At 40.4% G+C, this 220,418-nt stretch overlaps 4 protein-coding genes across 12 annotated transcripts; all 4 read left to right on the top strand.

Annotated features, from left to right (window-relative positions):
* Positions 1-1,893: 1,893 nt before the first annotated feature.
* oafa (OAF homolog a (Drosophila)) lies at positions 1,894-15,241 on the top strand. Its single transcript, XM_085915679.1, has 4 exons — positions 1,894-2,530; positions 12,459-12,593; positions 12,652-12,832; positions 13,590-15,241. Exons 1-4 carry the CDS (start codon positions 2,321-2,323, stop codon positions 13,862-13,864), a joined length of 801 nt encoding a protein of 266 aa, XP_085771805.1. The 5' UTR covers positions 1,894-2,320; the 3' UTR covers positions 13,865-15,241.
* Positions 15,242-15,396: 155 nt separating this feature from the next.
* tlcd5a (TLC domain containing 5a) lies at positions 15,397-18,469 on the top strand. Of its 4 annotated transcripts, none has more exons than XM_085915681.1 (3): positions 15,397-15,822; positions 16,690-16,887; positions 17,307-18,469. In XM_085915681.1, the coding sequence occupies exons 2-3, from the start codon at positions 16,698-16,700 to the stop codon at positions 17,822-17,824; spliced, it is 708 nt and encodes a 235-aa protein (XP_085771807.1). In that variant the 5' UTR covers positions 15,397-15,822; positions 16,690-16,697; the 3' UTR covers positions 17,825-18,469. The 4 variants fall into 4 exon arrangements, with proteins under 4 accessions (XP_085771807.1, XP_085771808.1, XP_085771809.1 ...); XM_085915682.1 differs by having other exon boundaries at positions 15,397-15,697; XM_085915683.1 differs by lacking the exon at positions 15,397-15,822 and adding an exon at positions 16,053-16,135.
* Positions 18,470-19,423: 954 nt separating this feature from the next.
* On the top strand, positions 19,424-42,221 carry arhgef12a (Rho guanine nucleotide exchange factor (GEF) 12a). Of its 2 annotated transcripts, XM_085915677.1 has the most exons (40): positions 19,424-20,668; positions 27,717-27,737; positions 28,700-28,791; positions 29,807-29,872; positions 31,331-31,429; positions 31,915-31,964; positions 32,160-32,217; positions 32,290-32,459; positions 32,546-32,665; positions 33,075-33,179; positions 33,308-33,421; positions 33,561-33,659; positions 33,949-34,059; positions 34,146-34,244; positions 34,345-34,387; positions 34,490-34,595; positions 34,697-34,834; positions 34,921-34,953; positions 35,248-35,362; positions 35,441-35,546; positions 35,621-35,824; positions 35,902-36,040; positions 36,245-36,277; positions 36,356-36,507; positions 36,696-36,842; positions 36,917-37,002; positions 37,372-37,497; positions 37,568-37,682; positions 38,051-38,151; positions 38,246-38,323; positions 38,730-38,805; positions 38,886-39,053; positions 39,139-39,226; positions 39,385-39,462; positions 39,544-39,635; positions 39,705-39,908; positions 40,024-40,254; positions 40,660-40,883; positions 40,952-41,024; positions 41,116-42,221. In XM_085915677.1, exons 1-40 carry the CDS (start codon positions 20,637-20,639, stop codon positions 41,124-41,126), a joined length of 4,203 nt encoding a protein of 1,400 aa, XP_085771803.1. In that variant the 5' UTR covers positions 19,424-20,636; the 3' UTR covers positions 41,127-42,221. The 2 variants fall into 2 exon arrangements, with proteins under 2 accessions (XP_085771803.1, XP_085771804.1); XM_085915678.1 differs by lacking the exon at positions 29,807-29,872 and having other exon boundaries at positions 19,425-20,668.
* Positions 42,222-47,925: 5,704 nt separating this feature from the next.
* grik4 (glutamate receptor, ionotropic, kainate 4) lies at positions 47,926-218,276 on the top strand. 5 transcript variants are annotated; one of them, XM_085916413.1, is made up of 24 exons: positions 47,926-48,063; positions 48,147-48,240; positions 50,420-50,511; positions 50,565-50,734; positions 85,119-85,270; positions 124,835-124,968; positions 143,534-143,698; positions 146,207-146,304; positions 160,342-160,507; positions 166,633-166,811; positions 170,775-170,828; positions 182,090-182,251; positions 184,310-184,462; positions 185,139-185,243; positions 197,204-197,311; positions 202,937-203,140; positions 205,030-205,143; positions 211,540-211,649; positions 213,141-213,314; positions 213,542-213,707; positions 214,760-214,985; positions 215,962-216,090; positions 216,168-216,286; positions 217,186-218,276. In XM_085916413.1, exons 6-24 carry the CDS (start codon positions 124,887-124,889, stop codon positions 217,567-217,569), a joined length of 2,898 nt encoding a protein of 965 aa, XP_085772539.1. In that variant the 5' UTR covers positions 47,926-48,063; positions 48,147-48,240; positions 50,420-50,511; positions 50,565-50,734; positions 85,119-85,270; positions 124,835-124,886; the 3' UTR covers positions 217,570-218,276. The 5 variants fall into 5 exon arrangements, with proteins under 5 accessions (XP_085772539.1, XP_085772540.1, XP_085772537.1 ...); XM_085916414.1 differs by lacking the exon at positions 50,420-50,511; XM_085916411.1 differs by lacking the exon at positions 48,147-48,240 and adding an exon at positions 106,304-106,414 and having other exon boundaries at positions 47,942-48,063; positions 50,420-50,734.
* The last annotated feature ends 2,142 nt before the right edge of the window (positions 218,277-220,418 follow it).

A 220,418-nucleotide genomic window follows, 5' to 3' on the forward strand; every position in this document is an offset into this window, starting at 1 on the left:
TTATGAAGGAAAATATTGCAGATGTATAGCTGGTATTAGACGGTGTTAGAGCATGGCGAGCACCTCTGTGAAAATATTGTCGTTCTCTGAAAGGAGCTTGGAAAGAAAGCAAAGTGTTCAAATAAGCATGTGTCTTTTTAGTCTTACAGTAGTTAAGTGATGAGCTGCAGCTCGTTGGCTAAAATGAAAAAAAAAGGGATGCAAATCCTCACCCTGTCAAAGGTAATGGTTTTTCATTTAGCCACGAGCATGTCAATGCACATAAAGATATACACGAGTGGAATTGGAATGTAGGACGAGCGGCGAAAAGCAAACAGCTCACGATTAAGCCTTCAAAAAGAGGAGAATGTGCTCCACATTTTTTTTAACAGTTAAAGGAAGTGCCTAGCTTAAAGCTGTCAATCACATTTCTTCACGGGACTTTTGCGATTCTATTGAAGTGGACAGGTATTGTGGAAAATCGTCTTTTCCAATTTTGTAAGCTTAAGGCACAATTGAGCCATACTCCGCATGCGCGCGTGTAAAATAGTAAACGATGAAGTAATTGCGAGTTAATAATGAACGTTATGTGCACATTGTGGCTTGCGTCTTTTCTTTGCTATGTGTCACTGCAGGATTCACTCACGCGGCTACAGTATTGCACTTTGGACCAATTTGTGGAGGAGATTTTGAAATGACGCACCCAGCAAACATTGCATGTTGACGATTAATCCAATGACGAACGCTGCGGCTTGACAACATCAATTTACAGAAGAACATCGGATGTTGCAAAAGGAGTGTAAGAACATTTGGAACCTTTCGAGTGAGATTCTTGCATCCATTTTGGAAAGCCATTTGGAGGCTTTGTGTGAACCACTCTTGATGACACTAAAGAGATTTTGTTTTCTCAAGACCATCGTCTCCAATCTGTTCAGCCTACAGTTTGGTTTTCCAGACCCTGACTAAAAAACTTTGTTTACTCTGCCTGATGGCCTCTCTTTGTTTGCGTTCTCCTTCATTGAAGCGACCATGCCTCGCAGTCAAGTGCTGGCACATTCGGGGGTCATCAGGCACCGGGGTCTCGGCCCACCCAGAATGCTGTGCGTGTGTTGAGGGAGATAAAGACCTCAGATGGTTCAATGCAAGGATGACATGCTGCTGTTTGTAATCGGGCATCAATGCAGTGTGGTTCTGAGATTTGCATTCTGATTACGTGTTTTTTCGCTTTGGTAGCTTCCATCTGATCTGAGGTTTGTAAAAAAAAAATACCAAATAGCTCTTCAGCACACCTTTAGCATAATAGCTGAGTTAGCTAACATGTACTCTTGAGCATAAACTCCAACAACGGCATCAATTTTCCAAATTTGCTGTAATTATTACTTTATCAAGTAACTTTAATGTTTCAGTATGACAGTTTTATATTTACTGCCCTGTGCAATCTGAAGTTTATACAGCCACATATGAAAGAGACACCCACTAAAAACTATTTAAAGCATATTGGTTGGGGCTGTATGACATTGAAGTACAAACACATGAACACTCAAAAGAAAACAAACGATATTTGAAAAAAAGAGCGTTGCTTGAAAACAACGCTAAAAACGTAAAATACACAGTCGTGCGATACCACTAGTGTCACGCGGGCTCCCTCTAGCGGTGTGCAAAGGAATGACTGAAATAAATGTTCAACTTGTGCTTAATGTTACTTAAAACATCTCGTATGGTATTTTAAGTACAATCCTTTTGCATTTAATCTTTTGTTTCTATGTTTGTCATCATGGTGGTACTTGGAGAGTATTGTATATTATTTTTTATGATTGTACTGTAAAGTTTGAGAGAAACACGTGTATACAGTATCAGAAAAAAAGAGTGTTCAGTCGAGGGGTATTATTAGTTGAGAGTGCAGAAAGGGAATCACATGAGAGGCCTCCTTCTTCTTTAGGGGGATGGGCAGAGAAGCTTGTGTGTGCGGCTTTAAGAGTTTACTACCAGCCACACACACACACACACGCGCTCACACACACTAAAAGTTTGCAGTGTGGCGCTCGGAAGTGACGAGGCTGCCTCGGATCCACGCGTGAAAAGTTGGTTTAGGTGAGCGCAGAATAACAACGTGCTATATTCGGACCGGTGAGATAATCTTATTGAACCGAAAACCTTTCAATGGAAAAGAAAAAAAAAAGAGGAGAAGTCGTCACAACAAGTGAAATGCAGTGATTGAGCGCTTTTTTCCCAAAAGCGGACCGCGTACGTGATGTGAGGAGAAGACTTTAGATATGAACGCACACATCGGGATTACGCCTCCGATCTTGCAATCTTTGGGTTGGCTTTTGCGTCTTCGGGGATGTGTGCGAGCGCGACTAAGGTTCTGCTGCTGTTGCTGCTGCTTGTCTGCACCCTGGGACTGGGCTCCGAGCTGAGGGTTCGGGTCCGACTCAACGACGGGCTGGTGACTGAGGAGATCCTGGAGGCGGACAGTGAGAAGGACACCATCTCGGTGGAATTCAAGCAAGGAGACGGTACGCTCGTCACCTTTATGGTTGACTTCAAACAGGTGAGATAAAATGATTTCGCATCGGACTGTAAAATCTGTTTTCAGTTTGTAAGAAGTTTTCTTTCACTGAGATGTTTTGAATCATCATATTGCTGTTAGTGTTGATTTGAAGAATCAAAGTGTTTTTTTTTTTATGAACATTTTCTTTGCTGTTGGTTGGAGAAGCTTGTTTAAAAACTTTTGATGCCATTTTGACCAAAAAATTAAAAAAAATACTCACACCAAACTATCGAATACACCTGTCACAGAACTCCAGGTAAGCAAACAGGTTATTTTTCAGTCTTGGTAACTTGTAACATAGTGGAAGCTGTCATGCTGTCTAAGTTTTTCAATAAAAATAACAATAACTTAGACTCAGCACACATTCCAAGTATTGCTTTCTATTTATCCTTAATGCAAAATCTTCTAATTTGTCTTTTTAGCACCCAGACTGTGCAGTTGATGCTCCTGATGCGGAGGCTAATGAACGTTATTAGTTGACCTCATGTGGAATTTCATTAACAAGAGCTTTCAAAAATACACCTACAGAGAGCAACTTCACGAGGAGCACATATTTCATGCATCAATGCCATTGATTGACAGGTCATGCAACCATTTCAATTTTAGAAACATTTTGGGCTGTGTTGCTACCACCATCAAACCTGGATCTCCAGACTGCCAGGCACTCGTGCTAAGTACTGTTTACACCGTTCTTGCTGTACCAAATTGAAATCCATTTGTTTCCCTTTGTAATCATTGGAGTAATGCAGCACTTTGTTTCCAGGGTTGTAAAAATGTCAAGGCAGGATAGCAACACAATGACAAGCTGTACAATATACACACATTCGCGTTCAGACTACTCATTAACTCCTGACTGCTTTGTTATTAAAGATCCCACAATGGCCTCAGATGTCCAGCTGACCACCAACACTATAACAAGTTATTGTCCATTCTTGTCCCCTGAGGTAGAAGCGGAGCTGTCAAAATGAATCGATTAATCGGCGATGGACCGATTATCGAATTAATCGACTACTATTTTAATACTTGAGTCGTCATTTAGATGTTTTTTACCTTAGACTTGTCTAAATTCTCTGTCAGCTTTTCAACAGTAATTATTTGTTATTTTTGTAGTCATTTATAAAAACAAACGAAATAATAACCACACCAGTAGCTGAATCGTGTTTTTTTTTAATCATTAAACAATACCAAATAAACATCAATAAATCGAGAGGAGGTGTAATACACTTTGATGCAAATTTTCTCTAATTGTTCGATTAATCGATTCAGAAAATACTCGATCGTGAGCTACACTATTGTACTCCATAGCACTAATTTCTGGACTCCAATGTATGTTCTATGTTCAATATGTTCCCAAACTGTAAAAGTCAGTGATACAAAGGCACGATCATTTTAAGGTAGCACCCTAAGGGTATAATAAATTCCCCCCCCCCCCCCCCCCCACCCCCTTTAGAGCAGCCACAGCCTGTGTCATTTACCTCGTGGTTAGACCACAATGGTCTCTTCTGAGAAATGGATTGCCTGTTCTTTAGGTTACAATGCGGCAAAAATTCCCCCCCCCCCCCCTCGCCCCATAAGTAAGCTTAATTCATCTTTTTCACAGAAAGAGGTCAAGCCAGCTGTTCTTACTTAAATGCGGGATGACACCTTCCTGCTTTCACCTCCTTCAGTATCCCTAAACCCGGCGCTACCGATCGGAGACCATATTTAGCATTTTTCTAAATGTAGCCAGGCAGATCCAGTGTCCCTTCCCTGACTGACAATCAAATTTGGAAAGAAGACGCAGGATGTGTTTGACTGTGGAAAAATGACGACTGGGAAGGACATTTTGATTGGGGGAAGAAGCTACAAGTCCAGAAATGCATGCAGGGAGTGTGTGGTCACGGGTGTGCAGTGGTGACGCAAAAGGATGATCGTGTACACGCGTGTGATCGCTCGCTGGCGGACCCAAGCTGACGGCCTGGTGAGATGTGAAGGGAGGGAGCTCGTACTAGGATTAAGTGGGGCACGTCTGACCTTTTTGATCCAACGCGTCTGCTTGGCTAACCAAAACGGCTAATTTGCAGTTTAGGGGAGAGTGAGAGAAGAGGCCATCGCTCCAGTCATCGGTGACCCCGCCCCCCTCTCACTGCGCTCCCCTATTCTGTTTGCCACAATAAAGGGACATACTCTGAAGTTTTGAGCGGAGAGGCATCGCCGGGGTGTGCAGGGGCCCCTTTTTGATGCACCCCCCCCCCCACTCACCCAGGCGCGCATATGGTTTTGTTTATTTGAAATAGAACCTCTTATGATTGTAGTCTTCTGCAGCTTTATCTGCTCCAGTCCAAGGTCGCCCCCCCCCCCCAGTTTTTTTTTCTTCTAACTTGCGTCTTCCTGTTCTCGTTCCCCTCCATATGTTTTTTATTCAGCGCCGCTTGCACTATCTCCAAGATTTATGGAAAGTTGGATGAGCTGTCACTTCCAGCTGCCATGAAAATTCGAAGGGTGTGGGAAGAAGAGCGTTTTAACAGCGATGTTAAACACTTGCAGCAGCTTGGCCATGATGTACAATTTGTATTCCAAGCAGGAGTTAAAAAAAAAAAAAAAGAAAAGAAAGACAGCTTTTTCACCTTATCAGGGTAAACTTTAATTGGATTGAATATTTGACCCCTGTGGTGATATTTCAGACAAATGATATGGGTGTTGCTTGGAAAAATGCTACGAAGCCACGATTCCACCGAGCGGCACTTGAGTTTTATTCAGCGTGATGCTATTTGGAACAATAAACGCTGATCTCACTTGCTAGCTGTGTAAGCTACGTAATGCCAGTCAACAGTTTCATTTGAACTGACCTTATTTGATTGTTGTTGTTTTCTTTTTAACCATATTTATTATATTTTATTTTTCTAGTGTTTGGCACCACAACAGAGACTGTATATGTTTTATCCGTGGCCAAGTTTCTCGGCCTTCCTACTCCCAGTCCAGGTTTTGGTGGCTTGACATGTGGAAACGGTGATGCGGTTGAGCTCACCGTATGAGCGTGTCATGTTGGGTAAACCTTTGGAAGGTTGCTGATAAAGTCTTTGGCTGCAGCACTTAATCACTCTCTGTTTACACTAAACTTGCTCATAACTTTATGCCAGATGTTTACAGTTCAGCAGAGGCTGATTGCATCAGTTTAACCCCGGGCATATTCGAGTATTTACAACGTGGGTTAAATAAACTTGAAACGGGGGACATGCTTTTGATTTTGGTTTTTTTCTTTCTTTCTTTTGTTCTCAATGGAAATGGCAGCCTATTGGAAAATGGCTTATGTCTTTTGTCGGTGAAGCGTAAAACACTTAAGCCAAGGTTTAGCAACTGATCACATAACATCACGTCAGTGATCATCACCGTTCTTCCAACAGCATTGATTTGCAAATAGCAAGTCGGCCTGGCTGCTAGTTAATTTTTTATACCTCTACATCGCAGTACAAAGTAAAAGTTACTTCCTGTTTGCAAATATAGCATTTTTATACACCGCTGCCAGTATTGTGCTCTTATTGTATTTCTCTTCTAGTATTTGCAAAAGAGCTTCCGATACTACAGCGCTGATACCAAATGTGTTGCAAGTAAAAAAAAACATGAGGTGAAAATGTAAAAGTGTTATATTTGAGATTAAATGTAGTCAGCCAAGGGAGCCTGTCTATAAATATCATGGTTAATGTTTGACAGTATGAATTCATATTTCATAAGAGCAACTGAACCAAATTGTTTCCCAAGTGTAGGTTACCTGTCTTTTCTATCCAGATTGTGTTTAAAGTGTTATGGTTACGCCCATCTTGCAGTAACAATGAATTGGGAATAAAGCACCCTAAAGTGCACAATGTGCACAGAGAAATGGAGAGCTACGGGGATTTGATTGGCTCTCTGGTTATCTTTGACACACTTTTGTGTCTTTGAGTTCTTCCCATCTTGTGACTCTGTTCTACTGTAACTTTCTGGCTGTCAATTTCCTTTTTTGTCTGTTGGTGAGAAATGCTGGTGCTCGCCAGTAATGTAGTAGCCTGAGCTTTTTCCCATGACTATCCCTTCATCACATTTTGGCACCATCTTTCTTTGTCACTTGCCCGATCTTGTAGACTTTTTTTTCAACAAGCAAGTGTCACCTGTTCCAGGAAATGTTAATTGCATCACTACCATGGTGTGAATTCACCCCTATGATGTTATTAAAGCTCAGAGGGACTCGTTATATTCTTGAATGTGTGAAGTCATTCATGTAATCAAATCCAAACGTGGTTCAAAAAGTCATCCTGGCCCTCAACCTAAGTAAATACAATGGCATTTCAAAATTCCATTAAGTCGGAAACTGAAAAAAAAACAGATCAAGTGCAGTCCCTGGAATTGACTGATAGTCCGCAAGCTAGCAAGCTAAGCTAGCTGTGATATGTCGGCACTTATCTGAGTTGTTTTGCATAATAATAGCAATTAACTTCTTTTTACACCTCGTTGCCACTTAATGGTGGGTAAAGAATGATCTTAGACCACCATATTACTCTAGGTTAGCTTCTTTTTACATGTAATGAAATATAGTTTGACAAGTTCTACTGAAGTCCGAACTGACCTTTAAAGTTCAACAGCTACTTTGTTCTAGCTCTTTCTATAGAACAGAACTTTGAACATTCATCTTTAAAGATCCATCTTAAAAGGAACTGAAATAAGTTGAGTCATTGTGCTTTGCTCAGTGACCTTGTTGGATTCCGAGGAGCCATATCTGGATTTCATATCTGAAAACAAAAGTTAGAGAGCTTTAACCAAGCCTTCCTGTTCCCCTTTCACTTAGCCGCTCTTTGTTGCCTGGTGGCTTAAAAAAAAAGGCCTCCTGTGTTCTTTTGGTGGCCCTTGGGGTAGCACAGGGGGCCCCCCTTTGGCCTCTCGTGGCCCCTCGTTCCTTAGTGATGTCTTTATCCTTCATCCTCCTCCCGCCGGCAGACCAGATGTTCCTCTGAAATGCTGTAGATGAAGGAAAAAAAAAAAAGCTTTAGAGAAAGACCAGTTTTCATGCACCTGTTTCAGCTCTCACTTCCCACCCTGTGACCACAGGAACTCAACGTGGCTCCCAACAAGCTTTTCGAATCAGTTAGCGACAACAAAAAAGCTAACAAAAGTCTTTTGAACTTTACCTGCTTGTTTGTGTGTAAAGTGCCTGAGCAACGTGGGAGAGAAAAAACATTGAAGAGAGATAAGCAATAAAAAGAAATGACATTTGGAATAAATTTCAGAAATGTATGGTAAACTAAAACAGGCTCTTATTGTTGTAAGGCTTATCTATTGGAGTGTGTTGCAACAGGATATGAAAGCAGTAGGACGCCAGTCAGAGGCTGAATGGGACGACAGCCCTCTCCGTTGTTTATTCCTTATCTATTGACTTCATTTCCTTTCCTGTGAGCTGTCTCATTTCCTGAATTCAAAATTTTCCCACACACCGATAATTGCGTTCTGTGTGGCAGTGATTTTTATTTTTTATTTTTTTAAAGGTTACTTTCCATCGTTGACAGAATAGAACAAGGGCCTCCTCTTGATCCGTATCGTTTTTAACGCCATTGACTTCCAACGGCTTTGCTCTTTGGACAGCCAGGTGTGACCAAGCCCAAATGTGACTTCACATTCCTGCCGTCAGAGTCTCTGTAATTAGCTTCAAGTCAGGCATTTCTTAGCACCGAGCTTTTTTTCTCCGGTTCCTTTTGTGTCCCACTCCCGCCCCCTTTGTTTTCCCGACATGATCTTTAATCCCTTGCCCTGCACCTGAGTTCTTGTTTGGGGGGGCAGGGGGTCTTCTGCCCACCAAGGCAAACATCCTCCCCCATCACTAAACATCTCAACACTGTGTGTTGTTTTAAAAGGGCAAACGGAGACTTTTAGGTGGGACACGGGGGTCGAGGATAAACATTGGATCGTGTAAAGTTTCTACAAACAGAAGCCAAAAGGGGCACCTTCTTACATTCCACTTGCTTACTTTGTAGCTTCCAATGAAAAATCACGATTAATGTAAGATTCAAGATTTTGGATCAACAAATCCAAAAGGTGGACTGGAACGGAAGACTTACAGCGAGACTGTCATGTTTAGATTTGGAGGTCTGTACTCCAACACAGTGCCAGATGTGGAGTATCAGATTTTTTTTTTTCTCATGTCCCCATGTGATTCAAACAAACATTCCATGCATGGTCAATTAGCCACAAAGCTGTGCCATTATCCAGATTGAGGGAATCGGGACTCCCTTGGGACATCCATCAACCTTATCTGGTTCTTAAGCGAGGATTGGAAACCGTGATTAGCGGATGTTTCGCTCACCTACTAACCCGCTGCTTTTATCGAATGCGTGCGTGTTCATGCATGTTTTGATTTTCAATGAGCATGCTTGCTAAAAGGGTGACCTATAGCATTGTTGGAGCGCTAAAACATTAATGTCACGTTGAATTATTCGTTCGGAGAGTCGGCCACGCCGGGTTACGACTACAGTGACTGAGGATATTCTCAGTAAAAGGCACCCTTTGAGACACTCAATAGGCTTTTTGTGCACCTCTTAAATAATCGGGCCCACCGAAGGTAACGCGGCAATGAAAGCGGCACCCGACTCCTGTTTTAAAGGTCCAAGTATGAACCACTAGAATGAATGCCCATTTGTGTTTGGCTAAGGGCCAGCGGTGGTTTTGCCCGCAAAGTCTTGGGTGTGAGGAAGCAACGCTGAGGAATCTGTAATTGTCTGGATTATTTACAGCCAAGCTGACATTTGTAGCTCTCTGGTGGGGAGAAGCCTAAAGCTAAACCATTCTTTTTTTTTTTTTTTTTTTTTTTAACGACTGAGACAGTTTAATCTGTAGCGTCCATACCTGAAGAAGCTCGATGTTGGTGGGCGAAAACATCAATTGTATATGTTAAAGGGTGTGTTTAACATACTTGCTGAATTATTTTGAGCCTGAGTCTTTGTGTTTAGATTTATGGAATCCTATAGAGGGGAGTCGTGGTACTCATAGTGAAACAGGTGCTTGGGAAGTTTGAAAGACATTTTGCTTTGATTTACTACCGGCAGTAGTTTTACTTGAAGATGAAGTTGAATTTGTAGTCATTTTCTTTGTAGTTGCAATGAATGCATTATTGTGTTCTCCATTCATGGTAGCACTGCATATTATATTCTCATTCTACGTCTTCCATGATTACGTCTGTGAATAATTTAGTGGCAATGCTGGTTTTGGCCGGCGTACGTCCGTCTCGTCCAAGCGAACAGCTGAAGTCGACCGCAAGTGTGCGGGTATTTGGGACAAGATGATGTCATTGGTAGAAGCAGGTTTGCTTGTGAAAGCTAAACTGATTATTATCTTAGCGTCTCCTAAAGCACTTAGATGGCAACGCATTATTATATATTTTTTTTTTTTTAAAACCCGAAACTTTCATCCCAATAATAGTTGACTTGAGATATTCATTAGGAAATTTGTTTAATGACTGCATCCCCTCAGGTAAAACTGAGTAATTGTCTAAAGTGCTATTAAGTGCTAAACAAATGTGCACAAACATCAACACACCATCCCAAAATAATGTTAAATTGATCATTGAATAAGCTGAAAAATTGATTACGCTGTCATTGATTAAAATATAGCTCGCAAATTCCCGACCAAATAAAAAGTATTGCAAGTAATGTTTCATTAAAGTAAATGACTATGTACAATGTATAATGAAAATAATAATATAATATAGCAAAAATGGATACTTTTAATTGACACAAAGGAAATGAAGTCAAACACCCATCAGAATTTGTTTAATTGCCTTAAGAGGGCACAACCACTCTAAAGCCATTATGTTTGTTTTGCTGTTTAATGTAGCATCTTCAATCCCAGTCGCAAAAGGTTAAACTGCTCTTTTTAAATGGCTCCATTGTGGTTGCCCTCTTTTTTTTTTTTTTTTTTTGCCTTTTGGCAAAAATCCAAATAGTGGCCCATGGAAGTAGACAATCATTCATGTGGACTCATCGTGACACGAGGGGATTGTGTGTAAGCTGTTGTCACTTCAGCAGTGTTCCGACGACACACAGTTGGTACAGCTACTCTTTTCCTCTGTAATTACCCAGAGAGCCTCGGGGCACATCCATGCGGCTGACATGAATGCCTCCCCCTTTTCTATTTCCTTTCTCGGCTTTGCACACAGTGTAGCAGCATGTGTGTACAATACGGGAGGTCCTGAAGTTGTGTGCCCCCCCCCCCTCCTGAATATGATGTTTAAATGTGTGTAGATCATAAATGTCAATGTATCTCGGGTGTGTCTTTTTTAGAGCCGGTCGTATATTTTCCAATTTTACATTCATACTCACACATAGGGACAACTCTATAAACTTAACTTGCATGTTTTGTGAAAACTCCGCACAAAAAAGCTGGAGTCCACATTGGTGCGAACATAACTTCTAGTACATTGTGTTTCCTCTTGCAGATATATAAAAAAAAAAAAAATTGGAGCACTGAATTTTTACTTTCATCTATGTCATAAAGTACCATTTGTCTTTTCCAATGGGGACTGCTCCATTGTGATTGTGTGGAGCGGAATGTTTTACTTTGTGGCTCAAACAGCTGAAGGGAAAAATAACTTTTCCTCCATATTTTTATTCATAGTTACATTTATATTGAATGATTTCTTCCTTGAAGCTTGGGATTTTTTTTTTTGCACAATCCTCACTAATTCACAAATGAACGGCAACAAAGCCAAATGATAAAAGAGCATTTTTAACTTCCTGCGTTTTCCTTGCCACGCATGAAGTTAATGTCACACAGTATTGCTAAATCAATATTTGCTCAGCAATTTACTTCTAAAAGGTCAAATAGTGTCACATGATGATGTTTGCCTTTATTGTGTACTTGTCGGACACTCTCCACCGAGAAAAGTCCTTTGCTGAATGAGGAACGTGCAAAGCGGAGTAGTAAAAAAATGCTTCTGGGGGGGCCTCGCATTCTTGTTTTGCACGCAGGAAGTGGGAGTGCGGCTCATTAGGGTTATCAGGGGCATGTTTATTTGTCCCTCCTGCTTTTTCAGACTAAAAGCTTCTCCTCTGCAGCCTGTTTGTTTCATATGAGAGTGTGAAAAGCGGAGGAGGGGTGTTTAGGGACAGTGTGTCTGTCTCGCTGGGAGAAGGGGAGGAGGAGGGGGTAATGTCAGATGAATGGGAGGACAGGTCTCCTGTGCTTGCTGGAGATTCCCATCATCCTTTGCATGTCCTCTCACAGAACTCTTTATGGCCTTGGCTCCTGATGCCAAATCTTGCGTGTACTTGCCAACGGCAACAAGGTCTTTTTTTTTTTTTTTTTTCCACGGATTTTCCACTATCACCATTTGCTACGTCTGCAAGGCCCCATAAAAGAGAAGGTTTGAATGTTTTTAGCATTTTACAGGAAGGGAAAGATTCAGTCAGAGGCTATTTGAACAATACAGTCACTGTCTGTTTTTTTTTTATCTATACATCTAATCCCAGGTTTACATTTCCAGTTTCAAATTTGACAATTTACGTCAATGTTGCGATGGTTACAGTTGTTTAATGAAACAATGGATAATTGAGCATAAAAGATGCAGCAACACATATTAACAGACTAAAATAGAAAAGGTCTCACATGCATATATTCTTTATCCTCTGTTAAAAACACACACACTAGGAGTAAAATAATAATAGGCATTGGCGCACAAAATCATGACAGTCACTAAAATTTATGTTAGTGTTGCAAGTGGAGCTGGAATGGATTGATGACATGTCCATTTATTTAAATGGGGAATGGTGTTTTGAGTTATGAACGTAGTCACGCCGTGGAATAAGGTCACAAATCAAGGCAGCACTTTATTTGAAATCATTCCTGGCTGCATCATTGTGCAAATGAATGGTTAAAGCGCACATTGCTCAATGGAAAGTCGTCATTGCTCATCTCTGGGTTCTCTTGGCAGGAAGTAAAGATATTCCGATCGCTAATCCTGGGCGAGCTGGAAAGAGGACAGAACCAGTACCAGGCCCTGTGCTTCATATCCCGCCTGGGCCGCAATGAGATCATCCCAAGCGAGTCCATGGCCCGCCTCAGACAGGTACCACGTGGTCGGCACCATTTCCATGTCAGATGCTTATTTATGTGATTTTTTTTAGAAAAACCCTCACGCCATTCGTTTGGCCGAGGAGCGTCGCGGCCTGGAGCAGCTGACTATGAGCGCCTCTGTCAACGTCAGTCGGGCCTGGCGGCTGAGCGACCACATCCACAACATGTGTGGCGAGGCCCACGAGGCCATCTACACCACAGAGCCTGACGTCAAGCACTGGCTGGACAAAGGTCAGGGCTTGCGTTTCTTTGTTTAGCTTTGCCACTTTGCTCTTATCGCAACTCTGATGATATGACTACTCCACTTATCTTGTTGATGGTACTTGTACTTACTTACTTTGATAAAGTTTTGTGTTTTATTTTTGTACGTTTACATTCCAAATAAGTATCTTTGTTTCTGATTACCGGTATTTCCTATTTGAATGGGACTGAATAATTCATCTAATATAAATTGACATTGCGGTGTAGCAGAATCTAATTTTCAAAATTGAAAATTATTACTTGAGATGTATTTTTGTTAGGAAATATGAAAAATAGAAGTGATAAAGCCACAGACCTTTAAAACTTAACGGCATATTAAATTGCGATATTTGGGGAAGATAAAAAAAAAAAAAAATCACAATTCGATTACTTTCCAAAATGTCTCAACAGGAATTTAGACATGTTTGAACAGCCGCCAATAGCAAAGGAGACCACACAAAAGCATTCGCTCGTGAATGCTTGTCCCCGCATCGACACAATGAAATCCAAACGGTATCGGGGTGAGGAGAATGTGCTTGAAAGCTGCACCGTTGTCTTCTTCTAGCAGCGTTACAGCAAGCAAACAATGTTAGATGGTCATGGTTCCTGCGTCATTATCTGTCACAGACGCATCTTCTTTGCATGATAAAGCTTCCTCATCTGCCCTCTTTGTTGTAGCTACTTTTAGGCCCGCCCCGATTTATTCTCCTCCAAAACATCGATCTAACTTGTAATTCATTATTTGCAGGCGTGGATGGCTCCATGTTTGAGGCGCTGCCCTACACGTCTGTGGCGCCTCAATTTCAGGCCTGTCACGCCACTAAGGACCTGTGGCAGCCATGTTTGTGCACATACGGCCTACGCCTGGAGTGGTACCCGTGCCTGCTCAAGTACTGCCGCAGTCGCGACACCACGGGCAAAGGCTCCACCTACAAGTGTGGCATCAAAAGCTGTAGCAAGGGCTACCACTTTACGTACTATGTTTCGCAAAAACAGCTCTGCCTCTGGGATGAGGAGACCTAGTTAGACAGCAATTTTATATGATGAGTGAAACTGGATCAGGTGGAGCTGCGGCGAGTTCCAGATGTTCACGCTTGGAAAGAAATCAAGGGAAAATAACAATTACTGTCAGCCATAAAGTGATTTTTTTGACTTCACTTTAGAGGGAAACTTGTCGCCAGGGATGAGAAAAAACCAGCCAAAAACGCTCATCAACGAAGGAAAACTCAGATGGGGATGTGCCTTCATCGGACTTAAGGAAAAACACTGTGACCAGCTTTTCAGCAGTCATGGTTTGTCAAACTGTGGGTGGAGGCTCAAAAATGGGCCCAGAGAGGATTTATTTGAGGGTTAATCAAACATACGACAAACAATTAAGGTTTGTTGTAATAAGTTAATCTCTTGTGTTAATTTATCTACAATACTTTTTTTGTGAGAAGTGGAGGAAAGCTTCCCAATGCTGGATTATTTATTTCGCTTGCATATGGATTTTACTGGACTGTCTTTTTCTTTAATATTTTTTTTATCGTAATCTTTTATTGTTTTTTTTTTTTTTTTAAAGTAAGCTCTGTCAACCACGGGTACTCAAACCACAAAAGTCTTCAAACTAATCCTGCAACACTGCCATTTGTGACTTTTGTGTTTTCAATCTTATAATAGGACACTCTTCGTTTGACTGCTTGAACCCATCATTTTCGGGCGTTGTTCTCGGCACTCACATTATTGTAAGTGTGTGTCGAAATAAGCCAAAGTCAAAGGAAAGGTTGTCCAAAAGAATGGTGTAATGTTTCTGTGGGTGAAAAGAGGCTCAATTTAGGAAGACCCACTGCTATGTTGGCGCTCACATTTTTACTAAACAGAAACCTTACAGTTGCCTATACTGCCACCATGCGGTCATTTTAACAGGCTCATGTTTACGTCCTCTTCCTGTCTCAAACAATGAAATGTTTTCCTTTATGCAGTTCAGCTCTGATCTGTGCACACTTATCATGTATTGTTCAAGGATAATTTTTTAAACTTGTGGGACCAAACAGAGCAATAATCAAACTTTGTTTCAGTCATATTGCGAAAGAGCCAAACTTTTAAATCTGTGGACTTTTCCAGAGAGCAAGTGCCTTAATATTTCTACCTTTGTTATGTGTGTGTGTGTAGGTTAGCATTTAATAAGACCCACCATGCAACGCTAAAATTAAATAAACCCAGGACAGTTTACTGTACGTTTGTATTCTAATTGTCATACATTTAATATGGTGACATTTTACCCAGCCTGGTCTAGCTCAAGTTGTATTTTTTTCTTTTCTTTTTTTGCGTGAAAGAGGTTTTAATATGACATGAATTTGTGATATAAGGAGGAAATGAAGCCGTTAGCTATTGTGCCATTAAAGAGTTTTGTTTTATAAGGATTGTCTTAAATTTTCTTTGCACTGTATTGTCTTGATTTCCCTTATTAAGTAATATGGACAAGAGCACCTCTCTACTGGAGTAAACCTTCATATTTTTAATAATAAAGGATATCTGTTTTTATTTTTTTTTTCATCTTTTTTTTTATTATCACCATTTCCCCCGATCAGATTAAGGAAATGTTTAGCACCCATCGTCTGAGTTTATTACGTAATCCACATGCACTGCTCTCGTCTAACCGCATGGTGTCATTGTCGTACCAGATAAAATGAAAAATAAAAACAAAGCATCCATCTATCGTAGCGTGAGGTCAAGAAAACCACGGTATTACATTACGAGAAGGAAAATCGAATAAGATCGCGAAATGGCGAGTTAAAATGTCATTAGAAATAAATCTGTCGAATCACTAAAGGAGTCGTCTGCTTGGTGGGCGTTTAACGTGAGTTTGCGAACGAGGTATGAAGATGGAGCCTTGGACCACAATTAGCAACAACTTCGAGCTACATTTTATTCGAACTGAAACATATTTTCATTGTTTATTAAATATCTGACGTGACGCCATCCATATGTGCGCCATCAAGGTAACATTTATTTTCAACCCCTTGTCAATGATTGTAAATGGGAGGGGCGGTTTATGAGCATGTTAGCTTGCTCTTGCTAACTAAGCAGCAATCCCATTGTGTTGCATTAATGTCCGAAGTCGAGAATTGTACTGCATGTCGTTTGTTCGCCTTCTGGGTCATGTCATATCTGCTTAAAAACATATTCACGTTGCTTAACGTCATTTAAAAACGCTTGGTCGACATCTGTAACAGCAATTTACACCAGTCACTTCACAAGTTGTTTTTCTTAATTTAAAGCTCTCAGGGAGGTTCAATCTAAGACAACTGCAAAGTTAGTAGTTATGTTTTAAATAGAAACACAAAGTCAAAAAATGTGGGCACAGTTTCTGCAGCACTACAATTTTATTTGCATGAGTCAAATTTGCACTTCAGTCACTACAGTCTGCAGAGCACAAAAAGTCCTCTAAACCGTCTTATGTTAAAGATGCATAAAAAGCACAAGTTCCCTGTTCAAAACCCTAAATTAATTTTGAAAATGTATTATCGATCTCCATTAACCTACTTTATCCCCACTGAAAGTTTCCAGCAGATATTTCCAAATTTGTTGACATGACTTGCTCAAGAAGCCAAAGTCTGAGGCCCAGTCATCCCTCATCTAGTTTTGCATTGTGCAAGGAGAGGCTCCGCCGCCCATGCATGCCCGTACAGCTGCATGGTACAAACGTCACAGCCAGCGAAGGAACGTCCCCCTCACCCCACCAAACCCTCAACGGGTCAACTGTAGTGCTATTCTTGCACAAGCAAAGGCTAATTGTTGTAGAAGGAATACCACAGTGCTTGTACTGTAAGCGATCTCATTCGGCGGGATGCTCTCGTTGTCTTCAGAGGGGAACATGGTTGTGCTCGGGGCGCTCCTGAGCATCACCGGCTGGGCGTCTCTCTACTTGGCATTGTGTCACGCCAACGGCCGCCGCAGCCCTGAGTGGAACTGTCGCCTTGTCACCCTGCTGCATGGCATCCTGGTCATTTGCATCACGGCTTACATCGGTTACGTGGATGGACCCTGGCCCTTCACCTATCCAGGTAGGTTGCTGGTCAGTGGTCCTCAAACTTTTCTCACCAAGAATCTAAAAAATACCTTGGTTGCTGCCACTATTGTGACCAGTATTAAAATACAGAAGTAGGTGTTTATATTCATGTTCCTCTGAATTTAATTAATTTTGATAATTTCCCATGTATTGACTCATTTTTATTTTATTTTAATTTGAATTGTTCATTTATTCTCAGTGTAGTAGTCACGATTGGCACACTGGCTCCCTCTAGTGGTCAATGAAAAAAAACACTGTCTTAATGTTAAAAAAAGTTTGTTTAAACATTTGTCAAAGTTCATTCTTTTATTAAACTTTTACGTGTATTTTAATGGAATCAGCTCTAGCTCACCTCAAGTGGTAAAAAAATTAATATGTCATTTACAAATATTGAAACTTTTGTTTGTGTGTAAGGTACAAAGAACACACCTTTGCAGATAAGTGCCTTGTTGCTGAGCCTGGGCTACTTTCTCTTTGACATGGCCTGGTGCGTCTACTTTGGCACCGAGGGAGCCGTCATGCTGGCCCACCACACCATGAGCATCCTTGGAATCCTGCTCACCCTCTGGCTGGGCGAGTCGGGCATCGAGGGCTGCGCCGTCCTCTTCGGCAGCGAGATCACCAACCCGCTTCTGCAGGCGCGTTGGTTCCTCAAGCAGACGGGACGCTACGGCACGCCCCTGGCGCACACTGTGGATGCGCTGTTCGTGATGCTCTTCGTGCTGATGCGGATCTTTGTGGGAGGCACAATGCTGTACTGTGAGCTGATCTCGCCGAGGCCCAGATTTTTCATCAAGTGCGGGGGCGTGGCCATGTACGCGCTCTCCTGGGTCTTCATGGTGGACATTGTTCGCTTCGCCAAACGCAAGATCAAGAGTTGGCACGAGCGGCAGAGGGAACGAGAAGAGGCCGCCAATAGAAAGAGCGACTAAATACTGACCCCAGAGACAACTTCAGTGTAATGAGATGAAAATGGGAGTAAAAAAATGCTTTAGGCAGTTATTCAGACTGAACCTTTTGTTTGGTTGTTGGGGGAAAAATAACGCAGAGGAGGTTTATGTGGCTGGAAAGCAAAGCACTAGCAGATGTTGCACTTGGTTACAAGTGTCTCTAATGGCGGCAACTGTTGGTGTGTACATCATGGAATGGCCGCAATTTTTGGATGAGTCATTGTTGCCCGGAATCCAATACTGTTCGGTGGAAGCTCCAAACTTTGGAGTTCATCCAAAGTCTCAACATAAACTTATAAATAAATTTAAAAAAATCAAACATTCTGGGAAATAACTAGTGAGAAGTTGAACAAGAGAAGTTTTTTTTATTTCCCCTGGAACCTTTGAATAGTGAGTAGTTTTAGTTTTGGTTTCATCATGGGGAATTTGGGATTGTGGAATGTTTCAATGTTGAACAGCTTGATTGTAATTCATGTGGCAAAATGTTTGCAGTCTCGAGGTTGGGGTTTAAATTAAGTAATTCAATAAATGGATTGATTTGACTTTGAAGCTTCCACTAAAGAAACAATGTTGCTCTTGGTTGCAATGTTGAATGAACAGAGTAAAAAAAGTAGACACTGTTTACAACTTGTGATCTTCTCAAACCATGTGAGTCATATCGAAAACTTGGCGTTTTGTTTTGTATATGACAAACTGTGAATAGATTTGGAAGCTTTACTCAGGGAGAAATATGAAACAACTTTAACTTCTTGTTTATTTTGTAATCGGTTGTATTTACTTTGATAATATTCGTGTACAATGTTATTTCATTGCTTTCAGCACAAGTCTGTTTTACCCAACTGCCACATTACCAGACGCCAGGTGAGGAACATCATTGTGTATATAAGGAGAAAGTAAAATGTCTAACTGTTTTGTGCCTTGCTATTCCCTGTATGAACATTGAAAACTAGTGGCTAAATGGGAATTTGTGTTTGGTAAAAAAATCTGCAATTGCTCAGTTGTACCTCGGTGGTAGAATTTCCATTGATGTCCACTAGATGGTGCTATTGTTTAGCAGTGATCTGACAAGTGACGTGGATCCACGTAGAAAATGACTAAAGATTTTCTTTGTGCAGAATAAAGTGCTTCAAAGACGCTTTTAACTACGTGAGGAAGCATCACTCGACATCATAGTGTTTATTCATCCATCCACATAATTTAATAAGAATATAATTGAGTATATAATCATTATTTAGTAAGGAGAGGTTAAATTACTTCATGGTGATACGTCAGATAACAATTGTATGATTTACTTTGTCTTCCAATCGTTAGAGATGGTTAGATACACCCATATAGTAATAAAACTAAAGTAAAATAAACGTGATAAAATTAAAAACACGTATCAAAAACAGCCCTTGCATTGGGTGTCACTGACCTGGTGTTAACTAGTGGTGAATGATGTTATATATTTTTTCATAAAGTAATAGCTGCATATGAATTGAGTTTAATATTTGAAATTCATAAAAAAATGTTTATATTACATTTTGATGGTTATTTTTAACGCACTTCGAAAGCCATGATGCTGTTGGAGTTTTCCCCATCACCCGGCGGAAGTGGTTGGTGGTGGAAGTTAGGAATTGCGGCGGCTAGCATGCTAGCAGGCTAGGGCGTTGCTAGCAGCACACTGGCATTTTTTTCCCCTGCGTTCCTTCAACTTTTTAGGATTGTACAAATGACGCCGAGCATTGTGAGAAAAGGTCGCGAACGTCCCTGAAAGTTTTAAGGCCTTTTCGGTTTGTTGGATTTTTTTTTTTTCTGACAAGTCACTGGCAGGAGACTGCTTGTTACTTTCTGTCCCGTTAGCTTGGCCAATTTAGCCTAGCCTGCTTTTCCATCCACGGGAATTGTGCTGAGAGACGACTGAGTGACTCCGTTCTGGAAACATGGAGTCAAGGAGCGTCGAGCGGTCCTAATACATACACAGACCACTCGGATTCTCTTATTGCCTCGCGGAGATACTTTTTCGAAAACCGGGGGACGCAAAAAAAAAGACTACTGGACACTCGTGCAATATTTTTCTCCACTCTTTGAGATTCGGACTTGGTTTATCTGCAGTGGAAACAAGAGCACACGACGCAAAGTTTTTTTTTTTTTCCATCCCAATAGAGCGCATCTGTTTTGTTAGCTGAGAGCTACCAAGACTAAACTCTGCTTTCCTTTGAGGATTTTCACACAACCTATCTTCAAGATCATTGACAAACATTTTTTTTTTTCGTTTTGCCCGTTTGATTTCAACATTACGGTATCGAACGACTCTTCTTGGTAACGACGAAATCGGGCAAGAGATAGCAAACCGCATAGTGCCGACTGGAGGAATCTGCCAAATCTCCCAGGGACATTCAGTCCCTTATTCAAGCCGAGCAGGGGAGGTGGCAGGCGGATTGCATCGCCACGGTGTCCGTAAGGTTGGATTACCCCCCAAAAAACTGGGATGTGAATGTTTTACCCGCATGCAATTTGGGCCAGTGGTGTTATTTATGACCCAGGAGAAGGATATAATCTCTTTACTGATTCATTTTTAGGGTCTGCACCATTTTAATCCGTCTTGCTTGGACTACCCCCATACATTGAGGATATTTGCCATCTGCATCTCTTGTTTGCATCTTTTTTTTTTTCTATATTTATATTTATTTTTGAAACACCAAGGCTGTCCTTTCACGAATGCCAGAGAAGGACGCTAAAGCAAGTCGCCACATCACACTCTGGAAAATGTTAATCGGATATAATTTGCTGCAAATCTAGAACCGGAAGCCCAATGAGTGACACACAGTCCAGCTTCACTGACAGGTACAGTATAACCATCATTTATGCTCTACATTCTGCTACAGCATGAAAAGCACAATCTCTTCATTGACACTAGCCAGGCTCCGATTTATTAGGATTTCATTGAGCTAACTCGTAGTTCCAGAGTCCTTTATTAAATCTTTATTACCTGTGCGGCACAGGTAATGTTACCTGGCAACACCCCAAAGTGCCACACAAGTTTAAAGAAAGCTTCACATCAATACTCAACAAAGCTAGCTTTAGGTTCTTATTTCATTGTTGTTTACTTAGCCATATTGCACGGACGAGTCAGGAGAGGTACACATACCACTTTTGGCACACTGCTGCTATATTGTAATAAATTCCTTTTCCGATTTTATGATTATCACACATTTCCTCTGCTGTCACTTCTACCCCTCAAAGTGTCATCGTCATGCCAAAGAAAAGGTGAAAGGTCGTCACGGTCTTTTATTTCTAAAATGAATTTGAATATTTATCAAGGCTGAAAGAGCAGAATCTCCACAATAATATGACGCTGGGTAAAATGGAGTTTAGTGAGGTGTGCTGACTCTTCTGAATCCGGTGTTATTCTCAAGCGTTTTGATCTTTCTTGGAAACGCTTTGATTTCGCCGACGTAGCTCACCGATAAGATGTACGTGCATTCCGAGTCGACCGCGCCGTTGTCGCAATACGCTGACTAATAACTGTGCCATGCAATCTAATTAACAAGGAGCTACATCCGATCTTGATGGAGACACTGCTGATGTTTGCTCGGTTAATGGAATTCTTTCCCAGCAAAGTGTTCTTAAGAGACTCTGCTTGGCTAGGTAACATCGCTAAGCCTTCAACGCTTACCTTCTCCTGCGCCCATTAAAACGATCTTTGGATTTAGACGCAACCTCCTAATCATCTTATTGGAGCGATCAGTCAAGAGAGCTCGGACACCAACAGCAAATAAATCGCACCACTTAAATGTTTTTTTTTTTCCTCTCTTTAATCCATGAGGATACTCTTGGATGCATTACATGAGGTTAATTCCTGCATGGTTTTCCTTCTCCAAAGATTTTTTTCCCCCCCTCTTTTGCGTTTTGACCTGCTCCCTACCTGAGTCCCACATACCTGTGAGGAACGCAAGCCAACTCCCTGGAATGTGCTTGCTTAGTTCAGGACGGAAGCAAGCTCCAGTTGTAAGCGTTAAGAATTTGAAGCTCCGTTATACTTGCTACCCACCCCCTCCCCCATTTGGAACGATGACAGCGATGGTTAGCACCCACTTTTCGCTGTTTTTTTTTCAAGTCGTGCTACCACAACACTACGTGGCCCTAATGAACCTACTGGAGCGCAGTTGCTACGATCGTTCCCGTGTGAAGATTGTGTTTTGGAGATGTCAACCGCTATTTTCCTACTTTTAGATAGAGAGCGCAAACGGCAGGCTTACAGTATTTATGTTGCATGAGTTAAAGGTAACCCGACATCAGTAATGGATGTTTAGTGTTTTCTCCTCTCTGTTTAGTTCAAATTGAATATTTAATCGTGTTTCAATTCAGGTCGATTGCGGCACCATGCGTGTGATGTGTTTTTTGCTGTGTCGGCCAGGAGTGTGAATGTAACATCTATCGAGGACTGTGGGTCAGTTTTGTGAGCTACTGGTTCTTTGTCACAAAGTTCTGCTGATCTCCACGCTTTTTCTCCTACCCCGCCCCACCGGCCTGCCCTGAGGCCCTCCCGGAAAGTGGTGCTGGTGACATCACTAAAAAATAAACAATAGCATTCAGTGGGAGCAGGCTAGCTTTAGTCTGTATACTCCTCATAGATTCATGGATCTAGGTCAGGTACATGTGAGGAATATCAGGGCAAGATTGTTTTGATGGATAAATGGTAGTATTGATGATTTGTGTGAGAAACCGAGCTGTTTATAGATATATTTTTTGTTATGACTACAGACCAAATACACTCATCCTACTTGTGACAATTTAAAAATGACCACCGAGCAAGTTCTCATTGGTCGGGAATGTCGTCAGCATTGCTGACTTGTGAATCATTTGTGTCTCCCGCCTTCCTAAATGTCGTCTATTTTCATTTTTTTTGTTTTTGTTTTTGTCGCATTTGTCAATGTTGCCGGGCAAACTATCTTTTGGATTATTTGGTAGAATGGCTCAGCAAACCATACATTGTGTTTTATGATTAGCAAAGTGAGCAATAATGAAAAGTAATCCTCCACTGTAGCCTCCATGTCCTTCTTTTATAGATTCTGCAAAATACCTGTCCAATTCACTGCATTGTCTCATAATTGCATTTTATGGTTGTCATAAACGCAAACTCAATTTAGGTCGCTATCATTCTGCCATGGTAGCATTTCATTCAAGGGCACTATTACATTGTGAAGCAACACCAAAGTGGAAGAATATTGAAAAGGAGACAGAAGAAGGGGGGAAAGAAACGACAACAATGCCCATGGATGCTAGACAGTGGGTGGAGTTAATGCTTTTTTAGCTAGCACTTTTATGTGCTATAGCATTATGATCCTGATGCTTGCGGACACTGTCTAAGGTCCTGCCCCCTTAAGCCAGGCAAAGGGAGCTCGAGGGCCACACATTACTCTCACTCCACTAAAGACACGATCCTTACAACTGAGGGAAAAAAAAGAGGACAAGGAAAGAAAATGTTTTGTAGCTGTGAATGAGGCCAGCAGCATTGGAAATTATTTGGGAATTCATCTGAAAAGGAAACTTTCCTGCTTTGTGATAAAAGTATAGAAGAGTCTTGATGACACAAAAATGTTTTTTTTTAATGGACAGTATTTTGTAAATATAGGTTATGATTCTCAGTAGACTCTAATCTTGTAGTTTCAGTGCTGTCCTACACTGGATGACTTTGATTTATGGTTGGCATGTTGGGACTCCTTTCCAGTCCATTTTTAGCTTCCACCACAGCATAAAAACTCTGATTCACTAATGTGTGCTTTGCTAAAATGCTAGGACTCGAAATGGAAGCGGGAAATCCTCCTACACAAATTTGAAAGTGATCTCAGTTGGTTCTGACCATATTTGATAGTCCATACCTGGATTTATATTTTAAGGGATCCAGCAAGGGTCTGTCATAGGTCCAGTGTTTTTTTTTGGTGCTTTACTACCATATGCCAATAATTTTAGCTCTGTTGCGTGGTTACTTTATTACTGCTATATCACTGCACAGATATTCGAAACTCGATTTTTCTTTTCAGCAGTTTCCGTAGTTTGAAGCACATCCTCACTTTTGTGGTTTGCGTGAACAAGATGGCCGGGAACAGAGAAGAGCGAGTATAGAAAAGTGCAGTCAGGGGGATTTTTTTATTTTTTTTTCCAAAGCTTGTTTAGTTTCTGGAGAAATCAAAAAGCAGAACTTGTTTAGAATACAGTCGAGATATTTTATATCAAGGCCAAATCATCCAGTTCTTGTATGACATCAATCATTTTGATCCTAGTGGCATAAAATGTGTTTGAGAGTCTCTGCGGTTGGCTTTCACTTTTCAAGAAGAGGCAGTTCAGTACTTGTGACCATTCTCTCCCTCTGGATGAGATACACCATGCCAAACGCCCTGCTTTTTGCCAGCAGAACTTAATGCGCAGAGGGAAACGGAGCAGCAAACCTCCCACTGCACTGCGATTAACCTTGCACTGCTGCTTTCTGCTGATTCAGGGCTAAGCAGCCACTTTAAAACGCTGCTGCACTTTGTCAAAGAGCATCAGGACTAGGACACAAGTTCTGCCACGGACTCGGATCCAGCCTGTATTGAGTTTTTCCTCAACCTCTAATTTTCCCATAGCCAATCCCCCGCAACTAGAAATACAAAGTCAAATCCTTGTAAAGTTGAGATTTTTAAAATTAGTATGAAATAATTTTAGTTGATGACAGTCTGGTTCGTTTGATCAATCTCTGCAACGATGAGACAAATAAATAAAACACGTTTCAGGCTAGACGAAAATGAATGCTCCTTAAGCTTTTGTTCACATGCCTCGTCATGCCAGGAACTTTTCCGACTGATCAGAGAAGTCCTCCGGTGTTCACGTTAAACAGCGTAACCCGTTGGACTACCTCCTTTCCCTTTCTCAGTCCCAGAGGACAGGAGACAGCATAGCGTGAAGAAATGTCTATCCCCCGGCCTTCATGTCAGGAATCCTGATGAGGTTTATTGGGGCAGAAAGGGCAGCGTTTTCCCCCTGGAGGCTTTAGCTTGAGCTCCAGAACTATTACTTCTGTTTCTTCCTACGCCAACAACAATTGCGTTCTCACACCACCACCACCCCCTCCCTCCCCCTTCGCCTCTCTGTCTGGTTCAAACGCTTTCTTTAAATCTGTGCCCCAGTTAACACATCGATACCTTGAGGGCGCTCCGCTAAGGTCACAGTATGTGATTGTCGCCAGTTTGTTTGAAATTTGACATGGCGACAATAGAGAAAGGAACGCAAGTTGCGTGGGTGTCGACGCCTCCTTTCTCCTTTGCAACGAAGGTGACCCGTTTTGTGTCGTGCGTGTGTTTGTGCACAATGACACTTTGTGACTCAGGTAGACAGATTCGATAACATCTGCGGCGCGCCGTCCGTCTCTTATTGACAAACTGCAGTCGAGATAAAATCGGTCCCGCTGGCTGCGTTCAAACATCTTTCCAATTTCCCAAGGTGCTCGATATGACTCAGCCGCCTTCACTCCCTCGGTTTTCTAGTGTAATTTGCTGCTACATGCGAGGTAATGTGGTCGTCTTTCTGGAATGGACCACTCCTCATTCTGATCTCCGCCGCCTCGAGGCAACTCTCGGGATCGTCCAATCCTTCGGGTTTCACACTACATGAGAATTGTTTTCATTCTTCGCAGGTAGGGTCCACATAACTAAAAGTTAGATATGAGCAGGTTTTTTGCACGTGGTCTTTGAAAACCTGAATATTGCCAATATAAACTTCTTGAAGTCCCGACATTGCGGAATTCTCCACACACCCATCGTCCCTGCGGCTGTGGCACTACCACCCAAAGTAGAAAATTGCTACGTCAACTTCGAGCACACCACCCCGCCCATCCTCCATATAGAACAGACACAAAAAAAAAAAAAAATCTGGAAAATAATGACTCTGCATTGGAGTGTAAAGAGGCCCAATGTTTCTCAACTTTATTTGTTAGTTGACTTAAATGTTCGGCTTTAATTGTGTGTGTGTGCGTGCGGGATCCTTCCTGCAGGACTTCCCCCTTGAATCCTCCCCCTGTTCATCTACTCTTTAATTATTCACCAATTTCCCTTCCTCTTCCTTTCGGGAGACTCTTTCACAAAAATAAGGCTGTTCGTCATCCCTCCCTCCCCTTTGCTGCTCACTCGATCTCTCTCTCTCTCTCTCTCTCCCCCTCTCGCTTGTAGTCACGGTCTCCCTTTGCTGCCACTCTTGCTGAAGTTGGCCCAGCTCTGGCGCAGTTTTCCATCAAAACAGCAAACCTCAATGGAGCATTCAAGCCCGGGCCCGCTGCAGTACATCAGCACCCTCACCTCTCCACTCCCACCCTGCTCTCCCGCCCCGCCCTTTTTTCTCCCACATAACGCTTCCTGCACATTTTAATGGTTCGCTCTTTGAAGCTTGAAGAACAATTATATGCCTATAGGAACTTTTTTTTTTTCTGAAAGAAAAAGTCTGGCTGATGAGTTCTATAAATATAGTTCAATAGGATTTGGGGGGGAAAAAAAATTCAAGATAAAAACAAATATGGTGGTAGGCTGATTTTAGTGCTTAAGAATGATTTTATTTTAACGTGAATATACATTGAATAATTTGAGATGTCAAGAGGTCAGTTCTCCCAGACTTATCAGATAACAGGCAACTGGATCTAAAATCCAATTGAATCAGATCTCGCCACTAAGTATGCGTCTTATCCTGTCCACGTTGTCATCCTGTTTCTTTCCCCTCGTGAGCTTCTCTGTTCTCATTACCGTGTCCATCGGAGTATTTAAGTCATTATGAGGAAATGTAACAATGGAGCACTGTTGTCTGCCAGACAGACAATTGACTGTTAATGCGGAAGCGGTACAATTCTCCGTTTAGGATATGGCGAATATGGAAATTTCGCCCACAAGCTTTGACCAGCTGGTTGGAAACCTCTTCGGTAAAGTTTCAGGCAGCTGTTTCCTAATCTCGCAATAAACTAATGCGCCAAAGGATTGCTGATGGATTTTGTATCAAATGAGAAGGACGGCTATTTGATCGTAATGGTTCATTGTTCCTAATCAATCAATAACTATAATAAATATTAATATTATTATTTTCCATTATTATTAATATTATTATTATTACTGTCTTTATACTGTACTTGACTGTCTTGTTTTCATTAGCGCCTGCATGAACCCAAGCTAGTCTGCTCAGTTTCGCCTTGTTCAGTCTCTGTGTTTATATGCCTGTTTTTTTTTCCGGGTTTCTCCAGTTTCGAGCTTTCATGGGAGTTGGTTACTTAAATCTTTGGGATTTTTTTTTTTTTTTTCCCTCGCTCTCTTGCTGAGTCCCTGGAACTTATTACAGACCGAGGCATTTTCATAAACGAGCCATTCAGATGCCCCGTCTGAATGGAACACACTGTCACCGGGAGAAAGAGAGTTAATAGTCGCTCGTTAGTCGCGAGGCCTCCCCCGTTATGACGACTGAAATGTAAACTTACTCGCCCCCCCTCTGTTTTGTCCCTTAATGGTGCGTTCTTTAGCAGTTTAACAATATAGGTAAAGGTAATCTAATAATCACAAGGAAACAAGGCTCATTCTAAAAACAAAAAATAAATCCGAGGTGTGGAAGTGAGTCGCTGCAGCATGCAGAGTTGTGATGTCACTCACACACACACGCGAGCAATGAGTGATCTGCGAGTCGGAGGACATTTGACCTGGAAAACGCTTTAATCTGCCGCACAAGAACTCGCATGTTTGATCTGGATTATCATGTTTACCACGAGATGGGTCTCATCGAAATGTATCTTGTTTTGCCCTCTCCCGTCTTTGCTTTAATCTCGGTGAGGTCATCATTCTGAGATATTAACATTGGCTCCTCTCTCTGTCTCTCTCCACTCCCGCAGGTTTCCCAAGAAAGCAAACAGGTAAGGAATCTTCTTTTTGCTGCAATACAGAAGTCTTCTGAGCTCAGACTAAACATGGCCTCCTCCACCCCCACCCTGCTGCTAACGCGCATGCACCACTCAGTGAGGGACAAAGGAGTCCCTCTTCTAAGTGCGGCCCATCACTGCCTTTCACTGCGAACAGAACAGTGGCCTTTCACATTTGGGGCCGGCATAGGCAGCGGCAACCATACATGGCCCGCCGAGGTCCGAGCCAGCGCGCGGCGGCCGTGGCCTTGCTTTTGGGGAAAAAGTCCTTTCTCCCGGCCTTGCTCAGCAGAGCGCCTCCACATCCTCTCTGGCTGTCACATTATACACCGTGACACATTGGCTGTGACTCACACACGTTATTGTCAGCGCCAAAGTGAATAATTGGCGCTTCTGTGTGGCAGATGAATTCTCAGTTCCTCTCTCAAAAGCCAGTCCAGCTTGCTGCGTATGCATTGCACGCAAGCTTTAATTAACTTTTCATCAGTTACAAATATATCCCGCCACTTACACAAAGCAACCTCTGATGTCCGATGTGACGGAATGCTAATTGTTTGAATTCCATAGTTGAATTGCAATAGAACTTTTTATTAAGTGTACTGGGAATTTGAAGTAACATACTGTGAAACAACCCCAAATGACTTCAATAATAGCAAGCACTTTAGGATAGGCTCTAAGCTCATTTGCGCCGCACCAGCTATGAGCTGACGCTAAAGCAGTCCTGCCATAGTGCGAAACTTTGTTAGAGATCTGGACAACTTTGTTTTTGTTGTTGTGAATTTTTTAATTAATCTTAGCTGAGTGGCTTTATATACGGTTTAAAAATACCTCCATTTTACTTTTTACATTTCAGTTTGTATCTTGATAGACAGTGGACAGTATTCACTCATCAACGTTGACCAATTCGCTTTTTCACAGAGTTTTGGGGGTGAATTTTTGTTTTGTTTTCATTTTAGAACCAGCAGCATTCTCAGCAAAGACCACCCGCCGGACAAGAGACCTAAAAGTGACAAAACCTCGCTTTCCTCCAATGAGTTTGACCCGACAGGTAATGTTTAACTCTCAGGCAACCAACCTGTTTTTGTTCTGTTTTTCCTTTCCTCCTTAAATGCACCCCCCCACATCTCATCGCTTCATCTAACTGCCTTGTTTGTAACGGCGCACCCCGCCTCTTCTGCTCTGTGTTGTTACACAAAACACAGTCTAAAAAAAAAAAAAAGTGTGTGCCGATGACAGTTTGTGCAAGGCAGCTGAGATGCTGAAAGGATGTGTGTCCCCCTAATGGTTTTGTTGTCTTTGAAAACTTTGACCAGTGTGGTCTGATCTTTATCCCGCTTCTGTTCTGAATGTGTTTTGAAAATAGTCTTGTCTCTTTCAAATCGATCAAATTTACCATAGTTTAGATGGTCACGTTTTAGTTTCTTTATCTACGCTTGTCAGCCGTTTTACTTGAGGGCGTGCAAATGTGGCGTCTTGTGTGTTTGGGTGGTCTTAATGCACATTTCAAAATGCGGACAAAGCCTTTCAACCGGCTACACACGTCGGACTGCTCTTTTAAGAAGAGTATAAGAAGGTTTAAAAAAAAAAACAGTTAGATACAGTACAACTCAAGCTTCTGTAGTCGAAGCGTCTAAAAAAAAAAAAATCCTCTGCGCCGCATGATGGATTATATTAATGATACAAAAGCACATGAACAAATTGTTTTCTCTGGGAAGTTGGTGGTTGTCTGCCTGTGGGAGGTGCCACACACACTTTAAGAGACACATTTTGGTCAGACAAATGGAAACACTGTTGCTACAATGAAGCAGAAATAGAAATGTTTGGATCTTGTAGTAGTGTGTCCACAGAGCACCGTGTAAAACCAAATCAGAAAGTTCAACGCCAGGAACTCAAATCGAGTGTTTTTATTATCGGTTTCTTTTTCCCATGATCACTTTCCTCCCTCATGATTTTCTATTTGGTGTCTTTCCTTCCTTTTGTGTTGTTGGTTCGTGTTCTGTGTGTGCGTGTGTGTGTGTGTGTGTGCGCGCCATACTGTCTGTGTGGTTTGGGGCTGTGAGCAGAAGCTCTGGTGGTGCAGAAGAGTGGCAGCAGCAGTGTGCTAGCAGAGGGGAAGCCTGAGTCCTGTGGTAAGGATACTCTTGCCGGGATGAGTGGTGTGACATCTGCACAACTTTTTCACATCTAAACATGCTGGTGTGAGAATACCTTTAGATGAAGATTATTTTGCACTTAGCGAGGAGAAAGTGCAAGCATAGACAAAGCTGCCGGTGCATTTTCAATCGCTTTGATGAACAGTAAAAAACAAAACAAAAACAAAAACATACATTTCCTGTCAAGTAGAAAAAAAGGGCAACAATTTGATCATGACATCGATTACTTCTATTCCTATTATTTTCTTTGCTAAGAAGAATTCCTTTTAAATCCAGACAAATATTTTTAAGATTCCACGGCTCCTCCTCCTTTTGTGGACTCTCAGTTTTAAATGTCAGTTTATCCTCTGGAGTCCTTTTTTTTTTTTTTTTTTTTAAGCATTTCAGCAAAAGGGGTGCCAATAACAAATCAGTTAGGGCCTCTGAATAATGCATTATTGTAAATGGATGGGCCTGCTCATTGACTATGTCAGCACTCCCCACTTGTCAAGGTTTTATAAAGCCTGACCTAATACACACAGTTAAGCGTGGAACTCAAGCGCAAGATCAACATCTCGAGGTAAATTCACACCAGCTCTTTAGCCCATATGGCTTAATCACTTTGACACCTCTGCTTTCACCTCGCTCCCTGCCCCCTCCTTTGCCTCCCTCTGTCTAGAGCTGTGTCACCCCCCCCCCCCCCCCCACCTCCCCAAGCCTGAAGCTTTTTGCTTCCCCAAACCTCTCCACATCTATTAGCTCCCATTCCTTCCACTCACCAACCCCCAACAAGCCATATTGATCCATTCACCTCTCCGGTCGGTACGTCAATGGTTAGAAAATCTCGGCCGCAACAAGAAACTAGTTCAAAGGTCATACACGCTGGGGTCAATTTTGAGTAATATACTTTCTAAGATAATGAGGTATTTACTCAAAAATATCGGTCCTTTCGGAATTCTTGACATTGTCCTGTCAGCCCAGTCATTATCACTCAGACGTTAGATAAACGCTAATCTCCTCTTGCCATGCTAATGAAACCACGCGTTAAGAACCTGAGAAGAATCGTTTTCCCCCTTTAGGCTTTGAGAAAACAAGCAGCAATGTCTGGATCGCGAGATCGCTTTCAGACATCCTTCAAAACAAATGCACGGCCAAAAGGCATTCGCGTCCGAATAATAGTAATGATCATAGGAAAATATTTTACCGGAGTTTGTTTTTGTGTAGGCGAGTTTAAACAATTTCCTGTGGTATCGCAAAGATATTATGCAGCTGTTCGTTGCTATACACAGAACAGTTGACCTCTATGATCCAAAACAGTTCTGGTTGATTTTCAACTTGTATACATTATAAGATAACAGAGAGAGAAAAAAATGTCCTTTAAACATGATGAATGTGTGACATTTGATTCAGCTCATTTTAAAAACATGTACCGTCCTTTCTGTGTCTCACTCGCAGGTCTGGTCCAGCGATGCGTCATCATCCAGAAAGACGAAAATGGCTTTGGGCTCACAGTCAGTGGTGACAATCCGGTGTTTGTGCAGCTCGTCAAAGAAGGTGACACAAGACTCGACGATTCTCATTATTTTGTTGCAATAACCGCCGCGGGGCAGTCGCCGCTGACGCACTTGAGGCATTATTGTGGCTGCGGATTGTCTATTTCCTGACTCGTTACTACATATGAGCGGCATTATCGGGTGTCGTCAATGCATGGGAGGATTTTGACGGGAAAATTACTTATGCTTATCAACGCAAACAAAATTCAAGTATCGGTCGTTCCGGGCGAAGCAAATAAGTCCCAAATGAGACTTTATTTGAGGCTTCATATGCTACTCATAAGAAGTCAGTCAAAGACTTTCAGCTTGACAGGAGTCACAAGTCTTAGCTTTTGTTTGGGGTGGAGCTATGAAACAGGTCCTTCATGAAACATAAGCACGGTGCTTTGAAATGTCAGGTAGTATTTTTCTTCAGAGTGTTCTGACGAAACCAATTTGTTTTCCTTTTCTAATTCTTTCATGCTCTGATCACTGTGTTTTTATCAGATGGTGCTGCAATGCGGGCAGGCGTTCAGACAGGAGACAGGATCATCAAGGTAAGTGTGTTTATCTGCAACTACCCCCCCCCCCACACACACACACACACACACACACCTCCTTCTCTGCATGAATCATATTGTTTTCTTGTCAAAGGTCTAAACAGGCTGTAGGCTGCCACCTTGTGGCCACTCTTTTTTTTTTTTCCTCAGCTGTGTGTTTGGTATGTCATGCTGACGGTCGGTGTGTTTCAGGTCAACGGAACCCTCGTAACACATTCAAACCACATTGAAGTGGTGAAGCTTATCAAATGTAAGTCCTTTTTCAACAAAAATCTTGCAGTCGTGCTGAAATAGTATTGCTAATCTCTCCGCCTTATTCTAGCGGGCTCCTATGTGGCCCTCACAGTACTGGGTCGCCCTCCGGGGCTCCCCCAGATCCCCCTGTCTGAAGCCGAGTCTGAAATGCTTGGCGTGACTATTTCCTCCCCAAACTCGCCTGCAACAGAACGCCCGTACAGTCCTCACGACCGGCTCTCCTCCACACCTCAATGGGTAATCATTTTATAAATGACTGAACGGGATTTCTAGATGTACATTTTTGGGGGGGATATTTGAACTATACGTCCCTTGCTGTCCAGGCGATGAAGGAAGAGTACGGCCGAAACCCCTCCCCCAAACTACTGAAAGACAACCAGGAAGCTAAGAAACACATTCCACAGCTGCAGGGTCAGCTCTTCAAGGCCACCGGCGCAACACAGGTAGTAGGCCTGATAATATCTGCCAACACACAGCCAGGTATCGAGGGACGGGATTTAATAGCAAAATCCCGAAAGATCCTAGTGCGAGTCAGTGAAGAGCGTTTAGACTCCAGACAAACATTAATCCTAATCTTATTTGAGGATTAGGCTTCAGAGGAAAGCCACTCTATTTTGCCCGTACCGTTTTATCTAGCATAGTTCCTCACGTAATCGCTAAGGGGTTGCCCTGAATGCAACTTTTATCGTAATTCCATGTTTAGATTAGTGATGGCGCATACATATTTGTAAATAAAACTTTGGAGTTGATTTCCCCTTCTAAGCATTTCCTTTCTGTTGGATTTTTTGGTGGTATGTATTCTGTTGTGATATATTTCATTTACCAGCAGCTAATATTTCTGCGGATTTTTAGGAGGCTGCTCCGGGTGGAGATGCAGATGATGGTAGCATGTTTGAGACTGAGCACACTCTTGCGGCGGGAGAGCATAGTGCTGACTTGTCCTGGAGCAGCACACCTGTACGTTGGTTTTGTTTTTTTAATGATGCAACATCTGCATTCCTCATCCTAATTTCAATACATCTTTATGTTTGAGTGATACGAAAATACGAGGTTGACTGTAAATTGTTGTGCCTCACCGCCTACAGATTTCTGGATTTGGACTCGTCTCTCCAGAGAGTTTTTGCCCGAGTCCAAAGAGCACACCCAGGAACAGCTTCAACTCCTGCCACTCCCCAGAAACAGAGGATGCCAATGATCTGGTAAAAATTCATCTCCACCCATTTCCCGCTTCGGTGTTATTGTCGGACACTTTGGAGTACAATATAATGTCCACCGCAGTCAAGACAACTTTTTAAAAGGAAGCATTCATTCTCTAATGTTCAAATGTGTTGGCCGCAGGACTCTCTGTCTTCCACCACTGTCAGCAGTCCCTCCTCTCGTATCGTCTCGCATATCATTGGAGCTGAGGACGATTATTTTGATTCTGACCAAGAGCAGGTGTATACCGCTATATTGCCATTCATCACATTTTAAAAAAAAAACTCTACAAAGAACATTTATTATTACCGTATTGGCCCGAATATAAGACGAGTTTTTTTCATTCAAATAAAACTGAAAAAGGAGGAGTTGTCTTACATTCGGGGTCTAGACAAAGTATTTTTTCATAATTGAGTCTTGAAAAAGAGGGGGTCGTCTTATAATCGGGGTCGTCTTATATTCAGGCCAATACGGTACATCTTTATATGTGTCTTGTTTTTACATCCTTGTCCGTGGTTTTCTTTTGCAGACAAACGGCCAGTGTAACCGCTTTACCAGCATTGAGCAGCTCAAGTCTCGGCCCGCCCACCTCGCAGCCTTCATGCATCACGTCATATCTCAATTCGATCCGGCCCCGGTGGTACGACCCTCAACGCCTTTTGTTTTGATTCCGTCGGAGCTCTTTGTTTGTGTTATTCATTCAATGTCTCGTGTCCGTCCCCTTAGCTGTGCTACCTCTATGCTGACTTGTACAAGCAGACCAACTCCAAAGAGACCAGACGGATGTTCATGGACCTCCATACATTCTTTATTGATCGGGGAGCAGTAAGCAATGACCTTCCTTTTCATCATAGTGAACACAGGCAGAAAAAGATGATGCAGTTTAATTATCGCAGGTATTGAACAGTTGGCCTTTTTCTTTCAGCATTTGAAAGTGGCAGTTCCAGAATCAATTTCTGCTGATCTTGGTCAGTTTTTCTGCCTTTGCTTTTTTTTTTTTTTTTTTTTTTTTTTAAACTCTCAAATATATAATTGTTCTTTAACGTTAAGTATTTGGGCTGGTTTTGCAGATCGACGGCGGACAGAGTTGATCCCAGAGGAAATAAACAGACAACATGTCCAAACACTACAAGATTCTTTGCTCCCTGACATTCAGAAGAACCTTGAGGATTTCAGGTAGACTTGATTGTCATATCGATGTATTTTCCAAAGATGTTTTTTTCTTTTTTTTTCCCCCTCAACCCCACCCGCATGACATTACATGTTTGTACATGTAGACAAAAGCGCAGCATGGGCCTAACCGTTGCCGAAGTAGAGCTGGGCAGGCTGGACCAAGAACGTGGACGAGATCGTGTCACCCTCGAGCGCGAACGCTCTTATGCTGAAAACATCATAACCAAGATTGAGGACATTCTGTAAGTGAAACAAATCAACACGTCAGATTTGGTAATTAACATTCGTGTAAAGTCAACGAGGCACTCAGAAATATTTGCCTTTGTAGGGTTACTGCTCAGACGACAGAAGAGGAGAAGTGGTAAGCTGATTTAAATATATTGTATGAATGTTGCATTGCAGCACTCATTTTGATGAGTTGTTTTTGTTTTTCGAAATAAGACCAGACAAGCTATAGATACAATATGCTTACGTTAAATAATTTAAAAAAAATGAAAGGATTGAAACGACCCATTGCGCACCACCATATGTTGGAAGCATTTCCCAGATGGCACGCTGTGACATATGGTGTAATATTGGCTCTTGATCTCATTGTTTTTTCAATGTCGCAAGTTCCAGGGTAGGCTCGGTTTATTTATTTTTTTCTTTCTTCCAGCACTACAATGCAGTATGTCATTTATACATACATGAAGCACCTTGGTGTGAGGGTCAAGGAACCTCGCAGTCTGGAGTCAAAACGGGTCCGGATCAATTTTCTTCCTAAAATTAAGGTATTGTCGCTAGCTAACAGTATCCCTTATCCTACTATCCTGATTTTTAATTTAATCTTTTGAATTCCTTATGAACAGAAAAGCATTAAGACAGAAAAGGATGGTGAAGAGAAGGTGAAGAAGCCGAGGTTTCCCAGTATCCTCGGACCTCAGCGTCGGCCCAGCCGCATTGAAGCAGCGTCGGGTGAGCGATTAAAAATCAGGAATTTGCTTCCGAGGCATTTGAAGGTTCTGAGCGCTCTTCTCTTTTCCACAAAGTGGGCAAAGCCCTTGACGGTCGACCTAAGCCTCAGAAGCAATTGTCTCAGCCTAGTCTTCAGCCCAGCGAGCAAACAGATGCGGGGCGTTTAAGGGGCAGCCAATCCAGCGAGGGCCCCGACCTCACACACCCCGCATCTGTCACCACCTCCTCTCCAAACAGCACCACCTTCAGCTCCGATGCGAGCCGAGACACAGACTCAGGTAAGCTAGCCAGCCAATGAATTTTGACTAGAAGAAGCTAGTGAGATTTTGTTCGTAATACAAGTCTTGACTTGCAGGTGGCACTCCAACTTCAGGCGGCAGCAGGCTGAGTGACGGTCTTCAGTCTGATCCCCTCGACGGGTTGCCATATCCTGCATCGCACTTTGACCTTTACAGCCTGGACCAACTCCAAGAGGAGGACAGAGAAACTGACAGGTGCCTGAACAGTCACACTCACATCAATTTGCTTTTTTACCACGAACACATATATTTGCAGTTGATCTAAGGCGGGAAGAATCACTTTATTGAATAAACAATTAAAAAAATAAATTGTAAAAGAAAAACATCAAATAATCATATTCATACACAAGCTGATAGGTCGCTGCTGCTTGATTACTCACCTCTGTGTTAATGTTGTAGAACCCACGAGGGAACACCAAAGGCCATCAGAAGGTGAGGTCATATTTCTTGGTGTCATTAACCCAAAATCAGAAGTGCAGCAGTGAACAATCCGATTTTTTTCCCCACAAGGCTCGAGGGACTGGGTGCTACCGATGTCCAGAGCGAGGACGACCAGGGAACAGACTCGGAACATGACCCACTTAACTGGCAGCAGCTTGTCGGACGCGAGGTTCTGGCGGGTCTCAGGCCTCTTGAAATCAAGAGACAGGAAGTTATCAACGGTGAGAGCGTAGTATCATAAATACTAAATCTCTTGATCAAACAAACTTCTACAACTTTGGAGGATTAACGTGAAAACAATTACATTTTTGTAATATCAGTTCTGTATCATTCTTGTTGATTTTTATCGACTGTCCAAAGAAGTGTCTTATTTATTTTCTTTAATTAACATTTACTTGGGGTTTTCCAGAGCTGTTTTACACGGAGCGGGCACACGTGCGGATGCTTAGAGTTTTGGATCACATCTTCTACCAGAAGCTTTCAAAAGATGCTATCCTACCTCCTGCCGACATCAAAAACATCTTCACCAACTTGGAGGAGATTCTACAACTGCATGGTGCGCTGATACACGCACACACACACTCGCATTTGCACACATTCTGACTAACTCGCTTCTGCTTTTCAATCCAGTTTCCATTTTGGAGCAGATGGCAGCAGTGCGGAAGCGCAACGAGTCATCGGTCATTGATCAGATAGGAGATGACTTGCTCTCCTGGGTGAGTAAAGTTCTCAAGCTGGAATTGCATTTGTTACAGAAGCACTGATAGGGTGAAATTGCTTGACTGCAAAAGAAAACACGTTTGGTTTTATTATTCACACGAGGTAATTCTGACTGATTTGTACATAACTATTACATTTCAAGCTTGTCTAAAAAATCTCAATGGGGCATAAGTAGGCTAAACGCTCCCTCCCCAGGGCCTAGTCTACATTTAAGCTGTCTCTGCCACAAGAACTTAAGCCTGGCCCCCCTTCTGAGAGTGTGGTGGTTCAACACGGTCACCATGGCAACTGCCCCTGACCCACATTAACCCAACCACTGTCTGTCTGTATTTGCCCCTTCGCGTCTTGGTGCGGGCGCCTAACAGTTCAGTGGTGGAGAGGAAGAGAAGATCAAACAGGCCGTGGGGACATTCTGCAGCAATCAGCCTTTTGCTCTGGAGATCATCAAGACCAAGCAGAAGAAAGACTCGCGCTTCATTTCGTTTATCCAGGTAATATGCGGACACGATTAGCCTTTTATTTGCATTCGGGGTGCTAAAATGGACCCGGTGTGCTACTCAGGAGGCGCAAAGTAACCGATTGTGCCGGCGACTGCAGCTGAAGGATATTATTCCTGTCGAGATGCTGAGGTTCACCAAGTACCCCTTGCTGCTGGACAATATCTCCAAGTACACTGGTAAATCCCATGTGGCTTTCTCACTGGCACAATGATGTCACTAAAGAGCACATTCTTCTACAAACCAATCACACTCTCGCCCATGTATGGCAACATGCCGACGATTCACAAATTAGGAAATTCTCATTGTAATGGTCCAGGAACCAGCGGTGCACAATTTAGCAAATGTCTCACTCATTATTTGATGCCATCACCTCCCCTCATCGCAGAGGAGGTCTCACACTGGGAAAGCACCAATGATAAAGTACAGCAACGTTTTATGCTGTTCTGTTGCCCAACTGTTTTATTTTACTGGCTCAATGAACGGAGGGCGTATAAGTTTAAAAGAGAGGGCCTTAATTCCTCGCTAATGTCATATTCTTTTTCAGACGATGCAGTAGAGAAGGACAAAGTGAAGCAGGCAGCCGACTGCTGTCGAAAGATCCTCAATCATGTCAACCAGGCTGTAAAGGAATCAGAAGACAAGCAGGTGTGGTTTTTTTCTGTCTGCTTATGGCTCTTGCTTTAAGAAGTAAAAAAAAAAAAAAAAAAAAAAAAACTTTGTGTCCCCCCCCCTACTACAGAGGCTAGAGGACTATCAGAGAAGACTGGACCTATCTTCCCTTAAGCAGACAGACAACCCAATGATCCTGGAGTTAAAGGTGACATGGCAGCATGAGTATTTTTACCTTTCATTAATTAGGTGCTGCTGTTTTGGTTTGCTATTTTTGGGTGAACAATAGCATGCAAATAAGTAACTTGTTTTCGCCAAAGAGAAAGATTGAGGCGTCTATATGGGGAGAGCCATTGATCTGATATGTTTTAAATGGATAACGGAACCAGCTGTTGATTGAAAGTGGCATCTATTAGAATAGATCCAATATTTGAAGAAATACTGTTCTAGCATAATGAATTGATATTCAAAAGCTTCTTATAATGGTAATGATTATTTTTCTGGTGTAAATATTTCTATTTGGTGCCCTATAAGGAATTGAGGCAAATAAATCACAGTTTTATAGATTCTATAAAATAATAATTACCCTGTGATGTGTCGTGTTCTTCTGTCAGAACCTCGATCTCACCAAGAAAACGATGGTGCACGAGGGGCCGCTGTCATGGAAAGTGAACAAGGACAAGACGATTGGTTTGACATCTAAAAATATAAAACCGGGACTGAAAACAGCTGTCGTCGCCCACTGATGTTATCTGTCCGTGTCTTCGCAGAGCTGTACACTCTCCTATTGGAGGACATCCTGGTCCTTCTCCAGAAACAAGACGAGCGTCTCATCCTCAAGTGTCACAGCAAGAACCTGGCGGGCACCGCCGACACTAAGCACATCTTTAGCCCCATCATTAAGCTCAGCACTGTGCTGGTGCGCTCCGTGGCTACAGGTCAGCTCGCAACCCGCCTCCTGTAATGTCATCAAATGCCTCAAGTAGGACCCTCAACGTCACTTTTCTTCTTCTCACCTGTCAGACAACAAGTCCTTCTTCGTGCTCTCCATGTCTGAGAATGGTGCACAGATCTATGAGCTGATGGCATCCACAGTTTCGGATCAGAGAACGTACGAAACATTTTGCCAACATTGTAACATGTTTTAGCTCCACCTACAGGACTGCAGTAGATTATTATTTATCAAATCTTGTTTGTTTTTTTTAAACAAATAAGTGATTGTTTTCTGTTTAAGGCTGATATGCTTTTTTTTTTCTTTCCATTCATCAGTTGGCAGAATTTGATCACGCAAAGAGCCGAAGCCATGAAGGTCAAACCCCACAGTGTCATACCTTTACCTCAGACAGAGTATGTCCATTCATCATCTTAATACAGTGACTTCAAGCCCTCCCAAACCTGTGATCTAAATGTCTCTTATTTGTTTGCCAGTGGAGAGCGAGATGGTGTAGAGATCACGGCTGGCGTCTCCAGACTGAGTAAAGACCCAGACCGCACATCCACTGGCAGCACTCAGTCCACAGGTGACCACCTTTCTTCCACAGTATCACAGTACTCCTTTGGCTAAAGCTAATCACGGACTATCTTCTCAGATAAAGAGAGTAGTCCGGCTGTGAGGCGTGTGACACCGAGCCCTCTCCCCGCAAACAATCCTTTTGAGGCGGGGAAGACGGAGGAAGAGGAGGATGAGGAGGAAGGTTTTGTGGACCCGGAGCTTCCGTACCGAGGGACTGAAGACGGCAGCGCAGACTCCTTTAATGTGTTTCCCTCGAGAGCAGATGAAGCACTTAAAACCTGTAAGTACATATCAAAACAAAAATCCTTTACCAATGTAATACTGTCATTTACACTTTTGATTTTACAATGTGCTTAATAATAATTCTAATCATAAAATGATTTTGTTCTTGGCAGTGTCAGCGCTGAAGCAGGTGTTGGTGACGCAGCTCATGTCGCAGGAAGCTGCAGAGCGAACCAAGCGCTCCACAGGAGCTCGTCTCCTCAGGACCACCTCGCTGAGGACGCCTGTAGAGAAACGCGTGATGGTCCACAATGGCTCGGAGAGGAACAACTCCCAGACCGAAGACCCCGCGCAAGACTTGGGCTCTGGTGACACGGGCTTCTTCGACTCACCCGAAGATTATGGTGAGCATCCTCGCTAAGCTAGTGAGCACTAGCTCTGGGGCAATCAGCAGCAGTTTGGCAGATCGTGAAATATTCTACAAAAAAAAAATGTTCTCGCAGTTTATTTCAACTTATAAAACGTTTCTGAATTATATTTGATCGAAAAATGAAGAAACATGCATCTAATATTTTGTATTGTCTGCTATGAAGCCTAATTGCAGTCTTCTGTTTCATCATCACATTTAAGTGTAGTGATATACTGCCACCTGGTGGCTGAAACATGCACATCAGACACAATGTCCATTTAATTAATGTATGAAATGATGACACAAACTTTAATTCATTACACTTTTTTTTTTGTATATCACAAGTGTGGTCACGAAACACAATATCTCAAGGGACCGCTGTATTCTGATTCTTTATCAGCAGGATTTTTAGTCCTGGAAGGATACGGCGGGCAAGGGGAGAGCAGCACCGACGACGACATGTCGCCCGCCGGGAAGCAGCTGAGCGCATCGCAAGGCTGCGCCGCCGACTCGGGCATCAATCTGAGGTTTTCCTCGGCGTCGCACGCCGGCAGCCTCTCATCTTTTAGCAGACAAGTCCTGTCTCACCTGCGCAACCTTCAGGCTAACCTCAACCATCTGAAGGTAAGCATTCATCACCCGGCTAATGTTAATCTCCCTGTGCCCATCTCACCATTTGTCTATCGTTCCAGGAGGTTGAAGCCAAGTACAATAATCTTCGTCAGAGGCAGGGGAAGTCGACCACACACTCGGATGGAAACAAAGGTATATTATTGACTGTCATACTGAGAACTTTGTGGACATTTTGGGAAAAAAAAAAAACGGCGGTCTCTTTGCTCATTGTGTCTTTCCCCAGATAAGAGATAGTTGGACATCTCAGCTGCATCTTCTGCCTCAAGGAGGGGGGGGGGGGGGGGGGGCAAAGAGTGCTACCACCTTTGTGTGTGCGTGTGTCCTGGACATGGTGGACCGTCTATAAGCTTGTCCTCTCACTGCTAAGCCCCCCTGTCCGTTTTGTTGCTCCACAAAGCAAGAGACTTAAAAGGGGCGGAGTCGCCTCCTCATCAGCACAAGGCAATCACCCATATTTCCATCTTACAACTCCCCCTCCCTGCAAGAAAGAGAACTTATACCAAAATGTACAAAGAAATGTGGGTTTATATACAGAATATATTTATATATATACATAAAGGTCTATGTATATATATATTTAGATACAGTATATGAAACACCAAGCAAGAAAAGGAAAAAATTTAAGATAATGTATTAAGATTTTTTTTTATCCCAAGATGTATTTATTTTCCTTTTGTTTGTTTCCCTTTTTTTTTTTTTTTTTTTTTTTTAAAGTGTTTACTGCATTGCGTGCATGCTGTTGCTACTGTTGGCTGCTTTCTTTCTTCTTTTCTTCTGTCACACAGGCTTGATGTGAGTGTTAGCAAGGCTCACCCCGCTTCCAGTGAAGTCCCACTGAGAGAGGCCCGTGTATAGAAAGAACTCCTTCCTTTCTGTGTTGTCTTTGAAACAGAGGACTTCACACCAACTAGAATGAAGAGTCGCCGGGGCTCTGATCTAGTCCTGTTGTCTTCTTCCTCCTCTTCCTCCCTTATGGATGTGCTCCTCTTCTCCCTTCCTTCCTTCCTTCCTTCCTTCCTTCCTTCCTTCCTTCCTTCCTTCCTTCCTTCCTTCCTTCCTTCCTTCCTTCCTTCCTTCCTTCCTTCCTTCCTTCCTTCCTTCCTTCCTTCCTTCCTTCCCTACCTTCCTTCTATGCGTTCTTCCCGGTCGTCCTGCCTGCAGGTTTCTTGTCTCTTCCTCGAGAAGGACCCCACCACTCTTCCTAACCTGCCTGCTATCTGTCTCCTCTAATCCTGTCATGAAGTTCAACATGTACTGTACCACGCTCATGTTGGAAGGTTATGCATAACTTTAATAAATAAATGGTGCCCTGACCCATTCGAAAGAAAACCACGTAGTGTTTACATTGTACATTTGGATCTCGTAGAACATCTCCGGGGACACAGTTCTGTTTTTATATACGAGTACATGCATTATTTTTATTATTATTATAATAATTATTATTATTATTTATTATCATTATTATTATTGAACCACAAATATGCCATTGTGAAATATTATATTATAAATTATATTATAAATAATAAGTACAATATATTCTATTTGAATGATCACTCCCCTGGACCCAAAGGATTATGCTAGAAAATGCATTGTCGGAGAACTCGCCAACAGGTGGCACACTTTCTCCATTCAAATAAGATAGCGCTCTAAAATCTGCACCATTTAAATTTTTAACTTTATCCTCTTGTAGATTTCTCCAGGTAAAGCGTATAAGATTGTATATCTACCCAGATTCTTATTTTTTTTAACAATCAGGTATTTTAAATGTATTAAATTAATGCACCCCTGACCTTACATTGTTCATAAATAAATGATTCAATAGTTTTGAAGCACACCTCAAGGACAAAAATCAACGTAACAATTTCAAAAATTCCCCAAAACATCCAAACCAGTACCGTTCCTAGCACACAGCGAACATTTGTTCAATCATTCCACCAGAACATTATTCCTGTAAAACGTCCCCTGATGGTAAAAAGGCTCCCCACCCCTGCCTTGGATGCTAATTGGATACATTTGCACAAATTGCCAGTGTTCACCTCATGCTGTAGTGGGATGTTGTTGCCATGGTGATTAATTCCAAGATAAGGATGCTTGACTAAATGACTTACCTGTGACAGTCAAGCAATCCTTTTCCGTCAGCCTCGTGACAATAATGATGACTGCGCATATGTGCATGAATAACACCGTACATGTTCCCATTAACACATGCTGGCGCCGTTGAATAGATTCTGACTTTCTCATCAATATGTTAATGCGTCCACAAGTGTCTTATTGCCATCCTCATATTTATTGACTTGCTTACCTTCATGCTGCATCCACATATATATATATATATATATAATAGAATCATACTGCTGCTCCATGCAATATTTTTGACATGAATCTGTTTATATTATGTGTACCTTCCTCTATTCTTAATATATTTTCCTCTATCGTTATTTTGCATCGTCTCGCCATTTACATTTGATAAGAAAAGAACTCGGCGGATTTGTTTTAACCCTGTCTAATTACTACACGGCACTTTGATGGAGGAGTTAGTTAAAAAGCTCGAGGCGCTCCAGCTGGCAGAGCGCTCTCGCCTTTCCTCGCCTATTAACTCTGTAGCCTCTGTGGAGATATGTGACCTGGGAGCAGACCTGGGATTAACGGAGCGCACCTCCTCAGCGGCAATCGATGTTCTTTCTGGCAGGACCACCGCTAACAGGGAATACACTTGTGTGGTTGTCCCGACTGGGTTGCTACAAGTTTGTAAACAAGATGTCAAAATGGAATCAAATCCATTAGGTAAACAAAACACAAGGGGGCAAAGCAGTAAAGTCCATTCAAAAAAATGGTAAAAAGGACTTTGGGATAAATACAAGCTAATGTGTCCCATTGGGTTATTAAAAAGGCACATTGAGTCCGTACATCATTTAATTTCAGTGTGCGGGATTGTTTTACGAAAGCACGTCCAGAGAATGAACAGCCTTGCGCGGTGCGCTTATTATCCCATCCATAATTCCAACACGCTGTCTTCTAATGAGTTGCTGATGCCCGACCGCTGCTTTGCTTTATGTTTAAAGCATGAGCATGAATTTTACATGAGCTTTGAAGCCGTACAGGTTTGTTTTATATTGACTCTATTTGTAAACAGTGAATTTAAAAAAAAAAAAAAAAAAAAAGGCCTCCCATCTTCAGAGGTATGAGCGTCAAAGTTGTTTGTGGTCATGGGTGAATCTCCTCAAGGAAACAGAATCTAATTTCCACTGACAAATTCATTTAGTGAGCAGATTCTTAAATAAATGTCAGGCCGGGCTGTAGAGCACACCACAATCTAATCACACCTTGTTTCATATCCGACCCGTTTTGTATTTCCATATACACACACACACACACACAAAAAAAAGACAAAACGCCATGTGAAGAAAAACACATTCCCTGAAAATATGATATTCCATATTGTGCAAAGGAGGCCTTCAGATAAGGCGGTAATGCATGCCTCCATGGAAGATGTTGCGCCTATCCACAGGGACCAAACCCGGGTCAGGTGATTTAATCTGTCTGACAAGCTTCTGCAGAGTGCTGATCAATAATGCTCCGATGTTAATGTCAGACCCAAAGCGCAAATAAAGATAAGAGTGAGAAAAGAACAACAACAAAGCCTGAGCGGAATGGTAAACGACTCTTTGTTAGTCGGGTGGACTCTCTGCTCTCTCTGCAGGACGGAGGCCCAAAGAGACTCTTGAGAAGAGGCTCCCCGCCGAACGCTTCCGTTCATCTGTCAGTGCCCTGCTGTCTTGGAAGAATGCAGCAGGTGCTGATTATTTGCAGGAAAGCGTGAAGGTGAGACATCTCAACTTACTGTCAAACAGTGGTAGAGTTAGAGGGGGGGGGGGGACTGCAGGGTCACTGCCTCCTCCCTGTGAAATGTGCTTGGACCTCCCCCAGGTGACCAGATAATTGACTTTGGGGTATTTTCCGGGATTTATTTTCCACATTTCCACCTGTACTGTATAGAAACATCTAATGAATCATTATCAGCATTTTTTTAAAAGAATTTATGGGGTTTTAATTTTTTTTTTTTTTGCAGAACCCCAATTATTTATCTAATTATTTATCCATTACTTTACTTTTGTTTTTTGTTTGTTGCCCATTTTAGTGACTTGTTTTCAAGCGCCATAAATGACATTTTCAATATAAATGGCATAACACTTTATTTGATCAAACAAACTAGCCTCTTTCCAACAGCATGTTTGCTTTAACAACTAACCGAAAGAGGCTTTCTTAATTCCCTCAGTGTCAATGAAGGTCACTCACTCAAAGTCACCAGTGGTGATAAAGACCAAGAGTACAGATTGTAGACTTGCCTAAAACGAGGGAGGCGTTCCTTGTAATCGGTGCCATTTAAGCCTCTAATCAAGTCCGGATTGGTGAGTGGCAGGCAGATCCCATTAGTGGTGGGGAATAAAAAAACAACACCACGTGTAAGTGATCATTAAAATATTCCCCTGCAGGTTTATGACTCCTTTTCAATAGTGAACAGAATTAAAGATGGTCTCAGGAGATCCAAGTACATCCCCTCAAGTAGAAGGTCAGGCAGCCATCTTCACCGGAGATTGTTGATTGATCTTGTGTGGACTCGAGCACTCCTGAGACGATTCTTGTGAGCATCGATTGGCGTTCTGCTCTCTCTCTCTCTCTCTCTCTCTCTCTCTCTCTCTCTCTCTCTCTCTCTCTCTCTCTCTCTCTCTCTCTCTCTCTCTCTCTCACATTAATGCTTGGATGCTCTCCGGTGCTTCATTTCAACAGCCAACTGAATTGAACCCCAAAAGAGTTTCATTTATCCCTTTAAAAAAAAAAAATCTTCTTTAACTTTAGATTTTTTTCTGTAATGAGTACACTATTAAAAAAAAAATCATTAGGGAAGCATGGTAACGAATGGATGGTGCAAAATTCTTCACCTGCTGCTTTGATTCAGCACTAATAAATATTTAGTAAGTTGAAGCGCTGTCTAAAAGTGACTGAAGATTCTGTCAAGATTTGTGACGCTTGTGTGTTATATCCATGGTGTGCGTGTGCGTGCGTGCATGTGTCTATACGATGCTACGGTATGATTTAGCAGCAATGATTGGTAAACAGTAGGACATCATCATTGGCCATCTGTGCTGCTTTGCTGTGCATTTGGATGCAAACCAAGACAATAATGTGATTAATACGCTGCGTCACATTCTGACCCGCTTCACTTTCAAGCAGCCGCTGCATTACATTGATCATTTTATGTATCGAGAAACTTTCCAAAAAGTTTTCTCAACTTATGCCCTCTCGTATCAGAGTTAATGTTCAAACTGTGCGTAATAAATACTGCAATCCTATTTGTACTCTTTTTTTTGGGGGGGGATAAATCTAGTGTGAAGCACTTTTTGTGAAAGGTTGTTTGAGGACATCATAGCCTGTCAATACATCACCGCTTATAATGCAAATGAGGAAAATTCCCGTTCTGATTTGTCAGTGTTGTTTATTCCCACTCGGCGCATATTGCCAGCGCCAGTCAATCAATATGGCAGCAAGGGACGGGCTTGACCATTCATGCCAATGTGTTCAGCATGATGAGATGCGTCCTTTTGTATTGACATTTAGGCATTGGCAGCTTGATTTGCAATTCCCCGGCGGCCGAATCACCTTTGTCGACGCACCGAGGTGCCGACACACTCGGTTCATTTTGTGACATCAGCTAAACCGGAAGTTCTTGAAAGTTTTTACGCAATCTACAACCTAAAAAAAATAATAAAAAAAGAATTTAAATAATGATTCAAATTTAAATGTATTTCTCACGGATGTTAAATCAAATTAATTTGTATTTAATTGATTAATTTGCCGACCACTTATACTTGTGCCATAGTTTGGGAGTCACTGAGCTTAAACCGTTTAAGTGCCGTAATGGACATTTAACGGAATCGGTCCGTCATCGGATAATAATGCCTTTGTCCCTAGACATGGTAAAGCGGCATGTAATGTACTGTCGCAAGTAACTAAACAATTATTTGTGATCCCAAAGTGCCTTATGTTTAGTGTTTAGTGTAGTGTGACAACAGCAACTGTTAGTAGTATCGGCCCATATTGCATTGATTCAATCTCTTCTATTTCTCACAAGGAAAACTAACTGTGTGTTTTCAAGATTTTATTCGACGCAAACAGAATATTTAACACCAATATTGGTGCTTTGAGATTTGTTTGAATTTTTTTGCAATATGTATGAGGCCCCGCCACTCTAAACACACTATTTTGATTAATATTGCATTTGTGGAATATAAATGAAGCATAAAAAATCCACACGTTGTTATCCATCTATGCCCACTATGAGCGAGGTTTTATCTCACAAGTAATTGGCTAGGAATCATCTTTTGAAAAAGGCGTAAATGCAACATTTATCGAGAACATTTGAACAATTTCTTTCCAGCTGCTGATTGCTTCTCATGGGAACGGCGTGTACCAGGCTTGACCGCTTCTTTGACCTTCTGCTACACTTCTGACTTTCTCCACGCTCCATTAACGTCACATACGCACAGATTTCGAGCACAACCTCAAAATGGAACATCAAATGTGAGGTGTTAAAATGCAATGCAACACGGTGCAAAGCATTACTCCCATACCCACTGTGGAAAAATGACCGTGACAATATGCTTTGACATTCCCTTGCATATTTTTCCCACTTGGGGGCAGTAGAGGCAACAGTGACATATGGCAATGGCAACTGGTTAGAAAACTGTTGCTTGGATGAACTCCATGTTATATAAATCTTCCGTTTCCCAATCGTGTCAGAAGTTGACTTGTAATTTATCATTTTTGTGCATGGGGATCCCAGCAGCCTGGAAACGAAGGGTTTCCAGCATGGTGCGCGCGGGAGCCCTTTTAAAAAGGTCGGCTTCTTGTTCTAAAAATAGCCCTCCACCCTGATGCATTTATACTCTAAAAGAATAAAAGCAATGCTTTTTTTTTGCTAAAACAAATTTTGGAATATAATTCTGCTTTTGAACTATTTTTTATGAGCAGTTGCGCCACCTACTGGTCAATGTGTGTTCAAGCCAGAAAACTTAATCATAACAGGTGCGCTCTTGAGGAGGAAACGTATGGTTGGCGTCTGCAAGCTACATAGTGTGTTTGATTTATGTCAATAGACGGAAATCATCTAAAAGTAAGTCAAACAAATCATGCATATTGTCCTTCATGCTGAATGTGGATCCTGTTGGCCTTAAGAGATACCAAATATGTTTGTAGGTGCAATGGCTGCAATGAATGAATGAATGCATGAATGAATACATTTCTCTGGGATATTTGAGGGCCCCAGACAATCGCCTGAGTTCTCCTAATGGTAAGTGTGCCACCCTTAATATAGTATTGAAAGGCAGCTTGGCAAACGACTACCTGCCAAAGCACTTAGTGTGCATCTGTGATGGATTTTCTCTCCGTGTGTTCTCTGTCCTGAGTATACTCATGTGATTATGCCACTTAAAAAACAAAGCCTATCTAGCGTGGCTCATTTGATCCCACGCGGGTGCTGATGCAAAATTATTAACTCTCAACCCACATTAGTAGGAGGGACACAAATATCCTATTACAATCCAATTTGAATTCCGGCCTCATATAATAGTGCATGATGGAGTCCCTCTTGAAACCCTTTTTCTGCACCATTAATAGTTTATAAATTACTTAACACAAGGTGCGCAAGATTGCATTTGCGATACGGCACAAATTGTCGTGTGCATTTGTGCTGATTGCATGATATTTTTTTTCATTCAGTGCCTGTAAATAGGGCCTTGGCTATTTCCCCACGGTGGATGAACTCTGTGGAAGAGTGTAGCTGTAATTCAGGAGCAGAGCAATGCAGAACAACAATAAAAAAAAGAAAAAGGTTCATCCATGATGTGCTTTGGAAGAAAACATCCCTCAACGGATTTTTCTTCCATCACGCCAACATGCGAGTGGGCTGCAGTGTGTTCCGCTCATGCTTGTTGTTCTGACAAAATATTTTTTTAAGCACCCAAAGTGGTGGGAGTACCCCCCCCCCCCCCATTACTCCCAGTTTGAGCAAAACCACTGTGTGTATCTCACCATCACCTCATGAACCACACAGGCAGCTGCAGTGGTGTGACCTTTGTGAACTTGCATTCCTTCCCACCCAAGTGTGCAAAGTGCAAAGTCGAGGTTGTGTATTAATTGAAGGTCAGTCGTACCTCGTCTCTGGAGGTTATGATGTAATTTTCACCTGTGTCACATGGAGAGGGTGAGCAGTGCCACTCTGCTGTTGTGTAAATGATACTCGTACATCTCCGAGACACGCTGGAGGGGAAAAAAATAGCAATGAATGTTTTTTTTTTCCTAGTGAGGCTGGCAAATGTTGTAGCTCAATAGAGGATATAGTAGTCAATGTATGGAGGTCTATAATGTCAAATGCACTGATTTCCAATACAATATGCAATGTGGATGATGTAATGCTCCCAAAGATCCAGCAGATGGTGCTGCTGTGAAAAGTGTTTGTGACTTTATATACAGTGAATCATTGCATATTAGGGGTCAGGAATTCATTCTGGCGGGGAGGGAGGAAGCTTGCTTAATTACTGGAAAAAAAAGATACAGTTTCGTTGTTTTTATGCTCAGTCCAAAGACTTTTCTCAAACTATTGTCACAGTGCCATCTGGTGGCATCTTGGTGCCAAGCAACTGTCTTGAACTATGCGGAGTAGCTTCAACAGTCGTCAGGCAATCGCTTTGCCCATTGATTCCGAAACAGAGTGCAACAGGAAACTATTCGGTATCGGCACCCTCCACGAATACCCAATACCTAAAAAATAAGACCGATATTGGTCTCATACCGATATCAGTAATCGCTCACTTCTACTTATTTTCACAATACCAGTTATTGTGCACGATAGTCTCAATTTTGTTCCTACCCTTAGTTCAGGTAAATGTTGCCCCACCCCCACGTGACCTACAGGTGATCTTATGTTCTCCTTCATTGTTATTTATTAGCTTGCAACTTTTTGGAAATGTTTTCATCAGTCCATAAAGTAAAACGTCAACTCTGAAGGTATTTAAAAAAAAAAAAAAAATGTTCGTCCATATGGACACTTAACACGCACCTTTTATGTTACTATATACTAATTCACACGTTTGAAGAAGAACAGATCAGTAGATTTATGTCGGATTATACTCGTTCATGAATCCTATAGCTTTTCACATCTGATCAGATGCGTTGAGAGAAAGACACCAGTAATCTGGTTTGTGCGTGCGTGCGTGCGTGCGTGCGCGCGCGCGTAAAGAGAATGAGAAGGCGCTCGCCTCCCGCGCTTCAGCTCAGTCTGCTCTGCGTCCTTTTAGCGGACTGCAGTGGATGCAGTCGAGCTGACGGGACTACACACATACAGGCACGCGCGCACATAACTACTTAACATGTAAAGGGAGCTTCGGAGCGTTTATCAGTTTGGAGTGTGAAGGAGAAAAAAAAAAAAAAGGCTAAATGTCTTTTGGAATGTCTCTTTTGTTTCTCCACAGCGGGATACGGGATACGCAGCATGACCGGTGCGCGTGTTCAAATGAGCCCAATTGATGATGTGCACCCCCGGCAATGTGATTTTACTGCGATGGTGAGCCATCATGCAACTCTTCCTCGGCTTTCTACCGACTGCTCCTCTTCTAGGATGATGATGAGCACGGACCTGTGTGCATATTTGGATCTTGACTTTTGAACGAGAATGAAGAACAAGTGCACGACACTCGGGCTTTGAGGTGCCCATCTATATCTCAAGGAGGAACAGTTGTCTTATTTTTGGAGGGTGGAGAGGAAAAAGCAAAGGAAAAGAGAAAAAGGTAAGATACTTTTGATTGTTTTTTTTTTTTTGCTGCTGCAGTATGTTGATCATTTAAATGCTCTTTTACTCCTTAAACTTGGTCATTCATCTTCGTCCTACTTGCTGCAGCCCAATTAGTAGAAGCTCATCTTGCTATCTCTCTATCTAATCGGCTCTCCCTTGTGGACCAATTTAGCTTACCGCCACCTTGAGGTGGTCAACGTAAGGTTTGGGGGCCCATATATGGATCGAAAGAGCATTTAATGTGGCCTATCATGTAATCAATTCTAGTTTACATTTTAGTAGGGTGCTCAAAAATAAGAATAATAATTTACCCCTCGTATGATAATGATTTTCCCACCAATAAAAATGACCAAACAGAGCTTTTACATATTAAATGTCTGTGATGTGAATCCTTTTTTTTGCACGAGGCATACAATGTTCATGATGCCCTCTCTCGGTATGTACTACGAGGTGCGTCTGTGCATAACGTATCTGTTTATGACTCCCGTGTCTACAAATAGCAAAACATGAATGCTGCCTAATTAGGACTCTAGGCAGTAGGATGTTGAAACAACAAGACCTTCATGGGAGGCATCATTTCACAGCCTTCTTTAATAAAAAAAAAAAAAGTCTGGAAAAGGCTTGCTCAAGTACTTGGTATGTCGATCCCGCAATGAATAAATGCCGTTAAGCAATCTGGCTGGGACTCCTCAGTCAGATAGTCGTTCAACAAAATCAATTTGCAGGGAAGAAGTTAATCTGCTGGCACTTTTAAGTTGAGGCAGTGTGACGCAGCCTTGGAGGATCACAAAGGCTTTGCTGCACATATGACAAAGTGCCCCTTCAATTGTATTTGGAAGCAAAATACTCTACCAGTGTGTTTCATTGACTAGATAATAAGCCAATTTTTGTATGGTAAGCTCAAATTGATCACCATGACAACCCTCCTCTGTCCATATCATTTTGTCACTCGCTTTTTCCAAGATTGGAATCACGCCTTGGTGTTCTAATTTTGTCCTCTGATGTATGAGCTCATCACTAGCGTAATAGCTTGGTTACTCAAGTCATGTTTCAGCGTTGACTGAAACAAGGGAAAACACAAATTTTAGCAAGTGCATTAGAATTTTTATATTCATTGGGTAGCAGTAAATTGAGAATGACTTGGGAATTATGCTATTAGGCTAATGGTATACAGTACGTGGAGGCACTTTTAATTGGTATTGAAATTAATGAAAGTGAAGTGGTTCAGCGGGCAGGGCAGCAAATCTGTTTTAAAATCTGCAATTATTCTTCAAGACTTTGCATGAACTCTTTTGGTTCATCATCATAAAGCCGTGATAGTGATTGATTGATTTCAATGGTGTGGCGAGCAAGAGGCGGTGATAGGATTTATTTATTTTTTTCTTGGGGTGGCCAAAGATATCCCAGGGGGTTTGCAAAAAACACAAACAAACAAACCAAAAATATTTTTTGAAAACACAGATAAACATCAAATAAATGTGCCTGACAGGGGACGGGGACAAATGTAGAGAAAGATTTTTGGAAAAATTTGAAAATACCCAAGTCAATTATCTGGACTGGTCCAGGCATATTTTGTCGCCTCACCCTCAGTCCCACCACAAGTGCAAATGCATTGCAATATATCATGGGAAGTGCCATGAGATTAAAGCAGGTGCACTCGTGTCAATTTTTAAAATGTTAATTTTTTTTCATTTAAGCGAAACATGACGAGAAACTGTTTTACACTTGTTACTATGTACTGTTGCTTTCATAATGTGTGGGACACCTGTTTTGTGTATTAATTACGTTATTAGTATATTCTTATTATTAGGCTGATTAGGTTTAAGAATTGGATGGCAAGAATCTTGGAATGCTGATACGGGCAGAAATGTTCCCCGAGACTTGCCTAAGACTTGAATATGTCACATTATGTTAATTTTTGTATTTGATGATGAGGGCAGTATGTTCTTGCATGATCATATTTTGCATGTACTTTACAAGGTCAGCAATTTGTTTGCAACGTTCTCAAGTGCTGGCCACACGCGTTGATCAATATTCATGGAACATCACAGCACCGACGTGCTCTTTTAAAGGACGTTTTGCTGATATTTCAATATGCTCTTTTCTAGTCTTCATTGCCGCTCAATACAGTTTATCATTGAGTGCTTCAAATTGTTTTCCCTTACTATATTTTTTTGGTTTGCTTTTAGTCACTAACTAATGGAGGAAAATTCACACAGAATTTAAATGTTTGTCACAATGACCAAAATTTAATGTTGAGCTTTTTTTTTTTTTTCTTTTCTAATTGAAGTATTAGCATCGGCAGCCTCTACGAGTATCGATACATCCAAATAAGGCCGGGATCGTCCCAGGACAGAAATTCGATATAGTTACCCGTCTTGGATGGACGCCAGCTCATCCACGACTTTAATCCAGAAATTAGATGGATGGAATATTATTTCCCGGCCAAGACCATGAGAAATTCTGCTTTGGGGGTAAGTGCAGAGCCCCACTAGCTCCAGCAAGTGGTGCTATTTTGCTCCTTCTCAAGTATGAAGAAAAGAGCAAAGTATGTTAGGATTGTATTTTGATTCAGAAAAAGCTTAATGGACGCCCTCAATCCCCTTTGCCCGACAAAACTATCATTTCTAACATTGAAGACACATTTCATATTAAAACACACTTTGTTGTTGTTGGTAGCGCACATGATTCAAAAGACTACACATTCTCAGGCGTCATATTGGACGACGCTTGTATGGATTTATGACATTTAGGGCACAACTGCTAGTACGTTATCCAATTTCACTCGCGGTAAATTCAATTTTTGGGTCCCCCCCCCCCCCGAGTGGAGTTTTATGGCGCCGCCCGTCCCCATGTGGCTGTTTATTTGTGTGCTTGCTTGTGGTATTTTGACAGAGAAACTGCAGGTGGCAGGGCTGCTACTATTGATATACCTTCACAATGTTCCAGAAAACATTTCCTCCATTGCAAGTGTCAGGATGAATATTTATCAGCATAGTAATCCCTACATATGTATTTTTTTTTTTTTTAAGGTTAATTGATTAGTAGCAAAGTGATTACTGGAGCAAGGAGGAAAATATCTCTCCCTTGTTATCCATTCAGATAAGCACGTCTGAGCCACATTTACCAGAATGACTGATGTTGGCTGACTGAAAGGTCAAAGTAATAAAGCACATATGATGGCTGATGAAAGATTTTTTCTCATAGAAGCGTAATTGGCTGTGTGTGCGTCCTTGCGTGCGTGATCGTATATGTGTGTTGTGGGTGGCCGAGTTGGACCGTGATCCGACAACTTCATCAAATTCATGTTTAGGGAGATGGTGGAACATCGTCAGCCTCAACAACGTATAGTTAGCTTATTTTCATTAGCATCACAGGTGACCTTGACTTGCATGAGAGATGGACATGTACATCAATCTGACTTTTAGCGAGGTGTTGTACGTGACATGTTGAAGTCGTGAATAGTTATGCATACATCATTAAGGCCCGTTTTTGAAGAACATCTATTCCTGAAAATAATGCAAAACTATTTCAGTTGCCATCCTGGAAACTCGCCCACGCTCGGCCTACATTATGCGGGATGAAATATGTTAGTTTGCCTCGATGTCGATACTCCTCAATTTGCATGCTAAAGATGTCAAACTAGGCAATGTAAAGTGGTACCTTGTATCCTCAAACTACTTTTCCTCGTTGAAATGAATTTAAATAATTGTAATAAATACATCAAGTTCAAAAAATACACCATCTCTTAGTGAAAAGATGTCAAACGCAAGGCTTGGGGGCCAAATCCGGTCCGCAGCATCATTTTATGTGGTCCGCAAAGGCAACTCGTGTGTCAATTCAATGTTTCTTGTTAAAGTACCAACATTGTAAATTGTCTACCCTTTTTATAACAGTGAGATATTACAACCTTTTTTAAAACCCCATTTTGAATAATAAATTTGAAAATTGTTAAACTTTTTTTATGCTGGATTCTGTTGTGTCTATGCAATAATATAAAATAGTCAGTAATGGCCCCACGAGGGACACCATAACTACGACGCGGCCGGCAACAAAAAAAAAACAACACCCCTGCCTTAGCGCATACAATAACAAAGATAAAATACAAATAAATCATTGCTCATACCATACATGCAGTAAATCATCAACATAACTCTGACTCACAAACGTGCTCGGTGGCCACAATAATCCCAAGGCAACATGATTATTACAAGCCGAGCCTCTCTGGGTTTGTGTGACATTTACTGTGTGAGGTCTTCACTGATCGCCTTCAGGTTAATTAGAATCACGCACTGCAACAAAGTTTGCGAAAGCGACAAACACACCTCTGCGGCGTCCGTATCTGTCTCGCTTTGTTCACTTTAATATCTGTTGCCACATATTCCATCGATTTTGTTGTCCAGCTTTTGTCTGTCCCTGACGCATGACACCTTTTGTGTATTGACAAAGAGGTCTTGATAGTTTTGCGTGCTTCTGCACACAATGAGAGGTGGAAGTAAGCAAAGCTGTATATTTCAACCTCCTCCAGAAATGAGATTTACCGTCAGTTTGCTCCAATAATTGTTCCACACTTAAGTGCTCAATATATTATCGGAGCTGCACTGAAGGAGGCTCTAAAGGTGAGCAATGAACCAGAGGCAGCCCGGTGTGGAATAACCTCGGCAAAATATATATATGAATATTATTTTTTTGAATCACCAGAAGCAGACGCCCAGAGAAAAGCAGTTAATACTTATCACGTTGAGTGTGCAAATGCAAGCGGAGTTATTCGGTCCAAGGTTACACCAACAATGAGACTGGCATGATAAAGCCGGCATCCTAATGATGCTCAGGAATGTCTCGCCACTTTCCGTTCATAGACGGCTTTATTGAAGAAGAAAAACCGTCAAGGAGGAACATTATTGCCTTTCTTTAAGGGCATCTAAAGATGCTAAGTTGAAAAAAAAAGTTCTTATGTCTAAAAAAAAAAAAAAAAAAGCCTTGAACCTTTGAGGAACGTTTCAGCGAATCAATGGCTTGGTTTCAGCAAATCAATGGCTTGGTTTCAGCAGCAACATACTATTAATTTTTTTTAATTTTGTGGAGCAGTTTTTGGCAGTTTTTTTTTTTTGTTCGTCTCTCAAGGGTTGAATCAACAGTTAAGTAGCATCCACTGACCGTGTAGTCACATTTGGCGATACATATAGCCGGCTCACTCCGAGTTCAAATGTGAGTGCCTACAGCATGTGTTCTACACAAGCCGCTTACACTCTTCATCCATCACTGAAGAGAGTAATGACAGGTAGCTGAAGAGCTGATTGCGGTCTAGTCTTTTTTTTTTTTTTTTTTGGTCTAATTTTTGCAGCTCTGTTGCACAATATCACTGGGATTAGGTTGCAGCCGTGTTGTTGAAAACCGAGTGAACCATTGTGCTTCCTTTAAGCCTTTTTTTTTTTTTTTTTTTTTTTTTTAGTCATGAAAGTGCATTTTGTACGTGTGCTCCCTCGGGAGGTTCTCATCTAGCTGTCTATAAGATGATCCATATCCACTGTGTTCCTTGTCAGCTGTTGAGACAGTGATGAACGACATAAAGAATTTTTTGCAAGGCAGGTTGCCATAGATAAAGCACCTGCGTGGTTGCTGACCTACCTGTGGCCGAGAATAAGAAGCTGGACGCTGTAAATATGCTGAACTGCGATATTCTGCTTCATGGCGATGATGACAATTGAATATTATTTGGGGTAGAAAATATCACAGATTACCAAACAAGGACTTTTTCATGATTTGTTTAATTACTATGTTCTGTTTAATGACTGCTATTTTGAAATGTTTTCTCGTTTACAGACTCAAATGCTTTGACCTAGTCACTGGGCTATTTCTGACTTCCCCATCACTTGTTGCATTCAAAGATGCACTGATGTCTCAAGTTGGCACACATTTCTCAACAGCAGCGTACTCCTAAAGATGGCATAGACGTGTAATTTCCCTTTGCTCGTTGTTGACACAGATAGTCTCCCTGCCGCAGCGTCGGACTCATTACGTTACAAGCGAGGTTAGCTTTGCACAACGGCAAATCAATAACACATTAACGTAATAAAGGATTTGCAAGAAGGCAGGACAGACCTCACTCACTTTTTCGGAGGGGGTGGTGGTGTGTGTGTGTGTGTGTGTGTGTGGGAGGGGGGCGGATAATCGGCTATGATTAACGTCTAATTTCACAGATGGCTTGGAATGCCACCAATTTGCTTTGACAATGTAACGCAACTTGCGTGACATTACGCCGCAGCTACGATTATTCTGTTGGAGATGAGCATAGGTCAGTGATCAGGGAATAACTTCCTATAGCCGGGTCCGATTGCTTGATACTTGTTGCCATGGCAGCCAGACTTTACCCTCTAGTTTGTCATTGTGCTGATGAGCCATTACATCTAATGTAAGAGTCAATCAATACTAGAAAATAGATTGCGTACTGACTGCCATGGTGCCTCACATATATAAGGGAGGACCGAAAGCAGCATATTTGGACACAGATGGTATTTTCAAGGCGTAAAGTAAATGACTTGCCTAGTTTGTAGCTAGCCTTTGACAGCAATTTCTCCAAATTCAGAACAGACTGTTAGAAGTTGTAGTTTTCTAATCTTTTTTTTAACCTTTGGTTACATGTTCTGTTCGATTTGTGTTCAAATTCTGTTTGCTTCAATTTATACGCGCTATAACGTTGCTATTTGTTAGGCCTCGATTGCGTTTTGTATTTTGTGTGAACAGACTTTTCTGTAATTTTTTGTGGTGGGATCACAAAAAAGATCACAAAGATGCTTACTAAGATGAGATTTGTTGATGAGCTGCAAATGTTCTAATTTTGCAACATCAGTTTAGCTGATAGTAAATAATGCCAACATTTCCGCCCTCATCATTCTGTGCATATTGTTCTCATTCTCAGTTTTGGATTACTGTATGATCTTTTGAAGCAGTATCACTATTCTAATAATCACCACATCTGTGTACGTGTCTCAGCCTGTTGATGGCAGATGATATTAAAAATTCAGCTCGCCTTCACTCGGCCATGAAAAGTAAATTTGTCCAGTAAAATGTTCCATTTCTACGAGTCGCAGACCTCAAGCGTAACCTTGACGTACAAGATCGGAACATTCTCACATTAGGAAACTGATCTCGCACGGAATTGAGTGGGTTGCACTTTGCTGTCAGACTGTTTTCTTTCAGCCCTCGCAGTACAAAAATACTTTATGAACTTGTCATGTGGGAAGTCAGTGTGACGCACCGTGGCACTAGTAAGACAGTTGTTCCGATGCTAACATACCGCAGATAAATTACATACGGCCACTTGAACTTTACAGAACGTCTTTATTGTATGCTATTCCAACATAAATATTTATTTAAATATGTATTACAAATTTTATTTGATAGTTTTCTATGGTCCTTGAGGGTGTCAGAATCGGCATGCACTCTAGTCAGGCCACCATCTGATCACGGGCCATAAAGTCCAAAAATATTTCACATTAACACCTATAGATAATTTCGAGTCTTAAAATGAACATCTTGACTTTTATCACAAGTCCTAGAATTCATTGCCTTAGCTAGGGCAATTGTCACACTCTTTAAAACCCTCAGAACATGCCAAATACCTAATTGGCATTCTGTACTCATGTTTCAGTATTGTGATTTATCACCAGGAGGTTCAGTTATGCAATATCATCATCAGTGTGGGTTTAATATACTCGAGGGGATATGTTGAGAAGGGAACATTATCATATTGCAATAACCATCACAGAGAGACATAATACGACACGGTGGGCAGTATTTCAAAAGTTAAAAGTCCCCCCAACTGTCTTTAAAATGATTGTAATGCTGACTTGGATATTTTTAGAGGGATGCTAATTGGACATGTTTATTGTCAAGTCTTATACAACTGCAACCACAATTACAATACTGTCAATAAAGTGCTCAAACAAATTCTTTATTTCCCCCCCCCCCCCGCAAAAAAACCCTCGAAGCATGCAGTGTAAATCATTTACCATTCCACATATGTTTCATGCTTCTCCAATTGGCCAGTAAGGTTCACGAGTCACCGCACACGTGGCCGCCTACGCCTTGATTGACATGCGGCGTTGCAGTAGGGGAACAGTCAAATGGAGACACACGATGCCCTGCCACTTTTTAATCATGTACTCCGGGCTGTGGCTGATAAGAGATGTAAGGGCGATTACGGTTCAAGGAGAACGTCCTTGCGTTTCGGGGCCTTGGGATTACGTCGCTTCAACCGTGTTCTGACCGGATCACATCAGTATTCCGATGACGGCCTCCTCCGAGGGGGTTACTGGAGAGATTGGGAACATAGCGCGGCCGACAGAACTTGAATGGAACGAACTAGGATTGTGTTTAATCTGAACTCCTTCCGTTATGATGAGTACAGCAGAGAACGGTATATGTGTTAATAGCTTTTTAGATATGATGAGATTGGCTGACCTCGTATCTGTTTGAGAATAGAATAGCCTCGACGTTCCTGTGCAGAAGGTACAGCGGGCTCTATCGACAAGTCACCGCGTGGCCTTTTCAGATAGCTCCGAGTCAAATCATCAAAAGATGGTAGTTAACATAGCGAGATCAGAAAGGGGCCAAAAATAGCAGAATCATGTCGAGCCGTGCAAAAACCAACTCGCTCTGGAAGAATAAGATGGTTAAATTAACTCCTTCCGTGCCTGAGGATACGGCAGCTGCAATTTTATCAGTGGCGGTGAATTTTTGCTTTGCTGGCGACCAGTTCAGGCTCCATCTTGCCTGTGCCTCTATGGCGTTATTAATTATTTAGGTTTTATTCTACCAAGACTCTGTAAAGTGAAGTCAGATATTTTTCAAAAGAGACTTTTGAATTTGTATGTTTATTTATCCTCAATTAACAAAAGGCATTTTTGACATCCTGGGAATTAACTTATGCTATTTTTCACAGTCTACAACCAATTTAAATTACAAAAAGAACGTTAGGGGTAAAAGATCGACCATCGTAAATGTGCTCTAGTAATGAGCCTTTCATTAAACAGGCAAAAGTGTGCTGAAAAAGAAAACTAAATTCATGTTCAAACCAAAACAAGTTTGTGCTTGTTGGTCTGATGTAAACTGCTTCATCATTAGTTTCCAAAAAGCGATCGCATAATAACTGAGAGATATCGGAGGGTGGAAGCTTTAGTTCACAAACAACCAATCGTACTGAACCGTTAAAAATTTTGGAGCCAATTGCATCATCAGTGTTTTGTCAAATAGAACCAAAAAATATATGTTGGACAAATTCAAAGCATTCAAAACTGTGCAAGTATTTGAGCTACAGGCTTTAATTTACCTTTGTTTGGTTTTTAATTGCAAAATTCCTCTAAGTTCACCCCCCCCCCTTTCCCCACCACCACACTAAGCCACAATGATAATTCATCAGAACCAAATGAGGTCGGCGATGTGCATCCAGACTTGCGTAAATCTCTTCTTTACCGTCGCCCATCCCGCCCTACCTGTCATGACTGGTGCTGCTTGAAATTTTGTTGGCGTCTTTAATGAGCTCAAATGTGAAGAGCGATGAAACAGTGCTGAACTGAACTGATTGCTCTAATGACCTGGATGCTCATGCTGATCACAGTATGTGACCTGCAAAGGGGGGGGGGAGAGTGCTCGGTGCTCCAAGAATATGCTATTTAGTCGACAAGCACACGTTCTCCGCACCCGCACACACCTCCTCGGAGACACTTTATCATTACAGAACCATCTTTCCTGACCTTTTCCAGCGAGACATTCGTAAATGCATGACTAATTTTTCTCAATAGCTTGCATTAAGGCATCAGTGTACTATTAAGGAATAGTGCTCCGAAATGAATTTGGCCGAGTATATTTGTCAGCTCGATCGCCCATCGGATTCTAATTACTTTCCTGAAAATCTTGTGTAGCTGTTTTGCAAGCCTAATGATGTGATGTCATCGATCCGACAGTTTTCTATCGCACTTATTATCCTCGTTAGGGTCACGGATGATTTGGAGCAGAATTTTTCGGCACTAGTTTTTTAATTAACACGAAAAAAAAACAACCTTAAACATTACAGAAAAGGAAATACAGACTCTGGACGACAGAAAATTGAGATTTGACGTCCATAGCCGTCAATGGTAGCGAATGAGTTTACCTCGAGACAAAACATTTGGTCACAATAGCTTTTAGCGGTGTCACAATAGCTGCGAGTTTCCGTACACGTTTTTACAGAACTCATCCTCCCGCGTATTATCATCCTAATTAACCCAATGAGTTGATTGGGTAGAAGAAGGTCTCTCAAATTGATGAGTTTATTGCAGGCAATTATTGTGCCGTCCTTCCTGTCCCGGCGTTATCGGCTCATGGCTAGAGATTTGGATCAGCGGATGTGAGGCCCAACTGTGTGTTCTGTGGAGTCGGCTATCGATTTGAGGAGCTGCGGAAGAAGTGGAGAGGAAGTCGCCCTAGGTGAAGATTACCGACCGGAGTAACGTAATGGCCTTCTCACAGAACCAAGACAAGTTGTGCTGTATCAGTTTTTGTTTTCCGTTGAACTTTTTGGGCACGTTTAAGAAAGGTGTCAGAAATATGTTCAAATGGAATCTGTTTCAAATGCAGATAAACATTGCAGTAAATTGGTGCAAATGGTTAGCCAGGATTCTTATTGTCTTTCCGAAGTTTTATTAGTGAGGTCAACCGGCCAAAACTGGAGGCACATTTAACAAAGGAAAATGCGTTATAGGTCAGGTGCAGCTGCTGCTTGCTCTCTGAAGACACACACACACACACACACACACACACACACACACACACACACACACACACACACACACACACACACACACACACACACACACACACACACACACACACAGATACACACTCTTTACGCAGAGATGTGGAGGAATCCACAAACACGCACTAAACCTCGTCCGGCGTGAGCCATAAAAATGGAGTGAATGCACACAAAATGGTGGAAATAATCAAACAAGGTTATGGTGTGTGACGTATGATTAATTACCCAGAAAGATGGTTGCTTTTTATTCCGCTATTGAGGTACACCCAGACTCCTTTTTTTTTTTTTTTTGGCTCAACAGAGGAAAAAAAAAAATGCTCTGAGTTTGCACAATGTATCATTGATTATACTTACGGGATTGTTTTGTCTGTTGGAGTGGATCAAGCGTGAGCGCTTTGCATTTGTTCTCTTTATGAGCTGTGTAAATTGTGTGCATATTATTTTTTTCTCCACGGCTGTAACCGTTCATTGAAAAGAGCGCAGTGAGGTAATCAATTGCTAATGCTATTCAGTTACACCATAGACTCGAATTAGGAACTCAGCCAGACATACTTAAATGCATAACATATGGCCGCAATATTAACATACTTGAATGTGTGGCACAAGAAAGTAGGAGTTAATTTTTGAGTGCTTGATATGTTGTCGCCTAGAAAAGTTTTTCACGCAAGTAATTACTGTGATTATCATATTTTGAGGTTATGAAAGTCACTCAAAGGACTAGTGTGTCATTAAATACAAGATCTAAAAGACTCATTTTATTTGAAATATTTCTCTTATTTTTTTTACTATTTACCCAATGACTTTCTCAGTTTTTCTCATAGTACAGTTTTTGGAATATGTCAAAATTACACATCCAATAAAAAAATAGGATTGAAAATTGGATCGACCCAAAGGAAACAACTCATTCTATTGCACAAACAACCCCCCCAAAAAGTTTTTTTTTATTGCTAATCACCCCCCGAGTCCAATTTTTGACCCAGCACAAATTTGTTTGACGTGGACTGCGCAGGAGTAATTCTTTTGTACACTGACGAGCCCCCTGTACTGGCATTAAGTACATCATTGCCTGCTTGAGCATCAATGAAACAGCTTGCATCTCTTTACTCTAACAATAGGCTGCTCAATAAAACTGCACCTACTTTGCTTTCAACTTGCTTTTCATCACACGGGTAGCACATTTTTTCTTTCACACTTTAGTTTGTCCTTGAAGTTATTTGCAATGTCTTTTGAATTATGCGACAGCTTCTTAGAGGTGAATCAAGCCCGCTTGATTACATCAACCCCATGGCTTCATATACAACTAGGTTAGGCTTCGCCACAAGTAGGCGGACAATGTGACCCCCGTGCTGTAGATCAAACAGCTGAACGGCTGTTTGGGGACAGAGTCCTGTCTGCCTGACTGAACTTCATTTTTCTCCATTTGGCCCCCCATCTCACACCTGTAATAGGGTGGTGGTCCACATGAATGCTCACGGCACCGCTGGGATAGAGCAAAGCCGTACTGTTTTGTCATTAATGACACAAGTTAACACATTGGCACCGCTTCATAACAGGCAACATTTTAGGAGACTGACCCTTGACATATAGTCGCAAACGCAATGACAATTACTTTCTGTACCGTCATGTGATTGGAAGGTTGGCATTAAGTTGATATTCCACGTTTTAGTCTTTTTACATTAATGGTAAAATGTCATCTTTTTTATGGTCTCCGTGGGCTTGATCGGGATATCTTCAGAAGTCTCCTTTTAGTAGTTTGATGGTATTTACTCGCCAGTAGTCACCCTGGCTAGACTTTCTCCCATGTAATGTCTTTGCCAAAAACAGAGTGTCGTCGCCAGTGAGTTAGCAGCCAGACTGGCAAAGAGCCAAGACTTTTTTTTTTCTCGCAACTGACGAGCCAGACTACGCCAAATCAAGGTCAAGTCATAGCCAAAAGCGATGCAGAGTTGTTATTCAATGCACAGGTTAGCTGATTGCTAACCAGCAAATATTGGATTATTTAATAAAGTTGCCAATAAGTGTATTTGGAAATTTGGTCCTGGACAGAATGATGCAGAAATTTGCATTTATTCATATCTTCATTAGCAATGAATCATTTTGTTTGGCATAATTTAGTGATCATATTAGTTGACTGCTGTGCGGTGTTGCAACTCTGCTGACATGGTGAAGACTTGCTGTGGTTTTTCTTCTTGCTTTTTTTTTGTGATGAGCATCAACAGTAAAAGAGTAGCGTGTGTACCTTGCACACATGCTGCCGGAGAAGAGAACCAAGCCCTCGGGGTAGGTGAGCAATGCTCTAGTCTTTTGCTTGGACAGTGCATATAGGTTGTAAAATCAGGTCAGTACAAAGAGCAAACAATAGATTTTCTGTTTGTAGTTCTGGTTAACCGCATGCCAGGTTTGGACTCGGTGACAAATCAGTCCTGTAAAAGAAAAACTGGTTTTTGTATCACCATCATTTTATGCCTGATCTGATCACACCTCATTCCGTAATACTGATAAGGAGCCAACCTTAGGATCGTTAAAGCACAACTTAAATGGGTTGTCACGGTGATGGTTTTGAAACTCACAAACATGACAATTCATATATGGAGCTGGTTTTCTTCCAGATGAGCTGTAGGGCGAATAACCTTCCTTAACTCATCCTTGCAACGGGCCTCATTGTTGACAGGACTCCTGACGTATTGTGCTTGCTTTCATTGAAGGTCAGACTTGTATGCACTCCAGAGCTCAAGGTGATGATGAGAAGGTGAATATTGTACCTTTTCATCTGACAGTGTGACTGGTGGAAAACAGCAAGTAAATACCTCATTTTTACCGTTTTGATAAACATACGTTATGACCTTGTCACCTAGCAACCACATATGACAGAAATAAATATTGATAACCCGTTTTTTTTTTTTTTTCCCTTATACCTGTATACGTTCGTATGTACCAAACAGAGCTGTCTGGTTTGCACTGGATAACCGGCAGTCCAAGCAAGCAAGCCACGTGCCCGGTCTTGTGGGAGTATCGATTGAATTGACTATGGCGCTCCAGCGCCAAAGAGCCACGCTGTGAACCGGGTCCTGACAGAAAATGGAAGAAATAATAGCAGAGGGTCACAAGTGTAATGGAAAACATTACAGTTCAATTCTTGACATTGGAGTGTTTACCATCAAAGCCAAATGAATAGATTGAATTGCTACTGCGAATGAAATACGATTTTTTTCCCCCTTTGTTCCAATATATCTTAAGTTAGCTGAATATCATGTTTAAAAATACAAACATTCCAATACAAGTCCCCCAAAAAGGAATTTCGTCTCCCGTGTTTCACTCCAAGCTTAGCACATTCATTACTTCACTGCAGTTTGTCTCATACTTGTCCCTTTGCCCCGCCCCTGTCTTATTCCCAAACAAATAGCTCCTTAAATCCTTTCTTCCTACCACTACCCTGTCATGTTTTTGGCTGCTGTCTCCAAACTTGGTTTTTGGAAACGGTGCTGTTTTTTTCCCCAAGACGACTTTGTCTTTCAACCCACTCCAAATGTGATGTCGATTCCGATATAGAAAACATTTGTGTTTATATCTTAGCAATATTTAATTTATAAACTTCATAGATCAAACGTGTACAGTAGATTTATTAAGCTGCAGAAAGTCTTATTCTCCCGTATTTTTTTTAAGTTTAAATATTTACAGCAGTATAAGGATACAAATCACAACATGGTTCCTATTAATCAAACCGTCAGTTTCCAAAACATTTCTACAAGTTAATGAATGGGTGGGGAGAAAGTGACCCCGGCAGCACTTTGCCCAAATTAATTGTCTTTCCTTGGAGCATACCAATATTAGGACAAACGACCGCTCGATACTTTGTGTGTGTGTGCCTAGTTGCACTAATCTCAGCCACTGGCAGGAATTAACATTTCATCTTATTTCGTCCCCTCCTTGTCTGCAAAAAATCACTGACTGAGACATTACCACTGTTAGTCTTGGCCTTCTACAAATATTGTTTTACAAAGCATCCGTATGTTTTAACTGCACTGATTTTTGACATTATACTGGAATGACTTGACACGGCCATGTTGCAAATAGCCTTTTTTCTTTTTCGACTGCAGAATCCGAACGACATCGACAGCTTTTATTACCCAGCAACAACAATTATGGTGGTGTTGTCAAAACAAACACCAAACAATAAAAAAAAAAAAAGTGATGGATACTGAAAAGTCTTGCTGGCTGCTTTAATACTTGATACCGCGCCTTCCCAGCAGTTCTGTAACCCTCCACGGAAACATGCTGGCTCAGGTCATGCTGACTCACCCCTCACAGCGAGCGAGCTGCGAGTGATGGGTTTTGTCCGGCCTCAGGAGAGAAACGGATATCAGCTCCATTTTGATAAATTTAAGACCATTTGGATAATATTGGCAAAGCATTATGTTCAACCACATTATCTTAGTTAGGATGTTACAAAGACTTTATTAAAATTAATTGAAAAAGGATTGACTAGGCGACACAGAAGCTTTGAGTCTTATATCTAGGTTTGAAACTTGAGACTAAAACTATTTTTTTAGAAATCAATGGCAACAAAAGTTTCTAGCAAAATCGGTATTTCTTTAAAAGTGAAGACAATTTGTAACTTTAGTATTGACACATGTTGATGCACAATTTGTCTGGCGGGCTGTATCTGGCCCCCGGGCCTTAAGTTTGACACCGATGTGCTAAATTGGGGGGGGAAGGGGACTGTAGTTCACTCTAGTTCCCAGATTCCCAATATCACCAACTATGAATGTTGAGCTCTTGCTTCCCCTTAATAGAATTAGAACTAATCAGAGAACCGCAGAATGACCGGTTGGTGTTTAAGAGCGAGAACAACATGGCCACTCCAGTTGCGTCTGATGCAGCTTGATGTGAATATGGTGGGAGTGAGGCTTGCACTCCCACCAAGAAAGCTCCGGAAGCAGCCACTGATTACTCCTCGCGCTGCAGCCGCTAATGATTTATTTATTTGGAAATTACAGACGCCTGGAAGAGCTGGGCACCATTGATAAGGGAACGGAAGAATGAGCGAGGGAGAGAAGAGGTTGGAGGTTCCTCCTACCTCCTCTGTGCTTGTGTACATTTATATATACGACTGTGCCTGAGGAGTAACACCGAAGGATGCATCAAAAGGCTAATTGTCGTTAAAAAAATAAAATAAAATAAAATCTTCTAGTCGGATATTTTCCTGATGGGAATGATGCATGGGTGTTCATGCTGGAGGCGCTAGTCTGTGAACATATTGCACTTTGATCATACTGCTTTTCCTGATTTTGTTTTTTGTCCGTTAGTATAAGGAAATGTGAGTTGGTAAAAAAACTCAAATCATATTGAATCACATTCCCTCATGCTTATGCGAACGCCAATACATTGAAGACCAAACCTGATTTAATTTTCCCATTGTCAGGAGTGAACATCGGCAATAAAAATGTTAAGCCAGATAAACCCCGGCTTTCCTGCTGTGGCTCTAACGTGTCTTTAGCATGTTCTTTGTACATTAAAATGGAAACCAATTCAGCATGCACAGGTGAAGTCTCGTTAGAAATAACTGTCTGAGTCCTGTTTCCATGACTTCACAGCAGCATTGTGAATCAACTGGTGTTTCTTCTTGACACTAACAAAGGCCCTTAACGTCAGACTTTTTCAACAAAATGTTTTTCAGTAGGCTGAGACAATGATGTTATGCCAATTTGGACAGCTTGAGGTACTGGAACATGCAACTCGCCTACGTATGTGATATGGCTCATTTTGCTGTGCCCATGTTGGCTAAGAGTGTGTGTTTATATATATATGTGTGTGTGTGTGTGTGTGTGTATATATATATATATATATATATATATATATATATATATATATATATATATATTATTTTAATAAATAATAAAATAACTGCACAATTTTGCTACCACCCTGACACAGTTCCTGTTGATTATTGTAAGTTTTTTAAAAACAAGCATTAAACTTGAGTTTAAATAATACTAAAGAAAAGGTTGATTATCTAAATATAAATTGATCTCTGAACAAGTAGCATCCAGGGCTCGATCATAAATATCCACAATGTATTTAGTCATCATCTTCTTCCCTGTCTGTGCCTGGATATCTGCATTGGCGTCACCTATAGAAAATCAGTTGCTGTGTCCTGACCAATGGTCTCTCTCACTGAATGACGTGAACATTATCAAGAGGAATGTTTCAAGGGTGCACGTCATGCGGTGGCCTCACTATTCAGAGGAGTCGGGGAATGTGATCTATTACCCGTCTAGCTTGACACCAGGCTGCCATTACCAGACAAACTGTCCCTAAATCAGATATGTCTACTGACTTTTTGAATGTCTGGATCCAACTTCCAATTTAAGTGTATACAAATAAACTTGACTTGACTTGACTGTTTTAGCGATTGACCTGTCTACCGGATGTGAGTGAACCCTGGCGCGAATTGCTGCCGCTGCTCTCTGGTCATTTTTTTTTTTTTTTTTTACATTTTTGTTTTTCTTTTAATTGTGTATACTATTTTATATTTGCACGGCGACCTTGAGTGCCTTGAAAGGCGCCTTATAATTAAAATGTATTATTATTATTATTAAGTCACGGGGGGTGAGCATGTCAGGTTTGGCTGAATTTGCTTTGAAAAAGACATGCAAATCAAACCGGGATCATGACCCGACTGTTTTCTGCAGGCTTCTGGATTCACCACTTTGTCTTTGCTGACAACATAGTTGTTAACAAAAACTGAAGAGATAGACTATGACTCTATATATATTTATTTTTTCTTCTCTGTCCTATGGATCATCCTGTCAGATATTCACGGTTGTCTTTTACACTTCCGACAAGGAATTTCACCTCGTCAGCATGGTGCCTTAGCTCTTCCACAAGTGTCTGATTCATCACCATCACCTTCCAACCCATCAAGCGAGAGTCATTTCAAGACATAAGAAACAGAGGAGTTTCCTTAGAATAAAAATATAAACCAGTGCTTGGATACAATCCTCACTCTGATAAGGAAAGTCAGGTCAACAAGCGTCATGGAATTGCTTTTGTCCAAGTACTGCTGTAATCAGTGTTCGGACAATAATTCCCTTCATGCTATTGACTGGTACTTCACCGATTGACAAAACAATCCCGAATTAATTACACAATTACTATTGCTGATTTTAATTTGGCAACGCCGTTTCTGTACTAATTCCAGTGTCTTGAGAGGTTCCGCGTGTTTTTATGAGGTAGAAACAAGCCATGTTAAATATGTTTCCCATTAGATAAGGAGGATTGTGAAGAAAGGAAATGGCTTCAACTATCAACCTCCAAATGGGAAGCGGTTTAATGTTTTCCTAAATGGCAACTTCATAGGGTGGGCGTCTGTCACCCAAATGACTCCTGCTGATATTTTCGTTTAAGTTCTATTCAGCACAAAGCGGCGCTTTGGAACTTCTTTGGGATCCTGGGCTCGTATGAGTCTTGTAACCTGTGGAGTGTTGTCTAAAGCAGATTGGTGTTAATAAAACAGCTTGAGTGTGCTGAGTAAAAATTTCAGGCCGTTGTACCTTTTTTGCTTTTCTTCACCCCATGAATCGAATGTAAAAAAACAAAAGGCTGTAACCTTTTCGTTGATTACCCTGCTCAGCACCTAATCAGTTTCTGATTTTATAAAATCTCTTGACTTTTTTCTTTTTCCCCTAGAACATCACATCTTTTGAGATTTAATTGTTTGACCTATATAAACTTTTTTCAGTCAGCTGACATTGGCTGCAGTTTTCTCGTGACCTTAATGAAGACAAAATTAGATGGATGCATAAATTCTCCGCCCAATCCTGAATGACAAATAATTACATATTGTAAAAATAGACATTGGCTACTTCCTAATACATAATCCCCCCCCCCCCTTCTAATCTACAGGTTGTTTGCACCACTCTCATTTTCAAACAGAAAGATCAAGTAGATTTGGCCCTGCATAAACAACATGCGAGAATGTTCTGCATTTTAATGACATCTTAATTGAGACGCTTGACCTTTTAAACGACGGCAAGATATGCTAATAAGCGCTGATTACGAGCACAGTAAGACACAGAGACATCGACGTGCCAGCAACGTCAATGTTATATTTTATCTTGTAAAAAAAACTTGGTAGCTTCTCGCCTGTTGAACATATAAAAGCTTTATTTCAGTGATGTATTCCAGTCCAGAAGTTATGCTTAAACTTTTGAAGGACAATTTCGCATTTCATCTTTCCAGAATTCTGGCCATAAAGCATAAACGACAGGATGTATCTGACAAGTCATAAAATATACTTCATTAAATTGGAAATAAAATTTTAACTCTTTGACTCCACATAGTGTTTTGCAAATGTGCCGAATAAGCTGCCATAGTAATAAAACTTAATGGTCATGAGTCGGTTAGACAACAACATTCCGATTTTTTTTTTTGGTCTTAATTTCAAATAATGAAACTTGCCATTATAACTAAGTGAATGCTTTATCATTTGAATGATTGCTGGCCAAAAGTCACATTTAAATCACAATTATTTGTGAATCACTGATCAAAGCTTCATCTCCCCTTAATTTGCCATCTTGATCTTTCTTTGCTCGGGAAGATTTAAAGTATGCTTGTCTCATTTGACCTTTTTTTTCCCCCCTCCTCATACATAAAAATGCACGCAGTATAATTACAGCAGCGGCATCCTCCCAGATGTTACAAGACGGCAGCGGCAGACATTAACATATCGTAGCAGAGCTTTACAAGTCATCCTCTGTTATGATTAACGAGTTGGGACGTCGCACAGTCTATTAAACAAATATTAAGAGTGTGACATGTCCATGTCAGGCTAAAGTGGCCTCCATTAGTAGCATAAAAGGCCTTTTGAGAATTGTTATTTTCCAGAAAATATTTTTCAGGGAATTATTCAAGCGGGATCTCTGCATTTGGATCACTCTCCAGCGCTAGTAAATCTCCTGCAGTGTTTTATTCTTATACAAATTTAATGATGACTGTAAAACACATTTTAGCCCGCGTCGATCTTAGTCTTTTTTGGCAGCTAATCATCATTTCAAATGAAATTGGTGTGCTCCAGTGGAGCTGAGTCAGTCCCAAAGTAGACTCCATGAGCTCCTTAATGGAGAACTAATGAAGGTCTCTAGTCTCTGATCTATTTTCGTTGAATGTTTGCATGCTGTGAACGACTTTGTATGATCACTTAGCATGTGCTGATCACTTGAGTGGATACCCGGGGCACTTTGAATCTGTTGTAAATATGTGCAAAAAATCGAAACCAGAGATGCTCGCAGAAACCGTTTGACTGTTCCCCGCAAATTCTTCTTTGTCTCGTCCTTGGATTGCTTTCCCGATTGCGGTTTTGAGAGACTCATGTCAGCATCTTGCTTGATTGAAGTGTAAAGTGAGCGTGGGATTGGCGCAGAATTGGGTCTATTTTGTTCAAACAAGTCATCGCCCTCAGCTGTCAAACTTTATGAATTTACTTCATCACTCTGTTGGAGCGTTCTATCTTTGTCTGGGTGACACGAAGTTAAGTGTGAGGTAATTGAGCGATTTTCGGGCTCATCCGATTTCTTCTCTTCTCCTACAGGTGCCACCTCGTCATAGATCTGCTTTAACGTGTTATATAAGCTGTTGGGCGATGTCGTCTTTCCATTTCGAAGCTGCAAAGTATGTTCACCTTACAATATGATTCTGAGAGGCAAGGAGACAAATGATGTGATTGTTGGCCCTCAGTGTGAGATATCACATGTGGCAGACCAATTTCCATCATGGGCTGTCTAGCACAGCTATTAATTTTTCATTTTTTGATAGGTAAAGATTTTTTTTTTTTTTGGAGAGCCTGTCTTGCTAGTCCAACAATGTCAGTAAGATTGGCCTGGTTCCTATGAGGAATCAATCACACATGGAGGTGTTGTTACAATTCCGCAGTCCGACTCGGGTTCCTTTTTCTTTTTAACCCCGACACCTCGTCTTAGAGACGCTGAGTAATTGAAAGTGAAATACAGTGCAAAATAGGTTATGGAAATGGTTTGATGTTAAAATGTACGGAAGTAACAATAACTAACAATAATTGTCGTCGTGTTACGTTTTTCAAAGCAGCAAATGATGTTTTTTTTTTTCTTTTTTAAAACATCACATTTTTGCCCTGTTCAGCCAAGCACAACATTGTGAATGACATAGAGCATATTTTGCACCTCTGGACCAATCATTGGCTAAAGTGGGAAATATGCTTGGATCCCCCCAGGTGACATGTCAAATAATTGACTTTTGGGTATTTTCTGATATTACCATGATTTTTTTTCCCCACATTTGGCCTCGTCACCCAGAGGGAACATTTAATGGATGTTTGTAAGATTTTTTTTTTTTTTTAATAATTAAAATAAAAATTGGCGGACCTCCTGAAATATTCTTGGTAATCTAATGCTACCCCCATGGAAAACATGCAAGTGGACCCAATAGGAACACATGAATTTTAAAATGACTGGCAGAGCCTATTTTTTCTTTGCTGTTCTATATGCAATATTAGAGCAGATTGTATTTATTTAATGAATTAATGTATTTAATTTATTATTGTATTTCATTCTTGTAATTGAGTGAAATCTATGCCATGTTAAAGGCATGTAAGTTTTATTCATTTATTAGTATTTATATTTGTTCATTCCAAATGCTTCTCAAAAGCTGCTCCATGCATCCCAACCTCGTGTAGTATTCCAATCACATCACGAAAATATCTAATTTTCCTCTATGTCCATTTTTTTTCTAACCACATTTGCTCCGACGAAGACAGAAAATAAGTCCCTGAGAAGTGAAGCAGGACAAAACCCACAACAGCCTCTCATTATCCACTAAATAGCAGCAGATTAATTACAATGACAGTGACAGATGGCTTGTTGCTGGATCATTGAGATGGGACCCAGGGGAGGGACGCAAACATCACAGGTACAGAACGGTGACTCCACAGCCGCCTCGCGTGTCCTCGACGATGTTCTAACCTGGCTGACAGACACATCATCTTCACTGCGCCAGGAGGCAATGCTCCTCTTTTTCCCCGAAAATTCACTTGAACATTAATTCTGGATGAAGCCTGCTGTTTTGCGAGCCGCCTAAACGATCATCAAAAAAGATCCGTCCGTCCCTGCCGCTAGTCCACAGTGTAGACTTTAGAGAATAATTCATGTTGAAACTTAGTTTGCACTGATGGCATTCTTAAGTGGGTCTAAAAATGTGTCCCCAAAAATTTCAACCACTGTAATAGTAATCATTTTCTTCCTTGCCTGTCTTAGTTATTGCATTTCTCATCAACATTTTTCCCACCCACTGTAATTCTCACCAATTATCTGTTTCTGAGTGGGCCACTTACTGAATATAATAAGTGTGCACTTCAAATGATAACAATGGCATTTTTTTTTTTCTTATGTAGAGTTGTCACAAAATAGACACTATGCTCTGCAGTGGCAGAGCAAGTCACAGAGATTCTCACTTAGATCACTGAAAATGATCATTATTATTATATGTTTATTATTATTATCATTATTATGATTATTTTTATTATTATTAGTCGTAGTAGTAGTAACATTTTTCATTGGTTTTGTTGCAGTTTGAGACTTTTAATTCATGTTTAAAAAGAATAAAAAAAAAAAAAATATATATATATATATATATATATATTACAGTGACTCGATCCAATGCAAAGTGGCACCCAGCAACGCTGTGTCAATGAATGTGGTTCCACTCAGGCGCGTGAGAATTGAAACGCGCTTCAATTTGTCGCATAGGTCAGTTTTCATGCTTTTATTTTGATTTCAAGGCTTGCTCCTGGGCCTTCATTATTCAGACGTGATGTTCTTTTCTGCCAAAGTCTGCACAATAGTTGTCAACTCCAATTGAAGCAGCGTAGCATTGTGCAGGGCTGAATCTGTTCCAGAGGGCTGAGAAGTGCAAACATTTTCAAAGTTAAAAAAAAAAAAAAAAAAAAAAAGACAGAATGTGATGTAATCATTGCTCCTGGATCTCAATGGATATGAATTTTGATTATTACATTATTTTAATTTGTATTTGGCAGATAGAAATAGCCAGTTTATGGTATAAAAAAAAAATGTTACTCAAACAGCATATTCCAACAGTTTTATTTGCTGGTGGAAAATTTGAATAATATTCCTAGTATAGACAGAGAATATTTTTCATGGTTTCAAATCCAGTAACAATTGTAAAAGCGTTTCAATCGGCGTTCTCCTGTCATGGCAAACATTGGGATATTCTTTGAATCGGAGTGGAAAATGGAATATAAAAATAGACTGGTTTAGTTGAGATGATGCAATGAAAATGAAGAGAAAGATATAAAAGTTGACAGCATAAGATGCAAATGGGGGTAATGTATGTCACATGCTGTGTAAATAAGCATTTTTATGACTTGTTTTTATGGGGTGATTACTACTTTTGGCTCTGGGACGCTTTTTTTTTTTCCTTTCCCCAAAGAGAACAATAATAGTTGGTGAAGAGGGGGTTATACGAGGTGTGGTTTTTTTGCAGCTGGTTTTCCATGTTTAGCATGCAATCTATTTATCTTTTCTCAAAGCGGACATCCGGGATGGACCTATTTCCGTAGACACATCCATCTGCTTGAGCTTATGCAAATGGCACCAAATGAAACACAGGATATTTCAGGCAAAAGAATTATTTGCTCCTGAAAAAGGGGGGGACCATTTATCACATAACGTGATGGAGTGGCTGCAAAAGACTTGGAGAGAGGTGGAGATTCCAATGAATTTAATTTGCAGAGCAGTCGGAAGGGGAAGAAAATAACGATAGGCATAGACAGCTTTTAAAATTCAAAATAAATGGAAACATAGGAGAGCTCAGTATTCTCCCTTGATGCAATTACTCTAGTCACAAGAGTAATATTTATGTATTCATTTATGTATTTATTTATTTATTGTCTCTTTCAAGTTGTTCTTTTTGTGTGACTAATTGTGTAATTAATGCTGTGGAAGTAGTCTTAGTCATGTGGTTGATTTGGAAAGCTGATTTTCAAGGGCGTAGAGTGTTTTAAATAAAAGCACAGCAGTTGGGTAGCAGCCATTATGTGAAGTGTATGACATCTATTTAATGGTCAACACTTTCGGCTTGATATTCGAAAATCCCAAATGGCGCTCAATCGCATAGTGACTTTAACACAGTGGTTATTATTGTTTAGCAAATCAAAAAAAATACACATGTCTCTCCAAGTACCACCATAATTACAGTACAGTAGTGAATTAGGTTCCCATGTTCATCCAGAAAATGCCGTTATTGTTTGCAGAAGCCTTTCAAAGTCGATATTAAAAGACTAAAAAAAAAAAAAAATCAGCAGCCACAGGCTTCCCGCGGTCTGATGAATTACATTGCACGCGCTGAATTCATTTTTTTGAATATACTGTAGTTCTTGGCTGACGCAATCCTGAGTGGGTCCAATCAGTAACTCAGCTTCCACATCGCTTTCTGTGACCAATCAAATTTGCATCCATTTTTACATGCAAGAGTTTTCATAAATCACGCCCTCCATGCTCTTTATATGGGGATGCGGTCCAAATGTCACCATTATAATAAACCTCATGCATCTCATTTATGAATATTGTCACAAGTTCATTAAAAAAAATATATCACTGTAATGTAAAATATTGATAAATAACGCACAATAATTATAGTTTACATTACAGACTTACTGCTGCGAACCAGTTTGGAGCCTATCTTGCTGCTAGCTGCTAGAAGGTAGCGCAAGAAGATTTATATCCTTCTGAAACCCCCACAAAAGGACTTCAATGCCACAAATAAGACCCCTCGTAAATAAATGGAATGCAAATAAAATGGCACGATAGGAAACCTACCCAAATTGTGACATTTAAAGCCAAGTCCAACTAAGGTTTACACGCTTTGAGGCATTTGAGAATTGAGGTTTCACAGTTTTCCATGTTTTATTGGATATCCCATTAACTTTTGGTCAGAGGAGAATGTTGTGTTGCCCTCCTGTCATAATTACAATTTATCTGTTTCCTGCTCCCAAATTCCCCTCTCAAGCGCAATTGTTGCCCGCGGCGGTCTTCATATTCGGATGGAGGTGATTATATTCAAGTCACTCGCTCGTCTCAGAAACGGAAGCAAGGAAAGAGGAGCTGAAAATAAAAGCTGTGGAAGTTGTCTCTCTGCAGGTGTCATCCCTTTAATCACTAAAGTAGTGCTTCTGAAGCAGCAAAGTCTGCTTCTAGTCTTCAGGGGATGACCGTCTCCAAGTTGTGAGGATTTATTTTAACACTGTTTTTACAATGCGTGTTGGGAAATAGTTTGTGCTTTTTTTTTTTTTGGACAAAAAAGACTAGGAAGAAATTACAAGTGATGCCTTGAGGGTCTCTGCAGGGCTTGTGTGGCACGCCATGTGTCGGAGCAGATGTTTGAACATGTTCTGCTGCATTGGGGGACATTGCGACAGACACCAAGGCCGATCATAGGGGGCAAGTAGGGAGAAGATTTGAGAATCACAAATTTAAACCTGAAAATTTGGGTTGATCTTCAAATTGATTAAATATTCATAATTTATCTTTTATTGGAAAAAAAAAAGTTCTTTAGAAAAAATGTCCTTAGATAGTTGAAAAGCACACTGGTGCAGAATGTTCAAAATAATACCATACAGCTCTCAGCCGAAATATAGTCTCCAAATCCATGTCCCCCAAAGGAGTAGATGATAAAGTTCTGTGCTGCCCATTGACCCAATGTGTACCAGCAGGGACGATGAGAATGAGAATGAAAGCAGCTTATTACAGCCGTTCCCGGAGGCGCAGTGTCGGTCTCAGTCAGGTTCTGATTGATAGTCAGATTCTTGCTAACACACAGAAATGAAAGTGAAAAAACACTTAAATATAGCATATTTCAGATAAATATCAGTGTATGGAATTGTTAAAGGAGCTTTGTTACAACTCCACCAAACTCAGGACTGGCAAATTGCAGAAATCAGTAATGCCGGTCACACAACGCTTTTGGTTGTGTGTCTGAATACCGTTGCTATATTTAAATCGTAAGGCCAGTTATCTGTTGAATATCAAACACAGTGAAGGAATTTTACATCGAGTCAGCTATGTATCATTTGGAGAAGTTAAGTGCTTTTTTGTAGTGTGAAATAAAACATTCATTTATTTTCAGTTTTGTTTTTTGTTTTTTCTGTCACTGTGGTGCTAATTTCCTGGTCCATGTTTTGCTTCTACTCATTTCCTGGGCCACAGCCCTCCTTGTAATTTGGGTAAATCAATAAAAGGTTTTAGGATTCAAATAGACAAAGGAAATTAGAACCTTACCTTCATTACATGTTGTTGTTTGCGTCTATTTTGGCAGCACGCTTCACGCTAACGTACATCAGACCTTTCGCTTGTGGATTTCATTTGGCGTGAGGCGAATCAATTATAGACACAGAATATGCAAATGAGATGATCAAATTAGCGGGGAGGCCGTGGGAGGACGGAGGGAATGGCAGGGTGGGCGGTAAAGGACGTGTTGTGAGAGAAGATGAAACACGAGGCAATGGCAATAAGCGGGAGTCATACTGGAAAGAAACAAAGCAGTACTGGCTAGCATGCTAAGCTAATCTACTGTTAAAGAAAATAATATAAATAACATATGCTGCCATGTTTCTTTTTCTTGTCCCGTTGAATATTCATTCCTTCTTTTAAGGGTCATGTTTGATGTTAATGAAAAGACGGCCTTGATCATAAGAACTGCAGTATACATTGATCTTTTCACAGGGACCTCTACAAGCGGCTTTTAATTGCTTCTAAATGAGCCGGTATTACATCCTTTGAAGATCATCAATCACAAGTAAGAACAGGTTCAAAGAAATGCGTCGTGTTTCCAAATCAGTGCGTCGTGGATATAAAACCAAAACTGGTAGCAGTCTATGAAATGGAAAACTTCCTCACTTGCAGATGGGAAGGAATCAAAACAACAGATGCAAAATGGCCACTAAAATATATTTTATATAAGAACATTTCAATTCACTTTATTATTTTGCGACAATTGTTCGGAGTGGATCATTTTCCTGAGAGTTATGATTCATAAAATGTCCACCCATCCATCCATCCATCCATTCATTTTTATGGCACTTGTCCATAATATGATCGTGCAGGCTAACTGGAGCCTATCCCGGTTGACTTGAAGCAAAAGGCAGAGTACGCCCGAAACTGGTAACCAGTAACCATTGACACTTGGGAAATTCAAGTCCTTAGCCCACAGGTGTCAAAGTCAAGGCCTGGGGGCCAGATCTGGCCCGCCATATCATTTTATGTGGCCCGCAAAATCAGAATTATGAACGTCAACTCAATGTTTCTTGTCAAAATGCCAAAACTCAAAATTATCCTTTCTCTTACTAACAGTGAGATATTGCAATGATCTTTTGTTCAAACCCCACTTTCAAATTGAATTAGAAAATTGGAGAACTTTTTATTTTTACTGGATTTAATTATGTGTATGCAATACTATAAGTCATTATTGGCCCCATGAAGGAAACCATAAAGACGATGTGGCCGCAACAAAAATTAGTTTGACGCACGTGTTTTTGGAATATGAACGGAATCAGGAAGACATTTACAGGCAACGTTATGTCACTTCATAAAAAAACATGTTGGCTCATCTGATGACCTTTGACATGACCCTATTGAGGCGTTCATAAATTCCTTTAAGATTCTACTGCGTCACCTTCAACTTCTATCCCAATGTCGTCTTGTCTTCACGGCCAAGCATCTCATTACAGAGCCATTAGTGTGCAAACAGGTTGATGAGGAATACGCCTACGAAACAAAAGTTGGACGTCACTGAAGAATACGCAACGAGACATGGATCAACACCAGGATGGATACTCTGGATTGTGTCAATTAGTTTATGCTACACAGTCAATCTTGGCTGACATTGGCTAAGAGAGACAGGGCACACTCCAGGGGAAAAAAAAAAAATCTATTCTCCTCTAATTGTCTCCATTTGTTTAGCCATGGTGGGGTTACTTATTGCGTGTGCAGTTTCCTAATCTTTATTGAGTCACGACGCATATTTTACATGAGAAAAATCTCAAGACACACCACCAAACAAAAACATCCCAAATGTGTGCAATGTAATTGTTCTTCCCGTAACTACATTAAGTCGCTGGCATAGATAGATGAACAGAGATATCTATAATTAATCATAATAATTTTCACACCAATTAAGTGAAATTGGATCATTTCCTGTTTCACATCAGATGATCTCTATCTCTCCCTCTCTCTTTAGGGAAGGGCTGTCAAATTCATTTTTTGTCTCGGGCCGCTTTGTAGTTACGTCTTCCCTCATTGAAAGTAATAAACATTTAATCGTCTCAGCGTGTTATTACTCGGGATGGCAGAGTACCGATACCAGGTACCGATATCGGGCCGATACTGGCCTTGTTTCAATGTATTGGTACTCTTCGTATCAGTCGCCCTCTTGTGGCTATTTTGTGATTGGGACTATAGAAATAGAAAAAAAAGCATGAAAAATTGCCATGCCATGCACCTTTAAATGAGGATTAATATAATGCAATGTATAGGTCTTTAAAATTATCCGTCATTGTTTTTGGGGGATATTTTGTGTCAAAAATACCTGTGGTATCGGTAATTGGTATCGGTATCCGTCACACATGAGCAGTTTGACTACCTGCTTCAATGAGTCTGTCTGGTACCACCACAGGCTAACCTCATCCCTGTATTGAGCATCCATAGCAGTTACCAGCCCTGCCACCATCCCCCAAATGTCTTTTTAGTGCTCCCCCGATGGCTGCCCCACTCCATGTTGATTCATTTTCCAAATCAGATAGCTCAGTTCCCTCTGAGTGTTAAGTTTGGGGGTCAATGTTGTCTTCTTAACTTTCCCCCTGAGGACAGCATGAGCAAATGAGGCCATTTCATTGGCTATGAAAGCGAGGTTGGTGGAAAACAGTGAGAAAGTAAAAGAGAGCGAGTTTGCAGCTGCTCTTTGTGTGTCTAGTGGAGAACTGATATAGGGCCACAGGAAGAAGGGCACTCAACACTCCGGGCACGTCCCTGAGAGCAGCAGCAGAGGAAGCACTATTGCCATTCAGTGGCATCGACTGCAGACAACTAAATGAGTCTGCTCTGTCCTGCAATGGCTAATGTGGCAGCTCGCCTCGCCATGCAGCGCAACCTACTCTGCTCCGAACTGAGCCCGCCCCTTCTGCTTTTAGCTTTTCGTAGACTTTACTTTTCGACTTTGTGTCCTGTTTGCCACTGTGTGGAAACATAGTGAATGGTTGGCAACTGCAATCATTGGTCAAAAAGAATCCGTCGGGTGTTAATTAAGTAAAAGGAAAATTCCTTTTCGAATTCAATTTATTTATGCTAATCTGGTATATATAAAGTGGAACATTTGAAAGTAAAAAAAAAATCAGCTTATTACTTTGCATTAGTTAACATCTCATTTGTTTGGAGATAGAATCTAGTTTTCCCATTGAAAGCAAAGGAAATTGAAAATAGCTGTTTTATCTCATTTTTGGTCAACAGTGATTTTATTGTTTTTGTTGACTAATTGTACTTAGCAGCTTCAACAAAAATATGTCTACAACCTCGCCGCATGTGTTACATTTAATTTATCAAACTGGCAAAAGAAGAAAATTAACTCGTCAAGTCTTCCTGGTATTTATTTCTGCTTAAATGTGGATCAAACTTTTTTTTTTTTAGATTTTTGTGCAACTTTAGAATCATATTTTTCTGAAAAATGTTCCTCATATTAATAGTTACTTGTGATGCTTTCAAACTGCCACTGTACAAAAAAATAATTGTAAAACCTTGCTCATAAATAGTGAGTTGGCCTGTGATATTGCCATTTTGCATCATCAGGAATCTAATTGGACAATTCCCATTTGTAGGTGTTTCTTCACATGTTGCAATCTTGAGCACCTCTGTAAATGTTTTCATTTGCACTTTTCTCACCAATTCCAACTTTAATCTGCTGCTGCCCATTTTTTGGCTTTCCACTGACTTTCTTCCTTGTATTGAATTAATATTAGCCTACGGATTTGGTAAGAGAAATCTTCACAAAATGAAACAATACACGGATTAGTTCCTTGTTTTGATTCTTACTACTTAAATATCCTCTAACCGTTCCGTTGGCACGGACTAGAACGAGGATTTGTTTCCATAAACCCATTGCGTATTTCCTGTGTTCAACTTTTCACCGAATGTCCCCCGGGCAATCCCACCTGAGGTTTGATGGCAAAAGAGTGACACGGGTCAGTATCATGGACGGTGTAATGACAGCTCGTGAATTCTAAACGTTTTATCGGCTCTCTGCAGACCGCCCAGGCGGCGCGCAGCTGCCTTTCATTTCTCTTGTGATGCAATGAATATGGCTTTCCAATTGGGGTCGCGCCACGGACTGATAGGCAACCGTATTGCTTCACACCACATAGTTGAAAATGGCAACTGAGGGATAGCAGAAAAGTGAATATCGGAAATCTGGCGCCTAATGTGGCACACCAAAAAAATTGCTTCACAAATCCGTAAATAAATAGCAAGCAGGCCATGTTTGCTGGATTGAAGAAAAACTGTTGATAATGGAGACATTTTTGGGACCAATTAACAGGTGTCAGACTCTGGTAAAGAGCAAAATAAAACAGATTTGTGATTTTCTTCTTGGCTACTGTAACTGCTGGCCCCAAATACCGAAATTGTCGACAGGTTTACTTGCCATGAAGTGAACAGATGCGCCACACTGAGCATGGAGAGTAATGTAGCAGAATGTTTGACTTTCCAAATATTTACAACCAAAGTGCAACAGTCCAAGTTTTGAGAGTGCTTGCTTTGTGATTGCAAGATTTTAACACTGACTCAAGTCATTTTTTTACATTTTGAGACTAGTATCGCCGTCCTGGACGACGTTTGATGAAATGATTCTTAGGTGCTTGTGTTTTACGTCTTCTGTCAGGTGGACGCAACCCAATTAGGAATTCTAAAAAGGGGCAGACTCTGATGCAACAAAGATTACAAAACTGACCTTTTGGCTGAACTGCAGAAGCTATCTTGAACCGTTTTTGTTGAAGTTCGCAGATTACCTACATTGATTGATGGTTGTGTCAAAACCAAACATGATAATCCATACGGACTCGTTTCTCTTGGCATATTACATTGATTTCGTGGCCAAACATCAATGTTCATATTTCATGATTCTCTCTGTTGCAGCTAATTTAGGGCACAGTTTGACTGCAAATAACATTTTCAATTTTCGGAATGGCTTCGTGGAAAGGTGACTAAAAAATCCCGTTGGATTTTATTATTGAATCAAAAGTTGATTTTATGCACCTTGGGGATGCCTTTTAATTATCAACACTGGAATTTTAATTAGCTTTATGTGATTGGCTCTAGCAGTTATTTTGGCACAGATAGCGAAATTTTCAAGGTCAAAACCAATCCATTGTTTTTCATAGGAAATCATGTAAAGTCAAATGGTTTATTCCAGATGAAATTAATTACACTATTGTGAAACCTTGATTAATTTCACAGGCAATTGTAATGTATGTGCAACATGACTTGAGTTAAAAGTGAAATGTTGGTTTGAGAACACCTTCAAGTCTTCCTGCACGAAAAGGATTGTTTTGTTTAATTTTGACTCACTGAGGTGGTTGAAGGCAATTATCTACTTGAGGCTGCAAATTTTGCTCTGCGTCGAGAGGTTTGGTGTTTCAAATCTAAAACCAGTTTTGATTAGTTTTATTTTTTTGTCAGGTAAACAAGTGGAGATTTGTGACGCATGCCTCAAGGACTTTGTTTCTTTCAAAAAAATGTCTTAATTAACAGAAGATTGGCCTTGAATTATTAAATAAACTTGAGTGTAGATTTTGTAAGCATGTTAATTGCAATTTGTTTTTTGTTAGCTGCAGGACTTTCGGGAACCTCTGCACGAAATTCCTTACTACAAGTTTTGAGGCTACTCCAAACCAGTTTACAGTCAAAATGCAAGTTTATTGATAAATTAAGTCCGGCTGATATTGTTTTTCTTGACAGACGGTCCCAATTGCTTGAAATATTTTTTTAAATATAATCTACCTTCTGCCATTCAGTAATTGTATATATTTTAAAAAGAATCCCAGCAGTAGTTTTATTTTTATTCTAAATTTTTCTTTTTTCTTTTTTATTTTTTTATTGCTCCCTGATGATAAATTGTACACTTTGGGGTTACAAACTCACCACCTGTGATTTTATCATTTCATTATTACCAAATAAGCGTCATTTGCCTCATTTGGTTTTATAGCAGAGCAATTGAGGAGCAAATTCCACCTCTATCAATGCCGTAGTCATGAATTTATTGATTCACTATGTTTCTCCCATTCTGTATTTTTGAGAGGGTGGGGGTGGGGTGTGAGAAGGGGGCGGAGGTTGTTGTCAAAGAGTTTCTCTCCTGATGACATTTAAAAACAAGACAAATCATTTGAGTAGAACAAAGTGCCCTTCAGGGTGCTTCAATCCGACTCGGATCCCTTCATCTATTTTCAGCCTTCATCCCTGCTTTCAACATAAATACCTCTTCTGCCGCTTGTTAATTTAATATTAAAAAAAAAAAAGAAGGATGACAATCATCTGCTTTACTGGTGCATGTGACTCTTTGCACATTTAAATGTGAATGGATGCAGATTTTTTTCAAACGTATTACAGATTGGGAGACTCATTATATTAAATAATAAGCAAAATTACTATGTGGAGTGAAAATTGACTTTTTTTTTTACTAAACATTGCTTTTCCTCTTTAGGATTGGATGAGCTAGAACTTAATAAAAAATTGACATTTTTGCTGGGGCTGGGGATATACTAGTCCTTGTGTTTGCAAACTACAATCGAGACAAAAGTAATGGCAGTCTGACAAAGGGATGAATTGCCTTTCACTCAAAGCTTTCCATTTGTGCTCTTCAAAAGTTCCAATAGCATTATTATTTATTCCACGTTCACTCCAAGAGCTGAAATATTCATTGGGGAATCAACTGTAAATCTACAGAACAAAGTGTGCACGATTTCTGACAAGTGGCAGAATAAAAGGAGGCAGGAAAAGGCAACACTGGATGCTTTAATTCTTGGATGACGATCTCGTCATAATGATTTCACATTCCTGTTGATATTGGAATAAAATACTGAATGGCCATGTACCAGATCATAGGGCTTTTTGATACACAGAAACGTTTTGTTCCTTTGCACATTCAGATCATTACGTGTGTGTATCTGGGGATGCGACTGTTTCTTTTGACATAAAGGAGTGAACAAAAAAACAAACATTTTAGGTGGTCAGGTGAAAGGCGCTGGAGTTGAGAAAAGGTTCAAGGCTGCTCTTTATGTCTCCCTAAAGAGAAATTTGTCTTAAGGCAAGGGACAGCAGCAAACAGGAATACAAACAATCGTACATCAAGAGAACATACTGTAATGGGGCATTTGCGACATGGGCCGTCAGTCTAAGTGATTTATTCCATCTCTTAAGACCTGCAATATTTTGTTGGAAATGAATACACAATATTATTGCTATATTTTTATTTTGTATATTTATTTTTATGTTTTTATTTATATGCTATACACCTCTTAATACCGCCAATATTTTGTTGGAAATGAATACATATTATTTTTATTTTATGTATTTATTTTTATATTTTTTATTTATATTTTAGTGTTATAAATCTTTTAATTTGTTATTGTGGTCTACAGATGCTGAAACCATCCCAGAAAGTTGCCATTAATTTTATGTAGTTTTAAGAAAAAGTACAGTATTCATTAATAATTAATTAATACAATATTAATATTACTGTATAGTTTAGTGGGATAGAAAATGATCTGTATCGGGATTCAAAATATTTTTCTCCATGTCGTGCATCTCTACTTAATCATATTGGCTGTCCATGTGAATTAACCAACTTCACTGAGAGAGAAATGAATTTTATATAGTATCAGATATATTTGCATAGTGATTGAATTTGTAAAAGTGACAACATGTCTTTTCTTCTTTGCTACTGATAAAATGTCTCTCAACCAACCCAACAGTAGCAAACAAGAATGGGTAGCAACAGTGGAATAAGCCATTTGGTATGATTTTATATTACATGCCATTAACAAAGAATGCAAAAAGATGAATGCTCATTGTAAATACATGAGGCACATATTACAATTAGTAATTACAGTGCAAATGTGCACGTTCTGCCCAGTTTTGAATGCCGATGAGTTTGAGAAGTTACTCAATGGATACACTGTGACAGCATGAAAAATGTTGAAGGCGCTAAATAAAGGGGAAGGCTGCTGAGTAAGGGACAAAGTAAAACAAACATCAGCAAAAATGGACAGTAAATTCTGAAGCTGCATTTTACACAGCCAATTCTCATGTGGATTTTGGATGTCCTCTGCAGTGCCACCAGGACGATGATTAAAAATGCAGACGTTAAGTCGTTTTTTTGCCTCTGGGGCGGAAAAGCATCCTTAAAGAAAATATTTACGAGAATAAAACTAATTTTCGAGCTTGTATGTTTCCAGTCATCAAAATGTTTCCTCAAAGATTTTTCTCATCTTTCCTTTCAGATTGTATCCACGCCGATTCTCATTTCACCGAATCCAAACGAGTTTGTGCTTGTGAGATGACGAGAAGCTAAGTGGCTTGTACAACCACTGACATCTGACAACCTGGTGCACCGCAACATGGATTAGAAGGCCCGCACCTCAAGAAATCAAAGGTAAGAAGATGTTCCTGTCTTCCTTATCGTTTTTTAAACTTCACATTTGGGAATTGACAGCACCAGGAAGCGCTGGAGCTTTAGAATTGATAAGATGGCAATGTTTGGACGTGTGCCTACCAAGGTGACAGCTGCGATATGGGATTCTACCAAACAACTTAATTGACTTTTTTTTTTCAAACCATGGTATCAATTTTTCTGAATTATTCAACACAATCCAAGGTGAGATCAGCGAGTGTGTGACACTGATGTTTTTTTATAGTGACAATGCAAAACAAGGAATGTTGCTGTCGGACTTGTGACAGCTGTAAATAATTTCATTCAAGGACGAAATCAACTTCAAGCGTCCAAACAAAACAACAAAAAAAGGACAAAATGCGTAATTATTTTTGTTCTTTTTTTGGTCGTTTCTTCCCATTAAAACAGTCCTTCAGCCTGCGACTTTTTTATGCAAGCAGCAAACACAAACAGAGGTCATTCGAATTTGTAGTCGTGTCCCCTTTCCTGTTCTCTCAGGCTTACAGCTTCACTTTCTTCCTGACCTCCTGCTTATGTTTTTGTGCACTGCAGATGAAGATGCCCTCTCGCTAAAGACGATTTTATTGCCGCTGATTTAAAGGACAAAATGTGCCATTGCCTGAAAGCTTCCTTGTACCCTGCTACCTATTGTCTTTTGTTTATTGTTGCAGGGAAGGGTAAAAATAGGGGTAACAGACTGAGTGGATAGATTTGTTCAAGCTGTTAAAGTATAAAAAAATATTTTCTAGTGCAGGGTTTTTAAAAAGGTTTGTCAACCGAAGAGTCAAGTTAAGAAAAAAAAACACATTACATTGAACCACAGTCAAAACAGGCTAACAAATGTAATGACAATTAGTCTCATATATTTACATCTTGGCATCTGATTTTTGGCCAAAATGCCGATATTTCAGGGGAGGCAGTGCCCCCGCGACCCCCTTACTAGCTCTGCCGCTGTGACCAATTATAGTACTTTAAATAGTACCTCCTACTACCTGTCTAGTTTCTGTAAATCATGTCACTGTCAGCAGAGGTAAATCGTAATAAGCTGCAATTTTCCCATTATTTTTACTCAAATAAATATTTTGCTAAATTTGCGTATGCAATTTTTTTTACAAGCATCCCATGAGGAGAGCACAGTAACTTCAAATCTAACCCAATCAGATCAAGTACGCATAGCCCTGAAGACAGATGTGAGTTGGTAAGTACCGCTTTTGAGTAACTAAATTATTTGTAGGACTCCTTGTTACACTTTAAGTCACATTATTCTAAAATAGCATCAGTATTAGTGAAGTCCAATTTTTTGGACAACTCTGCCTGCTAGCGTCCTCATGTCTTTAAATGCTTTTTAATTAACGTAGGAAGAGAAGGCAAGCGCAAAGTGACAGACCATATGCTTTTCATCATTTTTTTTTCCCAGCTACTACTCTCCCACAGGCAGCTCCCGCGAATATAAACACAGGCACCCACTGTAAGACAAATTTCTCAGAGGCAAAATCTGCTACTGTCAGTGTGACTTTTTACCAACTCTGGCACATTGCAAATGGGTTTGTGGAGATGGTTTCAGTTTCATTGCCCACATGTGCAATCTTGCATGAGATGCAAGTATTGACTATCACTTTGGTGCAGATGGCGTATAATACCAACCCCCCCCCTTCATAGTACGTGTCAACCGCTCTGTTTAGTGTTGCCGTTGGGTGAATCCTTTTTGCTCAGACATGCTGGGAATGAAAGACGCTTGCTGGTGTGTCATGCTCATTAGTGTTATCTTTGTAGCACTTGGGGTGCCGCCGCATTGATCCTGGCCTGTAGGACATTGATGTTTACCTGCATTGCAATCAAATAAAACATTTTATATCGTCTTTCAATTGGGGGGCAAAAAAATGCTCAATGAAGGCTGCCTCTTCTTCCCAGTTTGCGGCGCGTTTTTATTTGTGCGCCTGCTTGGATTTAATGAACTGTTTGCATTTTTTTTGTGTGTTGACTGAAAGTCTGGTGTCGGTTGCCGCCGGGCCCCGTGGCCTTTCTTTGCTTCTTCCCTGACTGCTCCTGGAAAGTGGAGATAAGAGCCACTGATGTTTGTCTGCTCCCTGGCAGATTACTCAGGCAGACAGGTACGAGGACTCTGGCAGTGCCAGGACGCCCGAGGCCAAAGAACTTTCACAGGATGGCTGAACAGATCACGGCCAGCCACCTGTACTCTGCGAGGGCTGTCGCTGCTTAGCCAATTACTTTTCAAAGAGAAACAAACAGAGAATATTTCGGAAAATGTGAATGTCATACTTGCGCGAATGGTGGCCCGCAGCGTTTATTTACTCTACGGGGATAGTGGCGGGGTTGGAGCTTATTAGGCTTCGGTGAGTTTGTGGAAAAATATTAAACAACGGTGGTTGTATACTGCGTGTCAAGTGGAAGTGGATTTTACGACAAATACTTATCTTATATTCTTGAGCTTTTTGTGCCAACCATATCAGAAAATAATTATATTATAATATAAAATTTTATTTATCTATTATGTATTATTATTATTATTATTATTATTAATCATTTATTTATTAAAATGAATATTATAATAATAGGGGATGTAAGAAAAATGAGCTAACATGATGAACTGAATTATAATCTGCGTAAAAGTTAGCCCAGGGTGGATTTTGCTTTTTGTTTAATTGTGACTGAATGAAAAAGAGCTTTTGTTAAAATGCAATATGAAAGCCCAAACTTTTCATGACAAGAGAAATCAGACACAGATAAGGTCACGTTGTAGTTAAATCTAAAATAAGACTTTGTGAATTGACTTTGGATTGAACTCAAACTTTTTTAAGGAGGTTAAACTGCGTTATTAGAGAAAAAATAGACAAGCAATTTCCTTGTACTTGGAGACTTTTATTGTCAATCATCCATTCAAAACATCCCGATTGTGAACCAAGGATGTTGGAAATAAGTTTTAATTGACTTTTGGTCATAAAGTCGACTTGCAAGCACGTTGACTGAAGCTCTGAAAGTGTTGGCTGTGTAAATCTTGATATATATTAGCCTATACTGTGTTGAAGTGGCTGTGGATTAAGGGAAGAAGGCCAAAGTGGGAAATCTCATAGTCCACAAAGAGTCAAAATGACTTTTACAAGGATGAGTACAGATTATGAAGTCAGTTTAACGTGAAATAGACAATGAATCTGCCATTGAATGACATTTTGATTGAACCATACCGCTGGAATAGCTGCATGACGTTTGAAAATTGTGACAACATCGTACTCGCTGCCTTCAGGCTCAAGTTATTATAGTTCCATATTGCCTAGCAGGCATAGCGACATCTTTGCTTGCTTGACACTTTTCTGCATGCAGTCAGTCACAGGGCAAATGGGACATTGTGCTGAAGGACACTGAGTTAGAATCAGGTGCAGCAATACAATGTACCAAAAGTCTGATTCTCATTAATTGTGTAGGTGTGAGCGATGTTTTCAAGTGATAGGTTCAAATGAACTAAGTTTATGTCTGGTAATTAAAATCAACCAGGACTCGTTTGTTCAAGACTTTTTCCTCCTTCTTGGTCTGTTTGTTTTATTGCCCGCAAACAGTCATATATGCCAAAACTATCAATTATTGAGCTTTATGGAGTAACATCACTGCATAAATTAATAATAATATTTTTATATATTTGCATAAATTATATATATACTTTATAAATTAAAAATCTACAATAATAAAATTATAAATAAATAAATATATGTATATAGAATTGTATAATGTACATGATATATTTTTATAAATTGCTATGATGCAAAACACAAGAGGTTTCAATGAAAAGAAGTAAAATAAAAATAATAGGAACAAAAACCAACAGAGAAATTTTAAGACGCATGAGGCTCAACCGAGACGGATAAGACGCAATGTGGAGTCTCAGGCAAAGACGGACGGGTATGTGGTGGAGGATTTAGGGGAGAAAAAAAATGTGGGAGAAAAGTTTGGAAACAAGACATGATATCCGAGTGGGAATATGCTGTAGTCGGAGGAATCATAACGTGTTGTCAGTGTGACGATCAAACAAACTTCAACGCAACATTTTTATCATGCTAGGCAGTTATGCCGTCTTTGCTTCAGCTTGAGTTTTATCAGGTGAATATTTAGTTTTGGATGGGGCGGGCGGTTTCTCTTGATTTTGCTCCTTCCTGTAAGGCTAATGGCACACACAGAGAGTAGCCATGCAAAACTCAGTTGGCAGAGGATTTGTCTTGAGCTTTTCACTGTGGGTGACTTTGCATGCCTGATCTGTATCCCTGTTTTAAAACTGAACCTGATCTGATCTGCAAATGTATTCCTCTTGTATTTTGGACAGCCAGGTGATGCTCTCAAAAACTGAATATTTTGCCAGTCTGACAGCAGGCCTATGCAAACTGAGCTCATTATTTTATTTAGTCCCCGTTTTTGCAATTAGAGGTATCAGAGCACCAAAAAAATCTCGTTTGTGACTTAAAGGCTGCAAATAGAACAGAATGGAATTAAAACATAACCTGCTGTATTTTTTTATTTTTTTACTCTTCAGATGTTTTATTTTTGTAGTAGTTATTTTTGCTTTCACTGGGCCTCATTAAACCCAAGGCTGGTGGTTGTTTCACGACATTGTGCCTGCCTTCAGGAATGAAATCCAAAAACAATCCCGCATTAATTCTGCTTTCACAAATCTCCCGACAATTAAAAATCAAGCACATTGCAATGCTACCCGGTTTCAGCCCACGCTGTCATAAATGTAGAGCAGAGATGAATGAGCGCAGCTCACGTGCCATATTGTCATTGGCTTTTTAGTTTGTACTCAGCCGTGGGCAAATCTCCTGCGATGGCACAGTTGGACAGCGTCGACAAATAGGAGAGAGAAAGATTTGCTGTTGGGTTATACTGCTGCTTTATTGTGAATGGCAGGTCCTTATCAACGCTCTCAATGGTTGATCACAGTTGAAAGGGGGTCAGGCTGAATTAAAAACCAGCTAATTAAAATGTCCAGGGGACATGCAAGACCTTCTTTCTTTTATCTGATAGAGCATAGCTAGAGAAAGAGACTAGATGGATGAAACAAAAAAAAAGACTAATGGTTTTGTTATTGAGCAACAATAACGAATAAAAAGATCACGTACTGTCGCTGTGTGGTTATTTTTAGTCTCTACCTTCTTTTCTGTTTGCAGTCTATTAGTCATTGCAGGAGACTTGGTTAGAGTTCAGTATTCCCAAGTGGAGAGACTCCTATAGCTGGATAGATTGAGGTTCCAGTGATGTCCATTAAATTCTGTTCTTAGCCTTCTCTCATCTCGTCTTCATGGTGTGGCATTTTTAAAATTACCCCAATTTCATAGCCTATTGGAAAAAGCCACTTTGCATTTGCATATACAGTATATGTATGACACTGAGATGGATTTAAGGGTGGTTGAAAGGTCTTATCTCTTCCTGAAACTGTCAATAAAGTGGCACAGCGTTGAGTTGTCGGTATGTGTATGTTTTCCTTACGAAATAGGAATGAAATAAATTGGTGCTATTTCTGTATCTGGATACCTGTTGTTTGTCGTGTGCATGCATGATGCAGCCGAGGCTTGATGTGAAGGTGTCCTGAATTTGACTGACACCGTGAGTGAATCAGCATAATGAGGTGCCATGTTGCCTGTGGAAATGATTACTGCAGTAGGAGAGACATTAGATTGATTAGCACAATCTTCTCCTCTGTCCCTGAGATCCACCACCATCATGTTTATATATTAGCCCATCCGTTCACTTTCAGGCAATATTACTTTTTGATTGGTTAACAACATGGTGGTCAACTATTAACTCTTTAAGGGTGATTGTTTTCTTTATTTCAACACACACACACACACACACACACACACACACACACACACACACACACACACACACACACACCTTTGAATGTTTAAATGGATGCAATAGGGCCCGTTTTGCAGCAACCCATATTATATAAGCTCATATTTACTTTTTTTTTTCCTCTAACCAAATATCACATATTTTCCGTTTGAATAATTTGGAGTTATCCTATACGAAGATATTCAATGTATTTTTAAAAATGAAATCACGGCTGTTAAGTCGAGCCATAAACACTCGTGCCGCAAGACCAATTGTGGTATGTTGCGCTTGTAAAATTTTAACGCTGATTAATTGATAGCCAAGGTTAATTATTAATACCATAAACCGTGATTAGTGAATGTCCCATTTGTTCCAGTTTGCGCTAACACTTTAAGTTTGGTTGCCTTCTAGGAGACCTCGAGACCCATTTGTCAAGCAAGCTTGATCTCCCCCGGGTCGCTGGTGATCCATGTCGTGAAGACTATAGGCATTAGTTATAACATCAGTCACGTTAGGGTACTTTTACATTTTCAACTGGCTCATGCAGACCCAGAGATCTTTTTCAAAATTATTTTAGTTATCCTGTGTAGGTCTCTCCATCAGCTTGATTGATTGTACGATAGTCTCCTCCCCCTACAAGTCAGATCACCACTTTGGTTCTACATGAAGCTTGACGCGGCTTAATGCAGCTCTCCTCTGCAGTGCCATGAGCTGCTCACAGCAGAAGCAGCTAATTGGATTGATAAAAAGCTAATGTGAATGGTGCCTGAGGAGTGAGGAATACGGCGTAGAGCCCGGCCAACTCGGTTTAGAAAATCGCATATGAATGATATCGTCTTCTGTACTTCAAAAGTTGCAAGGCATCGTTACTGATTTGACCCCTGGCTAAGAGATTGGATTCGCCGTACCTTTTCCACTCTGACGTTTTCGGCTAGCAGAATATTATTTGTGATGTACGACAATCAGGGTAGCAGCAAATTGCTTTTAGCCTTGAAAGACTTTCAGATTGACAGCCCGAATGATCACAATTAATTGATATTGCTGCTGAGATTGATAGGTGATGGTGTAATAAATGGGTGCATTAAAATGTTTGAATGGGTCAAAGCAAGGAGTCATGAGTGAGGGGAAAAAAAATAGGAATGATTAGTGGGATGATTGAGCCCCGCATCATTACTCAAGTCGCTCCTCATGAGCACCATAACTGAATATGGACAATGTTTACATCGCATGTGTAACGTCTAAAATCTTATGCTAAGCAACTTTTGTTCTCATGGCTTCCGTTCTCATTTAACATGCTGGACCTGCTCTCACGTGAGTCCAGAAGCCCCCGCTCTGAGTCCAAGGCTTAAGTCTGGGAAGGGATGTTATAGCTTGTCTCATGTGTTCTCTAAAGACAGCTTGGTGTGTTTTAATTATCCGTCTTTTTCCGCTTTGTGACATCATCGTTTGAATCTAAAAACTAGGACAGGAGGCCTAAATCAAGTTCAGCAATTATATAATATCAAGGTACGATTTCTTTGTGAACTGAAATGTCTACGATGTGCCACAAGGCACAATTCACATTAACACAATTTTCTGCCATTTTTTTTCCATTTTGACTTCAGCTGAACTGCATGTCATTTTCTTTTTTTCCCAAAGACTCCTTTTAGTCTGAGATGTACCAAACAGCTTAGCGTCCTTGAGCTCCCCAAGTTTCTTGATTGAAGAAAGGCAAGAGAGATCTCTCTGATACATTAACCTTTGCACCGCCCCGTGCTTGCACACACTGCAGTGTTTTCAACTTCTAAGGCTATTTATAGACTCTTCCCCAAAACTTTCATTGTGCATTAAGATGCAGTAAAAGCTTTTGCTCTCATCCACACAATAATGAATGGCACCTTGAGCTCCAAATGTTATCGTGCACTGAAAATCCTTGCTGAATGCCAGACCTCAGGTCACTAAAATCCATTTCCTTGGAAGCTGAGTAGTATTCTATCAGGCATATGCAAGATTTGCAAATACAATATGGAAGATATATCAGAGAAGTTCCAGGCCTGGTGTCGCAAAATAAACAGTATAATAAACTCTTAGAGTTTGAATTTAAAGTACACTTTTTGTGACCCCAGTCCTGGAACTTTTTTGGCACACCTCACAAGGCACAAAAACAATGGAAGGTATTTATGAAGGCCTTGTCGATACTACAGTACCTGGATGAGCTTTTTTTTGGATGTTGCAGTCACGGAAACCCCCAGAGACAGATGTTGTGAAAGAGGTGTGAATTTTAATTTGAACCTCATGCACAAACGCACTGGCCAACTCTCTGTCCACTAATATATTCTGATACTTTTGCATATTCATTTTGCAAGGTGAGCCAAAACTACCAGTTACGGAACATAAACTGTGCAATAATCCTTGGCCTTGTAATAGCTGTACTACCAAATTATGTATGAGGTATGCTTCGTTTGCATCTCGATCAATGCTGGAACACACAGCAAATGGGCACATTAGTCAGCTCGGAATGGTGGACGACAAGTCTTACTCTGGCAGGAGCAGCCGTGTGCTTAGTTTGAGGGCGCTTTCACGTGAGCTGAAATACAACAAAACACATTAAATTAAGTGGCACAACCATTGGTAAGATTTTATCTTTCAGTTGTACTCATATATGAAGCTTAATTGAACCCAAATATATTTTCCATTCTGCCCGACAAAAAGCCAGACCTAAAGGAAGCGTGCGTATTGTGTCACTATATAAAGGCAGTTTGAAAAAGTGTGTTTTGTTATTTATGGTCCTCTCACTGACTTTATGAAGTAAGGTAGTTTTTGCCAGTGCCCTCTGTCTGCTGATGTTAGCTGGAGTACACTGCAGCATTTTAATGGATGCACTCAACGTGTGATATCTGTTTGGCTCCAATCCTCAGAAACAATATTAGCTCTAACACAAAGTGGGAGCACACATTGGGGTTGGATGCCAAAGTCTGTCAGTGACAATGCTTTGGATAGGAGATGGTAGCATAAAAAGTGAAAAGATGGACTTTGCTTTTTTACTTGTTTACAAAACTTAACATTGCCGGAACAGTGGTGCCGTTAGATGCGGGTGAATTGACTTACACGTTTTTTGAGATACAAGCCAGTCAATGGGATGTTTTTTCATTAATTGGAGATTGTTCATCAAAAAAAGGCAATATCTATCTATTTATCACATATGAAGATTGTAAATAGTGGCTCCCATGATTTACTTTTGCAGGCCACATAAAATTATGCGAGGGGGACAAATGTGGCCCTCGAGCCTTAAGTTTGTCACCGGTGCAATAGATGCTCAGGAGATATATTGTACAAATATTTAAATGAACAGGCGATGTGGGTGTACTATGTTTTACAACATACTCAAAAGTAGCGCTGTTGTCGCTGTAGATGAGAGGGTCCCTCTCTCGGTGCTGAATGTTTAAATGCCACACTTTGGAAGTGTTGACTCGGGCAAAATGCCATCCCTCCATTGAGACTGAATGAAGTTGCTGCTTTATAACACAAAAGCCAGAGGGAGAGAGCAGATAAAAGGCTAATTTACAATGTCAAATACTTTGACATGCTAATGTTACGGTCCGTTGAAGGGAATGTAAAGTTTGCGTAAATATTAAACAAAGATGTAACGTATTATACAGCTTGTTTGTTTCCCTGAGCAAGCAACATGACAATGTAGATTTTAAGTGGTCTTTGGTTGCCATTAACCTCCCTTTGCAAGAAAATAATGTGTGAATGTCAAGATGTGCACTCTTGAAAAATAAATCTTTTTCACATTTGGCATACCAAAATAGACACTCAAGCACGCCAAGTCCTTAAATCCATTGTTAGTAAATACCATTTTTCTCAGTCAGATGCTGTTTATGCAAAGCTCAATAAAAAGTAATTATATTGAAATCTTTTGAGACTTTTGTGACTAAAGGCTATATCAATATATTTGACTTGACATAGATTTAGTTTGTACAAATTGGAACCCACAAATTTTATGTTAACAAAACATGTCTATTGCAAAGACTTTTAGGATGAGCAATTTTTCTAATCCTTTTTATTGGAATGTCTATTTTTCAGCACTTTAAATTCTGATATTCCAGCCACTCCGAATGGTCAGATTGTGTGAATGTGGAGCCACGGGATCCCACTTTGTCAACTTGAAGGTTTCTTTTTGTTTTCATGAATAATGTAAAGCAAGCAATGGTAGCCAGCTACATCAAGCACTCTTTTTCTCGCTCGACCAGGTTTTGTTACTTGAGATGAGACGCTCTAGAAAACCAGCCAGGACATGTGCAAAAAAATAAATAAATAAACCTCCCACGTAATGTGGAAACATGTCTTTTTGAAGCACAACTTCAGTTAGATGCATTTTTTTCCCCCCTCACACAGCAGATCAGGAGATCTCCCTCTGATCAGCCATCAGTCATTCACCCTTGAGATTCTAGTTTGGAAGCTATACACCAGTGATTTCAAGATGGCAGTTGCTTTTGAGACAACTGAAATCAACGCTCATATTTTCTTAAAACAAAATCCTTTCATTAATGGGGCTGCAATAAACTGTGGTGCTACAGATATGAGTGAAAGGATTTTCAAAATAAGAGCTGCGTCAAGCAAATTTTTGCTCTGAGTTGCGGGTAAATGTTCGTGATTCTCAAACGCAACATATGTGACTTCACAAAAGGTAGCAGTCTGACAGCTATAGCGAACACTTCTTCCAAAAGTCAAGCTGTTTATACTCCTAATTAAATTTCAACAAAACACAATTACACAGTCTACTTAATCCACACCTACGAGATGAATCAACGATTAGTATCTGGTGGTGTTACTATATCAAGCAATGGATATTTGAACATCAATGTTTATATTTCAATATTAGCTTTTGAGATATATTATCAAATACGTTATTCTCATTAGGAGGAAATGTTAGGGTTTATAAACTATCTTGATCGTATGATTATGTTGGGATGTAGAATGATGAACTTTGTTTGAACCTTTTACCTTCCCGTGATTCTGAACAGTTGAACCATTCAGTTGTTGAAGCTCTCCAGGTGGTGTGGAGGCGTCCTTGTTTTGCTCCACTAGAATTTATGTCCACGGCCTCGTGGAGAGATAGACTGGGACCCTCCCAAGTGGTTAATCATTTGTTGAGGTGCCCACTACACATGTCAAATGTCACCCCCACCTTGGCTGACTCTCACCCCCACCCTTCTTCTCTCAATAAAGACTCTCTTGCATGACTTCAACGGCAGACTTTGTTCGGACATTGCTGTATCTACAGTACCGAACAGATTCTCCACTTGCAAGTGTTCAAAAGGCATATTGTCTCTCTGTTTGGTTCTTGCAAAATAAGTTAGAGTTAGAACATCCCTAACATTTTGGTGCCGTGACCCGGATCCCACATACCCGTTGCTGACCGACTGAGGACGACGTGCTGCTTTCCGTCGACGGGCCAGCGTCTATTAGGTGGACCTGGTTAAGAAAGTCCTGGGGAGTGAATTCTTCGCTGGGCCAGCATCTTAGGTCTGCCTTCGTCTGACAGCGGCGGATTGACGGGATCCGGCAGTGCAACGAACCAGGGGACAAGTAAGTTAAAGCCCTAACATTGTAAACGCGTAAAAAATTAAAGGTGCACAAGATATACGGCTTTGGTTCGTCCGAGCTATGAAGTTTACGGTTTGGTTTGTCCGAGCTATGAAGTTTACGGTTTGGTTTGTCCAGGCTAAGAAACAGCTGGGGTTTTAGCCCCAGGGGAAGGGACAGGCTAAGAAAGGTCAGAGCTTCTTTTTCTTAATTGAAGAAGGGCGTAGATTCTTCTTTTTGGTCTGTTTTTCCAAGCTGTTTGCATGAAAGTTGTGTGGTTGAGAGTGTGAATGGTAGGATAAATTAAAAAATAAATAAATAAATAAATAAATACAAATTGGAAAAATCTAAAAATACCAAGTTAAGATGGGAAATAAAAACGGTAAATCTCTAGCTCTTGAAGGAGATGAGAAGTACATGGCGAGTAGATTTCTTAATTGTATGCAATACATGCCAAAGTGGAAGAAAAAGTATGGAGTAGAAGGGAAGTTGAAAGTTGAAGTGTGGAAAATAGTGGTTGATGCTTTGGAGGAGAGTGTGGCTAGGAAGAAAAAAGGACCGAAAAAGGAAAGAAAAGAGGGAGAATTGCAATGTGCTAGAGTGTGGTTGAAAGCTTCACAAGAGAGAAGAGAACAAATTCAAAAGACAAAAAATATAAAGGTGAAAAGTGATGAGGCCGCAAGTATGTTTGTCAGGCCGGAAGACAATGAGGCTACAGTGCCCAGGCGCGCTGTCTCAGCCGCAGCTCAAGCAGAGGAACAAGAAGAGCTTTCCGCTCCTGTGCAAAACTTGTATCCAAGTTTAACAGACCTGCACCCTCCCCCATACAATAGCAAAAAAGGTCAGGGTCACGTAATTAGAAGTCCTGTGCAAACAAGAACTATGACCAATGCTGCTAGATTTTCTCAAACTTTAGACAATGTTGATGTGTGCCCAATGATACAGGTGCCAAACCCTATTGTAGGGGAAGGCTACCCTCTACATACATATGTTTTTCGGCCATGGACTTTGGAAGAGGCAAGAAAAGCAGTTGAAGGGGTTACCCCTGTTGCAGAAGACCCAGATAAATGGGCAGAAGACATGGCTGGAATCATACATTCCTATAGACTGAATGGGCATGAGGCAGGAGAAGCTGCAATGTCTTCTTTGGGAAAAGACTGGGCCAAGGTTAGAGGAAATTATACAGGTAGAAATAACCAAGGACCTTTCCCCTATCCTGTTGAGGGAAATCAATTGAGAGGGGAGTATGCAGCACAATGGAATGATCTTGTGCAAAGAGTGCAAAATATATTTCAAAGACGAGCGAATTATGGTCATTTAGCAGGAATAAAACAGAAGCCTGGGGAAGATACTGATGATTTTCGCTTGAGATTTGAAAAAGAATTTAGGGTGCATAGTGGCATCCCATTTAATGATGCAGCTGAGAGTGCTTATCAGCAACAGTTTAAAAATGCACTCCTCACTAGTTTCCGTCCTGATATTGGCAATTGGGTGAGGAAACACATGGTGGAAGTGGACACTGCTAGCGTTACAACAACCATGCAGTGGGCCAGACATGCTGAAAAAGTGATCAAAAAAGGCAAAAGTTCTGATGTATTTCATCTCGACGATGAAGATGAGGACCTAGATGAAGATAAAACAGTCTTCTTCCGAGGCTCCCAACGGGGCAGAGGAAGAGGTCAACAAGGTCGTAGGCCACCATACAATTCAAAACCCCCATCAGATTCTGACAACTGTTGGAACTGTGGGAAACGAGGACACTTTGCGAGAGTGTGTCGATATGCAAAACAAGACCAATCAAAGGGTGGAGGAAGGGGCAGAGGTAAAGCCAAATTCTCAGCATGACTAGATTCCTCCCCTTCGACCTCTTGTGATCCTACAGAGGAAGAAATAGTAGATGTCCATACAGCATGGGACATTTTGAGTACATTAAAAGAAAAACCACATGTTACCTTAAATGTTGGAGGAAGTGATGTAGAGTTTTTGTGTGATACCGGGGCTTGTAAAACCGTAATAAAAACTAAAGTCCCTAATCTAAAGGCCTCCCAAAATACTATTTGGGTGAAATCTGCTGATGGGCAGGTACACAAGGAGAGTATCTCCAACCCAGTTGAAGTAAGGGATGATGAAACTGGAAACATGGCTTCAGTCTCGATTGTCCTATCCCCAAAATGCCCCATAAACCTGCTGGGTCGAGATCTGATGACTAGATTGGGAATTGCAATAATTCCAGTAAAGGATGGCATGCGAGCATGTAGAGTGAGAGATGTTGATTTATACGCTGCACAAGCAGGTGAACAAATTTGCTGTTCGTATGACATCTCTGTTGAACAGAATCCCAAGCTACCAAACAGTTTACTGAGTGAAGCCCGAAAGCAATTGTCACGACCTGAATCAGAAATGTCTTGTAATCAATTACATGTCACCATGAATATTCTCACTGATCCACAAGATGAATATATTGAAAGTTTTCTCAGTGACACAGAAGTAACCTTAACAATCACTGCTCTGTACACTGATCGCAGGTCATTTGCAGCTGCTGCTGTGCTCCTGCCCGCTCCTCAGAAAGACAAATACAAGTTGTCGGCTGTACCCCACATTTCATTGTTTAAACCTCACAGTATAACATGGGCAGATGTGGGTTGCCGAATTAAACTTGCCGAATCTATCACTGATTATGAGGACAAAGGTGATGGGTGGAGCTACAGTACCAGTTGTGACATGTGGAAGCAAACAGTGTGTGAAGTGGCTCATGGAAGGGCATGCGCTTATGCGCTTCCCTGACTAGTTAATGTTTGTTTGACTGAGATGGAGGAGAGGGAATTGGCTGAGCTTCCTGAAGAGCTATGGACAAAGGGCCCATCTGATGTAGGACTTTTAAAGTCCATTCCCCCAGTACAGATCAAACCAAGATCAGAGTGGCGTCCAAGAGTTAAGCAATATCCTTTAAAACAGGAGGCAATGAATGGGATTGCCCCTGTCATAAATGATCTTTTGTCAGGAGGGATTATTAGGAAGTGCTCAGATTCTCCTTGCAACACTCCTATTTTTCCAGTCCGAAAGGCCAACAAGATTGATTGGCGAATGATACAAGATTTACGAGCAGTAAATGAGGCAATACAAACAAGAGCACCTAATGTGCCTGACCCGCACACACTTCTGAACACTTTGAAACCTAACCAGAAGTTTTTTACAGTGATTGATCTTAGCAATGCATTTTTCTCAGTGCCAATCCACCCAGACTCACAGTTTTGGTTTGCGTTTACCTTTAAAGGACAAAGTTATACGTACACCAGATTGCCGCAGGGATTCGCTGATAGTCCAACTATTTTCACTCAAGCTATCATGGCATGTTTGGCTGATTTTCAAATTTCAAACAAAAGCCAACTTCTAGTTTATGTAGATGATCTCTTGATAGCCTCTGAAACTGAAGCTGCTTGCAAAGAAGACTCCTTAGCTTTGTTACACTATCTCTGTAAAGCAGGGAATAAAGTAAGCAAAAATAAACTACAATGGCTCAAACAGGAGGTGAACTATTTAGGTCACACGTTGTCAGCTGCTGGAAGACAGATACAAAAAAACAGAAAACAAATCCTTGCAGATGCACCAAAACCTGAGACAAAAAAACAAATGATGTCATTTTTGGGGCTCTGCAATTACTGCAGAGCATGGATCCCACATTATGCAGAAAAGACGCAACCACTGATGAATATTGTGCATGGAGTCCCCATGGCATTGACAGAAAAAATAATATGGACACCAGTAGCGGAGGATGTTTTTGTAGTACTGAAACAGGCTTTGATGGAAACTACAACCCTTATCTTACCAGACTACAATAAAACGTTTGTGCAAACGGTAGACTGCAGGAATGGTTTTATGACCTCAGTGTTGCTGCAGAGTCATGGCAGTAAACTAAGACCAATTGCATTTTATTCAAAAAAAATTGGATCCAGTGGCTCAATCGTTACCAGACTGTGTCCAAGCAGTATGCGCAGCAGCGCTTGCAGTGACACTATCCGCAGATGTGGTCCTTTTCCACAAAATGGACTTGTTGGTTCCACATGCTGTAGATGTGTTGCTACTGCAAAGCAAAATGAACTTTTTGTCACCCGCCAGACACCTATCCTACACTGCTACACTTCTGTCACAACCGCATATTATGATAAAAAGGTGCACAGTCCTAAATCCAGCAACATTGATCCCGTTGCCAGAGGATGGAACCCCACATAATTGTTTAGATGCTACAGAACATCTACAGCTACCTAGACAAGATTTAAGTGACACTCCACTTGATAAAGGGGAAAAGTGGTTTGTGGATGGATCATGTTCAAAGGATCCTAAAGGGAACAATCAAAGTGGTTATGCAATTGTGAAGTTGCCAAACCGGATTATTGAAGCAGAGAAGCTTCCATGCAATCGGTCAGCGCAAGCTGCTGAGCTGATTGCACTGACAAGAGCTTGTCAATTAGCAAGAGATAAGGAAGTCACTGTATACACAGACAGTCAGTATGCGTTTTCTACTCTGTTCTATTTTGCAAAACAATGGGAGCGCAGGGGGATGACAACATCAACCGGTAAGCCGGTTACCCATGCCTCCTTGTTGAAAGACTTGTTGCAGGCCATCCGTTTACCTGCTAAACTTGCTGTGTGTAAATGTGCTGCTCACACCACAGGCACAGATGAAGTCTCAAATGGAAACAGATTTGCAGACAAAATCGCTAAGGAAGCAGCAGCAGGGAAACATGGCCATGAAATTTTTTTAATAGATTCAGAGGACACCCAACTCATAGATAAAACTATACTGACAGACATGCAGGGCAATGCTCCAATGGTGGAAAAACGAATGTGGGCGACAAAAGGTGCAGTTGTGGATACAGATAATATCCACCGCATCAATGACAAACCTGTTTTACCAAAATCACTTTTTAAGGCAGCAGCAATTGCGACACATGGACCTTGCCACGTGTCGACAGGAGGGATGAGGTCCATCATACATCAACAATTCACTACCTTTGGTTTAGATGCTTACTTAAAAAATTTTTGTAAAGCATGTCCTGTTTGTGTGAAACATAATCCACAAGGAAACATGAGACCTAAGAGAGGCTCCTTTCCAAAACCGTCTTACCCATTCCAAATCATGCACATGGATTTTATTGAACTCACACAAAGTGGACCTCACAAATACTGCCTAGTGATGATTGATGCATTTTCCAAATGGGTTGAAATAGTTCCATCTAAACGAGCAGATGCCTTAACAGTGGCAAAAGCCATTTGCAAAACCGTCATACCGGTTCATGGCATCCCACAGATCATTTACAGTGACAATGGTCCACACTTTGTGAACCAAGTTGTACAAAACATGGCTGTACACCTTGGGATAACGTTAAAAAACCACTGTGCTTGGCACCCATCCAGTGCAGGCCTGGTTGAACGAGCAAACGCTACTATCAAAAGCAGGTTGAAAAAATGCATGGAATCAACAGGCAGAGCCTGGCCAGAGTGCCTAGACTTGGTGAAACTCTATATGAGAATCACCCCCAATTCAGAAGGGCTAACGCCTTTTGAAATTACACATGGGAGACCATATAGACTACCTGTGTTCCCTGCAGATTTGCAAAAAGCAGATGAAGAACAGACCTTGGCAGATTACATGATCAGAACACTCAAAATGAAAGATGTGTTAAATGCAAATTTACTGCCGCCTGGTCTTCTCTCCCCACAGGTTGATAACCTCATTAAGCCAGGAGACTGGGTCTACATCAAGGTCATCAAAAGAAAGAACTGGGCCAGCCCGCGGTGGGAGGGACCATTCCAAGTCTTGCTGACTACCCCCACTGCAGTAAAGATTGCTGAACGGCCCAGCTGGATTCACCTCAGCCACTGCAAGTTGCAGAGAGTGCTGGACCCCTCATTCGGAGTGGTGGGGAAGGCCGACTTCAAAGGAGTTTCATCGTTTAGGGTGGAACGTCTCAACGTCGGTGAAGAATTCAGCGATCCCCACTCCGCTAGGCGAGGAGATGTCCCGGTGTCTCTGCCATCCTAGTAGCAACGGAATTCCATATGCCAGGTGGATTCTATGCTGCGCTGTGGTTGGAGTGTGCTATGGTTTGTGGGCTCATCTGAATGGACCAATGGACAGTGTCATTCGTGGAAGAAGATGGTCACATGATGAGAATTTCGAGGACTGGTCATGGGACCCCAGAAACCCATACGAAACCAACGCTTGGTACCGATATGTGAAGTTCAGTGTGAGAGCTCACACACAGGAGGGATGCTATGTGTGTTCCAAACTCCCTCCTTCCTCCACGCAAGTTCACTTGGAGGCGAGAGCAATGAATGTCACTGAAGCAAAATGTATGGCATCCATAGGAGGAATTGGATATCAACACCGTGCTGTCACAGTCAGGGATGCCGACCCTTTCCGCCCTGGACTTGCAGACGGTACCTGTGATCAGCTTTTCTGGACAAATCTCAATGTGACTGTTAAAGGACGAACATTGCCGCAAGTGGCCTACACAGAGAGACCAGCTGGAGTGAACTACACATGTTACATCCAAGGAAACGAGACCCACAAATGCATCAACGACGACTGCTCTCCAGGAGGAAACTGGATGGGAGCTTTGGACATCACCGCTGAGTGTCAGGATAAGAGAGCCATTTCAAGTGGTGAGGGATCTCCCACCGATATGGCTGCGCCATCTAACGGGACCTACTTCATACAGAATGGCTGGTGGCTTTGTGGTCACAAGGTTTATCCGATGCTGCCCGCCAACTGGACAGGAGTGTGTGCTCCAGTGTGGGTGACAGACCACACTTACAGGATAAAACACCATCAGCTGACGACAGCACACAACTCTTCTGGACGTCGACGCAGGGCTGTTGCAACCTTTGACCCTCATGACCCTGTCTGGGGTGCGAACGTGCCAGATGATCATAAAATATGGTCCGTCGGAGACAAAGTTGTTCATGCGCTTTTTCCTTGGATCGGAGTTGGAAAACAAGCACTCTACATCGAGACACTGAACTATCGTTTCCAATCGTTTGTGAATCTCTCGCTGCAGGTCAATGATGGTCAAAACAGAGAGATTGAGGCTATTAGGCTAATGGTCTTACAAAACAGGATGGTTCTGGACTTGATGACTGCAGCGCAAGGTGGTGTGTGCCACATTATTGGGACCTCCTGTTGCACATACATACCAGGGGAAAATGACACGCACATCAACGACGCCATGAATTCACTGAAGAACTTACAGCAGGCCATGTCAAAAGACAAAGTCCCACACCAATGGGATTTCCTTTCATGGCTATTCTCTGGCAACTGGTGGCAACTGCTGTTGAAATTTGTGGCTCCTGTGCTTTTTTGTGCTTGTGTTGATGTGCTTATTTACAACTTGTGTTATCCCGTGTTTGAAGTCTGTTGTATCAAGATTTTTGTCTTCTACCATAGCACAAGTGCAAATACAACATATCAGACATGTCAAATGTGATGACTATGACGGCTGAACAAGCACGAGCAGTTTTTGTCTTGAATGTTGTTATTGATAACATTATGGTCGCCTAAGGCAGAGGGACCGTGTGAGACTTTTCCTGCATTATAACATCTTGCCGCAGGTTTTTCACTCACACACTAAAATTGATCTATGTAGATTGCGTAGATGATGTTTAGCCGAGCATGTTTTACAGAAACTTAATGATTTGACCATCGAAAATGCTTCGCAAGTGATGGGTACAATGATGTGCTGTTTCTGTGTTTTTATGTTATTGTTATTTTTCTTCATTATATTTTCCTACTTATGTTTTATTGATCGGGGTGAGCATAATCATATGATAAACAGGAGGGATATGTTAGGGTTTATAAACTATCTTGATCGTATGATTATGTTGGGATGTAGAATGATGAACTTTGTTTGAACCTTTTACCTTCCCGTGATTCTGAACAGTTGAACCATTCAGTTGTTGAAGCTCTCCAGGTGGTGTGGAGGCGTCCTTGTTTTGCTCCACTAGAATTTATGTCCACGGCCTCGTGGAGAGATAGACTGGGACCCTCCCAAGTGGTTAATCATTTGTTGAGGTGCCCACTACACATGTCAAATGTCACCCCCACCTTGGCTGACTCTCACCCCCACCCTTCTTCTCTCAATAAAGACTCTCTTGCATGACTTCAACGGCAGACTTTGTTCGGACATTGCTGTATCTACAGTACCGAACAGATTCTCCACTTGCAAGTGTTCAAAAGGCATATTGTCTCTCTGTTTGGTTCTTGCAAAATAAGTTAGAGTTAGAACATCCCTAACAGGAAACAACAAGACATTCCGAGTCAAGAATGGAATGCAGGTCATTGGAATGTCCACGTTTTCAACCGCACAGTGTAGAAATCAATGGTGGCCTAGCAGATGGCGGCGGAATCACAGGGGGGGGGCATGCCGCGTTCACCTGGGAAATCCAGTAAGACTGTCTGCTATAATCAGTGTAGTCTATGATGCACACATGGTGTTTGACACGGGTGGCTTTGTCCTGCAACTGGTTGAAAGTGCAACCTCGAGGGAGCAAACTGACATTAGAAACTGCTTCAATCAAGGTTCATCTATTGGTGCAGGAATGTAACAAGCTGAATCTGCTTCATGAGGCTTCTGAGTTGTTCTCCAATTTTAAAAATAGCTTTCCCTTAGCTGGCAATCCTTCTGGTTCAAAATGATACATATTCCGAAGCCAATCACAGTGACATTTATTTTAAAAGGAGATGACAAGACATTCACGGCGGAGTAAATTAGGAAGCATTCAAGTCACTTTTTATTCTGAGTCAGCCGGAGAAAATTGCGTATGGTTCCCTTTTCCTTTCCAACCTTGACAATTAAGCAAATATATGACATAAATGTATGTCAGTCTTAATCCCGCTGCTGCACATTTTCGATCACCCTCCAATGTTTTTAATTCCAGCCAGCCAGCGACCGTCCGTGGTTTTTGACTGGCCATTTGGCTCGCGTAATGACATCTCATTAGCAAGGCTCACCGGCAGAACTTGGCAGAGCTCACAATTGTGTCAAAATTGCTGATAATTGTGACTAGCGCTGCGATGAAAACATTGCCGAGGATTATTTGCTTTCAAAGAGCTTGCTCACTCATCATGATGAATTGGATTCTAATTGACAAAAGTAGGTATTGATAATGACAGCGCAATAAATCACTCAAGACCACATATGTAAACTGATGGCGCAGCAGAATCGTTAATATTTTACATGAGCACAACATTTTTAGCACTCCTCATTCGTCAGTGAATATTAGAGTGGTTCTTTGTGTTTGTTTAATATCAGACTGCTTAAATTTGCAACCTGCCAGAACACAAGTTTCATGATGGGGACAGTTTAGGCCACTAATATTTCATCTCAGTCGGAATTGTTGTTCCCCAGCTCGTTGCACAGAACCGACTGTTTGACTTTAAAGGTTCTATCTATACTCGTTCGCTCCTCGTCGTCTTTGTGCCACCACATCCAAAGTCCCAGAGCGAGCGGAAGAGTAGCTATTCCACATACTTCGAAAAAAGTGACTTTGTTCGTCAAACAAAAATACAATAGCTTTATCTGAAGCTACTCAGTTTATTTTTTTCTGCAGCACAGCAATGTCTAACAAAGGGACTGCGGTCGCTGTGATTTCCCCCGACACCTCCTCCACTGCGATGCTACGCTACGGTACCTCTGGTGGAAAAAGACTCTGGTAGTCAAAGTAAGTTCAGACCTGCAGAGAAACCGAGAAATTATATGTGCACACAAGACACACCAAGATACTCACACGGAGACATAAAACCCAGTCTCGTAAAAGATATCTTTCAAGAAACAGAATAATAGTAAAGGTGAAGAAACAGGCTTTTTACACGTAGGTACTGCTCGGCACAGACAGCCGACAGATTAAATCAGCAGCTTAACTTGTTCTCAATTAAAATGTGGAGCACAGCAAGCTTTCACCTTCTCCCTCTCCTTTTCAATCACAGTAGTACCTTACTAGGTTTAACCGTGCACTATCCTCTTTGTTACTTTTTTAGATAAATTACTAAAACAGATTTTGCTGTCGGTGAGATGTCCTGAATAATGTTCTTGGTGTATCACCAAAAACTATATCCAGCAATATATATGTCTCCAAAATCTCAAGCGAGGCTGTGATTTTTTCTTTTTTTTTTTGGGCCACGCTATCAATCTCAGCCTTGTACAGTTTGAAGCAAACTTTTATAATCAATGAAGGTATTTTAATAGTCTTATATTGGGAATTTTCAACTGGCCAAAACAAAAACAGTCTGAAGGTTATCCAGCTTGTAACCGCTGAAGAGATTCCAAACGGTGTTTGGCCTTGGATGTTGGAAAGGATTATTGTGCAATTATTGGCTGTTTGCACCAAATCAGGAACCTTTGAGATCTTTCAATGGGCCTGGGACATCAATCCTAGGAAATACGACCAAAAATAAATTCTCTTGCTTTCCAAGCCATGGACTGCGTATCAAAGCAAGGCAAAGAGAGTGACACAGCTACTGGTAGGGGCGGAGTCAGAAGCCGTAGTGAGGTGCCGAAGTGAAACTGGAAGAAGCAAAGGAAAGTGCAGTGTGTAGGTGGCTCCCACACAGCTCAACTGGGCTCAGCTCGGCTTAACCAGCCTCGCATTCGCTTCGACGCTACGGCCTGTTTGCCTGAAATCTCCACGGAAGGGACACATCAAAGCCAGGGCATGAGGCCACCGGTGGGCTTAGGCAGCAGCGCACATGTACAATAATGTGCGCAAACACAAAAAGCAGCTAAATGTTCTCGCTCCTTTGGCTTCCCATTGATTGTTTCTATATTGCTCCTGTTCTCCCCGAGCTCCACGGTCTTCACCATAAAAAGGCAGCCGCTACTGGCACAGCATTTAACAGTTAGAAAAGACCAGCCTGCAGCCAAACAGTATGCACAACAAGCACAAAAAGACAAAATGGAAAAACAGCTTTTACAACAAGTACGCTTGTTGAAAGGGGACTAGAGCTTTGTCTGATTTGAAAGTAGTGGTTCTATAAAAAGTCAGACCGTCATTGTGTCTGTTTGTCTTTAATGATGTTTATCATATTTTATGGACAATTAAGCACACCGTATAAATAGGCACGGTTTTGATTAGAGGGTCGCTAAAGACGCATCATTTTTGTGTTGCACTGCAAGTTAAATACCGTATTTTCCGGACTATAAGGCGCACCGGACTATAAGGCGTACCTTCAATGAATGGCCCATTTTAAAACGTTGTCCTTATATAAGGCGCACTGGACTATAAGGTGCACCATTAATGCATCATGTCAGATTTTTAATCCAAATTAAATGGTTCTCCATTTTATCTTTTTTATTTCAACTTCAGACACAACAAGTTACTTTATAAACACAAAATAATGATCCATAGTCTTTTTGATTCATGATTCATAGTCTTCAGCGGGCCATTTATGATTGATTTCATGACACAGTGCTTCGGGCCAGTTTAAATTTAGGAATTTGGTCCATGTATAAGGCGCACCGGACTATAAGGCGCACTGTTGGCTTTTGAGAAATTTTTAGATTTTTAGGTGCGCCTTGTAGTCCGGAAAATACGATAGTTTATTCCATCATTGTCTTCCATTGTAAGTATTTGAATATGCTACCAGAAAAACTTAAAGCTTGGATCTAATTCGCTAGCACGACTACATTCCCCATGATTCAGACATCAACAGTCCTAGTTGCGGTTCTTAATTGTTAGCTGTTAGCCTACTAGCGGTTACTTGACGGTCAGAATGACAGCGAGGAATTAATAGAAAGCAATTTGTATGAAAGGTGAAAAACTGAAATCCTGAAATCATACGTAGGGCATACATTTGGCATCAACGTGCATCTAATTATCTCTTGGAGTAAAGCCTCGTCTCTGGATGAACAGTTAGCACAGACGCTGACATCAGGCACTAAATCTCTCCTCTGCTCTTGAATCTATAAAAAGTCAAATTGGTGGGAAAGGATAGTCCCACCTGCTTGCCCAATTTTCTTCCCTTCTGTTTCATGTCTTACAAGAGCTTCCTCCCATATGCCCAAAACATTTATTCTCGCTTGGAAATAGACTCTAATTTGCCCATAGGTGTGAATGTGATGGTTGTCTCTGTGTCAGTCCTGTAATTGACAGGTCATCAGTTCAAGGTGTACTCTGGTTTTCGTCCTAATGCTACTGGGATGGAGTCCAGCTATCCATGACCCTGAGCAGGATAATTGGTAGTGAAAATACATGGATCAATGGGATGTCTATCAGGGGCATAGAGTGGGGGTTGGCAGTCACCCTGGGTACAAATTTGGGACCAGGACAGAAATGCATACTCGGAGTACAGGCATAGCCATCTGGCAGCCCTTTTTTTTTTTTTTTTTATTGCCGTTGCTTTGATAAATTCAATATATTTTTGCCATGAATTTTGTTTTACCGGTGTTTTATATTTGGAAATTGGGAATATCTGACGAGGAACAACAGATGGAAATTAGCCTATGGCTACAATCTGGCTTGTTTGTCTGCATTTTGTATGTCAATGGCGTTCATTAACATGTCTTTTCTAATAAATACATTTAATTGAATTTATTTAATTGTCTTGAAATGAAGTATTACAACCAGCTATTTAGCGTGTCTACAGTAGCTAAAATAACCGTGCTAGTACCTAGCTAGATAACATGGCTAACTAACGCACTAACATCGTATTCTGACTTCACAATATGCAGAAGAGCAGAGAAGAATCCACTCATTTTCATAGCCTAAGTACATTTAGCGTCAAGAATGAATTCCTCTGCCTTTGGTCATTCTTGTTTTTATTGAGTGTTGGTTGACATTTGTAATTTAGTGTGACATGCGTTGGCGTGTATTTTGGTGCAGACAGTAATGCTTGCTGCCAACTTGAGCAATCCCCTTAATTTTTCATCAAACCTCATCAGTCAACTCGCATTTCCATTTGTCATTTTCAAAGTGACAATTGCGTTCCGCACAGCACTTGCTAGCATGACTGTTGAGTGGAGGTCTCGTTAATCAGGCCCTTGGGCCAGACATTGTATTATGTCACAGCCTGACATATCTTTAATGACAACCGTCACTTTAATGCTTGCACACAAATCAAAGTAATTGACAGCCACTCAGGTTAGCTGACGTGTTTTGTACTTCGTCATTTTCAGACGTGGGTGTGTAAATGGTGATTTGTTGCATTGTAGACGTTTATGGAGAAGTGTTTTTATTTTATTTTTTCCCAAGAGCTATGCCATTGTTTGTATTGTTGCTGCTCAGTAAACGCAATGCATTGATCTGTAAATAGACTAGAACAAGCACCTTGTTACACCCATGATTCTGTGTCTTATTATGCACACATGACAATTGTGTTTTAAATCTTGCATGGTTGACTAAAGCCATCGAAAACCATAAATTCAATTGGAACTGATTTTGGGATTTTACTTCTTCTCAACTGAATGAAAACATTCATGATAGCGTTTGTGTAAGACCACCAGAAATATGTGAATTAAGACTGCTTAAATGACTCTTCCTGCCTTGACATCTCCTTCTAACCCATTGCATTATTAAACTAACAGATGCTGCCAAAAATGTCAAATTGAATATTTCTCTTGCTCCATCTCTCGACTGATTATCCTGTTTTGTGTGTATCTTTGACAAGCCTGTGTTCATATGTCACAACAAGAATTAAATGTTTAGTAAATGTGGGCGTAATTGCATAAATTACAAAGTGTCATGATAGCAAAATGTTAAACGTATAAATATTGATGAACAGTGGACTAAAATGAGTCCAATTGTTATTATGCTCCCCTGTTTCCATGAGTGTCAATTGTGTCAAGATATAAACTTGAGCTTTTAATTCCTGGTACCGCAGATGTGCTTTAAAGTCCGTCCTTATGTCATGTATACATACAGAAGTTGCATTTTTTTCCCCCCCAGTCAATTTTGTAACCTCTTCAAGTAATTACTAGATTCATGTTTCCACATTTACCACATTTAAATCCATTTTAGTCTTATTTCCATATTATCTCATCTTATTACACACCTGCACCTATTCACAATATATGCAAGCTTAAGAGTTGACAAGAGCAGTTACCTAGCAACAACTTTGGATTCCGATAGCTTTCTTTCCCTAACTGTAATTATTTGAATGCACATGTAATCAAACATAACGTCGTAACATTTTCATCTGGAAAAAAACATTTTGTTATTGACATTTAATTGCATACAACAAACCCAATACATTTCTGTCTATAATCTGACAGAGTGGAAATTAAACACCACATGGCGGGTGACGCGTAGAGGTACTGTTTGATGGAGCATTTTATTCCTCTTGTAAAAAAAAAAAAAAAAAAAAAAAAAAAAAGTTTCAAATTAAATGTGAGTTTGCTGGCCAGAGGTGAGCTGTAGGATGTTGTAATCTCTTTAAGGAAATGTTTGTGTGATCTGCATGTCTCTACATTGGCTCCTTGATGGTAGGAGCAAATATTATATACACTATTTTTACTCAGTTTTAAAAGTACAGATGAGATTTGCCCTGATCTGGACTTTTTATCCCAACAACTAAAGGACTGTCCGATTTTCTTTTCAATTCACTCACATTAGAATGGCTAGTAAATTGGAAAACTCATTATTCAAGGTAGCACTATACTTAAACAAACTTTTTTTTTTTTTTTTAGTCTGGGAAGCAACTTGAAAACTTACTATTTTGTACCCAAAAAACTTAAGGACTGCTAATTGCAAGCAGTATAACAAGTCTCTCCTGTCTTACAGGATTACCTTGCTTGATCCTGCCTGGCATTATCACCACCCTGACTTAATTTAAAGGGTGGTTATTCTTTGATGAATGGAAATTAAAGCTAATCCCAGTTACCCTGGCCTTTAGCATGGACGCCAACCCTTGCATACACATGAGCTTCCACAATGATAATCACATGGAGTCAATACAGAATATAATGTAGTAAAAATAGCATTTGGATTTAGACGATTAAATGTGATAGGATACAGACGTACCCAAATCTGCAGTTGTTGTCATTCAGATCAGAAGGATCAACTAGCTAGTCATCCTAAGGCCCACCACACACGTCACGAAAAATGTGCACCGTTTGGCAGTTAGATTTTAGGAGCGGCCAACCGTCTGCTTTTGCTGGCGTTCAAACTTTGAGTGAGTGTCATGGATGAAACTGAAAATGTTTTTAGCTTCAGAAAAAAAATCCAATTTTATTTTCTATATTTGCATTATGGTTTGATGTGTACATTTGACTTTACGCAAAGTGTGTAGAGTCTCTGTAGCCCAAATGCATGAATGCAGTCAGTGCAATGCGAGAGCCTCTCAAAATATCTACAGTCGGCTTTACTGTTGTTTTCCTCTCATTTAGGCAATTGGCTTCTTCCTTGAAAATCACACTATGTTTTTATGGTTCAGAAAATATTGGAATATATTGTGTGTGGACCATCAAAACCAGATAAAGGGTCGCAGTTGTGCAGTTAGAGCATACACGTAGATGTGTGGTGCTCAATTGCGTCACCAACTGTATTGTTTTTTTCTCAACGGTCCACTTCAGCCGCATTTGGCGGCTTTAAAATATGCGAAGACGTCATTGAAAAAAAACATTACTTTTATAACTTTGGACTGGACTCAATTTATTGCGATTCTCAGGAGTCAGAGAGAATATGACACATTAACATTTTAATGAAAGATATTGCATGCTTTTCATCTGCATGTTAAAAAAAAAAAAAAAGAAAGCATTCAGTGAGAACCTCAGTTGTCGAGGATTAGAATTATAAAAGTGTTTTTCTTTCTCCATTATGGTCTGGTTGTCCTCTAATGAATGAGTAGCAGATTTTTTTTTCTCACTTCATGAATATCAAGCTAATGCAAATTTTGAGTGTCATCTACTGTCTTTGGTCCAGACGCTCACCATTGCTTGCCATTTCCTTTTAGTGTCTTGCAATTGATCGACATCTGGAATATATGTTTTACAGTTAATTATTAGATGGCCTTCTTATCCAATCAAGACTTTTATGACTTCATACCAATTACTGCTTGTTATAAGATGTCTAATGAAAAAGACCTTGTAAAGTGTTTGCGCAAACATTGCTTTTTCTATGTGGCTCATGGCCGCACAGTCTCACAATCGCTCAATAAGCGCAGTCAATTCAATGGCTTCCGATGACAGATGATTAGCTTTGCAAAAATATCTTTTGGAAGATGAATAGAAGGAAATATTGGTGTAAGTAATGTTGAAACATACATTTGTTGAATACATTTGATGGTGGCAGTCAAAATGCACAACCATTTTCTCTTCTATGGTTATCGTTACACTTTTTAAATTCACCATTGATGGTGCTCTTACTCTAATTTTACAGTTTGTTTCTCTTTCTCAGATTGATTTGATGAAACATTGTGATATAATCCACATGTTCAAATACAATATATTAACTTAAAATGTATTTGACTAGTTTTGAGTTGGAGGCATCATTGTATATCGAGAACAGCAATTCTGAATGTCCTCTGAACATACCATGCATACCAGAAATGGGATGCCACAGTCTCCCCTGCTGCCATGTCAATGTTCATTATTTCAAAAGACCTTCAGAAATTCACTCGTAATGAGTTGTCTGTCTAAACGACACTATTAGATCGGCTCCTTTATATGAACACATGGTAAAGGTAGTCCAGGGAAAGAACTGCCTCAGATGTACGATCACAGGCAACATTTTCCGTTTTTTTTTTTTTTTTCATCTGACAAGATACACACACACTCACGATCTTTTTATCTGTGTGCAAATTAGTTGATGTATGCATACATCCCTGAGTGTAATGGGGAAAAACGTTCGCCCCCTCGGCTACGGAGCGCTTCGAAGAAATCACCCTTCATCCCGCCTGTCGTCTTTTCACTATCCTCCCTCTACATTTACCTTCACGTTGCATTTTACCGTCACCTCATCTCGCCTTTTGTGTCATCTGTTCCCATGGTACAGAACTATAATAAGCCACATTTCTACCAAGCTGTACAATGTACCTCGCGCCAAAAGTCAGTCGACACACTATATAGTATAATATAAAACGTGAACTACAGGTGGATTCTGTTTTACTAGATGTGCCATATTTTATTTTATTTTTTCACACATAAAAAAATGCTCGTGGCATGTCAAGGTCAGCCCACCATACATATAACAGTCTTAAAATATATGACAGTGGTGTCTGGTTATTATCTGCTGCCCTTCAGAATGCCCTCCTTTGTGGCAAACAGCTTCTAATGTGTGCTTTTTCTCCTCAAAAAATACAAAATCGTTCCCATCCTTTTAATTCCCTTCATTTTTCTTTTAAGGCATCCCCCCCGCTAACACGAGCTGCTGTCCAGCAACCTTGACTAAAACAAAACCTCACCAGTGATTAAGCAGAGTAATCCTGTTTCTGTGACCAAATATGGCCATTATAGATCACACACCCTCGTGAAATGAATCACTAGAAATTGTTGTTGCATTACCAGAGGCTTAGATGAGAAGTCAAGTGCATGCATTGCATCTCCATGCCAAGATTATGTCTCTAGAATCTATTGCTGCAGACCTTTAAATAGCTCATTAATCATGAAAATGAATCTTTTTGGTAGTTCAATTAGGAGATAGAAGGCTACAACTTGTATACGGCTGGTTTTGTATTTAAGAATAAATGGGAAGTTGATTTCAGTGAGATTTCAACTATTTTAATGAGAAAACCAATGAGCTCTATTTACAAAGTGCATACCAATGCTTATGGGTGTGTTGAAATTAGCAAAGACAAATGATTCTCCTTGTTGCACAGGATAAACTTGGCAACCTATCTGGAACCGAATGCACTCTGGACTGAAGTCCAAGCATTCACTGACTTTTTCTTTTCTGCTCCTATATGAGCATTATGAGTGTGAAAATAAAAGATTACATTGGCAGCAGTTAATTGACTGTTTAAGTAGATGAAAATGTGACGTTGAATGTCAACTTGGACACCAAATAAATTTTTCCAGGAAATGATCCAGTGTCCAAATAATGGGTGGGCGGAAGTGGAAGTATGATTGCCCAACCTGACCTGACCTTTGTGCTCAGTATTTATAATATGGACAAAAGTCAATGACACTTGACAGATTACAATTACAGGAACTAAAAAATGGAAGAAAATGGAGAGTTGCTTTTCCCTGCTCGTCTTCTGGGGATATTTTCAACAAGATTTAAGTGTTTGATGTCATTGAGATGTTCAATATTTTATCATGTTAATGGATTCTTGAATCCCAAAATGTAATTGGATAATTTTTTTTCACCTCTATATGTGCCTTTTCAAACTAACATTTCCACCGAACATATTTTCATATTCTCGATCCATTCTTCAAATGTGGATTAGAGTGACCAGAGGGTCACTGCCACGTTTTATTTGACTGACTGCAGCAGACAGGCTGCCAGTGCGTCAAACCCAAGGGAAGGAGAGACTTTATAAACAAACTGATGGCGATCTGACCAGACAGTGTACTTTGGTACTTTAGTACACAAAGCATTGAGAAGAGCCAGATGAGGTGGCCTGGGTATCCGTTGAGGATTTTTCCTATTCACCTCTCTGGGAACGTCTTTGGGTCCTCCAGGATAGAGATAAAATGGCTACGGAGAGGAACGTCTGGTTTAAATCCAGATATTATTTCTTAGTTTGAAAAATGTATGTGTTCCTTCCATTCCTGAATAAGTTGTATCGGTCTCGGAGCAATACTATGGTGCTTTATTTGCAGCCTCAAACGCTAACCTCCATTATCCTGCACCCTGCAGGTACAAGCCATTTCTCTTTCCGACTATGCGAAGTCACAGAGGTAAACTAAATCTGTGATCGTTTTCCAGCCAGGCCACTTTGATTGATAACCGGAATGGCTGTTTAATATGATGGCTGGGTACCATAGAAACGTTCGAAAACTGTGAGCGGACTCATGGTCCTGACTGCTCTGTCTGGTTTTCATCTTTCATTAGGCCGAGTGATTGGTGATGAACTGAGCTGGTTCACTTTGATGCTTCTAGGTAAAACGACTCACGTAAAATGGGATGCGGGGATAGATGATGGATCTTGGGTCACTAATGTTCGCCTGAATGTATTGTAGAATCAGTTTGGTTGCTGTGCCGGTTTCTCTAAAGTCTACTGGAGTCTACTTTTCTTCTGCAACTCAATAATACAATATGTGTGTTTGCCTCTTCCATCACTTTAAACTTCATCTTATGATTACGATTCTCTTACTAAATTTTCCACGATAAAAATCATCAGAGCTACCTGAAGGGCGAAACCGCTTTTTGAAATATCTCCATCACTTTTACACCTGTTGCCAACAGCGCGCACAATTTGTGAGTGAGTCAATATGCAATTTAGCACATATAGTGTAAAATAAATATTTTTTCATATCGATCTTTGTGCTTACTGGTTTTCATCAGTCACATCCTTGACAGGTTCAGAGAACGATATATCGGTGCTATCAATTATGTGATGCTAATAGCACAATTAGTTTAATAGATCCCTAGGTCAACTTATTTTGTAGGGTTACTAATACCAAGTTTTTTTGTGGGGGACAACAATCCAAAAGAAATATTTCGTATCCTTTAATTTTTTTCCCCCATCGTAATTAATACTTCTGTTAGTTTGGAATTGTTTCAGTGACCGCTGTGTGTTCTTGTACCAGCAATTTTCCGCCAGTGTGTTCCTTTTACTCATTGGCATCTCAGCAGCAGCAGAGTAATTAGTTGCGCTACACGTGCCAAGAAGAGCAGCCTTTAGTTAATTATATAAGATACTTGACCCACATCGGTTTCATAGTTTAAACCTATTGAATTAATCTACAATGCACTCACTCTTGACCCCATAAGCACCAATGGCCATCATGCTTCATGTCTTCATAACGCAAGAGTTACCAGACGGATTTTATGGAACTATCTTCATTTGTTCTTCCCCTTTTTGTCCCAATAAACACTGTATTCCAGTTCCAAATTTCAGTAAACATGTCTGAAATATTTTATACTGCACTAATAATGATTGCCGTTTCCTCTCAGGGTATGTTTGAGGTCATAATTGTAGTTTGTAATAAACGTGAGCAGTGGTTTAGCTCGCTATAGCAGCATGACATGGACTGAAAGATCCCTCAGCTTTCTTATATTTATGGTTGTAATTTTGACCTGCTAGTCACAGAAGAGTGTCTGGCCTAAGAGCATGGTGTCCCCAACTAGCACAGCAAAGTAAACAACCTGAGTGGCCGTCTTGTCGATATGCCCGTAATTGTAGCATCAGATGAAAGTCAGGATTGCACCTCATTAGAGGAGCGCTAAGAGATCGGAGTCTTCTTGGGACTTGAAAATGAAAGTAGATAAAATAAGAACCTGGTTGCTGATGACCACCTTTGTACAATGTTCTTTAGTATTACAATAAACTGTCTTGCACTGTGTCGATTTCTTTTGGGCACAACTATTTCATTCTTCCGAGTATATTTTGTTGACTGTACATTTGCAGTAACTTTGAATGGACTCTCTTGACTGCAATATAATTGAAATTTAGCTTCCTCCTTAACATTTGCATCTGCATTAATCCAATAATAGTTTTTTTTTTTTAATCGACTATAAATAGTAACAAAGAAGCGTGCTTCAGTACTGTATATGTGATTATAAAATAGTTTTACCTGGCAGAAGTGCACAGAGTCGATTTACTTTACAGTACAGGCCATGTCAATAAAACACGTTGACATTTATTTTGCCGGGAGCTTTTTGCTTAAAGACCCGTACTGCTTGACATTCAGCATTTCCAGAATCAGCCGGTGTGTGTTTGATGGAATAATATTAGTAAACAGCTTTCATAAAACAGACCTAATTCAAAATGTCAACTCTTGAATATTGTTGGAATTTCTAATGGCATGTTTAAGGTGTTGAAAGATAAATAAGGGGCCGGGCTTGGTAACTTCACGACTGAATTTATTTTCAGTATGATGGGCCTGGGAAAAGTACTTTGGGCCTCGAGGCCGGTCCCAGAGCTCGTTTGTCAAAAATAACAAGCAGTGATTTGGTATTCCATAAAATATGTTAACAACAATGTTTTTATTTTAAAACTACAAATTTAGTTTTGCTGATTTTTTATTTTTTATTTATTTTTTAATTAGCCAATGTCAAATAATTCCTGTTGATATTAATGTATAGTTTGGTATTGGCAGTATTGACATTACAGTTAAAAAGCCAAGTGTGCATTAAGGGATACGTTTTTTTTTAACCATTGGTGGTAAAATACAACTTGCAACGATTGAAATCTCTGAAGCACTTGCATTCTATTTGTGTGCAGAAAAAGAATAACTAACGAAGCTAACGCCCACATAAATTGCTGTGCTAGCTCCTTAACCAATGCAGCTGTTAAAACAGAGTGACAAGCTGTTACAATTTAGTGGCACATTGATTTTGAAATGAACTTTGTTTCCCTCCAGCGCTTTCTGCCAAGCAAGAGGCGTCATTGCCGGAATCTGCAGACGAACTGATTTTCAGGCTCGTCTGTTTGGTATTTTCTATACCTGCCCATGGCGATCTAAATTGTTATAGTCTGAATGTGACAGTATCAGCACGTTGACCATTTTGTCAGTGCAAGTTGGGGTCAAATGCAGCAATTTTTTTTTTTTTTGCTCTCGCGCTCTCATCTCAGTCACCAACACCGTGTGTATAGCGATGGCGTCGAGGCACATACTCGAGTGGTGACGGATCAGATGAGCGTGCACTATTCGGCAGCCATTCATTCTTTGATTCAAGCATGCCTTTTTCCTCTTGTCCTTTCTGCTGTCATCTTCTTCTTCATGAAATAACACTGATTTCAGCCTCTCCACTGGCCACTTGTGAGGCTACACAGCCAGTCACTGCGGCCCCCTTCTACGCTCGGAACATTTCACCAATCAGTCACAATTGTTAGCTTGGCAGGAAAAGTTCTGTTTGAAAGGAATCAAATGGAATAAGTCTTTAATAGTCACGGAATGGGAAATATCAATTCAAATAATTGATATGAAGCAAAATTAATATAGTTTTAAAGATAAGCTATTCGATGAATTGCTTGATAGGATCTTGGATGTCTCGCGCATATTATGTCACGCTTGCTACCATGCGTGAGAGGTGTTTTAAATTACCGTATTTTCCGGACTATAAGGCGCACCTAAAAACCTAAAATGTTCTCAAAAGCCGACAGTGCGCTTTATAGTCCGGTGCGCCTTATATATGGACCAAATTCCTAAATTTAAACTGGCCCGAAGCATTGTGACATGAAATCAATCATAAATGGCCCGCTGAAGACTATGAATCATGAATCAAAAAGACTATGGATCATTATTTGGTGATTATAAAGTAATTTGTTCCATCTGAAGTTAAAATAAAAAAGATAAAATGGAGAATGATTCGATTTGGATTACAAATCTGACATGATGCATTTATGGTGCGCCTTATAGTCCGGTGCGCCTTATATAAGGAGAAAGTTTTAGAATGGATCATTCATTGAAGGTGCGCCTTATGGTCCGGTGCGCTTTATAGTCCTTATATTGTTTGCTGCCGAACAGGAGGTATTTGGCTTCAGAGGTTCCATACAATTATCTACAGCTTTTCCAAAAGGTAATCTCATAACTCAGTTGGATCTCGAGGCAATTTTCCTGATGTGCCATTACCTCAACTTATTCTGACTCTGCCTGATTGCACATTGTGGAATGTGTTGAAAGAAGGGACTGGATAAAATATATGGATGGGAGGGCATAGCGGGGCCTGTGCTGCTACAATGGCTATCGATTAACAGTTTGTTACTGCCTCTGGTCCTGTCTGACTGAACGTGGTGTGAGCTGACAAAGGCGGGCAAAAGAGGAGGGTACTCTTGATGGCCGGATTTAATCTGAAATTGTCTCCCTCTCGGTGCTCGTCATCAGTGCAAGTAGCAAAAAAGTTAGAGTAAATTGAGATTTATCATAGTCAGTTTGTATTTTATTTTGGATTTTTGACAAAGGAGCAAATTTGTTGTGTTTTTATAGTTAAGCATTTTCATTTTGTTTTGTTAATGAAAATATTTTTTCCATTCTAGTTTTTTTTTTTTCAGTTTTCAATAACTATAATAATCTTGGAACTAGCAGTCTACGATTGTTATTTTTGTTGTTGTTGTTTTTTCACCACAAACTCTACTTTAGACAATAAAAAAACAGGATGAATGAATAAATGGATGAATCAACAATAACATCACTCCACTTCCACTTCATTTCTGCAGTCCATAATTTGTTTACCGTTCATACCGCTACAATCCAGTAGGCACCGAATTGGGTCCTTCTGGGGAATTTGACTGTGACAGATGTTTTCCATATGCAAACACTTCAGCCTTCATTGTTTCCTCTCCTGTCTCAACATTTTAAATATTCTAATATTTTATTCTCTCGAACTCAAATGTGAATCCTTACACTGCTTGCATAATCATAATCTTGAACATAAATTACACAATACATGTTTGATGCCACTCCAGAGACTCCCAGTGGGACAATAATAAATTCAAATATGACTTTTTTTCTCGTGCCGTGTATGTGGATCAGACTGCCAGATGTAGTATCCCATTTTGCAAGTGAATCGGTCCGCGTTTGATGTTTGATTGGCAGTTGTGATATTTGAATTGTGTGTAGTGTCGCCGTGACGGGCACGTCAAGCAGCTGTCAGACTTTCCTGTCCTGTCAGTCAAATCCTCTTCATCCCACCACATTGAGACAGTGCAGACAACCTCGCCACTTGATTGCTAAGTCTGACCTCTCATTGTATTTTGTCTGCTGGGTCCTCTTACGGAAACACTTTGTCAATAAGTGTGTGTGTGTGTGTCTGTGTCTGTTTCGTGCAAATGAAGCTGATATTGTTTGTACGTGTCTTGGAAACATTTGGCTTGTTTTTACAGCTTTGTTGAGAATACAATAATGACACTGCAAAACTAGTCGTAGTGATTTTATCTCAACTTTGCTTTTGGAATGAAAACAAAGACAAAATGTTTCTCAATCTGCTGCCTAATCCGTATTCTGGTCAGGATCAAACCGAAAATGAAATCCAAGCCAGTGCTCTATGATTGCCTGTCTCTACCTGTTCATACCAAGGCAGAGCAAAGAAAATATCTGGAATTGCCGTGGTGTTTTCAAAACAATCCAGTCTGCATCGGAAAGTAAGAATTTAGATTCTCAGGAAGCTTAAGTACCATTGATGCCTGCCATAAGTGACCCTTTATTCTCCCTCTTTATACACCTTGTTTACTCTTACCTTTCCCACTTTAGGTGATTTATTATTGTTGAGAACTAGCAATCACCCAGATTTTGACAAGGCAGGAGTTGAGTCATGAATGATGTGAATTACAATGAGTCGCACTCAAAGCTTATTGCCTTTGGTGTCAAACTGAAGGCGCGGGGGCCCAGATATGGCCCGCCACTTCATTTTTTTATGGCCGGCAAAGACAACTTCATTTGTCAATACTAAAATTACAAATTGTCTTCACTTCAAAATTAATATATTGCCAGACTTTATATAATATTTGAACCGTTTTTACTCGTCTCTGATTTCAAAATATCTATTCATCAGTTTGTTGTGTAGCTTATACTGTATATATTATACTTTCATAATGGCCTTCCGAAGGAAATTATGAGTACGATGCGGCCCGTGACATAAATGTCTTGACGCAAATGATTACTCAACCCACATAAGCATCTTATATGAACTTCCATTGATTAAATCATGGTTATACACAAGCTGTGTGTAGGTTTCTTTCTTTTCCTTTTCCCGTGGGTGAAAAAAAAGCACACAGTCAGTAATAACTGCCAAGCTTACGACTATTATCTGCAGCAGTATTTCAATCGAGGAAATCTCATCTTTTATGTCGCTGCCGTACTAAACATGCACTCTTGGCATGAAGTGCATGTCGCTTGCGTACAACATGCCTCCTCCACATTCAGTCTCCATTAAGAATGAAGCAAGGTAAATCCTCTTGTGAGCATAATGAAATAAGCTGCAAGGAATTTCCGGTTCTCAATTACCTTTGGAAGAGACCCTTCATTTGAGGCTCTCCTTCTTGACATCCTCAGGGCAGCCTTTTTACAGCTGTTATTTGCAGAGATTTTCCAACAAAAGGTCTGAGGAATATTTTGGATGTGTTGACAGTCCTATCACGTTCTCCTTGGGGCTTTTTTTTTTTCTTCTTTTGCAATTACTCAGTAATGTAATGCAGGAACTGTTTTTTGTCGCTGTCATTGATACACATCGTATTCTTTCACATTAGCTATCACACAAAATGACTCAACTCAATCTGTAATGTACTGTCAAATCTTAAAACATAACACAAATCCTTAAACTTTATATTTTCATCACCCAGAAGCCCGGGTTGTGACATTTTCTTCGTCACACAGGACACGCAGCGGATACTTTTTGTGCCGATCCATCACGTGACGATAGCGCAAGATGTGTTCTGTGATTAACCACCGACTCCATTCATCACCCAGATTCTACTCGGAGTGGATTCTACTGCCACTGGACGTATATTGTCCTGACAAATTGGCGACTCGAGAAGGAGATATACGATCACGCTGCTCATACTCTAGTGATTCACATCAGCCCTCTCACACTACTAAGAGTATCAACAGGAACTAAATAACAAGATCATCTTTTCTTGCCACTCTTGAACTCTTCCAAACTTTCACTTCCTTCACTGCATCTGAAAATGAGTCTTTGATTTTATTTGTTTCAATGCTCCAGGTAAGGTATGAAAGTTTTAACAAAAAAAAAGTTTAATGAGAGCATGTGGATAAAACTTACATGTCAGTCTACTGGAAAGATAATCGTCCTTGAAGATGGCGTCTCTCCATCGTCTCATCTCCATTACCGTTCACAGCAGAAGTAACTCCACAGTTGAATTCATTCGAGACTGTTTTTACACAGCTGGTGCTGTTTTCTTTACCAAAGGCCTTCAAAATGGGCTCAGCAATTAACTCTTTAATGTCAGTCTGTGAACAATAGCATCTGTGAATAGAGATAATTACGCTGGTTACTGCCTGTTTTCCGTTTCCTAATTGGAAAGTCTCGATTCGAGAGAGATGTTTGTCTTAAGTGAGTGACACACTCTGTGACTAATCGGGGTATGGTGTCTATATAAGAACATGGATTTTTATCAGACCTTCTTCTGTCCATGTTGTCTTTTGTTGACATCTGTAAAGTAGCTTGAAGCGGAGGTTGAACCACTCATAGTGATTTGTCTTTCATGTCAATTACAATATTGTTCTTAAAAGTTGATGTAGTCATCTTCTATCTGTCCAGCTTCATAATGTCAGTCTTGAAGCAGTTCCAATTTTCCATGGCTGAACAAAGAATAATAAAAGAAAGTCTGGCAATATGTTTTTTCAGTCTGCCTTGGCAGTTGTTTTGTCTTCTATAAAGTTTGATCTCATTCCAAATCAAGTAACCTTTCAGGTTTGATTTTTAGACTGTTTGAAAAGTTAGGTAATGGTCCTACAAAGCAGCACGCTTAGGTTTAATGGTCTCATCTGTTGTCCAAAAAAAGTTCCACTTAACCTTTTGTTCCTGACATTTCCCTGCTGGTCCAAACAATGATGAAAACACTGACTTCTTTTGTTCCTGTTTTGACTGAAGTGTCTGCCATCTTCACAGGTGTGGCACTTTCCTCCTGTGCATTTTCCTGATCACACTGACACGTTTCTTTGTTTGTCCTGTTTGATTAGCATTACTGTATCACGCTGTCACCGGCACCTCGCTGACCTTCCGAGACGTCTTTGAAATCACTTGCTTTGTTAAGGACCATGAACAAAGAAAGTGGGCAAAAACATCTCTTTATCTGTGCTTTGAAGAAGATAGCGTTGCTTTAGTATATTGATAAAGTGATCTGAATAAGAAATCTCAACCTTGGTCGTTTCTGCTGTTTTTTGGTTTGTTTTTTTTAAAGCAAGTTGGCTACAGATCATCTGACAGTCTGCCACTAAACTGAAATTGTGAAAAATGGTCAGATTCTGGTGTTCCAATACTTTTGTACTTACAGTACATGACTCACAAATTGATTGTTGCAATTATTGCTTTGATTCATTCTTGTTGAGTACTTGTCTTGTAATTTACCATGAGGCATTGCAAGATTGCATTACATAGTGTGTAATCAACATTGCGGACGCAATAAATCGAATGACACGAAATCAGTTTTGTAATGTAGGAGATTGATTCCCTATGTTTTATAAATTGAGCATGAAATTAAATATCTCGAGGTTTGTGTCTTGGTTAATGTGGAACAATAATTTGGAACATGTCCAAAATGAATCATTTCTTTGTTTTCAATTGTATATATTCTTTTTTTTCTGCTGAAATTGCAATGATGCTCGTAATGACCTTCATAAGCTTTCAAACACAAGGGAGACTTTTTATGATTATGTTTTCATAAAGTAACCAAACAAATAGGAATTTATTTGCATGCTTTTTCTTATTGACGAGTGTTGTTTCACATATCAGAACTTGTCTGCGCATTGTTACAGCGTGTATAAATAAGCCTCCATTTATTGTTGCTGACATAAATGAGTCCAATAACAAGGGACTCGATGTCCTTGCCTTCCAAAATGTGCCTCATTAGCTTCACTGACTGCCGTCGTCTTCCACAATATTCAGCTTTGCAACTACTGTTTTGAATTTTTATTTTTTTACATTCCCAACTTTGATCTTTAAAGGTTTTTTCTGTTTTTTTGCGTTGAATTTGCCAGCAAAAATGTGAGATATTAGCATTATATTGAGAATCATGGATTTAAAACCGTACACCTTTGTCTTACGGTATGCTTGCTCAATGCTATCACAATTTGAGCTTTCCTACTACTTGTACAAAACAATCAACCATTTGAAATAAAGTAAAATGTAGTGCTGCAGATCCCAGGTGGAGCTGGCATGTGTTTTCGACTCTCACTAATAGCTTCCCAGCATGCAACAAGAACGACACAGAGCCAACAAACACATTCGGAAATAGTTTGCGCCACACAGCACTTTGGAATTGAGCTTACCAGATGCTTAGCTTCCAGCAAGTTAATTGAAACGCCGTCAAGCAACTCTCAACATATACCTGCGATCTCTAACTTTGCTATATTTTGTGTGTTCCAGGTGGCTGTGACAGGGGCACCCCCGGGGCAGGACCCATGAGGAGTTATAGAAGATGCTCACAGCCTGGGCGCTTCTGCTCTTCTTAGCCATGTGGGTGACAAGCACCTCTGGTGGCCCGCTCTCCTTCAGAATAGGTATGTCGTTTTTTTGGATTCACGGATACTGTAGCTAAACAAAATAGAGTACCCCGTTGTTGCGCCATGAGTGTGCGTGTGTCACATTGACAAGGGGGAGGAGCATCCTGAAAACGACTCCACGCTTTCGCTTAAAGGCATCACACAGAGCAATGCAGCAATTATAAGAAAAGATACATATCAGAAAAAAATAATGACCGGCCATTTTTATTCTCCACAGACCTGAACCACCAAGTGAATCTGAATGTTCCCAGCGACTCATTTTCTGCTCCCATAGCAGAGTTGTTTTCAGGTTAGAGGGGAGTACATTAATAATGTAAAATCCCTCCTAACGATCCCCATGTGGATATTACAAGTCTGTTGGAACATTAACTCAACCCATACATGAAACATGTGACTGGGAGTAGTAGCAGTGTGGTTTCAATTGGAGGTTTTTAAGTATCTTTTAAAAATAATTTCTCTCTCTCTTCCCCCCCCCCCCCCCCCCCCTGAAAATGGGTTGCTTTAGGCTCTTTTAGAATAACGGAGGCATATTTTCTCGAGAAACCTTATGCAGTAATTATGGAAATATGAAGTTCAACTAAGGGAAAAGTTACAATTATTGAGGCAATGTGAATATACAGTAGATCATTATCTTTTTTTGCTCATAGTTGGCAAGGCAGGCCATATTTCTTTCTAGTTTTCCAGACATTGATCAGACTAAGTGTCACCACCGAAAAATGTCAACATGTCTTTTTTTTCGTTCCTTTTTTATTATTTCTTTGGAGTTTTCCTTCCCGCCATCATCTTGTTTTTAAGAGAACATGTTTTTTTTTTTTGCTCATTTGTCATGACAACCCAAACAGCAGAGCTTGTTAACGTCGTTATATGCACCAACAAAATCACAATCATATTAGTCTTCCTTCGTTGCCATTGTTCCAAATGTATCCGCCGATGGCCCCCTGTGTCTACAGCCTCCTCCGTCCAAATCCATCTCATGTCATACACACAGCGAGTGTGTGCAAGTGCAAAACCTGAATTTGTAAACAATGCAAAGACATATAAACACATTCAAACTAACACCAGCTCAAATCTCAGCTATTTGCGCTCCAGGACATGGTCTTTAACATGACAGCCCCCTGAGTCCTGCCTGCCTGCCTGCCTTCCTGCTTGGCATGTCGCTATCTGGCATGCACTGAATGCAGAAGGGCCAAAACCAGCATTTCGACCATGCCACACATTCCCCACGAGAACTTGCCAGCCTCAAGTCCAATACATCTCAGCTGTGCTTTTGGCACGCCACATGTGAACTTGACATTTGTTTTCGAAATTAAATAGATGAGCACGGTAGTTGTTCATACAGCAGACTTTTGATTAACTGCCACTGTGTCACATCCGCGGCCATGAGATGCGCTGGGAAAATGACAAAAAGGAAGTGAAGCATAAATCAATTTGCTTATCGTTTCATGCTTGGTCATTAGAAAAGACAAATATTAAAAATACTAATACAGTGGAACTAGAAACCACCGGGCCTGAGGAAAAACAGTGTCGTGTTAAAACTCGCTAGCATAGTAGCCATAGCTAATTTCCGCTTGTTCAAAGCGACAGAGCTAGCTCAGTATTGCTAGCGTTGCAACTTTATTGAAGTTGATTGTGTTGACTATACATGATTATTTTTCATGCCATTATGAACATTCCAATCTCGCTAGCAGCTTTAACACTGACTCACGCTGCATAAATATCAATCATATTAAAAGCTGATTAAAGACAAAGAACCTAAATAACAATCATATTAAGAACTGATTAAAGACAAAGAACCTAATTAAAAGATTTCATTTTGTCTTGGGGCAAAAAAGCTAAAAAGGATGATTTACTGCATCAAACAATGACAGAATTCCAAATCATCAGCATGTGGTACTTAGTGGTACCATATGGTACTTGTATTTTCCAAATTAATGAAAAAAGATTTCCATTTAGCCATAGCTGTTGATTTTAATAAGTCCTTCGGCTACAAATTCATTTCTCCAAGCAGGTTATCTATTTTTCAACAAAGAAAAATGGAAGGACGTGCACCTTTTATCAGTATTCAGCTACCATTAGCATTGAGAATCTCCATAAACACTGCACGCACCGCACTCTGCCTCTTTCAGCATCAAATATGACTATAAAAGCTTTTCATCTACTATCAATCATCAAACATTGCTATCCAAACCCAGATGCACTTCCAACCTTTACTTGTGTAAAATCAATTTTAAGAAACGTGCTTCCAAATGCATTCAAACTTCAACCTTTATAATATATTGAATAAGCTCCCGTGAAACAAATGTGTTTTTAAAAACCTGTGTGGCAAATGATAACATTGAAAGCGGTGTTTTATTCTCATATTTATTTCAGATGCATTAACCTTAGGGCGACACTTTATTGCTGTTGAAGGTGACCTCATCTCAACGGCTTTAAGTGCAGTCCGGTTATTTGGGCTACAAGTGGTGGACGTTCTCTTTGGAAATGATTTAATTTTATGTCGTGGGATGTAATCATGATATTACATTAGGAAAATCTTTAGGTGTACTATATATAGCTGCTGTCTAATAAAAAGCAGCACATAACATTGAGAATGTCAACATTGTAAATACAAGACATACACAAAGGCTGTCAGAAAAGTTACAGGACAGGTGTCCCAAAATCTATTTTTAAAATCCAACTCCAGTTTTCCCACTGTAAGCATAAAACCTGTTGATTGTCAACACTGTCTATTCTGTCATTGCAAAATAAACCCATTCATTTCACATCTCACTGTGAACAAGAAATGAGTTATGCAAAGGGGCAGCCAGGGAATGTTTGAGAATAGACTATTTTCACCGCCACTGACATTTGTTGGAAAAACATTTTTCATGATTAAGTCTTCAGGGAAACATCGAGGGCCACGCTGTCTGTATTTGTTAGCTTCACTCGCCCATTTATTCGCAATCTTTCTCTGCCTCGACTTCTTGAGAGGCTTGTTGTCACACTAACAAAATGGGTCAGAGCACCCATCATATTCCCTGGCAGCATACTTCAGCTCTCTTACCGATCCGGAGAACTCAGGGGACAGCTTAGGGATGTAAATCCTTAAGCGTGTCCTGTCCTGTGATCTCCTCCCATTTCAGAGAGACCTCAGTGAAGTCGGGGCATCCTTAACTAGTTACACATACAGGTTAGCTTGTGCCCCAAATTGATTATATTCCTTGCATATTAATCCGATTAATCTGAATTTTATCACATATTGACAATGGTATTGAACTAAAAATAATTCCATGTTGGTCGGGCCCTAGTACATATTGAGCAGGGATGTCAAACTCATTTTTGTCATGGGCCGCATTGTAGTCATAGTTTCCTTCGGACGACTGTCAACACCTTATCAAAGTCAAAGTCTGCTTTATTGTCAATAAGCGACACAATAAACTGATGAATAACTAGTTTTGAAATCAGAGACCAATTAAAACAAATGTAAAAAAAAAAATGAATGCAAATAAAAAAAAAATTGCTTGCATTTTTTTCTTTTTTTCTTCCGAATGAAGACAATTTGTAATTATAGTATTGGCACATGAAGCCGATGCACAATTTGCCTTTCCGGGCCACGTAAAATGAGATGGTGGGCCATATTTGGCCCCCAGACCATGGGTTTGACAACCATGACATAGCGTGTGCTGTGAAACATTCAACTTTCCCGAGGGCAAATCATTATTATTGAAACTAGATCAATGCCTGGATCTATTTTTAACCTTATCCACAAAAGACCCTAAATAGAAAAAGCGAACCTCACTGTCGTACAATACCCAAATTCACTTTGAATGGACACTTTCACCTTGCTCGATAAATAAACCCACCACAATAGCTCAAACCGAAAGCGAGCTGAACAAATGACCAGTTTTGTTGCAATATAATTTCTTTAGAAGCAGTTGCAGAGCGCCCTTAAGCAGCCATTGCATGCTCGTCAGACAAAAGATCAGGCAAATCCCTTTCTTTCCCTTTTGCTTTTCTTTTCTTTGTACATTTGGGAACACATGTTCAAGGATTTTTACTGGCCTGTATTCAATTTGTTTCGTTTTCTGCACGACGAACGCTGTGCCTGTGCTATGTTTATGCAAGTTCCCAAGGCTGTAGCTCTCTGGGTGGTTTTGAGTTTGTCTTGCGATAGATGTGCATATGAAGGTAAAGCCTGGTGATTCCCTGTAGAGTGAGCACTTGTGAAGCTCATACCCTCGCCTTGCATACCGCCCCATCCCATGACTTGAATCAGCCAGCACCAAAAAGATCCTGAAAACAAAAATCTCCTACACAGGTTTTATAGTGTACATCAAATATTGTATACATAATGTCAGTGGGTCACTCTTGTCCAAGTTCCTATTATTTTACTTTTTCCATTATCTCCAACAGACTGCTGCGGTGTATTTGAATCATTACAAGTGCATGTTTTAAAAAAAAAAAAATAATAATTCTCAGGGCAGGTTACCAGGGTTGTGTCAGGAGATGCATGTTGTTTTATGCAGTACACAAACTCCATATGTGCCCGAAGGTATGAACACATGCAGCGAGGGTTATTGAAATTGAAATCTGGACGAGGTGGTGGTGGACTCTACTACTGATATGACTGATAATGTTTTCCCAATACTCACAAGTCAGCAGCAGCACTGGCAGCAAAAAAGTCAATTTCTCAATTGAAACCACATCACCACTTGTTGTAGCTCATTGAGATCTAAAACAGACGAATCGTTGCGTCCTTGCCACAAGCTCTTTTTGCCTTTACACCTTCATTTAATTTGCAGCTAACAATGCTTATAACTCCATCTATTTTTTTAATATATATATATATATATATATATATATATATATATATATATATATATATATATATATATATATATTTTAAATAAGCATGTCTTCTTGCTACTTTTTGAGCTGAAATGCAATTTTTTTATTTATAATTAGTTTTTCTTCTATTCTCTTCTTTTGTGCTTGAAATAAAAATATTCAATTCAAAAAAGTCCCACCCCCAATTTGTTTTTAGTTCAAGTAGCACCATCCTGACCGTCAATGAAACACAACATAGTAATTCTGTGGTTGGATATAAAAACATAAAAAAAAATACTTTATGCTTTCTGACTGTGTTTACGGTCGCTTTATGTACTGCGGACCACAATGGAGATAAACCCTCAGGCTTATTGTATTTTTATCGTCTGTGATGCTGTGTGTCAGGCACTAAGACTTTGTGACACCACGCCCAAAAAAGTGCGGCAGAAGTTTTCACCTCTTGGGTGTCATTCCACTTTAATTTCCCCAATTAATAACTATTACAAAAAGTATGAAACATTCTTGAACACAAAAGTCTGTTCTGTCTAAAGTGGCACCCAGAGGTACCATTCATCCTATAATAAATAAATCTCTGGTTTTAATAAGTGTAGCAAATTAAAAGACCCTTAAGGACAGAGCAGAAATGATTTCTTATTGGCTGCAATGAGAGAGCCGAGCGATGTTCTGCAATTATGCACACTACTTGGCTGCTGAAGTGACCAAATAAATTATTCAGGAAATCTGATAACGTCACAGTCAACAACCACGCGTTTGTATTACAAATACACAAAACACACGAGACAAAATGAACCTTGGCGAGTGAATGCTTCCTCAAGTGATTTGTTAAAAATGAATTGAAATTCATATTTGTTCATTAGCCCTGCAATTCCTCTGCGTGCCATAAACTTTTGCACTTTTTCCCTACCTTCTTTCTTGAAAACACTATTAGTTAAATTATTAACATGATAATTAAAACGTGAAGGTTTACTGTGTAACCACAAAGGTCTTGCGCAATCGAAGAGTAAAGCATCACCAATATTGATGTTTTCTCATCTACCTCATGGTGCTACAGATATTTCTGACACAACAGCTTCCCCATATGGACCCCAGGGTTATCTTCCATTATTTTGACAAACAATGGGAAGTTTCCCAGTGAAACAGTTATGTAATATGATTACGGTAGTAAATCTACACAGAGGAAATGCGTAGACCAATCAAATGAATTGCAATTCCCTCCACACGGCATGACTCAATCAGTCGTACTTCGTATTCGGAGCAGGCGAGCGGTGAGGAGGAACATTAAATGGATAATGACGTCATGATTTTTTTTTTTTTTTTAATTATTACAACTCTACCGCATTGTTTCTTAATCCAGGCATCTGTTTTCTTTCGTGCTTGTCCTCATTAGAGTCTTTTGTGAGTTGCAGGATCCTATTCCAGTTACATGTGGTTTCAGGCAAAGGCAGACTTACCATTAGGCTAACACAAGACCGAAATATCTTATGATAAACTGATACAATTTTTATTACATGAAGCAATTATTATTAATTTTAATTATTAATTCAATAAAAATAAGAATTATTAATTTTATTATTAATTGCAATTGTGCAGACCACTTATTAAGGAACATTTAAATTTAAGCCCCCTCATTTTGAAAAATCCTCAATACAAATAAAAATTTTGACAAATATCCTCACCACTACTAAGGTAATTATAATTACTCTCAGCTCATTTTGACATGTTATTATAGCTTTTTGTTTTGCCTTGTTTTGCCTTGCCTTCTTTTTTTACTATTTTTGACGGCTTACAAAACATAAAAAGCACAAGGCACCTTTCCCACCTCCCATTTATTCCATAATGTGTACACTTCAATTACAAACATTCATGACTGAGGCCCATTTTCTTATATCAAGGCAGAAAGAGGAATGTTTCTTAATTTATTTTTATTCAGTGCACATTTGCACCTTCCGCCGTTGAATCTTCCAAGACAAGGACATCAATTTCCTGCAAGCCTCCTCAAGCTCTTGTGCTGGGTCGCTTCCCTTTCCCTCATCCATTACGCTCCGCGTGGCGTGGACAGCACTGCTTTTAAGGGGAATTAGAGGGGAAGATTTGATTAGTGGTTATTCATGCCAAGGAAACACTTTTTATAATCATGTTTGCATTCTTCACTTTTTAATCATGTCGCATGTGTGCACTGCTTGTTGTGCTTTTGGCTGTTTTATGAAATTACAAATAAAATGAAAGAAATACAGCAATAGAGAAGGTCAGACACTATCAAGTTCCATAATAATTTTGGGTCGTAATATGCCTTAAATAATACAAGCAAAATTGGATTTCATTAGCCAAAAGCAAAAACTTGGTAGTAAACTTGGTTTAACTTGGTGTTTGGATTAAATCACAAGACTACGACTTTGAATCGCGTTTTCTATTATTTTTCTTGCGCATTTTCCTGTTAAGGAGCACTTAGTGAAGAATAAAAATGCGATACCTGCCACATTAGATTCCCATGCTAGCTAGAGAGAATGGTTGTATGTGCTGGGCATAGAAGTGATTGTCCCAGAATATTTTCATGGTTCAAACCCTTGTTCAGCTTTTTATTAAGATGAAACAAAGTTGTGCAAAAAGTAGTGAAACATTCAACAGTGAGTAAAGGTCAAATTAAGGTCATCTTTAAACTAGTGTTAGGGTATTGGTGTGTACACACACACACACACACACACACACACACACACACACACACACACACACACACACACACACACACACACATATATCCACATATATGTATATGTATACATGTGTGTGTATGTATCAGCCTACTGTTTTCTTCATAAAGGTTTTTATGGCTCCGACATTTTTACCTCTGCAATGACTTACTCCAAGTATAATTGATCTCAATGGAAAAGTAGGTTGAAAGTCAGTGTAATACTGTACTCTGCTTTACATCCCGTAGAGTGTCGTTAGCTTTTTATCACCTATCTGTGGGAACTGCTTTTGTTGAGTGGGTTTTGATCAGGGTAGTAAAACACAACATTATTTGCCAATTATGCAAGCACTCATATGGCTGTAGTCTTTACCATCAACAGGCAAAGTTGTTCTTTCTGTTCTGGGATAATTAAAAGCTGTCTAACCAAACTGGAATTAAATGAAGCAAGAGTTTTACTTGTTTTTGTTCCTATGTTAATCGTTTTAATTCCAGCCACCAAAGTAATACCAAGCAGCGATGGTCACAGACACATGACGAATCACAAACATCTCAAATGCACAGGTCAGGAGCAGCTGAAAAATGTCTGGCACAGTTGAAAACATCTTTAATGGCTAAAATTTGGACATTGCCATTTAACTTTATTGTTTTAACCTTTCGTCTTTGTTTGACGTCAGTGTTGTGATGCTGTGAAATTGTGTAGCTCTCTCTACAACATTAAAATGGCCCACAACTTTCCACCCAAACACAATATTTTTATGTTCTATCTTTTTTGGTGTGGATTTGTCACAGTCTATTTCTCTTTAGCTCAGGTCCCTGTCACATGTCATATTTGCCAACAACAGTGTCATGATATTTCACACACACACACACACACACACACACGATATGACGGCATGGCCCCTCAAATTGAGTAACCATGTTTTAGGAATTGCAAGTGAAGCAAGACTACATGATCTCTGCTATACTGGGTGTTAATCTCTAACTAGTATATTCAAATCCAACTATCATTGTCAAACGTAGTAAAATCCATGTATTTCTATACATACCAGCTTGTGCAAAAAGTAGTTGTGAAACTCTTCTTCATTGGCCTGCATGGCTATAATGTACTACCCCCTAATGGCCAAGTTGATTTAATTGAGCCGCCGTGATGAAAAATGTTTTTCCAATCCAGCCTTTTTTTATTTTTTTATTTTTAGTAACATCACCACATAAACACACTCATGTCCTCACATGAGGAGCATCTTTAATGTAGACCCTCTGTACCAACATCTCTTCCATTACACTACATCTGCGATTATGGCGCCCACTCAAAATTTTGAGTCATGAGATCCTCCACAACCCCAGTTGTTGCCAGTTTTTTTTTTTTGGGGACATTACATTTGGTTAGCACAGTCATCAGCAGGCATCATACTTGCCTTCAGCACCATCTTTGCTAACTCGCCAGCACATACATGATCTTTTTGTTCCCACTCACTAATGACTGTGTTGAATATGCGCTGTGCTATTCGCATTGCCTGCTGCTTTTGTTCCTCTTAAATTATTGCAGTGTCGTTTTGGGTAATTTATCAAGCCCTTCAAAGGGACACGGAGGGGGGCTAAAATATGCAGTAACTACGCCTTTGAGCGGTGTATTCTTACCCCTTAATCATTTTTCATTTTAATCTCTGTAATAGGTTATATTACATTGTATTCACACTTAAAGAAAAAAGCCGTTTAATGGAGACGACTATGACCCTTTATCTTATTGTTTTGCTTTTGGCAGATTATATGAATTCATCATCCTGTGTTCTGTGTCCTCCACTGCATTTATTTCTGCACGTTTTTCTCGTTTCATGTTTACATTTTGTGTTCGAAATCATACTGGAGATTCCTATATGACTAAAAAAAATGTTTTGTTGGACCACATTCAAAAGTTGCTTAACAATACCACTTGAGCTAATCCGATTTTCTTGTTCTACACATTCCAGTATGTCTGATATGGAATACGTTCTGATTATTTTTGACAATGCTTGTCTAGTTTAAATAGGGTTAAATGTTGAATAGGAAACACATGCAGGCATCAGATATTTTTGATATTTTGATAGATTTAAATATCTCTTATTTAAGTGTGACAACTCAGTGGCAGCGGGTTCACTCATCACGTTTGGTCATGTTTGAATATCAAACTGCTTATTTTGATATGCGTGTTGGAAAACAATGTACCCTGTAAGGTTTAAACACCTTGGTTTGACAGACCCTTGTAGGGAGGTTTTTCATAGGATGGCGGCCGAACAAAATGCCTCGGGGTCAAATGGCCGAGTCTACCTCATCGAGAGAAAAGGCCCTAGAGGTAGACAGCCTGAAGGGCTTGAGCGTGTACACTGTGAGAACAGGTGCTCTGATATAAGGTCAGGGCCAACCAAAAGTAGTCTGTTAGTAAAATCAATCAATCTATCTCTATTTATCTCCATCTCTCTAGCTAGCTATCTGTCAAGGTAGCATGCAGGCTTTCATCTTCCCTGCAACGCATCACTGCAGTTTGTAAATTCCTAGTCTAAGTTGAATTAAATGAAGCAGCAAAGGGCATTTTTGTCCACCCAGAATTTCTAAGGTTAAATTTTCATGCTGAATTCCCTTTCTGATGCAGGGTTCACATTAATCAAGGCTTTCAACCAGCACTCTAGATCTTAGTGCATTACAAATGCTCTCAGAAGCCCAGATCGGCACAGGATAACCGTGGAGAGCGTTCAGGGAAGTGAGTGTATTTAATTGTGGACATTGTGGACAACACTGATAAGATAAGCGCAGATGTAATTAAGCTCACATTTAGGGTTGCCTCTCTGGTAGTCTTTTAACCATGTATAGACAAGACGGCTATTTTCCCTGAGCAGCCAGCTGTGTTATTAACTCTGCACTGGTCTGCAGGTATCAGCATTGTGTGCAGGATGAGTCAATGGGTGTCCTATTTATATTTCTTCCATCAATTTAACGCAGATTAGAGACTGCGATCCTGCCAGGAAGCACTGCGGACTATTTGCCACTGCTTATGTCCAGCCCTGTGCTGTTTACACATCCTTCAACCTTATCACAGCTTACACATTATAGTAGCATAGCCCACCTTGCAGTTCTTTTACAACTGTAATTGCAAAAGCATTTTTGGCTTTTTGTTTCTATAAAACCTACTATATTCAATTGAACAGACTACAAAGAGATAATAGGTAATGGTCAAACATTATTGCTTTGCAAAAAAACTCATTTTGAAGTTGATGCTTTCAACATATTTAAAAACTGCTGGCCAACAATAGACTGGAAAAGTTGAAGAATGCCAGGAAAACACTTTTGGAGCATTCCATTGTGGCACGATTGACTTGAATTGGATTTTTAATTTCCAGTGGGCGCACCAGTGCACCCCTTATGTGCGCGCCTGTCTATAACCTATTTTTGAGGTTTAAACTAATCTAATGGCTGAAGAGAGATTAAGTCAGATGCAAGCAAATATTGGCAACTCGATAGATTTCTTGAATACTACTGCACGATGGCATCTCTTGGAGACAACTCTTCAACTTTCACACATTACTTGTCATTCTTCCTCATAACCGTCTCTCTCTCTCTCTCTCTCTTAGTGATTTCATTCTATATCTCCCTGATATCATCCTTGAGCTTTCACATCTTTTCAAAAGGACTTACATTCTCGAGGGCTGCTGATTTTCCGCTCAGTTCACTTTGAGTATTTTTTTTTTTTCTTCAAGTGGATAAGTGCTGCTCCGTCAGGGCCACTTTGTCCAAATTATGATGTTTCAAGATGCTGAATTCTACCATTAGCCCTTCTTCTACCATGAGGTTTCTTTGTTGTTATGAGAAAAAGACTGATGCTTGTTCCTCCATCCTTAATCGTAACTGTGTGCAATCGAATAATAATCAACATGATGACACGTTCATCTCAAATGAGGAAATTATATTTCTCCAATTTCACCCACAGCAACTCTTGTCAGAGAAAATAAACAATGGTAGTTAGCACGTCTGCCTCAGAGTTGAGCAAGTTTACTCCCATTCTTAGTTCTCGGCCTTCTTGTGTGTTAATAAAAACCAGCCGATGGCGGTTTTGCTCTGAGTTTGAAGTCATGACTTGGTTCTGGGCCTTCACTTCACTTGTTTTACAATGAGGTTTGTAAACATCTCCTTTCTTTAGTCATCACAACCTGATTTCTAAAATATAGCTCCTTTCTTGCCATATTTTCCCCTCTTAACCTTTCCTCAAACTATCTGCTGCTTTCCCTTGACCTTGCAGACAATTACATGCCTCTATCTGGTAGCCCAGGTCTGCACAGGAAGATAGGCCGACTGACAGTTAATGACACCCAGTAAGAGTGGAAATTCCCTCAGGCTTGTTTTCTTTTTCTTCTTTTTTTTTTTATTTTGCCTGCCAACCTGCCAGCCTTTCATCCCTCGGGTTCTAAATTCAAACTACAGCTGCCACATCATTGCTATTTGCTTCATAATAACCATCATCCGTCTATACCTCGTCTCTGTTGTCCTTGCTGAGATCATCCATGTGACGCAGCCTTCATATTTTCACTTTGTGTCAAACCCCATCTGTTGATTTCAACGGCTTTGCCTAAACATATTCATTTATTTTCATTATAATCTGATTTGTCCGCCTTATTGGTCATACTCTCTGTACTTGTGCGCAACATTTATTAAATTTCACTCATTTGGAGTCCGAGACAGAAGGAGAATTAATAGTGTGTGTTCAACAGCTCATTGAATTTGACTTTTTTTCATTTTCCTAGCACTCACACTTGAATTTTTTTTTCGGAAAGACTAAAGAGGTGACGTTTTCAAGTATTGTAAATTGAAAGGCAAATTTGAATGCAATATTATATGCTTTTAGTCAAAGCTTGTTTTGCGCTTCCCTTATTCGCCGGGTTTGTCAAACACATAAATAAATTCCCCTTCCCAACTCGGGTAGTAACAACAAACAGTTGATGCTTTTTAGTCATACACAGACATAAATTCCTGAATGTTGCTGCTAACCAAAACAGCAGCACCTAAACAATCTGAATTTCTCACTTTCACCACCCTATGACTTTCTGCGCTTGACAGTTAGTCTTCCCCCACACACTTCTCTCTCAGTCTTTGACTATTTTTAACCACACGATCACAACTCAAAAGTTGAAATGATTTCTGCTTGTAAAGATTTATCCATCAACATGTTTTTGACCTACAAAAGTAGTGGAACATGGTCCCGGTGTACTGTCTCCTCAAGTATCCGTCTTTTCTTCGTCGGAGAGCCCACAGCCTTTCAAGGATGATGTCATTGCCGTGCCCAGTTTTGACAGTAACTTTACAAGACACCGCACAATGCGTATTTCCACTGCTGTCATCATGTTATGATCCAGAAGGGTTGATCTTTTCATGAATGAATCCGTGAATAGATGAAAGTGCTTTACCTCCAATGGCTTCCTCTCTCTGCTGCAAGGTCCTTAAAGCCAGACTGGCCATGCTGGCTTCAATCAATTTAAAACCGGTTTATATGCTTACCTTTTTGAGCTGATTGGAAGAATCCAGTACATTGATGACTTTTTTTATTTTATTTTTTTTACTTCTGCCAAGTCCTAAAGCGTGACAGCTGTTTGTTGGTTGGAAACACGCCCAAAAAAACATAGCTGATTAACTTGAAACTTTGTGGAAGGTTAATATGTGTATCTTCAGAGCTTTTTATATTTATGTGGCAATCTGCTGAGCATGTACTAGATGGAGGAATGATTTCACTTTTTTTTTTTATGGAAAATATAAATATCGTTATTTCCTACTGCTGCTCCCAAAATGCAACGAGGATTGAAAGTGTCATTTTAAGGTGACCAACACTGCATATAACTGAAATCTGAATGAATGAATATGTCTAACAACCTTGACTGTGTAATAGATGTCCCTGTCAGAGGGCACGTTACATCTCACTGTATTTTGGTTGGAAATTGCCACCAAGACGTTTTTTTTTTTTTCAATCAGTTTCTCAGAATCACATTTTCCTAATCCCACTCAAAAATATTTCTCGCACCCAATGAGCTTCCATTTTCATCGGTAAATCAAAACTGTAACTTTTTTTACGATTGCTAACTTAAATTGGCCAGGATGGGATGTATAGAATAACACAGGGGAACACATTTTCTTTATTGCTACGGAAAAAAAAATAAAACAATGCCTAAAAAAAAACCAAAAACCGAGTGCACTTCTCAAATCAGCATGCCCATTTTACTTTTAATTAGCATAAAATGTAACTCAACACGTTTCTTTTCAAAGTCGTTCCCCTCTTATTAATGCCATTTTTGTACAATTTCTATTCTCTATTGAGATCATTTGAGGCAGACAGGTTACAGTGCCCGCACGTTATGTTCTGAAACTAATTGAAAAGTCATAACCCTCAGCAGTCACAATGGCGCACTCATGCTTCTGATGTCCTCTACACTCTGCTTCCTCCACTCATTTGCTCGGGTCGTAAATGAAAACTAGAAGGCTACATCTGACTACGTCTATCCCGACCTCCTGTCACAAGGATTCTCTGCATTTTGTTTCTTCCCGCTCCCGTGTGCCGAGGCGTTCAGTCAACCGCACTCCCTTGGCCGTCTTCACATGACAACCATTGCTCACTCACGCTTGCACCACTGTCAAATGAAAGCCATTCCTTCTTGATGTCAGAATTCCTGCCAGCAGCTACAAAGCGTGGAAAGAGATTAGTAGCTATAAGGACATCAGGATTTGGAGTGTTGTTCTTGGCTCTGCTGATTTAATTTAGTTTTTTTTTTTTGCTGATTAATTGCTTTCCTGGATAGCCAGCTTCTGTGAGATTGGCATTGAGTCTCTCTGCTGTCATAGAATCAGAGAATGAAATCAAAGATGAGAGTCGGCTGGGCGTACGGTCCAACATGGCGGTGTGGGACCTCTGATGCCATCTAATATTGTATTGCTTGAGTGTCGTCAGTTCACTCACAAAAGCAGTGGAGTGGGTGGGCTGGCGCCATCCAGACAGCTCACGTCTGCGTGACCGGACTTGTTTAAAAAAAAAAAAAGCCTGCCAGACTGTTTGATGTTACACACTTGCTACCTCTAAAAAAATATATATTTTTGGGTGGGGCACTACCGTGTTTATTAGCATTAACACCCTTACTAGCTGTCACCAAGCAAATCACACTCAACACGTTGCTGTTGTGTCACATGTGGCTTTTTGCACCCAAGAGTCTTTTGTAACACTTTGGTTGGTTTCGTTTTTCGTTATGCATCGCAATTTATCTTATTTGACGCCTGCCACTCCCTACGTGACCCCGGCTGCGCCTATTTCATCAATCTGAGTGCTCGTCTGACAGGTGCAACACTGCTGGATTTTACGCTTTGTGGATGTCCCGTAATCACGCTGACATTGTCACAGTAACCCGAGTGTGGAGTCATTCTACAAACTTCGGCTTTTTTTTTTTTTACCCCCTTCAGCTTGAAAATTCATAATTGACAGTAGCATGGAAAAATGGTCAGAACGATTCTCCCTTCCTATTAAAATTTTAACCATCCAAATGTTTCCTTCATTCGATGAAGGAAATGAAGTCAAATGGCCTTCCCCTAATGTAAAGATTTATTTAGTCACATTCCAACATGTCTTGACTGTGATGGATTGATTCTGGTCCCGTCCTCTCAAGCGACAACCCAAGCGTCCAGTCTATCTTTTAGCGTTCAGCCTCACATTAACATGACTTCACACATCAGGCCATTTGCACACATTGTGGGGGCTAGATTACATCATGTGACGACAGGAAGTCAATTTCTTGCCACCTTGTCTTCTGAGAACAAGGTTTTCTAATTATGTAAGGTTACAAGTGCTTCCTGCAGGTTTGTGGAGGGACTTGATTTAAAAAAATAAAAATAAAAAAGGATCCGTCACTATGTCCATATTATATTACAGTGTGCAGTAATGAAGGCGACCTTTGTATGATAAAGAAACCCATTTGAATTGCGCGTCATTGACAAACCTTGACCTCGCATGCGCATCATGCCGAAAGACATTTTCAAAGGATTTTTTTTTGATGAAGCCCCTTAATTAATTCCGCTCTTGTGTTGTTAAGAAAGGACAGCTTGAATGTTGTACAGTGGATGAATGGAGGTAATCGGAAAGGGCAGTTGGCTTTGTGCGTCAGCTATGAGGTCTGCATCATTGCTATGTGAGTGGTTGATACTTGAGATTTCTTTCAATACATCTCCACTGAATGTATTTGAATAAAAATATTGGTATTCATGTTTGACAAAAGTGCTTGGTTCCGCAAAGGATGTTCATTTATACGTTGCCTTTCAAAACTTGTTCTTTTCCTGGCTAAAGTTGATGATTGTTTTATTTAGAGGAAAATAATTAAACGCACCATTTATTTTTGTCTTAATTTTTTTCATTTTCATTATTTTTATTTAAGCAGTTTTTTTAGAAACCAACCTGAATAAGTGAATTAATTATTATTTATATTTTTTTTCATTTTTATAATTACTATTTTTATTTAAGCAGTTTTCTAGAACCTAGCCTGAATAAGACCCTTGTAAATATCTTGACTCGCCAGACAAATAAGTACACAACACTTACCTGTCAGTACTTGTGAAAAAAACATGAACTGAAAAAGTCCAATTCATATGAAAGTCATGGCAACAACGTGTTCAAAATTCTTTTGGTCAAAGATCAAGTCAACTGAACTATTCACCATTTCCCCATCACGTAATGGCTTTTACCTCCAACGCCTTTAAGCACATCGCCATTAAATACAAGGTACAGTCGACTTCAAGTAGTTCATTCGATCTGCATTTAGTAGACGGCCTGATGGACAAGGAGACATAAGACCAGCCGGTCGATTCCTCAAAAGGATAATGCGTTTCTTACCCTTGACTGACACTTTACTGAAACTTCAACTAAAAGCATGTACTACGCATCGCATGGGGCAGCGCCTTTGCCTTTTTTACCATTAAGAGGCGGCTAAACTTCAACGAACATCATCTGACCCCCCCGATGCAGTTTGAACTGTGAACGCCTCCCCTTTAGATATTCAATTTGCTTTTGTTATTCTTGAGAAAACAAACAGTCCATTTTCTTCAAGACTGGATGTGTTTTAATAATCAAATAAATGTCGTACTGCACTTTCTTGTATACACCTCTTGGCCCCGTCGGACTTTCGGGTCTAGGGTACATATAGGGAGCCGGTTAAAAATCCTTAAGCTGTAGTAATTGTTCTTTGCAGAGGATAAAGAATATATGCCTTTGAGTATGGTTTTATTGACTGTTTACATGTGTTAGTCCATCACTTGTGTTCAAATGCTTCACACCAATACTATTTGCTAGCCCGCCTATGTTGTTTAGCTTTGTTTGTTGTTGTTTGGGAGTAGCAATAAAAAGCCACCTTTTTGAATACTTGTATTGCCTAAAAGTTTGCAAGCAACAGAGAGGCTCAGTTGATTGAGTTTCAATACTTTTGTCTTCCAATTCCATAGCAATCTACCAGAACTCCTGACTCTTACTTTGTTGGAATTTAATTGTTATATTGTGCCACACCGGTGTGATGTCACGCTATCCATGCATGTCGCTGACGCAGCAATTGGCATCTCAGCTACAGTACATACCTGTTGAGAAGCACAAGCCAAATCAGGGCTAACCTTTCCAAAGTGTACCCTCGCGAACGTGGCCCAACTAGTGCATTAAATTTGAATGTAGTAATTGCACTGCACCATGCAATAAAGGCTCCCAGTCTGCCTCGACAAACTATTATTGCAGATGAAAAAGTTGATTTGCTTAATAGTTTAGTGCCGTCGAATGCTCAATGGGTATTGGCGTAGCAAATCAGCCAGGCGTGCATGTTTACAAAAGGATCGCATCTGTGAGAGATGCTAATAGACCTCCAAAGATCACTTTCTGCTGCTTTGCGCTCTGAGGATTTTCTTTTTTTTTTTAAATGCTTGCCGTCACAAAGACTTTCTTCCACGGTCCAAAGCCTTAGCACACCTCCCAACAACTCATTGATTGCTTTCGCTGGATCAAGGGCCAAGTCATGTTTCCCTGTATGGAATCAGTCTTCCTTGTTTGCCAGCTGTCACGTATTGACCGACCCTAAATGTCAGATCCCATAAGAGCGGGCCACGTTAGAATTCTAAGTTTCATTTAACAGACACATGCCTAGCAGTCTGGATAGATTGGTTACATTTCTTCAGACGTGTGTAATGTGCCATTTCGTGACTCAGAATCGCTTGGGTGGCTGGGAGGGGTGAGATCACACATTTGGTTCTTGTCAAAGAAATGTAGCACTAATGAGACGAGAGAAACGGAAGGGAAAACAAAGGTGAAAACGAAAGATCACATGGGTTACATTACTCTTATGAAGAGGCCATTGCGAGTTTTGTGCGAATAATAAAAGCCTATGGGTGAACATAAAAGCCACTGATTAATCTAAAAGTAGACCCCCAAGGTCATGTAATGGAGGGGCAACTCCATACGATAGAAATTACTTTTTGTTATATGAATGAATATTGGTTAAGACACAAGAGACTACATTCTCTCTTTTGTACCATAGTAGTAAAACTTTTAAGAAATTGTTTCAGAGCACAGAGCAAGTGTATTTCTGTGTGTTAGTAGTTAAGTTCTCTACGTCATCCAAAAAGATTGAAGTAATGAACAAGGAAATGAGTCAAAAAGATTCATTTTGAGAGCCGATGCTCCGGAATTCGATTCTTTTGACTCACTGTGTGTTTCTGTGTATCAGTAGTCAAGTTCTCTACGCCGTCCAAAAAGAACTTAGTAATGACCAAGGAAATGAATCAAGAAGATTCATTTTACGAGCCGATTCTCCGGAATTTGATTCTTTTGACTCACTGTGTGTTTCTGTGTGTTAGCAGTTACGTTCTCTTTGTCATCCGAAAAGATCTTAGTAATGATCGAGGAAATTGATCAAAAAAGTTCATTTTGGGAGCCGATTCTCAGGAATTCGATCCTTCGGACTCATTTGTTCACTTGCCCGTTCATTTCTTTAAATTCACCTGTGTGTCTGTCTGTCTTTGCAGCTGCCATCCTTGACGATCCTATGGAGTGCAGCAGAGGTGAGCGTCTGGCCATCACGCTGGCCAAGGACAGCATAAACAGGAGCAGCAATCGCTCCATCACTGGAAAGTTGGAGGTGGACATCTTTGAGCTGCTCAGAGATAGTGAATATGAAATGGGAGAAACAAGTGAGTAATGGCCTTTGACTCGATTCAATTTTAATAATTAATTATACAGAGAAATGTTTTGAGACTTACGCCTTGTGGTCAAGGGTTGTACAAGATTTTTTTTCCCTGTTTCCTCATTCTTTAAAATGTAGATTTTGGACCTTCATGTACCCAACTTGGTGGGAACATTAGGTATCGAGGAATTTGAGAAAAAGAGGTTTCAAAACCAAGCAAAATTGACAAATTGACCAAATTCTCGTTGACTTGGAGTTTTTTTTTTTTTTTTTTACGAAGTCCTATCACCTGCAGTTTTTATTCCATCTTCACTTTCTATTCGTGTGTTGATTATGTGACATGATATATTGTGTCCAGATTTTTTGATTAGCAGTGTGACTGTGAAGCAAAGTGTGGAAAAGCAATCATTGATTGAGTTAATTAATTCACAGTATTCAAGGTTCATGTTCATGTATCACAGTCTCTAATTTAATTTTCCAATTTTGTGGCCTTATTTACAGTAATAATTAAATTGACATCCACCGTCAAAATAAACATCAGTAGTTAGTAAAAAATATACTAAAAATGCCTTCCGTAAATGGATTTTTTTCCCCCAAACTCTCCTAATATAAATTGCCTTTTTACATTAACATTCCGTGAATACCACACAATATTCATCATGCAACCTTGAATAGCTCCTGCTCTCTCTCTACCTGACTAACAAACACATGCCTTCTCCTGCCAACCATTATTTTTATTTAAATAGACTAGAAAATGAAAACTGATTTCCCAATGCTGTTTGTCTCTGCAAATCTCCATACTGACCTTTTAATGTTTGAATCTAAAAGTATCTGAAATCAATGCCATAGGACTTGGAGATACGAATTATGTGGTTACTGTCATCTGCTGTGACTGGAGAGTGTGTGTATTGATTTTCCATGTGAATCTGTTCGACTATCACCGACAGAGCTTCAGCTTTATTACTTTTTTTTGGTTTACATGGATGAGCGGTCAAAATATTTCTCATGTCACAATGAAGCAGGTTGGTGTGCTGTGTGCACTTGGCAAATGTTTTGTGTGTGACAATATGCGGAATTAAAGGGAGAAATTGGATTAGGGACGGATGAGTGGTCTTGGTTAGATGGGAATATCACGGAGGGAGCGGTCGGTACCTGATCGAAAAAGTCCAAATCTTCTCCAGCACTCAGTTATGTATTTGGAAGGGAAAAAAAAAAAAAAACATGCCTCAGAGAATTTTGGGGTGAGGCCAAATACAGTTTATATTATTAAATTATTAATTAATAATAATATTAATAATAATAATAACAAAATATAATAAATTAATAAAGTATATAAATAAAATAATAATAATAACAAAATATAATAAATTAATAAAGTATATAAATAAAATAATAAATTAACAAAATATATAATATTTATATATATTAATAAAATATATATATTAAAATAATATTAAAATGTTACTGAAAACATCGAAGATGGTGGTCAAGCAGCATCCCATATTAAATTGTGTTTGACATTGATAGTTCTACTGCAGGGAGCCGCACACACTTTACGATGAGACTCGAGATCTTTCGAGTGACAAAACCAAATAACTTTTGTGCACCGGGGTAGTTTAATAAATTCCAAACGCCAGTTCCGATGAAGATGGGACCACGTCTAAAACCTCCCCAACCAATATTCATTTGAATACTCCAAAGACAATCACATGCACACCTCCTCCTAGCTGTGCTAATGGAAGAGTCTCACCATGTTGTCATCATTCATCCTCATAATCTGCTGAAGCCACAAAAACAGGTGCAAATATGTGGATGGGCGCACAAGTGCAAACGCGCACATATGCACGTCTCCGCAAGCCCCCACGGGTGACTGAGGGATTACTTCTTAATCATTCGTTTCACTGCCTCTGGAGACACCACACGGACCTGAAACGTGTCCTCCTTTGCTTCTTTCTCTCACACACACACACATGTTCATCCTTACATAGTTGTACTATACGTGCCTGGCTCGCTTCATTGGGCATCGAAGTTTAATTGGAAGCCAGGGATTATAAACCCACAAGAAATATCTGGTTTGTGTTATGGGAGATGAAAATATATAGTTTGTATACCAAAGAGTGAATTTTTAGTATTCACGGCCCCAAAGGTAAAGCAGATAAAACATATAACCAGGATTCATGATGTTATATCAAACAGGTTATCACCATCCATTTGTGGTTTACTGTTTATTTATCTACTGCTTATCTGTCTCCTCCAGTCATGTCAGTTTTACATTCCTATCAGATCCTCACACAAGTCACAGTAGAATCTGTGAATTCTAATCCATTTGAGATGGTGCTCAACAAATGTTACCATGGCAACAAATGCATACAAGGGTCAAAAGTGTCACTGGAGTAAAACAAGCAGTGCAATTTTGAGAATCATGCAAAAAAAAAAAAAGCCAAAGAAAAAGCAAAGATGTCTAAAGTCTTTTTTTTTTTTTTTTGCTAATAGTAACACTTGTTTTTCTTCTCAGTGTGCCAAATTATGTCAAAGGGCGTGGTGGCGGTCCTCGGTCCCTCAGCCAGTCCGGCCTCCAACTCCATCATCAGTAATATCTGTGGTGAGAAGGAGGTGAGTTGATTTACCCACAATTTGGATTTAACAAAATTCCTCAAGTGATGTGTTTTGGAATAGCACTTGAATGAATTTTCACCAACACTAACCTCTGCTTGGAAATTATCATTATGAAAATTGCTTTGCCTGTAATTACGAGTTTATTTTCTTTCAATTACATCTATGAGCCATCTAACCTGATTATTTTCCTCACAACACTAAACAGACACATGATTATGAGGCAATGAATTGGAAAGATTCCATTTTTGGCTCACCATCCATTTTTGGGATAATAATTAGTTTTTTTTTAATTTATTGCACTTTTGGCCAAATCTGCTAACAATCATGAGGTGACATCTCACATTTCTCCTTCATTGGTTGCTAATTTAATCCAAATTAAAAACTTGGGCTTTGTTTTGACAGTTTCATACAAAAAGTAACTTCAAAACACTTCAAAAATATGTACGTTATATTAACTTGTGAAATCCACTTCAACCACAATATAAAGTTGGTCTCTTGCACACAGTGGTTGGGCATCACTTTAAAAGCAAGAGAATGCCTCTCTGATTACCAAAATTTAACATAAATGTTTGCAATCTGTAGGCGAGCAGTCGTAATAGATTGTGTGCCTACAAGTGTACCTAATGAGGTTATAAGGAAATGCATGCTGTGTGAAATTGCCAATGTTTTAAATTTAGGTTCATTTGTCTGCCCTCGTTGTTCATTCCACTTAGGCATTGATCTGAAAGTGTGTGCGTTTAAAGAAGCTGAGGTTGAACTAGTCAACCCGTATAAATGACATCATTCCTACGTTCATTGACCGCCCTTTACGAATCATGATATACGATTATTGACTTATAAAACGATGGCATGTAACACTGAGACGATTTCCCCATCCATAATTTAATCATAACATCATATCATTTTGACTTCTTTCTGATGCTTCCAGTGTCAAGACATGGAAGTTAAAAAGAGTTATAAAACGGTCCGTGAATAATTTAAGATTGTGGCGTGCGTTGTGTGATCATTCATTTTGAATTTGGCCATAATGACATGTGACATCCATACGTGGCAGCGCTTAGCCTCAGCAGTCTCTGTTACATCATGTGCTACACGCCATGTTTCAGTCTGTCAAACAAGCAAACAGACACTGACTGCCTGCTGTTCCGAGTGTCACTTGGCATTGATTGCCTGAGCTCACTGCTTTGCAACACCCACTGTGATAATCCCTATTGTATAAATATTGAAGATCCACAAAGAGGACTTTTACATTTATATCACTGCAGATTTAATGTCTTTGAGATTGAGATTTTTGCAGATTTTTTTTAAACCCCTCCCCTGCGTGTCTTCCTTCTCAATGACTGTTAGCCACTGCGTTTGCGCGACATGCTGTGAGCTAGCTTGCCTATGCCTAGCCTCTAATATAATGCATCTTTCCTTCTGATAGTTATGAGGTTAGTTTATTGATCTCTTAACGGTAAGTGAATCTGTCCCCCAAATAATATCGCACAAGAAATAATGGACTCTTGGTGTATTACACACCCCACAGTTTAGAATGATTTCCTTCCAAAAGTGAGTTCCGAAACTGTCAGCCATTGGACTCCATCTAAATGCCAGCCTGCAGTGACAAGGTCTTATCCCTCCTGTCATGTGAAATGGTGTTGCAGGGTACTTTAGCTTCGGGTATTTTTGCAAGAAATGGCTGTCAAACAATATTTGTTTCATAGCTTCCTATGAAATTATGAACTCTTTACTCCTACTTCGGATTGCTGTAAAATCTCCACACCTATAGCTTCCATTTCAGGTTTCTAGATTGTTTCCGAACACTTGGTGACAAGGAGTTAAAAATATGAGTCGATTTCCATTTCGAAAGTCATTTGGGCATTATTTATACATTTATTTTTTTATTATATGCATGTGTACGCCTCTCAGTTTGTTTACTACAATTTGGAACTTGAGCTGAAGCTTTGAGTAAAAAATAAACTGATTCTCATCAGAACTCTGAACCAAGATAACCTCTGGAAAAAAAAAAAATCTTGTGTGTATATAAATAACATATCCAGTGGAAAATTGTAGCGCATGTGTTTGGTGAGAAAAGAACCGCAACCACGATTACCTCCGTACTCGCAATGTACAATAATTCAGAAACTGCTGCAAATCAGGCTCATCCAACAGCATGGGAGAGAAACTCGCCTTTGGGAAATAAACCTTTATTGAATATTTGATAGTCTGCAGCAGGCCTCTGTGAAAATGCTCCGCAGGAGATGAGAAGATTGGCTGGTGGCCTAATGTTGCATCCCAAATCAGATAGGCACCCTATCACTTGCCACCCCCTCCCCAAAATGCCCTCCGAGCTGAGCGACTTAGACAGTCACGATGTCTTTGAATGTAACTAAAGGTATGACATGGTGACATAAGGTAAAGTTAAACAGTCGTTTGGAAATTTTCAATCTCTTTTACTTTACGACACAATACTCTGTGATCTTATTTTTAATCTTGACAAAACTTTTTCTAACAAATAGAAACCATTAGTTTCAAAAACTTAAGTGAAAATAATAGTAGTAAGAGTGTCTGCCCTCACATTGTCTGGGTGGTTTTTGTTGTTTTTTTTGAAGCGGTAAAAATAAACACCTTTGACGACTCAAAATGACAACGTTTCAGGATATAATACAAAAGAAACATGGCAAAGTACTTAGAGAGCACTTTGAGAAACTCTAATAGAAATCAGAGGTCATCCACTGATGCTCTTAGATGGATGCCATTTTTTTACTCATAAGAAAAATATCAGTAATTATGTCATATTAAAGGCGCTGTTGTTCATACACAGGCTTGAAAGTTAGCTGCAGGGCCCATTTTGAAGTCTTGCTAACCAAAATCACAGAATTTGTGAGTGCAGACTTGACGGCACGTCGTCAATGAGTTCCCGAACTTAGAGATTTGTTCATTCCACCCAGTCTGCCCCACTCGACACAATTAGCGTTCAGTATTTCAATATAATCAGACTAGAAATGATTTTAAAAATTTCACTTAGAAGAAATCACGATTTCGTCATGGCATCTGGTTCTTGTAAATTTCTTTCAGGCTTTTTTTAAAATTTTTTTTTTAAAGGGATTCATTTCAACTGAAGGAACGCACCAGTGCATCAATGATTCATCTGCTGAAAGTGGATATAAAATGTTACAGCGGTTGTCACATTACGAATACATCATCAGTTTCTTTTTGTTGTTCAAGGTGAAAGCGGGTCACCCTGAACAATATTTGCTCGGGGGGGGGGGGTAGACTTTGTGTGCGCGACCTGTTTCCACTGTGCACACTGCTAAGGTGATCGCACAGCGTGAGAGCGAGGCCACAGATGCTGTGCCGTCCCGTTGCGGCTTGCGTGGAACATTTGCTCCAATATTGCGGCCGACAGAGCCCACGAGATGATCAGCACATCATGGACAGCCGCCTATCAATCTCCATCTGCCGGTGCGCTGTGGGACCGAGCCCATCTGGGTTTCGCAGTAACTAATGGCGGGGCAGCGACTGTGGAGAAGGCGGCTGACTGCCCGCGCCACGCCGCCGGTTTCTTTCGATCCTTTGCAGTCAGACATGCGGACCTCGGGGTCAGGATTTTGTGCAAGGGCAGATTTATATTGTCTAATGAGAAATATTTAGTCATGCATTAGATAAGAGTCGTGTTGCTTATCTGCAGGCTGGCAGAGGAACTGGAATTTACGCTCCATTTTCCATGGCTCCATTTGCTTCATCATTTTACATGAAGGAATTTAAAATTTATATTTTATATGCGAAGGACCAATGAGCGCGACAATTACAATTTACTCTGTTAGGAATTGAACGCCATCCAAGTTCAACTTGGATTTGTTCAGTTAGAATATAAAGAAATTAAACTTTTTTGCCTAACTACTTCAATTTGATGGACATTGTGCTGCTCCTTCTGTTGTGCACCACTCGGCCACTTAGGGGCAGTATAATACAGTGGATCGGTTTTCGCAGAGGATAAAGAATACATGCCTTCTAGTTGATCCACCATTTTAGTGTGACTAACCTTTTGAGTCTGAACCTTTTTCTAAAATAGGTTTGTCTATGTTCCTGCCTATTATACTTGATGTCGGTCCAAGGTGACTTTTGTTTTGCATTTTTTAGAAGTACAACATTTTTCCAAAACGCCTTGCACTCACAACCCCTGTGGCAATCAAATTGAGCCTAGTTTTGTACAATTTTTTTTTTCCTATTTGTTATGGAAACTTTGTATGTGATGGCTTGATTAGGTCAGCTCCCATTCTTACATTTTTGCAACCTAGTTTCCACTCCTGTACCATGAAATGTACATCAACCCTGTGTCTAAGTAGAAAGAGTCTTTTTTTTTTCTGTGACTCAAATGTGTTAGAAAGTCATGAATATTAATATCAAGTCTGATGTTCTGTAGTTGCTCGGGGCTTGCAAAGCCATCTGCTTGGAGGAGAGCGGAGAGATTACACCACTACATGGTGGATGGAGGGAGGGAGGTAGGGCACTCAGGTAGGATTTAGAGGTGAGCTCGGGGTCAGGTGGGCGCAGTTTTGACTTGGAGGGGTCACTGGTAGAGCACGAGCCCCCTGAGATAAGCAATAATGAGATTTTTCCCTTCAAACACTCACAGGTAGATAAACACACAATGCACTGACAAATAAGGCCGCGTTCTCCATAAGCAGCTGCAAATTGCGGTCGCTTATGTGAATTTCGCTTTGATGCCTGCTTCTTTTTGGCCTCTTAATTTGTTCTTTGGGTTATATCAGAAGCACTTGCTCCTTTTTTGTTTTCTCCCTATCCCTAATTACGCCATTTGCCTATTCATAACCTACATGGTGGTGTCTTCTCAGTTTGTGTCGAGTGTTTACGGAGCTGTCGAAAATGATTTTCACCTACGAGCCTTCCAGCTATTCAGCAGCTTTTTTGTCACTCGATAAGTCCGAGAGCCAAGCCCGCAAATCCTTTCTGGCCCGGAGAGCGTTTACACTGCAGCTATGCTTAAATTAGAGCGCTCCCGTGCCAGACGCCGGTCAAAAGCCCGGCCGGCGCATGGCAGCTGCTATCGTCGTGCAGCCAGGACACATATTCATCGCTCATTTGCTTCACTGCTCCAGACCAATGCAGACCTGCAGCTTTTTTTTTTTTAACTCCCTGGCAGAAAAAGCATCCAGAAAGCATACCTGCTCTCTCATGCCAAGTCGAAGGAGAGGAAGTAAATATTTAATGGCGTACTCTCATTCACAACGCCGTTGAAAGTGTGTTCTGCTCTGGTGGGCTTAAGAGACATAAATTGAACCAGTGGCTAATAAAAAAAAAAAAAAGCAGCTAGCAATGCCAGGTGAGGAATAATAACGTACTGTGTCTGAGAGGCCATGCAAACATCAAATACTTAGAAAGAATGACTAATCATACAGAAAAAAAGGTGTTGTTGGAAAAGACTGTAATTCTGTGTCAGAGGTTTTCTAACATCACATTTGAAGAAAGAATAATTCATCATATAAAAAAAATTTGTTATTGGAGAAGACGTACCATAAGAGTGCCATAAGTGCTCAACATGTTGCCGCAGATATATGAAAAAACATGTATGATGCCATTTTTCACTTTTCTTCAGCTCTCGCGATCCATCTCAGTGAGGAATTCTTAAAATAAAGTAAATACAATTTGTAATTTTAGTATTAGCGCATGAAGTCGATGCAGAATTTGTCTTTGCGGGCCACATAAAATGATGTGGCAGGCCGTATCTGGCCCGCGGGCCTTGACTTGGATACCAATGTCTTAAAAGATAAGAAGCTCTGATCTCCAAATCTCCAAAAGTACAAAATGATTAACGATATAATTGATTGTGTAGTTGTTGCTCACAAATGATGACAAACCATACGATTGGTAATAGAAACTGCCACGGGGACATAATTCTGTGAAAAAAAGAATGACTTGTTAAATTAATCATTACACAAATCTCTTTCATTTTAGATTAGTTGACATTTCTTTTGGTTGCACATTTCATGCTTTATTACATCATTGCTCTGATGTCCCCCCCCCCCCCCCCCCATTGCAACCCATCAGAATAAAAGATGATTAGAAAGATATTGAGTATGTAGGAGAGTTGATGTTTCCTTGATCTCCGACTTAAGTCATGCTCATAAATTTGCATACCCTGGCAATATTTGTAAAATGTGTAAATAAAATAGAACGTGATCCGGCAAAACACATTTCATTTTAACGATAATGGCAATCAAATTAAATTATGAGCCTTTTTGGAATAGCATAACTCATGAAATCATTTGACCAAACATAGCGCTTGAGACAATAATGAACTGATTGCTATTTGTCAAAATCTGCAAAATGATTTATACTTAATTTGAAGACCCGTCCAAACATTTCATATTTTTTTCCTCAAATAAACAATATTGATTTGTGATTGTCTTTTATTTTTATGCATTATGCACCAAAGTGTTGAAAATATATTTACAAACAATTCTATGAACCCTCTTGGACACTTGAACTGTCTCAGAAGTGTCATAAAATTGCATCACCTCAAGATTAAAACGATAAATGTTTCAATAATCAGGGAAAATGGTTAGCTTGAATAAATCTTCGTAACCCCGCTTCTGATAGCTGGCTTTGTTGCACTCTTCGTGGCTCTAAGACGTTCGAAAAAGCAATTGGGAAGTCCATACAACCTATTTTCGTATCTCTCTAACATGCTACCAAGTTAATTTTCATTTCTAAGCCCCCCATCATGCCCCCCCCACCCCCAAGGGAAATTTCCATAAATTTATTGTGTGACATTCCTTCTCCTGTCAATATTACAAACCCATTTGCACTTGTTGCTCTAATTTGCACTCATTCCTCTGCTTTTGTGTTGCCATACAATATTTCCAGTCAATTTTCTTCTCTATCTAGAGACATTTTTTCTAATATCCGTTATTATGGAATCTACACTCGCCACAGCTCGCCGAGTTTTCCTTGTTATTGTTCTCGGGCTCTTCCTGCGCCTGTCTTGCTTACTTTATCATTTGCCCTCTGCAACCTATTTCTTTCTCGCCCTTTTCCCTTCGTCTCACACCCAAGTGTAAATGATAAGCGGGTCAGGCACGCTTCTGGCGGCTAATGGAAACCAGGGAATACTAAAGGCTGCCACTCCATGTTGCAGAGTTATGAATGTCCATCATTTTAGGAGATTTACAAATTAAATATCTCTTATCCATGCCAAATCCAGATGAAAAGCATTTTTTTAGCTAATGGAGAGAGCTAGTGTCTTTACTTTTGTTTGTCATCTTTTGGTGAAAAGATTGCAAAATTGAGAAACTGCAGTGTCACAAAATGCTGAAGAGCAAAGAAGTTGGCAAATCAGACTTTTGAGTTTGTCTTGCTGACAAAGAGTCATATTCGTAGTGCTATTTTAACAGCAAAACCATTTACGAGCGTTGACATCAAAATAATGGACTCGGGGAAAAAGCTTAGATCCACTTTCACAGGAACTAAGTCTTTGACAACTTGCAAAACACTTTCATTTGAATGGTCGCAGTGCAGCAAGACAAGCAACAAGAGAAGAAACTGCGGAATGTTATAAGGATTGCAAAGTCAAAGCTGCAACTTGCTTATTAATGATGGTGAGGTGCTTGCTTAATCTCAATAGACACTGCCCAGGCAGAGTCAAAGAAAAACAAAATGGAGCTAATAAGCCTGCTGCAATGTTAGACATTCCAGTCATATGCCCAAAGTCAAGAATTGGAAATCTTGCATACTCCCAATGATAAAGGTCTAGCACCACCACTGGACACAAGTGGTAACCGATTATTAAATGCAAAATGATTGTTAGGTCCAATTTTGAATGGGCTTTCTGCCGAACTTGTTCAAACATCATATAAAACACATATTGATTATTTTTTTTAGTTATACGCTTTTACCAGATGGTCTGACTATGTTAAGACTTAGTCTACAATACTCATTGTGGAGTGTGACGATAAGACTCATTCAAAGATTATGCCGCAGTACAATTTTATGTGGTTTTCAATGGTGGATGATGATAATTTTAAGATTAATGTTTTAAAGAGTCAGGGCAATTTAAACGAGTAATACTTAAGAGCAAAAAGTAACGACTCCGGACTGTTTCTCACGTTCAACTTTTTGCCTTTCGAGCGGTCACCACTTTCCTCAGATGTCTTTATTCAGCCACTAGGGAGATATCCATCCACCTACTCACTGAATCTTTTACACCACTCTCCAATAAGACTCCATAAGAGGTTAGGGAAGAGGTTGGGTATATGCAGAAAGTGCTTTCCCGGTCATGACTGGTATAGCCTAACAGGAGAGCCTTTCTAGCTAGCTCATTTTCCAATGACATTGGTTCTGGAAAAGGGCAGTGGAGTGAGGAACGGACTCCAGGAGGAAATGAACTTTTTTTTTTCTTCCCCCATCTGAATCGTCTGATCAATGAGATAGAGATCTCGTGGTCAATGTTCCACTTTGCTAAAAGGCACCATGGGAGCCGCGGCACACTTCATCTTTATCACTCGGCTGCTACTTCCATGGCTACTGGGACCTGAAGCAGGCTCATTACTAGCACAAATTGAGATCTCGCTGCTGGTACTGACACCAAGATGAGATGGTTTCTAGGGCGGAGTTGCTGCAGCCATGTTGGGCCTTCCTTTTTCTCCCCTTAATTTTTTTTCTTTTTGGGGGTAGGAGTATTATCAATTGGTTTCAATGTGAATACTGATTTACACACAAAGGCAGCAGAACGTTTGGCGAGAAGTGTTTTCAAGGACAGATCTCTTATCATCCAAGCCTTTGTTGTGTGCTAATGAATAGCCAGAACTTTGCAACATGTGTACAGTAAACAACACCCCTTCAAACAGTGTGAACGCGGCTGACATGTTTGATGACCCATAAAAAAAGTGTTATGATGAACAGGTTTGGCTCTTCCTCTATTCAAAGTAACAGATGTACTTTGCACATTATGGCTCTGCTCTGCATATGGCGAGCTCACCTACTCGCACTGCTTCACTCGGATTCACAGCAGGCAGGTAGCAGAAAAGCTTTTCACACTCGACTGCATAACTCTAACACAGTAGTTGGTGATTCCTGGCCTGTTATTTGAATATGACCAGAAATGTTCTGTTGAACTCGCATAGCCCGCAGTGGAGCAAAAACGTCTGCCAGGGTCGAACAATTCTTAACGTGGCAGTCTGTCTAACTGCTAGGCTACTTTAGCCCCGAAGGTCTAGCGCAATATATATTGGTTTGGACCCCGATGCAAATTGACTAACTGTAAATGTTTGGGTGGTTTTATTGCATCGAGGGGGAAATAAAGGCATATATTGTTGTTCCCCAACAAATTAAATGGAAGGATACATTCCAGTCACAAATTATACTGTTGACACAGTTTTTGTTTTATCATGACAACAATGAGCTTAATATAGCTCTTTTGTGATAGTCATGATGTGACAATGTGTGATTTTGCATTGACAATGGGTGTTCTGTTCATGTTCATTCGAAGATGACTCACAGCAAGTCCTCATAACATTGTAGTGTCTGTTATGACTCATGGAGGCGTTAGCACACTGGTTCGTAACAAAAGCAGAATTGTATGGCTTTAGGTAACAAAAACGTTACAAACCGCACATATATACTACCTCTCTCTCTCTCTCTCTCTCTCTCTCTCTCTCTCTCTCTCTCTCTCTCTCTCTCTCTCTCTCTCTCTCTCTCTCTCTCTCTCTCTCTCTCTCTCCCCCCCCCCCCCCCCCCCAATTAGCAATCAAAACAGTAACCTCTAAAACTCACAATTTGCGTCCATGATTAAGTCAATGGACATCACACCACTGTCTTGCCTATCTAAGGATTCCAGCTTTCCTTTAGGTCATGCTAGCAAATTAGAGGGTAATGTTGTCAATAACGAACGTAAGCCTATTGTAAGCGCATGGTAATTGTTTGCCGATGAGCAAAGGAGCATCCTCTTTCCTCCTGTGAGCAGGACGTGGATTGTATTTGTTGGCTCCTGTGAGAACGTCCTCATTAAACGCCCGTCACGCCGCAGTCTTGCAGACCTGCCATCCCTTCTGTTACACTGCAGGGAAAACACACGTGTGTGCATATGTGCGGACAAGAGCACACGCATACTATATGCACAAATCCAAAACAGAACGAGCAGAGACAGTTACCATTCGCTCAATCGGCAAGCATAACTTGAGAAATTGTCACGAAACATGATATCAAATGATTCATTCTATAATCGATATTACTGAGTGATGTCAGCCAAAGTTTAAAACAAAACGAGGATTAATTTAAAAACACATTTCATCTTTAACACAGCCAAATTATCATTAGATTATAATACTTAATAAGTAAAACAAAAACTAACAACTCAGTAAACATGATTAAACTTCCAAAAGAAGAATATAAATGGCCACTGTCCATTTTCCTGCCAAACCGCAGTATTTCAGCAAAATCAACGTATCTGCCAAGCTTTAACTGAGAACGAAAATACATTATGTCCTTGACGATAATAGTGTCTGTAGTTTGTACAAAAAAATGTATCAGAACAAATTATCCAGTTTTAACTGGAATCTCACTCTCAGTTGTTTTCATATGACAATCGAGCAGTAGCTTTCCCTCGTGTTTGACTTGTACTCGGTCTTCATCTGCTCATCCGCCAGTCAGCTCGCTGACCAACGTTTTTCTTTCAGCAACAGTCAACGCTGCGGTTCATCACAGCAATGCCGCCAGAACCTTTGGTTCTTAACGTTGGAAAATATTTGATATTTTCTTACAGCCTTCTCCAATGTCAATAATGACTCAGCAGATGTTTAAATAAAATAATATGCTTCAATTTAATTCCAAATATCAAATGTTGACTTTCAGATATTTGTTTTGCGCCTCAGTAAAAATATGCAATCACTCTTCAAACAGTAAATTAAACACCTTAAAAACAGAGGGATGGAAAATATTGGATATTCATTTACATTCATGAGATGAAAATATAACTATATATATTCACGTACTCTATATTAAAGTGGAAACGGAGGCTTGGAATCGGTGGAACAAATAACAGACCTCAATTTCTTAATGTCACCACATGAAAATAGGTTTTAGTGCTACCTCCAAATTTGTAATGACTTTCCTCCATAGAGTTCAACTATAATTGGAGTTATACCGGAATGACACAGAATACACATCGCACCGATTTTTCCGATCAATTGACCAATATGGGTGAATTATCGGAGCTGTTGGTTGCAGATAAGAAGTGTGACAGGTGCTTCGAACGCTGGTCTTCTTGTCGGGACATTGATTTTTCTGTCTTTGGAGTCAAAACATTGCGCGGCTACTGTTAGGTAATCAATTCGTCGTATTGCTTGGAAGAAAAAAGGGTGTGGGGGGATTCGTAAGATCATATCATAGAAGCTGGTCTACAACCTTACGGTTTCATTTTGCAAATTTGACTAATGAACCGAAAAAAGAAAAAAATTTGCTTATTTAGACGGCAAACTAGTGAATCAACGGCATGTTAGAAGACTGCAGCGAATTAGTGCTATCCATTTTCCCCTGATAGCTTCAAGGCACAATTAACAATCAATTCCACACAATTGACCAAATTCTTAACGAGCAATTAATCGTTTCTCTGCCCGTCCCCGATCGGAAATAGCTTTTTCAGTAACAAAGGTAACACCGGGACAAAGTTTAGGGAAACTTTGACAACTGTGGAAAATAGAACAGAACCCTACATTGAGAATCAAGAGAAAATGTGACAACTTAGTAAAGTGAAATGTGAGATTGGACAAATCCAATTGAAACAATCAAAGATGGTCCCAGAGTGGGGGCTCAGTTCCCCTGCGTGCTGCACTACTATTATTCAGGTTTAGGGCTCCTTATTACCCAGGTTTGAATGTTCCATCGGGGTGCTGTCACTGCCCCTCTATCTATCCAGACACCAAGGGACTCCATTACACAACAATGGGCAAGGATTGAAAACCAATCAAGGGAATATGGGGACGAGGAGGAAGGCAATGCATGGCCGCTGAGAAGAGCTCAGACAGGCAATCTGCCGTGATGAAGAGGCTCCCTTCCCTGTTGCTCTTCTCCAACCCGGCATGTCCTCCAGTATCCCCTTCAAGCCCCACTGGGCTCCGCCCTGATGGCTGGCCAGCTGACTGACCCAACACCTGCTACTCACTCTCACCCCATTTCCCACTCCGGACTCACAGACAACCATGGTTGTGAATATCTGCTCACATCTACTGGCACTAATTTCATTCAGGGAAAATGGATGCAAGCTGGCTTTGAGTTGTGATGCCGTGTTAGCAAGAGCCAGTTTATGGTCACATGGAGTAGTTCCCATTATGAAAAGGTCATTGGCTTTGGAGTTTAACAATCTGACGACATGGTTTATAAGCGCATTTCACAATTCCAGGTCATGCGATCTATGCGATCAGACCAGTTTTGAATAGCTCCATCTAGAGGAATCAAAAACTACAACTGGTTCGTGAAGCCGATTTGAAGCTTCATTTGCCCATCACTACTGTGAGGCATTTAACTTCAAATGTTCTGCTCTGCATATCTGCTCACTTGCAGTAGAAATTTGCCTGCGTCTAAAACACCTTATAGTGCAATTGGAGTTGTTTGGATTTAATTACACGCCACGTGGGAATACATATATTTCTAACGCTGCAGCAAATCAACACTGTGAGAACAAGGGTAATCAATCAAGATTGCATGCCCCACTGAAGTGGACGGGAGAAGTGTATTTATTGATCCTCAACAAGGGCTTGGCTGACTTTTCCTTTCTTACCCTCTGTGTCTAATTTTTGTTGACACAAGAAACACTGTATGCCTTTTCTACTCATTAATGAAATCCTTTTCTCAGAATAATACTAAGCCGGGATTTCAACCTGGGTTTTGGACGCAATTAGCTTGCACAAAATGTACCGAAAAACATCCCTAATCAGAAAGATATAACTAATTTTGATAATGGATGATGCCAGTAAGAGTTACACTGTTTCACTCTCGTCCAAGCAGATCAATTGACGTTAATTTCTCCGAAAGGTTCCTTGTTATAGCTGTAGAACACTATCAGCGAGTAGATTTACGAGATGTTTTATATATTTTGTCACGTCACCTGGAATGTAGATGTAGTGATCCGTGAAGTCTTGTTTAAATGTGTTTGAAAACCTGTGGAGGCGTTCAAATGAATGCTGTGGAACAAGCGCTTGTTCTTGTGGGTGGTATGAAAACAATTTCTGTGATCCATACAGACATTTTAGTATCTTTGTTACTCACTAAAAATGTGTGGTGAGTAGCTGCTTAGAGGCTTGGGTTTTCTTTGATTCCCGAAAAGAAAATATTCACGTCTGTTTGATGGGGTCCTTATTTTTACGTCATGTCAAAGGGTGCCAAAAGTGAGATGTCTGCTTTAGTTGTGATTTGACTCAAGGTCCAATTTGGGTTGCAGGTCCTAACCTCCAAATTTATTTTGGAATTGGGATAGTGATTCGAAGCTATTCTATTTTATTTATCAAACATGCCACATTAGTGGTGTCAGACGTTTGATAGCGTAATGTGAAGCCAGTTGAAATAAAGGTTAAGGGTACTTCTCCTCAGACCACGATCAGATAGTGTCAGAAATGAGATACTGAGCATGTGACTTCTCTGACCCCGCCCCCCCGACAGGAATTGAATTTCTAGCCATGGTTCAAATTCAGGTTGAAGAGTGGTTCCTCAGACATCTGTCTTGGAAATGTCAGATGTGGTTTGACTGCTTTCAAATTCAGGTTGAGGGTCGTGTGCTCCTCAGGCATCTGTGAAAACTGCTGTCAAAAGTAAAATAGTCAGCTGATTTCAAGCCGCTTGAAATAAAGGTTGTGGGTGCTACTTCTCAGACAACTGTCGGATGGTGTCAGGAACGTGATGATCACAACATTCCCTTAGATTAGATTCATTTATTTTTTTCATTATTCACATCATGCCAAAATGTGGGACGGTTTCATTTAACACCTCTGGCAATAATTCGACGTAAATCCTAATCCTAATTTCCTTGTCCCGGTACAGGTTCCCTATGTGAAGGTGGCTCCGGAAGACATTCTAAAGGTCCAATTCCCTCGTTTCACCACTCTCGACCTGAGGCCAACCAACATGGATGTCAGTCTAGCTGTGGCGAGTCTTCTCACCTTCTTTAACAGCACCACCTCCTGCCTCATCTGTGCACAGGCCGACTGTGAGTACAGAATCCAGAATCATCTTCACGTTCACCAGCCTCCATTCCTACACCTGCCGACATAGTGCAAACAGTGTTTCATGTGTTTTCTTTTAAGATGTGTTGACACACCGTGCTACCCCAGATGCACGACAACTGCGTTCCAGCAGCAGATGCGGCACTTTATCAAAATCTCACCCTCTGACACTGTCTGAAGCAGCTGCTGCAATCCGCAGAGCATGCTCGGGTGCCAACATCCCAAAATAAACAGTCTGCACTCCATAATCATCACCTAGAAATCCAAATTAAATATACCTTGTCTACGGGTAGTCCCTCAACGCCACCTGATAAGGATCAAGCTGTGACAGATGAAAGAAAAACAACGAGTTGGTGGGAGGAGGAAATTTTCGAGGTGTAGGTCAATGCCGGCATTGATTTCACCGACTCCTTGTCAAAGGCACTCGTTAGATTCCAAAGATACTAAACTGAATGACCTCAAAAAAAGCCTCTTAGATCCCCTTGGGGCAAATTTATTTTGGCAAATAGAAAGGAAGATTAAATCATGGCCTGTTCCCACCCTCTTGTAGTCCAGCGAGCAGTAATTACAACTCCCCAGACAAAGGCATGGTGACCCTGAGTGGCACCGGCTAACCTTTTTTCTTTGCTTTCACAGTCAGCTTCACACTTTCAGAAAGAGAAATGCATTCATATCAAACGGCACACAGATGGAGTTGAAACATGTCGACTCACACCTCCTTTTGCGTCCACTTTGGCTACGACCCACCATTAATTTCCACTTAAGTATTTTAACTGTCACTCAAAGTATGTCCGGGACATCTATGCACGAACAAAACATTTTTTGAATGCACTACAAATTTATGTCAAATATATTGAGGATTCTGTTCTAGGGCAGATCTCAGAGGTTACTTCTTATTTTTGTGAGTCTATTATTACATCTTACAGTGTTGGCCAAAAATGATGCCGGCCTCTAAGGTGCCCTTAGGACATCAACTTTGGAGTGTTGGGGCAAAAGAAACTCATTTTAAGTATTATTTCTTCCCTGTGATTGTGTGTTGGCATGCTGCGAGGGGCCTGAAATGAAAATGGCGAAAAGATGAAATAGGAGAGTGGTTTGTTGATGATGCTGTTGAGCTGCAAAACATAAGCAAAATGTAATGATGGAGCTGAGGAAAGCGGACAAACAACCTCTGGTTTCATACGCTGGCATCAAGTAGGAGATTGCCCAGAAAATGGGGCGTATTGATTGCATGCTTTCCTCTGACCTTTTTCATTCATTTGAACTGAGTGGCAGCATGCCTCGTTTCATGCGCAAGGTCCTCCGGAATCGTTTGGTCCCAGCTCCCCGAACCCCCCCCCCCCCCCCCCCCTTTCCCCGTCGACTATTGCGATCCGACATCGGCTTGGCAGCGTGCTGTCAATGACTCGTCCACATGTTCTGGCCTCATTAATCATCCGCACTACCGCCAGCCTAATAGAGTGTGACCAATTCATGCACATTTTCCAACGATGGCTGAGGACGCACAGGAGTGGAGATGTAATTATGCCCAAAGGTAGATCGTACGCCAACACAGACGTTAGTCGAGCGACAATCCTCATGATGCAATGTTTTAACATTTTCCCAATACGACAACTGTGCGATAATTGCTATAATGGATCAAATCCATTTATGGCATGTCAAATGCTACTCAAGAAGGGAAAATTATTCTTTGCTCTTGGAATAGCTTTTCACACCTTTTTAAGCATGCATTAAATTTTAGAATACAATAAAATATTTTGTCTGGAGTGTGAGGGAAAGCCCACTAGCTGGGTTTCATTAAACCAAGCCTTTTTTTTATGGGTTCTGTTGGCTTCCCAAAAATAATTGGAGAGACTTGTATATGAATGCAGCTTCGTTGCCATCATGAGAAGTGAAGCCACCAGTGGCCATCTTGTATTGCCACTCTTTTGCCCTGTGTAGGAATTATGCCATCATATATAATTATTAGGAATTATGCTATCATTCATAATGCTAATTATGCTATCATATATTCATAATGCAAATTATGCTTATATACTATAGTATACCTTTCTGAGCTGGCCCTCGTGAACCTGCTAGTTTTCTCATTTGTCAGTGTGGGTGTATACAAGCAACACACAAATATATGGAGACGCACACACACACAAATCACTTTACTTATTTGCACCAATACTTGTAGCGGCCATTTGAAGGGACACCAAAGTGCACTTTCATAAATGAGGTGATGGGAGGTAGCTGCAACTACGTAAGCTCAAACAGCACATTTAAGAAGACATTCTTATTTCATTAAGGAACCGGTTTCAGGAGCTAGTGGGCTCTTTTATTTGATCTTATAAAACACCCATGAGAGTATTTCTAGTCGTACTTACTTGCCGTCCATATATTCTGTAATGCAAATGTGAACTTGACTTTCACAATCAGCTACGTGAACGACGACACACTTATTTGCTGGCAAGGACCAAAGTCAAATAGATTTTCCAATGTACGCTTCAATGAAATAAATTTAACCTTTGCTGATTCTGTTTTGTGCTCACTAGATAGTCAAGAGCAGCACAATGAAAATTCTTCTGTTTGTTGTTGAAATCCTGAAGGTTGTGTTTCCTTGGTAGCTTTAGTTTCCTGTGATTGTTAATGGCCTGACACTTGACATTTGAAACCTACAATCAAGGTTGGTTAGTGAGACACCTTGATGATTAAAGAAATGTAGAGAAAGATGTAAGGTTGACTTGCAGAGCTTAATTGAAGGGTTTGGTATACATGAGTATGACTGATGATATGATCATTAACTTGCCATGGTGGTGAAAGTTGCTGAACACGCTGGAAATGTTTTTTCAGTTTGTTTCATCAGCTATTTAGTTTGTGGACAGATGTAAAGGTGATTAAGTGCACGTGTATTTCGTTTGGGTGTTCCTCGTGAGTTTGTTCAGATTATATTACTTCTATTTTTATTCAACAGATATCTTGGGTTACTCTTGGGGGTCATTTCTTGTTTTCCATTTGGTTTAAATAGAAAGTGTTTGTTGTCTCTGTTCAACAGTCCCAAGCGACGCCCACCCGCCCCTTGCATTAATGCAAGAATCACATTTTTCCTCAAGGTGAAAATCTCTTTTTTTTTTCTGCTTTAGCAGTTGGTGGAGTGACTCCTATATAATGACTCTGGAACTGAAGTGGTGCATAAATCTTAGTGAGTGCTCGGGAGGCAATTTGGTGGATAAGAGTATAACAAGACATTGACTATTTATCATCTTAGATGTCAGTATAGGGTGGACCCACATTTAAATCCCCTTGCACTGCAGTCAAACTAAATGACAGAGTAATGGATTTGTCTCTACGTGATTGTTTTTCATCATTCGAATCATTTGCTTGAAAAATAATGCACACATTAATATTGCCGTCACTAGCAAATTTGTTCTCACATTGTGCTTCGTTTCAAACAGAAATGTAACAAAAACAATAATTATGTAAATCTGTTGTGACTGACATGTTCTTTATTGTGTGATGTACATCGAAGCATTGCCCTAACTCATAAAACAATAATTAGAGTTTCAAAAGACTCCTCAATCAAATAAATGATTTTCAGAGTGTATATTGCACAATGGAGACTCATCCGTGAAAGACAAGTGTGAGTATTGAAACATAATGAGAAAAAAAAAAGTTGTGTACATGGGTATTTATCAACCTGGTGGCCTTCAATAGAACCCGAATAGCGATAACAATTTCACTTGAATAATCTTGATCGGTGTCTTTACGAGCCCAACAGTTTCGACAAAAGAAAATCTTTGATTTAAAAGTTATGACACTCTTTTTAGTTGCTGTCATTGTTACTTTGAGTCAGCACCTAATCCACCCGCATTAACTTTGGGCAAATTAAAAGCTTGTCTCATAAATCCGACTTCCCACCACGCGCGAGTATTTCTTGCGACTAGTGATGATGGAATAAATATTTAATTGTGTTAAATTTCATTTTATTAAACACTTCATGAATATTTAGGTTGAAACATTCCAAACTAAATAATTCAAATGGCATTTAAGAGTAGTTGCAGTATGTTTAATCGGTATTTAGATTCTGGGGGTCTCTTCTTTAAGAGGTCCCTAGACCCCAAAAATGACTCTTATTTGGAGTGCGAGAGGAAACTAGTGTCCTCAGCACTGTGAGGCTAACGTGCTAACGGCTAGCACACTGCGGTGTTGTCAGGCGACTGCGCCTGATGGGAAGTCACCGATGAAATATGGTTCCCCTCTGTAGTTATATTTTGGGTTAATGGGGCGGCGATTACGCTGGCACCTCACGATTTTTGACACATCTCCTCTACTGTACATTTTAAAGTTCACATTAGTAGCAAAGTCATAAAAGTAGGTCTTACTATGCCCACGGCTAAATGATGACTCATCACAAAAGTGTAATATATTATTCACCTGCACACGCTGTGGATTTTTATTCTCTGCAGCCTGTTGTGGCCACATTTGCTCTTTAGATTTGTGCTTGCTCGTAATGTCGGCATCAAAGCAGAACTCAAAAAGTTAAAATTAGGAAAAAAAAAACGGCTTATTGTTACTGCAGTTCTCTGTATAGCCAAAATGTGTCTGACAACACACATCAGTCAAGGTCAAACTTGACTTTTTGTATTCAGCTGTATATTTTTATTTTATTCAGGCGAAGCAAACTGGTTTCCCCAAACCAAACAGTGAGCGATTATGGCATCCTAGTATGGAAAAACTCCTCTTTGATTGTGACACAGTAAGAACCCTGATGAGAGCATGAACTTCCTTGGGTGTCACTATATTTGTACGCGGCCGCGTCAGACACAGTTCACCGTCTGATGTCATAAAATCGACGTGAAATTGTATTTGATGTGAGCTGCAGCACAGGCTTGGATGCCAGGAAGGCAGACAAGGAGGGTGATTTAGTGGAAGCTATTTCAAGCTCATCAAAGACGCTCTGTGTTGTAGCACAGAGGGAGCAGCAATGACAGGTTCAAGGCAGGGGGGGGGGGGAGTGGAACCGGGGGTCTCATGTCATGGGCGTCCACATACAGCAAAACAAACACTTTCAATATTATAGCGCCATGCAGACAGGAAGACATCGTTACTGGCGCTGTTAGGCACGACGGGGAGTTAATGTGCTTGACCGGCCGTGCCGCTGACAAGTGTGATTTTTTTTTTTTTTTTCCACATTTATTAAATAATGTAGCTTCCTATGACATGAATATTATTTGGGTGACATAACAGACTTTGTTGCATTCCCATCAAAGGAATGGAAATTTCTCGTAAAATGACGAGCTATTGTATAGTAATGGAATGTAAAATCTTGAATAAAAATCTATATAGCACTGGCATTGACATTTATGACAATAAGCTTGTATCAAGACTTGGTGAAGCAGCATGTGACTCATTATCGAAGGTTGCTTTTATAGTCGCTGTCAACAATCAGATGCTTATCATAAAGTTGGGAATAAATGTGACAGAAGCTGCCCTTTGACCTTATACTGTACTGACCGCACTTGCTCCATTCGCCATCTCCTCCTCGAGTAATAAACAACAAAAGGCCTGCTTCTTTTTTTTAATTACGGTAATATAAGATATTAACCTCCGCAGATGAGCTCTGACAAGATGCCAAGGCGACTTTCATGCTAATTTGCCGAGGTCTGTGCTCTCTAATAATCCCAGTTGCGTTTGCTTTCTTTTCTATATTGGAAATTAGCCAAATAACCTCTCAGGGTCTCTGCTAAATATATGGATGCCAAGTGACTCGTTAACTTCTGCCAGGAGCCTTTTGATTAAGTTGGCTAGGTTTTAATTAGTGCAAATCCCTCTTACCTTACTGGAATCAAAACTGTGTTTTAGTACAGCCAATGAGCAGAAGGGCATTTGCTCAAAAGGCTTTTGTGTGCAGTCACAACAGAATGCAAGCTCGTCTTTTTTTCTGCATAGGAAAATTGTTTCATCAGTGATATCGGTATGGTCGTCATTAATAATTTCTACACACCCCTCTGAATCTTCTACATCTACGTTTGTTAAATGTTATTAGTGTTAAGACGATTCAAGTCTAATTTAGAGTCTTCACTTTGTTATAAGTAATCCACTGCGTGTATATATCTGTGCTTCTCAGGCTTATTGAACCTGGAGCAACTCCTCAGGCAGTTCCTCATCTCCAAGGAAACCCTGTCAGTGCGTATGCTCGACGACAGCCAGGACCCGACCCCGCTCCTGAAGGAGATACGAGACGACAAGACCGCCACCATCATCGTCGACGCCAACGCCACCATGTCCCACATCGTTCTGGAACGGGTCAGTGTTGTGTACTCACGATAGAAATGTAACAAGACTCCCCCAGGAGTGAGAAATGCTCAAGGCAAAAAAATTTTCAAGGATAAAAGTAATTCAATATGTAGAAAAAAAAAAAAAAAATAGTTGGTTGGGTTTCAATTTTGATTTGTGGAGATATATATTGTATTTCCCACAGGGTACAAAGGAGAGAGAGAAAAAAAATACAGGAGGAGTAAAATGTTTTTTTATCGCCATAATCCATTTGCTGTCTTGAATCACAAGCAAGATAAATTGTTGCACTTTGGGCTGAGGGCACATCTTTAAAAAACACAGCATCATCAGTCTACAGTCAGAGAAACAGTCGGAAATAAAGCAATGTCATAAAGAATAAGACTAAAAAAAGATGCTGCTACATACAAAAAAATATTGATGACAGCTTAAAATATCATCTCAACGCATGTTTCAGCATTTCAATGCCACTATTTACCACAAATAAAATGATATGTGGGATCTCGATACAGTGAAGATACTATGACTGGGAAAAAAAAAAAGCGATATTTTGCTCACTGATTTTAATGCAGGAGGCACAAAATCAAATCCAGTGGGGCGGAAAAGGTGAGTACGGATGTCAGTTGTGCTGCTGAGGTACTTTGTAGCAGCAAATTGCACAAGGCATACTGTGTACATCTTTTCTTTTTTCTTGACACAGACAAAATGTAGCTCCACTTTTGCATTGATATGCTTTGTTTACCCTGATTTGCCCACCAAAACTAGAATGACTTTAGCAAAATTTTAATTTGGGCTGTCAATGTCTACTAGTGGGTTAAATTTCTGATTCATATTCCATTCCCAATCTGAGGACCATACGTTGGTTGACCTTAAACGCATGACTATGGGTAGTTCTCCGTAAGTATGGGCCAGCCAGATGCTTAAAAGGAAACCGACTTTGAGAAGAAATATTTATTTCCTTTTACCATTAATCACCAGATTTGACTGCTTACAATATTTCAAGCATACCGCAGAGATACAATAAACAACCATGCTGAGATTTGTGCAAATTTTATTTGGAGGGATAAAAAATAGTCATCACGGCCACTTTGGTTCTTAATTCATAACACACAATTTTTTTATTCATAGCACACCTTAGGAAAAGTTTCATTTTAAGCATATGTAATGGACCTGGTTTGGAACCAATTCATTTTGGGGCCTTTATTTCACACTTCTGGGTCATTGTCGTAATCTGTAAATCCCTCTGTCCATCAAGTCCAAACAACTTTGTGAATCTCATTCTGTTCTAAAAACATCAGAATACTTCATAAGTGTAGCTATTATGCAAATCCACAAAGCCCATTGTGTTAGGGAAGAACATTTTTATGGTGCCATTAGTAAGTGTGACACTGTCTCCAACATAACAATATGATCCTTATGTTCTTTGTCCTCTCCGGCACATGCTGATAATTAACCTTTCAGTGCATTATTAACACCTTGGACACTTAAAATGATGACGCTTCATCTGATTGGAGACTAATGTCTAGAAGGGACTGGATGGCATCGATAGTAGGATCTGGGGAAGTGAGGATGTTTGGCAGCGGCATATGGCCCCGCTGTAATTAATATACACCTCATTATTTCTGCAAGACAATGGATGGATAGATGGCCAGATTGAAGGTGACGTCAAGTGGATGCATAATGGAGTCGAGCGAGGCGGCGTTTCGTTCTGTTCTCATTTGCGCTTTTCCGCCGTAGTCTTCTCCTCAATCAAGCATTCGGACTGCCATCAGCGGTCATCTGGTCACCATAGCAACCCTGACAACCACAGGCCAAAGAGCAGTGGGAGTCCACAGTGGGATGTCTTGCTTCTCGTCGCCTTTGTAACCCTTTCTCTCCTTCTTTCTCATCGTTATGACTTTAGAGCCACTCCAAGTATTGATAGATACGGCCATGACATTTAAAGGGATGACTGGAAGATTGGAGCAAACAACAGGAAATGAAAAGGAATTTGGCTTGGTATGATGACAGTCCATAGAATTAAAATGACCCCACAAACTTATACCTGCGAATAAAGTGACGACTTTGTAGAGAAAAAAAAAGATCCTGCGACCATGGAAATCACAATTCAAGGCCACTGTGGACAAAATTGGATCGATCCCAAAGGTGACAGGTTATAATTTGTGGTTGGATCAAACGTGACAGACCGTGGATGCCGGACCTCATTTAGAACTTGCGAGCATACACTCCTGGCACACCCAAACGTAGCCGAATTCGATCCCAGTTGATTAATGTCGAAACACTTCGTCGTAACGGTGGCATATCTTTTCTTCTGTTCTCCCCGGACAAAATATTATGACTGTAGTTCTCCATGCGTTCTTGTTATCTATCCATCCAACTTCTTTCTCCCTTTCCGTCCCTTTGTGTCAAGCTGTCTGCCTTTGTGAATGTCAAGAGACAAGGGTGTGGAAAAACTGGCAATCCCAACTCTCAAGTGGAGAGCAAATCATATCAAAGCTTCCCCACCGACGCGTTTGCCAGGCTCAGATGATAAGAGCGCCCAACTTGTCCAAAGGGATCCCGACATGTCTTGTGTACATCCTCAAATTGAGCCTCATCGGACAAAGGTCGATCTAGCCTCTGTGAGCTTTTAGCATTCGGAGCGATTTAGGTCAGTTGTGCTAGCGTGTTGAATGTAATCTCATTCAGTCAGGGGACAGCCGCAAAGTCCTCGAGTAGTTAAGATAGTCAGCTCACGAGTCAGCTGGCTTGAAAAGACAGTCGATTTTCCTTTAGCCTTGTTTTCTTGAAGTTGGCAGAATTTTAATAACTTCTACGCAACCATGCGTTAAACACCTAAAGGAGTCTTTCTTAATTCAGTTTAATGAACTTTTTGTTTTATTATTCATATTGCTATTAAATACTCAAGATGAATATTCAAGACTTCAGCGGCTTCCAAACTAGGGATAGAAGTAAATTTACATGACAACAGTGAAGGAAATTAAATATGAAAAAATATATTGGAATGGGAGAATCTGAATGTTGTAAATATTTCATGCTAGCTAACGCTACTTGGGGGTAGAGTCATATTGTGGGTTATTGACAAATTTATCAGCCATTTTAAACTACTTTAGTCTTGATTTTAGACAACTTTCAATCACACCTGTTAGTTTTCAGCACTTTTCATCAACCTCAATCTGTTTTTTGTTTTTTTAATCAAGGATTGATTCAACATCACCTCTGCTAGTTACGGCCCAAGTATTACGCTCCATTGTGCCTCGTTTACTTCATGACACGACTAATCAACAATCGGTTCCACACAATCAACCAAATGCTTAACAATCAATTAATCAATTAATTGTTTTTATGGGACAGTCACGCTCTGAATGATCTGTTGTACTTGTTTGGACAGCAAACTCTTTGGGACACAATTAATTGCAACTGTGCAGCCAAGTGTTCTCCCTTCTATTTCAACTGTTTCAAGAAACAGTTACAATAATCAATAAGAATTGACACAAGAATTTATTTTTTTTCAATTACTATGACCGTTACTATTTAGTATTTTTAAATTTGATAGCAATTTAATCAAAGTGGAGGTTTTTCAAGGTCAATGTAGCTAGTTTTGGAAAATACTGACCTGGTCATATTGCATACTGTGTGCCAATACCTATTTTTGATAATGACGGTAATTCTGAAAAGTTCACCATCTCCTTCACAGTTGCACTCTGCTGTGACTTTGATTTAATCAAATTGTCAGCCAGTTGTCGAGCAGCATACTAATTCACCTCAGAAATTTAATTGCTCCCCCTAGAGCTGCAGTCAGATAAATGTCTGTTCTTATCAAGAATGGGATTTGATCAGCGTGCCGCCGAGTGGAGCGCAAGTTGGCTCACCTCTCACCCCTTCATATCCTTCACTCTCTCCAGTTTGTCTCTACAGTTTCCGTTCAATCTCCAAACCTTGATTTTTTTTTTTTGCTCCTGTTTTTGTGTGCAGGCATCAGAGCTGGGAATGCTGTCAGTCTACTACACGTACATCTTCACCTCTCTGGTAAGCAAAAAAAAAAAACAACATTCAGTTGCATCTTGACTTTTTGCAAAACTTTGTGACGGGGTGTTGCCTGGGTCAAATATTTGTAAAGATCCATGTAAACCTTCCTCTTTAATTGTCGTATAAAGGTTCAAATTAGTTTCGTTCATAATAGCTCCGCAGAGACGATTCACTCCAGGCTAATTACAATTAGGTTGCGCCCATCTTTTGGCATTCGTTCACAGCTTGAGAATTATTTGCTTTTTTTCCATCACTCTTACTGAGAAATAATCTCCCACACCACTCTCTCCCATGCCATCCAACACGTAATGGAAACAGCGCAAATGTCTCCTTGGTGACGCATCTCTAAAGCTTGTGCATTATTCTCACCGAGACACAAAAGTACAAACAACACTGTCGCCACAAAAATGTATTTCAATGTTGTTATGGACAATTTAGAGTCTTCATTTAAAGGACAAAATATTCCAAGCATAATTTCATTTTCCAATTTGTTATGAAAGTAGGATTGTAGTTTATTTACCTCACACTTCTTGGTTGCTACGTTATCTAATGGAATCATTGAGTCTAGAAAAAATAGGAGAGCTGGTCCTTTCTTCCTAAAAGATTTTTCTACACTACAGCGAGCGAACATACAAGGCGCAAAGGTTAGAGCAAGTTAAATAGCCTACTGGCACTATCATTTATTTTATTTCTGGCTTCCCTATATAATACCACTGCCTCACTTGGAGCCTATGACCTTTGACCCCAACAGAAGACAACGATACGGGAGCCCAGTGTCTTCATAATGGGATCTAAGGCTGATTTGTCAAGAACATCTTAATTTTCAGCCTCAAAAATGCTCAAGGGAATTATTTAGCACTTCTCTTAAACAAAGGAACTAAATTTCTGTCAACTAAAAGATTAAAATCCCGCTCAAACATCGTGTATTTATAAAACAGGAGGATGAAATTCACGATTGTAAATGATGAATCGTGTCGTAAAAGGACAACCGATGATGATACGTGCGCGGCGTACTTAAGAAGGGCATGTTCGATTAAATATGCATGGATTGGAAGAGATAATAGAATGTTAATACATGCGTATTAAGTGCAGCTAATTCACTTTAGAATCGAAAGTGAATTTTAGGTCATGTTATTGCTCCCCCTGCATGTCTTGCACTTAAGGGCGTCAATGAGCCTGTTCTTTGCTTTCATTTCGTGTTGGCTCTCATTCCTCGCCTTTGTTGGCTCTTATTTCCTCCGAGCGCCGCTTTCTTCTGTCTGCTTTAGCCCACTGGCACTCCATTTATCTTTGCTCGAGACATCCCTGACTAACGATCTGCCACAGCGCTCCGTTGCCTAATCTGTTTCCCTTAAATTATCTCTAGACGCTCGTCAACGTCCTCGCGCTGCTCAACTGTAACTTTTCGTGTTTCTCTAGTCTTGCCCACTCACAGATTTGGCCGATTTCTGTTTTCAGTTTGGGGTTCTGCTGCATTTATTCAACTTGAATGGTTTTTGTTCATCTTTTTATTTTATTTTTCTCAAGAGATGATGTCAAGAAAAAGATCCATTTAAAATCACACAAACCGTCAGGCATATATTAATTTGTCAAATTGATATGCTGTATTCCAAAATCGAAATATTTTTACACAACAAACAGCTGTAATAGAAAGTCTCAAAAGCCCCTTTGTAGGCGTTTGGTTTCTGTTTTCTAATTTCAGGTGTCACAAAAGCAACAAAATTTTGTGTTTTTCCTTGAAAGCTTGGAAAGGTTACCTTTTACAGGATTGTTGCGGCTGAACAGCCGACATCATGCAGCCTCTCAGCGGCAACTTAATATAGCATACACACGGGAGTCATGCACACACACAAAGATACACAGAGGCTTGGCGTAGCCAAGCTGATGGATGGTAGGCACAAAGAATGATAAAAGGACACACGCTTGTGCAGGCAGACACATTTTCAGTCCCACTGGCACTCAGTCTGTGCTGCGTGGCTTCCATCTAAGTGATTTGTTCCCCACCGCCCGAGCTACTCGGCGGGATTGAATAAATCACATCAGGCTGCCAGTGACTCATCATATGTTGATGGGACCCCTAATGTCATTTGAAGGTTAGCCGAGCACAAGATCGGGCCTCCCGGTGACTGCGTTGCGTTTGTTTTGATCTCGACAGAAAGAAAAGCGATGCGCCGCATGCGTGCTTTTATGCGATTGGGAACTTTACTGTGTTCAAGATGTGTTCTGAATGCAAATATTCGGTCAAATTGTGACTTTACGCTTGAGCTGAGCAATATGAATATCATGAAATACAAAATAGGCTATTATAAATCACAATATACCACCACGTAGACATTTTACGTGATTCTATAAAAAAAAAAGATACAACACACCAAGACTGCTTACTTTTTCTCACTTTATTTTGAAGTGAGATTAAAGAGACGTGTATCAAATGAGAAATGCAGCCAAAACTTTTCCCATATAAAATTATCGAATGTAAACAGATGAGGTAAACAACTACATATTTTTTGCAGGAATGAAGCTATAAATCTAAAGAGGCATAAAACATAATATGGATTTAAAATGAAATGGATTTGAAAAAGACACCAGTTCTACTATAATGTATTTTTGATGACGTAAGTGGGTCACAGTATAACAAGTCCAGCCCAACAAAGTTTTTTAGAACCGTCTCCCACCATAACCCCCAAACACAAATCTTGTTAGATATGACTTTCGAAGTGCAGAACGAGTACATGGAGTGGTACAGAGGCTTTCTTTTGTGTTATATAAAACAATCCCTGAATTATATACAAATATACCTTGTGTTTCTATTCTTCTGTCCGCACCCTCTTCTCTTAATACATTGTGTCGAGTCCGGTCCTTCCTTTGGAGTAAGATGTGAAAAAAAATCATGCACTAGATTTTCTGAGGCTCATCCTTTAAGCCGCTGTTGAAAGCTCTGAAAGGTGCTGAAAAGAAAAACAACAACTTAAGTCTGTATATCATTTTGTTGTGTGGATAAAGTAGATTTACGTAGTTTGGATGGATCAATGTTGCCAAGTGCCAGCTGCAGGTAAATATGTGTCATACAGTATACCTATATAAATAATCAAAATGGACTTAAATGAATTTGAGAGACTTTGGGGACATTTATTATTATTATTATTATTATTAAGTGAAATGTAACTTTATCTTTTGATGCTAGTTCTACTGAGCTCTTTCGGTGTCTTCAATCTTCTGATTTTGTGACACTATGGGATTTTTTTTCTCCCCATTCAATTTGAGAGATTCTCCTGTTCATTTCAGCTAATGTTGTTGTTTTTGACCCTCATTTTAATGTAGACCTACTATAGTCTTATGAAGTGTCCCGCCAATCCCCCCCCCCCCCTTAGGCGGAGGCTGTTATCTAAATGAATTTCCATTCCTCTTTGTCAAGACACTGGCATGCCCTCCATGCTTTATTTGTAAGTTGGGCCTCTGAGCTCAACATAATCATGTGCTTCTAATTATTTCTTTCATTCCCCCCCCAGAAAAATAGAATTGTCATCTAAGAGCAACTCAAATTATTATAAAGGTTTGTTTTCCTCCACTGCGGTTGTTTTGACCTTTGGTGTTTTTGTCATTTCACCTTTTCCTCTTAAACAATCCTCGCTCCATCTTCAGCAAACAATACATTTCCCCCCCACGCTGCCTTCCTCAGACTTCAGCTTTGATGAAAAATATTATCTAGGTGATATAAAATTCCAATTTCATGTGTTTATTTGCTCAGGCTGAATCTCCTTGTCAATATTTAAAAGAATTTGGGTAGTATAACTGTAAAAACAAAACAAGAAAATGCATCAAGCTTGCCCTGCATGAACTCAAGAAGCACCTTGTCAATCAAACTGCTTCAGCGTGCACTCATTGTGACCGTGAAAATTATTCCGATTTAATTAATTCCCCTTCGCTTATGTCAAGTTGATAATGCCCTGTTTAGACATAGCTGAGACTCAATCAGCTGAGAAATGGAAAATGTAATGGGCGACGCGGAAGGGCACAAAAAAGGCATGCAGACTGTTAACAATATTTTTACTATGTCATAAATAATATGTGCTATCTTATCATTTGTAATCCAAACAAATAATGCTCTCTGTACAGTACTCTACTGTGATTTACGCTCTATATTTTTTTTCATCTGTCTGAGGATCACTTTCGTTTCCACACTTTAAGCAACCAAAACCAAAATGGCGATCAAAACCGAGCGAAACACGAAGCGCCAACATAATAGGGCTAAATCTCTCCAATAAACTCAACGGTACCATTAGAATAAATAATTTGACGTTCAATGCTTCAGAAAAATAATGCACCTTTGTGTGAAAATGTTGTAAAATAAACCTCACTGACTTTACACCTAATAAAACGATACGTGTCATAGGCTAAATAGCACCGCTTCAAAGTTATGAGTGCTACTCAAATCTTAAAGCAGTTTAACATTGCAGAAAATGGATAGACATTGTAAACTGAATTTTCACAGATTGAGTCAAACCGTTGGAACAGACTTTTATCTCAATGGCCCCAAAGTCTCTACTTCTATTTCTCAGGTTGCTAAGACAACAAAAGCAAACTTTTGTGAGCACCATTTTTCGCTGTGGGAATGCGAGTTAACTGTCATGTAAGAAAAGGATGATGTGGAGCTTCCCGTTCCTCTTGTAGTCATCGCGCTTTAGTCATTCGTTCAACCTTCTCGAAAAGGAAAATGTCACATTCTCACTTAGAGAACAGAACGATGAAAGATTTGACTTATGCAACGATATCCAAGGATGGTGTTATTCTTAGTCATGTTTGCATAAATTTGTGGGTTACGTTGGCAGAAGGTGCAAATATGCCATCGTGAACTGAAGTGGTATGTTGGCTGATTATGCCAACCTTCACAAATAAGGTGCATTTCTTTTTGTTGACCCAGAAAATAATTTATTATTATTATTATTATTATTATTATTATTATTATTATTATATTACTAGCATGTAGCAGAAGTGGCAACAATACCACACTCTGTGCTTGAGTCGAAGTGCAGATCCTTGTCTTGTAAATACTTTAGTGAAAGTAGAAATACTGATTCAATCCACAAACTGCGTAAACAATTTCTTTCTATGAAGTATGTTATTTCTTCTCTCCCGATAACGCAAAGTTTGTCTACCGCAAAATCCTCCAAACCTGCTTGCCTGTACTGTAATGACTCCATGTGTCCATCCACCCTGTTACCACCCACTTTCCTTCCCACTCCCACTTCTTGATGCCTCACTGAAGGCAATTGTATTACACGCTATTATCTTCTAAATCCCTCGGCTTGAGTCGCACAGCTTACTGTCGCTTCTTGCAAGGAAAGTTGGAATTGGTTGTTGACTTCCCTTTTATATGCTGTTATTTCCTCCCATCATCATGTGCCGGATAACCAGTAAATCTTTTTCCTACTACATTTCTTCATTTATTCTCCATGCCATCTTCATCCAATTCTTCTATCACATAAAGTATGTAATAATCATAAAATAAAAAATAATAATCATAATAATCATAATAATAATCATAATAATCATAATAATAATAAAATAATAAGGAAAATACAAAAGTACACGATTCACTAACAATACTAAATCCTAACAAATATTTTTACCCAGATTTGTCTTTGATTCCAAATTATATTGTCTAAGATACAATAAATTTTTTCTCCCATATTTGGAAAAACGACACACAAAACAGAGAACCAGGATGCAAAAAAAAAAAAAAACATACCAAATTACATCCCGCATGTCTTCATATAATGGCCTCTGCTAACAGACGCGGTATCTCAATTAGTCAGCCAATGTTGTCCACTGGAGCAAGACAACAGCTCCCCTCGTACGGGCAGACACTTCGTTCCCATTGTATTGGATTCATTCTGTGTGGACTAATCAACAAACAACGCTGGGTTTTTGTTCCAGTCTTTTTCAAGCATGATGTAAAGGTCAATAAAGGCCTCCTCGCTAATAGCTGGCATGAGCGGTTGGCAGTTGCGTCAATAAACACGCCTTTCCCAGGACCATACGAGGAAACGTACCGTTTAGTGTCGACCGCAAAATGAGAGCGGGACCGTTTTGTGGCGCAAATGAACAATATTGTGTCGCCACCGTGTGATGTTGATTTTAGTGCCTATGGTCATTTATATGATCCAGTTTCTCTTCATTTCTCGTGTGTTCTTCCACTACAGGGATTATTTTATTTACAATCCACTCCAAATTGTGAGAATTGTACAAATCAGCATTTAATTGAAGTGTTTTAGTTAAGGAGTCCAATCACACATTTACCACGCCAACATCTCTTTTTTTTAACACACGGGCACATAAGGGCCACTTAACACTAAATACGCTGTTTGGAACTAAGTGCTACTAAAATGTTGCAACTGCTGTATTCCTCTGTTGGTTACCGGAATGTCCTTGTGATTTTAGGTCAATTCCTCTTCCGTGAACGAGAGCTTCGATATTTTAATAGTAGGCTGCATTAACATCCGCTCAGCAGCAACAGCAAGTATGCAAGCAAACAAATTGTTAAGGATGCAGCAACTTCTGGGAAACTAGACGTCAGCGTTGCTCTGTCACGATCAATTTATCAACGTCCCGTTAGGCAAACATCACAAGATTAAATGTGAAATTGATTTAATCAGAGCGCACACAAAAAAAAAAACCTCTTAAGCCTCTTTGTCATCACCATTGACGGTTTCCTTTTTAGTGACAGCAAGCGGTTTGAAACAAGACTCGGAATGGCCTTAAGTCAGTTTAATCTTCCTCTAATTCTTTTCACTTTTGAGATGGTATTGAGTTTGGAAGATGAAAATGTTGTTTATACAAGATGCAGTATGGCTAGAATTGTTTTTTAAACAATTAACACATTCATGTCAAACTTAAAACTGTTCAAATTAAAATTGTTCAAAGTGTTCTGTTGGGGTATTTATTTTTTTCCAGTTTGCTGAAATTTTGCGTTCGCAATATATTTTTTGTTTTTTTTACAATGTGGTCTGAAGTATAGAAAAATGAATCGGAAAAAAATCAATCACTAGATGTCAGAAAAGTTTCAAGGCCGGTATTGCAAAAAAGATAGTAGGCTACTGTATTTTCCAAACACTATTCAAAAGTGAACCTATAAACTTTTCTTATTCAGTGTTAGCCAGACAATCAAGCAGTACATCTTGCAAACAGATTGTGTGGCATTGGCTTCATTCAGTTCACATAAACAGGTGACACTTTGGTGGCATCAAATCTTGGGGCTGCTTCACCATGACAACGTGTCTGCTTACAATTCCTTGCGCATCCTCCAGTTCCTGGAGAACATTTGGTGTGCTGGAGCAACCTTCTGGCGCTGTGTGAACTCCCCCAACCCCCTTGTCTTTCACAAGCTAAGGGGAGGGGCTCTTTTTGAAAACGTGGACAAAATCTTGATGTCCATGATGTAGGATTTGTAGAGGATTCCAGAAGCATCCCTCCAGTAGTACATGAAGACACAGCCCAGAAACTGAAACTTTTGAATTTTCTCAACAGCTATTTTCTCACCCTTAAACAAAAGCCCAAACTATCTACCAGTTTGTGACAACAAATAGAGTTTGGAAGCCATTTTCCTCTGCTGGCTGGGGTATGAATAGCTTCCTGGAATAGACTATTTCCGATTCCTAACATATGTCAGCGTCTTAAATATTCATACATTTTTAGACTCCAACAATCTAAATATTAATCTGGGCATAAGGCTTCACAAATAAGCTGTTACTGTTCCAGGTCAAAGCCAATGTAATGAATAATGGTGAATAATCGAATAAACCGAGCCATTTGTTACCGACCCCCCCCCTGCAGGAGTCCAGCCAGATTTGTTTTGATGTATGTGACTATTATGAGCTTTGAAGCCGAGCTAATGTATTAACAATAGCATGCTGCGCAGAGATAAATGCTATGATATGGCTTTTCTGATGTAGCCGTGGACGCTTTTAACCGCAAGGTGCCGCTCCCTGCGGTTTCTGGTTTCATGTCCAGCTATAGAAGATTCATTCCATTATATACACAACTTTCCGTGTATAACAAATCTTCACGGCCCCCCCTTTGTGCTTCTTCTTTTCCTCCCACACCCCCCCCCCTTAAGAGCATCATTCCATAATTAAAAGCCCGCAGGAGGCTTTAGAGGCGAGATTTACGTGGCAATTGTTACTATGATTTACCGCACCTTGCACAGAGAATCTGCATATTAGAAAATATATTTCATTCCCCAGTGAAGCTTGCACCGGGATGTTCAAGTTTGAACTCACCTGACCTAACCCCTCATTTCATCAAAGGGCGGAAATATCAATAATTAGTACCTTATCTTTTCAGCAATCAATATCCAATTTAGAGAAACATGACTTAAGACTGCCTGCTTGGTTTGCAGTGCAGCATGGCAAGATAAGAAATATTGCCCTTTTCTTTTCGAATCGGCAGTACTTATCACCACTTAAGACGCTCTTTATCGGAGCGTGCAGGAAGTGTAGGAAATGTCATTAATTAACGTTGCGAAACAGAATCAGATGACTACATCTTATGTGAAAGGTGTCCTTTATCGTGATCGACTGCTGAGAATTATCAGACAAGTGTTGTTGGGTAGTTCTTGTGGCAATTAAGCCCATTTAGCATGGCAACGTTAAGATTTTTTTTTCAAGAAAATCAATACAATTAACTCAATGAACAATCAACTCATTATTGGTTTAATTACATTTTTTTTTAGGGAACACGAGTAATTTTCAAGTAGAAACTGATAATGAACTCATATTTATCACTATTCAATTTGGATGACAGAAATTAGGATGTTTCCCAGAATATATTTAGTTTTAACAAGTACAAATTTAATCAAATTGAGAAAAAAATAGAAAGTCATGTTAAAGGCCAAACTAATCTCATCATAATAAACGGAAAAGTCCTACAAGCAGTGTTTTTGTAGCTATATATGGCATGTCATTATCGTCCTGCTAACAAAGTTGAGGGCTAACTTGATTAGCGTGTGTGCTAATTTCCTTTAGCGTGTTAGCTTCTGAACTCTTGTTACGGAGATTTCTACTTGGACCTCAATTTCAATTAATTATTGGTAATCATTGTCATAATATACTAAATATGCATAGTCAATAAATAAGTCATAAATATAAATGATAATCAACTAAATCCACAGAGTCGATAAAATCCTCAAGTATCTTTTTTTATTTATGTTCATCATTAGCGGCAGCGACAGTGCGCGTGGCTAGCGCACGTACAGTCATCTATCATTTGGCAGCTACGAGTTGAGACGACTATGAAGAGGCAAGGAATCCCTTATTAGTCCCTGAGTAGTGACAACATAGCAGCAGGATCAGCCCATCTTCTTCAAGGATACTTCAGCAGGTCTGAGGAGGAACCTCCAGTCCAAGCAGCAATTCCCAGCTGACTTCTCCATTCCCAAAGAAGTGAAGCCTAGGGACAAATTGTAAGAAGCCGGTTGCTTCCAAGAGATCCTTCAAATCATTTTTTTAAAAGTATCAGGCTTTAAAGTGTGATTTGAAAGACTTGTCCATGTGTCTGGAGAAGAGGAGGAGGTGTCTCGGATGGGAGGCAATTGTCAACTTATCCCTCATGGGATCTCATTATTCAGTAGTTAAACCAACAAGTTCACGGATACGGGAATGAGTGTTTGATGAGTAGATATGAATTTAGCACATGCAGCAACGGTCCATTATGGGGGACATGCATCATTTTCTGTGTTTCGCCCAACGTCCTACTTCTTGTTCTTTAGACTTTGTAGTTTTGCCACTTTGAGTCAACTTTTCACTCCGCCCCGCTCTCCTCATCATTTTAATTCTGTGCCTTTTTCACCCTCTCAATGATCACAGTTGGTTTTGACCCTCCTAAAGTCTGCCTTCACTCTCCCACTGCTGAGAACCAATCGTCCTCCACTGAGCCATGCCCTGGTCACGCTTGTCCCATTTAGTATGCCAGAGCGAGTATTCAGTGAAATAGTTGGAAATAGTCTGCATTTGTCACTACTAAAAAAAAAATCAAAAAATGTGAGAACAAATAATTGGGTCCACATGGGATAGATAAAGAAAAACAAGGAAGTAGATATAACTGCGTCAATTTTGATGTGTCTGTCGAACATTTTCAATTATTAACAAAACTGCTGGCTCATGTTCAAATACCCCGTGGCACAATCCAATCCGTGTCGTAGCCGATGTGTCAGGAAAAAAAAGTCGAGGACAATCCGGTGTTTGTCCCTCAGCGCTTATATTCATGTATCTGCCACTTGCTCACAAGCCGCAAAAAAGATCTGCTTCTTTATCCTCATGTGGCTTTCAAAGTATTTTGTAAGTCTTGGGTGAGTACCCACATCACATTCACATTTTATGAGTGGGCCAAGCAAACAGACCGCCGTTCAGGGTGCCATGTGTTCCCAAACCTGTTGTGGTGAGATGCGCCTCGTAACATTCGTTCTGCTCTTAGGCTGCCAATAAAGGCTTTTAAAAGCAACATTGAAAAAGTCTTGGAATCTCAGGAGGAACTTGTTGGTCTGCTGACATCACACGATTGAAGTGTTGATCATGTGACAGACCTGCTGCCATTATGGAAATAATCTAAATTTGACGACTGCGGTCTTTTGCTCCGTCTATTTATTTTCGTCCTCATCTTCACAATCTATGGCCTCACTGGTTGACTGTCAGCCTGTCAAATGCGAGATGGCACACGGGGGTCTGTCAGGGCTGCCACCTGAAGGTTGGAGGGGTTGTGCTTTCTGACACCTCCGTTAGGCTTCAGGAAACGACCTCCCCCCCCTTTCCTCCGCCTTCTATATTCCCTTCACGTTTTCATTTCGAGCTCCGCTCGTCCCCTGTCGGCGCTTCCCCGCCTGTAAGACGTGACTATAAACAAAAGAGATGATACTTTTATTTTGCCTCCGCTACATGCCGTTTTTTGTTATTTTATTGATGTTTTTATGAGCTCACCCTTCTTGTTTTGTCCGACTCATTCAATGATAATAAATAAATGGACGAGAGCGAATTGATGCCAAATCAACCATAATAATTGAAGTGAAACTATTTGGATTTGGACTTTGACTGAGATGTGTTTTGTACTATTTTTTTCCCCCAATTGAATATGGTCCTTGGAGGATTTGAAATGATCCTGATCGAAAAACAGATTCCATATCGAGTCACATGACTATGAGTGCTATCGTTTACTCTAATTGGCTAAAATTGTATATGCTGCATTGACATGATTGTCATTTTACCCCGCAGGAGTTCTCCATGCTGCGATTGGATGACGTGGCGGATCAGCGGGTCAACATCGTGGGTTTTTCCGTTTTCAACCAAACGCATCCATTCTTTGAGGATTTTGCACTAAGCCTCAATCGCTCCTGGCAAGAGAACTGTGAACACGCTCCCTTCGCGGGCATCCCGGTTAGTCCACACAAACGAGCGCATAAACACGATGTATTTCTTCACAAAGGCCAAGCGGACCTTTAAAGGCTGAATGCATCTGCAACTCAAACTCGCCACCCCGAAACAAAGTGGCCACATCAAAAACAAGCGGCAAATTATACAAGTATGACATTTATCCAGTTAACAACCGTAATTGCAGCGGACATCCGAGCCGGTTGTTTTCCTGGCGGCATCTCATTAAATCTATTGTGGTGCCTCCATTCACTTTGAGGGTTTACAGACTACACAGTGTTGCTTCCTCACAGCCTAACATTTAAAATAGAAAAAATACATGGTTTTGTACTTGTTGGGAAAATTAACAATTGATTATCATTGGCTTTGCAATTTTTGTGAGCATATCATTCTCACCTATTGACGTTGGAGCAGGGTTGTGAAATCAAATGCGGCTTTCTGGATACCCTTTCTCTGGTTTTGTGCCAACGCCTGCGCTAGGAGTTTGTTATAATCAGTGGCGGTATTAGCATCGTTTATTTGGATGGACAGACGGACGGACAGATACGATTGTTATGAAAGAGATGGAGACAATAGAGAGATACGATAGATACGATGGAGATACGATAAAGAGATACTAGATAAATGCAATGGATAGGATGGCTACGATGGATAAATGGCTATAGTAAGTGTTCATTGTTGATGTCTTGTTGAAGTGGAAAGTTCATAAAACAAATATGATGTGCACCAATATGAAAAGATGTCCATTTCAGATATAGTGTGTCATATCGTTCCCTTAGCAAATCAAATTATTTCTGCTGTGCGGTTTGCACTGTCAAGTACTTCAGAGTACGTCAGAAGCCAATAGAAGAGTCGCTTTAATGAGCAAATCTGTAATTGAACCGAATGAATGCCGGCGATGAGACAACGTTCAACAATTTGCCCCCCTCCGTTGCGCACCAGCCGGCTGCCGAAAGAGGCCAATAAGCATTAGAACACAGTGGGATCAAAAGCTGTACAGTTACTCTCGCAGCAGGTTGCTTGAATACTTCTCAGCTCGTAGCGTTGCGCCTTTATGACTAATTAGCTTAAAGTTGAACCAATAAAAGGCTGATGGCACTTTTGTAAGATGAAACCATCCGGCCACCCCAAGAAGAGATCTGCAGTCTTTGACGCTAATGACGTCTGATTGATAAGTGCAGGACTCAACTGCATGCCAGGGGGGATTTATTCTGGTGGGATACACGGAAATTCCAGAATTCTAAAAAATTTACCTTTCCACCCAAATATCGGTTCAGGTGTACACTGCTGAAGCAAGAAGAAGAAACGTTATCATGACCTGCCGTCGATACAGTTGACAGTTGAAGGCTACATGTGAATGCTTGCTAGCAACATGACGTCCGCTAATAACGCCATATGTCAAACCTAAGAAGTATGCAGCCATACTTCTCATATCACCGCACGCTGTTTGAGGGCCTCACGTCGCTCTTAATGCTTAATCCACCAATTAGGATGTTATAAAACACATCACGGTTTTGCAATTTAATGACCTTTTTTGCTAGCTTTATTGCTGCACAATAGCCTGTATCATTATCCATCACATCATCAACACTGAGGACTCTCGCTGTGAGCTCAGCAAGGAGCAGCTTCCGTGAAGATGAGCCCATTTGGACATCAGACGTGAGAGGGAGTGAGATGGATGCTGTTCTTTTGATAGAAGAATGAAAAGACTGCATCTGAGACAAAGCGACACTCAAAACATCACAGTGGGCCTGATGTGGAAGCTGATCGAGATGAATATGTGGATTTACCTCACACGCTAGTTGATTTTGCAACTTCAAATAGCGCTTCGGAAAGGCCCAACATTTCAATGCACTCACTATTAACCAAATTTCTTTGCTTGGTCCCAATTTGAGATTTCAGTAAATCAACTATATTTAATGATGGAATGGAATCACCACAGCCCCCCCCGTTGAGCGCTCACCGAATGGCAAGCGCTCACGTTTCACTCTGAGTTTGTGAAGTTGGTGTGCGCATGCATAATACATCCACCTTCCTCTCTATCTCCCTCTCGCTCTTGCGCAGCTCTCCTCAGCTCTTCTCTTTGATGCGGTATACGCGGTGGTGGCAGCGGTCCAGGAGCTGAACCGTAGCCAAAATGTAGGCGCTACTCAGCTCTCCTGCAAGTCCTCCAAAATCTGGGAGCACGGCACCAGCCTCATGAATTACCTGAGGATGGTAAGTTACCCCACCCCCCTGGCAGGACTTAATAAAAATGATAGTAATAATAATTCAACGTGCCTTTATGGAAATGTTTATTATTTTGGCAGGGGGAGCTATTTATATGTCCATATAAATCAGGGATGGGGCCTATAGCTACACTTAGGTGCCCTTGAAGATTTTCAAAGTGGGTCAAGTCCAAATAGGGAACACTTTATGATCACTTGACTTATGGGTTTCTTTTTTTAGAGAATAGAATACCAAAACACAAATGACTTACAAATTATTTTTTTAGTATATATGTACATAGTATAAGAGTTAAAAACTTTGTGAACAGGAATAAATATTAGAGACACAATTTAATAATAAAGATATTGCCTTTTATTATCATTATTATTTTAATTCATTTCAAATAATGGGGCAGTGAATCAATTTTTTTTCAATTGAACATAATGGCTTTAATTGACTGGTTTCAAAATACTCCAGTTATTGTTTGCCATTTACTCAAAACACAACAACAACAACAACAAAAAAGGGTCACTTATTATTCTACATTTGACTAATGGATAAGAAAAAAAAAAGATAGTCGGGCTGTGTCATTTATTCTGTTTTCTATATTAGTAACTGATGAGAGGAAAGTGAGCTCATCAAAGGAGTCTTCTTGAATGTACCGTTTTTGTCTATTTTGGGACAGGTGGAACTGGAGGGTCTAACAGGTCACATTGAATTCAACAGCAAAGGTCAACGCTCCAATTACGCCCTTCGGATCATGCAGAGCAGCAAGGATGGCCTAAGGCAGGTAAAGTGACCCCCCTCTTCATAACGTGCTAATGCTACTTCAATTCACAGTTGTATTGTACAATATGCTATCATTCATTATCATGTAAATAATTAAACCATTTATCCATCATGCTATTTCAACGAGCATGCTAATATATGGTAAGAATTTCAATATGTCCTTTATATTTGTCGATGGGATTTCCCTGTGCAGGTGAGTTCTAAAGGTGAAACAATTCAGTCACTCTGCTGCGGCCCGCATGCTTAACAGCAGTCGTAAGATTTTTTTTTCTGATGTTATTGGAACATTCTTGGGAACGCTTTAGAACCAGACAACAATCTTCGACAGGCAGGGGAGAGTCAGTTTCGGGAGAAGCCATTGCTCAATTCTCTCCCATCCATCAATGCCTTTTTAAAATGCACTGCTGGAGCCCCAGCAGTCACAGGCAGCTGAAATCTGAGGTGGAAAATCAAGAGTGTATGCGAATAATGGATGGAAGGTAAAAATAGGGCGGGAGATAAAAATCAGCTGTAGAATAACTATATGGCGTTAAACAGATGAGGTGAAAGGGTTATCGAGATGAGGTATCTCGGTACAGTATATGGAAGTTAACGAGAGGGAGGTTGGACTGCTCAATAAATGTCCAAGTTTTGAATATCCTGGACCGGTTTGACTGGACTAATTAAAAACCTCCTTTTTGTAACACTGGAACAGGTATTTTTTGCGTAACCGCTGTTCAGAAAGCCAATCGTCTTGTATTTCTTTGTCCTACACATTTGAATACAGTAATTCTTTCTCATCTTCTCTTTCACGCTGTTGTATGAATGGGATAATAAGTGATTACAAATGTCTTCTATTCTTATGTCCTCTTACGCATGAAGCGGCAGAGATTACGATGAATAGCAACGTTTGAAGTGCTCCGGTCGATGCCGAGGCTTTACTCTTCCTTTAAGACTTAATATCACTTTTCATTTGAAATCCTGACTGCTTGCTGTAAATCTGATGAGTTTAATCCCGTGGTTTTATAAAATATGTCATTTCACTGTCTTGTCTGTCCTCTGCGCCCTGTGAGGCGGCCGTTGTCATTGTTAGGGAAGGCTCGGAGACACCCAATCTATTATGAGAATCGAGGAGGTCGCTGTGTTTTTGCCTGCGCCATAACTTTTTTTTTTTTGACACATGAAAAATGTCACTCTCTGCTAGAATGTGGCCCAAAATGTTGCCGATTCAGACATCAGCTCATCTGCTTTTATTAACCTTGTCTGTGTCTTTTTAATCTGTCACCAGTCTAGCTAACATCAGGCGAGTGTCGTGCTGTGTAATGCGATGATTTCAAGCAGAAGTTTGTTTTGGTTCGTGTGGAAAAGCCAGGGTTAGGGGGAGGTTGCCGGAGTGGGGGGTGTTGTTTGTTTTTGTTGACTAACACCTCATGCGCCACATACTGATGCCTTTGGGCTCTCAGGGCCAAACAAAAACTGAAAGGTGTTAGGGTCTTGCCAGACGTAAGTAGTTCAATACAAATAGAGTAGAACATTTGATTTAAGCATGAATAGGTGCAGATCAGCATGGGACTAAAAAGTTTCCAGAAATATATCCTAAAATGATTTTTCATGATGGGTCAATTGTTTCCGCTAGCGTCCTGGAAGGAATTGTGTTGAATCTTAAAGGTTCCAATGTAACTGTCAGGCAAGAAGAAAAAAAAAAAAAAAAAAAAAAAACTCATTTCATTCACAATCCACACATACCTGCACCATTGATAATGTGTCGGCATTACGCAAGTGTTTCGATTTGTTCGATCTTGGCAGGCAATGAAAATGAAGCAGTTGCTTGTGGTGCCGCTGTCCCACTAGGCCAAGCAGGCTGATGTAAGAAGGCAGTCTGGCATTCTCTCACGCTCTGGCACCTTTATCCACAGGAATCTGTGAATAGCAAGTGGAGAGAAAGCAGTGGGAGAACAAAGTGAAATACACCCAGAAGGTGACTACTGTGTAGTCTAATTGGAGGACGTTTTCTTTGGTTTATTTTTTTTTGGTGTGTGTGATTTTACTCTGTAATTTACCCAAGTGACTGTTTATGTGCCTCAGCAGTAGGCATTAAATCAACCCAGGAGTTGAAGACCCTGTAAAGTGGACTAAATGATTTGTTTCAAAATGCATTGTGCATGTTTCAGAATATTCTCTAAAAACAGTCAAACTGAGAACTATGTAGTAATGAATTGTATAGCTATAGCGGAAAATCTTTACTGGCTTTTATTTTATGTCATTTTCTTGGCACGGCAAAGATAGTTGAAAAAATGAAAAATTAACATCTTTGATGTTAGCTGTGCAATTTCAACGCTTAGTTAGCTAGCTGGCTATGTCTACTTCGTGAAAATGTTTGAATAGCTCACTGATTTGGTTGCGTCAGAGCGCCTTGTCTCCATGCGATGATAAAAAAAAAAAAAACGTCTGATGTGACAGCTAGCGTGCAAACAGGGACTTTGTGCTACCATGGCCGCTTTAGAGTGCCTCGTTGTCATGGCACGGTGTCTATTAGTGTAGTGGTTCATATTTAAAGAATACGCATTCGAAGAAACATCAAGCATATATTTACTCTTTGACAATTTTAACTGTCAGTATTGAGTTCCATATTGTGGGAATGACGAATGATATTATTTTAATGGAAGCAGCTGTAATGCCCTTGACTCATCTGTCCATTTACAAGGCAACGCAACGAGTAGGTTACATGTGGCTTGCGTGTGCATGGATGTTTTTGATTCTCCAGATGGTACAAACAGCAGGACGAGGCTGTAAACAGACATCATGGCTGATATATATAAATGGCTAAATATCACTGGAGCATCTCGAGTAACATCCGAGATGGTTACCGAAATAGATGGCCATATCATGTATTTGATGGGTTGAATCAAAGAGAAGCGCCGGGCTGTGGCGAGTGTTCAGATGCAGACTGATCAATCTGACGTAAGTCGGCAGTTTCTTTTTGCCTCTTTTGTTGTGTGCGCATCAACATGAGCAAGCGCTCGGTGGCTACGGGGCAACGGTTACCGTATGCATTTTTAGCAGGGGTGCAGGTCCCCTCCGAGCAAACCACAGCACAACAAATTACTCGGCCCTCCTGGTCTAGGATGGAGCTCTTTGACAACAGCCTGCCTGTTAAAAAGTGGACGCAATAAAATGAGTAATTACTGCAGTGTGGGACGTGCAGGCTGTCTGGTGGACTTCACACGTGTGCCTTGCAGGAGGCTGCCTGGCTGTGAAAAAGCCCCGGCCAGCTCCTGCGGAGAAACAATCACTAATGAAGTTTTGCTATGCGGTGACTTAACTAAGAGCCGCCGGGCTGAAGGAAGGAGGAAAGGATGGAGGAGGGAAGCGATGCATGAATTCTATATTTTTAGGTTTGAAGACTGATGGAGAGACGCACTATAGTAGTGAAGCCAGTTTATTTCACTCATTGGAGGGAAAGTCAAGAACGTGCCATGCATTTATTTTGTCAGTTTTCCCAACTCTCAGAGTATTATACAAGAGTAAAATTTATTGAAATAATATTTTTATATAATAATACCAATTAAAAATATTGTAGATAAATAAATAATTGAATTTAATAATTTAAATCACATAATGACATCACTACCTGATCGGCAAATTAAAGATGTTATGCCAGAATGTGGATAAAATGCCTAAATGTCGGCTGAACCTATTTTGGGCAATTTGAAAATTGTTCGTGAGCTCAATTGAATGAAATGTGAAAGAAGCATGTCATAATGGGGGAAGGAGAAAAAAATAGAAAACATATGAATTGCCTTCAGAATTCACGGAATTAAATCTTTCCTGGTGGACTCGTTTTCTTGGAAGCTGCACAACTTGTTTGTCATCATTTCCCGATACATGCCAAGTCCATTCATTTTTCTGGATGTTATTTTGTGTAAAATTCAGACTCCTCCAATGCTTTTTGTTGTCTATTCTTGAGGTAATAGAAATCCCTCCCAAGGTGAATGAACAACCGACTCACAGCGGATTGACTGAAATAGAAAGCAAGTGTCCCAATTCACTCCTTTTTTTTTTTTTTTTTTGCTCAATTTGCCATCCAATCCAAAGTGAATTGCCCAAATAAAAAGAACTGATGCCAGATACATCATCTTTGGCTTCTTTGCCTCATTTGTCTTCCATTTTTTTTCCCACCCCAATCTTCAAATCGCCTGTCACCTCCTTCGAAAAGACTTTCTTAAATTGTATCGATTTTCTTTTCACTAATGGAGTCCTCTTCATTTCATCACCCCGTGTTCTCATTTTCATTTTATCTCCCTGCGGTGATTGTCTCAATGGACTATCAATAAACTCTTAAATCATTCAGTCTTGTTTTAAGACTCCAACAATTACAATCATCTTCCTACTTTTTATCTTTTAAACTTCATCCTGGTGTCCTTGTGTCCTTAAATTGAAAGTGAATTAAACCCCGCCCACTGCTCTTCATCCTTGATTGACACGCTTCCCCGCATGGGCACCGCTCCCAATTTTTATGAAATGATTTGAGCGATGTTATTCACACATGACTCGTTCCAGTTTAAAGGCCGAATATGCTCCTTCAATTTCTTTCTCTCTTTATAATAGATTTATTTATTTCCTGTCAGCACTCGCGTCTACTTTTATTATGGCAATCTGCTTTTTTTTTTCCCCCCCCATCTCTATACTCCGCCTCTCAGAACACTATTACTGTCACGGGGATGCGCCGCCACCAATGCAGATTCTCTCTGTTCAATCTTTCCCTGCTGCAACAGTGTGTGGAGGAGAAATGGGAGAGAGTTGGGAGGTAGGACAGGTAGGGGGGGGGGGCTAAAACGAGAGGAGTAGCGTCGCCCGGCGAGTTGACGCATCCCAGATCACAACCATCCCTTTTCTCTCATGAGTGACATCATCATTTGGGAGCAGCTGAGCTCTGCACATCACACCCCGTCTTTCTTTCTTTATGCATGTGTTTGCCTGGAGCTCAAACAGATCCATCTTTAAAAAAAGAAAAAAAAAAAGTCCTGAATGATTTAACCTCGCTTACCGGTTGCTTGTGCGTTTGAGTTGTGTGCAACAAGGTGAGGTGGCAGTGTCGTTCCGTGAAAAAGCTCTCCAGATGGTGCGCTAAAATATACTGTAGCCATTATATGGTCATGACATAAATGAACAGGGCTGATAATTGAGTTCATTTCGAATCAGCCGAGTTTGTTTTAATGATAGTGGCAGTATAGAGTCAATGGGGATGGGATTAAATATTTATTTTTGCCTCTTGTTATCGCTAATGTGATGGGCATAAATGGAAGAATGTAATTGTGAACATTTGGTGTGTAAATGTGAACTCGGTAAAGACGAGGAAAAGCTTAGCGTTGCTTTGTTGATGTTCTATCATCCATTTTTGAGAAGAGTCAAAAGTCCGGATCTTGCTGAGCTGTGTTTGCAAATGTGACCATGTATTTTGTCTGGATTCTTAAAAGGTTGCAAACAGTTGCAAAGTGTTTTCCTTGTTGAATGTGTTCACCTGTTTGGATTTGTTGTGACTCGCACGTCCGGTGTAATTGCTAAAAAATTAAAAATGTATCCCGTCTTTCGTTTCCTTGAATACGAACACGGCGATGTATTTCGTCTGGATTCTTAAAAGGTTGCAAACTTTTGCAAACCGTTTTTCTTGTTGAATGTGTTCACCTGTTTGGATTTGTTGTGACTCGTGTTCGGTGTAATTGCTAAACAAGAAAAAAAATTCCCGCCTTTATATTTCATCTCAAGGCTAATTAGAATGTCCAGCTTGACTCGACAGCTTTGACATTGGTGACCACATGTATGCTGATATACGGGGGTTTATTGTATGCTCAAATATCGAGGCGTGCTGATTGGATGTGGAGCCCTGCTGATTATAATGCACTGCAACTGAATCACATGACTGATAAATCACTCGTCATCTTTTGACATGTTATTTTCTCCGGGCTTTTTTTTCCCCCTCATCTCACCTCCTGAAGATTTATCGACAAAGACTTCCAAGCCCAGACGGCAAACAGTGGCGTCATGTGAGCGTACCAAACAAAAGAAAGTCAACTCATCTTATGATGAGATCAAATGAGAACAGAAACAAGTCAAGCTGAGTCACCAACCTTCTCAAAAGACATCTCCTCATTTTGCATCTACAATCTGAAATGGAGATGAATTATTCCATGTCAGGAGCGCGCACACACATACGCACGCACGCACAAACACCGGCATGCACTTGTTTTGTTTGGTCTCTGTGAGACATCCATCGGTCCCCCGTCCTCTTTTGTTTTCCTCGTTGTGCACTTTGCAGGCTGTGCAGATGGGGAATAGATCAAAAGCATAATGTTGAGTTGTTGTTCAGCCTTAAAGGATTTCAAAGCTGAGTGAAGCTCATGTGCGCGTGAGTGTTTGCGTCAGCCCCGAAAACGGCATGTATATATTTTATGTCCATTTTTAGTCAAATACATTTGCTCATGCTTAAATTGAAAAACATAGTTTGAGATGCATCTTGAATTTTCTTTCTCCCACTCTCACTGCCGGATATCGTCTCTGCTCAGCATGATTCTACTTGCTATTGACACATTTCCATTTGCAAAAGTGGATACTATTTTTGCTCCCAGTCAGGGGTTCCAAGTTGATAAACTATGTCAGCACGAACATGGGAAGTTGCAGTAAAATGGAGAATGTGGATTTTATAATCTTAACATGTGTTGTGTATTTGTCACTATTAGTCGTGTACACGCAAACATCGGTATTACGTCTGGGTGATGTATCGTTATTTGAATCCATGTCCAGATATAAACATTCAAATTATTCATGTTAAAAATGAACCCATGTCAATTGTGAACAGAATAAGAAGTTGCTGTGGAAGAAATCCTAATTTTTCTCCTTTGTGATTGGTTATTAGCGGCCATGTCTCGTTCAGAATAACGCGATGACCTACATTATACCTATTGAAAAAATATTTCTAATTTGATGGTTTTGTTATGGTTCGCAGTGCTTGATTTATGTTGACCATTTTTTTTCCCCCCCCTGGGATTCTTCTCCTCTTGTTTGTTTTCACTAGCAGTGCCAATACGCATGGGGATATTTGAACAGCTGCCGGTGTCAGGAACTGCGGGTCTATTGTTTGCTTTTGCTGCAAACACAAGATGCCGTGAACACGAAGCGCTGGCCTGCCACCGCCTTGTCAGACTGACTCTTGAATTTACAGCAAGCCATCTCAGTCATCCTAATACCACATAACGAGTGTTTGTGAGTTGAATCTCAGAAAATGACGTGTTGAAGAGGCATACACGGTTGTCGCCGCAGCTGGAAGTCATGGCAAAAAAATATGCCGTGTTCTCTTCAAAGTCAGCGTATTCTTTCTGGGGCCAATCGTCTTCACTGTGCGTCAGTGTCAAGCACCTGTGAACTCCTCCAGCATCACCCGCATTCTTCTCATCCTGCCCCTTGATGAGAGACATAGTGAGAGCTTCGCTGGTCCACTGGGGGAAAAAAAAAACATGCTACACACATGCGCACGACTGCAGGGTTTTTTTTTTGTGTGTGTGTGTTTGTATACTTGACATGCTTGCTGTGTTACCAGTTTGAGCATTCGCAGTGGGGTGTACTACTTTTCTGTTCAGTTTTTGTTAAGATCCTGCTTGTTCTCATGTCGACCACGCTGCCAACCACAAAATCTATTTTTTATAAAAGATGTATACGAATTCCCTTATACCAGCGTAATGTTAATGAATGAACTGAAAATGGACGACTTCTTGCAGTAACGCAGTCAGTTTGGCGGACCTTTTCAAAGATGGCCCACTGAAGTTTTTTTACCCATTTCATAAATAAATAAATACATAAATACATAAATAAAAAGTAAATAAAAACTAAATGTAAAAATGAATATAAAATATAAATATACAAATATATATATATACAAATAAAACTACATGTAAAACTAAATGTAAAAATGAACGTAAAAATATATATACAAATATATAAATAAATATAAAGATAAATATAAAAATAAATGTTAAAATAAAAAATAAGATAAAATAGTAATAAGCTTTGAAAACAAAAACAAAAAACAGCAACAAAAAAAACTGCTTCAAACAAAATCGAACTTTCAAAGTTATGCCCGTGATTACAAATTTAAGAGAATAGCCAGAACTAATCATTTTAAATGCTACCATGCGAGCTTTCGGTTTCAAGGTATCGATAGTACCGACTTATTTAGAACCGCACACACCTCTCACCACACTCTCTCAATTGTGACCGCACCAACAAGTTGCCACGTAGCTGATGATGACTCCAATCCATGAAGTCTTTTTCCAGTTAAGATCAATTTCTATCTTTAGGGACATTCAAACTCCATTTTTTTCCTTCCATTGGGTAAGAAATATCTCAACACTGGAACCCCTACACAAACTCGCACACAAACTCGGACCACAGCAACACATTTTGAGTGCGTCTCATTTGTAGCGCCGTGTCACCTGAGTGCTTTAGTGTGTTTGTAAGCGGCCTGTATGACATTCTACTTTATAACACTTCCCCATTGCCGCCCGCCTTCATGATGGATGCGTTTGTCAGCCGTCGCCTGTTGAAGGTGCCACTTTTCTGACTGGCCGAGTCAGCCAATCCTTAATCTCTAACACCTTCACTAATTCCACATTATCGAAGGAAGACGAGATATTCCATGTTCGGGTGTCTCATCCTTGTTGTTATCGTTCACATGGGCTTCCTTTTCATTTCACACTTGCATAAACTCTCTGTTCGTCTGTCTTTCCTGTCTGCCAGTTGAGTCTAATTCCTCCTCCCTCAGCCCCCGAGTTGCGTCTGCCCAGCCGGCTGCTGCTCGTACCTCCTCATTGATTTCTTTCCATTCTCAGCCATATTTCTCCCCAAGTCTTTTTGCTCCTGTAATATTAGCCTGTTTTATGATACCCCATCACTCATCTGGCCTTCTTGTTTCTCTGCAACGTTCAAAATGTGCCCTGTTCTATCTGTCGGCACTCTAAGCTGTACTTTTTTGCACCCTTGTTTTTTGATTGTAATTACAGCGTGAATACCAAATTAAGAACAGTGCGGATGTGAGAATTTGAGCTGCTTGAGTTATTTAAATTTACACCGCCTGCTCCGTGCTGGGTTATTTCTTTCTAATTAAATTATGTCGGTTGGGCTTTGTCAGCGGCGGTTGCGGTGTTGTTTTTGCATCAAATTACCTTTGGAATTTTGGCCAAAATATTCATCCTCTCCCTAGATGTGGTTTCCACATCTAGCTACCAAACAAAAGGAGCTCCCGCATTCCGCACAAAGACTCATGTCAAACAGTTCGAAGATCTGACCTTGTCCTTAGTTGTGCTAGCTGGTCCCGAACACAAAAGTTTCACAAAGACTATACGACAAGGTTTTTCCATGGCGTGCATTTGCTCCCGAGCGTACGTTCCTGCTTCCCCAAGCTGACGCACGCATTCTTCCTTCCTGCAAGTCGCACTGACTCACCGATGGCACCACTTTGCTTCCACCGACCGGCCCAAAGAGAGTTGACGGCGCGGCCACCTAAGAACCGTTTCCTTCCCTTGTATCATCAACACCTCGCCTCCTCATCCTGCTTGCATCTCCTTCATCTTCCTCTTCCTGTATGAGTCACCATGACACCCCACACCATTATCCTCTCTGTCACATCCCCTTAGTAAGACCTCCGTAGACTCCCCTCCTTGATCAACGGAACCACCTCTGTTGAATACCACTTTTTTTTAATTTCTCACTACATCACAGTTTGAAGATACAAGGTAGTCCAACGCAGGAAAACGGAACGAGGGTTCATTTGGGTCAAAGAATGACCCGGAAGTTGCAATCAAGTAAGCCTGTGGTGTCCAAGTACTTATGTTTTTAGTGTTGTCCCATTTAGAAATGATGGCCAGCATCATCGCTTTCTACTTCCTGTTTTTGTTTTTCCTTTTCTGTTAGTTTGGTAGAGTTTTCAACCAGCCCGGTATATTCATCTTTAAAGTTTTTTTTTTTTTCTTTCTCAGCTATTCATAGCTTCTACATTTGCGCTCATCCGACCAAACTTTCTTTCCCCTTTTGTGCATCAAAACTGCGGTATGATTAAAACAACCTATTGTCCAAACTATCTGATCAACATGAATGTAGTGGAATCTCAGGAGTATCGTCTCTTTAAACGATGACCAAGCTCAGTCTGCTCTTTTTATTGTACTTTATTCTATCCCCTTCTCCAGTCTTCACATAAACAAATTCCCCAAAGCATGAATTCGTGGAACTCATTTGAATTCCACCTCGTGACACATTGAATCCGACAATGCATCAAGGCTGAATTAGAAGCAGTCTTTTGCTCTCGCGATACAACATTCATAACACAGGCGAGGCTGATACTGTGATAAATGGCATAATATCAAAATGTTTCTAAACCAGAAATTTTCTAGATGTGTTGGATCACTGACTTTGAACGTAGATGATTAGAAAAGTTCTTTTGAATTGGCTCCCTAATATATTTCAATGAGAATCACATTTTGTCGCCCAGCTCTCTATGAATATTTAATGAAACTTTGTCCTTTTTTCCAGTTTGTGGGCTCTTTAGTTGCATTCTGCGCCCGTGCAGGTGGCTTCTTTGTATATCACAAATATTAAAATAGAACAAAACTAATAAAACGTCAGTTTTGCATGTTATCTGATGTTCATCACTGTGTTTTTGGTGCAGAATATTTGATGAGCTAAGGAAATTAGAATTCTTGGACTCATAACACCTGTGATGTCACTTACTAATCTTTAGGGTTAAGGCTTGTCTTTTGATCTAATCTAGTATTCAGGAAGATTTCATAATCTCACCATTTGCAGGAGTCATTTGCATACTTCAAGGTCAAAGAAGGTATTAGATTTGTTGAAGTGGTAAGCCAAAAATAAATCCATATCTTGGAAGACTCCAGCACACTTTGTTGTGGATGTTGACATTTTTCTTATTCTAATTTATTGTCCTCATTACAATCCCTCAAGGGGAAATTAAAACTCACACTCTGCTGCACATCTGTGTTGTACATCACACACAGAACCAGATCACACACATGCAAGGAGATACGTCAGAGTTAAAGGTGGAAAGATGAACAGAATCCAGGAAGCAGATGAACGCTTTCCCAACATCGAGTTACCTTTTTTTACATTTTACCCCAGCGGGAAGTGATCCATGACACACATATGAGCTACTGCTTTATCCAAATGAGATTTCATTAAAATGCAAAATTCATATTGAGAAAGCCAGAAAATGATAGTTACAACATACATTTTTGACTGACTGCTTGTTACATTTTGACACATGCCATGTTTATGATCTATCTTTATGCTACAATTGAGGATTTGAAACCACTGATAAAGCCTGAATGTCCAAAAATGATTTTATGTGGGAAAATGAGTCCGCGTCACATTAGTGGTTGTGGAAGAACCAACAAATTGTTTGTCTGATTTGACATTTGGGGGATTTAGTTCAGCGGATGGTGCCAATAATTTTTAACTGTGGGTCTGTGAAGCCCTTTGAGACTCTTTTGTTTGATTAATGTCTGTGAAACTCAGATCTTTTGTTCAAACACATTTTCCAAACATGTATTCATCAATTCTTTATTTGTGGTTGGGGGTAAAAAAAAATGTCCTTATAGCAAATTCACACTCATAAAAATGAGAACACGGCTTTCTGCCACAGAAAAACTTGTTAATTGTTTTAATGAACGCATTATGCGGTTGCTGATTGAACACACGCCTTGTTTGTTCCTCTCGGAATCACAAACAATTACGTCAAGACTCTTAATTTCCTTTTTGTCTCAGCCATTTTGCAACATCTGTCATTGTTTATACGTCCTCCACCGGCTTGTGAATGTCATAGCGTTGCTCCCTTTTGAGAGAATGGAGTCAAATTATTCAATTGGCCTTTTCCAGCCGCTGGACATAATGACTGATTGTGTGTTTATTGTGTGTGCTCAGATTGGCCTGTGGCACTCTGAAGATGGACTGTCTATGGAGAAGAAGCTTCCATCAATCAACGTGACGGACACCCTTTTCAACACGACTCTTACCATCACTACAATACTCGTAAGTGGCGTGACGCTCACGTGTCATGGTAATGCGTCAGCAACAACAGTATGACATTTAACGGGCTGACGGACAGAAATCGGACTTGTATTTCACCAAGCGAATTCTGTCCTCTTGGAGTGAAAAGAAGCCACGGCGTGGAATCGCTTTACTTCTATCGGAGGCTCCATCACCGTGCATCGGTCGGAGCGATTAATTCACCGTGTCAGGGATTTCGCCATCTGATACGGATGGTGTGAGCGGCACTTTGCTGGCTTCACTCTCTTACCTGTTGACATTGTTTTTAAGGAATCTCGTCAAACTTCACACTGTTTTAGGCTTCGGCAATCGATTCAGCCATAAAAATGTAGCTATACAAAAGCACTTTTGACTTTACCCAACAACTGTTTATGTTATGACACAGTATGTGTACAAACAGTAGAGGACACGCCGCCATCTTGCTAACACAGCTAACAACTTTGTGACTACTACTTTGTGTAACCTGCACTTTTTGTGTCACTCCCACTAAATGACAAAGTTACGTGACCGGACTTGACATTCGGTGAACTAATTTTATCACTCCCTGCCACTAAAACAGCATAACAGTTTTTATTTCTTCCAGCTTTGGCTAGTTGCGATGGCACGCTAAAAGCTGATGCTACTCCATGCTACTACTGTGTTGGCCGCATATGCTGAATAATGAATTAAATAAACAAACTTTTATATGCTTTGGCTTATTACCGTTAACTAATTAAAGGGTGCTCATAAAAGTGTATGAAAGCAATATAACACGCGAGGTCATGATGCACCGTATCGTATATCACCGTCGCTGTGATTATTTTTACAACCGAATTCCAACCAAGACTGTCCCACGTTGCTCTCTCATGTGTGATATTACTTAATTGAGTACCTTGAAGGTAAAAGAGTGCTATACAAGGGAAAACGCATTACCTTTTATCATCGACTAGGGTCAAGAGGCATGCGTGTTCAATGAACAAGCAAACAAATATTTACACCTGTGGATGAGTTAGTATCTTCAATGGACCTTTTTTTTTTTTAATGTGGAAAGAAGATGAATTGGTGAGCAGTCAGAGCGGCGTTTCAGACCCAGAACGTCAGAACTCTGAGGGGAGACGTGATGTTCATACATTAACATTTTCAGTCGCATGCAAAGTAGCATTGAAATAAAACTATTTGGGCATCATTCAAATACAAATCTGAACATATTTGCGCCCAAATTAAGCTTGAACCTGCCTGGGCTTGTAAATTTACTACCTTCCAGGTGTATTTCACCTCCAAACTGTGGTCAAATTGTGCAGAAAACTAAGGTGATGTTGATTCCCTGGCTGCATTCGTAACTACTCCACCAAAACTTTTGGACCTGTGCAATGACTGAAATATTAACACAGGTGAGGAAAAAAATGTGAAGGGCTGTTATTATTTTTATTTTTTTTCAACTGTTGTCTACACTATAACGCAAGATGATAGAAATGTAACTTTTTTGATTACGAGATGGGGAAACATGGATGAATTCATAAATCACGAAAAAAAAGTCTTATTTAATCGGCTACTTTTATACAGAATGATGCAAGAGATTAGATGGACACTACACTTGCGTACTTGGGAGTACATTACTATTATTAATATTATTATTTTATTTTATTTTATTAATAGTACTATGCCATCATCATAACCCATGGAAAAGATAACTTACTTAATTCTCCTGATTCCCGCATCGTACTCTGGCCTGGCCAACAGCAGAACACTACTTCCATTGGGAAGTATACTCACAAGTGTTCAACTTACAAGTGTTTATTTTTAGTATTGCTATCAGCTGTTAAAGTGTAAAGTAGCAATTTGCCCAATGTGGAGCCTGAGAATCCGTATTATCAGCTGCAGTTGCACAGCAATAAGTAAAAGAACACAGACACATATTTTATTGGTCTCATTGAGAAGGAATGTTCCCATGGAACATTTCATTTCACCTTGGGGGGGGGGCTTGTTGGATAAAGATGTGAGTGTTTGATAACAAATGAGATGATTCTTTCACAACAAGAAGTGGATGTGAAAGAATGAATTGGGCGAGCTTGGCGGCTCAATTTCGTTTTGGAGATATATAGAGTCCCTCGACCAAACTTTGGAATCCACCGCTGGGCAATTTTCAGGGCCTATCACAGCTCATTCATCACGATATGATTGTTGTGTCGCGCTTATCTTCCTTGTGTGCAGCAGCTGATTTTTATTTATTTTTTTTACCTGCAGGGCTGTTTGTGGGCTCTTGAATTAGCACTTCAACGAGTAATAGACACCTGCTTCCAACATGTACGCGTGCAAAAATTCCTGATGCCATTCCACGGCCTGTACGCTGCAGTTTTATTACACGATTGCTGTCACAGTCAGAATTGACAATTGCGTCCCACAGACCCAGGGGGCATGTGTTTGTAATCATTGATCCCATTTTTACACTGTTATGAATTTGCGGTGGTTATTACCTCAGTAAGTGCAGTCATGTGATGGAAAAAGCCAATTATTTGCTTCTGTGGTGGGAAAAAAAAATGTCTTTATGTTGTGTTTTATTGCATTTTATCTCTGTTCTGAAATGCAGTCACTTGTCAAACTGTAAAAAGGCTAACTTGTTTGCATTTTGATATCTTTGGCTCTCTATGGCTCGAGCTGGATGTTGCAATATGATTTACTAGGATGTCGCATGTCCTGTTGCATTTGGGTATTTCTCACAAATGAATGGATAAGCTACTGTTGTGTCTTGAGATACAAGTTACACGATTTGTGTGTTTTTTAGGGTATGCTGCCACAGTATAGCTTAAGTCTGGTTAGCTCAATGCTAACAAACGAAGCAAAACTCCATTGACAGGCTAATAGATAGCAGCTATGTACTGGTGTTAATAAACACGATGGTTATGTTGATTTTGGCGGCAGGTCGGAACAGATTCCATGCCTTTCCATTCACTTCAATGCGGAAAAGTAATTTGAGTTGAGTGTTAGACAAAACTACTCATTTTTATATTGTTGTTTGTAGAACTACACTGTGTGGCACTAAGAGATTTTTGTAATGTTTTGCCTTGACAAAAAAAGGAATGCCTCTCAGACAGTGAAAATTAAAAAAAAAAAGTCTTTGTAAAGGCAGAATTATTGATAGAGCACTTTTAATGCATCCCATATGATTATGTAGGTGTACCTAATTTCATGGCGTGTGCACTGGTATTCTATTTAGTGTCCAAATATGTTACGCGGCACACTTATCAGTCAACCACCAGATTTATTTGCCTGGGAATAAGAGGCTGCTTTAGAAGTCTGACTTTTGTTTTGTCTTCAAACTTCGACTAAGTTTGTACTCATGTGCGCTAGAGACTCATTTCCACACAACTCTATAAAGCACATGCAATTGTAATAATAGATATTAATTAAATCATCGAAGGTTTTCCGATGGCCTCTGACCGTAGAACCGATCTCTACTTCCTCGTTCTAAGAAAATGCTTTTCTAAATCCAAACAAATTGGAAATCGACTAGCATCTCCGAACAGATTGTTTCACCTCACACGTTTAAAAGTGCTTCTAGATTTGACTTCAGAGAGTATTAGAATCAAAGTGATTGCGTCTGAGGTCTTTAGAGAGGGGGAAAAAAAAACATCCTTTGGATTAGGAATAGATTGCAAAAGGAGGAGGCATGATAGCCGTCAAGCCAACACACGTAAATGAAAGACGGCCCGGCCCCTCTTTTATCGATTCCTGTTCCTGCCAGCTTTAATGTTACGACTGTGTTGATCAGAAAAAAGATGTGGACTTTTAAGAGAATACATATAGCAAAGCTTTATCACACACACTCTACTGAAGCTCCCAAATGATACTGGGTTTTTTTTGTAACAGGCATAAATCATCCAGGCAGAGTAGAAAAGAATTTTCAAGTGGCAGTTTGACACAGAAGCCCAACCTGATGATAAATGTTTTTAGTTTTCTCATACTTATTAAACATTATCACAGTATTAAGTTGAAGGAAAATGACAATACAATTTCTGTACATATTTGCTATTTTATTATGAAAAGAAATGATTAAAAGCGAAGGTACATGAGGTCTGGTAAAATGATTGCACTATAGATTCATTGTGATGTATGGCACTCTGGACAAAAGTGGGTGACCAGAAAAATTGGGAAATAGAACATAATTCCAAAGAAATACACACACACATATACTGATTTTAAACCCCCTTTAAAATGTGAGAAATCCGCAAGTCAGTATCTGGCCTGAGCACCTTTTGCTTCATGCATAGCAAAACATTAATCTGAATCTTGATATGCCGAATCTTGGAGGTGAATGGATCATCTCGGCAAAGGAGAAAAATGCTCACTAACACATTTTCAGACCATATTTGAAGTATATATACTTTGGAAAAAGGCTGAGATTTTGCAATCCGGCTAATTCATAAGATTTCAGTAAAAACATTGCTTTATATTTGTCTCAGTAGTCGTCGCTATGTTATGTGTGTTTAATATTTATTTGATTTTTAAGAATTACTCCCACATTTTAGAACACACGTATATGGGACGTCGGTGTAAGTGGCAGGTCCTTTTTTTTTTTAAATATTTTCATTCATTTCAATGAAAGATTGATCGCTGAAAGTTTATTGCCTTTATATTTTACATCACAGTTAGCGTAATTCATAGGTTCGTAAGGCAAAATTTGATCTTTTATAGTCGTCTGTCTGCTCAAAACGTTATAATCATCGTCCGAGAATGTCAGCTCTTTCTATCCATCAAAAGGATGTCATTTTATTCAGATTGAACTTGAAATTTGCTGGATAAAGACGAGGCTGCACTTCAAATGCAATTTTGAGTAAATGGTTACAATTGCTCTTTTCTATGTAACGTCAAATAAAGATGCCAATTTACAATAATGGATATTGTATAAAACTTCTTTTTCAGACTCTCGGATGTTGCAAATTCCACCTCATTGTACTCAGACGATCCGTTTAAAAACTCTTTAAGTCAACACAAAGACTTGTTGCTATGACGACAACACGAGGTAGACTGCTGGGCAGCACGCTCTTTCAGAATTAGCATTTGGAATAATGATAATTATTATTATTACGAGACTTGGAACAGTCAGCGTTTGCTTATGTCAAAATCAAACTAATCAGACCGTTGTGAAATTCTCCCCAAAAAAAATTCACAAAGCACTATTTGGAACATTTGTTGATGTCGTTTAAACTCTCCACAACTTACATTAGAAAGGAAAGTTGGATACTAGCTATGAAATTGGGCTCAGTCAGCAAAAGAAGCATTCCGATGGCTTCTTCCGAGACGTATTTTTTGCCGGGTTGACGAGCTGTGAGTGTGGAATCAGCAGCAAAGTGGTACATGCCAGACACTCATTTCGATGTGTTGGAGAGCTTGACACTTGTATTGTTTGAAAAACAGTCCTCGGTCCAAAAGTATCAACTGCATAAGACACTAATAAAGACATAGTCGGAGTGAGCTGTCGTAAATGCTGACAAATGTTTCGTTTTATTCTCTTACTGCTCTCTCAACCTTTCCCATTAATGCAGCCTGCACCCAAAAAATATATATTTTTCAATAATCAATCAAATCAATTTCGTGGCTGCTGAAAAAAACATTTGTTGTTTTATTCAGGAGAATCCATACGTGATGCTGCGGTCGGATCACCAGGAAATGGAAGGAAACGAGCGCTACGAAGGCTTCTGCGTGGACATGCTGAAGGAACTGGCAGCCATACTCAAGTTCAAATATCGAATCCGACTGGTGGGGGATGGACAGTATGGTGTCCCTGGAGCCAATGGAACGTGGAGCGGTATGGTGGGAGAGCTCATTTCAAGGGTATGTAAATATATACAAGTCCTGTGAACTTAAATGAGCATGCTTATCTCATCAAATATTTAAATTAAAGTTGACTTTACTGCTTTCTACAGAGCAGACAATGTACATTGGAAGCTCAGATTGCATGACTTCATTTGTAAGACAAAACGTTCGTAAACCCAGGTAATGGTTCCCATTGAAATGAATGGAAATGCAATTAATCCGTTCAAGTCCCAAAACTAGATTATAGTTGTTGTTTTTTTCATCACTGTGTGATTAATGTAAATATACTCGAGAGCACATTCTTCTTTGCTGAATTCTTAAAGCGTAACAACTCGATCGGTGGAAATGTGTCTCGAACGGCAACTTCGACTGTAAAGGACTGATGAAATATCACAGCTGTAAGATTTGTCACGGGGTAAAGGTCATTTGGAGGAATGTTTCCACAATGCAATGAAACAATTTGTCTTGTTTGATTAAAGGCTTATGGACAAGAGGATGAAAAGGGGATCAAATATGAAAAAAAAAAAAAATCAAGTGTTTGCCAACTCAATGGACGGGAGTGACAGAAATCGTCCAGGTTGCTCGGTCCATTAATTACCTGCCGTTGCCTTTCGATGCTGAACAGTGTTTTATTCCAACGATTTGACAGCTGTCATACAACCTGGAAGAATAATTATTAAACATACCGGTGGGAGTCCAGACTACCGTACTTTTCATTGCATCCTAACATTGACTTGGCCGCTAAGCTGTAATAGGAAATGAAACCGCAGAGACATTCCTTGCAGTTAGCAACACTAGAAGGCATAACAGCAGGCAGCTAGAGGAATCCAGTTATCAATATTAATATTCTATTGTCACATAAATAATTCAGCCGCTGTTACGACCGCGTGTTCATCTCGCAAAGAATCTGCCTTTGTAGAAATTGCCTCGACAGCTGCTCCCCGCGTGCGGTTTCCTTCCGGCGCTGGGTGAAGCCGATCAGACTTTCAAACGACTGTGAGCGTAGGATAAAAAAAAAAAAAGAAAGAAAGAAAAAGATGAGGCAGAGGTTTGGTCCCGCACATGATGAAGGGCAAAATCGTGCAGACGCGTCGGGCAGCTGGATACGTCGAGACACAATGTAGTCGTTTGTGTGCAGATCCAACGCAAAGGCTTTCGTCTCGCCACCCTACCTCGTAGCCGAGACGTATACACAAGACGAGAGATTGTTGTTACAATTATTAAACAGCCATAACGTTACTTGCCAGAAATTCCTGCACACCGTGGCTTGTGTGGTACGAGACAAGAAAGGCATCAGGAAAAGCTGAACTTGATTCGCCGTCAATTAGAGATGCTTTAAATTGAGGCAGTTGAATGAGTTTGAATGTGATTGGTTGATACTGAGCAGAAGGTGCGGGTTCAAAGGCCATCCTGGTGATGTGATCTAAACGTGATCAAAAGCTTTGAATTAATTATGGAACAAATCGAACAAAGAACAGCAGGTCATGCATTTGCAGCGGCATCTGCAGCGATGCGGTGTTCGCCTCCCTCCCATTCTTCACAATCTCCTTCATTCTCCCACGGCGGCCCAAGCGCTGCCCCTTCCACTTTGCGTCCCTCAGGGAGATGAAGAGTCCCTCGCAACTACATTTTACAACCTTGTTTTCTTGTTGGCCATTTTGTTACCGTGTTTTACCAGCCACTGCTTAGACCACTTCTCTGAGCTGCCTTATAAATGCGTTTTCCAAACCTTCGACCTAAGATAAAAGCGAGATGTACTCGATTGGGTACATGTCTACTATTTTGTCCAAATGTTTACTATTTGAAGCCCTCCCAAAACTTTCAAATGTGAGACATCCACAGCTTTGTTCAGATGGTCTTTGACTCCCGAGCATGACATGGACACATATTGACTGTGTGTGTTACAGAAAGCCGACTTGGCAGTCGCTGGCCTCACCATCACAGCGGAGCGTGAAAAGGTCATTGACTTCTCTAAACCCTTCATGACCCTCGGCATCAGCATCATGTATCGCGTCCACCTGGTGAGTTACATCACACACAGTCTAGCCAGTTCAAGGACGTTAGTGTAAGTGCAGTCGGCAAAACAGACTCTTTTTTTTATATGAGAGTCGATTTTGCTTTTGTAGCTGTTTTGGGCTGTCATCCAAGCTGGGTTCACAATTGCTGTAGTTTCACCAAGCGGTTCAGATCCATTCTATTTGTCTTTTGAGAGTTCTACAAATTCCAGTCCTCGAGGACTGCTATCCTACATGTTTTCCCTCCTTAAACACACCTGAAGTTGTTTCGATCCAAACACATATCCATCCATCCATTTTCCGACCTGCTTATCATCACCAGGCTCGCGGATGTGCTGTGGTTTCCTGGGTTAATAACGCTGTGGTTTAAAATAAGCTATTCCAGAAGCCAACTATGCAGAGAAGTAAACACAGAAGACCCTGGTTCACCTCCATTATTGTTGTCGCCATGTATCATTGTGTATCATTGTGCCGTGGGTTATCGATGAGGCGATGTTATTTTCTGTTGAAGCAACAACTGACACAAATGGCTTTGAATGACACTGAGTGTGTGTACTTCCCATTATATTTGTTTTATTTATTTATTTATTTATTTATATCTATATCGATATAGATATAGTATATTTTATATATTATTTCATATATATATATATATATATAAATAATGAAAAATAAAATAAATAATAAAATAAATAATACTTTTGTACAAACTGTCCAGCATAGTGCAGACAAGGGCTAATGTCTCTTGCCTTTACGCCGCGCCCTCCTTAACCTCTGTTGTATCTAGAGAGCAAACCCAGGCAAGAAACCTTGGAACAACTTAAGTGCAGCGGGATGCTTGCCAATGTTTGCAGAATCAGAGGCCCATTAATCAGGGTCGCCCTCCTCTAACACCCAAGGTGACCCGAGCAGCGCTTAGCATAGCACCAATTGGAGCCTAAATTGTCCTTTGTCGTCTCTCAGGAGCATTTATTCCCATTCTCCGTTGCTGTCCTGTTTTCATCCTTTGTACCTCCCCGTGGTTGGCGGACTGTACTAATAAGTGGAGCGGCGAGGCTCTCAATTGAGCAGTTGGGGAGAATCAATCGATGGCCTCAGCAGGTGCAGTTTTAAAAGGCTGCCGGGAAGCGTGGCGCAAGCAACTGGGAGTTTGAAGCGACATGGGGACGACATCCCACAGGGTTCACACACACACACACACACACACACACACACACACATCAATGAGTCCAAGGTTTGAAAATAAAAAAGGAAAGGAGAATGTTCTTTGTTTCGTTTAATAGCACTCTCTTGACTCCTGTTGGCCTTTCTGACACGGCGACGTGTCACACATCTATTTTTGGCTGACTTTTTCAAACTAATTTTCAGTCAGACCAATTATTGCCAGATTATGTTTGATATTGATTTCTTTGGGATAACTGGCCATATAAAAGCATTTTCTCCACATTTCTTGAATCTCCGTTAGATACTATTGTTGTCTAGTTATTAATTGCTTTGCACTCCCAGCCAATCAAAACAGTCAAATATGTCATGCCTAAACCATTTGCAGAGATTTAAAACCTAATTTGGTGGTTTACTTTGCAAAGCAGATGCGTTGATGGGAAAATAAATGTTTGATTGATAATTGCTTTTAATTGTGTGGAATCCTTTCCTTAGTCATTCACTGAAACATTCACCTATTTGCAGAATCGCAGCAAACTTTAGTCTGGGTTGTTAGTAGAAGTTTTTTTTTTTTAAAGGTAAGGTTATAAGATTAGTTTAAATATCTAATCAAGTATTTTGTAATCATCGTCTATGCAGTATATTTATGGTTGAAACTATTCTAAATTAAAAAAAACAGGGCGGATCTTGACGTTTCCACTGTGGACACTTTTTCATTCCAACAGACGCCAACAAAGATCTTATGCGTAGGCAGCAATGTGCGTGCCGCTATTGGCCTCAGTCAGTCGTCATAAATATGAACAGTGACAGTGTAACCTTGAGCTATCGGCATCCTGCTCATATTGAAACTTTCCCTCTTGTCACCTTCACCTTCGGCGTGACAAAGCCAAGTGAGGTAAAGGAGTCCTTAAGAGATGTCAATACACTCGTTGCCCTCAAGTCGAGGACTCTTACGTCAAAGGAGTCGCTTGTAGTAGGTGTGTTGCATAATTAAATAGCGGGTTGAGGTTGAAACGGAGTTGTCACATTCAGCAGTGGTCCTCAGGGCAGAGCATGGCGTACAAAGCTTTATTGACTCACAAACATAATGCCGCGTCTGTGGAAGTGCCACATGTCGAATAAATTTGTCACATGCATCGAGTGGAATCCACTTTTACGCCTCGACATTCTGGCTATTTCAAATGTTTTGGTTGTTTTGTCCCGGGTGACACTCGTGTCGGTATTTAGAAAAGGCTAAAAGAAAAATATATCGCCTCACTCTTGTAAGAATCGTGTCGTCAGTGACCTTGTGACCCCCCGCGATTGATTCAAAAGCCGATTTTTGACAGTCGCGGGGGAAGTACAGAAGATCATAAAGAGAAGAAAGGAGAAGTAAATGAGCAAGGAGTATGCTAAAGGGCGAGGAGATGGGAAGATGAGAGCGGAGATGCAAGCATAGGAGAAGAGTTGAAATGACAATGGGAAGTGTCCTTCAGTGAGTCAGTATTCATGCAGGCAGTCTCCAGGGGCAAACATTGTGGTGCGCATATAAAGAGGCGGGATGACTAGGTGAAATCCTTGACTGGATAACCTCACCAGCTCCTTCAGACACGCGATAGAGAAAACAAAATTATTAAATGTCAAAAGAAAGACTTTCCTCTGGTTCTTAATAGAAACAACATTTGTCGTTTTTGATGCTCTATTCGGTGAGATCAACTCTAGAAAATTGTCAACATTATCGGGTGTTTTTATTTTCGTGTAATGTTTGTCTTAGAGGCTGTTACTTTAAGGAGACGTTACCCTCCGATAACATAATCCTCTTGCTTCGAGCAAAGAAATAATAAAGGACCAATAAATGTAACCCAGCTCAGTTTGGGGGACCTACAGTGCTACATACAATACATCTTTATTTATTATTTACTACTTTATTATTTTATTTTATTGTTATTTTATTTTATTTTATTCTTTTTTTTATTCTTTTATTTTATTCTTTTATTTTTATTTTATTCTTTTTTTGTTTTCTATTATTATCACTACTACTACTACTTTATTATTTACCTACTGTGGCATCATCCACGACTTTCTTAACTAGCAAAAACTTAACGCAGCAGACTGGCCAAGATCCACATAGTGTATGACAGCGCAAACAGCTTCTGACAAGCTCTGAAGCGTCAACACGCAAAGACAAACACGCACCACTGTGGTCGCACTGTCTGTCATGCACAAACAAACAAACAAACAAACAAATACAAAAAGAGTGAGGCCAAACATGTACTGGAATACACTTGTGAGCATCTGAAGAACATTCAATATTTGCCTACAAGTTATTATAAAACGTGAGCTAACCTTTTAGTGACACTCCATCCGCAATTCGAGTCACGTATAACACGGGCGGCCACATCAGCTGTTGGGAGTGATTAATCTCATCGCACCAGGTTATTAAAGAAGTGGCACTCGTTTGACCTCGCAGAATATGGAAATAGTTGACATACAAGGAATCAATTGGTTCTACTGTGTTTCCAGCCTCGTATTTTAAGGTTCAAGGGTTTGAATATCAGCTCCAGCCTTTTTATTTAGTCTATTTAAGAACTGAGTTCATTAGACTTAGACCTTAGTATCACAATACATCAATGTGCTTGATTAATTCTTATTTGTTTTTATATATCTGTGTAAAATCATAGTAAGTCATAAATGATGCATGAGGTGGGTGATGTTATTCTCTGTAGTTTGTTAAATTTGTTCTTATTTTCCTGCTAAATTTTAAAAAGACATAATTCTTTCATCCATGCATTTGAACACAAATGGTGCAGTAAGGCAAGTAGACAGACACTCTTACAATCCTCACAGGCATATATTCTTTATCCGTTCCAAATGCTTAATATTACTGCAGTTTAATCACTTTGTTTAAAAACTCTTTAAATGTATATCTGTATGTCTGAATAATACTGCATCCTGGTAGCCATGGTCCACACCCCATAAGGAACACAGTGTATGTCTGTAATGGATCAATGGCATTTCTAAGTAATTTGAGATGCTTTGAGATATTTGGAGTTGAAAGTGTCGGCCCAAAAGGAATTAAATTTGTTAGTCAAGCCACCACTCTGTTTATCAGCTCCTTTTATCTACCACAGCTGTTTTTAAAAATGTAGACTTCATAAATCCTAAAAAAAAACAAAAAACGCTAAGAGGCACCATCAGAGTTCTTTTTATATTATGAAAGGAAACATACAGAAAAGAAAGCAAATGGAAATGTGGAAACTTTTTATGCAGTTCCATTTGCAAGATAGCATATTTGCTGGAGCCTTCGAGCCCATTATTTCCCCTGCAGCTCTTGAAAGCACAACTTTATCTTAATGCACACATATTAAAGAACTGAGATCTGCAGCACAACACAACAATCTTTTTTGTTTTTTTTATTAACCATGCACCCTCAGTCTCGATTTTGGATCTTTTGGCCTCCATCTGTTGGCAACGCTACAGCTCTGTTCATCTTTGTAATGGCGCCTCGGTGGGAACTTAAAATGCGGAGAAGAGGGCTTGGCAGTTAACAGATCGCTGTTTCAGCACGCAGCCCGGTCTCTACCAGCAAAAAGGAGGAGGAGGCGTGTCAGCACAAAAGGCCATTAGCACGTTCACGATAACGGCAGCAACAAGTTTTCATCATCATGGGCGTGATGTTGTCGTCATTCCTCCAAATTGCACATTCTTTCCTCCTTTTGCTTTCCTAAGAACACTGACACCGCATCAAAAAAGCTCTAAATTGGACCTCGTCGATCATTCCAAACCCTCAACAAAATCATCCCACCCGTGTGCCACAAATTTCATTTAGCTCAGGGGCTCGATCTGGCATTGGTGGTGTCCCCCCCGGGGACTTAATTTGCAATTTGGCATTGGACTGATTTTGGGAGGTGGCTGATGAAATACTAATTGATGAGCGAGTAACATGATGGCGTTGTTGTAAACGGAACAATTGGTCATGTTTTTACTGTCCCGCTGACCCTTTCAGGGTCGCAAAGCAGATGGCATATCTGCTTGGAAGTGGATTCTATTCGGCATATCCGCTCAACACACAAACACACACACTCATAGGTGAGCACACACATTGCTGTGGCGCTAGTGAAGGAGTAATTGGTTCCGTTTAGAGGACAGTGGCTGTTGGGGAGAGATAATGAAACATGAGGGTCCCTCTAGTCTATTACTTACAAAGAGTGGGGAGGAAGTGATGTTACTGTACTTCAGATTTTTTTAGTCTGTACTTTGAGTGTTCATGTTACTGATGTGTTCACATTTGAAAAAATATTTTTGTACTTTGACTCTTTACTTTGTCAATAGATTATGTTTTTCAAACTCTGGAAAAAAGATGAGGTATAAAAGCATCTACAACAAAAACATTTTAAATACTTGCACTGTTTAGTGGTAGCGCACAAAGTTGGAAGAATATAGAGAACTTGCCATTATGATGTTTTTCTTCTATTTTGATCTTTTGTTTTTGTTGTAACAAAGTTAAAAATGTCTTGGGCAAATGTTTATTGGTAAGCTATGAATGTCGCACATATGAAATTTGAATTACACTTTTTATTCGTTCCTATCTGGGGTTGTTTTGATCCTTTGTTATATAAAAAATAATTCCTAAAACTTTTTTTCTGGCCATAACAGGATAAGGCAGCATTAACAAGAATTGATATCATGTGGAATTAAAAGTTGAATTTGGATCAGTAGAGAATAGGATAGAAAGCAATTTGTTTCTATCTTTATTAGCTGTCATGGTAATATTACCCTCATGTGTTAAATGAAATTCACCCCCTGTTGCTCTGATTATACTGTTTTGAGTCTCCTCCACCCCCAACAACTGAGTCATGTATCCTTTTATTACATTATGTTGTTCAGCACTTGAAATAAATTGTGAAAATTAATTTTTTACAGTTTAATCTTTGGGAATAGAAACTCTTATTTGCCATGTTGTCTCACTATTCACCATCACTCCGCAGTATTTACTGTGCATGGGAGACCTACTTTATGACTGTTGATTTGAATGTTTGTTTATCAGTTTACAACGTGGAAATCTATACTTATCGCATCCAACTAGCATTGTTTACTGCCACACTGTTGCGGACAGCTGTAAATGTTGATTAACTCAGTAAATTCAGTGGGGCAATGGAGTCAACATGAAACTTGGCCGCTAATTAGTCCGCTTTTGTCGGGTTAGATAAAGTTTTATCATGATCGAAAGTTGATGTAAATACGGTTCTGGGTTTATTTCAGGGTCGACGGCCAGGCTACTTCTCCTTCCTGGATCCGTTCTCGCCAGGCGTGTGGCTCTTCATGCTACTGGCCTACTTGGCTGTGAGCTGCGTGCTCTTCCTGGTAGCTAGGTAGGACCCACACTCACATTTTTGGCCCTACTGACAGAAGACAGCTGACCTGACAACAATGACAAATAGACACTGGCTCATATGTATCAACTGTTTGGTCAGGTTGTAATTCAGAAAAATGTATAATATAACTTGGCTTGCTAACTAACATTCAGGCTATAGCAGACTTTTTCACAGTCCACAGAATACGTTCGCCATTCTAACCCATCTGCAGCTCCTTCTCTCGTTTTTTTCTGCAAATGGGCTATTTTTGAGTTTTTTCTTGCCCCCCTTAGGGATTAAGATCAGGAGATGTCGTTAATATTCATCAACAGTTAGGGTGTGAATTCCATATGAGACATTTTTTTTCTGGGCTTTGGAATTGTCCCTAAATGATGATCTTTAGTGAATTTCCTCCATCTTTTCATCAATTTAGCTGAAATGTAAGTCTGGCTTTCAAGAAATTTACATCTAGTTAAATTTTCTTTCAGACGGCAGCAGGAGAAAAAACTGAAATGATCATTGAAGCCATTTACCCTTGTTTTCTCAATAGCTCTTGCCTTTGTCAAACCACATGAAAGGATTTGTTGTGCCACTGGAGATGACTAAAGCTTCCGCTGCCCAGAAGCACATGAAGTCATGGTGAAAAGGTCTACTGGGAGAGAAAGGAAACAAAAGAGACTAGAGAGATGAATACTTTTTGTGTGGTTAGTTCTACGGGGGCTTAGACTCGCGTTTTTATCCTTTTCATTCAGTCTCTGCAGGTGATCACAACACCAATAGAAGACACGCTCTCTTTCTTGGAACTTCTCTTCAGCGTAACACTGACATCTAGTGGTCAGATAGAGAACTGAAGCTCAAAACAAGGCAATGAAATCTATCCAGTCATCCATTTTCCACTGGATTGTGTTGAGTTAATAGAAGATTTGTGATTGGCTACCAACCAGTTTCATCGTGGCTAAAGTTAACATTGGATCAGCTCCAGCTCACTGGCAACTGGCATTTATGGCCCAGATGCGCACCAAGCAACACGGCCAAAACTAGCTGAAGTGGATCATCGTAAAACAAAAAATATTAAAAAAGAAAAAAATGCAGACACTTTGTAATCTTCGGACGTCATAAAATGTAATAGCTTTATCAAAAAAGACTTTCAAGCCCATTTTGATTATCAAATAGTCTTCTAATTCATACTGATTATATTTTTTGGGGGGGAGCAAACGTTTGTACTTGACATCTACTGCGGGAAGTTACTCCTAAAACTTTTCTGAACAGCACTGTTTCATGTATTACAAACTTTAACTTAATATTAAAGTAGGCAGCACATGAGAATAAGAAGTTAGTAGACACTCTAGAGGCAACTAAAAGCCTTTGTAACTGTCGGATTTAACTCCCGCGCCTTCTCCCTTTGACTTGTTTTTTATGGTAATGCCAATTCCTGAACTCACTTGAATTCCCAACTCACGCTGCTTGCCTGGAGCCCGATACATGGCTGTATGTCTTGTTTCTCTACAGATTGACACCTTACGAGTGGTACAACCCGCACCCCTGCCTGAAAGGACGTTGCAACCTGCTCATCAATCAGTACTCCCTCGGAAACAGCTTGTGGTTCCCCGTCGGGGGTTTCATGCAGCAAGGTTCCACCATCGCCCCCAGGGCGTTGTCCACGCGCTGCGTCAGCGGAGTGTGGTCAGTGTGGACATCATAGTTGCCGATCCGTCACGGGTTCATCTTCATTTGTCTTTTTTTAGAGCCCACGTTATCACCTTGCCCTCCTCGTGTCCGTACCGCCGTGTCTTCTCATCTAAGTTATGCCGTCATTATGAAGCTCCTCGCTGTCCCTCGCCGATTATCTCCATACATCTGTTTGCTCATTTGCATAAGAGTCACATATGCTCTCGATTCCCCTCGCGCAGGTGGGCGTTCACATTAATCATCATCTCGTCGTACACCGCCAACCTGGCCGCCTTCCTCACCGTTCAGAGGATGGAGGTGCCCATCGAGTCAGTGGATGACCTGGCCGATCAGACGGCCATCGAGTACGGCACCATGCACGGCGGCTCCACCATGACCTTTTTCCAGGTCAGGGCTCGCGCACATCGCTGCCTTTGATAGATTGTTAATGGTGCTCGGTCAATATGAAACACGAGGAGATTGACCCACGTGGCCTTTTGAATCGATGAGTCATCGGTGATGTTATCCCCCTCGTGGTCACCTTCCTGTTTAGCGCTAATCACAGGTTTCCTGCCTCCTTGACCACCTCCACTCAATAGCTTTCTCCTCAGAAACCAAGTCTTGAGTGAAGCAGCATGACCTCAGCCAAAAAAGAAAAAAAATAACTCGTGGAAAATGGAGAGCAAATGTGACAGAGGAAGTGAGGCAGTGAAGAACGATATGGAGCGAAGGAATTATATATATAGGCCCGGTGGCTGCTTCCCTGTGTGCTTTATAGCCCACTGGATTGTTAATTATGTCGGTAAAGACAAGCTCAAAGAAAGAGGAGGCCAAGTTAGAATGCTAAGTGAAGAATGGCTTCTGCGAGGAGAGCAGAGGAAAGAGAAACTTGCACATAAAAGTAACAAAACGTGCACCGCTGATGTTTCTGCTGGAGGAAAAAAAAGTCACTTCATCTTAAGTCGGAGCTAATATTTCTCTTCGGACGCGAAGGAAATACAGTAGAATTGATCCCTGCTATCATAAAATACTGTATGGTCACTTTTAATAAATCACAAGCTCCCCCCTGCTATTGGTTTGAAATGTTTATAGTTGCCTACAGATGCCACAAGATGGCGTCAAAGCACTTAAAACAGACAGGATCATAAAGTACACTATATTTATCTACATAGTCACTTCAAGATGGCACAACATGGTGGCAAAGCACTACTTTACTCCAAAATACTTAACTCACCACACCGTTATGTTAAAGGTTGGTGGCAAAGCACTACTTTTGTCAGAAAGAAGCTCTTCAACACACTTCTACATAGTTTCTTGGTACCAAGATGCCACAAGATGGAGTACATGTTAGATGATTAGTATTTAATTAAATAAAACCATGACTTGTATTTGATGCACAAATGTTTGTAGCAGATGGATAACAAAACAAACTTGGTCTATGTTCTGTCACGGCTTCGCAGAACTCCCGCTACCAGACGTATCAACGAATGTGGAACTTCATGCACTCCAAGCAGCCCAGCGTGTTTGTGAAGAGCACGGAGGAGGGCATCGCTCGCGTTCTCAATTCCAACTACGCCTACCTGCTGGAGAGCACCATGAACGAGTACTATCGCCAGAGGAACTGCAACCTGACGCAGATCGGCGGGCTGCTCGACACCAAGGGCTACGGTATCGGAATGCCGCTGGGTGAGTGGGGGAGACGGCGGGGAATCGAGTGGAAAATAAATCCAACGAATGGTTCTTCAATCCATTTTGAGGCTGTGAACAAAACTTGTGGAGCAAGAGAATTTAGTTGGAGGATTTGACGTGAAAAGTTGAATTGAAATGTAGCGCATGAGCGAAGGAGGGGAAAAAGAAGACAAAGACAAACTCAAACAGGCTTTAATAGAACGTCTCTGATAAGAAAATGTGGAACTTGGCTCCTCGCTTGCTCGGAGACTCAAATGTCTTCAACTTTGATCACATGTTGAGCGGAGGAGAAACACCTTAAAAGTAAACAGGAGTTATTTAAATTCCTCTCAAGTATGGATCAGCTCAATCTTTGTCAAACAAAATCCTCCCAATGGATTTCCGAAGTTTGCTTCACTAAAACATTTTATTAAAGTACAGTGGTGCACAGAATTTTTCCCCAAGATATTCAGTTGTCATTTTTTTGTTAGATTTGCAAACTCACTTTACAGATAGCTGCAGTTTGGCAGAAAAAAAAAATCATTCCAGTTCAAGTTATCCGTTAAATTTAAAATAAACAACATATTGTGTACTTAAACCAATCACATAACTTAAAGCCTTATAATATACTGTCCATTATTCAAAACAAAACCTTGGAAAAAAAATATAAAGATTTCCAGTAACTTCATTTTTGTATATATATATATCCTATCTGTTATTTTAACAGAGGTGTGTTTACTTTGTATATCAGCTGTAAAAATCAGCTGCTGCTATAATTTCCCACTTGATAAATGTTTAACCTTGGTGGAGCTCTGCGCTCACAAGGTGCTTTTTTGTTATCTGATAAATGTGTTTGTTTCAAAATAGACTCAGCAAAAAAAAAAAAAAAAGCTGAAAAAGCACCACGTTTCCAAAATGTGCCATAGTGGGCCCCCTACAAGTTGCACAATCAGTCACACATCAGAATTTTGCCTCTTTTTTTTTTTTACTGCAGGCTCCGTGTACCGCGATGACTTTGACCTGGCCATTCTCAAGCTTCAGGAGGACAATCGCTTGGAGATCCTCAAGCGGAAATGGTGGGACGGCGGCAAATGTCCAAAGGAAGAGGACCACCGGGCCAAAGGTTCCCATCTTGTTAACCTTTTTGCTCCGATTATATTCAACTCACCTCATGCTGTCCTTTTGGTCCTACTCCCGCAGGTTTGGGAATGGAGAACATCGGCGGCATCTTTGTGGTCCTGGTCTGCGGCCTGTTGGTGGCCATCTTCATGGCGGTGCTGGAGTTTGTTTGGATGCTGAGGCACGCGCCAGGAAACGAGGTGAGAGAGGCGTATGTCACCTGCATCTGCTTTGTGTCCCTCTACCCCCCCTGGCGCCCGCCCCCCCGCGGGGCCGCCAGACTCCCCACACACTGAGCAGGTCTGACACGTACTCGTCGTCTGCTTCCAAACACATTGAGCACAAAAACCAAAGATTTACCTCACGTGGTCTACATGTATAGATGTATTGCTGTTCAAAATCCTAAATATACAGTATATCGCATCGTCATAATGAATGTAGTCGGGTCTTGGTGCAATAATGGTGCTGGCAGTTGTAGCCTTTTTATCTGTGTGTGATTATTGCTCTTCAAAATCCAAGCGAACCTATTTGATGCCTTCCACTGTGTGCACTTGGCAACAACGGTGCAACTTTTTATTGAAGTCATTGTTAGGGTAGAAAAACGTTCCATAGTTGCTATACACTTCTAATGTGTAGTTACTATCAGGGTGTCCGTTGAATGTAGCCTCGTCTCAGATCGAGAAGTTTGAACAATCCTGTAGCAGCTATCGGTTTGCCTTCTTCCACACAAACCGCTGAGTTGATTCGTTCCATTGGACTCAGCCAGATGTGCTCGACCTAATTTCTGATGTGATGCCTTCCAAATGATCCTCGATGACTGTCTTTTTTTTTTTTTGTTCAACTGGACTCTCCGCACTGTGATTTTACTTCAATAAACATGCAGTATGTCAAAGTCAAACGCCGACTTGTGAGTCCTTCTTTTGATACTGAATTTAATTTGCATCTAAAATTGAGTCTATTTGAGGAATTACGGTAATATAAATACGGTAATAAAGGTTTTGTGACTTTGTTGACCAGCATCTAACCTCTAATGTGTGATCAGTCTGGCCTCTCTGCCTTTCCCTCCCCCTCTCTATCTGCCATGGATGCTTTCCAACAGTCGGTGTGCGAGGAGATGCTTCGCGAGCTACACGGCATCGTCCTGTGTCACGACAGCCTGCAGGTGAGACGCCGCCGGACGTCGTCGGTCACCAGGCCGCGACCCCTGCCCCAGGACGAACGCCGGGCGCGAGCGGCCGCCGTGGGCCTGGCCAACGGCAAGCTGTGCGGCGGTACGGGGATGCCCGAGCCGTTCTCCCACAGACTGGCTCAAGAAGCCGCCCTGGTGGCCAGAGGCTGCAGCCACATCCGCATTTGCCCCGAGTGCAGACGCTTCCAGGGTCTCAGGATGCGTCCCGGGGCGGCCGGGGTGCTGCCGTCCCCCACGCCGAGTGAGGAGAGCATAGAGTGGGACAAGACAACAAACAGCAGCGAACCTGAATAACAGGAGCCCCGCAGATGTCCGCCTTCGTGGTCGGACGGCGCTTTGTTGCTGGATGGCCAGACACAGGACCGAGGTACTGACTCATCTTTTTTTTTTTTTTTTTGGAACCTCCTGGGGCGGCTTTGTCTTTTCCTTGCTCATGGAAAAACTGATGAGTCTGTCTCATGTCGGCCCTCGGTACTGCTCCGAACAGGACGCGCAAAGGACGAAGCGCCATAGGCCATTTGTACTATGCAGTATTTTCAAGTCATTTATCAGTGTGCTGTTTCTTTCTCTCCCCGTCTTTTTAAATTATTCCTGTCCTCTGTTGGATTACCAGTACTGAATATTGTTGTTATATTGTTCCTGGGGGAGGCGGGGGAAATTAAACATTAAACCAGTTCCTTTTTTAATCTGACAATTGTATGTTGCAAAGTGCTGACAGAAAACAAATGACCGGTTCCTGAACTTTTTGGGATGTTTTGTCACGTTTGCTTAAATAAGGCGTTAATGAGTCTTTTAAATGTGTTTTTTTTTTTTTCTTAAACACTTTCAATTTTCCTGTGCCTTCGCCTCTCGTCTGACATCTTTGACTCCATGTCATATTCACTATGACTTTTCCTCGCCTTTCTATGACCTCTTGTCTCAATGTAAACACGCACAGGGGAAATATTCATAAATGACTTGAGGCCAACAAACATTCCTATGACTAAAACGCAGCTGCATAAACAAATAAATCGGTCCGCAGTAAAAAGGGAGAAGGTTTTTATATATTTATATCAGCAGTTGACATGTGTTCTTTTAAATGTCAAGGCCCTTCAACTTGAATTGAATGCGATAGGTTGCGCAAAGCCCGAGGACCCTTTCGGTTTGCATCGGCCGAGTTGCTCTGACATTTTCATGCATTCATTTTTACAAAACACAAAGTTAGAATAGATTAGTATGAAGTCATATGGGACTGCGCCGTAAACAAGACATCATTTAATATCTCACTCGGATATGTTGTTGCTACGGTTCAACATGTCCTCAACTCAAATTTAGTCAGAAGGCTTACGGAATGCATTTGTATTACTTTTTAATACCGCTCTTTCTTTTATTTTAAAACTATTGACCTGAGATGTTTGTTTACTCAACTGCAAAATGTCTAATCGGGTTACGGCACATTGTAGTGGGAGGCCTCAGAGATGCAATGCATTTTTAATAAAACATGAAATATGACATACAATAATAATATGTGCAAAACACAACAGGAAATAAGAAACAGGAAAACCAAAATAATAAACACAACGGCAAATAAAAAAGACAAAAAAAACGAATCAACAGCAAACTCAACTCAACTCACCAAAACTAAACACAACATTAAATTAAAAACACAAAGATTGCTTTTGTTATTTATACATTTAAATGCACCTCCATGAGAGAGTAACACTCCCCTCCATTTTGAAAGCTCTCATTCATCTGCTAAAATCCGCCTGTGCCAATCTCTCCGATGTGTCCATCTTTTTAAATGCGCCCATCACCTTCACTTCATCACTCTCCTTCATGACATCAATAACAGCTTCAAGGTGCCTCCGCCTGTCCCGGGTACGCAGTATTTCACATTCTTCAAAGTATTCGGAAGGAGAATATTTATGACATCAAACTGGATAAAAGAAAATACAAAACATGCATAACACCTTTCCCCCCAATGACTGTGAAGAATATTAGACACGCGTGTCTCTATTGAGACTCTAAATACTGGAATAATAGAATGACTAAATTCCTTGGAACCAAACTTGGAAAATAAAGCCGAGTTATCCCAAGTGAGAGCAACACAACAGAATGAATGACAACAGCAAGAGCCAAGACACTCGGCGCAGTAAGGTCAAGAAATGGAGCAGTTTTTTTTTTTTTTTTTTGACTTTTTAGTTGATGATAACCATGAATCTTTGTAATACACAAAATGGAGGGCCCCATGACGGTTTGCCTCAGGCCCCCAAATGACTAACTGTTCCAGGTACTAAATCAGCGATTGCCAATTAGCTTGAAGACAAGAGAATCTGTCGAGTGCATTAAAACTTAACTATGACCTTCTCTGGAGAGACATTTTTAGCAGCCTTTATTTCATTGGCATCTTAATTTCATTCCAAATGCGTCCTGTCACTTTTTGTGCTCTTTATGCTGATATATTTGCCCTTTTGTGCCGTTTAAAGGTGCTATGCCGTGCCAGATGGAACGCCCCAATGGTACGCAGTTCCTGCTGTGTCCTTTTGCGCTGAAAAGTTCAACAGCAATGTCAACCAGAAGAACCTAATTCATAAACCTCTCCTGTACCTCAAGAAAATCTAGCTGTTTTTGTCTTGCGTGAGAATCATTGGACTCTTGCTCACGTGAGACTCGTCAACAAACCTTTGCTGACTTTGATCTGAATGAGGGGAGTAAATGTTCACTTTCTGCTCGATTATGCTTTACTTAACTCCTTCACTGCCAACCCAGTTAACTGGGATCTTTGACGCCTATATCCGTCAATGGGAGTGAATGGGTTAAGTGACCAAATATGGTTTCTTATTCTAAACAGGTCTGAGCTGATCATGATCGGTCTAGTGGTATTTTTATCCTAGTCATCGACCTTATGTAAGCTTTTGTGTTGTTGTTGAGACGGGCGGCTCACCAGGGTGATATCCACGTCGTGCTCCCTCTCTCCAAAGTGAGATGGTGTCAAGGCTGTTACTCAGCTGTTTACTTGCTGAGGGTTGTTGGGCATTTTGGCCGAAACATCCTCAGTCAAAGACTAGTAACCTTCCAATCTGACAGGAAGATGGGCACGCAGTACACACAAATTACTGTTATTGCCTCTCTGCACTTGGCTCCATGGGAAATCACAGTTTGGA

Source organism: Syngnathus leptorhynchus, chromosome 7, assembly GCF_054491065.1.
Source record: "Syngnathus leptorhynchus isolate UIUO chromosome 7, UIUO_Slep, whole genome shotgun sequence".
NCBI classification, from domain to species: domain Eukaryota; kingdom Metazoa; phylum Chordata; class Actinopteri; order Syngnathiformes; family Syngnathidae; genus Syngnathus; species Syngnathus leptorhynchus.

Excerpts from the sequence above, each read along its gene's own strand:
- oafa (XM_085915679.1), top strand. The coding sequence starts at position 2,321 with ATGTGTGCGAGCGCGACTAAGGTTCTGCTGCTGTTGCTGCTGCTTGTC. Across the intron at positions 2,531-12,458 it reads TTATGGTTGACTTCAAACAG|GAAGTAAAGATATTCCGATC; the intron begins GTGAGATAAAAT and ends TTCTCTTGGCAG. Across the intron at positions 12,833-13,589 it reads CAAGCACTGGCTGGACAAAG|GCGTGGATGGCTCCATGTTT; the intron begins GTCAGGGCTTGC and ends CATTATTTGCAG.
- tlcd5a (XM_085915680.1), top strand. The coding sequence starts at position 16,671 with ATGCTCTCGTTGTCTTCAGAGGGGAACATGGTTGTGCTCGGGGCGCTC. Across the intron at positions 16,888-17,306 it reads CTGGCCCTTCACCTATCCAG|GTACAAAGAACACACCTTTG; the intron begins GTAGGTTGCTGG and ends TTTGTGTGTAAG.
- arhgef12a (XM_085915677.1), top strand. The coding sequence starts at position 20,637 with ATGAGTGACACACAGTCCAGCTTCACTGACAG. Across the intron at positions 37,683-38,050 it reads CAATATCTCCAAGTACACTG|ACGATGCAGTAGAGAAGGAC; the intron begins GTAAATCCCATG and ends ATTCTTTTTCAG. Across the intron at positions 38,152-38,245 it reads AGGAATCAGAAGACAAGCAG|AGGCTAGAGGACTATCAGAG; the intron begins GTGTGGTTTTTT and ends CCCCTACTACAG.
- grik4 (XM_085916413.1), top strand. The coding sequence starts at position 124,887 with ATGCTCACAGCCTGGGCGCTTCTGCTCTTCTTAGCCATGTGGGTGACA. Across the intron at positions 216,091-216,167 it reads AGAGGACCACCGGGCCAAAG|GTTTGGGAATGGAGAACATC; the intron begins GTTCCCATCTTG and ends CTACTCCCGCAG. Across the intron at positions 216,287-217,185 it reads GGCACGCGCCAGGAAACGAG|TCGGTGTGCGAGGAGATGCT; the intron begins GTGAGAGAGGCG and ends GCTTTCCAACAG.